This window comes from Cervus canadensis, chromosome 5 (assembly GCF_019320065.1).
Source record: "Cervus canadensis isolate Bull #8, Minnesota chromosome 5, ASM1932006v1, whole genome shotgun sequence".
Lineage (NCBI taxonomy): Eukaryota > Metazoa > Chordata > Mammalia > Artiodactyla > Cervidae > Cervus > Cervus canadensis.
In genome coordinates, this window is record NC_057390.1 from 89,205,390 (window position 1) to 89,456,876 (window position 251,487).

Genomic DNA, 251,487 nt, shown 5'->3' on the forward strand with positions numbered 1-251,487 from the left:
ATCGGGTCATCTAACTTCCAACACTCCCTAACAGTCTCTTTAGTATTCAGTGTCCTTCACAGAGGTCCCCAATTACCTCATCTATCTATGTGACCATGGGCAAATTCTCTACGGTCTCTGCCTCAGTTTTCTCATCTGTAAAATGGTGAAAATAATGGTCCTCGATGATATTATACCCATAGCACTTAGAACTGTGTCTGGAACATATTAAGTGCTCTCAGAGTTGGTTAAGCTATTCCTCAAACACTCCTTCCACTGTTTAACACTTATGGTTGAAACAGGTTCCAACCATCACCACCTCTGGAAGGTAGAATAAGACTTGAAATCAGAATTCTGACTCCATTACTTTCTAGTTACAAGGTCTTGGGCAAGTTTCTTAACATCTCAAATATAAAACAAGGCTCATAATATTTACAGTGAAGGACTATTAGGATACAGAGTGGGTTGGTGTGAAGGTAGAGTAGATACTTGGGTGTTTTCTCCCATTTAGGTCTGGATGGTGAAATATATTCAGCCTATGAAGTCTAGCCTGAGGTAATTTCTCAAAGAAGCAATTCCTCTGGCTCACTATCATTACCATTCACCCCATCATTTCCCTTCTGGAGTTTCCATATACCTTATACTAGAAAATAGCTCACTGAGCTGGCTATTCAGATTTGTTTTTCCCATGTTCCACGCTGAGAGTTTCAAGAGAAAGGGCTAGTTTGTTTCACTGACGTTCAACCTTACCGACCAGCAGAGACAGGGAGTTAAAATTCATCAGTTGAGTCAATGAGTAAAACTATTCAACGCCCAGTAAAAATGGTGTCTAGATCCACTGAGGTCATTGTCTGTTACATTCTGAGGTCCCCCTGGACAGTCTTCATACTTCTTTAATACACTACTTCAGATTCATCATTTGTGTATTTAGTCTATTTTCTCCATTAGATTGTGAACTGCTGGCATTATCTATGTCTTCATCTTCCATATAGAAAATACTCTACACTGAATGAATAAAGTGACTGATCAAATTAAGGAGTATTTCAAACTCCCTGGCCTATCTACTTCTTTCAGATCCTTACCAGTGATGAATGCATGACGCAGGTGATTATTTAAATCTCAAAGAGTATCCTGGTAGCTTGGTGAAACCAAAAACTTTGCCAAGGAAGTCAAGTTAACGAAAATGCACCACAGACTTATATTGACACTAAACAAACAACTCTTAAGGTGGACAAATAATTTTATTTTGTGCATGCAAATACATGTCAAGTACTGCAAACTTTTTCCATCAATTTTCTCTCAAACACTGGAAATCATGATGCTCTATTCTGTGAACAGCCAAAGCTAATATCTCTTCACTTCAGTGCTACAGCAAAAACACACAGAATTCACTCTTTGCTATTCACTATCATCACAACCCTCATTGTTCCATCTCTGCCCTCCCCCCATATACAGGCCTTATGAATCCTAGCCTTCCCCTGTTTAATCCTATTTCTATAGCACAAAGGGAAACAGTACAATTTGGAAATTCAAATTGAAATAAATGGCATAGAATTTATTCCCATATATATTCCCCATTTCATTGTACAGAATTATTTTAAATTATAGTTTTAAATAGAAGCTGAGTATATGCCTTAAAAATGAGCATTAAATCCATCTTAGAGATGGTGCCTGCTTTTTACATGATGGGTGTACACCATCTTTTAATTTCATTTACATTTCAATCGAACAATAGATTTGCAAAGAAAATGTCTAATACAGACGTAAAAATATTCACACTAGAGCTTCACAATCGGTTGTACAATTGACAAACAGGCCTCTTTTCCCAAACTTTCCAGCTAAGCAAATTTATAAAATGTAATCAATGCAACAAGAAAAAACATTTCTCTTTCACTTCCAGGGAAAAGAATATGCAATAAACAGTATAAATGCAGACAGCAGTTGCTGCAAGCTAACCACGATACTCCCAAGTGGCTGTACAGTGGATATGTGCAGTACAAATAAAAGCCACATGTGTTGTATCACAACTACAGTATAATTGTTTGCCCAGCTAAGAGAATGCATGCACTTCCATGCCTTGGGTTATAAAGTGAGGCCTAATTCTTGACAGATTGATGGAATATATGCAAATGACCTTGGCTTTTGGCAGTACTAAGTGCAGCCAGTGTCTGTGTTCCACTGGTTTAAGGAGATTTAAAATTTTTTTATTTAAAAAAAGGAAAAAACTGCCAATTTCAGACTTCGGGGAATAACTGCTCTTGGAGTAAAAATAGGACTCCACTCAAATGTGGGGTGTTCTGATTGGTGGCCTTGACTCCTTGTATTCCCTTGCCAGCAAAGGGATACAAAGAAACCGCTAGTATAAAGGAATGACTAGCAAATTCATTTGACTTATTCATAAGATGAGATACTCCTTGAGCATGTGCATTTGTGTTCTGCTTGCAGAAGGGGTTCTTATGTAGGAGTTACAGCAAGTGATCCCAACAACACTCTTCATTCACTAAGACACAAGGAAATTTCTTCCAGGAAAGCAATATACAGTTGCAAATGCAACTTTCCCCTTGAATGATTAGTCACCAATACTAGTGACAGTCTGCTCAGAAAATGACTCTAGCAACTGGGGAAGAAATTCAGATTCAAAGCTGAAATCACATGCTCAATCTGATCATTACAAACTCCACGCCTGTTAACAAGACAACATGGGCTTTAACATCTAAAATGCACAAGCAAGCTAGATGATTTTTAAAACAAATTTTCAAATGTTTAAATGATCCCATTTTAAATTCCTACAAATTATTGTGCATCCTGTAATTTTCTCAAAGCAGCACACAAAATTGAGATGTGCTTTATAAACTTAGAATCAACTTGAAATTGAGTTGAAAGTGACCAGATCCACACAAATAGAAAATTTCATTTCTAGTACAGGAGGTTTCGTTTATTATTCTGAGAGTAAACAGCTACTAGGAAAAGTATCAGTGCTACTGACCCACCAAAGTACCTCCTCTTGAAAATTATGATGCACAACTTTCACGCATGACGCTGGTTTACTAGATGGTATTGAAAGTCATGGCAGGAAAGCAAAGCAATCTACTTTGTTCAGGTACCAATGAGACAAAAGACTTCAGTAACTTTCTCAGGATTCGTGAGATAAGATGAGACCATAGGAAAGACTTACTGATGCTACATCATAGTATCTGAATGAGGCACATGAACTTCAGAATGTGACCCAGAAGTTTTAAAAAACACAAAAGTCAAAACAAAAAACCCCCACCATTTTCCCACTTTCCAGACCTCAGACTACTTTTTCCTAATTAGACCACACACCACATGTGCAATTTAGTTGACATTACAAACTTCCTCTCCTATTGCTTTATATCTTTTGATTTCAAATATATGTACATCATAAACATGTTGGTAAAAGGGTCAAATGACAGGGAATACCCCCAATATAAAAGTCACACTCTAGGTCTGATTTGTGATTTTTTTCCTCTATGATACCATTACGTACCTTTCAGAAGAAGGATCAGATAAACTGCTCTTTCTTCTCAAGTGGCAGAGAACCAATGTCTTTACTACAAATTTACTTCAGGCCATGAGAAACAGAAGATGGTCACTACATAAAGGATGCAATACAGAATCATCCCTACACAGAAACAATTCCTATGCTGTTAGTGAGGAAGAGAGTAAGTTTTTAAGAACAGGGAATTATTGTTTTATGGGATCACCTGCTGCAAGACAAGCATTATTTTAATATAAATGTTCTGAGACATACCAATAAAGTTGGCAGGTATATACATACACTGATGCAAATGTAATTTCACTGGACAAGTAGGCAAACACCTAAGCAGTTTATCCCAACCCCCTCCAGCAGAGCACAACCAAGTTTCAAAACTTCAATTTTAAAATTAAAAAGATAAGGTTAAATACACAAGATCAATTTATGTAGTATATATTCACCCTCAGAACGTGCTGAAGATGTTTTGCGTAGTTCTGTTGCACAGAGGGTTCTTTCCCTGAGGGCACATAAGGAGCTCTCAAACTGTTAATAGGTCTCTATTTTGTAACAAAATAGCAATTTTAAAATCTTAAAAAAAAATACATTACCTTCAACATGGAAGATCTCACTATTTAAATATCCATGAAATAGACATACTGGTTTGCATATCCTTTTTGGAAATACAAACAGCAAATAAAGTACATTGGAAGCATTTCAAATGTAATAAGCGCATATTTTATAGAAAGGTTCTGATATAAATTATATAACAATCACGTTCCTGTAATATCCTAGGCTAATTCATAATGTTGGAAATAAGTTAATGTAACATGGTTTAAAACTCTTGTTCCTATTCATTTCAGGTTACAGAGTGAAATAAATAAAATGTCTTTGTAGGGATAGGGGCACTGGCCATGGCAAAAAGGTACAGTACTAACCAAAGGAAACTAAGTCAAGGCTACTGTGCTGTTATGCTACAAACAAACATCTTCATACATCTGAATATTAAATAAATGTGTAAGATCTTCCATACTGACACCAGAATATCAAAACTACCCCTTTGTTTCTCAGGTATATTTACAACTTATCAGTCACCTTATGAGCATGTTCATTAAGACAGGTATCAAACACCAGTATTTACTCATTCTGATCAAGAAATTTCAGGGAAATGTCAACCCTCCCACCCCTGGAAATGTGCACAAAACTTTTTATCAAAATCTTATCTGATACAATGCTGTGGTTTTGTAAAACAACTAAATAGCTCAGACGACCAATAACATGATCCTGTTTAAGCATCTTGCTAGCAGGAAAAGCCCTTACATACAGTACACCTGGTGAAAGATCAGCTTGGCTTAAAATATTCCAGTACAATTTTCAGAGTAAACAACTTCACAGAAGTTAATTAAAAAATAATAATAAAAGTCAAACTAATCTTAAAGAAATAAGAGGGGGAAAAACAAAGACACAAACTATAGGTAAGATCACCAAGAAGGAATGCCCAGCTTTTGTTTTCAAATGTTGACTGAAATTTAGGTTTCAGTAAAATATCTCCCACAAATCTGGAGCACAGCTGGTTGAACATACTGCATACTTTCAGATGCCAAGTCAAAACACTTTTCAGTCACATTTTAGCAGGGCAGCAATCATTCATGTTTTTAAGTATGAATAAAGGTTAGCCAATATTCTATTATTACATGGTTCATAGTCTTATCAACCTAACAGTCAGAAAACAAGGAAAATTAAACCCCAACATGAAGTAACAATAAACAATATTTAACCAAGATAATGCAATGAACATCCAAATTAATTAAATTAAAAACCCAGCAATACCATCCTGTTAGTCAGTGCAAACGCTACATACAGGGTTTTCTCAAAAAAGCTGAAAGCACCTGATTCTTTTGCCAAGTCATCAGATTCAATAATGTACAGGCTTAAATCTGCATTTTAAAAAACTGCCATTACATTAGTGCATAATTTATCAAAATTGTAAAAACGATTCTGCATAACTTAGGAGAATTTAATATCTAGTACATCAGCTGAAAGACTTAGGCACTTGGTTATATATTTAATTACTTACTTCAACAAGTAGCCTGTGTATAAATATTAACAAAGCAGAAACTATTCTTGAAAAATGGAAAATTGAAAAAAAAGTTAAATGCTACAGATAAAAGCACTGCACCACACTCCTACATATAATGCAGTAAAGAAAGCTAGTATATAACCCTGTAAAATTCTATGGTAAGAACGTTTAACTCCACTCTTCAAAATTAAAAAAAAAAAAATAAGAGGAAAAAAAAATCCATGCAAAGTCCCATGAAAAAGATAAATAAAGCAGCTGGAATGAGATGGAAATTTCTCTCAGTGAAACATAAAATAGAAATAAATAAGTTAATTAAGTCTACTTTCACTAGATGTATCATTGTAGGATCCTGCTAGTTTAATAACTGAGTTGTTAATTTTCTATACAAGCCATTTAAAATAGGAAATGGCTCAGTTACTGCACCGGATTGCTACAAACTCATAAAAAGCTGCTTGAAGCTTAAGTTAAATGTCCAAATTCCAATCACTTCTGGAAAGTGAACGTGTTACCCTAGTAAAGTAAATTTTCTTTTTTTTTTCATAATGCTAATGCAAGAGGGCTTGAAGTATCAAAGAGTCCACAGGAAATGGATGCCCCCAGTAATATCTTTTTTTTAAAAAAAATATACATTATATAATATATATTATATATATAAAAAGCTAGTGTAAATGCTTCCATGGTATGGTCACAAATTTGAAAGATGAACCTCCTTTCAGCTATTAACCATCTTCCCATTTGCAACAGATTTTAAAAAGTCGTTTTTATCTTCAGACATAACATGAGTTTTCAGAATGAGGTTGCCAACACTGACAGATGTGGTGATGGGTAGGCCACTCGCATTGCTGATGGACACTGGGAGTGGCTGGCTAAAGCAAGAAGTTACCGGCAGAATTGTTTTTCGCTCTTCCCTGGGAGAAAATAAATGACATTGAAAACAAATCAGCTTTAAGTGAAAACTTTTAAGAGTAACCATGCATACTGAATAAAAGCTATAACACACTTTAAGAGCCCCTAGAAACAGCATGTCTTTTTCACTAAAATGAATCAGAGGTCACTAAAAAAAAAAATCCCATTTTCCAAAAACTATAATAAAAAATTAGAAGATTGGTTAATTTAAGGCCAAAAAACTATCAATTCAAGATAAACCCGTATTTTTGGCAGTAATTATACTCAAGATCGAGAATATCCTAACATGATTTTTAAAAAGGGAAACCCTTTATTTAGGTTTTAATTCTCCATTTTGTAGTTTTGATGCTTGCTATCAGACAGAGAAAGTATAACCTGATTGTTGCTCAGTCGCTAAGTCATATCTGACTCTTTGTGACCACATGGGCTGCAGCACGTCAGGCCTCCCTGTCCTCACTATCTCCCTGAGTTTGCTCAAACTCATGTCCAGAGTCAGTGATGACATCCAACCATCTCATCCTCCTGATGCTCAAGTATAAAAATAAACACTGACCCCAATAAAAAGCAAGTTTCAGGCTACTAACATGGAGCACTTTGCTAGTTCAAATTTACCTCTGCTCTCCTAGAAATCCAGACTGACCAAATCATTGCCTTATTACACAAGGTTTTCCCCTCATAGGATAAAATAAAAAATGAATTTAGTAGTGTATCTATTTCTCTTTAAATATTCATGGCTTATGCCCAGTGGTTATGAATCTTATGTCTAACACTCACAGAATCACATGGTCTTCACCTAAACTCTGTCTGCTCTGCTCCAGAGGCTCCTCTTGGTGCTGCTGGACTGGATGCCCATTCTCTACTGCTGTTCCATTCAGCAACTGATCATTTTGAGAACTGATACCAAGCGGTATGTCCAGGATCTCCTACGAAAATAAAATGTTAATCCTTCGGGAGGAATGTGTTCTCTACTTTAATTTCCAATGGAGTAAAGCCTCCTGGATATCTAATTGTGGTACTTACTTCAATCTGTTCACCTTGTCCATCAGGTTCATCAGTATCAAGTGCTGACAGCTCTAACTCAATATCCCTATCAGGCTTAGTATCAGCTGCATCTTCTGTATAATCACTCTGTAATTAAGAAAAACACTGATTTCACATCTGTGGAAACTGAGGCTTCCCTTTTAAATTAAAATTGGAATCTCAATGACTGATATAAGAAAAGAAATCTGGGATTACAATTTTATTGCTCCTGTTAAATTTTAAAAGCAATCATCCACCAGAAAAAGCCATGCTAAGTAATGGCATAAAATGCACTAAACAATGGCACAAAACAACAGGCAGCCGCAGCAAACAGCACATATACTAGAAATGAAGCTGAGCGGGTCCGTGTCCTCACCTCTCCATTTCTCAGTTCAATTTCCTTGCTTAGAAGATTTAACGTGAGGTGACGGCCTTCATCCAGGGAATTCCACTTTTGTTGCATAGCCAGAGCATTGGCCTCCCTCTGAAGAAGCAATGAGTTACTCTTGGCCTAGAGGGGAAAAAAAAAAGGAGTCAGCTTCCAGCCTTTAGCTTTTAAATGTCATTCTTTTTTAAAAAAAATAAACTCAAAGCTGACTGACATAGAGCTTACCTGCTGAAGTTCAATGCTCAAAAGATCTCCGGTACTGGAATGCTTTCTATGACCAGATAAATCGGTAACAATGAATCTGTCCCTTTAAAGAGAAATATGTTTACTGTTACAAAATGAAGCAACTAAAGAAGTAATGACTATATGATAGCTATATACTATATATGTTTTACATAACAGATCAACCCTGAAAGTTTCAATCATCATTCCAGATGTAAACTTCTTTCAGAAATTCGTTATATAGTTAAAACTAGCAAAGCACAGTTCATGAATAACTGGGACTTCCATCTGCACTTTGGGAATACAGACAAGTCTGAGAATAGAGAACCCTGAAGAATTAAGAGCAATGTTACCGTTCAATATAATGTGCTGATGATGTAGCCTCATTACCATATGAACTCCACCTTGAATCAACAGCATTGACATAAGGGACATAATCTGTAGAAAGAAACAATGACCAGAAAAGTGAAAAATTAGATACAGATGTGAATGTATACTTTCCAAAAAAAAAATCCACATTTATCTAACTAGCCATGCTCTACTGGCTAAGCCGTTTAACTCTAGGTTTACAGTGGTTGTTAAATGGAGAGACATGTTCTATACCTAACAGAGTGAGGATTATAAAGCACAGTGCTAGAACATACCAGGTGAATTATCAATGATACGGATTACCTGATACACTGATGGGCTTGGTTGCACTTCCTTGGGAAGCAGTGGCCTGGACAGGGTCCGTGGTATGGTAACCAGTACGGGAAGATCTAGAAATCGCACCCCATTTTGAGATGATAGGTCCATCACTAAAAGGAATTATTGGATCTTCTTCTTTTGTCCTTCTCTGAGTTTCAAATAAATGCACTCTTCTCTTAACATCCCCACTATCCAGGTCCTGTATAAATAAAAGAAAATAAATAGATCGTGGGCAATTACTTCAGCTAATAATACAAGTAAATGTTTTCAAAAAACATGAAATTAGGTTCTCTGGTAAATTTAACATTAACTGTATATCTCAGTGATAACCCACCATCTATTTTTAAAACACTCCACTATGTTCAAATAATTTAAACACTAGGTGCAATTTATTTCAGACTCACCTAAATATAACTGCTGCTTACAAATGAGTTACTGTATACAGCAACAAAATGAAGACGAAAGCTTTCAATCATTCTAAAATTTGAATCAACATGCATAACCCTTGCCCCCCAAATCATACCATTAATACCGCATTTGAATTAGCAATAACATCTCTGGGCTCTGAATCAATAGCATTTATACAAGAACCGATGGTGCCACAAGACCAGGGAGAATAATGGGAAAGATGATCCTCTTCAAATTTTGTGCCACTCACACTTTCAGAGAACTGGTTAAAAAAAGAATGAAAAATAAAAACAAAGGCAATTGGTAAGAAATTTAAACTACAAACTTGTAACTAATATAAAGTAACTATTATAGAATTCACAGCACTTTGTAGTGAATAATTAAACATTCAATAACTAATACAAAAACTGTAATAAGTTACAAATAGTATGTATTTATATTATGTCTTAATAGGAAACAGAAAGTCTTCTCTTTTTTCACTTTGTCCTTTAAGAACTCGTAAGGAATCCCGGAGTGACACTACCCAGAACAATAAACAATTTACAGCATGCCTCTAACATGGTACAAAGTGCTCCAAAAAATGAAAAAAAGCAAAAGAAAACACACACATACATAAACACATACATAGAAATACATTTTCGTATTAAGCAAGTGGCAACACTCTTCTCAAGATGGTTAGCTGCTTTGAAGAAGTCTAATTTTGATGAGATAAATTTGGATCGGGATTGGTTCAAGATGGCAGAGTAGAAGGACATGCGCTCATCTCCTCCTGCGAGAGCACTGAAATTGCAACTAGGTGTTAAACAAACATCGACTGGAGGATGCTAGAACTCATGAAAAAAAAGATACCTTACATGTCCAAAGACAAAGGAGAAACCACAACGATGTGGTAGGAAGGGTACAATCACAATAAAATCAAATCCCATACCAGCCAGATGAGTGACCCACAAACTGGTTAACAATAATACCAAAGAAGTTCTCCCATTATTGTGAAGATTCTGAGCCCCAGGTCAGGCTTCCCAGCCTGGGGATCTGACAAAGGGACTGGGAAGATGAATTTAAAAATTCAAATTTATGGATGGAAAAATATGCTATCTAGGATTTTTAAAAAATGATGTCTACTTTAAAAATCTAATAGTTAAGGATGGAAAAAGATGATGTCTAGGATTACTTCAAAATAATCCAGTAGGAAGAGGGGCTACAAATGAAACAAGATTGGCTGAGTTGATAACTGTATAATGGGTACATGGAGTTTATTACTATTCTCCTTTTGCATATATTGAAATTTTTTGAATTTAATGAAAAGATTAGAAAAAAAAATTTTTATATTAGTATCTCTAGGGATAGGGAATAAACCAGATGACTCAAAGAAAAATTAATGGTTTGTCCTAAATACACAGTATGGAAAACAGGGTACATTAAAACAATCCTGGTGCAAAACCTGTCTTGAAATGATAAGAACAATAATTAACAGTGATTTAAAACACCATGAATAATATAGTAGGCATTTCTGTACTTCTTGTGAAGTAAGGAAGAAATGCCTCAGACAGACCAGAATTCAAATCCAAGCTACTTACAGGCTGAATTTATTACCTGGGCAAATTACTTAACTTCTCTGAGCAGGATTCCTAACCTGTAAAATATGGGTAATACCTGCCCCCTAAGGATTTTGTAAGAATTAAATAACATTATGGAAATGCTTAGCACAGTGCCTGGCCAAGTAAGTGCTCAATAAATGGTGGGTATAAATCTTATTTATAAATAAAATCTATAAAAATAAGGAGAACTGTAATGCTGGAAAGACTTGAATTCTTGGTGGAAAAGGAGCGTGATTTGTTAGTGGTCTTCAGTATCACAATGCCTGGCCATAGAGCTTACATACTCAATGTTTATTAAATTAAACTCAACTGCCACCAAACCAATGCAAAATATCCAACACAGCTAACCCTAGCTTGAATGAGTGCTCTGAAGTCAGTTGTCTAACCTGTCCCTGCAACATCAAGTGATTAAAACCTTTCTTTCTTACATCAGTACGAAAGTCTACACTGAATAGAGGAGAAGGTGGTGTTGGTGACTGTGTTGCCACAGGAAGAGTTGAAGAAACAAGAGGTGCTTTCTGAGTGTGGTACTGTGCCCACTGCTCTGGCTTTCTTCTTATCTGCTCCTCGCAACTGGTCTTCAAATGACCACAAGGTTCCTAAGGGGGGATAAAAGAAACAATCTTAATCATCTAGGGAGCAGAAAATAAATTTAACTATGCTCTGTGTAAATAATGTGAACATTTATTATACTGTTGGGACAAAAAAGAATACAGAAGGTAAGTCTCCCTAGCCTCTTCTCCATACACTTAAACGAAAGGGTTTAAATAATGTTAAAAGTAAAATCTGAGCACTCACTTTTCTGGTTTAGGAAAATCATATGTATATATGTGGGGATAGGAAAAACAGGCCCTGTCTTTGTATCTTCAAGATTTCTTTTTTACTTTCTGATCAGTTTCGTATCCAAACATTAACATTTATTGAGCATGTATATGCATCAGGTCCAAGTCTAAGAGCTTTTTCTGATTTAATCCTCACAACAGCCTTATGAGGTAGGTACTACTATTATTTCCATCAAATGTGAAAAATCTGACAGAGAGAAGTCAAGTAAATTCCATTAAGTTACACAATTAGTAAGTGGAGGAGCCAGGATATACCCAAATATTGTAACATCAGACACTAGACTCTTAACCACTGTGCTTAACTAGCATTCCTAGTTCCATTATCACTTACCCTTGGTAAAGGCACAGTTGTCCTTGGCTCGCTCGGTGGCTGACAAGCCACTGAATAATACCCATCTAATGAGTTATATCTTTCCCGTAAAGACGTCTGATACACAGACGAGTGCATCACATCCATTGGAGGTAAAGAATTGCTTCTAATAATGTCATCTCGTTGGTACATAGGTGGGCGCCAGATGCGCCTGCTGTCATACACAGGAGCATACATTCCAGAAGGTACTGGAGGAACTGGTCCATACGGCTGCGGAGGAGGAGGTTGGTAAGGAGAAGAATTCATTCGATCTCGAGGGGAAAATGTACTGTAATGATCGGCATATGGCATGGAAGCAGGTGGGAGGGAGGACTCTGGAACATTATTGGACCTCACAAAGCGAGGAACACAGGGAGCCACACCAGCTGGTACCGTTGGAGGTGGTGGGTAGTATCCTTGAAAATTGGAAAGAGGAATATTTAATGTAATTTTAGTAAAATTTAACATCTTATAATGGTTTAAGTCTAAAGCAGCCTTTAATGTGGGAAAATAACATAAGTTCTGAATTTTAGTTACCCCTGGATTAGAAAGATACTACATGCTTTCAAGACACCACTATATGAAAATCCTTAACATTCAACATTTTGTTAAACTGTTCCTTAAAAACATACAATGAACTATTAACAGGTGCCTGGTAAATTCCCTTTGAGGGCATGTATTGCCACAGGTTTTGGTTTAAGTAATTAGTTAGGTCATTGATTCTTACCCTTTTGGGGAGCACAGTTTAAAGACATCCTTCATAATCTATATAAGCTATGTGCAGTCTTTCCAAAATTATACTTTAAGTGTATATAAACCAAACATTTAGTATATTATTTCAGAGGATATATAAAACTCACTAATGCTCATCCATGAACCCCATATTTGATTCATAGGAATGAGAAATCTTAAAACTATTGGTATGTAGAATCATAGATTCTTAAGACAGGAAGAAAACTTAAGGGTCATGCAGTCCAAAAGATTGATTTTTTAATGTAGGTATTCTAGATAGATATAAATGACTCACTGATTTATTACAACAAATGTTATACTGTAGTTTCTTTTTCATAGAATTATCTAAAATCACTTACCAGTCTGTGGGTACTGTGGGACTTCAAAGGGTATCTGAGTCCTTGGATCTTGAAAATACTGAATGTTTTCAGAATGCTGAGGATATACTGGTACTCTAGTGATAAATGGGCTGGATTTTGGAGGCAGAGAATTCAGCTCTGTTCCAGCATTAGTGGGCCCAGCTGAGGTAGCCGCTACATTACTTACAGGAGTCTTAGGTGGAGAGCCAATTTTACTAGAGAGAAAATTTAACAAAGGCAAATGATAAATCACTGCCTATGTCTGTTAAGTCTTCCTCAGTAGGAATTTTTCATAAAATTATATAGTGACCATTGACAGACAACGCTTCAGGTTTTTCAGGTGACAAGGCAATGAATTTCACTGCTACCTGACACTGTTAGTTCACAAGATTACAGTAAAAGATCTCATATTTTGATGAGGGTGAAAAATAAAAAACAAAACATAAAACACAAACAAATTCCAGGTAGGATTGTTCTATTAAGAGTTAAGATTAACTGAAATGTAAACTCAATGAAGAAAGGCCATTTTCGCCCATTTTGTTAACTGCTAGATCCCAAGGACCGTAAACAGTTTGTGGCATATAGAAGGCACTCAGTAAATATTTGTTGGGATAAATGGAAAAGTTCCTGCCACATAGTAGGTAGTCAGTAAATATCTGCTGGACAAACAGAATACCAATAAAATGGTTACTCATTAAACATGCAAAACACACAAGCTTTCTTTTATTCAAAAAAAAGAAAACACAAATTATTTTTTTTGTTGAGTCACCACATGATCAGTTCCAGAGGATCTTACCATGGCTTCTTACACCCTCTGAAGAAGTCAAACTCTGGCAGAAAGAAGATATGTGGTAACTGAAGAAAAAGATCTTGTTAATGATGCAGGAATTCAATACACTGCATCTCAACTAGATTAGAGGGTTCTTCTCAAACCAGAGAAGCCCTATTAAAGCAACAGTATAAACAACGAGGAATATGGGATGCCTTTAAGTCTAGCTGAGATTAATCTAGAAGATGCTTACTCTTATGTGTATTTGTGTATCAAAATGTAGAAAATAACCAAGAAATTGTAGATAAGAATAATAAGTACAAACGGCTTAGACGTTAAAGGTGCTGGGCTTACTCTGAAGTTCAATAAAGGTAAGAAGGAAAATAATTAGGATTTCCTCATAACAATAGTAAGTCAATTCACTCACTCACTCAGGTCTGATTCTTTGCAACCCCATGGACTGCCACACGCCAGGCTTCCCTGTCCATCACCAACTCCCAGAGCCTACTAAAACTCATGTCCATTGAGTCAGTAATACCATCCAACTATCTCATCCTCTGTCATACCCTTCTCCTCCTGCCTTCAATTTTTCCCAGCATCAGAGTCTTTTCAAATGAGTCAGCTCTTCGCATCAGGTGGCCAAAGTATTGGAGTTTCAGCTTTAGCATCAGTCCTTCCAATGAACACCCCGGACTGATCTCCTTAGGACGGACTGGGTGGATCTCCTTGCAGTTCAAGGGACTCTCAAGAGTCTTCTCCAACACCACAGTTCAAAAGCATCAATTCTTCGACGCTCAGCTTTCTTTATAGTCCAATTCTTATATCCATACATGACTACTGGAAAAACCATAACTTTGACTAGAGAGACCTTTAATGTCTCTGCTTTTTAATATGCTGTATCGGTTGGTCATAACTTTTCTTCCAAGGAGCAAGTGTCTTTTAATTTCATGGCTGCAATCACCACATGTAGTGATTTTGGAGCCCCCAAAAATAAAGTCTGACACTGTTTCCATTGTTTCCCCATCTATTTCCCATGAAGTGATGGAACCAGATGCCATGATCTTAGTTTTTTGAATGTTGAGTTTTAAGTCAGCTTTTTCACGCTGCTCTTTCACTTTCAAGAGGCTCTTTAGTTCTTCTTTGCTTTCTGCCATAAGGGTGGTCTCATCTGCATATCTGAGGTTATTGATATTTCTCCGGGCAATCTTGATCCCAGCTTGTGCTTCATCCAGCCAGGCATTTCACATGATGTACTCTGCATGTAATTTAAATACGCAGGGTGACAATATACAGCCTTGACATACTCCTTTCCCAATTTGGAACCACTCTGTTGTTCCATGTCCAGTTCTAATTGTTGCCTCTTGACCTGCATACAGATCTCTCAGGAGGCAGGTAAGGTGGTCTGGTATTTCCATCTCTTTAAGAATTTTCCACAGTTTGTTGGATCCACACAGTCAAAGGCTTTGACGTAGTCAATGAAGCAGAAATAGATGTTTTTCTGAAACTCTCTTGCTTTTTCTGATCCAATGGATTTTGTCAGTTTGATCTCTGGTTCCTCTACTTTTTCTAAATCCAACTTGAAAATCTTGAAGTTCACATACTGTTGAAGCCTGGCTTGGAGAATTTTGAGCATTACTTTGCTAGCATGTGAGATGAGTACCATTGTGTGTTAGTTTGAACATTCTTTGGAATTGTCTTTTTTGGGGATTAGAATGAAAACTGACCTTTTCCAGTCCTGTGGCCACTGCTGAGTTTTCCAAATTTGCTGGCATATTGAGTGCAGCACTTTCACAGCATCATATCTTAGGATTTGAAATAGCTCAACTGGAATTCCATCACCTCCACTAGCTTTGTTCATAGTGATGCTTCCTAAGGCCCACTTGACTTCACATTCCAGGATGTCTGGTTCTAGATGACAAGGTTCAAAGCCATGTGAAATCATGCAAGCTATCCCAAAAATTCAGATTTAAGGGAAAATCTAACTTTCGAACTCATTCTGGCCAGACAGGTAGATTACTATGGCTACATCCTAGATGAATTTCAGGATTCCTGGCTCTCCTTCACAGTAGACCTTTAGTTCAGTTCGGTTGCTCAGTCGTGTCTGACTCTTTGCGACCCCATGGAATGCAGCACGCCAGGCTTCCCTGTCCATCACCAACTCCGGGAGCTGGCTCAAACTCATGTCCATCAAGTCAGTGATGCCATCCAACCATCTCATCCTCTGTCGCCCCCTTTCCCTGCCTTCAATCTTTCCCAGCATCAGGGTCTTTTCCAATCAATCAGTTCTTCACATCATGTGGCCAAAGTATTGGAGTTTCAGCTCATCATCAGTCCATCCAATGAATATTCAGGACTGATTTCCTTCAGGACTGACCGGTTTGATCTCCTTGCAACCCCTCTTACTTACATGCTTTTGTCTGAGCTGCTTTCTCCATTGACAAGACCGTTCCTTCCTAACTAGTCATACTTTTGGAATGGTTCAGGTGTCATCACCTTACTGCTAAAAAATTTTCCACAATTAACTTCAGACAGAATTATTGCTGTTTTTTTTTTTGTTTGTTTCAGTAACATTTGGAACACAACTCCACTGCAGTACCTTTCAGAATATATTATATTTGTTTATATGTGTTTCCCAAACTACACTGGAAGACGCTTAGAGGTAGGGAGTATATTTAGTTCATTTTCATTAACTATGCCAATTGGCCTGATATTTGGCACACAGTAGAAGATTTATAATTTTTGAATCAATGAATAAATGATTTATTTACTTAGACTTTTTTATTTTTGAAAGTTTTTAAGCACCGAGATATAATTTATCCTTGCAAAGTGTACAATTCAGTGATTTCTGGTGTATTCCCAAGGTTGTGCAACCATCACCATTATCTTATTCTGCAGAAGCATTTTCATCACCTCTCAAAGAAACCTGTACTCATTAGCATCTATTTCCCATTCTCTTGTTCCCCCAGCCACAGCCTCTAGCAACTACTTATCTACTTTCTGTCTCCTATGGATTTGCCTATTCTGGACAGTCACGTAAATGGAACTCTACAATAATGGCTTTTGTATCTAGCTTCTTTCACTTAACATAATGTTTTTAAGGTTCATCCATATTATAGTATGTACTAGTACCTTACTCTTTCATGGTGAGTGACATTATGGTTTTACAACTTTACCTTGCCAAAACCTTTCAAAAGCTCATTTCCTAAGCATGTTTAACACAGGTCTCCATAATCTGGTGCCAAACTACACCCTAAATCTTCTTCCTATACTTCTCCCAGCAATATAATATTTTCCTGTTCTTTGATCCAACTCCAATATTGCTTCACTTATGTAAATGCTGTCTCCCCCATTATGTCGTAAGTTTCTTAAAGGCACAGATATACATCTCATCTCATTTTCAAGAGTGCCAAAAGCAGAGCTCAGAATTAGTGTATAAGGAACATGTGCTAAACTAGACAATGTTCTCTATCTCTTCCAAGATCTCTCTGAGGGAAGACTTTAAGAATCATTTAATAAACAAATTTCCCTATCGCATGCTAATTGCAGAAATAAACAGTATAAATGTCTACCTATCCATTTATTATTTGAAATCACTAGTAATTTACTGTGTGCCCAGCATAATGCTTTTTCCTTATATGGCATACAGTAGATACTGACAGACTATTTATGGGCAACATAATCTGAATATGTTTTACCTCAGACTTTAAGACACTAAAAGAATACAAAAGCCTGAGACATTAGAGATGAACGTAACTTTTCAGATAATCTGAAAATTTTCAAACTTTTTTCTTAAAGTACCAAAACCTTTCTACCAAAGTAAGTCTTATGCTAAAACCCCAAACGACAACAATAATAATAAATAACAGACGCAGATATTTAGTGAGTGCTATGTGGCAGGCACTGATCAAAGCATACTGCAGTATTAAGTCATTCAGTTCTTACAATCAACATACGAGGTAGGCAGTATCATTATATCAATTTTATAGATGAGTAAACTGAAGAAGACAGATTAAGTAACTGGCCTAAGATCAAACAGCTAGAGAAGAGTGAGCCAAAATGAACCCACAAGAATCCGGCTTCAAAGATTTCTCTCTTAACAACTACCCACCATCACAGAGCACAAAGTGGAACTGTCCTAATCGAAACAGGGGCTGGAGGCTCAAGCATCTCACCTGCTTAGTTTTCTACTTAGTTCCTTTCTGGCACCTCTATGGACTCAATCCTAAAGTTCAAGGAAATAAGGTGTGAAAAACTCAATTCTGGTTCAACTTCTTCACTTACAGTTGAAGAAAACACCCATAGTTGAAGTGAATTTCCAAGGTCAGAAGGCTAATCAATTGCAGAGCCAGGACTAGAACTCAAATTTTTTTGGTATTTAGTGCTATCTCTACTACATGAAATAATATGTGTAAAAATTCTGATTACCTGCTTTCTCTTAGGATAAATAAAAATACTCAGGCAATTATAAAAAGGCTAACTTACTCATGTAAACATTTTTACCTACTACTTACTTTTCAGTTACAGACTCTGCAGAAGGCCCAGCAGCATTCTGACCATTGGTGCCAACCTTCCCCACCTTCTTCACAGTCTCCAGAGCTCTTAATGTACTGTCAGTACTACGTGGAATTAGCTGGGAAACACTGTTTTCTGCATTTGAAATTCCATTTGTACTTGGAACAATTTTCCCCGTTGTTTCAGTACTTCCTATGACAGAAATGACATTTCCGGCTGTGGTTGTGACAGTGTTGTTTACACCAACTTTATTTAGAAGAGGAAACGTTCTTACAGTTGCATTGATCTTTTTGTTCCTTAATCGATACCTGTTTCAAAAACAATAAACATATCTGTAAATATTTCATTAACTCTTACCCTAAGTTTAAAAAAAGGTCGGGGGGAGGTGGGCAGTGGGAAAAAAATTTCAAGGAAGGAATAGCTTTGAAAAATACTTTATTCAGCTAAATATCAAATAATACCAAACAACTATAATAGCTGGCACATTAAAATGTGTCTCTCACACACACATGTATACACACAACACGTGTATTTAGACACACAATTAATACAGCAGGAAAAGTACACATGCATTCAAACAGCATCCTGAGGCGGCAGGAAAGACCTTTCTGAAAAACGCTGCATAACTGGAGCACAAAGCACACTATGTGAGAAACGAAAGGCACCAACACCAAACTTGGTCGGGAACGTAGGTGAAAAAGTAGGCGAGGTTTGAAAGGATTCTACTGTTGCCAAGTTGTTAAAGCATCGTATAATTTTAAAGAGATTAAAAAACCCAAAACTCATTCTTAAACAAACTCCAAGATATATAAATTTAGTATTATATTTTTCAGATTAGTTTGTGACTAAAGTATAAAGTATTTGGGTTAAAGAGTTTTCTGATTTTAAAGATCTTTCTTTAAAAAAGCTTTTCTGATATTAAATTTGGGGCTGATCTAATACTCTAATACATAAAGCAATTTGATCCTGGATTCAATTTAAGAAAATTTATATCCACTTGTACAACAAAAATTTCATTATAGTCCTAGTGAATGTTCCTGCCAATACTTTAACGTGGTAAACAACTATGTTACATGAATAGAAAGATGACTATACACATATGGGGTCGTAATTACACATAACTAAATTAATCTGATACCAATGTTATATATAAGCATATGGTAATTAAATATAAACAGTGTTGGTGATGAGCAATGCCTTCACAATAGTTTCCCTTTTAGTCCTTCAGTATCTATAAACAGCTTCATTATTCAGTCCTTCTCCCCATCTCTCCCATACACACACATTGACAGAAAAAGCAAAGCTCAGTAAAGACAAGTATTCCCAGACCAGACTGGCTAAAGGTGGAGTGACAGAATACAAAATTAAAAAAAAAAGCAATAGGTTATGGCCAGGTTATACATATCACCTTACAGCTCTGGGGAACCAATGATTACTTCTTGAAAAAGAAGGGTAACAGGCAGACCTATATTTTAAAAAGGCAATTTGGTGGCATGGAGGGGTCTGTGCTTTCCTTAACATACTGCTCTGAAACCTGCTTTGCATTTTTCACCTCAAAGGTTCCTGCACAAAATGCCCAGCTGCTCCTTGTTTTCCTTTCTCAAAGGATAAAGCTCAGATATCCTTAAGATTGCTCTTGCAGGTGAAAAATAAAGTTTTAACTGTGGGTCTCTTAAAAGAAAGAAGTGATGAGAAATAAAACCTTAACAAAAGAAAGTAAAGTTAAATAGGGATGCATACTGGACTTCTAGCATCCAGGAAGCTAATGACTTAGACTTGGAATCTGGTCATCAAGGAGCCCCCACAAGCATTTGCTCCCTGCCTTACCAAGTTCAGAATCCATTATCTACCATTAATCCCTACCTTAAACTCCCTTGGCCCAATTACCTTGTTGAACTCACCTGGTAAAGCCCCAATCCAATTTGTTACTTACTCTCTTATTCTGTGCCTGCTCAAGTAGGTGACTGTTGCTAGAGAAAAATCATGCAATCATGCTGAGTAGATTCATTTCAAAATTATGATCAATCACTTAAAATGGCCAAGCAATACATTAATATACTTCTTTACTAAATTAACTTTCATATGTCTAACATCCTCTTCCCTTTCACTCTCCATAGCCCCATCAAAGCTGATGATACTGCCTCCCACTTAACAGAGAGAATAGACGACACCAGAGGAGAGTTACTTATCTTTCCATCACTAATTCCACCAACCTTCCTGCTTCTGTAACTACACATTCCACCTAAAATAAGGGATGAAGAGCTACTGTACTGAACTCAGGTCAATCTCTCCACTCGCACCCCAGGCCCAAGCCCATTTGCCTTCTCCAAAGACTTCACTCCTATAATCATCTTTTCTTCTCCAGTGCATCAACGCTTCATTCAGGTGTCTGCTTAAATGTCATAGTCTCTGGGATCCTTTTCCAGACAATCTCATCTGAAATACGCCCCCCTTTTCAGTCACTCTCTCCCCTTACCTTGTTACTTTTCCTCATAGTACCATCAGCACCAGGGAGTATGTTTTCCATTTATTCACTTTACGTTATCTTCTCTACTACAGTGGAAGCCCCATGAGAGAAAGGATTTTTGCCTTTTATATTCATCTGTCTTTAGCACAGTGCCTGGTGCACGCTAGGTGTTCTATAAATATTTGCTATATGAATGTGTAGTAATCCTTAAACTTCACATGGCCAAGAGAACTACTGATTTTCTACCCCCAAGCATTTCCTATCTCAGTAAAAGACATCACTTAGTAACAAAGGCCCCAAACCTTGGAGTCATCCTTGCTTCTTTTTTCTTTATACCTCATATTTGATCCATTAGTCAAATCAGCTCTACTTCTAAGATATATTCCAAGTCTGGCTATTTGTCATCATCTCAATTACTATAATCCTAGGACCAAGCTACTAATCTTCTGCCTGAACCACTGCAGCAGTCCCTCATGTAGCTACCAGAGTAACATTTGTAAGACAAAATTAAAATCCCATTGTTCCATTTGAATAAAACACTAAAATGGCTTCCAAAATAAAAGGCAAACTCTTTGCCAGTGTCCACCAAACCAGTATGATCTGCCCTTGCCTAACCTCTCCAACATTATCTTTTTCCATTCTTCTCATTCTCCATCCTCCCAACACACTGGTCGTCTTTCTAGTTCCTAAACTTGTTTCCACCTCAAGCCAACCTTGTTTCCACCTCAGACTATAGCATTTTATCAGTAGCTGAAATTATCTGTTTACATGTTTAATGCTCCTCTTTCACCACTAGAAGTACCTCAAATAAGTACCTAGCACTTAACAACCATTTTTAAATGTATTTGTTGAGATGGTTGACCTCAGGCTTTTGTCACTCTCCAGAATGCAGTAATCCTTGGGAAAAGGATTCTGATACCCTACACTCTAAAATATACTCATACAAATATTAAGAGAGATCTGGGGCATTTGTTTGGTTAGAGATATGTACAATAGAGAAAGTAGGCTGGGGTAAAAAAATTAAGTTAAACAAACATTTGCATTCGAATTCCTCTTGGTACATTATTGTGAGTTAAGAAAAAGGATCCATCCTCAAAAAGTCTGAGTTGGGTAGCAACATGCATTTTTTTTTTAACCAACGGGATAATGACATCTTTCACTTCCTCAATGCTTTGTATTATCCTGTTTCTCCTTCTTCTTTTTATTTAAGAGCAACAGAGTATGAAACTGGTTGAAAACATAAATTGTAGATTATCTGTTCTTTCAACATAAATATACTGAGTTTACATGTCAGATACTTGCTAGGTTCAGAAAATATAAAGATGAATAACCCATAAATAAATGAAGTACAGTGAAAATACACACAGTAAATAAATAAATGCAACACAATAAGCAAACTGGTAGTTACAAAGTTACCAGGTATAAGGTACTACGGCAGCACAGTGAAGGCAGCAACTAACCACTGCCTGGAAGTCACAGAGGTTTTCAGATGGAAGATGCTATCTGAGTACAACCAGGAAAAGGAGCTCTCCAAACAGAGAAAAGGAGAGTATATGATGTAGAGTGAACACACGTACAAAGGAAAGAACGAAGTGTATAGTAGTAAACTGGATGTATCTTAAAAAAGTAACACAAAAGGTGGAGTATGGCTAGAAACCAAGACTGGGCCCAGAACCAGCAATAATATACTGAGAACCAGTTAAGAATTTAAAGCAGAAGATGGACTGATTAGACACTTACTTATAAAATAAAATCTTGGTTGAGACATAGGGAGATGCATGTAAAAAGCTACATAGTGTAAAATGGACAAACTGGGTAAACACACACATGTGAAACATTAAATACTGCACCTGGCACAAAATCTGACCAATTAATTCAGCTTATTTTTACTACTACTATTATAAGTTCAGGCAAGAAATAGTAAAGTTCTAAAGTAGGAACTGGAGATAAAGAATAGGAAGCAAATTTGAAGATATAAGATGGAAAAGGGATTTTCAGTTGGGCACTAGTTGTGAGTATAATGGCAATGAAATCACATAATTTCTTCTCCAACTTTTTTAAGTTTAAGTGCTTCCCAAAGGTGGTCTCCTAAATGGGGAGCATTGAGAGATGAGGTAAAAAAGGTAGGCCGGGGGACTTCCCTGGCTGTCCAGTGGTTAAAACTCTGTGCTTCCAATGTAGTAGGCGCAGGTTTGAACCCTGGTTGGAGAACTAAGATCCTACATACAGCATGGTATGGGGCTACCCACCCTCCAAAAAAGCAGGCGTAAGTAGATGACACAGAGACTTGCAGGTCACAGAGCAGACTTTATCTTTATCCACAGGGATTCCTAAGCTTCTAATTATCTGCAATGAGCCTTAAATGCAAAGTGCCCCCTATTTTGTCGGGAATTTCTATTACTATTCCAAGTGTCCCTATTGCCGGGAATAATGGGGTTGAGGGTAGAAAACCACAGCTATAAGATAATTAGGAGGCAACTATGAATCAAGAAAAGGGGATGACAGGTTAGTCTGTAAGGACAGAAAAAACAAGTAAGAGTCAAGAAATATACAGGAACTGACAGACTTGATGACTAAGACAAGCAAGTGAAAGCTGACAAAGATTATTCCAATAGCATGGCATATATAACTGACTAGACAGGGTACACCTGGGGAAAGTAGACAGACGGTGTATACAAGAGAAGACATCAATATATGAGAGGAGAAAATTAGCTCAAATTGGATTTAAAGTATCTAAAAACAAAAGAGAGATGTCCATTAACAGTTGATATGCAGGCCAGATATTCAGTAGAAAGGTTGGAATCAATTTTTGGTGAGATCTCAATGATGAATGTTTTGGTTAAAAAACAAAACAACAAAAACTTGGACAACATTTATTGCAGTTAATCTCCATTTACTTTTATGTCTGGGATAAGTGGACATAGGAAAAGGGATTACCTATAAGACAAGAGAAAGGGAAAAGAAATGTTAAAAAGACCAAAAGCCATAAAAAGAAAATGTATCTGCTTTACCATTTTACCTGAGACTCAGCTGTTACCTTCAATAGAACCTGAGTATATAAGACTCTAAGCCTAAGAATATTTTCATTCTGCACAGGTGCTTAGTGGAAACATGGATTCTAGCTCTACAATGGTCTAAAATTAGATTCCTGAATAAGGTTCTAAATCACTTGTTAACTATGCTGCCAGAAGCAACAAGGTATGGTTTCAAAAGAAAAGGTTATTTTTCAATCTAAAGAATTCCATGATGTGGACATAACTGCATCTTTGAAACTCGAAACTTTGACTCTATATGACTTTCATGATGACCAAAAATTAAATCCAAATAAAATAGAGTTCTCTTAACTCACTTTTCAAGCTCTTCCTGAGAATGGGCAAAAGTACAATTTGTTCCTCGCGGACACCCTCCTTGCTGTCGCAAATCTCGACACATGCTGGTCTTGTATTTGCTGTTTGGCTGAGGCTACAAAAAGAAAATCAATATGCGGATAATTGAAGATTTCAGTTCTCACTCCTTGGGACGTCAGAATTTTATGATGACACCTTTAATTCTTTTTCACATTAGATAATTCTTGTGCTGACATAACTACCACTGCATTGTTTCCTGTTATGAGTTACATGACATCATCATGAGTTGACATTATAGATACTCCTTCTGAGGATCATCAGGAACTAGCTCAAATGTTGCATTACTTATCGGTCAACAAAACACCCACAAAAATAAAAGATTTTTTCATCAACTCATTGATGTCTCAAAATTATCAAATCAAGCAAACAATGTCAAAAAGTATCTAAAAAGCTGTAAGCTTTGTCTACTTAAACGTTCTCAGGAAAAGGAAGAATACAACTTATCCTAGAAGTTAAAATTTAAGAAACACTAATTTTACTTGTCAACTTCAGAGTACAACTTTCTTCCAAGGGGTTGGAGCTAAGTTCATACAAATAATGAGGCAAAATATAAAAACATCATGACTGCTATAATTTGCATCAAACTCTAAGACATCATTTTTATTTCTGTAACCGTAAGATGAAATATTCATCTTTTAGCTAATATTTGAACATTATAATGTTTTCTTTTTTTTTTTTTATCTTACATTCTCTTATTGAGCTTGAAGGTTCAGTTTCTGAAGACACTATCTGTATGTTCACGTGTGTATACTTGTGAGCGTTTAACATTATACTGTTTTCTAATAGAATAAGGACACAAGAGTGGAAAGATCACTTTGGAGTAGATTTGATCCCAGTTCTGTCACTTACTGCCACCATGATCTTAGATAGGTTATTTAACCTCTTTCAACTTCAACTTGGGGACAGCAACTGCTTTGCAGGTGGCTGTGAGGATTAGAAATAATCTATGTAAAATATTGAGACTGTCTCATAATAAATAAAGAGTTTTACCTTAAATAACTCCTTCAAAAGTACATTGAAAATACTTTACTTCCACACATTTACAAATATGAACTCACTGGAATGGCAGCAAATGAGAAAAAAGTGACAATTTCCCCAAATTAAGAAAAAATCAGGCAAAATATTTGGATGGAATCAGATCTATAGCCAGTCAAAAAAGCTTGCAGTGAACTAATATTCAAGACACTCCCCAAACTACTGCTGTACTATGAATTATTTATCAGGTACACTAAAACTTAGGTTTCTCTCAAAAGAACAGAGAATAAAAACCTGTCACATAAGACGTCCACTAACCAAACAGCCTGTTAAGATGTTCAGCATGCTCCATTAGAAATAAGAGCAGTCAGAAGAGAAATAACTTTACTTACCTGAGGTGTCTCATGGCCTTTTCTACTATAATTTTGTATGAAGTCCACTAGGCCATGAACCACTGTTTTAACAGCTACCATTGCATTTTCTAGCTGTTCCCAAGTTGGTGAAACAGCATCTAAAATAGTCCACCAAGCAGATGAAATGAGGAAAAAAAATTTGTTAGCAGTAAATCTCTTGTGTATAGGAAATCATTTTTTAAAAAGCATAAGCAATTATATTCTCACATACCTGGGTTAGGGTCGATGTTTGCAAGAAGCTCTAAGTGAGGCCTCAATCTATTTAAGTTAGCTGGGTCACCTGTTCGTTGCAAAACAATTGTCAATTCCTGAACACTCTTTGCAAAGGATTCTGGAGACTGCAGCTAACACAAAAAGAAAATGAAAAGGTTTTTACAACACATCTATATTCAAATGCTTTTATTCAGTCAACATACTGAACAGGTTTTCAAGTGTCTTCAGATTCCATAGTAGGAGTATCAATGATGAATTAAATTTTCACCTCAGAATCTGCCCTATGAAATTCATCATTAGACACATAGAAAACTTATTTATTAGCTATCTGGCATCAGAATCTAGATAAATGATAGACTTGGTAAGCCAGGCTGTTTTTATGTCAATACCCATATCTGCTACCTTATTGCCTCCCTTAGTTTATTTTGAAATTTAGAAAATAACAAAAAAGAAAGAAAAGATATCTGTGAGATATATAAGGAATCTCCCAACTGGTTGTCTCTTTAGTTCCTTCAGAAGATTCAAATATTCATCAAGATTAACAACAATGATATAAAGTTAGCATCTCTAATTTCACAAACCTTATCAATGATCGACTGCATGTGTGATTTATGCGCCAAGTCACCATACAAAAGTGAGGACCACTGCTCAGGTGAAATACGGAGTCCTGCTTCCATAGCAATATGAACAATTTGGGCATCATGTTCTCTGCGTAAAGCCTCATAACTGCGGAATTCCTCCTTTAGCTGCATCAGGGAAGAGTCTTCATCCCTTTTGGTAACCTAAAAATAGAAAGAGAGAAAAAAAAAAAAAAACCCATCAGATTTGCTTTGCTCTCACCACTCCCCCAACCAACTTTTTCTTTATTTTAGAAGGGGAAGGTACCTATAGCCTATCAGATACGACATGGAGAAGGTACAGAAAAATAATCTACTTACTAAAAATTCTTAAAAGACATGATCTGGGACTTTCACAGTTGGAGTGAAGTTAGTGCCTGTCTTCAAAGCTCAAAGGACAAGCTCACTCTTCTGTGAGGGGCTAATGTAACTGGTGATATTAAATTGAAGCCAATCCTCATTTACCTCCCCCAAAATCCTAGGGTCCTTAAGAACTACACTAAATCTACTCTGCCGGTACTCTAGAAACAGAATAACAAAACCCAAATAACAGCACATCTGTTTACAATATGGTTTACTGGGTATTTGAAGCCCACTGATGGGACCTACTGCTTAGAAAAAAAATTCCTTTCCAAATATTACTGCTCATTGACAATGCTCCTGGTAACTCAAGAGCTCTGATGGAAATGTATGATGAGACTAATGTTTTCATTCCTGATAACATAACTTTCACTCTGCAGCCCATGGATCAAGTAGTAATTCTGACTTTCAAGCCTTATTATTTAGGAGATACATTTTGTAAGGCTATCGCAGCCATAGATAGTAATTCCTTTGACGGATCAGGGAAAAGTAGACTGAAAACCTGTTGGAAAGGATGCACCATTCTAGATGCCACTAAGAACATTCGTGATTCACAGGAATAGGTTAAAATATCAATATTAACAGGAACTTAGAAGAAGATTTCAGCTCTCATGGATGACTCGGAAGGATTCAAGACTTCAGTGGAGGAAGTAACTGCAGACATGGTAGAAATAGCAAAAGAACAAGAATTAAAGCAGAGCCTAAATATGTGACTGATTTATTGCAATCTCACGATAAAACTTTAATGGAGTTGCTTAAGATAAGCAAAGAAAGTGGTTTCTTGAGATAGAAGCTATTCCTGGTGAAGATGCTGTGAAGATTGTTGAGATGATAATAAAGAATTTAGAATAATACATAAATTTAGTTGATAAAGCAGCAGCGAGGTTTGAGAGAATTCATTTCAATTCTGAAAGAAGTTCTGCTGTGGGTAAACTGCACGCCAGACAGAAGTCATCTGTGAAAGGAAGACTCAGTTCATGGGGCAAGCTGCATTGCTGTTTTAAGAAATTGCAACAGGCACTCCAACTTTCAGCAAGTACTGCCCTGGTCAGTCAGTCATCAACAATGATGTAAGACCCTCCACCAACAAAAAGACTAAGGCTTGCTGAAGGCCCAGGTAATAGTAAGCATTTTTAGCAATATTTTTAAATTAAAGTATGTACACTTTTATTCCATCATGCTATTGCACAGTTAACAAAATACAGTATAGTACAACATAACTTTTATATATACTGGGAAGCCAAAATATTCATTACTCGCTTTATTATTTGCTTTACTGCAGTGCTGTGGAACAGAGCCTGCAGTATCTCTGAGGTATGACTATTATCCTGTAGAGAATGGGAAATCACTGAGAACTTTTAAGCAGAAGAGGGACATGATGGTTAAGCAAATATTGGCACTACAGCTGATGATTAAGAAATTGAGAAACTTCCTGCCACCACAAAAAAGATTATTAGGGTATTTTTACAGCTTTAATCTATACTTAAGTGACAAAAAACAAATTCAAAGGTAGAGTTTCACATGTCTTACTGAAACTAATTATCTAAAAGTATGTAGCTAGTTAATTTTCACAATAAAAGATACACTTATTCCTAAACCATAAATTCTGCTAATGGCCATGTGAAATCTGATACTTGGTTAGAATTCAGACCACCTTCTGAAAGGGATGGGCATACCAGACCACCTGACCTGCCTCTTGAGAAACCTATATGCAGGTCAGGAAGCAACAGTTAGAACTGGACATGGAACAACAGACTGGTTCCAAATAGGAAAAGGAGTACGTCAAGGCTGTGTATTGTCACCCTGCTTATTTAACTTATATGCAGAGTACATCATGAGAAACGCTGGGCTGGAGGAAGCACAAGCTGGAATCAAGATTGCCGGGAGAAATACCAATAACCTCAGATGTGCAGATGACACCACCCTTATGGCAGAAAGTGAAGAAGAACTAAAAAGCCTCTTGATGAAAGTGAAAGAGGAGAGTGAAAAAGTTGGCTTAAAGCTCAATATTCAGATAACTAAGATCATGGCATCTGGTCCCATCACCTCATGGGAAATAGATGGGGAAGCAGTGGAAACAGTGTCAGACTTTATTTTTGGGGGCTCCAAAATCACTGCAGATGGTGACTGCAGCCATGAAATTAGAAGACGCTTACTCCTTGGAAGGAAAGTTATAACCAACCTAGATAGCATATTAAAAAGCAGAGACAATACTTTGCCAACAAAGGTCCATCTAGTCAAGGCTGTGGTTTTTCCAGTGGTCACGTATGGATGTGAGAGTTGGACTGTGAAGAAAGCTGAGCGCCGAAAAATTGATGCTTTTGAACTGTGGTGATGGCAAAGACTCTTGAGAGTCCCTTGGACTACAAGGAGATCCAACCAGTCCATCCTAAAGGAGATCAGTCCTGGGTGTTCACTGGAAGGACTGATGCTGAAGCTGAAACTCCAATACTTTGGCCACCTCATGCGAAGAGCTGACTCACTGGAAAAGACCTTGATGCTGGGAGTGATAGGGGGCAGGAGGAGAAGGGGACAACAAAGGATGAGATGGCTGGATGGCATCACCAACTCGATGGACATGAGTTTGAGTAAACTCCGGGAGTTGGTAATGGACAGGGAGGCCTGGCGTGCTGCGATTCATGGGGTCGCAAAGAGTCAGACATGACTGAGCGACTGAATTGACTGAGGCCTAGTACAGGCTCTGAAACTTAAGACTGAACACATTGTTCAAACTCTTCAAATTGATGATTTCCTCATCAGTAAAATGAAAATATCCCCAGCCCACCTCACTGGTTGTTTCAATTGCTACTGGTGGCACAGGAGACAACAATAATATGACCTCTAGTACATAAAGATGGGGAAATCAATCTGAGAGTTAACTTAATAGTATCAATTCACAATTCTCTCTGAGAATATATAAATACATTATAGAAAAGTATGGGACCCAAAATTCTAATCTACACGATCTTACGTTTTATTTAGGAAAGAGCAGAGTATAACTTCGAAATCTCGAAATAATCTACTTAAAGAAACAGAAGGAAGAATTATTAATCTAAAACATAGAAAAAAGAAACCTAAACAACCAGAGGGTGGTAACACTCATCCAACCAGCAGGGTACAGGGTGCCTCTCGGGTAGTAGGAACATCTGTCCACCTGAACTGTAAAGATGTATGTATCATAGCTGGCTTGCAAAGCCTGGCCTATTCAAGTTCTAATAACAGGCATCAGAATCACCCATGAAGTTCTGAAAACTACAATTTCAAGTAATCAGAATCCCTGGCTTCAAAGACCACATAATTAAAAAGTATATATGAATGTTCAAGTTGCACTGATATATTTTTGTATCAGATAAAACATCTAGGGATGGGACCAGGAATGTATGTACACTCTGCAAAATCTCCCAGGCGATTCTGATGTGTATCTTCATTTTGGAACCAGTGCATTAAACACTGGAATCATCAACTTCCCTTGCTCTGACTCCATGCTAAGCAAGCAAAGGTTTGATAATCTTCTACTGGACAATATCTACAACATGAGAATTAAAGTCATTTAAGAGCCGAACTTCTAATTGCAAATTAATAAAATTGATAACATGTAGCATGTGACCTCATTTGTGATTCTGCTTCTGAGGAATGCCCAAAATTCAGGTCTCTAAGTCTAGAGTCAAGGAAAAGACCTTGACTCACTCATTGTAGTTTACTAGAGTAAATGTCCCTGGAGAGAGGTCTTTCAGCAAATTTCAGCATGATATCCTTTTATTCATCAAAACACTGCTTTTAACATTTTAAACTATAGGGGAGTAGTACAGGATGAAATGAGAGCATGAAACTGAAATCTCTTTCTAAACTGAATGTTATTCAAATGTCAGATATTAGGAGCAGTTGAAGATGGATGACAATTATGAACCACAAATCTGCATGACACTGTTGAGGAAAAGAAACAACATTAAATCTGTAAGGCACAGTTTAAGAACCTAGCTGGTCACTTCAGGATGATAAATGAGCTTGGTCATCTGGATGCTTAGCCAAAAACATTGTTTGAAGAACCAGAGATTCATTTCAATTGTTTCCCTAAGGACACAATCAAGCATTGTAACTAGCAGGCAGAGAGTGTCCAACTCTCATTTGTGAAGATAACTCATTTGAACCTATTTTCATCATCAATTAACCTGTTACCTCACACTAAGCAGTGCACAAAAAAAAAACCTCCTTCTGCTTATATTGTTATCACTCTTGAGCTATAAAATCAGCAAAATAGCTTAAATAAGCCTTGGTTTGAAATCCAGAAATTTTACTTTTATAGAAGCCAATGGGCCTTTCTATTCCAAGCCCTTGGTCCCTTTGCTCAAAACCTCACCAGCAACCTGTATTCCTGTATCATGCAGAGACTTCAAGGATTCAGCCTTCTTTCCATGCCTCTCAGTACCTGTCATCACCCATAAGCCTATCTGACGAGGAAACTACATTTTGAAATAACTTGGGGTTCATCCCGACCCTCTTTGACAAAAACCTTACTATCTAAATGCAGAGTGGGCAATCCTCAAATGTTACTCTCCTGTTGTCCTAAGACAACATATGGGCTACTTTCAGTTTAAAGGCTTTAATCTAATCATGACAGAGAAAGAGATAAAAATAATAATGGGGAAGCTAAAACATTTGCCTTCTTTTATTAAGTTTTCAGTATGGTTCCTGAATCTCTTTTAAGGTGGTAAATATAAATGAATTAGTTCTTTTATCTTCTTCAGTTCATTTTTACTATTCCAAGAGTCAAGTTCACCAAACTTGTTTCCTCATAGTGTTGCTGACACCTTTACATTATGTGCTCTTACACCCATGCACAGCAGTATTATACATCTACAATATTACAGATGCAATAAATACAGAAGGAAAAGTCGCCTTTATCTCTTTTATTTCTGGAGCCTCTAAACCAGGTTAACACCCATTCCACGCATGCAATGTTTAGATGGTTGCTTGCTACTTACCTTAAAACAAGAAGCTCGATACAGTAGTTGCACAACATGACCAATACTTGTTTTCGATGCCTGAGGAAATCTTGGTTCTAGTCTTTGCACAACAAAAAGTACCAGAACTTTCCTTGAGAGAGCAGAACCATCTTCTAATGCCAGCAACACCAACTTCAAAGCCTCTTCTTGCATAGCTGTAAGTAAAGAACATGAGTTCATGATAAATGAGGAGCCCTGCAGATCATGCCTGTCACAGACTTCTTTGGATATTAGCTTATGGTGGTTCACTATCTCCAGTATGCAAATACTTAGCACAAAATAAGAACATCATACACACACAAATATAGTTTACTTAGAAAGTAATCAAGCAAAAGAAGAGTCCTACTAAACAACCAATCAGAATACACGTAAACAGATTTTAAACAAAACATATCCTCTACAGCTTTGTAATAGTCAACTAGATAATCATAATGTTGAAGTGAAAAAGGCCCTTGTTAATAAAACTCACAGAGCTACTCTGACAAATAACATGTGAAGGACATACAGTAAATAAATGGTAATTTTTTTATGCTTGAGACTGTTGCTTTGCCTGTCAGAAGTATTTTGTATATGATTTAAAAGTGGTATTAGCTACTGGATGCAATACCTAAAGGCATCAATTTGTGTTGCTTTCCAGCCAGGGAGGTAAAAGTATAATCTGAATCTAATCATAAGGGGACATCAAAAAAAACCCCAAATTAAGAACATTCTATAAAATAACTGCCTGTAATCTTTAAGAATAGCAACATTAGACAAAGAAAGACTGAGGAATGGTACTGTTAAAGAAAAGTAAAAAGAGGTGTGATAGTGTCTTCCCTGGCAGTCCAGTAGTTAAGACTCTGCATTTCCACTGCAGAGGGTATGGGTTCAATCCCTGGTCGAGGAAATAAAGATCCTGCATGTCACATTAACGGCTGTGACAAATAAATACATGACATCATCTTAGACTCAATCATAAAATGAAAAAACTTAATGCCATAAAAGATATTTCTGGAATAACCAACAAAACTGGAATATGAGTTTTAACAAATGTTAAATTTTCTGAATTTGATGAATGTATTGTTTTTAATAAGAAAAAGACTTACGTGTAAGCAGTAAAGAGGGCATGAAATAGGCAACCTACTCTCAAATGGTTCAAAAAGGAAAGAAAGTGAACTATGTAACAAATACAGCAAAATATTACAAATGAGTGAATATGGATAAAGAGTACAAAGGAATTCTCTGCATTATTCTTGTTACTTTTTGGGTAATTTGAAATTATTTTAGAATTAAAAAGTGAAAAATATACTGGTCCTCAATGAAAACAATGGAACTAGATTACCTAGAATCTAGATTAAAAATCAAATCCCTTCTTTTTCCAAGTGAGACATCAAGGCTCAGAAAAGTTAAGTGACTAGGCCAAGTTTCACAATCAGTAAGCAACACAATTATAACTAGAAACAAGGACTTTTTAAAAATTGAGGTAAAATTCACGTAACATAATATTAACCATTTTAAAGTAAACAATTCACAATGTTATAAAACCATCACCTTGATCTAGTTCTAAGACATCTTCATCACCCGACAGGAACTCAGTAACCATCAAGCGGTCACCCCCCATACTACTGACCCCTGCAGCCTCCAGCAACTACTAGCCTGATGTCTAGTTCTATGGACTGACGTTTACATATGCAGAATATGTGACCTGTTCCCTGGCTTCCTTCACTTAAAGAAACATTTTCAAAGTTCATCCACATGTGGTATGTATTGGTATCTCAATCCTTTCTATGGCTAAATAATACAGTATTTATAAATATACCACACACTGGTTATCCATTCATAAGAACTGATGGGATGTCTGGATTGCTTCCACCTTTTGACTATTGTGAGTAACACTGCTATAAATAAATACTCATGCACAAATCAGTTTGAATACCTGTTTTCAGTTCCTTTGGTATATACCTAGGGGTGGAAATGCTGGATCATAAGGTAATTCTACATTTAACTTTTTTTTACATTTAACTTTCTGAGGAACCGCCAAATTGTTTTTCCACAGGGGCTGCCTCATTTTACATTCCCAAGTTCCCTAACATCCTCAATTAACACTGTTTTTCCCCCACTTTTTAAATTACAGACAGCCTAGTGGATATGAAATGGTTATCTCATTGTGATTCTGATTTGCATTTCTTTAATGACTGATGACACTGAGCACTCTTCATGTACTTTTTCGCCATCTATGTATCTTCTATGTAGAAATATTTATTTAAGCCCTTGGTCCATTTTTAAATTGTGCTATTTATTATCTTTTTGAGTTTCAGAACACAGGATATTTGATAACTAGTCTAGTGCTTCTTAGGCTTCCATGGTAGCCCACTGTTAAGAATCTGCCTGCAATGCAGAGGATGTGGATCCCTGGGTCAGGAAGATTTGGAGAAGGAAATGGCAACCCACTCCATTATTCTTCCTAGACAATCCCATGGACAGAGAAGGCTAGCTGGCTACAGTCCATGGGGTCACAAGAGTCAGACACAATTTAGCAACTAAACCAACACAGCACCTAGTGCTTCTTAGATAAGGCAAATAAACATGAGGAAATATCCACAGGTAGCATTCTCAAATTATATATAAATATGAATTTTCAAAATTATTTTTCAATTTAACTGTATTATGTAAAATAAAACATATACAAAAGTAGAGATAACATGCATTCATAATACAGCTGCTGTCAGTAAGGGTTCATCTACTCATTACTCAATTTTCTAGTTTGTTCTAGCTGGAGTGGTTTAAAGTAAATCCAAGATAACATAGCACTTTATCCTTAAATAATTCATTATGTATTTCTAACAGGTAAGCACTTTAAAAAAATTAACATAACACTATTACCATGTCTAAAAAAAGAAATGTATTTCCTTGATATCATCTAATATCCAATCCATGCTGAATTTTCTCCCACTGTCTTAAAATTTCCTCTTACAGTTGGTTTCTTTGAGTACAAAGCCAAAGTCCATATGTAGCTTTTGGTTCGTATGTCTTCACGCTTAACAAGAAAAACCTATACTAGTTTCCCCCCACTCTCCCACCCTCCCATTTAGAACAAAATAACTGGTTGCAGAAACAATAATTTTTCTAAACAATATCCCACATTCTCAATTTCATTTTAATTTTGTGCTTTTTTTTATGGTATGCCTTTATCCTCCTTATTTCATGTAAACTAGAGACTTGATTAGATTTGGAATAAGATTTTAGCTTTTCAGGGCTTTTTGGGGGGTCAAGCATACTTCTTATTCTGTGTATCATATAGAGAGGTATGTAAGACCTAGATGTCTCACTTTCAGTAATATCAAGATTCATCACTGGGTTTAGGCCTTTTGCATTTACTAACCTTTCATCTACTGGTTTTAATAGCCAATAGTAATTCTTACCTAGATCCATTAATTCACCTGATGTGATTTTTCTAACTTTAACATTTTTTTTCCTAAATTTATTAGCTAGAACTCTGCTAAAAGAGAAACTTACCCTCAAAATTCTGAGAAACTGTCCTTGAAAGCAATCTAAAAAGGCATGATTTTTTTCTATTCCTTTTCCAATTTTTAGCATAATGTGCTGGTGCTGTAGCAACTGCCAAAGATAACCAATTAATTTTTTCTGTACTCATACTACAAGATCATGAATTTTTACACATTTTATGTTTTTTAATTCATTATAGTCATTATTCATTTGGAAGTTCAAATTGTCCCACTTTTGTCCAGTGGGAGCCTTTTCAAACTGTGTCCTTTTGACAAGATTCCGATGGTCTTTAACAGCTTTTTTACTTTTTAGCACAAGACTTCCCAGGCTCATCTTGTACTTTTCTACCCTAGAACTAGGATAAGACATTTATTCAAAGAGCCCTACTTCTTTTTAGTATGAAATGCTATCTGGGTGCTAGGGCTATTCATTCCTTTCAAGCTTTTACAGTGGACAGTTAGGAAATACTTATTTTCTAGAAAAAGAAAAAGAAATGAGTCTGTACTTATTTGCCAATTAAAATTTAAGGATGCAGGCTTTTTACATAAATTATTTGATTTCATACTTATATCTCTTTTTAAATGTCAAAAATCTTCATTTCTGATGGCATTAATATAACTACTTACTTGCTGTATCCTAATTCACTTCAAAATAACAATAACAGTATGACTAGTAAATACAATCTAGGATTGTCAATTTTTTAATTGGGTTGTTGGTATTTTTCTTCTGAGTTTTTACAAGTACCTAATTATATATTGGGCTTTCCTGGTGGCTCAGATGGTCAAGAATCTGCCTGCAATACAGGAGACCTGGGATCAACCCTTGGATTAGGAAGATCCCCTGAAGGAGAACATGGCAACCCACTCCAGAATTCTTGCCTGGAGAATAATCCTCATGGACAGAGGAGCCTGGTGGGCTATGGTCCATGGGGTTGCAAAGAGTCAGACATGACTGAGCAACTAAACACAACACACTTAGGTGTTAGTTATATAAGCCCCTTGTACGTGATATTATATAAATATTTCCCCAAGTTTCTCTTTTTTTTTTTTTACTTTTCTTATGAGGCTTTATTATAATTTCAAAAAATTATATAGTCAAATATCAATCTTTTCTGTAACTGCTTCTGGATTCGGAGTCAAAGAAAAGAGTGTTTTCTATTTCTAGGTTATAAAGGAATTCACTCTTATGTTCACCTTTCTTGTTGTTGAGTCACTCACGTTACACCTGACTCTTTGCAACCCCACGGACTACAGCGTATCAGGCTTCCCTGTCCTTCACCATCTCCTAGAGTTTGCTCAAACTCATGTCCACTGAGTTGGTGATGCCATCCAACCATCTCATCCTCTGTCATCCCATTCTCCTCCTACCCTCAATCTTTCCCAGCATCAGGGTCTTTTCCACAGAGTTGGCTCTTCTCATCAGGTGGCCAAAGTATTGGAGTTTCAGTTTCAGCATCAGTCCTTCCAATTCAGGGTTGATCTCCTTTAGGATTAACTAGTTTGATCTCCCTGCTGTCCAAGGGACTCTCAAGAGTCTTTCCCAGTACCATGGTTTGAAGGCATCAATTTTTGTGCACAGGCTTCTTGATGGTCCAACTCTCACAGTCATGCATACACAACTACTGGAAAAACCACAGCTTTGACTATATGGACCTTTGTCGGCTAAATGATGTCTCTGCTTTTCAATACGCTGTCTAGGTTTGTCAAAGCTTTTCTTACAAGGAGCAAGCATCTTTTAATTTCATGGCTGCAGTCACCATCTGCAGTGATTTTGGAGCCCAAGAAAATAAAGTCTGTCACTGTTTCCATCTTTTTCCCCATCTATCTATCATGAAGTGATGGAACTGGATGCCAAGATCTTAGTTTTCTGAATGTTGAGTTTTAAGTTTTTATTACCTATATAATTTATTTTTTAATCATAAGTATTTCCAACCTATTTAAAATTTATGTAGCTAGGGAATATAAGAAATACGTTCATGCAAAAAAAAGAAATACATCAAATTTTATCTTTTTCCACATGTCTATCCAGTAGTCCCAATGCCACCTAAAAAGTTTCCTTCACAGAAATAAATTATTCCTAGCCTATATAGTTCTAAATCAGAAAGGTAAAACAATAAGATATCACAGAAAAGTACTTCATAACCTGGGAATAGGTATAAGATTTTTTTAAAAAAAGAATGCAGTTGATAGTAACTATAAAAGAAACATCCTCTGGTGATTCTCATTTTTTCTAATAACTTTTCTGTTTCCCAATTTTAAAGACAATCATGAACTTTTAATTTTTTTCATAAAAACAAAGTTTACTTTTCCTTTACTACCTGTGCAATATCAGGCCTCTCTCTAATTCAGTTTTCTAATTTGTAAAGTTGGATCTGTGTCACTTAGAGACTGTTGAGAATTAAACAAGAAATTTATTCAAAAATCCTATAGCACTGTTCATCATATAAGTTATGATTAATAAAAACTAGCTGGGACTTCCCTGGTAGTCCAGTGGTTAAGAATCCTCCTTCCCATGCAGGAGACATGGGTTCGATCCCTAACAGGGGACTAAGATCCCACAGCTGTGGGGCAACTTAAGCCCATGCTGAACAAGAAAAGCCCATATGCTGCAACTAGAGAAAGCCTGTGCGCTGCAATGAAGACCCAGTGCAGCAAATACAAACACGTCAAGCACCCCAAGGTAGGGTGGTTATTATAAAAATTTTTAAAAAAAAGTTTATCTTTCATTATGTTAAAATTTGTATGTATAAATCAGAGCATTCTCACCTACTCCTGGAAACTGGCACCCTCCAGCCCTGATAGCCAGTAAGACAGTGATCCATCTTACCTGGCCCTAGAAACTGGCACCCCCGAGCCCTGACGGCGGCCCACAGGTTGGCAGACAGCTGCTGAGGGTTCTGGTGCTGCAGTATCAGCTCCGTCACCGTCCTCTCTCCCAGGGAGCGCGCGGCTCGGATGGCCCTTACACGGCCTTCCTCCTCCACCAGCTGACAGTTTACAAGCGTCACCAGTTTCCTCTGCATCGGACGGCTCAGTGCACTCTGGTTCAAACTAGCTACACCTTCAAGAAAAAGGACACTACAGTTTTTTTCAATTAAAATAAAAAAGTCAATTTCATTATCTATTTAATAAAAAGACCTAGTATTCAACTATTAAGCCACAATTTCTAGTGAGTTCCTTATAAGGTACTTTCATTTTTGACAATGAATGTTCTGTCCCTGTTTATTACTATTCTGTGGTAACTGGAATCTAAATTTCAATTACCTCAAATGTTATTTGGGTATCCTTTTCTCTGGGTTATATGTGTCCCACAAAAGACAACAATTTGGGTTTTTTTAAGTCTATTCTTCATCCTTACTAAAACCACTGAAGATAATTTTGGAGATAAATGAAAAGTTAAATCTAAAAGTAACGATTAACAACACTTTTGTTCTGCTTTACTGTATTCAAGACATTTAGAACACAGCTCCAGGACAATACCTTAAATCCAATTCCCTTTTTGACTAAAAGATACTGCTCCAGCAATTGTTCCCTCTCTCCTACATCAATTGTTCCCTTTCTACTTGATCATTTGCATCAACATACAGTAAGAACAGCATGCTGTTATTTTATACACCTTAAAAATAAATCTTTTTATTCATCCCTTTACCACCACCCCTCTGCACCATGTCTTTCCTCCATTTTGTAGCAAATCCTCTAGTGTTGCTTATATTCACTATCTCCAAATCCTTGCTTTACAATCTTTAAAACCTACTGCAATCAAGTTTTTGCAACCATCACTTGACCAAAACCGATCCTCATGACAAGACTTACCTCCACTTTGCTACATCAGTGGTCAATTCTCAATCCTTATCTTATTTGACCTTTCAACAGCACTCAACACAGATCACACCTAACTCCTTTAAAAACATTCTTTATCAGGCTTCCAGAACACCGCTTTCTCTTAATTTTTTCCTTCCTTCATCTTTTCCAGTCTTCTTTGCTGATCTCAACTTTTTTCTTGACTTCTTAATGTTAAATGGCCTAGGACCCAGTTCTTGTTTTCTATACTCACTACTTATGTAATCTCATTCAGTCTTACTGCTTTAAATACTATTTACGCTAATGACTCCCCAAAATTACAGCTCCTATACCTACTCCTTAACATACATTCACCGGTTACTCAATAGCATCAGAGTGAAGACTTGATATAACCAAATTCAACATAACCAAGACTGAACTCTTGATCTTCTTACCTAAACCTGACTGACCTACAGAACTCCTTGTCTAAGTTGATGGTAACTTCTCTTTCCAGGTGCTCAGGCCCCAAAACTCAAGAATTACACTTGACTCAGCTCTCTGTCCCGTGCCCCACATCCAGTAATTTAGGAAATCCTTCTGACTCTACCTTCAAAAATCATCCAGACTGTCTACTTTCCACTACCTCCACTGCTACTAACCCTGTCCCATTAGCCTATTATCCAATACCCTGGTCCCAACTCTGCCCTTCTGCACTGAATTCTCAACAGAGCAGCTAGGGTGACCATTTCACCATTAGTCAGATCATGTCACTCCTCTGCTCAAAACTCTAGAGTAATTCCCCAGTTTCACTCGGAGTAAAAGTTCAGCTTTAAAAAGGGCTGCAAGTCTGTACATCATCTGGTCTCACCATTTTTCTTCTACCCCATAATGCTTTCATCTACCCCATACCCTCACACATTCTGCTCCAGGCACACTTTCCTGTTGTTGTTTTTTGAAGATAATACGCATGTCTTGGGGACTTTGCTATTTCCCCCGCCTGGAACAGTCTTTTCCCAGGAAACTACATGGTTAACCGCTTCATCTCTTTCATCTCAAGTTCAGAAGCTACCATCTTAACAAGGTCTACACTAATCACCTTGTTTAAAATTGCAACCCACCCTTTTCCCCTCACTCTGACATTTTTTTTTTCATTCTGACATCTCTGACCATTTAACTGTATTGTTTTCTTTCGACAGCAAATATCATTTATAACATACTATACAATGTTTTTACTACACTTGTTTATTATACTTTCTTTTTCCAAAACATAAGTGCTATATAAGGGCAGACATTTTTACTAAATGTTTTCAGTAAGTGCCTGGTACTGACTACATGCTCTTTAAGTATCTGTTCCATGAACGAATGAGGTAGATAGGATATACTTCTCAAGGAAGTCACTATGTCCAAAATATCCAACAGTGCAAAACATAGAGCACATTCAAAATAAATATTTGATTAATTCATTCACTCAACTTTTTATTATATCTATGACTTGCCAGTTACTGAAGATGGAGTGATAGAATTCCATTTCTGTCACAGCACTTACTGCACTTCTTTGCCCATCTAATCAACGGACTATGGGGTCCAGGAAGACCCTAGCCACTGTAAGTGCGCCATAAAATTTTAATAAATGACTGAATAAATACATGAAATTGTCTTAGTAGGATTCATTAAAGCTAATATTCTGCTATGGCACCATTAGTTTAATATAAAAAAATGTATAAATCTCAACATATCTGATGAATTCTTAAATTAATAGCAATATTATCTCCAGAAAATAGTATAATGTTCTCAATCAAAATGACGTCCATGATCTCTCCAAGCAATCTCATTTTTCAAAACTAAAAATTATTTAATAGGGTATCAATATCAAGTATTTCAAAGTTAATGTATTGGCCTACTCACCCATAAAAATACTTACCTTTACCTCCACTTAGTGGTTTTAAGTAGAGCGCCAAATCTTCAACACATTTCTTTGCAACCTCATAGTGTTTGTTCTCACCTAAATTACTTAACTTGACTGACTGATGATCTGGTACCTAAAAACAAAAAAAAAAACTGAAAATACATTCATCTAATTCATGCAATTGTTAACTTTACATTTGATGATAATCTTGGTGAGTATAAACTTCTAATACAGACACAATACATCAAACAAGTTTAAGTAAAATTAAAGCCAAGTACCTAGCCAAACTGCTTTCTAAGAACCAAGGATATCATACTTAACAGCATGGATTCGGTGAATTACTGAGAGGGAAAAATAGGCAGTAACTAATTGTACTGTATCCATGTTATTCCTTGGGGATAACAATGCTATAACTCAGAAAAGTGCTAACATTAGGAAAGGTTATAGAAAGTCATACAGGTTCTCTGTGTACTGCTCTTGCAATTGAAAAAAAAAGGCATATCAAAATAAAAAGTAGGAAAAAAGGGAGAACTTTCCCCCCTTTAACACCTTCTTCCTATATAACTTACTTACTATATTTTTCATGATCTGTCCCACCTTGTTCTCAATGCAAGGTCAAAGCTTGGGTAAAATTCTGGGCAGCTCTGCAATTTCTACAAGTGATCTTTAATAAATTATTTAACTGTTCCAAGTCATGGTTTCTTTACCTGCAATATGAAGATGAAAATCCCTATCTCATAGTGCCATTATGAAAACTCAGTTTAATCCAACAAGTATTTATATTCATGGAGTGCTTACCACGTGCCAAGCAGTTCTAGGCACTAGGTACCTATCAGTGAGCAAAACAGGCAAAACATTTCTTGCCATAGCTTACATTCCAGTAAAGAGAATACATGGCTGATAAATAAAAATAATTAAATAGCATGATAGAAGATGATCAGTAAAAATTATACAGCAAAGATAAGGGGGATTTGAGAGTGTTGGAGGGGGACTACAATTTGAACAAGGGTGATCAGGATAGGTTTCCTGTGAATCATGACATCTGAAAAAGAAATGAGTATCTTAGGCAAAATAGCACTCACTGCAAAAGCCCTCAGGTGAGAATATGTATGGTGTATGTGACAACTGGTTAGCAGGCCAGAGTGGCTTAAGCAGAAAGACTGAGGACAGTGCAGGAGCTGAGGGTGAAAAGGTAATGGAAGTCACGTAAAGATCTGCAAAATTATTTAAGGACCAACTGAAAGAACATTTTTAAGTAAAAGAAAAACACAATGTCTGACCTACGTGCTGTGTGCTTAGTCGCTCACTCATGTCCAACTCTTTGCAACCCCATGCACTATAGCCCGCCAGGCTCCTCTGTCTATGGGGATCCTCCAGACAAGAATACTGGAGTGGGTTGCCATGCCCTCCTCCAGGGGATCTTCACAACCCAGGGACTGAACCCAGGTCTCCCACACTGCAGGCGGATACCAACTGAGCCACCAAGGAAGCCCAAGAATACTGGAGTGGGTAGCCTATCCCTTCTCCAGGGGAACTTCCCAACCCAGGAATTGAGCCGGATCTCCTGAATTGCAGGTGGATCCTTTATCAGGGAAGTTCCACCTGATCTATAGCAGATGCTAAATAAATGATAGCTTAGTATTATTACAAATAATCTGTGGTATTTTATTGGATCTAAGACGCCACTGCCTGCAAGAGGCACCATTATTTTATGCACCCTTAAGGAAAAAACTGCTAATTAAATTATGACACATTGTTGAATATGTATTTGTCTTGATTTCACAAAGTCTTAACTGGATTATGAACAGTGAAAAGAAATTGCTTTAAAAGAAAAACCTCAAATATCAAGACACTAAAAGAATGGAGTATTCTAATTCACTGAATTCTCTAAGAAGTGATTAATCAGAAAAATCCTTACTTTCTTGCTTTCATATGTAGTACTAAAATTGTAGTATTAAAATATGTAGTACATGATGTACAGAATTTCATCTTCCTCCTCACCTGTAAAATGGGGATAACTACCTGAAGAGCTATGACAAGATAATAGATGTGGACTGTTTACCAGCATACCTAAAACGAAGAAGGCCCTTATTAAATAGAAATTTTTATAAATCTAGGGTCTTGCTGATTCAGTAAAATGATAAATAAGAAATGTTATTTTTATAGCATATGCACAAAAGCAGAAACTGCAGAATTTGTTAGACACTCTAGAAATTAGTTTTCTATATATACATCTTATATATGTATATATACCTATATAGATCTATTTTCTTATTATAATATCATCCTAAAAGTCAGGCGAAGTTTTAAGGAAAACCAAAAAACCTCCACTTAAGGGTTCTATCTAGATGGTCGATCTCCAGCTAAAGCTTTGATTATATTTCTTTTCATATCACCTGATGATTATCTATTTATACATGCTTATACAAAAATGTTTCTTACCCACCAAAATCACTTAAAAACATGTTTTGACGACAGTAGTGAATACAAAGACGTATATAACTAAATGGAATTTCTAGTTTTGCATAAAGATTTATGACATTATCTAAAGAAAATCATTTGCGGAATAATGCAAATCAGGTATGAGGAGTATTTTTTATGCCTTGAATATCCCTAATCATACTTTGTATCCCCTAATGAACAAAGTTCTATTATTACTTATACCACATAAGTAAAATCTTGAAAGGTTACCTGGGCTCCAACTAACTGGAGAAGTGCGAAGTTGACAGGAAGCACATCAATGTCTGTGTTGATGGCAGTCTGGTCAAAAGGACAAGCTTTTCGGTGAAGTTTATTCAAGCAGGTCTTGCAAACAGTGTGTGAACAACCTAAACTGATGGGTTTGTGCACGTTCTCATCAAATTCATTATAGCAGATTGGACAGGACAGAAATTCTGTCCATTGAGCTGCCTGCACAGGCATTGTGGAAGCTGGATGCTCGGGTTAGCAGTCTAGCAGATCATTATTTTGCTGTGTAGTGTTTTGTAAGCTGGAAATGGACAAAAGTAAGAATTAACCACATATTCATCATTCACCTTTCAAGGGTTAACTGCTTAAGTCAACCATCAAGCTTCAAAATGTAAAACACTTCTGAATAATTCTATACACTTTTCACATCTTTTCTTTACATCTATTTGCTGGATTAATTAAATTTCTGAAAATTCTGTGGCTAGAAACAATATCCTAACAGTGTTCCTTTCAACTAAACATATTTATGTCAGCTGCTCATTAAAGCTTCCATGTATTTTTCTTAATGACCACATCAAATAAGCAGATTAACTATTAATACAATTTCATTTTTATAATTTCATTTTGTAAATATGAAATTTTACAATTTTTTAGAATTTTTAAAATTTCATTTTTAGAATTAATTTTTTTAAGTGTTTCCCTTGGATATCTACTACCACCAAATGTATTATGATACAAGAGTTAGTGAACTTTGGAAGTATTGATCCAAACAAAATCATAATGAGTCAGGAGTGAAGGAACAGCTTTGCCACCTGAATGACCAAATCAGTGGAGGATTCAAGTTGGCAGCTTCACAAAAGAGGAACTCTCTGGTAAGGACGTCACTATGAGGCTAAGGCACTAAAAAAAGTATGAAAGAAAACTGTAATGACAGAGTTGTTAGTCCACAAATGAAAGAATAATGCTAACCTTAAAATAATAGTACCAAAGTTATAAAAAAAAAAATAGGAAAGAAAAGAAGAAATGACAAATCTTGAAAGTGAAGTGAAGTGGCTCAGTTGTGTCCGACTCTTTGCTACCTCATGGACTGTAGCCTAGCAGGCTCTGTCGTCCATAGAATTTTTCAGGCAAGAATACTGGAGTGGGTTGCCATTTCCTTCTCCAGGGGATCTTCCCAACCCAGGGATCAAACCCGGGTCTCCCGCATTGCAGGCAGACGCTTTACCATCTATGAACCACCAGGGAAGCCTGGTGAATTGAATGTAGTTCCCTGTAATATTTTTGACAAAACATACCATTCAGTGATACACACACACACACACACACAAAACCAAAAACAATCAGGTCCAAGGAGCAAGATGTAGAAGAATAAAATAATATTCTTATCTTATAATTCTAAATAGAAAAACAGCAAAATACAGTTGACCCTTGAACAACACAGGCTTGAACTACCCAGGTCCACTTACACATAGGTATCTTTCAACAGTAAATACTCAGTACTACATAGTACGTCATTGACTAAATCCACAGATGCAGAGGAACCACGGATAGGACGGACAAATATAATTTATATGCGGATTAATCCCAACATTATTCAAGGGTCAACTGCATAAATTTCTATCTTTATATATGCATATGATTAAAAGGTACATGGGGAAAAAATGACAGTGATTCTTTTCTTATTTCTAAGATTAAAATGCTCTATAATTTTTAATAAACTAAAATATTCAGTATCAAAACATGTAATTTAAAATCTTTAGATATCTAACTTGAACACTACATTCACCAATTTTCTGCATCTTCCAATTCAAAACTTACATAAGTCTAACAGAGGCTCTCTGGTGAACAAGAAATCTAGGTATTTAGGGCAATTAAACAGCCAATACTTTTATTTCATAAGAATGTTTACCAATACAAATATATGAGTACCACAGAAATTATATGCTTAAAAATGTAATAAGATTCAGGATAGAAAAGTATGTAACTGATTCTCAAACAACCCCACACCCAAATGAAGTATTCTATTAACCTTTATTGTGCCTTTTATGTTCACAAAAACTAAGGTTTTAAAATGTATCTTGGTAAAAATGAAAGACTGAAGTTGTTGAGTAAAAAGCACCCTACACAAACTTTTCCTCAAACAGCCCCAATGTAAAGTATCTAATAACTTTATTTTCAAACAAGCCAAATCGTGCAAGTTACATTTACTTTATTTTACACATTACACTCTCACATTTCCACATCTATGAATGTCATCAACCTTAAAAACAGTTTGCTTTTAACTTTAGAGATGAGGACTAAGCAGGTGAACACATCACACCTTGAAACTATTCAACGTTTTCAATGTTCAGTGTTCTGGACTGTGGAATTGTACAAGGAAAAGGCCTGTAAGGAACAATGAATTTTATGTTAAATCTAGTACTGAGAGTCCTAATCTAGCTAATAACTTGAACTGATAAAATGTTTATCAAAGCAAGACACTGCATCTATTTTTTTCATAATGGCCACCTGTTTGGAAATGCTAATTCTATGGGTTAGGGTATCATGGGCCACTGGGTAATAGGAAACTAGCAGCAAATACTCTTTCCTTATTTAGTTTTCCAAGATTATCCCGAAATGCTTTACATTAAAGTTAATCAGTGGGGGATGAAAAGCCTTTAAGTTTGAACTGAACATAAAGATGCTATCTTGCATATTTTCACCTAATTTTGAAGTGTTTCAAATTATTCCAGAATACACTTTATAGTTTTATAATATCCCATATGTGTTACTAGGTTTAAGAACACCAGATGTTTTCATATAATTAATACTGAGAAATTCAATTTCTAGTAGAAATCAAACTAATATCTTTGAAAGAAAAAGAAAAAAATATGCCAAATTCTCCTTCTGTTATTGTCAGATTCTAACTTTCTGACAGAAAAATTAAAACTGAACTTTCCTTATAAGAAATGATTTGACCTTTTAAAATGTTTTTCCTTAGTACCACTGTTAAATACATTTTAGATGCTTTGATTACAATAGACAAAATTTTGTCTAAAACACTAAAATGTTTAGTGATGACAAAATTGACTTCTCATTCCTTTCAAAAGCACTTAGTAAATGTCTACCTAGAAAATATTTTTATAATTATCAAAAATGATAGAGAGCCTGTTTTTATCATTTATTTTTTAAAAGTATGTAAATGAATCATGACAAGCTAAGATATACATAGCAATTTATTTGAATCTGCAGAAATTTAAATTTCTAATAATATTTATATGTAATAGTGAAGTAAGTATCCAGCCTAAAGATACTGCCCAAACACCTCAAATTGAGATAAAATAGCTTTCAAAGCCCATATCTCTAGATATATAAAGGAACTACTTAAGAAAAACAAGTTAAATTCAAATTAAACTATTTGTATTAAGTAATTTCAGTTACTAAAACTGAAGAACAACAACAAGATAAAGCCTAAGAGTGAGAAACACTAAGAGAGACCTTAAACAGATTTTTACTCAAGTAAGTTTTCAGGCTATAAGTTCCTTGCTATGAATACAAACTCATTAAAAAGGAAGAGTAATAGACATCTCTTATATGATGCAAATTAGAAATTGCTTTATTAAAAGCAAACTGCTTATCAGCTAAGTACTTTCATTTTCTGTTACTAGTCTACCATGACATTATGCAAGTAGTCCAGGACTATGAAACTCGATTTTAAAATACCAGGTTAAGGTTTATGCCTCATTTACTACTGTACAATAAAAAAATAAAGCATTTTACATTTCTCTTTATGAAGATGTAAACATTAGGGCTCAGGTTTGTTAATTAAAACATTCATTGTTTTCATTTTAGTTCACCCATGTGAGAAACTTAAGCTACTTTAATGGACTGTAACAGCACTTCTCAATTCAGAAACCTTAAGAACAGTAGTTCTGGACTTAAAAAATTTTATTTAAAGCATCATAGGTACAATTTAGATCTTACTTTATAAAACTAACAAAACCAATGAAAATAATCTCTAAGATCTAAAACTCAGCATTCAAACATACGAAAAGGACTGGAAAAAAGGAAATGAATTACCATTTTAAAGACTGCTATTATATGTGCTTTAGCGTATGTTAGAAAAGACATGACCCAAGTTTTATTTCTAAAATCCACTGTTGTTGAACTCAGTTTTTTAATCAGTATGACATTTCACTTTCAATGCCTTCTATTAGAATAGTAAAGGGATAATTTTCTATTTTAATTAATATAACCAATAAAGTTTTACTACTTTAGTCATGACAACTTGAAAAATACTTTCTTGAGACAGAACTTACTCACTTATGCCTATTAAACAATGACCACTGGATAACTCCATCCGTCACATCATCAAAGTCTTTAGCCTTTTGGTTATTCTGATTATAAGAAGATAATCTAGCAGGAAATTTTTGACTTTCATATGTCTACTTCTATTCAGATGATTTATTTCTTGGAAAAGTAGGGATACTCTAGAGCAGCACTGTCCAGTAGAAATACAATGTGAGTCACAAGTAACTTAAAATATCTAGTAGTCACAATAAGGCAGGGGAAAACACATGAAATTAATTTTAATGATAATTTATTTAACCCAATTTATCCAAAATACCATTTCAACATGTAGTCAATGTAAGAAATTATAAATTATTTTTATTTTTTTGGACCAAGTCTCAAAACCTAACATGTATTTTACATTTATGGCACATCTCAATTCACACCAGCCACATTTCAAGTGTTCAAGTGCCACATGTAGCTATTGGCTAGCATTGGACAGTGCAACTCTAGAGTACTTACAATTACAAAGTAATAATCAAAACTAACTTTTATCAAAAATGTGAGGTTAAAGCAATATCTACACTTATGAAGGTTTTCATAAAACTAAAAAACTTGAGGATCATAAAGACGTTACTTAACATTTGAGGCTAGGTTTACAACATTATTTTAAATTTTCAGCTAGCTTTATTTTACTACATGCTTCCATTTTCCCATCAACAGAAAATGAAATTTTAATCTATTTCAAACAAAACAATAAACAAGTACTTATTATAATGAGATCTGATTGTAAGTTTATTTAGCCTTCTTTGATATTGCATATAATGTGGAAGTTGTATTCCTGAATATAAAATTCTGGGGAAACAAAAATGCTTTCCCTCCCAAAACAATTTTTTTTTTTTTTACTTTCTCAAACTGGAATACACAGCAAATTACAAAAGCACAAAGTGAAATAATTAAAACATATGAACAAAGGACATAAGTTTTACATGTCAGGTTAACCCAACAGTAATAACAGATCAAGAATAACTCAAAGAATCCACTAATGAACATGACTGCAATTAAATTCTCAAATAGGTGCCAATTTGAATTATAACATCTGCTTTTTCTAAACATGTCTAAAATATATGTTTAACGTTTTATCCTTCCAGCTATTTTTCAAACTCTCAAAATTTGGAAAACATCAATTTCCAAATCAACAAAAACGGCAATACTGAAAGATGGTCTTTGACAGGATGTAATGGCATCGACTTCTTCAAGAACTGAATGTGGAAGTAAACAACATAAGAAAAGGATGTTATGCTAGAACAGTGGTGTAGCTCTTTCGACAGATTCGAAAAAATCCATGAACTCGTCTTACTGTTTCAAGAACCCACAACTAAATTTTGTATTCTTAACTATAAACAGGCTGCACAAAAGCGAACTAAAATATTTCTTTCTCTGCTTTTGAGTGTATCAATTTAGTGTAGCAACATTAACTTTCTCAGGTTAATCAAAAGTTCCTACCGGAACTTAAAAGTTTGACAAATACAAAAGCTGAAAAAAGATTACTTAAACACTTTATTTGGGATACAAAGTCATTCTAATCGCAGCTAGCGGGAGGAGAATAGGAATTAAAAAGGGGCCTAGCTAAGGGGAAAGTAGGAATTAAAAGGGAACCTAGGTGGTTATTTAAAAAAAAAAAGAAGGGTAGGAATCATGAAACGAGATCTACTTTATGTCAGTGATTACTTGAGACTATTTTGATGTCAAGGTTCTGTCTGCCGGTATCGTAAACTGTTCTGTGGTTCCAAGGATGGAAATGACAGCTACCTACCCCCATCTTCTCCCTTCCTGAAAGCTGAGAACAGAGAAAAGTAGAGCTGCTTCTGAGAAACAAAGATGCTTTCTACCATTCTTCTAAGATGGTGGAAGAGTCTCCTTAAGAGGCTCCCCCAAGAAGGAAAAATCAAAGAGGGAAAGAAGAAAACCATAGCAGAATTCTCTGGCTGTTTCATGCCATTGCTCCGTCACCACCACTCTGCAACCACTCAGGTCCGGCCCTCTCCCTCCCAGGAGGTTAAGCCCTCCCAGGGCATTGTTTGGCCGGGGTCCCTATTTAACACTCAGTCGCTTCCACCATCCCTGCATCTCGGGAAGCCGCAGGGCAGAGAGCCGAAAAGCTAGGAGAGGACTTGGTTTAGAGGACCCCCCTTCAACCGCACTCTTACTAACTGGTGTAGAAAAGGGAGGGAAGCCTGCCCTTTGCTTGGATGGGTTCTTTAGGGGCTGAAGCGTCCCCCCAGCTGGTGTCGAAGGGAGGTGGCCATTTGCGCCAGGCGCTCGGTACTGAAAAGCCCTACCGGGGCGAGGGGCCTCCTCCGGCCCGGGACTCCGGGCCCCGTCCGGGTGTCAGGTGCGGCCCTCAGTTCCCAACCCTCGGAGCACCGGAGACAACAACACAGAGGCCACGGGTTGAGACCAGTCTCCCGCCCGACCGCCGGGGACCGAGGACCCAGGCTGGGGCCCGAGCCGCATCGTGCCCGCCCCCGCCCTACCTGAGGGGGCCCGGGCGGGGTCGCTAAGGGCCGCTCCCGGGAGCCCCGCGACAGCGCGGCTCGGCGACGGAGGCGCCTCGTCTCGCCGGGGCAGAGCTCGGCGGCGGCTTCACGGCCTCAAACTCCATCGGGAGCTACAGGGACAGCCCCGTTGGCGGCGGCGGAGGCCGCGACGGGGCCTCCTCCTCCTCCCTCCGCCTCCGCCTCCTTCTTCTCCTCCCCCTCCTCACCACGGAGGCGGACCTGGAGGGATCCCGACCTAGCTCTCGCGAGAAGATACTGCCCACCTCACGCGAGATCACGCATGACCGGGACTTTGGGAGGTGGAAGAGAAGAGTAGGAACCCCCGCCACCTGGACTGCGCATCCGCTTTCCTCTCTTCGACTGAACCACCCCTATCACGTGACGAGGGAACCCTGGAGGACTGTGGGAGGTGTTGTTAGGAGACCTGGCAAGTCGAAGGGGTTGATGGGAAACTCCCTGAACATTCATATGCGCCTCGAGCGAGCCTCTAGACTCTGCTTTGAGCCAGAGTCTGACTCACCTTGTGGAAGGTGTGGTATGGATTGAGCATAATCTGATGCATCTATATTATATTGTACTCACTCTCCCATAATCAAATGCTGACCGAATCCCCCAGGCCCTGCATCGAAGTGTCAAGCAAGCTCCCTATTTAAAAAATAAAAACAAGCATTCGTTTGCCTAGCATAACACCTTATCTCTTTTTTTAAACAGAGAATTCTGAATCCTTCAGAAGCTGGCAGAAGTCAAAATTCAATCAGATTCTGGCATTACTATCTCAAATATTTATTGAAGGATTTGTTCATGGTAAACTGTAAGGTAGAATTTATTATTTTTATAGATGAAGAAGCAGGCTGGGAATAGAGATCAGGGAAATAACATTAATGAACCTGTGGCATTAATACCATGTGGCAGGTCCTGAGTTAGGTAATAAAAATTTTAATCTATTTTGTTTCATGAGCTCATCAAAATATTCCTAAAAGGCAGATACAGTGTACTCTTACTGTTGAGAAACTGAAAAACACAAATTAAGAAAATGGCCGTGAATTTTAATTAAACTCAAGGCACTTTACAATGTAAAACCAGACGTCGAACAAAAATGTTTATGGAAGTAAATCCCCACAAATTAGAAGACATATGGAAAAGGAGTTTATAATGAGTTTAAATATACATGCTTATTATTGCCCAGATGACAAAAAACCATCAGTTTTCCAAAAATATTGGCCACATCAAAGATTTTCTTACATGCATTTTTATCCCTTTCATTCTCTTTATGAAATATATGCGAAACCAAGAGAAAGGTTCCCAACAATCATTCATTTGGTTCACTCTTTTCCATTCAACTAGAGATGTATATATACATATATATATATATGTATTTTTTTTTTTCATGCCAATGGTCAGTGGTATGTGATAATGTGGTGAGATTTTTCACAGGTGATCTGATCACATTTAGCAATTCAATCCCAATTCTCCTTCCCTAGCACCACCTACACCTGCTTTACTTTCTTCAATTCCATTTTTAAAATCTGACAGAGTACATTGGTTTTAATTGTTTACTGTCTGTCTTCAATACTTTACCCACCTGATGCAAAGAGCTGACTCATTGGAAAAGACCCTGATGCTGGGGAAGACTGAGGCTAGGAGGAGAAGGGGATGACAGAGGATGAGATGGTTGGATGGCATCACCAACTCAATGGACATGGGTTTGGGTGGACTCCGAGAGTTGGTGATGGACAGGGAGGCCTGGCGTGCTGTGCTTCATGGGGTCCCAAAGAGTCAGACATGACTGAGCAACTGAACTGAATCTCCAATACAATGTAAGTTTTATGAGTAGGGATTTTGTCTGTATATCTAACTTCTAATACAGGTATACATTGTAAGGACTAAGTATTTGTTGAATGATTAAATGAATAGCCAAGAAAAATAGTTTCCTTCTTTAAAATTCACAGATTAGACAAAAGACAAATCTCCCCATTCCCATTTCCAGTTTATTATTTCTTATGTAAACATATAGAATAGTTACATCCAGGGGAAAAGGGCAAGGATTTTCTTTTACACCGAACTAACAGTTGTCTCTCTGAGATCTTTTATACATAAATCCAGTAAATGAAGAAGCTGAACCAAAACATACTGCATACTTTTCCCATCATACCAGCAACCACAAAGAACTAAAAGTGAATGTTTTCAATGAATAAATTCAACATTTTACTTTGCCAAACTTTACTTTGCATTTTAAAAAACGATTTCATTTTCCTGAAATTGTTTAGATACATCATGCAGACAGACACTCCCCCAGGAATGACCTGAGATCACTCTGTGCTAGTGAACAGGAATAAATAATAATAAATAACAACCATCACTTTCACAAAACAGCCCTGCCCCACAAGCAAGTCTCAAAGAGCTTACAAAAAATTTCACAAGAAGTTTACAAGGCACACATAAAGCAAAAACATAGTACAATCATAATTTTTTTCAAACATCAAAGATAGATATCAATTTCTAAAAAAAAAAAAAAGTTTATTTCTATTCTTTTACTCTCCCTCCCATCTCCATCCCTCCCCCACAAAACTTCATTCTAGGAAGCAAAAATAAGAGTACTTTAATCATAAACTGTTTCTGAAAGGAAAATGTTCTCATGCCTAAAAATGGCCAATCATAGGTCAAATGGGAAAGAAAACCAAACACTGTGCTATCAAATTCTCCAGTGGAAGAAAATGTTTAATTCAGAAAAATTCTGCCTCCAATGGAGTACTCAAGTAGCAACATTCATAAAGACACAAAACTCTCCTCCCTGGCTTTTCCCTCTTCTCTGTCCTTAGAAATTCAGGGAGATTTACCTATAAAATCAAAGAATTTTAGACCTGGAAATGATCTTACTTTGTCAAAATCGAAGTTGTCATTTTACATATAAACTTATGAAAAGCTCAAGGAGAGATGACCTACCCAATGTCACTAACTAGTGACCTGGGTGTTATAAAGTTGTTTTTCTTATCCAATGAGAGCTGGATTATTTAAAATCTCTCCCAGAGTTAAAAATCTATAAAGAATTTATTTTTCACAAAGTATCACAAAAAGGATATTTAACACTTATACAATCAACATGTGATTCATCACAAAATACATTAAATGGTACAAAGTATATTACAATTTAAAATGTGAAAGGGCTTCCACAGAAACTAAACAGAAATTCTAAATAAAGCTGAGGTGAGTGGAGGAGGCACAGAACATCTTGAAATAAGATGTATCTAGTCAGGCTTCTTTACTAAAAGTAGTTCCTGTGTTTTAGAAAATATGATGTGCCCTGCAGTATGTTTAAATCTTGTTATACCAACAAAACGTTTTGTATTACATGCAGATAGGGATGTTAGAAAGCCATGGCTCATTAACACAACCTTAATATTACTCTCGGTAAAATAACCACACATCCTGGTTTTGCTTTTGGCACATTTCTGAAAATATGCAATAAAACTCTCAAGGAGGGCTTCTAATGTAAATTTGTGCTGCATGGTACCCCACTACACTTCGGGTTCATGTGGAACCCTCCAGAGACCTCAAATCCCAGCACCTGGTCCTCCGCCTCAAGCAAATCCAGACGTTGCCATTACTGGTTTACTCCAAGCCTGAGTGCCTTATTCTCCTCTTCTTATATATTGGAAAGTTTCTTGGCTGGCGGAACCTCAGCTCCCTCACCAGGAATTGAACCTAGGCCATGACAGTGAGAGCACAGAATCCTAACCACTCACTAGGCCACCAGGGAACTCCCGGGCAAGCCTGACCTGAAGGGATGTGTCGGAAACCTTACCTGTTGGCCTCTGTGTGGGAGTTTGCTGTGCTGAATCCCTCCTGTGACTGTGAGCAGCAGAGGACTGTCTATTCCACACGGTGAGGTCATCCATGTGCGTGTGGTTGTGGCACAGGAAGGGGAATGGTGATTCTAAGCAATAAACATCTTTCAAACTTTCAAGATAAATTTCCAAGGACTCACGTGGCCTACGGAAAAGGAAAGAACTGGAATCTGGAATGGCTTTTTCTCAGGAACAGTTGACCTTTGAGGACATGGCCACTGAATTCCCTCAGGAGAGGGAATGCCTGAACTCTGCTTAGAGGGCCTTGTACACGGATGTGATGGCAGAGACCTCCAGGAACCTGATCTCTGTGGAGATCTTCTGATGGTTCTCATGAGGAAGACCCCACTATATTGATGGAACTCCAGGAAATCAGAGATAAGTAGTCAAGAGAGAAGAGCCAGATGAGGGAGCGCCTGGCAGTCCTCTCAACTCACATGACAGATCTGTACACAGCCAGAGAAGACCTCATCAAATCTAAGGAAGTGAACATGAAACTGCAACGAAGTGTTCGTGAAATTGAGGCTGAAAACCACCAGTTGCAGGAACTCCTGGAGCTGGCAGAGCAGAAGCTGCAGCAGACCCTGCAGACAGCAGAGACGCTCCCCAAGGGGGAGGCTGAGTTGGTCAGAAGGTGGCCGTGCTCTCCAAGGCAAGGCAGAGAGAAAAAAAATGAATAAGGAACGTAACAAATGTGTGTCAGAACTGTTGACAAACTTTTTTCAGAATCTAAAAAGAGGCTTCAGCTTTATCTCAGAGAATGGTGGCTCTGGCAGAGAAGTCTCCTATGAGAAGTGGAAAATGCAAAAAAGCAGTTAGAAGAAAGGCAACATGATAGGGATCAGCTAAGACTAAACCTGGAACCCTTGAGAGCTGAACAGGACCAGACGAGGCTGAGAGGACCTTTCCCTTCATGACCCGACTTGTGCAGGGTCCTAGATGCCAGGTTCCTCATGGCAGACAGGCTGGCAGTGTGGAGACGCCCCCAGAAACGCTGGCTGCCAGCACTACATGAAGAGCCTTCCAGGCTTACAGTTTCACGAGGTACAGGATGACAGGAAGGCCATGAAGTGTAGAATCTCAGCTCCCTCCTCCCCATGGTCTCTTCAGCTGAACAAGCTGCACAAAGGGGCTCTGCTGGCCACAAGGACCTCAAGGACATTTGTAACTCAAAAGGCTTGCAGGATGGCCCTGAGAAACCCCAGCAATAGTTAACAGCAGCCAGGACTTGCTGCTCAAAGCCCCCAAGAAGAAGGCGTCAAGTCCTACTATCGGGGCCTAGTCCGGCATGAAAGAAAAAGGCCAACCTGGACATCTTGGCGAGAAAGTCCACACACTATACCTGAGGATTCTGCATGCCACAACCAACACTCCACATGCCACAACTAGAAGGTCCCATGTGCTCCAAATAACACCAGGTGCAGCCTAAATAAATTAACTAAGAAAAAAAAAAAGAACACTAATAGCTTTAGTTCAGTTCAGTTGCTCAGCCGTGTCCAACTCTTTGCGACCCCAAGAACCGCAGCACACCAAGCCTCCTTGTCCATCACCATCTCCTGGAGTCCACCCAAACTCATGTCCATTGAGTCGGTGATGCCAGCCAACCATCTCATTCTGTCGTCCCCTTCTCCTCCCGCCCTCAATCTTTCCCAGCATTAGGGTCTTTTCCAATGAATTAGCTCTTCACATCAGGTGGCCAAAGTATTGGAGTTACTCATATTTAAACCGTTCATCTAGTGATAGTAAGAAAACTAATATATGCTGCCAATTCAACATAAAAAAAAAAAGGGAATGAACTACTGATACACACAGCAACATGGATAAATATCAAAGGCATTAAACTGACTGAAAACAACATCTCAAATGGGAACATACTATAAGATTCCATTCACGGTATTTCAGAAAAGGCAAAATTATAAAAATGGAGAATTGGCGCCTGGGTTTAGTGCTAGGAGGAGGAGCTGACTACAAAGCTGAAGCATACAGAAGTGCTGGAGGGTGATGGAATGTTCTGCATCCTGATTGCAGTGGTGGCTGCATAACTCTGTACATATATAACTCTGTACATAACTCTGTACATTCACAGAACTGTACACCAAAAACAAGTCAATCTTACTGTATGTTAACTAACAAAATAAATTTCAAAAAGAAAACATAGCAAATACCTTAGAGCTTCATGCCATTGATATAATTTTACTGGCCACAAAGTTATTAAATGTCACCATATTAAATAAAATCAAGAAACCTGGGCCTAATTAATCATTCTAAAATATATATACTAACAACTCATGGAAATACTATTGTAAAGAATATTAGCTTTATGTATAAGGAAATTCTGCTACTTCCAAGTGAATCTGAATGGTGTTCCTTTACAGTTTAAAACAACAGGTATCATGGTGTTTAGTTTAGAATTTCCAATACAGTTCATTAAAAAAAAATTCACTAGTCCTACCTGTTGTTAAAATGACTAATAATGAATAATAGTATGCTTTAAATTCTTTTTTCCTCTTCTCATTATCCTAATTTATTAAAGTTATGGTATGCTTGGATTGTACACCTATATCCATTATCTAGGGATTTGAAATCAGAATCTGGAAATACTGCTGAATCCTCTGTCAATAGAATCAAGAATATTTAAGAGGAACACTTTCTTGAGATAAACCACTGAGACTCATATATAATGCATGAGACAAGACAGCATCCTATCAGCTTTATCATGTCTCCCACACTTTGGAACTGGTAGTACAAGTTCAGAAAGAATAACATGTGTAGGTAGACCAAAAATAAGATCTAAAGATGGGGGTGGAAATGCAATATTACAAATGCTGCATTTCTATAGAAAGACTTGCCCAACAGAATGATATACAGCTTACATAACAAGGTGTGGTTCTAGTTACAGTAGGTTTTGCCTTTCCAGATCATGCCTGGGTAGTTTTTCACCACTGCTTCTGCCATGGAGAGAGGTTAAATGCTTTTTGAGGGCAGATTTGTGCTTGAAATCCATGTCACAACAGTGGCATTTATATGGCCGATCCCCACTGTGTATATTCAAGTGGTCTTGAAGTGTGCTTTTCGCAGTAAATGTCTTCAAGCACACAGTACACTGAAAGGGCCGTATGCCCATGTGCCCTCGAATGTGCCTGTTGAGATTTTTCTTTTGTGTAAATGTTTTCCCACATTGTAAGCACAAGAACAGTTTATGCATCTTAAGGTGGCGCAGATAGTTCTCAACGTGAAGAAACCCTCGAGGGCACCGGGGGCACTGGTGCCTCAGGGAAAAAGCATCCCCTAGATTCTGAACCTCATTCACTGGACCATGACTTCCTTCAGTGTTCTCACAAAATAAGCCTTGATCTTGATTCCCAGGAACTTCTGCCACTCTGCTCTCAACTGTAGAATTGATCAGTGAATGCTGTGTTTCTGAGAAATACATGCTTGCTTTTGAAGAGGTACAGGGCTGTGAAAACTTTCCATTTTCTACACCCCCAGTACTGATAGATTCCACATGGAGGATACGAATTTCATTGTCTTTAAAAGCCATGTCTACTGAAGACAGCTCTGGTGATCTCATTTCCTCTCTCTCTGCTGTCAAGCTCTCTACTGTAGACTGTAAAACGTTGCTTTCCTCTTCTTTAACATGGAAATCTATGTTTACAGGACTATCTTCTGAAATTTCAATGATCTCACAGTCTTTATCTGAATTTTCATCTTCATTCTTAACATCTGGATCAGAGGATTGACACAGGTCAGCATGCTGATTGTTATTTTTCATAGAAAGATCAATTTCCAGATACTTTGACAAAGCTTCTGTGCACTTTTCCACAATGTGAACCATCTGAAGGTAACTGGCAGCAGTCAAATATTTCAAAAGCTCTTTCCTTTTAACTTCAAGTGCTCCAGTGTAGCAAGAGAGCAACAATTTTCTGCCAACTTCTGCACTCTGCAAGATGGTGATTCTGACATGTTTTGATTGCGTGAGTAAAAACTGATCTCTCATAAAGGTGGAGCAAGCAGCTAAAATCACCTTGTGTCCCTGGAACTCAGTGTCATTAATATAAATTGACACATCACAAAATAAATTCTGCTGCCTCAAGAGGTTCATTTTCTGCAAGACTACATCTCCTTGTTGTTCAAACTGGAAGTGCAGAACATCAGATTCAGCAGCCATGGTCACAATCTAAGCAAAATAAGACATAAACATGGATGTAAGGATCGGAGTTGTTTTCCTACATTGTGATACCAAACATAAATCATCCCCAAATCCTAAACCTAAATTAGATAGAAGATAACTCAAATTCTAATCTGTTTGCTAAGACTGAACCCCTAGGGTAACCACCTCAAAATCCAGAAAAATAAAATGCATTTCTCTATGATCTTATGTCACATTAAAAAAATTTTTTTGTTACAACATTTTTTTGTTCCTTGTTCTACTTTTATTTGTACATTAAACATTTTTAATGGCAGACTGTTTATGTTACATACAGCCTTTATTATATTGAATTGTACTCAACAGTTTTTATGTTTTTCTCTTTGGCTAAACTCTATGTGCCTTGTAGACAAGGCCATTGTTAGGGGCCACTACTAAGTGGACTTAACAGTTTCCCAAATTAGAATCCTTAATATAATCACCGAACTTCCTAACTCCTCATCACCTGGACCTCCAGGTAAGCAGGTCCTTCCTTCTGCATACCTGGACCACTGCAGCCTCCTTAATGCCAGTCTCCTACATTCCAAACTACCCTCCTAAAAGCCATCAGATTAACACCTTTTAGAACTTTTAAAAATTTTCTATTTTTCTTTTCTGCTTTAAATGTTCCATGATTCTCCTCCATCTCCAGGACAGTCTAACCTTCTTAGCGAAGACAAGATCCTTCATTATTTGGCCTTCACCAACGTTATAGCTGTACTTTTCCTCAATCTCTTACACTGAAGCTGCTATGATATTTAGATTTTCACCACTGCTCAGACAAGAAGACCCAATTACATCTTTGTACATGTTATATTCGCGCTTCCAGCTAGTGATTTGGCATAAGGCTCAAATCAAATAAGATTTCTCCTCCCGTCTCCCGACAGAGTCAGTAGTTTCCAGAACGTCATGAAAAGGAGCTTGGTTCATTTGAGGTCCTGCAGCGAGCACGGTGGCTGGAACAGAGCAGGGACAGCTGCAGGAGTATCCGTTGAACTGAATTCGGATCACACCGGCCTGGATGATTCTCTAGTTCGCGACATAGGTCTTCTCGAGCCAAGCCCGCCAGGGCCAAAGTCCTAACGGACAAGTGCCTGCAGCAGCATTTCAGCCACTCCCCAGCCGCGCCTCGCTGCTACCCTCCTGCTCCCCTGCTTCCACCTCAGGCTTCCCCACCCGCGAGGATCCATCGCACTCACTCACCGACACTGAAACCAGAGTCAAGCTTTCCGCGGCAGCAGCGGCTCCGGCCGGAAGGTGGGGGGGAGAGTCAGCCTGGGAGGAAACACATCCGGGGTCAACTAGCTTCGTTCCTCCCTAGGCCCTCTGGGCGTCCCGGAAGGACATCCTGAGACAGTCTTCCTTTCTCACTGCCCCCGCGACTGGGATGACAGACCCCGAAATTCCCTCAAATCCCATCTCTCCTGTCCCACTTTCGGCACTCGAGCCTGTTCGCTCTGTGAGTTCTCAACATCCGAATGGCAAACGGGTTGTGAAGTTGTAGTACAGCTCATCTGTCGGAGTACCCAGCGCAGGGATCCCGGCGGGAGATCTGGGAGATCTCCTGGATCCCTGGGAGATCTCCCAGGCGGGAGACCCGCCTGGATTATTAGGGACCGGATCCTTTGCTTACCCGTCATATATCATGTAAAAGGTGGCGGGGGTGGGGGGGGGAGGGTGGCGGCGCTAGGCAGTAGGGAAGAGAGGAGGGTGCGATCGGAATCAGTATTAGAGATTACTTAATAAATGTCCCGTCAGGATCTGGATCCCACGTCATCTGTCAACCTATGGCTTCCTCCCTACAGCCCTACCCTTCTCAGTTCCTTGGGAAATCCAGGCATCTATCTAAACCTTTAACCTGGCTCTTTCCTCCAACAGAGACTATTTCCTTCTACGGTAATAGAGCGTGGTTCAGCAGAGGTTGCTGCGGGCCATTACCCCTCACCCCCACCCCCACCCCCGTTACCAGGGAACGGTTACCAGACCATTAATGGTTGTTCAGCCATTGGTCTGTGCACAGCAATGCTCCCCCCCACCCCCCCGAAAACCCCCCACCTGGGGGTGGGGTGGGGTGAGGAGCCTGAGAGGCATTTGGGTTGGGTCCCTGGCTGCCTTAGGGATGAGAGCTGGACGGGGTCTGGGGACCTGGCCCTGAGGGAGCAGACAACTGAAATCTGCCTCTCTAGACAGGACTTGGTCCTCAGATTGTGAACGTTGTGCCTTAGGACCTTGCCCTTTGTTGTCAGAACAGAGAATATTTACCTGATGGAGATTTACAGGAACATCGATACCTGACCATGACCGGACCTCCAGAACAAAGACACCAGGAAGTTTGCAACAACTAACGTCGTGCCTCTCTCACCTTTCCTATAAAAGGGCTTTGCTGAAAGCTTTTGGGGAGTTTCCCTGATGGGTCAGCTCGTAAAGAATCCGCCTGTAATATGGAAGACCTGAGTTCAATCCCTGGGTTGGAAAGATCCCCTGGAGAACAGAATGGCAACCCACCCCAGTATTCTAGCGTGGAGAATCCCATGGACAGAGCCGCCTGGTGGGCTACAGCCCATGCGGTCACAAAATGTTGGGACATGACTGAGCGATTTTTACTTTTGGGGAGTTTGGGGGTTTTAAGACATGAGTCACCCACCTCCTTGCATGGCCCTGCAATAAACTTCTCTGTTCCAAACTCCCAGCATTTTGGTATTGTTTGGCTTCTCCGTGCATCTGGTGCATGGAGTCACACTACCACTCATCCTTCAAAATCCCATTCATAGTTCATAAATCACATCATCCCTAAAGCCATCTTGAATTGCCCATGAATTACTTTGCTCCCACTTAGGGAACCAGTAAACCCTTTGGCTGCCTTAGTGACTGCAATTATCATACCTGTATCAAAATCTATGTCCCACCTAGGCAGAGGTATTTAGGACAGTGACTTACTGATCTTTGCATTCCCAGAAGTCTAGCGCTAGTAGCAATCAAGTATTTGCTAATGAAGGAAACATCTCAACCAATTTTTAAAAGCAGTTGCTCCATCCCCTCAGTCAACAGGACAGGAAGAAGCAACTGACCCTCATAACAATTTTTTGTTAGCCCAGATTTGCTTCTGAAGCCAAGTTCAGCATGCTTGATTAACATGTCTTTTCAAGAATAAGAGTGAGAAAGCATTCCTGTATTCAAATTCAAGCAATTGGAATGGGAAGCAGGAGGGAAAGAGAGAAAATAAATCATTGACACCAGAGCTTTGAATTGTCACACTTTTATTAAGGAAACTTCCCCATAATAAGTGAAGAGGTAGTTCACAGTATGTCTAACATACAACAGATTTAGAACAGCTATTCACCAGCTGAAATAAAATGTTCTGGGTTGTTTGTTTAGGACAATATTTTAGAAGTAGTGATGGTGATCACCCTCCATTTATAGATCTTCTAATAAACTAAAACAAATTAAAACCACATCTGATTTACCTCAGAGCCACTTCAGTTTGGAGTTTGCCTTTAAAAATTAAATAATAAATAAATAACTGTGACACAGTGCTTTTTTAAAAAACCAAACTAAGGAAAACAGAACCCTCTCATTTTTAGTTATCCTGGGGATCCATAAAATACAAATGCTGAATGTCTAAGGTTTTAAAAAATCTTCCTCCACTACCAGAATACAACTAGTTTTGAAAGTCATCGTCCTCTGTAAAACATATTCAATATCAGTAAATTGATCACTTTGCAATATAATCTAAGAAACATGTATAAACAAAGAAAAACTCAAGTACCACCAAAATTAAGAAAATGTCTCACAGAAACAGAACACCTCTCCAGCCAAGAAATGGGGGAGACTGTAAACCACTTCAGTGGTTTGCAACTGAAAAAGGTGAGAACTACAAGTTTTACTCATACAAAACCATCAAGAGGCTGATTTTAAGTGATCAAAGAAAGCAAGGCAGTTTTCTTTATTCTTCCTAGGATAAAACCAAATTGATACCTTATCTCACTAAGACTATATGAGACTGTAAGCTCTGTGAGGGCAGAGACCATAACAATCTTATATTCAAATTCTCAGTATCTAACATAGTGCCTAGCAATAATATGTGTTCAATAAATGTCTCCTGAATGCCTGAATGAATCCAGAAATAGTCTCCAACCAAAGAGACCAATTTTATTTGAACCCATGCCTTTTAGTCTTCAAACCAGTTACAAAACGAGACATGAATTTACGCAAAGCAAGCACTCCAACTTGAAATTTCCCTGTGATAAAATGATGTTTAGAGAGAAGAGTGAAACATTGGTTAACATGTTAGTGTCTCACTATTGCATAGAATTGGTACTCTTTGGCTGGATCATATAAAAACCAGAATGCTAGGTAGCATCATTAGATCATATAATGAGTGACATTAGGCATAAGATACCTATTAGTCTTACCACTCCATTTTATTCTCATTTAAAACCTTTTAACAAATGGTAGAAATTATACTTCAAATCAGATTCACATGTAAATGCATCAAATTATAACAACTTTAAGAATACCCTCTGACTACTCAAGTTAAAATTAATTTTTGGTTCATCTATACATGGACTCTCACAGCTCAGAAACAAAAAACAGAAAATCCTGACAGAAACTAAACACTGTTTCCAGACAAAATTAGTTTCACATTTGGATCCTTCTCACATTGTTACTTGTCCTTTCTGTTACTAATAAACACCCAGCAAATCAGTTGCTTGCTTAGGAAGAATGTAATATTCATCCTAAACAAAAAATAATTACCTTACAAAAATAAATCCTTCCATGACTGTTCTGTTTGCAAAATCGGGGCTTAGAAAGCAAACAAGGATGCACAGCGGGGAAGCACAAACTAGGAACTTTTTGCTAAAGTATTCCTGACCATGTACTAAATCTTTTTAAGCCAAGGGACAGTAAGAAGTGAGGTGACCTTAGCTCATATTTAGCCTCCTTAGTCTACTTTGGCCAACCTTGGCCAGGCTACCTCTTTGGGCTTTGGATACCCCAACTTAAAAAAAGAGAGGCAGGCTAAATGATTTCTTAAGATTCTCTATGGACTCAAACACTCCTATTATCTAAATCTAACTCATGGGTCAGAAACGAGTAAGACTCAAAATTTTATTTCTGAACATGTGCTTAGGAAAAACAGTTGTTTTGTTTTTCTATAACGGAAGATCAACTTTGTATTTAATCTGTCAAAGGGGATGAGGTGGGACTGTGTACCATTATAGGAACATCTAAATGCAAAAATCTGACTGCTCCTTCTGTGACCCACTTTTTTCATTCACTTTAGAAATTAAGGTACACAAGGAAATGAGAATTCAGAGACTATTACAATACACTGGACAAAACTCTGAAGGCCAAACTCACCTTACCAATAGCGAACTTCTATAACAAAGTTTAGAGACTGACTCCAGATAGCCCCTTTTTAGAGAGACCATTATATATGTTAGCACATTTTAAGTGTACCTGGAGCAATCCTGATTCCAAAAGCATCACCAAGTAAGCTACAGAATAATTAAAAGCATTTGACTTCTTTTGGGGGAAGACCTCCCAAATAAGTACTGTTGTAGAACTACTACCCTTTGTTGGTTATGCTCCCCAGTGATGATTCCTATCTGCAGCTATTGATGGAAATATTGTACTCTGGTCTATGTGAACTTCAATCACATGAAGCTGGGCCATAAACTGTTGAAAATTTCGAGTACAGAATAATCTAAAATACTTCTTTATAGCCAGCTCCAGGATAAGTAGATTCATTCATTTATCAGACATAGATGAATTATCAGTGGTTCTGATAGAACCAGAAGTTATATCACATATTCAGGCTGATAGCAATATCACCTTATATCTCAGCTTATTCCCTACCAAAGAAAAAGATTATTTGCTTCCCTTAGCATAGCATCTATTGGTGGAGTGGAGGTGATGTTACTAACTTCTTGGTTCCTTCAGAATGTGCCCAGTGGAAAGTCTAAAACAGTGTCCGTCTAAGACACAAGCTGATGTTGGGTAGACAAATGGAGTACTCCTTGGGAAGGAAAACAGACATCACAGGATAAATAATTCAGAACAGAACATGGGAAAGGGCAAAAGGCAGGCAAGACCACTCCAAGTGGCAAGCTGCCTGGTCTATTAGTGCTTTGACTCACCCCCACGACCTGCACAGAGGCTCTGGAGAAGTCAAATTAGCGAAATGACTCCTAAAAAGACTCAGGCTATTGCCACATTTGTAGTCAGTTCTAGTTAGGAGCACAAAGGCCCTATTTAATTCACGCAGGTGCTATCGTTCCTTAAGTTCAGGACCGCTTGGGCCAGTTTACCTGCATCCAGGACCTGTGTCGCATCAGGCTGTGGCTGACACCCTTTAGAGTCTGTGACTGTTGTACACGCAAAAGAATCAAAGTCCACAGTGAGGTCTTGCACATTCCTTTCATTGGCATTATCAAAGCTGTTTTTGCCATGCAGCTGTTTAAGGTGCTTCCTCAAAACTGGCTTATGTGCAAAAACCATGTCACAATAGTTACACTTATGGGGCTTATCTCCACTGTGAAGGTTAAGATGATCCTGTAAGGAACACTTCTGAGAAAAGGTTTTCCCACAGATTTTACACTGGAAAGGTTTAATGCCGGCATGCACACGCATGTGTCGATGAAGGTTGCCTTTCTGAGTAAAAGTCTTGCCGCAGAGTAGACACATAAAGAGTTTGTGCATTTTTAAATGGTTGGCGTAGTTCTCCAGGTGACGAAACACCCTGGTACACTTTGGGCACTGGTGATGCCACTGCAGGCCTTTGTCTACACCTCGAATATTAGGCCCAAAGACATCTTTTGAGGCCATGATGATGTTATCACTGCCTGTGTAAGAGAGGGCATAATTGTGGAGATGGTTTTGCTCTATTTCACTTACTCTGTTTTCCACAGTTGAATTTATCAGAGAGTGCTGGGGCTCAGATGAATGTAAAGCAGTGGGTTCAGAAGAAATAAACTGGTTCTGATCTTTTTTACTTCTAACCTCTGATACATCCCCAATAGATTCTACCTTAACGATCTGAATATCACTGTCCTCCATATCCATACTGTCTTCAGATGGGTGAATACAAGGTGAGTCCTGCTTTGGGGAGCCTCTGGCATCTCCCTGATGTTCTTTCGACTGGGGAGAAGCACTCTGTGGTTCACATCCCTCTTTACTTTCCATTGGCTGTTTTGGCTTTATAAACTTCCACAAGGCCTGCGTGCACCGTTCTACAATGTGACTCATCTGAAGAAAACTCGCAGCGGTCAAGTAATTGACCAGTTCCATCTCAGGGAATTCCAGCACACCACTATAACACGACAAGAGCAATTGTCTCCCCACTTCGGAACTCTGCAATATGGAGATTTTCACCTCTCTCGAATCGTTCAGTAAAAACTGGTCTCTTAAGAAGGGGGAACCTGCAGCAAACACAATTTTATGCCCCTGTACCTCAATATCATCTATGAGAACTGTAACATCACAAAATTTATTCTCTTCTCTTAATTTGTTCATTTTTTGTAACATTGAATCTCCATAATTTTCAAACTTGAAGTGAAGGAGATCTGATCTTTCAGACATTTTGGCAGACCTAAAGAACAGAAATGTAAAAAGGATGAATTTAAGAAAATTCAAACAATTAAGAAAACCTGGATTTTCCTTCCAAAAACAAATCTTGTGTTGTCATACCTGTTCATATGTATCTGAATGAAATTTCCCTTGAAAGAGGAAGCTAGTATAACAGCTTTTGAAAGCTGTTAAAAATGACTCCTCACCAACATCAAGTGTCAATTGCACCTAAGGAGTGGACTTATATTAGCAGAAGTAGCTTGGCATTCATTCAGCTTTTTAAGATGCTTAATACAAGAACAGTGCTTGAGTTATTGCAAGGGCATTTCTTTTTCTTCTCAAATTAGAATTCTGTAGGTTTCATGAGCTACCTAAAACATCCCAACAAGTAATAAAGTAATAAGAAGTAATGATTTTATTTTGCATATACTATGAACCTGCTTCTTCAAAGACAAAACACTATTTTCCTTTGCTTTGAATTTTACTGTAATGGCACTGCTTGTCCTATTCCTGGGTAAACCCTCTTCTGTCTAAACTGATGTGAATTTACTCATACAAGTATTTTTGCAATAAAATGAAAGTCACATGTTTAAAGGGACAACTTTTAGACAGTGTCAAAGGCACAGGTCTTTGTTCTTTGCATTTTGGACAAACCTAAATTCTTTCTTAAGAAACATTTGTTGATATATGAGTAAATATTTGATATAGAAAAACCAGATGAGTCACTTGGTGGGAATCTGAGTAAGAGTACAGTGGATCTAGTTAATCCCTACTAGGTGCTATTCTTTCTTCTTTATCTCCATTCATCAATCATTACTCATCAACTGGACTACTCAAATTCATTTATAAATGCCCGTTGGTTCCAGCTTCTACTACCTCTAAACCAACTCCTACACCACCACACGTTCATCTTTCAAACACATAGATCTGTTTATATCCAACCCCTGCCTAAAATCCTTCTGTGACCTCCCATCATCTCCTGGATGAAGACTAACCTCTCCAATATAAACTGATTAAGTAAATTTAATAATAATTAAGGTAAACACTGGCAAAAACCAACCAACCATGGAGACAGTGTCTTTGTAAAAACTGCGTATTTGTCCTGTTGTGAAGCAGTTTCTTTGGAGAAAGTTCTCGTGTTCTAATTCCGTACTCTTACTCGGCTTCCCTTGTGTCACTCTAAAGGGAAGGATGAGTTAGCCATGTCACCATGACATTGTCAACGTATTATTTTTACAATGACAGTCCACCAGTCACAGTAAAAATAAACTGACACCTTGTCTATACACCAATCTTATGTGAGATCAGTGGGTATATAAGATCTACCCGTGAGAAGTAGCTCCGCAATTTCAGTGCATCAGTAAGTTCACCTCGAACTTTGTGTCTTCATTAACTCCATAGTTGAGAATCACGAGACAACCAACAGTTTCTAGTGACATCTGGTTCCCGAAGCCCAATCTTTATTAGAGTTTTATCTTCTAGAACACTGAGTTACAAAGGCCCATAGAACACCATCTTGTGACAGCAGAATACAGGTCTCACTCATACTGCTCAGTGCCTACTTTATAATAGCACTCTACTGACTCCAAGCCTTACTACAGTTATTTCTTTAGTCCAGAACACTATTCCCAGCCAATTCTGACTCTCTTATTTCCTCTGAGGGCCCTTTCCTAACCCCTTAGAACAGAACAGTTGTCTCTACTGAACCTGTAACCTAGTTCTTCTATTGTAACACTCAAAATACTAACAGTAATACCTTTCAAACTGCAAGCTTCATGGTATTAGAGAGAATAATCTCGGCCCCATTCAATAGGGCTAATGCTGGGAATCTGCATCTTCTAGGGTGAAACACTCTTTCCTTTGCCTTCAAATTCTACTTAACACAGCCACATTACTGGCAAACCCTATTCTGTTCAAACTGGTATGTATACCCATCACCTAATATAGTACTAAACACAAAGCAGGTGCTCAGTTCGTATTTGTTGAACCTGTAAGATTCATTTGACAATAATAGGAAGACTTGCTGTTAGGAAGACCAGTGCAGTGTCTGCATAAGCATTACAGGTCTGAGGCTATGAGAGCCTACAAACGAATGGGTATAAGGAGCAAGGAAAAAGAAAAAAAAAAAAAGACATTTCAAAAAAACTTGTGGGAGACATAAAATGAAAAAAAGCAACATGCAAAGGTTCTAAACTTAGGAGTTCACCTGAATTAAAACGTCATTGAAAGAGAAATGAGACTTAGGAGGGGGACTGGTATGGCACAGGTATATTTAGACACATTTATACATAAATTACAAGCATCTTCTTTGTATGGCACTCTGAGTGTACAGATAAATTATAATCACAATGAAGATGAGGGAGGAGGGATGTAGAGAAGCATATGTATCATCAGAGAAGAGATGGTAAGTACCAGATGAAAAGGAAAAATCTCAGAGACACAGGAATATTGTTAGTAAAGAAAGTGGTGCAATGGTATTATCCATCACTGGTCAATTTTAGCAATTATGGTTGCTTGACATATTTGATCTGGCAGTGGTGAATGTCCCAATTCATAACTAGAAATTATACAAATGACTGTTGTTCAAATGGCCAAATAAAAGGGGCATTATTTCTTAGAGGTTTAGCTTGTCCTGAATTTACTGACAGGTCAGCATTTTGAACTGTGGTGCTGGAGAAGACTCCAGAGAGTCCTTTGAACAGCAAGGAGATCAAACCAGTCCATCCTGAAGAAAATGAACCCTGAGTATTCACTGTAAGGACTGATGCTGAAGCTGAAGCTTCAATACTTTGGCCACCTGATGTGAAGAGCTGACTCACTGGAAAAGACCCTGAGGGCAGGAGGTCAGGAGAACAACAGGGCGACAGAGGATGAGACAGTTGGATAGCATCATCGACTCAATGGACTTGAGTTTGAGTAGGAGGTGGTGAAGGACAGGCAGGCCTAGTGTGCTGCAGTCCATCGGGTCACAAAGAGTGGGACACGACTGAGCAACTGAATGACAACAGCATTTTCCTACTAACACAGAAAAATAAGCACTAATTGCTTCCATCTATAACATGATAGTACTCGCATCGCTTTAGGCAACTCTCCTCAGGGATCATTGTTCCTTGAAGCTCCAAAGACAGGAGTTGGAATACAGTTTCATTTACCTCCTATTCATCAGTCTCAAGCGACTTACCAACAGGAGCAGTCAGACAGGTATCTCAGGGACATGCTTGATTTGTCTGCTGTAGTCCAAGAATGTGGGGAAAAATTATTCTGTCTCCTTTAAGAAGTTTTCCTTAATGTGTCAGCCCACTCTATTATCTCTCTTTGATAAACTCTTATTTCCAGGCCACAGAGTTTATCCTTTAATTGTTTCCTGTCAGTAGTTTCTCTTTCCATCAGAGGGTTAATTAGTTGAGGGCAAGAACCAACTGTTATTTTTTACACAACCCATTCAATAAAAACTGTAACTAACTCTTAATGTTCCCTATGAAGTTACTATTGAGCTATGGTAGAGATGCCCTTCATTATCGTAATACTCTTTTTGAGTAGCCTGGGGAAAATTTCTTTCTAGGGTTTGTTTCCAAAAAATAGTTTTGACAACATAAAATGAAATTTTAAGCAAAAGTTTAAAAATGTTCAAATAAAATGGAGTACTTGTTTCATATGAACTAGCTTGATTTTATTTAAAAATAAGAAAAAGGATGGCTAATCTTTACTGAACCCTTCTTGCTGAGTACCAGGTATACCCAAATCGACCCGTTTAATCTTCAAAATTTCTATGAGGTAAGTATTACTGTCATCTCCACTTTGCTTATGAGGAAATTCAAGCTTGGTGAATATAAATCACTTGCTTATTTAAGAAAGGTGGAAAGTATTAAACGTTAGAGGTAGAAATTATGCCTGAGTGACATGATGCCAAAATTTATGTATGACAGAACTAGGCTAGCTGAAGTTTTATCTTATGAATATTAACTGTGACCTCCATTCATATCCATTCAACTATACCCTGATGATTGATATGCTTTTGTATATTTAGTTATGCTTCAATAAAAGGCTAATGCTTAAAAACAAAAAATACAACTTAAAGCCAAATTTGTGTCAAGTCTAGAGGGCTTTAATAGTAAACCATTTATGTATTATCCTTGTCTTACCTTTCTCACCTATTTTAACTTTATATTATTTTTCTATCTTTTGTGTATTCATCTTTGTAGGATGAAACTTAATGCCATTTATAAATAAAACATAATAAAAATTATGAATATATTTGATTTTTAGACTCCCCAACTATAGTTAACTTGTAAGTATAATAGCAATTATTATTATCATAGAAATCACTCACATAATTCTAGATTATAGCAGACCTTCTAGGAACTGAAAGTACAGAACTGATTAGGTAGACTAGAGACTTGGTCACCACATTCTGGTGATTCTTTTCAAAGAATGATTTCCAAATTCTCTATATTTTTACTACCATTGGCATAGTTCAGGTCCTTATCAACTATTGTCTGGGTTACTGTGATTAAGTCTGAATACTGCTGAGTTTCTCTTAGCAAGTTTTAAATGACCCATTTCCCAAACATCAATGAAATAGGAATAGTCTCACTTAAAATCACTTTCTCTGTTTATATTTACACAATCCTTCTACAATCATTTCCATCACAAATGGTGCAGCTGATTTGAAATTTCCCTTTGTTCAGACAGGAGTAACTGAAAAGGATCAGTGAATATTCTAGGTTGAACAATGTTCACTGCCAAGCAAGGGACAGTGTGAAAATATCCACATTTCTTATCTCAAATGCCTCTAATAATACTGATAAGGAAAACTTTAAGTCTGTTTTCTCATCTACCTCATAAAAGTACCTTTACCTTTCAACTTAGCACTCACAACTACTTGGAAATCTTTCTTCCTCTTTCATTAACACTGTGTGCCATTTTTCAAAGAGGCTGTAATATATTACAGCCTTTCTATAAAACCCAATCCTTTTCTTCTTTTGGGTAACTTTCATGACACTGCTCACATTCTCTAACTGCTCACTCTTTTACTTACAACATATTTATACAATCTGTAAGTAACATTACAGAAATATACTGTTCCTGGAAGAATTTCTGAATATAGGTAAAGTAAAAGTCCCCTTTCTCAGCCTTCTTCCATTCAGTCAATTGATTCTCAGTTTCTTCCTTAATAAATATCCTCCCCTCTCCACTTATAAAACAGCACTTCTACATATAACACTTCCAGCCACAGAAAATAAAAAGTAAAATTACTTACAAAGTATATATATTGTTTTGCGACTTTTTTTTTTCATTTATTGCTTTTGAGTTATTTATGTTGAATAAATCTGGTTATTTATGTTGAATAGATCTAGCTCACTCTTCTTAAACTGTTGTACAGAAGTGGGCAAGTGACTTAACGACTGGCCTCAGTTTTCCACCATTCTTTGGCTGATCTGTTCCTTAAGGGTTCAGTAAATTGTGAAAAGGTAAGTATATTCTTCAAAGCTTAGTCCTTAAGCTTTTGCTATTTTCTTAAGGCTGACATCCTCAGAAAACCTGTCTTGGTTTCTCAATATTTTATTACCTTCTCTATTTAAAAAATTCCTAAATCTCCATCCTCCCTGCACAGAGTCCTCCATCAGCCAGGCAGGGGTACAGTGGTTTACAGGGCTGTTCCCTGCTCCTGACTTGGGACCCCCTAACTTGGCTTGCATGCACTTCCCAGCAGGGTGCTGTGGGGAGGAGCCCAGGGAAGCAACAGGGCCTGTGTGGCCCATGACCCCTGGGCCTCTGAGCTCCTGGCCCAGAGAGGTGATGTTAGAAAATGGGCTTAAAACTCAACATTCAAAAAAATAAGATCATGGCATCCAGTCCCATCACTTCATGGCAAACAGAAGGGGAAAAAGTGGCAGCAGTGACATTTTTTCTTCCTGGGCTCCAAAATCACTGGTGACGGTGACTGCAGTCATGAAATCAAAAGATGCTTGCTCCTTGGAAGGAAAGCTGTGACAAACCTAGACAGTGTATTAAAAAGCAGAGACATCACTTTGCCAACAAAGGTCCATATAGACAAAGCCATGGTTTTTCCAGTCATCAAGTACAGATGTGAGAGTCGGACCACAAAGAAGGTTGAGCACTGAAGTACTGATGCTTTGGAACTGTGGTGCTGGAGAAGACTCTTGAGAGTTCCTTGGACAGCAAGGAGATCAAACCAGTCATTTCCAAACCAAATCAACCCTGAATTATTCATTGGAAGGACTGATGCTCCAATACTTTGACTGCCTGATGCAAAGAGACGATTCATTGGAAAGGATTCTGATGCTGGGAAAGATCGAGGGCAGGAGGAGAAGGATGAAATGGTTGGATAGTATCACCAACTCAATGGATATGAGCTTGAGCAAACTGGGAAATAGTGAAGAACTGGGAAGCCTGGCATGCTGCAGTTCATGGAGTTGCAAAGAGTCGGACATGACTTAGTGACTAAACAACAACAACATGGCTAATTTTAACCAAACTTAACCTCAATTTGGATTCCCTCGTAGCTCAGTCAGTAAAGAATGTCCCTGCAATGCAGGAGACCCGGAGTTCAATTCCTGCAAGGGAAAGATCCCCTGGAGAAAGAAATGGCAACCCATTCCAGTTTCTTGCTTGGACAATCCCATGGACAGAGGAGCCTGGTAGGCTACAGTCCATGTGGTCACAAGAGTCAGACACAACTCAGAGAGACTAAACCACCAACCACCACCAACCTCAATTCTATCTAATAAAAAATAACTGCCCTAGGCTATTACTCTATCATTTGAAATACATGTTATCTAAACTCTTACACTGGCTAAAACTCAGTAAGTCAAAAATAAAAACTTGTGGAGAATACCTCTGAGAACAGTGGATGTGGAGACAAGAAAACCTGTTAGTATGTTATTATTTTAACAGAGCGATATAGAAATAATGAAGGCCCAAATAATATGAAATTGAGAAGAAATAATATGGATTTATTTTAACAGATTCCAGAGATATCTTAAAGAACTGATAGACTTGATAACCAAGGTAGGGAACAAGGGATGAAAGGTCAAGATGACTCCTAGTTATTTGGTTTGAGAAACTGGATGTCTGACAGAATGTCATTCAATAAGCGAGGAAATGCTGGGGGAAATGACCATGGGTCAGGTCTTAAAATGTTTAACCAGAGGAGCCTGCATGACATTAAGGGGAATATCGATTAGCTAGCTGATATGGCTCTGAAGCTACAGAGAAGACCTGATTTGGATAATAAGTTAATAAATGAAAGCATGACATAAATTGACCTAACAGTGAATGTAACTGACCTAAAATGGCACATATTGGAAGAGAATCTAAGGGAAAAGAAATAAAAAATAAATCCAAAGCAGAAACATAAATCCATTACTTACCTTCTTCTCAATCTGGATCTCTTCCAAGCCTCTCCATTTTTTTTTTATCAATGAGTCTATCTTTGCTTAAATTTTTCCCATTCTTTTGACTCCCATGTTCAATCACTGCTTAGTACAGTGGATAAAACCAGGTTTCCAAGAATCAGAACGCTGCCCCACCACTTTCTAGTTGTATGACCTTGGGCAAGTTACTTAACTACTTCTGTATTTTTCAGTTGTCCCATTTGTCAAAGAATAATAGTACTTAATAATATTACTTAATATTTCCATAACAATAGGTTGTTGTGGAAAATTAAATTAATTTAAAAGTAAATTAATGCTTTAAATTAAGTTACTTTTTATTTTTTTTTAAGTTACTTTTTAAAAGAACTTAGGGTAGAGCCTGGAATTGTGCTCTGTAAGCAAATGTTAGATAAATAAGTAAATAAAGCCTGTCAATATCCTTTGTGAAGTCCTTCACGTGTGGCATTTCTTTCATTTTCATTTGATACCAAACCACCTGAGGTCTCCATTATTTCACATATTATCACCTCATCATTCTGCTAAGATTGCTTTGTAAAAAGCCACCCATGATCTCTTGATAAAGAAATGCAATCTTTTTTTTTTTTTCTCACGTCAGACAGGTAATGTGCCGATGTCGTAACAAGGTTTGGAGGGAGGCACATGTCACGCAGCAGCGTGACCACCCAGTCATCATGCTCATGAACTACAAAAGGATCAAGAAATGCAATCTTTTATTTTTTTTCTTTCTCATTCTCCAAAGGCTCTGCTTCCATTGTGTCAGTGGACCCTTCTCATTATTCTCCTCTCTTGACTTCCAAGACTTCTTGGTTGCTGGAATCCTTACATTTTATCATTATATTTTATCATCTATTTCTGTTTCTCCTATTATATCAACTACTATTAACTACTCAGTCCCATTTCCCCAAATATTCCCTTCTTTCTCAATAACCCCTTCCTGATGCCAACTATTTCCATGGCTTCCACCTATGTGCTTTAGGACGATTCAAACTTTCACCTCAAGCCACGGCATTTAGGCTGAGCTGCAGATTTGTCTTTCCAACTCTATACTGGACAGTTCCATGTGGCTATCCCATCAGGCCTTAAATTCAAATATCCAAAAAATGAACTGGTAATCTACACTATGTTTATGGTTTTATTGCTGATAATGGCATTAACAATCTTCAAATTTCACAGGCCTGAAACCTAAGACTCAGCTCTGACACCTCTTTCACCCTCAACATCCAATTCATGATGGAGTCTTTATGGCATTTCCTACAGCATGTGTGCTGTGTGTGCTTAGGCACTCTCAGTCATGTCCAACTCTTTGCAACCCCGTGGACTGCAGCCCGCTCGGCTCTTCTGTCCATGGGATTCTCCAGGCAAGAATACTGGAGTGGGTTGCCATGCCCTCTTCGAGGGGATCTTCCCAACCCAGGGATCGAACCCAGGTCTCCCACAATGCAGAAGGATTCTTTACCGTCTGAGCCACCAGAGAAGTCCAAGAATACTGGAGTGGGTAGCCTATCCCTTCTCCGGGGGATCTTCTCAATCCAGGAATCAAACAGGGGTCTCCTGCGTTGCAGGCGGATTCTTTACCAGCTGAGCTACCAGGGAAGCCCTTCCCTTCAGCATACCTGCCTTCTTTCTGATAATACTATCATAACTCCGTTTTGGGATTTCATTACTTCTCAATAGGCTGATCCCATTACACCTTCAAAAGAATCTCCAATAAGAACAACTAGACTTTAGCTAAAGAGTCCAGAATCAATTCTTAGAAATTCCTATCCTATAGGCTGACCTCCAGAACAAGATGATTTTCTACAGTGCAAAGCTGACCACACTAGTCTCCTGCTAAAAACTCTTCAACAAGTACCCACCTCTTTTGGGAGTAAATCTTCACTATCTGGACTTCCATCTACTATCCCAGCTTCATAGCTCATGCTTTGCACAAGAGCCCTGGAACCCTCTCCTGCTCTTCCCACACAAGTTATGCTAAGGTATTCCTTCACAGCACTGCAACTGTTCCTCTGAGCGCAAAACCTCTTCTCCACCTTATCCCCAAGTAAAACTGAAAAGTCTCTTCAGCCTCCCTGGCGACTGCCCCTTGAACGTTTCATACATATACGACTGATATGTACATCGCAGGAGCACTCATTTGTTTTTATCTGGTTCCCAAACTTGACCCTGAAAATTAGAACAATTTCTTACGAACTCCCAGTGCCTGACAAGGCGCCAGATATAAAAAAGGTGGTGTAGCCAGCCAGTGGCAAAAGGGTAAACTAGCTGCACTCCACAGTGATCCTTGCAGGCTGGCACTGAGGCCTTGCCCTGGCCGAGAACTGGCACTTCTTAAAAAGATGCCACAGTCGGGTTAAAGCCAACTGCTGGGCCCTCGGCTGGGGTCCCCGGAGAAGGTCCCTGGGGGCATCCTTAGGCTCCCCACTCCAGACTCAGGGGAGGGAAAGGGGCGGGGCATAGCAGGGGCCGGGCCAAGGGCTCCTTAAGCACCCCCGAGCCTAGGCCAGCCCCTCGGCCCCCATCCCGGTGCAGGTCCCGGCCAATCCAGGGCCCCAAGGGGGCTCGATTTTGAGAGACCTTGTACCCCTACCCGGCGCTCCGGCCGCCTCCGCACTTACAGACCCGGGGGAAGGCCACCGTCAGGATCCGGCACCGCCAGGAGCTCCGGCCCCTCGGGGCTCCGGGAAGGGGGAGGGGCAGGGAACCCGAGCCAAAGGGGGACCCAACGGAACCGGAAGGGCAGCCCTCGCCGGACAAAGACAACTTCCAGGTCCCATGGTCCTCTCCGCCAATCGGAAGGCTGGGAGGGCGGCGGGCCAGGAGAGGGATTCTCCGTGCCGTGGGCGAGATGCAGATCGGGTGTCCCGGGCTCCCGCTAGCTTCTCCGCCCTCGCGAGCCGAGGTGCAGGTGCTGTGGCTTCTTAGCGTCTGGGGCTGAGGCCCCGCGCGCTTCGCTCCTTCTCAGCCGCTTCTCTCGAGCTACGTCTCGGCCGTCTGCCGTCTGCGTGGGCCTGAAAGGCGCAGCTGCACTTAAAGCGTTGGTAAGCTCCTCTTGCCTAGGGTATGGACTCGCCTTCTTGGGACCCAGAAGCGGAAGGAAGGAAGTTTACTCCCTCGGTTTTTGTATGTTGGTGTTTCCCAGGGATTTGCATTCTCCGTTACCTACAACTTGCTGACTGTTCACAACTCTCTTTCGCCTGACCAGACAGCTCTCTTGCTCCAGGGCCAGGTGCTTAGAAGACATGTCCAATTGGTTTTCCACTGTTAAGGTAGCTTTGAACTCAAGTTCATCCGCAGACCTGCTTCTTACCTCCTGTAGTCCTTGTGTTGGTGAATGGCATCGTCCACGCAGTCTTGCCCACCAGAAAACTTCAGTACCATTCTAGAGCCCCTTTCCATCTTGCCAATACAATGGTTCACTGGGTTCTCCTCATTTTGGGGCGGGGGAGCGAGGATATTGTGATAAGACATAGTATTTATCATTTTAATAATTTGTAAGTGTGAAGTTCCATGGCATTAAGTACTTCACAATAGTGTGTAACCACCACCGCTGCTGTAGCCAATTTCATTATTTTGCATGTGGTTATCGTTTTTCCGCCATTTTTGGAAAGTTTGTCCTTTTCCCTGGTGACTCGGTCGGTAAAAAATTCGCCTTATAATGCAGGAGACCTGGGTTCCATTCCTAGGTGGGGAAGATCCCCTGGAGAGAGAAATGGGAACCTACTCCAGTATTCTCGCCTGGGAAATCCCCTGAACAGAGGAGCCTGGCGGGCCATAGTCCATGGGGTCACAAGAGTCGGACAGAACTTAGTGACTAAGCCACCATCATCGTTTTTCCAACAGCATTTTTGACAAGCCCCTCCTTTCCCTGTTGAATGGATTTGGCACCTTTGTTGAAAATCGACTGACCATGTGAGAATTCATTTCTGGACTCTATTCTATTACATGTGGCTGTATCTCTGTCCTTATACTGGTACATATTCTTCTATTGTAACTTTGTAGTAAGTTCCTGAAGAAGTTATTAGGACTTCAACTTTATTTTATCCAGATTGTTTTGGTTATGGCAAGCCCCTTGAAATTCCGTATGAATTTGAGGATCAGCCTTTACATTTCTAAGAAAAAGGCTGTTGTAACTTTGATAGAGATTGGGTTGAGTCTGTAGATCACTTTGGGTAATATTGCCATCTTAATTTCAAGTCTTTCTGTCTGAATAAGAAATATCTTTTCATGTACTTAAGCAGATGAGAGAAAGCTCAGTCGTGTCTGACTCTCTGTGACCCCGTGTACTGTAGCCTACCAGGCTCCTCTGTCCATGGGATTCTCCAGGCAAGAATACTGGAGTGGGTTACCATTTCCTTCTCCAGGGGATCTTCCCAACCCAGGGATCGAACCCGGGTCTCCCTCATTGGAGGCAGACGCTTTAACCTCTGAGCCACCAGGGAAGTACTTAGTCTTTATTAATTGCTTTTATCAGTATTTTCTTTCAGGAGCACTTTTCTGGGTGTTTCATTCATTCTGATAACATAAATGAAATTGCTTAATTTCCTTTTCACACTGTTGCTGGTGTGTAGAAACCCAACTGATTTTTGATGTTGATCTTGTACCCAGCAATGCTTCTGAATTTTCTTTTTTTTTTTTTTTTTGGCCCTATAGGCTTTCTTGTGGATTCTTTAGGATTTTCTGTATATATGATTATGCTCCCTGTAAATATAGTTTCACCTGTTTACAATCTGGATGCCTTTTATTTCTTTTTTTATCTAATAGTTCTGGTTAGAGCTTTCAGTACAGTGTTGAATATCAGGCATCCTTGACTTGTTCATGACTTGTTCTAAGAGGCATAGGTAAATGATGCGTTTGATTTAGATATGGGTGTTTTTTTTTTAAATACTTTTATCATGTTGAGGAATTTTCCCTAACTACTTTTTCTGAAAGATCTTATCATGCAAAGGCATTGTACTTTGTCAAATAACTTTTCAACATTAATTGAGATGATCAATGAGTTTTTTCCTTAGTTCTATTAATGGAATATTTTAAATTGATTGATTTTATGTTGAACCACCCTTGCATTATTGGGATAAATCCCGCTTGGTCATGGGGAATAATTCTGTTAATATGCTGTTGAATTTGATTTCCTTATATGTTGTTGAGGATTTTGGCATCTATATTCATAAGAGATATTGGTATATAATGTTGTGATGCATTTAGTTAGCTTTGGTATCAGAATAATGAGGCTTCATGAAATCAGAAAGCATTCCCTCTTCCTCAATTTTTTGTAAGAATTTGAGAAGGATTGTTATTAATTCTTAATTATTTGGTATAATCCCTTGCTGAAGCCATCTGGTGCAGGACTGTTCTTTTTTGGGAGGTTTTTGATTATTCACTTAATCTATTGTTATGAGTATGTTGAGATTTTCTAATTTTTCGAGAATCCATTTAAATAATTTGTATGTTTCAGGGAATTTGCCCATTATATTCTAGGTTGATTTTGTTGATCTTTTCAAGAAAACAACTTTTGGTTTCATTGATTTCTTTTTTTCTCTTTTTCTTTTCTTTTTTCTTGGTTTATTTCCATTCTATTTCCTTTTGCTAGTTTTGAGTTTAGTTTGTTATTCTTATTTCATAAGGCATAAAGTTAGGATATTGTTTTGAAATTCTTGTTTTTTAATGTAGCCATTTACAACTGTAAATTTCTCTGATGACTGCTTTCATTGCATCCTGTAAGTTTTGGATGTTTTTAATCATTACTCATTTTCAAGTATATTCTAATTTCCCTTTTGAGGACTTCTTGGACTCATTTGTTCTTTAAGAATGTGTTTAATACCCACATATTTTTAATTTTCCAGTTTTCCCTGTTACTGATTTCCAACTTCATCCCATTGTAGTTAGAAGATACTTTGTTTAATGACCTATCTTTTAAAATCTATTGAGACTTGTTTTGTGGCCTAATATATGGCCTATATTGGAGAATGTTCCATGTGAACTTGAAAAGAATGTGCTGCTGTTGTGCAGTGGAATGTGCTGTATACCTGTTAGTTTCAGTTAGTTTATTGTGATGTTCAAGTCCTCTAATTCCTAATTTATCTTCTATCTGGTTGTTCTATTAATTATTGAATGTGGGCTGTTAAATTTTCTAACTATGATTGTAGAACTATTTATTCTTCCCTTTAATTCTGTTCATTTTTGCTTCAAATATTTTGAGAGTCTGTTACTAGTTATGTAAAAGTGAAAGTTGTTCAGCCCTGTCAGACTCTGTGACCCCATGGACTATATTGTCCATGTAAGTCTCCAGGCCAGAATACTGGAGTGGGTAGCCTTTCCTTTCTCCAAGGGATCCTCCCAACCCAGGGATCAAACCCAGGTCTCCTGCATTGAGGGCGGATTCTTTACCTGCTGAGCCACAAGGGAAGCCCGAGTATACTGGAGTGGGTAGCCTCTTGCTTCACCAGTGGATCTTCCCGACCCAGGAATTGAACCAGGGTCTCCTTCATTGCAGGCTGATTCTTTACCAACTGAGCTATCAGGGAAGCCCAAGGTAAAAGTGAAAGTCGCTCAGGTGTCTGACTTTCTGCACCCTCATGGACTGTAATCCATGGAATTCTCCAGGCTAGAATACTAGGATCAAACCCAGGTCTCCCCCATTGCAGGCGGATTCTTCCCTGATAGCTCAGTTGGTAAAGAATCTGCTGGCAATGCAGGAGACCCCGGAGACTGTAGTCCATGGGATTGCAAAGAGTTGGACAGGACTGAACGACTTCCACTTTCACTAGTTATGTAAATGTTTATAAGTTTTTATAATCTTGCTCTATAGAACCTTTTTTTAAATATTATAATGACTTTCTTTGTCTCTTGTAACTTTTTAAAGTCTATTTTGTATAATCTTAATATAACCACCCGAAGCTCCCTTTTGGTTAGTACTTGCATAAAAATGCATAGAATATCTTTTTTTTTAAAACCTATTAATGTCTTTGGATCTAAAGTGAATATTTTCTAGATTGCATATTGCTGGACCATGTTTTAATATATCCATTCTGCCCATCTCTATTGATTAGAGAGTTTATGCCATTTACATTTTTGTTTTGTTTTTTTTATTATTTTTTTTTTATGCCATTTACATTTAAAGACTGATAATGAGGAACTTACTTCTGCCATTTTGCTACTCGTTTTCTATAGGCTTATAGCTTCTGGGTCTTTCATTTCTTCCATTACAGCATTCTTTTTTAACTTTTTGTAGTGAAAACTTTTGACTTACCTCTTATTTCCTTCTGTGTATATTCTATAGACATTTCCTTTTCAGTTACCATGGGAATTACATTTAACAGCGAAAAATTGTAACAATTAAATTGATACCAATTTCAGTAACATACAAAAACTGTCCTGTACAGCTCTATCTCCTCTTTCTGTTCTTGACTTTTACAGATTACATCTTTATACATTGTGTGTGCAATAAATTAGACTAATATTTTTATGCATTTGTCATTAAAATCATAAATTAAATAAAATGGAGGTAAATGGAGGAAAATGAAAATGGAGGTAAATGATAATTACACTAATAATTATGTAGTTGCCTGTATATTTTTCTTCACCAGAGATCTTTATTTCTTCATATGACTTTAATTATTGTTGAGCATCCTTTCATTTCAACCTGAAGGATCCTCTTTATCATTTCTTGAAAAGGTGGGCTTATAGCCTCCAACTAATAATAAAAATAAATGGGAAAAAAAAAAAAAAAGGTGGGCTTAGTGGTAATGGATTCCCTTAGCTTTTTTTTAATCAGAAAATGTCTTGATTTCTCCCTCATTTTTGAAGGACAATTTTGCTAGATATAGAATTGTCCACCAAGAGTTTTTTTCACTCAGTACTTTTATCAACCCACTGCCTCTGGCCTCTAAGATTTAAGAAGAGAAACTGTCTGATAATCTTACTGAAGATCCCTTGTATGTGATGAGTATTCTCTCTTGTTGCTTTCAAGATTCTCTTTCTTTGGCTTTCTACAGTTAGATGATTATCTGTTCTTCCCTTTCTCTCTTCTCCTTTTGGGATACTTATAATTGTACATTGTTTCTCTTAATAGTGTCCTGCAGACCTCTTAGGCTCTATTTAGTGTTCACATTTCTTTTTTCTTTTATTTTTCTGTTCCTCAGATGGAGTAGGAAGAACATGGAATCCATCTCTACCTAGACAACAGTTATACTGGCAGAAACTGTCTGAAGTAACTATTTCGGAACTCTGGAGTCTATTTGAATGCTTGCATGTTCCAGGGGAAATTTTGGTTGGTCAACTGAGGTTAATTTCAGTCAACATGAGCCTTTAGTGTGAATAGGTAGGAAGCTATTCATTCCTACCCCTCAGCCCTGTGCTAGGCAGTCATGTTTATATTGCAGGTATGGCTTGCTGGAGCCAGAGTGGGAAGTAAGAACCTTGTTCTCCAAATACTAGAGTTCTACATTTTATTTTTATTGAAGTATAGTTGATTTACTATATTGTGTTAGTTTCAGGTCTACAGCAAAGTGATTCAGTTTTATATATATGTTTTTTTTTTTTATTATGTTTTATTACAGGATATTGAACATAGTTCCCTATGCTATACAGCAGGACTTTGCTGTTTATATATTTTATATATAGTAATCTGTATCTGCTAATGCCCAATTCCTAATTTACCCCTCCCGGACCCCTCTTCCCCTTTGATAAACATGTTTTCTATGTCTGTGAGTCTGCTTCTGTTTCATTGATAAGTTCATTTGTGTCATATTTGAGAATTCCCATGTAAGTGCTATCATATGGTATTTAGACAAAGACATTAAAACAACTGTCTTAAAGTTGCTCATTGAGCTAAAAGAAACATGGATGAAGTCTGGAAAATAATGTACAAAAAATGCAAATATCATCAAAGAAATAGAAATTATAAAAAGGAACTAAAATGAAATTCTGGAGTTGAAAAGTACAACAGAGATAAGAAAAAAAAATTCATTTAGAGGGGATCAAAATAGACTTTGGCCATCTGATGTGAAGAGCCAACTCATTGGAAAAGACTCTGATGCTGGGAAACATTGAAGGCAAAAGGAGCAGAGGGCAGCAGAGGGTGAGATGGTTACATAGCATCATCAGCGCAGTGGACGTGAGTTTGCACAAACTCTGGGAGTGAAGGACAGGGAAGCCTGCTGTGCTGAATAATAACAAAATCAGACTTGAGCAGGCAAAAGACAATTAACAAACTTGAAGATATTTCCTTCAAACTCTGTTCCTTTTCCCCCCACTTTCTTTTGCCTTAGTTCAGGTGTTTCTGATCTGCCTAAGATCAGAAAGTGATATTCAAAGTGTTCTATTTACTCCCTGTTTTGCCTTTTCTACTCCTACCAGAATGAACTTTTTTAAAACTCAAATCTGTTATTGGCACTATCCTTAGAAACCTCAAGGGCACCCTGTGTTTAAAGATTGAACTTCATTTTCCTTATTTTAGTATTTAGGGACTTTTACATTCTGGTTCCAGCTTACCACATCAATCTATTGAGCTTGAGATATAAATTCTATTTTCCAGGAAATTAAAGGTCTAAGGAAACAAACTCAGTGACTTCCTGAGGAAACAACTGTTCAGATCCAGAAGATAGGAAATTTTGTACTTCAACTGGACTAATTTCTTCAATAAGCCAGTGTCTTTCAAAATTTTTTCTTAAGTACTAGATTAAAAAATACTTAAGGGGCATCACAACCAGACATAGTGTGTGGGCCTGGACTGGATGCTGATTTGGGAAAATTAGCTGTAAAAAATACATTTTGGTCAACAGAAAATTTGACTATAGTTAGGTATTAGATGAGAGGAAAATTTACTGAAATGATATTACTGATTTGGTAAAGCCAGCTGTAAAAATATTTTTAGGTTGTTAGAAAATTTGAATGAGATCTAGGAATTAGATGAGAGGAAAATTTAGTGAAATGCTAAGGTAGATACTGTTAGTTGAATACAGCAGACTGTTTCATTATGTGAGCTCATTTTGAAAAACAATATATAGACACAAAGAAGACTGTTTTAAACTATTAATATTTGTAGTGAGAATCTGATACTTTTGTTTTATTTGAGGTTGTCCCTGTTTTGGATTTTTCTCCAGGACATACTCTAGTGATTCTGTAATAAAATTTTATTTAAAAGATTATGTTAAGATTTATGTATATATTGGGGAAACACATGTAAATCAAGAAATACATGAACGTATGGTCACCAAACTATTAAAAGTGGTTTTGTCAGAGTGTCAGGATTTCAGGAGATTTTGCTTTCTTCGTAATGTTATATCTGTTATTTAAATACGTTAAAATGGGTGTGTATTTCTGTTACATAACTGTGTAAGGAGAAGGAAAAAAGCTATTTTACTGTGGGAGTGCAGCCAAGTCTATTATAATAGACAAGTCACAAAGAGGACTGCAACAGAGCACAGCTTTTCTTTTTTTTTTGCTGTGTCTGGTTGATTTAGATGCACTATCCACAGGAAAACTTTGCGAATGACTCATTTAGCAGGAAAAGAGTATACATGATTTGAATCAAGAAAATGAGGGAGAGGCTTTAGAATATTTCATCAACTGTCAAGACTTAATTAGCACTTTTAATAGTCATTATTTTTGTTTACAACTACACTGTAAGTTCACTCAGAAGAGGGACTTTCAACTTGATTCTATTGCTGTTCTATCACTTTTGTGTGGCTTTTAAATAAAATCCCAGCCCCATCTTTGAGTAGCACTCTGAAACAACCTAGTTCATTTTGTTCTATTTTGTGTGTCTCAAATGTCTCAAGGTAGTTGTGTTGTAGCCAGTCACCCTTGATTTCAAAGTTAAAAAGTTGACTTCTAGACGGAATCCTGTTCCTTAGGCTGGATTCATTTACAAAATGAGAAAAATCATATCATTCTCAAGGTTTGTGGTAAAGCCAAGTGACATACCTGTAAAGGAACCTACCTGTTGACCATCCCTGGCACTTTCTGCGCCCTCAATAAAGGTCAGGTGTGTTGGGTTAACATCATTAAGTGAGACTTTAGAAACAGCTTTTAAACGTTAAAGGTGAGGAAGGAATCCCTTGCTCTAGCAAGGTTGTACCCACCTCAGGCGCAACAGGTACTACCCAGCCTGCTGCCCCCGCCAATCCTGCTCCCAGTCCCAGTCACTGTTGGCCCTCGCGCGCACACTCAAGCCAGAGACGAGTCCCTCTCCCGGAGAGAAGACTCCGCGCAGGCGCAGAATACGGAGGCGGGCCAAAAGCCCCAGGTGGGGTCCGCGGAAGGGAAGTACGCCCCCGCCGCCTGTCGTTGGGCCAATGGGGCGACTCGGCTTTGCCAAGGGCCTATGAGGCAGGACAGGAGGCGGGGCGGAGGGCGGAAGGAGCTCTCTCACGTGAGTAGGGGGCGGGGACGGCGGGGGCAGGGCGGCTGGGGAGGCCCAGGCGGCGGAGCCTCCGGGACGGCGAACGGCGGGCGGCGGAGGAGGAGACGGCGGGTCGGGTAGGGCCGCGTTTCCCCTCCTCCTCCTCCCACCCACCATGCCCGGGGGGGATCCTCGGACGGTCCCTGCGGCGAGCCAAGCCGTGTTCTTATCCCGCGGGGCTGGGCCGGCGAGACTGCGTTCAGGTCCCTCGACGAGCCGGGTTCTGAGGGGAGCAGTGATTGGGGGGAGGGGGAGCAGCGGCCCTGGGGCGAGGGGAGGACGCATGCGCAAGCGGGAACGCTCGGACAGCCCCTGCCCAAACCGGTTCCCCCTGTCTGGGTGGGTGTATGCCTTCCCGGTGGTGCACTTGCGGCCGTCTCTCTCGCCCCTGCTGCAAAGGCGGTTTGTCTCTTGACTTTTTATGTTTGGGGAGAGGTCCTGTTTGAGAATTTGGCTGCTCCCTCCGCCTCAGTTTCTCCCCGTTGCTCCCTGGGCCTGTACCTGTGACTTAGGCTGGCTTCGGCCTCAAGCAAGCTTCCTGGGCTGCGCCTGATTTGAAAGGCTTGCTTTATTCTAGTGTCGGTCTGCCATCTCCTGTTGGCCTTTCCGTCTCCTTTTCCCACCTGCTATCGAAGTGTCCCCAGTAGCCCCGTCTTCCCAGATTCTTTTAAGTGTCTGCCCCCAGTACCTCGTTGCTGTATCGTGATTCCCAGCAGCCTAAAGGGCTTAGGTGTTGAGCCCGAGGATTTCCCCAGACTTCCAGGAGTTCGCTGTCCATTGCCTGGTGGTACTTTGGTGTCCCTTCTAACATTCGGATTGTTATCTGCAACTGCCTTTACAGTCATCTCCATACTTACGGTTCCTTTATCTTGGAAGCAAAAGCCCTAGCAAACCATGCTGTTGGTACGCTATAAGTGCCCCATTAGTTTCAATCGTCTTTCGACTTGAATTGGAGATCTTTTGAGGGTTTTTTTTGTTTGTTGTCAGGGGCGGGGTTGGGAAACAGGGTTTCACAATTCACTTGATACTTTCATTCAAATAAACACCTGTATTCACATACGTGGAACTGGAGTAGTAAGTCGCGAGTGTGTGTCTATCCCAGCTGCTTTGTTTAGGAGGGGAAAAAAACAGTGAATTGAGCTGAGTTTGTCACATTAAAACTGAGATTAGAAAGTTGAAAAACTTAGGTGCCAAAGGAGTGCACGTTTTCGTTTTTAAACGAAGGAACTGTTGGCCTTAATTCTAGCGTGTATAAGGTGCTATTTTAATGTATATTTAAGGTTTTATTTGGGTTTACCTACTAAAAACTGAAAATGAGTAAGGGACAGAGTTCTTTAAAATCTTCCTTTGTAGACCTCAGTTTCTATTAATAAGATGAGTCCACGATTGAGTTGTATTTATTAGTAATGGGTTCAATACGTATTATCAATTCAACTTTGTCATTCAAGTTGAACTATTGCTATGTTATGGTACACAGTTCCTTTTCGTTTCAGTTTTATGACTTAGTTTACAGTTAACTAGCTCAGCTCATCGCTGTTAAGGTATACATTTGGGTACTTATTAACTGCATACAGTTTGGCATTTTTTTTGCATAATGATTTTCTTGTTTTTACTTTTAAAAAATGTTAAGTATAGTTGATTTTGGCAGAGTGCTTTATTAGCAATTTGCAGGTGCTTAACCTGGATAAAATTGTAGTTTAGTGGGACTGCAAGAGTGAAGGCAGTTGTTTCCTATCTCTTGCACTGCATGTTGGAAGAAGTGTATTATGCACGTTATCTACATAAGGGAGCATGGTTTTTCATAAACATATCTCAACCATACAGCCTTGGTTCATTAAAGAAGTCGTTTTCTATTATTGAGGACGTTTCTAGCTAAACTTTACAGCCCAAATTCTTTTATTTAGAGAAGTCATTATCTTTTATTGAGCACATTTTTAGTTGAAGTGTTTCCAGCTGACATGAAGCCTACTTTGAAGGTCTCACCATTTCACAGTGATTATTTTACCATGTGCCCTTTGAGTACCGGCTTCAGAAAATAATTGAAGTCAGTTCTACTGTGATGTGTCTTTATAGTTGCTGATGTGCTGAGGTTCTGACATAGGCTGCAGAAGTGTTATCTTTGCAGTTGTCCACATAACCAGATACTGCACTTTTCAAGCATGTGAAATAAATGTATGTAAAACTTAATCTTTCTTAGAGCCAGAACTCAAACATTAAAGAAGTGCTAATTTAACCAGTGTTCATAAAGCAAAGTTCGGCATGCATTTGAGTGCTTTGTATGTAACTGCATTGTTTTATTGATTTACCATAGTTAGATTCTAAAGAAAGAAAATCTAAGGCTAAGGACTTGGCTATCAGGTATACCTGATAAAACATATGAATTTAACAGCTGTTTCTTTTTGCATAAGATAGTTACCTGGTCTCCCCTCCCAGTCTCTCCAGTTTTTTGTTGATCCTAAGATCCCTATTCTTCAGAAAACTTGTAATCCAAAACGATACTGGATAGACATTTAAACTTATATTATAACCACTCTTGTTGACCCCTAACTGCCTTGTTTCTCTTCATGTGTAAAGACTGACCAAATATGGTAGTTTGCAAGTCATGAACAGTTTAGTTTATAGAGTTTAGCTTGGAAGTTTCCTCTTGCCAGAGCAACTGTGTTACTCTGAGGTAATCACCAGAACTTTTTGAAGGTTTTATTTTTCTATCAAGTAGAGTTCTGTAAGGCCTAACTTTACCCCAAATCCCTTTTTCTGTAGATCATAAAATAGTATAAATAAAACCCTAAATTTATTTTTAAGTTCATGCTTCACATTAAATGGTATATATTACCTTGGCTCTAAAACATTTGAAGTATATTTTCTCATTTGTGTGGCCTGGTGCTAAATTTGGAGGTTTAGGCTTCTTTGGAGTTAATGCATGGTTGTTACCTATCTCCAGTTAGTTGCATCAGCTTTTATGTAATAAGTCCCAACTCCTTGGCATCTGTTAATCTTTGTGGCAATAATTTTTTCTGCATAATAAAATATGACATCTCTTAAGGTACATTAGCAAATTACTTTCTGTGATAACTTTAATAAAATTTTCTTAACCCTTAAAGCTTAACAATAATTTGACTTTTTAAAATTTCTTTTCCTCATTTTCCCTTGTTTATATACACTTTGGTAGTTATAATCAAGAATCTTTGATTATCATCTTATTTTCCAGCTTCTGAGGGTGGCCCCTTGTGTCAGAAAAAGGAACTGATGTACAGAATATTTCTTTGGGAGTGTATTTTAAGTGTTGTCATGGGTATTAAGAGATAGTATTTAAGGCTAAATTGGATTAAATTTTGGGTGTTTGTATAACACTATTGCTAAGAACTATGAATTAAACGTTTTAGTATTTTTACTATAGATTAATACACTTTCTTATGCCCTTGAAATATGCTGATGAAAGGATTCCGGCAAGGTGAGAATAGAGACATGTCATGTAAATCTCTTTTGCTGTGATACATGATTTTCTCTAGTATACCTGCAAAAGAGAAATGGTTACAGCTTTATCGTAGTTACCTGTTGAATTCTCCGTGAATTGACGAAAAATCTGATTTGTAACCTCTAAAGCTAATTCTTAGATTAAGAAACTCTTCCCTAGCAGAAACATCTATTTGTTATTTTTATATTTTTGCTTTTTGGTTGTGAGAAAAGATCTTTTTGGACAGGTTTGAAAGCATCTGTGAGGAGGAGAGAGGAAGGTTCAAGAGGGAGGGGACATATGTACTCTATGGCTGATTCATGTTGATGTTTGGCGGAAACCAGCAAAATTCTGTAAAGCAATTATCCTTCAATTAAAAAATAAAGTTAAAAAAACAATTTGTAAACTATCCCCTAATAAAGAGATAATATATATTAAATTAAAACAGAAATCTCTGACACTAAATTGAGTATGTGTGAATTCTTTTATTTTCTTACATGGTGCCTATTCCAGTGCTGTGAGTGAAAGTGCTCAGTAAATGTTTTTTGGTTGTCCACCACCCCCCCCAATCAACACTCTTAACAAATGCCCCACCATCCTTGTATAAATATGGACCAGGGCACTCATACATCAAAAGATTCAGAAAACTTCTGTGTCTTCTGTTAAACATTCATGGTTTGTCTACACACATTCCCCTGAAAATCAGAAGTCATGAAAAAGGGAAACCATTTTACTGCATTAATCTCAGGCTTTGGTCATCTAGCAAATGATTTGTTTGCTTTGCATTAAGTTCACCTGGTTTAAACATTTCAGATCCAGATATAGACAGGTTGGTATTCTAAATGGAATAGATTAATCTTTTTCACTATGTGTGAGAAGGAACTATATAGAGTAATTTCCTAAAAACAGGAAAAGTTTTTAGAAAATCCTGTATTGCTTGAAAATATTAGCTTTTATATTTACAGAACTGGTGTAAATTCTATTATGCTTGGGAAATCCATTCCAGAAAAAGTAAATACAGTTCAGTTGCTCAGTAATGTCTGACTTTGAGACTCCATGAACTGCAGCATGCCAGGTTTCCCTGTCCATCACCAACTCCCGGAGCTTGCCCAAACTCATGTCCCATCGAGTCGGTGATGCCATCCAACCATCTCATCCTCTGTCATCACCTTCTCCTGCCTTCAGTCTTCCCCAGCATCAGGGTCTTTTCCAGTGAGTCAGTTCTTTGCATCAATTGGCCAGAATACTGGAGTTTCAGCTTTAGCATTGGTCCTTGCAATGAATGTTCAGGACTGGTCTCCTTGAGGATGGACTGGCTGGATCTCCTTGCCGTCCAAGGGTCTCTCAAGAGTGTTCTCCAGCACCACAGTTCAGAAGCAGCAATTCTTAGGCACTCAGCTTGCTTTTTTTTTTTTTTTCCAGCTTGCTTTATGGTCCAACTCACATCCTTGAATGACTACTGGAAAAACCATAGCTTTGACTAGATGGACTTTTGTCAGCAATGTAATGTCTCTGGTTGTTAATATGCTGTCTAGGTTGGTCATAGCTTTTCTTCCAGGATGCTTGTCTTTTAATTTCATGGCTGCAGTCACCATCTGCAGTGATTTTGGAACCCAAAAATATAAAGTCTGTCACTGTTTCCATTGTTTCGGCATCTATTTGCCATGAAGTGATGGGACCGGATGCCATGATCTTAGTTTTTTGAATGTTGAGTTTTAAGCCAACTTTTTCACTCTCCTCTTTCATTTTCATCGAGTGTCTTTGGTTCCTCTTTGCTTTCTGCCGTAAGGGTGGTGTCACCTGCGTATCTGAGGTTATTGATATTTTTTCCTGCCATCTTGATTCCAGCTTGTGTTTCATCCAGCCGGGCATTTTGCATGATGTACTCTGCATGTAAGTTAAATAACAGGGTGACAATATACAACCTTGATGTACTCCTTCCCCGATTTGGAACCATTCTGTTGTTCCATGTTCGGTTCTAACTGTTGCTTCTTGACCTGCATACAGATTTCTCAGGAAGCAGGCCAGATGGTCTGGTATTCCCGTCTCTCTAAGAATTTTGCACAGTTTGCTGTGATCCACACAATCAGAGGCTTTGGCGTAATCAATAAAGCAGAAGTAGATGTTTTTCTGAAATTCTCTTGCTTTTTCCATGATCTAATGGATGTTGGCAATTTGATCTCTGGTTCCTCTGCCTTTTCTAAATCGAGCTTGAATATTGGGAAGTTCACGCTTCATGTACTGTTGAAGCCTGGCTTGTAGAATTTTAAGCATTACTCTGCTGGCATGTGAGATGAGTGCAATTGTGGTAGTTTGAACATTCTTTGGCATTGCCTTTCTTTGGGATTGGAATGAAAACTGACATTTTCCAGTCCTGTGGCCATTGCTGAGTTTTCCGGGTTTGCTGGCATATTGAGTGCAGCACTTTCACAGCATCATCTTTTAGGATTTGAAATAGCTCAACTGGAATTCCATCACCTCCCCTAGCTTTGTTCGTAGTGATGCTTCCTAAGGCCCACTTGAGTTCGCGTTCCAGGATGTCTGGCTCTAGGTGAGTGATCACACCATCGTGATTATCTGGGTCGTGAAGGTCTTTTTTGTATAGTTCTTCTATGTATTCTTGCCCCCTCTTCTTAATATCTTTTGCTTCTGTTAGGTCCATACCATTTCTGTCCTTTATTGGGCCTATCTTTGCATGAAATGTTCCCTTGGTATCCCTAGTTTTCTTGAAGAGATCTCTAGTCTTTCCCATTCTGTTGTTTTCCTCTACTTCTTTGCACTGATCAGTAAGGAAGGCTTTCTTATCTCTCTTCGCTATTCTTTGGAACTGCATTCAAATGGTTATATCTTTACTTTCTCCTTTGCCTTTAGCTTCTCTTTTCTTGGCTGTTTGTAAGGCCTCCTCAGACAAACCATTTTGCCATTTTGCCTTTCTTTTTTTTTCAGGATGGTCTTGATCACTGCCTCCTGAACAATGTCATGAACCTCCGTCTGTAGTTCTTCAGGCACTCTGTCTATCAGATCTAATCCCTTGAATCTATTTGTCACTTCCACTGTATAATAATAAGGGATTTGATTTAGGTCACACCTGAATGGTCTAGTGGTTTTCCCTACTTTCTTCAATTTCAGTCTGAATTTGGCAATAAGGAGTTCATGATCTGTGCCACAGTCTGCTCCTGGTCTTGTTTTTGCTGACTGTATAGAGCTTCTCCATCTTTGGCTACAAAGAATATAATCAATATGATTTTGGTATTGACCGTCTGGTGATGTCCATGTGTAGAGTCTTCTCTTGTGTTGTTGGAAGAGGGTGTTTGCTATGACCAGTACATTACAAACCAGTTCATGTAATTTCACGACTTAGATGGATTACTTCGAGTAGTCAGATTCATAGAGACAGAAAGTAGAATGTTGGTTGCCTGGGGGAATAGGAATTGGAATTTAATAGGTATAGAGTTTCAGTTGGGGAAGATGGAAGAGTTCTAAAGATAGGTGGTGGTGACGGTTGCACCAAATGTAAAAGTCTTTAGAAAATCCTGTATTGTTTAAAAATATTTGTTTTTATGTTTACAAAACTGGTGTAAATTATGTTATGCTTGAGAAATCCATTCCAGAAAAAGTAAATACAGGGATGCTTAAAAATGCATACTACTGATGTTAGAAATATAATCTGACCTTCTGAATGAGTAGTATGTTAACATTAACTAATTTTCCCTGTGTTCCCACAGTTGGGTTTCTTTTGTGGTCATGGCATCCAAGTAACTTAAATATTTAGTCACAGAGATACTGTGTTGAAGGGGCATAAAGCCAGCATTCCTAGAGTTCTGGAAAAAACTAGAGTTCTGGTTCCTGAAATAGCCGTAGGAACATGGAAAAACCACTTATATGGTTTATTTTTTCAGGTGTCAACAGTATTGCACTCAATAATCAACTCAGTTAAATGAATGTTTTATGTGCATTTCATCCCCACTTCTTTTTGTACCTTTCATTAAAATGTCAAGATATAGAGGGGAGAGTGTGAACTTTGGAATCATAAAAATATAGATATCCCAAGAATCAAACTTACTTAATACATGACTCAAGGTAAGATACTTAACAATTCTGATTCTCAGTTACTTTGTAAAAATGACACTTATAATGCTTGCATCATGGACTAGGATTGGGAGGCACCTGATATTCCTGCCCCCCCCCCCTTTCCTTTCCTGGATGTTCTTATTCACAAAAGAGTTAAAAGGCCTTGGTCCCCTTATTTTATGTGTGAAAAAACTGGAGCTATCACATTGTCCAAGTCAAATCACAAAGGACTGAGTTCAAATCCCAGTTGGTTTTTCAGTAGACCAGACTGTTAACTTTAAATAAAGTCTTATTAAAGCTTGATTTGTCATTAAGAAAGTGAAAAGTATAGTAACTGAAAATATTAGCTGTCGTGTTTAGGCATTTTTCTGTATTGATTTTGTGAGTTTTATCCTAAAGATCCTATAAAGTTACATTTAGACTTTTAGAACTTTTATTGACCAGTGAATGGATAAACAAAAGGTGGTATATTCATACCATGGGATACCATTTGACCTTAAAAAAGAAAGAAAATTCTGGCAAATGCTGCAGCATAAATGAGCTTAGGAAACATTATGCTAAGTGAAATAAGTCAACCATAAAAGTACGAATTCCATATAATTTCACTACTTATATGGAGTACCTTGTAGTCATATTATTAGAAACAGAAAGCAGAATGTTGGTTGTCTGGGGGAATAGGAATTGGAATTTAAAAGGTGTAGAGTTTCAGTTGGGGAAGATGGAAAAGTTCTAGAGATAGGTGGTGATGATGGTTGCACTAAATGTAAATATACTGAAAGCCATGAAACTACTCTTAAAAATGGCTAAAATAATACTTATGTATAAAGATTGAATTTTTTTAATTAAGAAAGCTTTTGACTGAGTTATGTTTCTTTAAGGTATCTTTTATGGTTCATCTGAAATCAAGCTGAGTCACTTCATAGTTTAAAGTTAATTGTGACAGATGTTATGGGTTAAAATTTGCCTAACAGTGACTTTTTCATAAGCTGTCGTTTCTTGCCTATATGTGCTGTGGGCCCAGGATGATTAAGTTTCATTTTCTTTTTGGTTTTTAAAGCTAAGCTGAAATTATTTGGAGGGCTTAAAGTAATAGGTTCTCTAAGCTCACTAAAATAGTTCCAAGAGTCAGTCACCAAATTCAAAAGTCAGACTTAAATAAAGACACCTGAATTGTTTAGCAATTAGTAGTGGTGAAAAGGAATTTATTTTTCTAAAGACGGGATGGTTTTCCATGGAGTTTTATTAGATTCATCCCACCCTTCCCAGGGATATGTTGTGAGAAGTTCGTATGAAAACCAGTGCAGGGAAACAAACCTCAAATCCAGGAAAAAAGCTGAGATTAATATCATGTGATTTTAAAATACTACTTCTTTGTAGCTGTTTAATTTTATTGAGCTACAAACCCACAGGAATTGGCCAGCTAAGCATCTTTGGGACTTGACTCTCTTGCTGTTTTCTGACTTGTCTTTTACTGAACAGAGTAATCTTACCAGATCTGTGTGTACAGCTGGGAACAACATAGAATATGGATTGGAATGGGCAGAGAATGGTAATAGAACACCAAGGAGGGGAGATGCACTCCTGAAAAGGACAGGCACCTAGATCCCTGGGATTGGATCAAGTTCTACGATTGTCTCGGTGAACTTACGCATTATTGAGCCATTCTAAGCCTCGGTTTGTTATATGAGGTTTATAGCTACCTGGCTATAAGGGTAGTAGAAAGGTTAGTAACAATGCATGTAAAGCTTCTAAGTACTGTGTGGGACATATAATTGATACTCAGGAACTGGTAAGTAGTGTTCTCTCTTTAGATTTAGCAAGATGATCTAAGTATTGTCCGTGTGTGCGTGCATGCTAAGTCGCTTCAGTTGTGTCTGACTCTTGGCAACCTGTGGTTTGTAGCCTTCTAGGCTGCTCTGTCCATGGGATTCTCCAGGCAGGAATACTGGAGTGGGTTGCCATGGCCTCCTCCAGGGAATCTTCCTGATCCAGGGATCGAACCTGTGGCTTCTGCATTGCAGGCTGATTCTTTTAACACTGAGCCACTGGGGGAGCCCAAGTATTGTCTTTAAGATTCCCTAAAGCTGTACTCATTCTTTTCATTGGTGGAGCAGTGGAAATGATGGGAATTGGGAGGGAAGTGATGAGAGAATGTTTGGGTTCAGAGGGAGTCCAAGATTTGGCTCAGTGGTGTTTAGTTGCTTTTCACAGTTGGAAACCTGAAGAAGAGTTAGTCAGGCACAGTCAAGGTAGTTGTGGGTTTTTTTTGTTAGTCTCTATCGCAGTCATTCATATCTGCACCGCTAGACATGCTTGTAGTGTAGCATATTTGTCCATCTCACAATCCATAAACTCTGTCACTTAAACACTGAACAAGTATTAGCTATCTAGTGACATTTATTGAACACTGCCACAAGCAAGCATATGAAGATAATATAAGTAAACCCTAAAAGATCCCTGTCCGAAAGTAGTTAATTCAGGGGGACTCATTGTGTGTTCATTGTATTCACAGTGTTTACTGTGGTGTTTTACACTAAGTAATTGTTTCCAAAATGAATGATCAATATAGTGTAGGAGAAAAGAGGTATAACATTTTATTGTGTGATAAATGTAATTCTGTGATAGAATTAAAAAGCAAGCCAACAAGAAGCCTTAGGAGCCCTAGAGGGAAATAAGGATTATTTCAGAACGGAAAAGGAGGTTAAATATTTGATTGTATCACTGCATTGCTGGTGGGGGAGTAGGACTAATTGGAGAAATGAAGACAACATTCCTAGCTTAAGAAATGGCTTGAGCAAAGGTTTGAAAGCATAAAAATGCATGGCATAATTGTAGTTGCCTGGTATGGTTTGATAGAGGGAGATAAAACTAGAATGATAGATTGGCTCCAGATTTTAAAGAACTAATGATATAAACAATTTGGATTTTTCTGTTTTCAGTCAGGAGCAGTCAAAAGAAGGGGTCGGATATGTGATCAAATCTGAATTTTAGAGATTAGCTATGAGGCCTTGATAATGACTAGAGAGAGTCTAGAAAGGGAGACTTAACGTTGTAGCAAAGTTGAAAGAGAATAAAATACAAGAGAGTGACGAGAGGTGGCAAAGAAAGAACAGATTCTGGATACGATTTGGAACTAAAATCTTACTAGAATTCCAAGGGAGGATGAGAAGAGGAGTCAGTGATTGGGGTGGGGACATTTCCATCTTGGATCAGTGGTTATTAATCACTGATAAGGAAGCTGTGAGGAAGAATATGCTTGTGTGAAGATGGGCTCTGCTTTGGATATATGGAGTCAATTTTGAGATGGGCTTGGGATATGTGTAGCAGATCCCACCTATGTATTCTCATAACACTGTATGCGTACCTCTTACTACACCAAGCACTATATTGTAATTACTTGTTTACTTGTCCATATTCTCTACCATAAGCCTGTCAAGGGTAAAGGGTACCTTTCCTCACCATGACACTTTACCTAGTGCCTGGCACATAACAGATACTCAATACTGAATAGGAAAAAAACAAAAAAACACAGAACAAAACACAAATGCCCACATGAAATTAGGGAGAAAAACAGGGCTACAATGTCATCAGCATACAAAAAAGTTACATGAGGTACTGAGATAGCTGGGGGCAAGTATGAAAGGAGGAGGAGGAGAGGATGAATTTTAAGAGTGAACAGGGATTTTCCTGGTGGTCCAGTGGTGAAGACTCCACACCCCCAGTCAGTGCAAGGATATTGGGTTTGGTTCCTCGTCAGGGAACTATATCTGTACAGCCAAATTTTTATTTAAAAAAATAAAGAATGGGCAGAGAAAAAGGAACTTGAAAGACAAATGATAAAAGGTACTAGAGGTGGAAAATGAAGCAAAAAGAGTTTCACAATAAGGAAATGATAAGCATTTTCATTTATTTCAGCCGGTGAAAATAAGATGAGAACCGAAAAGAACTGTTCAGGTTTTTAAATTTTGTATTGTTGATTTTTATTTATTTATAAATATGTATGTGTGTCTATACACACATATATATACACATACACATATGTGTATTTTTTCCTTTCTGAATGAATGCTCAGAGTGTTAAAATACCCAATGTCACATAGACAAGGTTTGAATTCAGTTTTTAAAAGATGAGGTTTAGTAAGGGTTGGTGAGAGTTACAGTAGCCAGATTTTGAGAGGCACTGCTTGGTGAGAGTGGGGAGTCCTATTGAAGTGGAGGAGGAGTTAATACTCCTTCAGGAAGAATGTTAGGAAAATCTAGGTAATAAAGATGAACTGGTGTGCTGGGACTAGTGGCCAGAAACAAGCATTCTGATTGTCTCAAGCATGTCAAGTTCAATTACAAGTATCAGTCACATCTCTTTTATCAGGTTTGGTAGGTCACTTGTTGGGAGGTGATTTTTGCTCTACTAATAGCACATTAGCAAATTCATACCACTGCAAGTTCACTGTTTATGTTACTGCTCTGAATAATGTTAGAAAAATACAAATTATCTGATGATATTCTGTCCGAAAGTTCAAGTTTTTAAAAAGTAAGCACTGGTTATCCAAGAGCTGACTGCTTTTGAAGAACTATCAAAAGAGCTCTTATCGTGGCGAGTTCTTTATCTTTTCACTCTTCTTTAGCAGGTTTACAGTTTTAAGAGGAGATTGAGGATGAAAATGAATCTTTGTTCATTCAACAAGATTGAAGTACATTTTATACCACAGTCTTTGCAAAGGTGCATGGTTGAGTGTAGAGTTGTCACTGAGGGAACTATAACATAACTGAACCTTTGGTTTTGATGCGTGAGGTTGCATAATTAAGTAAAATTACTTCTCATTTTAAGTTACTTGACTTATTAAAGGAGATAGAATGAAACATCCCTGCACTAGTACTCACCAACCTGGCCCTGTTGGTAACTGGACTTGTTGTAAGGGTCTAGGCTCATCACTTACATAAAGGGAGACAAACTGAGTGCCTCCCAGATAGAGTTGTTAGGATGATAAAATGAGATGAAGGTGTACATTTTAGTAAAGTGTAACACAGAGATACAAAGTACTCTTTTATGTTTACTTAAGTATAAAAAAATTAGATCCTGACCTGGTGGCTCAGACAGTAAAGAATATGCCTGCAGTGCAGGAGAGCTGGTTCGCTTTCTGGGTTGGGAAGATCCCTTGGAGAAGGGAATGGCAACCCACTCCAGTATTCTTGCCTGGTGGGCTACAGTCTGTGGAGCTGCAAAGAGTCGGACACGACTGAGCGTCTAACACTTTCACTTTCAAATTAGACTGGAACTAGAAGTGTTACATATATTTTGTGCTAATATTGTTTTCTAAATTCCCAAAATCGGTTGATATTTGTTAGTTCTTTTAAAATTGGGAGTTGGTTTCACTCTTCAGTTAAGGAAAGAGTGAAATGGAAAAGAACTGGCCATGATCAAGGCTCTTGACCATCCTTCAATAGCAGTTGGCTCTTAGATATGCTTATATCCCTCATGTCTGTTCCTTAGTTTTCTTAATTGGAGGATAATTGCTTTACAGTGTTGTCTGGGTTTCTCCTGTGCAACATGAATCAGCTAGAAGTGTGCACATATCCCCTCCCTCTTCAGCCTCTCTCCCATCCCCCATCCCTGCCCTTCTTGGTTGTCACAAAGCACCGAGTTGAGCTCCCTTGTTATACCAGCAGTTTCCCACTAGCTATTTTACACATGGTAGGGTATATGTGTTAGTGCTACAGAGAGTAATTTTTATAATGACTCTATGAGGTAGGTAGTACACCATTTTCATTTACGGAAACTGAGGCTTGGTTTGACCAAGCTTACACCATTATTCAGTGGTAGAACCAGCATACTAACTTGGATTTTTTTCTAACTCTAAACTGTTTGCTTTACCATCATAAAGAATGACTTCTGTTCTTACTGTCAGTCTATAAAAGTTGCTCTTGCCTTGCTCTTGCTCATTGGGTGGTTCTATCTTACGTCTTTTATTTGCCATTTATCCTATTTCTTTAGTACACATTTGAGCATCTACTGTGGCCAGTTATTCTTTCGCTTGTTAGGGCTATAGCAGCTAATGAAACAGGCAGAAATCCCTGCCCTTAGGCTTACATGATATTTAAAAACAAATTATGATTACAAGGTAGATGTGTCAAACAGTGATAGGTGGTATGGAGAAAAATAGGAAGAGGGATGGTAGCGGAGGGTGTTTGGGGGGAGGAAGTTTGTACTTTAGTGTCCATGAGAATTAGAGTAGGGAGCTTCTTGTGGTAGCTGGTATAAGTAGAGATGAAAAACAACAAAATTAGTTCTTATGGTCTCAAGACAGAGATTGTGAATACTCTAGAATTTTTGCAGAAGTATATGAAGTTCTGGGGTACCTCTTTGTTGTGGAGACCAGGGGAGGGTGGGGTGGTCTTATCTAGAATCCTTAGAGCTTGTGGACTGACTCTTCACTTCTGTCCATGGAGGCTGGAAAGGGGGAGCCTTATTACATAACCCCTCCTGTACTGCTTAGTGTTTTGATAAGTCTCATTCCTACTGAGTGATTCAGTTACTTTCAGGTGCCAAAACAAACAGTAAAGTATCTTATAAAGTGTACTTTCCTGTCACCTCCTCAAAGAAAATAGGTTGAACTTGGAGCCTGCCAAATCTTCTCAGTTCCGTAGTGTAAATACCAAAGTATATTATTTTTGAGTCTAGAATATTGTAGAAAGTTGTCAGTGTCTCTGAGATCATTGCTTTAGAGAACTTTCCCAGGCCCTCTGCTATCTTACTATTAGTAACATTTTTAAAAACATGGAAAAAAGACTAATTAAGCATGAAAACCTTTCCTAAAGGACAAGTTCTAAAAAAGATAGAGACTTCTTTATCTGATACTGACTGTTGTGGAACAAAGCCCAGATGTGTCACATGGGAAAAGCATTGCCATCTAAATGGAAGTTTTTTGCTTTGCTTCTAACCAGTTAAATTACAACCATTACCTTGAACAAATTATACCATCTCTCTAAGCCTCAGTTTGCTAATCTGTGAAACAGATATGTGAGTATTAAGTTTGATGTTGAGGGAACTCAACATCAGATTTTAACACAATATAATAGGTACTGTTAAAATGTAAAACTGCTATGGGAATAGAAATGAGGAGGGCAGTGCTTTTGACTCTGAGGAGACGGCAGGCTTCTTGGAAAAGGAGGGTTATTAGGTCACGAATGATTATTTGGAGTTGACTGAGTACTGAAGCAAGGGAAGCACTTTAGGACGAAGAGCCTATGAGGGCAGACGCCTCAAGGGATTAAAATATGTATCCTCAGCAAAGACGTTTCCTCCTCTACTGTATGTCTTAACTCTTCAGCATGTTTCCATGGTTTTCTTTACCCTAAATCAGTACTTATTAACTTGTTCAATATCCCTTTGTTCTCTACCAAATTATAAATTTTGGGTAAGAATCTAATTTTTCTTATTTAGCATATTTTGTTCTTTATAAACTAGAAACTTGGGAAATATTCATTGCATGAATGAAGTAGGAGAGCATTTTTTTTTTTAAGTTTTCAGAAGTACATTTGAAGCATATCTAAGCTACACTATGCATTTAGATATAGTCCTATAAGATGTTGAGCCTTTAAACAAGGAAATCAGCTTAAATAGAAAGCAGCAAGGAGTCCATGGTTTGAGCTTTAGTTATACCTGATTAAATGACCCTACAACTCTTGGGGTTGCCATTTCCTTATCTGTTTAACAGTACTGATAACTGGTAAGTTTTCTTCTAACTATAGTATTCAGGGATTGTGTAGTTTTTGCTGCCAGGTGCTTAGCCAGATGTTAGCTTTTTGAGGGAGAAATAGTGCTTGGCATATGGTGTATTGCTCAATAAATATATGTTCAATTAAAAATCCAAAACATAGATCCAGAGCTCTTCTTTTTTTTTTTTTTTCTTTTCTTTTTTTTTTTCAGAGCTCTTCTTTAATAAACAAATTCTCAGAATTTTTACCTCTTTGAGGTATATAAGATGAGCATACTGCGAGAGCAACTTTTTTAAAGAGCAAGTTTTGTTTCTTGGTTAAAGCTGAGTATAGTGTTGTATTGTTTGTTCTGTGGTTGTTTTGGCAACCAAATGGGAACATTGCCACAAAATATGCAGAACCAGATTTTTAAATGATAGATGAGTTTGAGTTTTATTCCATGAGTCAATAAACAATTGAATGGATTTTCATAACTGACACATTTTTTTCTGCTTCTTGCTGGAAATTTTTGGCCTGAAACTTCTTTATTGATAATGTTCATTTTGAGTTGAGTTCTAAGAAACTGTGGGATGGGATTATGGAGTTTTTAATAGACCTCTGATTTCTTGCAATATACAGTATTTCCCTGCTCTAAAATTTATGCTTGCCCTGAATTTAGTTTTCTCTGGGGTTAATATGAAATTTCGTTTCTTAAAACATGTTTGATATAAGTATCAGCAATGTTAGGAAAACCTTACTGTCCTGCATGCATGTTTATTGTCTTAAGTGCTTTCAATTTCACTTGTTTGTGCAGCTTTACAAAGAAAAGGATAGACATTAAGTTCAGTACTTTTTTATGTTCTCTGAAAAGAATAGCGTTACCAGAATGCTGAAGAAATCAGTGTAGGTAGGCAGAGTTATTCTCAAGGGAATGTTTTTGTTTATTTTTTTGAAATCTGAACTACCTTGGCCCTGAATTTCATCGAATTCCCTTATATATGGAATAAAAAGCCTAACCTGTAAGTAGCAAAAATCTTTGGAAAATATTTTGAAAGTTTTTTTTATTTAAGTTTTTCCATATGTAATTTGTAAAACTTAGAACATAATTGAATATCTGGCAGACATTCTATATGAGTATCTTTATGGTTTTTTGTTTTTCAGGCATTTTTAAAATATTTAATCATTCATGAGTTGAGCTTCATTCTTGAGTCATGGATGACAAGGCTTCTGTTGGAAAAATCAGTGTCTCCTCAGACTCTGTGTCTACTCTTAATAGTGAAGATTTTGTCTTGGTTTCCAGGCAAGGAGATGAGACACCATCTACAAATAATGGAAGTGATGACGAGAAAACAGGACTCAAGGTAAAACTCCATAACCTAAGTTCCTTTTGCTTAACCTTGCTAAGTCATTGCAAAACTTGGCCTTAATAGGAAGGTATATGGAATGATAGTGAGAACATGGAAATCACACCGTTTTTTAATGCTAAAGAGTTTTCTTTACAAATATATCTGATTAGGGATATTCAATTTGATTAGCTTCTAAATCTGTTATCTCTGGCTCTGTAAAAATTAGTGATCATAGTATAAACATTTGTGATTTTAGTTTTGTTTTCGTGTTACCATTGAATTAGAGGTAATTCTTGTGGGCCTTTTGTATGTAGTGTAAAGGCAGTGGCAGGTCAGCACTGCTATTTATGAAAAGTTTTAGAATTACTAAAACAGGACTTAAAATTCCTGGCTTTTGGCCATTTCTGTTTGTTTTCTCAGCAAAATAGATCACTGTTATATCTTCTTCCATACTCTGTTACTGTTTCTGCTCTTTTTGGATATAAATAAAAACAGATTACCTGTTAATGTCATTTAAAATGTAAGTAGCTTTAAAAATACTTTGATTTTCATTTGTTTTTTATACCACAAGTATTTATTGAGTATTGACTTTGTGCCAAGTACTGTTCTAAATACTAGACATACAGTAGCAAATAAGACAGGCAAGGTCCCCTGCTCTCCTAGAGCTCTTAATCAAGTGAGGGAAACAGACCCTAAGCAAATAGGAAAGTGAATGTTAAGTAAATTTAGGTGGTTTGAAGAAAATCAAAGCAGAATACATTGGTAAAGAGTGAATGGCAGGTATACTGTTTTAGAGAATGTCTTGGAATGACATTTGAGCTGAGATCTGAATGAAATGAGAAAAAACTTGTTCATGGAGAAATGTGAAGAAAGAGTTTAGCACAGGGGACAGAAAATAAAAAAGATCCTAAGGAAGACCACCCTTTTTAGGACAGAGATTAGAGCAGAGTGAGTAAAGTAAATAAAAAGTGCTAAAGTATGAGATACAGTGATGTGTAGGAACTGGATCGTGTAGAACTTTGTAAGCTCAGGAATCTGGACTGAGAGAGACAGCATGGATGGCGTGAGCTCTGGACCCACTCCGCAGCGAAATTGGTAACACTTTTTTTTTTTTTAATTAACATCTGGAAATGTTCTAAAGGCCATGCAGCAATTGAAGAAATGTTTATTCAAAGCATTTTTACTAAATTTTGGGAAAGAACCTGTGGTATTTGAACCAAGACTTGTTTTTCCGCCTCCTCTCCCAACTGAACGCTACCCTGGTGGCTCAGATGGTAAAGAATCTGCCCTCAGTGCAGGAGACCTGAATTCGATTCCTGGTTCTGGAAGATCCTCTGGAGAAGGGATAGGCTACCCACTCCAGTATTCTTGCCTGGATAATTCCACAGACAGAGAAGCCTGGTTGGCTATAGTCCATGGGGTTGCAAAGAGTCAGACACAACTGAGCGACTAACACTTCTCCCAACTGAGCAATATGGTAACTCTATTATAGATTGGTACTATCAAGAAAATAGGGTTTCCTTTCCCCACAGTTCCCTTGGAGTAGGAAGGCTCCTACTCCAAGGAGGAGGGCTGTCTTCCAGGGAAGAGCAGTATGAGCGCATTCCTCATCCTGCCTCTGTCTGCCTTTTGCTGGTCAAGTGTGACTGAGTGGTGATGGCTGCCTTCTTTTGCCCACACCTTACTTCTGGGGTGAACACTCTACTTAGAGCACAGTGCTGCGGAGAACACTGAGAGCCCAGTTGCCCTTAACCTGGCTCTAGCCTGTAAGGTGGTGGTTCCATACTAATAGTGGCTAGTTAAGAACACCAGAGGCTACTGCACTAACTCCAACACCTACCGAATACTCATCCTTTGGAAGTAGAGTGTTGCTCAGAACTATGCCATTGTCTTCACTCCCAAATTAATAGCTATAGCTCAGAGATTTTGCCTGCAATGAGGAATGGGCCACAACACAGCTCATAATCTCTTCCCAAAGGAGCTGACTGTGTTTACAACAGAGTGTAGAAGTTCAAGCCTAAGGGTACTCTCAAAAACAGTGGAGGTGGTCAGTTAGTTCAGTTCAGTCACTCAGTCATGTCCAACTCTTTGCGACCCCATGAATTGCAGCACGCCAGGCCTCCCTGTCCATCACCAACTCCTGGAGTTTACTCAAACCCATGTCCATCGAGTTGGTGATGCCATCCAGCCATCTCATCCTCTGTCGTCCCCTCCTCCACCTGCCCTCAATTGGGAAGAGATTGTTAGATTAATTGGACATGCAAGTTTAACTTCAGGCTTGCTGGGAGGAGACCACCTATGATAGGGAGGGCCAGATCTCAAACATTGACCTGTAGAGCTCTCCCATCACAGTAACCTGATTTGATTGGTTTGTTCTCTGGAGCAGTTTATTGCCTGAGAGGATTGTTGAGATTTATAGAGCAAGTCAGCCACAGTTAGTGGAGCTAATGGTGTGATCACTCACCTAGAGCCAGACATCCTGGAATGTGAAGTCAAGTGGGCCTTAGAAAGCATCACTACGAACAAAGCTAGTGGATGTGATGGAATTCCAGTTGAGCTATTTCAAATGCTAAAAGATGATGCTGTGAAAGTGCTGCACTCAATATTCCAGCAAATTTGGAAAACTCAGCAGTGGCCACAGGACTGGAAAAGGTCTATTTTCATTCCAATCCCTAAGAAAGGCAATCCCAAAGAATGCTTAAACTATCGCACAATTGCACTCATCTCACACGCTAGTAAAGTAATGCTCAAAATTCTCCAAGCCAGGCTTCAGCAATATGTGAACCGAGAACTTCCAGATGTTCAAGCTGGTTTTAGAAAAGGCCTAGAGGAACCAGAGATCAAATTGCCAATATCCGCTGGATCATCGAAAAAGCAAAAGAGTTCCAGAAAAACATCTATTTCTGCTTTATTGACTACGCCAAAGCCTTCGACTGTGTGGATCACAATAAACTGTGGAAAATTCTGAAGGAGATGGGAATACCAGACCACCTGACGTGCCTCTTGAGAAACCTGTATGCAGGTCAGGAAGCAACAGTTAGAACTGGACATGGGACAACAGATTGGTTCCAAATAGGAAAAGGAGTACGTCAAGGCTGTGTATTATCGCCCTGCTTATTTAACTTACATGCAGAGTACATCATGAGAAACACTGGGCTAGAAGAAGCACAAGCTGGAATCAAAATTGCCGGGAGAAATATCAGCAACCTCAGATGTGCAGATGATACCACCCTTATGGCAGAAAGTGAAGGGGAACTAAAAACCCTCTTGATGAAAGTGAAAGAGGAGAGTGAAAAGGTTGGCTTAAAGCTCAACATTCAGAAAACTAAGATCATGGCATCTGGTCCCATCACTTCATGGGAAATAGATGGGGAAACAGTGGAAACAGTTGCTGACTTAATTTTTCTGGGCTCCAAAATCACTGCAGATGGTGATTGCAGCCATGATATTAAAAGACGCTTACTCCTTGGAAGGAAAGTTATAACCAACCTAGATAGCATATTAAAAAGCAGAGACATTACTTTGCCAACAAAGGTCTGCCTAGTCAAGGCTATGGTTTTTCCAGTGGTCATGTATGGATGTGAGAGTTGGACTATGAAGAAAGCTGAGCACCAAAAAATTGATGCTTTTGAACTGTGGTGTTGGAGAAGACTCTTGAGAGTCCCTTGGACTGCAAGGAGATCCAACCAGTCCATCCTGAAGGAGATCAGTCCTGGGTGTTCATTGGAAGGACTGATGCTAAAGCTGAAACTCCAATACTTCATGCGAAGAGTTGATTCATTGGAAAAGACCCTGATGCTGGGAGGGATTGGGGGCAGGAGGAGAAGGGGATGATAGAGGATGAGATGGCTGGATGGCATCACTGACTCGATGGGCATGAGTTTGAGTAGACTCCGGGGGTTTGTGATGGACAGGGAGGCCTGGCGTGCTGCGATTCATGAGGTCGCAAAGAGTCAGACACGACTGAGCGACTGAACTGAACTGAACGTCTACTTGTGGTCATAGAGACAGAGCATCTTACCAGAGCTGCTACCCCAGGATGAATGAGGGCAAATCACCCCAGAGGAGCAGCATCAAAGGTTTAACACTGTGGGAATTAGGGAAATAAAATGTACTAAAATAAATCAGCCAGTCACTAAATAAACAAGCATAAAAAAAATAACAAGTCCCAGAGCATGGAGACCAGTACCAAGAACTGAAACAACATATTTTCTAAAATAATCTAGTTTCCAACACAGAATTGTGAGACATGCAAAGAAACAAGAAAATATTACCCGTACATCATTTTTAAAAGACAGAGTGACATGTTGGATCTAATATGCAAACTCTGCAAGTAGCCATTATTAGAATGTTCAGTGAACATCCTAAAGAAGTCATGCTTAAAGAAATAAAGTATGATGGCAATGGCAAATCAAATAGAAAATATCATGAAGATAATAAATTACAAATTGAAAAGAACCAAATGGAAATTCTGAAATGGAAGAACACAATAAGTGAAATGAAGACGTCACTAGAGAAGCCCAACAATAAATTTAAACTGGCAAAAGGAAGACCTAATGGAGAGAAATGTTATCAAAATGGCAGTACAAGGATTTCTACCATCCTGCCCTCAAAGAACACCAGTGTAGACACTAACAGATGCAAGTGCCTTCATGGACATTCAAGAATCCAACAGAAAAGTTCCCGCACATTGTTGAGACAGAAGCATCCAAGATTGGACCCACTGAAGATGATGAACAGTTTGATTTTATGTGTGTCACTTCAGCCCCTCTTGGGTGGCACAGCTGAGTGCCAGCAGATGGTCAGCTCGTGATTTCTTCCATGGGGGAAAGCAAGAGTGTGTGATTGAGCACCTGACTTCCCTGGCTTTGTGGGACGCACTGAAAAGGCCCATTTCTTTCTCACATCATCCAAAATACTCAGCCATAACTATACAACCTGGGGATCGACAGCTGTACTGGAAGAACAGCAGCCAAGGTTGGGAAGGGAACATATCAAAGGGGCGTGGATGCTACTAACTGCTTTGGGGACTCCATCAGGAAACCCACCCATGAGCCACCGGGATCGACTCCTATACCAGTTCTCCAGCTGGCTCGTGGGCACCGCTAAACTCCACACACCTCACTCAAACATGTCCTTACCCTGTGACTGCCTCCCTGAGCAGCCCTGAAGGCAAGAATGGTAAGTGTGAGTCTTTGCAAATACCTAGTGAGCACATGCCAAAAGTCAACCAGATTATGCAGGATTGGAAGAACCTACACACTGGAGCATTCATCATCTTAGGGAAAACAAATATAGTAGAAAGTATCAACAGACGGATAACACCGAAGAAGATACTGTGTAGTACAAGACACATTGCTTGAAACTCTCTAGTCTGAAAACAGGGGAAATGAAAACGAGTGAAGAAAACCTGTGTGAAGTGTCACATTATCACTAAAATAATCAACTTATGCATTACTGGAGTCCCAGAAGGACAAGAAAGGGAGAAATGTGCAGGAAGTTTCTTTAGAGACATAATGATTGAAAACTTCCAAAATTGGGGGAGAGGTTTGGATATCTGAATTCATTAATTTTATAGGCTTCCCCCAGATATCAACCCCAAGTGCCTCTCCAAGATACATTACAATAAGGCTTTAAAATTAAAGACAGGGACGTCCTTGGTGATCCAGCAGTTAAGATGCCGCTCTCCCAATGCAGGGAGCCTGGATTCCATTCCTGGTCAGGGAACTAGACCTCACATGCTGCAACTAAAGATCCTGCATGCCACAACTAAGACCCCGTGTAACCAAATAAATATTTTTTTTAAAAAAGTTTAAAGCAACTAGAAGAAAAAAAGCTTCTCATATTACAAAGGAAACAGCCTACCACCACCACCACCAATAAAGCTTTTTAGCATATTTATCAGCAGAAACCCTGCAAGCTAGAAGAAAATGGGATGATATACTCAAGGGAAGAAGCTGCCAATCAAGAATACTTTAGTTGACAAAACTGTCCTTCAGAAATGAAGGAAAGGTAATTCCTTAGTGCTCCAGTGATTATTCATGCTTTCACTGCTCAGGGTGCAGATTCAGTCCCTAGTTGCGGAACTTAGATCATGCAAGGCACATGTCATGGCCAAAAAAAAGAGGAGGATGACAGGTTTCCCCCTCTATCTGAAAGCAGAATGTTCCTCTGAAACTTTGTAAGCTGAAATGGCATATAGTAGAGTATCCCCTGCTTTCTAAAAGTTTGTGTTTTACCACTTTTCTTGCATAAAGGGTCTACACTAGTACAGTAATTGCTTTTTTCTTTTTTTCCCCACCTACCCACCCACCCTTTTTTCATAAAAGCAAAAGTCATCTTTTAAGATTTCTTTCAGTTAGCAGAAAACAGGTACTAATGTAGGCAGAAAGTGAAGAGGAACTAAAAAGCCTCTTGATGAAAGTGAAGGAGGAGAGTGAAAAAGTTGACTTAAAGCCCAGCATTCAGAAAACTAAGATCATGGCATCTGGTCCCATCACTTCATGGCATATAGATGGGGAAACAGTGGAAGCAGTGTCAGACTTTATTTTTTGGGGCTCCAAAATCACTGCAAATGGTGGTTGCAGCCATGAAATTAAAAGACCCTTACTCCTTGGAAGGAAAGTTGTGACCAACCTAGATAGCATATTAAAAAGCAGAGACATTACTTTGCCAACAAAAGTCCATCTAGTTAAGGCTGTGGTTTTTCCATTGGTCATGTATGGATGTGAGAGTTGGACTGTGAAGAAAGCTGAGTGCAGAAAAATTGGTGCTTTTGAACTGTGGCGTTGGAGAAGACTCTTGAGAGTCCCTTGGACTACAAGGAGATCCAACCAGTCCATCCTGAAGGAGATCAGTCCTGGGTGTTCATTGGAAGGACTGATGCTGAAGCTGAAACTCCAATACTTTGGCCACCTCATGCGAAGAGTTGACTCATTGGGAAAGACCCTAATGCTGGGAGGGATTGGGGGCAGGAGGAGAAGGGGACGACAGAGGATGAGATGGCTGGATGGCATCACTGACTCGATGGGCATGAGTTTGAGTAGACTCCGGGGGTTTGTGATGGACAGGGAGGCCTGGCGTGCTACGATTCATGGGGTCACAAAGAATCGGACACGACTGAGTGACTGAACTGAACTGAACTGAATGTAGGCCTTCTAAGAAAGCTAAGTGGCATAATTCAAAGTTTTGGAAGGTGGGAGATACTTGTAATGGAGGGAGTTGATCTTTAGACCTTAATAAAGTGCTGAAAGGAGTTCTTCAGTCTGAATTGAAAGGACACTAGTTAGTAATATGAAAATATAAAATACATTGGAAAAGGTAAGTGTATGGTCAAAATCAGTATAGTCTAATACTGTAATGTGTGTTGATTAAGTAAATCTAGATTAAAAGTTAAAGGACAAAGGTATTAAAAATAGCTATAGCTATAATGAATACATAATATAGAAATATAAATTGTGCCATCAAAAACAATGTTTGGGGAAGTAAAAGGTAGAGCTTTGTATGGGATTGAACTTAGGTTGTTACCAATGTAAACTGTAATGTTATATCCTGTAAAATGTTATACGTAAATCTCATAGTAATTACAAATTAATAACCCACAATAAACACACAAAAGATTAAAAGAAGGGATACCGCTCTAGAAAGTATACCACTATAGAAAATTATCAATTCACAAGGGAAGATAACAAGAAGAAAGGAATAAGGGACCTGTAAACAGCCAGAAAACAATAACATAATATTCGTAAGTTCTTATCTATCAGTAATTGTTTTAAATGCAAATGAATTAAATTCTCTGATTAAGTGACAATATCAGAATGTATTAAAGACAAGAAAAAGGCCACACTGTATGCTGCCTATAAGAGACTCATTTTTTAAGGACACACATGGACTTACCTGTGTATCATGTAAAAAGATGAAAAGTTATTCCATGCAAATGGAAAGAAAAGCACCATTTCAAAACAAGTATATGTTAGGTCACAAAACAAATCTTAGCAAGTTTAACAAGACTGAAATTATACCAGTTATCTTTTCTGACTACAGTGGTATAAAATTAAAAATCAACAAAAGGGGGAAAACATGAAAATCTACAAATATGTGGAAATTAAACAACATACTTCTAACCAACCGGTGGTTGGTCAAAAAATAAATGCAACCACTCAAAAAATAAAAGGGAAATCAGAAAACATCATGAAAGAAACAAATATGGAAACACAACATGTTCCACATTCCATGATTTATATGTGGAATCTAAAAAAGCCAGACTATAGAAACTGAGTAAAATGGTTTTGCCCAGAGGTGGGCATTGGTGATAGAAGAAAAGGAGATTTTGGTCAGAGATTACAGACATCCTCTTCTCCATAAATTAAAAGCATGTACTGTATATTTCATTTATACATAATTTCTAAAAATGCAAAGCTAATCTTCAGTCATAAAAAGAGGGACAGTGATTGCCTGGGGGAGGGACAGTGAGATGGGGAAGAAGAGTAAGAATCCAAAGGTGCACCACTAGAGTGGTGTGTGTGTATGTATATATGTTTACACATACATATGCATATATATATATAATGTTAAAGGAGTCTCAGTGCTACATTAGGAAGCTATTTTTTAGATAAAGCAGTAAAAGAATAAAGGAATGAAAAATACATGAGACAGATAAATAAAAAGTAAAGCAGCACACCTAAATTGAACTATTATTAGTTATATCAGTAATAACATTAAATGTGAATGGATTAGCAATATGATCAAAAAGTAGAAATTTTCAGCATTGGCTAAAACATCTAGGAGACCCATCTTAGGTTCAAAGACATATTGATAGATCAGCTGTTATCCTTATGGGAATCCCTTTGTGTGTTATTTGTTGTTTCTCCCTTGCTGCTTTTAATATTTGTTCTTTGTGTTTGATCTTTATTAATTTGATTACTATGTGTCTTGGGGTGTTTCGCCTTGGACAGGAAACACAGAAAGGTTGTATAAACGCAAACCCAAAACAACAAGATTCAAAGATATAGATAGATTTAAATAGATGGGAAAAGTTAATGCTAACAGCAATCAAAGAAAATGATTACAGTGATGTTAGGCAATATAGACTAAAACAGTGTTACTAGAGATGAAATGAACGCTTTATAATCTTATAAGGGTCAGTCCACCAGGAAGGTCTGACAATGTATAGCTTATAAAGGAACTCCAAAATACATGAAAGCCTTGGATTTTACAGAGATGGGTTTTGGAACTGAGATTTCCTTTATAAAGCACCCTCAGGAGATATATCCTAAAAAGGATATTACTTGAAATATAATTAACTGCTTACAGTCACAGGAAGAAAATAACACAGAGAAGAAGAAAAGACACAGAAGTGTCTATGTCTTAAATTCAATACTGATTTGAAGGCAAGTCTTGTTGAGAATGTGTACCCATAGCCTTGCCTTCATGTATATTTGGGGCTTGAATTTACACTACCTTCACGTTCCTGGGTTAAGAATTCCTTTTGGGCACCTGACAGGATCAATTGTAAAACTGGAGGGACTTGCTTGCCACCCAGGCTGCATAGTATTCCCATGGGTAACTCTGATGAAGAATAGTGCACAATTCAGAATTTACAAAGGACAATTCATCACAAGCAAGAGTTAGCAAACCAAAACTGGCGTTTGAATTATTAGCTGTAACTTTAAGACGGACGTGATTAAAATGACTAAACATTTAAAGAAAATTTTGGAAACATTAGAAAAGGACAAAATTACAAAAGATTTTAATATTCCAAGCAAACTAAAAATAGAACTTCTACAAATGAAAATTAGACTCAGTGAAATTAAAGGTACAACAGGTACGTTACCCCCAAAATTCTGAGAAAATTACAGAAAATAGCATCGAAAGATGGCAAAATAAGGAAAAGCAATTAAGAAATATGGAGACTGGGAGATGAAGGACCAAGTACCTAAGTGTTCCTTAAGAATAGAAGGAGGGAGAGGGAATTCCCTGGTGGTCCGGTGGTTAGGACTGCCCTTCCATTGCAGGGGTCACGGGTTCTTTTCCTGGTTAGGAAACTGAGATCCTGCACACTGTGCAGTGTGACCAAAAATAGAATGAGGGAAAGGAAATTAACGTAACAGTGGAATATTTTCCAAAAGTGATGATATATAAACTCTCAGCTTAGAAAATCATAATGAATCCCAACCAGTTTGACAGCGTTTGGCCACCTGATGCAAAGAGCTGACTCATTTGAAAAGACCCGGATGCTGGGAAAGATTGAGGGCAGGAGGAGAAGGGGACGACAGAGGATGAGATGGTTGGATGGCATCACCGACTCAATGGGCATGAATTTGGGTAGACTCTGGGAGTTGGTGATGGACAGGGAGGCCTGGCGTGCTGCGGTCCATGGGGTCACAAAGAGTCGGACACTGAGCGACTGAAATGAACTGATGACAGTAAAACTGCAGAACGTTACAGCCAAAGAGTAGTTCTTAAAAAGCTGAATGAGAAGATGAGTAGGACCTAGTTCATGTCCTCAAGATGCTTTCAGCTTAGGGTCGGTGACAGTGGTTAAAAATGCCGTGATCCTTTCTACTAGTTTCTGTAACAACTCAAAATTCAGTAGCTTGAAAAACAATTTATTATTATGATTTTGTGGATTGACTGGGTATTTTGCTGGCCTTATTTGTCTTCCCTGGTGGCCCAGACTGTAAAGAACCCGCCTGCAGTGTGGGAGACCTTGGTTTGATCCCTGGGTTGGGAAGATCCCCTGGAGGAGGGAATGGCAACGCACTCCAGTATTCTTGCCTGGAGAATCCCGTGGACAAAAGAGTCTGGTGGGTTACAGTCTGTGGGGTCACAAAGAGGTGGACATGACTGAGCGACTAAGCACAACACAGCACATTTGGATTAATGCAACTTCATTCAGCCAGTGTGTTGGCTGGGCTCTGGGCTTGACTGGGTCTCTCTTTCTATGTGGTTTTCAACTTAGGCTTTTTCCCAGCCTAAGTTTCCCAGCCCAGTAGTGATCTTAGGGCAGATGTAAAAGCTGTATGGCCTCTTTTAAATCTGAGGCTTGTAAGTTACATGATGTCACCTCTACCACATTCTTTTGTGTAGAAAGGCAAGTCACAAGGCCAGCCCAGATTTCATGGGTTTAGAGAACTAGTCTATATTTTTTGATGAAGGAGGTGTAGAGATTTTGTAGCCTATCTAATTTTCAACATCAGTTTAATTAGGTCAGTACCATGGTAGAGGTTAACAGAAGAATGCTATAGAACAAAGCAGGCAGAAAGGTATCCTGGCTTGGGGAAGGAGTAAGGGAAGACTTCTTTGAGAGAGTTAGTCCTTTAAAGGAAAGCTGTATGTGATGGTGTAGCCATAAAACACAGTTATTTTTCTTTATGAAATTTTCTGACAGCTCACATCAAAATCTGAGAATTTTCCGTAAATTCAGAACATGTTGCATTTCTCTACCACGTCTCGTGTAGGAATCCTGCACCCTTTAGCTCTTAGCCAAAGACACTCTTTAAATGTTGGTTGAGGGTCCATTGATGAGCTAGTACTTTTGAGGCAGAAAGTTCAGTTAGATAGTTTTTTAAGCTTTTTAATGTTCATAGTGTTTTCTTCTTGAAAAATCCAGCAGACATTTTGATTGGAAGGAGTTGCCAAACTTTATTAAAGTAGGTAGCAGATACAGAAGTCACTGCTTTCTTAGCATTGCCTGAATTAATCTTCTGACTTAGTTTCTGAAATTGTTTTAGAGTGAGTCAGTCGATCATGTCCTCTAAAATGCAGATCTTTTTTTCAAGCAAAGTTACTGAACCATGAACACACAGTTTAATTAAGGGGATCAGAGTGGTAGTTGGATAGACACTGAAGTAAATATGTCACCATGACAGAATTCATCAAGTGCTAGAATATAGACGTAACCAGAGTTATATTAGAACATAATTGTTGCCTGAAGAAGAAAAAGTTTTTCATAGAATAGTTAACAATTCAGCAGAGCCTTAAAGAGTGTTGAACAGTTTCTCAAAGAAGAGAGTCTGTGGCATGTGGAAAGATCAAGAAGCTTGAAGAGTTTGGCGTTAGGGCCACTGCATGCAGTAGAATTGGATCTGCATGCTTTTCTTTTTCTCCCTAGATGCAAATGCAAGTAGCCTTTTGGTCACTTTTTTCTCTAGTTATAGAAACAATGTATGTTTGATGTAGAAAATTCATACGATAAGAAAAGTAAAGCCTAGCCTAGCCATAATCCTGTTATTTAGCACAAACTAAGTATTTGGGGTCCTTCTTCAGTTGGTTTTTAAAGATGAATGCACAAGGTTCTCTTTCCCTTCCCTTTTAAATTTAATGTCAGTAATTCCTAATGATAATATTAGTTTGTTTTTCTGGTCCTTCCTTTATAAAGTAAAATAAAGACATGGATAATCAAAACAACTACAGTTTATAAGTGAAGCACAAAGTGATTTAGTGATTTATCCAGGATCACAGAAAGGATATATCATGAGCGTATTTGAGATGAGTTACTATACTTTTCAGTATCCAAACTGGACTTCTGCTTCTTTTGTGCCTTGCTTTCTGATAAGCCTGAGATTTATATACTTGTTTTGAAATGGCTCGGCTGTTACCCTGAAGCTGAGCAAAATTACTAAGTTTGAACCATTTTCATTTGTATTTTTCACTGCAGTATGACACAAGTAGTGGGAACTGTAGATCTTCATGCATTTATTTTTAATTTCTGATTTTCTGTGGATTTTAGCAGCACACTTTCATTTCCTAAGCATGCTTTATTGAAGATATAAATTGTCCACTGGAAAAGCATCTCTCACTGCCTGAGTAGCTTTGTATAACTGGCAAAGCAAGTAGAGCCTGGTTGATATTGTTGCAGTGAAGGGAAACAGGAACTATAAAGTTAGAAGTAGAAAATTTAAGACCAGGAAAGGACTCTGGATATTGCCTTTGGAACATTTTGTCCTTAGGTTCCCTAATGCAGTTTGCTCTCAAGGAAATACACATATAGCCAATTCTGCCACTTAAGTTACTACCTTTGTTTGATATTATTTAGAAATGACAGATGTTACTCCATTAATGCTTCTTTTGCACATAAATAGTAGGTGTGTTCTTTCTTTTCTTCAGACCAAGAAAAGTGGAAGGATTATTAAAGTTATTATTTGCTTTTTTTTTTTTTTAATCTCACCTCCAGTAGGTGGACCAGAGTTTATTTAAAAATAGCTGAAAGTTGGGTAGGGAGATACTTATTGGATGCTTACTAGTTGGCGGGTACCATGATGTGAGAAATGAGACATTCCCTATAAAAATCACATGATTCAGTGGTTCTAATGTATATAATGAGTGTCCAGAGATCATATCATTGAACCACAGCAGTCTTGTGAGATAGGTATTAACATTCTCATTTTAGAGATGGGACAGTGATGGCTCTGAGGGGTTAATTTGCCCATAGCCACCAGAGTTAGTACCAGAGGCATGTCCCCAACTCAGATTCGTCTTTCTGTGGAGCCCAGGTAGGACTACTGAGTGTAACTACATAGGCTATATCCTGTGCACTCCTGGGCTGATGCTGTTCACATAGACTGTGATGTGAATGGTGCCCCCTGGAGTTGTGCCACAAGCCAACTCTTATTCCAGTTTTTTCCTGTACTATATAAGTAGAATTATAAATAAATCACTCACTGAGCAGTCTCTGTCCTTGCAAACATCTGTCTGTGTTTGGCTACTTGATGCTTAAATGTTTTTTTCCTCTCGATTCAGGAATGTTTTAAACAACTCTCCCCTGCTCTACTTAAAGATCACATGGAGATGAACACAAACCAAAACATGACCTTTAGTTATCTATGCATATCTGCTTTGCTTTCTTATTTTTATATTTGGGCTAAATTAAGTTAGAAGTGTTTTTGGACTTCAGATAATTGTGTTTTGTTCTTGTTACTCAGTCGCTAAGTCGTGTCCAGCTCTTTGCAGTCCCATCGACTGCAGCACGCCAGGCCCCCCGTCCTTCACTGCCTCCCAGGTTTTGCTCAAACCTCATGTCCGTTGAGTCAGATGCCATCCAGCCACCTCATCCTCTGTTGTCCCCTTCTCCTCTTGCCCTCAGTCTTTCCCAGCATCAAGGTCTTTTCCATTGAGTCCGCTCTTCACAACAGGTGGCCAAAGTATTGGAGCTTCAGCATCAGTCCTTCCAATGAATATTCAGGGTTGATTTCCTTTAGGATTAAATTCGGTTTGATGTCCTTGCTGTCCGAGGCACTCTCAAGAATCTTCTCCAGCACCTTAGTTTGAAAGTATCAATTCTTCAATGCTCAACCTTCTTTATGGTCCAACTCTCACAACTGTACATGACTACTGGAAAAAACAGCTTTGACTGTATGGACCTTTGTAACATGCTATTAGTATTTGGTCCTGCCCAGTATTCTTACAGTAAATGTAAAACCTTAATGACATTCATAATCATAGGAAATGATGGTATTTGTTTTTGTTTTAAGTAGTTAACAAAGCTAAAATAAATCATTCAGATTTGCTTAACTGTCACAAAAACCAAAATTTATAGACTATCCAGATTAGGTAAAATAATACTTTGGTTTTTATTTTTGGCATTTGTAAAGTTCATTTCATTAAACATATATTGTAGATAACACTTTGTACCTGTCACAACACCAAGCTTTGGGAATATAAAGATAAATTAATAGAGTCTCTGCTATCCGATAATGCCCAATCTGGCCAAAGGGGCCCACTAAGCAGATATTCTCTAAAATATGTAGCAATGCACTCCCTAAAAAGGGAATGATTAAACCCCATATATGAGGCTTAAGGTCTCCCAGAGGAGGTAACCGAATTTAAGCTTGGTGTTTAAGAGTAGAAAGGCAAGTGAGAGGATTTTCCAGGAAAGGGAACAATCTATGCAAAGCTTAAATGTTAGAAAGTTTGTGATGTGTCTTGGGGAATTTTGAGTGGCTTGGTGTGACTGTTAAGAGATGAGAAGGTAATTAGACAGGGTTGTGAGAAACTCATAAAACATAGAGATGGTTTTGGGCTTTGTCTTCCGGACATTGAGGAAACATGGAAGAGGTTAAAAATAAGGCAGTACTTGATGAGAAGTAAGATTTGCAGTCGTAACTTAACTGGCCAAATGAATGATAGGTCAGAGAAGAGAAAGAAGGCATGGAAACCACTACCTTTCCAATAGGCTTACGTAAATCTAAAGAGGTTCCTATGGTGTTAACTATGCAGAGAGATGGAGGGAAATGCATAATTGAGCAAGGATCAGTAGGATTGTGTGAGTGAGAGGGATGAAGGATGACTTATCCTTCATTTGGTCACTGAGTGGATGGATAGTAGTGCAGTTCATTGATTAAAAAAAAAAAAAAGATGGGAAGAGGATTAGAGTTTTGACACAGTAAGTTTGGAGTATCTACCTGAAGGTGTCTGTTCAGTAGAGGGAAAGGGATTGTAGACACATATTAGGGATTGTTTATATATTGTTGGAGTGGATAAAATGGCATTGGAAAATCTGTAAAATGAAGTTATTGCCAAAAACAAAATCCTGGATGAACACCTTTTGAGGGCTGTTGTAGGGGAAAGGAACAACTGTGTTCTCAAGTTTCATCTTTCATAGAAATCACATTTTTTTCCTGTTTTTAAAAAAATAGCCTTTGTTTTGAAGAGCAGTTTTAGATTCACAGCAGAATTAAGAAAAAGGAACAGCAGTTTCCCATATAACCTCTGCATTGCATAGCCTCTCCTATTATCATTATCCCCTTTCTAATTTAAGTCAAGTCTGTTGAGAAATTAGACTTCCCTGGCAGTCCAGTGGTTAATACTCTGAGCTTCCAATACAGGGGGCATGAGTTTGATCCCTGGTTGGAGAACTAAGAGCCCCATATGCTGCACGGCATGGCCAAAAAGAAAAAAAAGCATTGAGGTAAAATTTACACACAGTAAAATACAGCCCTTTTAGGTATACAATTCTATGAATTTTAATGAATGTAAACTATTTTTATGTAATCACAACCATAATCAAGATAGAGAATATTTTCATTACTCTGTAAAGTTCCTTTAACAGTTCTTTTTAGTTCTTTTTAGTTTTTCCCGATCCCAGCCTCTGTCAATCTGATTTCTCTCTCTATAGTTTTGCCTTTTCCAGAATGCTATGTAAATTGAATCATACAGTACATAGTCTTTTGTGTCTATTTCTTTTATTTAGAATAATTCTTTTGTGTTATCCATGTTGTTTTAATATTAGTAATTCATTCCTTTTATTAGTGAAAGTGAAGTCGCTCAGTCGACCCCATGGACTGTAGCCTACCAGGCTCCTCTGTCCATGGGATTATCCAGGCAAGAGTACTGGAGTGGGTTGCCATTTCTTTCTCCAGAGGATCTTCCCAACCCAGGGATTGAACCTGGGTCTCCCACACTGTAGGTAGACGCCTTACCATCTGAGCCGGTATTCAGTTGTATAGCTCTAAGGAAGTTATCCATTCACCACTTAATAAACATTTACTTTGTACTCAGCTTTTGGCAATTATGAATAATGCTGCTGTACACATTCATAAAAGTGCACTTCATTTTTTTTTCCCTTTATGCATGCTTTCTGTGTCCTAAGAAATCTTTGTGTCCCAGGATCACAAAGACTTTCTCCTATGTGTTTTCTTCTGTAAACATTATAGTTTTCAGATTTACATTTAGATCTGCAATCCATTTTGCGTTAATTTTTGTATGTGATGTAAGAAATGGATGTTCTTGCGTGTGTTTGGTGTCAGGTTAGTTGTTCCAGCACCATTTGTTTTACTTTATTACCTTTCTCTTGAGTTACCTAGCCAACTTTGTTGAAACCAATTGGCCGTGTATGTGTAGGTCTATTTCTGAGTTCTGTTTTGTTTCATTGGTCTATATAGCTGTCCTTTCACTAATACCAGTATCTTGATTGCTTTAGCTGCAACTACATTTATTTTAGAGATGATCATGGTATCTGTTTAGAGTGCTGTTGGCATCTAGAAACAGAAAGCCTTGCTGATGATGAGTTTATTTTTCTGTTATGACAGGAAGTCAGAGATAAACAGTTGCTGGTTTAAGCTCTTCATTTATAAGATGGGTGAACAAAACTGTACCCTGCTGGCCTCATCTGGCCTGACAACCATTTTGTAAATCACCTGTGAAGGTTCTTTAAAATGCATATGCCAAGGCTTTATCTCTGAGACTAATTTAGTTGCTAGGGTAGGAGGTAAGTGAATAGAGGGAGGATCAAGTATTTTAATTTTAACATGCTTCCTGGTGATATTGATAATTGTATTGTGTAGTCATGAATCATTAATCTAATGTTGGTTCCCAGACTAGCAACATCACCATCACCTTGAAACTTTAAAAATTCTAATTATCAGTCCTATGCCAGCCTTACTGAACAGGAATTCTGCGGGGGCCCAACAGATTGTGTTTTACCACATTCTTCAGGTGCCAAAGTTAGGGAACCTTGAAAGGCGTTGCTGAACATTTCCCATATGGAAACATTCAGATTAATTTACTGTTTAAAAAAAAAAAAACTTAATTGAGATAAGTATTATTAAATAAATTATGTCACATATAGTTAAGTTTGAAATTGGATTGAGGGTGCACAAATGATCTAAATGATAAGTGTTGAGTACTGTTTTGGAACTAATTATTCACAGCATAAGTTAGGTTGCTGTTTTTAAACAGCTTTTAGAAATCAGCATTGTTGTGTGGTGCTTTAGTTTTCCTACCCTTTAAGGAAGTGTTAAGGAAATAGAAGGCAGTTCTTACGTTTGTAGATTTTATAAACAAGGGAAGAATAGAAGATAAACATGTATAAACACAGAAGACAAACACATAAACATGTTTCTTTCAGGGTTTGTGATATGTTTTGTGAATATATTACAATGGAGGTAGCCTATCTAAAAGAAAACTTGAGTTTATTTATCCTATATATCAAAGAAAAAACAGTACCTCATAGCATGTGAAATACGTCTTCAGTTTAGCTTGCTCTTTAATGATAGCCTTCCCAGTTAAAATTACTATTGCTTAAACACGGAGTCTAATATCTTCATCAGTTATAGGAAGCTCTAGCTATCCTACTTAATTTATTTCTCTTTCCCCTTGGAAAATAGTTTAGGTTCACTTAGTCTTTCTTTTATTTATTGCATGTGATACAGTATATCTTACCCAATTCTTAAAAATTAGATTAATTGGAGCTAAGTTCTAGATTATTTATGTGCTTTAAGAAACTTTTGAAAGCAGAACTTCTGAAAAAAAGAATTTGATTGCACTTGTGATGTGTAGAATCAGGTAGAGCAAAGAGTTTAAAATATTTGACTGAATTGGAGTCCCATAGCAGTAACTCTGAATATAAAAGGAAGTTAAGAACAGTCTCTTTAATTGCAGCCAGAGACCGAATACCTCTCCATTCCTCTTTTTCAAGGCAAGAATAGCTGACATGTTGGGGAAAGGTAGCAAAAAAGACTTGGCAGTGTTTCTCAATCATAGTTTACAGCGAAAGGGACTTGAATTTTATATAGTTACAAAAAATGTTTGAACTGGGTTCCTGGGTAGGTAGTCTGCTTGGTAGGTAGTCTTGGTAGGTAGAGTACTGCTGCTCTTGGAATTTTGCTTGCTAACTTGTGTCTTAATTGTACTGTGAAGACCTCTTTGTCTTTAACAATCTCATAGCCCCACTCATTTAAACTTGTCAGGTTTTGGTCTTTAGAAACTCACCTAAATCAGTACTTTTTTTTGTCATGATTTCCTTTTCCTGCATTAATTCTCTTGTTAATTTTTCTAGTGTTTCTTGAATAAGCATTTAATGATAATGCTGGGTCTTTTCACTTGTGGTTTTCCTTAGCATTGGGTAGTCTTCACTTGATCTTGTACTTGTTTACTTCCTTGTTGAGCAACAATAGTAAACCATCATGACTCTAGAAAAATCCTTGACATTGAAATGGAGTGCTTCTGTTCCTCAGGGTCATTTTCTACTTACATCTCCCCAGCTTTATTCAAGTGTTGAGAACTTGAAGAACTATTTATGTCAGAGAAGTCTCCCTTAAGAGACTTCCTTATCTCAACGGTGGTAAAGTGCATGTGATGGTTTATTACCCAGTACGTATGTTTGTACTGGTAATTTTTGGAAGCAAACACATTTTCTGTTTTCCTTAAGGATAAGAGAAGTTTCCCTTAATAAGCTTATTTCTTACCAGACAAGTAAAATTACAAAAATTTTAGTTGTTGTGATTTTAGAACATTGTAGAAAACTTTCAATAAAATTGACAGATTATCTGGGTATTCGTCTCAAATTCACTGTACACTTTTTCGTGAAAATTTGTATCAATTGAGAGAACAGCTGCAGCTCTTATTTATTGCAGATATTGCTTTATTCTATTTTTTAAAAACATTCAGAAGATATCTATATATCAAAAGAATTGCTAATGATTTTCTCTAGATGTGGACCCATTTTAATCAGTACTGGCCTCTCTCTCTCACTTTGCTGATTGCATATATTTATGACCCTTAGATTATAGGGAATGGAAGTGAACAGCAGCTGCAAAAAGAGCTAGCAGATGTGCTGATGGATCCTCCAATGGACGACCAGCCAGGGGACAAGGAGCTTGTGGAAAGGTCACAGCTGGATGGCGAAGGAGATGGGCCTCTTTCTAATCAACTCTCAGCTTCATCCACCATTAACCCTGTGTCATTAGTAGGGCTCCAGAAACCAGAGATGAGCCTGCCAGTGAAACCTGGACAAGGAGGTTAGGATTGCTGCATTGCTTGCATAACTGAAGGTTATTGTTTTTAATATTTGAGTGTCCATTTTGTACTAGGTTTGATGCAGAGCAAGCAAAAACCATATCTATATTATCTAGAATCTGAAGATTCTAGGTTGAGGGGGATGTGAGAGGAATAAATACATATACCATTCTGATTTCCCTTTAAATGTATGTCATTTAAAAATTTTTTTTATTGTTGTGTAGTTGATATACAATGTTGTGTTAGTTTCAGATGGAAGGCACAGTAAATCAGTCATACATATGTCCAGTCTAAATGTATGTCATTTATAGCAAAGAAAAAAACACAGCAGTTACATAACAGTGAGGCAGTGTTAGAGTGTTTAAAGATTTTTTTTTAGGAAAAAATAATATGAGTATGGTATTGGGGAAATTGGTTATTGGCAGGAGGAGAAGGGGACGACAGAGGATGAGATGGTTGGATGGCATCACCAACTCGGTGGACATGAGTTTGAGTAAGCTCCGGGAATTGGTGATGAACAGGGAAGCCTAGTGTGCTGCAGTCCATGGAATTGCAGAGTCGGACACGAATGAGCAACTGAACTGAACTGACTGACTGGGGAAATAGAGAAATAATTCTTGGTGAAGAAAATGTTTGCCTCAGGCCTGTTGTATGGCTTGGTGGGAATAGTTCTCAAATTGAAAAAAGGGAGCTGAAAGACAAGGAGGAAAAGGACAATTATGAAGGCTCTTTGAGGAAAAGTAGAGTATTAAAACTGTAAATGTTCATTGGGAAAGGAAAGGCAGGGGGACTGAGAGAATATGATAAAGTAACTAAGATGATGAATTAGAGAAATCATTATAATAGAACAGATGAGAAAGAAGAACGGATTTTTCAGGGTGGTAAAATACTAAATGTATTACTGACCTAAATAGAAAGTGAAAACAAATTATAAGAGATAAATCAGATCTGAATCTCAGGTCACCATTTAGGTTTAGGATTGAAACTATAGCCATACTGAAAATTTTAGTGTTGGTGACAGGTTCTGGTGTGAGATTTCTGACTTTAATTTTCTTCTGGGAAAGTGACGAATTTAATTTTAGAACCTAAACAATAGCTTGTAGATTTTTACTTAGTATTCATGTTAACAAAATATCAAAGTGAAAATAATCACTTCCTTATTGTTTCTTTCAGATTCTGAAAGGTCAAGTCCTTTCACACCAGTGGCAGATGAGGACAGTGTAGTTTTCAGCAAACTAACTTATTTAGGCTGTGCCTCAGTAAATGCTCCCAGGAGTGAAGTAGAAGCCTTGAGGATGATGTCCATCTTAAGGGGCCAATGTCAGATCTCACTTGATGTAACCCTGTCAGTGCCGAACGTATCTGAAGGAACTGTGAGGTAAGACCAGCCTTCTAGAAATATTTGTAGCATTTGATCAGATTTCTGACCTATAGTTTTATAACAAAGCAATAGTAACAAAATACATAATTATTTTATTCATGTAGTGGTTAATTCATTTGGCACTTAGTTTTCATGTCTTCCAAGGATTGTGACCTTTTATGAAAAATAGTCACTTGTTTGAGCAGTTTTTTATACTCTTCCTCACCCCAATTCTTTGTAGCACTTTAGAAATTTAAGTGTTTTGGGGATTATTGAAATACGTTGACCTACGAGTCTGCCTAACAATTTATATTTTCCATGTGCCTCCAATACAAATACTAGCTTGACACATTAGTTCAATATGAAATTTCATGCTGACTTTGGAAATTACAGGAATCTGTTGGTAAATATTAACTATTTCAGTGTAGTTCCTAAATCTTTAAGATGAGGAAACTGAAGCTCAGAGAAGTCTCATGATATGACTGTTGTTTATACTAACTGAAACAGGTCACAGTGATTAAACGTAGTCAGTCAGATGTCTGTATCGGCTAACTAAATACAGAACTAGCTTTGTTATTAAAAATGCATACTTATTTCAGAAAAATCAGAGAGCACAAATAAGCAAAAATTCAGAAAATTGCTTTAACTTTTTTATTGAAGTATAGTTGATTTAGTGTTGTGCCATTCTCTGCTATATAGCAGAGTGAGTCAGTTAGGCACATATAGACATTCTTTTTGTTAAATTTTTTTCTACTGTGGTTTATCACAGGACATTGAATATAGTTTCCTGTGCTATACAGTAGTACCTTGTTGTTTATCTTATATATGATAGTTTACATCTGCTAATCGCACACTCCCGGTCCTTCCCTCCCTCGCCCCCTGACCCCCAGCAACCACAAGTTTATTCTTTATGCTTCTGTTTTGTAGATAAGTTCATTTGTGACATATTTTAGGTTAGGAAATGCTCTTAATTGTACTCTCCCATTGGTAAATAGCAGTTAACACCTTGGTTTATTAAGACCCTTTTTGTGTAGTTGTAGGTATATTTGTTTGTGTCTATGTGTATATACCTACATATATATGCAAGTATAATTACACAACTCTCAGAGTCAACATTTTTAACAACAGTAGAATTACATAATGCTTTTTTGTATTGTGAATCTTTCCATATCAATAAATATGCTTAAATATTATAATTGATGATGGCACATGATGAGCTTTTCAGAAATAACCAGTCTAATGTTACATATTTTAGTTGTTTTAATGATAAAAGTGCTATTAATTATAGCTAATATTAAACTTTTATTACATGGGCATGTAAGTTGGGCTTGTGGCTCAACTGGCAAAGAATCTGTCTGCAATGCAGGAGACCTGGGTTTGATCCCTGGGTTGGGAAGATCCCCTGGAGAAGGGAAAGGCTACCCACTCCAGTATTCTGGTCTAGAGAATTCCATGGACTGTATAGTTCTTTGGGTCGCAAAGAGTCAGACACGACTAAGTGACTTTCACTTAACTTAAGTGCTTTACCTGTAATTTTCTTATAAGTAGTATTTTTGAGCTAACTTTTTATGTATTTTTAAATTTCCTTAAGATCAGTTCCTAGAAGTAGATTCACTGGTGGGTCAAAGATTTGCCCAGTTTTATGGTTTTTGATACATTGCCAAATGGCCATCTAGAAATACTGATCTAGCTTGTACATTTTTTAGGAGTATATGAGAATATCTGTTTCTGTACCCTCAAGCATTTTGGATTTTTATGGTAGTAGAGTTGTAGCTGCATATGGATAGTACATAGTAAGTTAATTAATATTCCAGTCATCTGCATATGTAATTCTTCTCTTGAATGTTTAAAGAACTATTTTGTAAAGATTCACAAATATTAATTTTAATTATATTTTTTAATGTGAAGCTTAGTAACATTTATTTAGCTTTCTTTTTTTTTGTTTCTTTTGCCTTGATGCAACTAATGAAATCTTAGTTCCCTGACCAGGAATTGAACCTGGGCAACTTCAGTGAAAGCACCAAGTCCTAACCACTAACTGCCAGGGAATTCCTAAAACTCATTTTTATATGATTCTTAGTCAGTAGTCATTCCCCTGGCTGAAGTTATACTTTGTTCTAATATATTTTAATTCTGTGAAGTCATGAGAAAATTAGTTTCTCTTGCCTCATGTTTTCAGAGTCTTTATCAAAGTGCCTTTGAATTTGGATTAGTTCCCCTTCTTAGGTATTTCCATTATCCCCTAGGCTTTCCCACTGATTGCTCTGCCCATTCAGTGTTGAAGCTTCATAATTTCATAACTTCATAATTTCAATTTCAATTTTTTGTATTGTCAGGGCCCAGGATGGAGCCTGGAATGTTGTGTAGGTATCACATAAATATTTGTTGAATGAATACACTTTTGAATGAATGATATCCCTTTAATTTTCAGTGAATGGCATCCTTTTGATTTTATTAATGAATTTTTTTTCCTTCGGTGTTAATGTTTTGTAAGTCTCTCTTCCTTATTTGCCATGAAGCAAAAGAACATGTTTCACTCTGAGAAACTACATCAGTATTTTAGTTTTTAAAATAAAACAGCTTAGGTCATTCTGTTAGGAGATACTGAGAAGCACAACTTTAATGATCTATTTTGGTAGTCTAATTTACCCATTATTTTTTATTTAGTTACAGACTATTTAAGAAACATTAATATTAATTATGCTTTTCTGATTGCCTCCCTAAAATAGGGGATTATGTAGTTCTTAGTACTATGGAATTGTGTAATCAGTTATTTTAAGACTCCACATATGACTTATTTATCAAGATTTAAGATTAATATGATTGCTGTGTGTGCTCAGTCATTTCCAACTCTTTGTGACTCTTTGAACCGTAGCTTGCCAGGCTCAAGAAATGATTTATGTGATCTTTTTGCTATAAAGATGAGTCTTGAATCATAATATGGGCATAGTGAAAATTGTCCACAGTCCCTCTAATCTCTTTATATATGTATTTTTCTGAACAGACTCTTAGATCCTCAGACAAACACTGAAATAGCAAACTACCCTATCTACAAAATCCTCTTCTGTGTCAGAGGGCATGATGGAACTCCTGAGAGTGACTGTTTTGCTTTCACTGAAAGTCATTACAATGCAGAGCTCTTCAGAATACATGTCTTTCGGTGTGAAATACAAGAAGCTGTAAGTACTTAAGAGGAAAATGTCTACAGATGAAACTTCATCTTCACCCTTGCGTCATTGAAACGATTATAGTATTGTCTATGGTCATTTATAAGCCAGATGAAATTTTCTGCTACTGTTTCGTCTGTTCCAGCTTGATGGCCTGAAATATGAATAAAAGTTTGATTAGCCAGAACCTTGTTGTTGCTAAGAGCACCAGAGGAGACCAATTGGCCGCTGTTTAAATGGGTTAAATCGGCATCTTGCTTCTAGCAATGACATATTTGCAAACCATTCTTATAGAGACAAACTTACTTTTTATTACAATAAATATATTCAAGTAATTCCTAACAATTTTGGAAATCATCTTTCAGTTGGATTTCTAGTGTTCACAGTCATTCCTTTTTTAAAGCTTCTACTCTGGCCATTTTTAGTGTTGTTTGCTTTATAGGTCTAATAAACTGGATAATTTATTAAAAGAAATCAGTGGAGGAAAGATGAACTACCTCCCTCAAACACCATAGGTCACCTTCAGCCTTAAAAAAAGTATTTTACTTTTTTGATAACAACCCATCTCCTAACATGTCTGGTTGTAGGTGAGCCGGATACTTTACAGTTTTGCCACTGCCTTCCGCCGTTCTGCCAAGCAGACCCCACTTTCAGCAACTGCTGCACCTCAGACTCCTGACAGTGACATCTTTACCTTCTCTGTGTCTCTAGAAATAAAAGAAGATGATGGTAAAGGTTATTTTAGGTAGGGCATCTTATTTTACTCTTTTTATTTGAGTTTGTATTAACATGCTGAACTATCTGTGCTTTTAGGGAAATTCTAGGTCAGATTACCTAACTATTATATTATAAAATGATTGCTTTTATAGGTAGTTTTTTTTTTAATGCGATAAAGAAAAATAAATAGGCAAATTGCCAAGGCAAGATTTAAAGAATTTTAAACAATAAAAAAATTATTCCATGTAAGGAAATATACCATGTTACCACGTTATTTTATTCAGACTCAAAGTAGCTGGCTGACTGCTTTTATTAAACATGACAGAAGCTATATCACCGAGGTCTATAGCTGGATTTGTTTTGCTAGTTTTTCTCTGTTTTGTTTTTGGTTGGTTAGTGTATTTGTTTTAATCTAAAGATCGTAAGGCTACTGAAATCAAGTTTTATCATTAAAACTTATTGCAGCACATTGGGAGGGGAGAAATAAGGTCTGTATCTGAAGTTTGACCTTGCATATAGGGTCAAAAATAACTGGTTCTGGTTTTTTAAGTAAAAGGATGCTTCTTTGAGTAGTAAAAATAACCCTGGAATAGAAATTAAAACTTAGGATTAGTTTACTTATTGCTAGCATTACAGTGTGACCTTTTCCAAGTTTCTTTACATTTCCTGATATTAGTTTCTTTATTTATAAGATGAAGTGGTTAAAGTCTAAAATTCCTTTCTAACTTTAAAATATTATGGTTGCAAGATGATTGACTTTTTTCTCCATAGCTCATATCACAAAATGGGTGCTTCTTGGAATCATAGTCAGCAGTTGCATATAGAACTTTCTTTCCTTCATGACTACTCATAAAATGGAGAAAATGAAAATATAAGTGATTTCTGATCTTTTGCTTTTAAATTAAAAAGCACAATGATTGTTTTATTTGGGAAACTGATAACCATTGCTCTCCCTTCAGTGACTTTGGAATTGTCATGCCATCTGGTGGTAAGTTCAGTATACAATGCAGCTTCAACCTTGACTTGTACTATAAAGTATGAGCCTTTGTACTTTATGCTTTCTTATTTATATTTCTATTTTCACACCAACATCATTATGTTGTTTTCTGCAGTATACATTCCTATACTGGGAAGTAGGAAGTAATCTATAAACCTTGTAATAATTTTTTTCCTTTTTAAGAAACAGAACAGTTTAGACTGTTTTTTCCCTTTATTGAAAATAAAGATTGAAGATTGTTTAGAAATTCCCAGTTATAAATAGGAAAGGTTTCTAAGATCTCTCAGAAGAGAAGTACTAGGGTAATTTCTCCTTGTTCTCAGATCGGGCATTTTCGAGGTAGAAAGGTTAGCAATCACAAATATCCCTATTCAACTGTATATCAAGGAAATACTGTACAGAAAACCCCTGGATGGTCAGATTTCTTTACACATTTGTTAGGGCTCTGTTATCTTTTTGTTGCATGTTTTCCTGAATTTATAATAGAAAAGGGTGTTGTTGAACCTAATACAGTGATGAAATATTGACAAGGATGCCTTTGTCAGATTTGAAGTTTTAAAGTACAGTTCCTTTCATCCAGTGATTCTGTAGTATGTCTAGGAATCAGAAGCAGTCATTGAGATGCCAAAAGAGTTACTAGCATGACTGTTCCCCTTAACTCAATAATAGCAAAATTAAAAACTGGAAATTAAATGTTGACCATAATAGAATGGTTAAAATATGATGCATTTCACAATATAAAATCATTATGTTGTAAACCTGAAACTAATATGTTGTATGCCAGTTATACCTAAAGCCAAATACAGTGGTATACCCATATGACTTATCACCTATTTAAAAAATATATGTGTATATAGTTAGCTGTAGCACAAGATAAATTATGATTTTATTGTAGCGTAAATATTCACGACCCAGATAATCACAATAGTGTGATCACTCACCTAGATCCAGATATATTAGAATGTGAAGTCAAGTAGGCCTTAGGAAGCATTTCTACGAACAAAGATAGTGGAGGTGATGGAATTCCAGTTGAGCTCTTTCAAATCCTGAAAGATGATGCTGTGAAAGTGCTGCACTCAATATGTCAGCAAATTTGGAGAACTCAGCAGTGGCCACAGGACTGGAAAAGGTCAGTTTTCATTCCATTCTCAAAGAAAGGCAATGCCAAAGAATGCTCAAAATACCGCACAATTGCACTCATCTAACACGCTAGAAATGCTCAAAATTCTCCAAACCAGGCTTCAGCAATATGTGAACCGAGAACTTCCACATGTTCAAACTGGTTTTAGAAAAGGCAGAGGAACCAGAGATCAAATTGCCAACATCCTTTGGATCATCGAAAAAGCAAGAGAGTTCCAGAAAAACATCTACTTCTGCTTTATTGACTATGCCAAAGCCTTTGACTGTGTGGATCACAATAAACTGTGGAAAATTCTGAAGGAGGTGGGAATACCAGACCACCTGACCTGCCTCTTGAGAATCCTCTATGCAGGACAGGAGGCAACAGTTAGAACTGGACATGGAACAACAGACTGGATCCAAATCAGGAAAGGAATACGTCAAGGCTGTTTGTTGTCACCCTGCTTATTTAACTTATATGCGGAGTACATCATGAGAAATGATGGGCTGGAGGAAGCACAAGCTGGAATCAAGATTGCCGGGAGAAATATCAGTAACCTCAGATATGCAGATGACACCACCCTTATGGCAGAAAGTGAAGAGCTAAAAAGCCTCTTAATGAAAGTGAAAGAGGAGAGTGAAAAAGTTGACTTAAAGCTCAACATTCAGAAAACAAAGAACATGGCATCTGGTCCCATCACCTCATGGGAAATAGATGGAGAGACAGTGGAAACAGTGTCAGACTTTATTTTTCTGGGCTCCAAAATCACTGCAGATGGTGACTGCAGCCATGAAATTAAAAGACGCTTACTCCTTGGAAGGAAAGTTATGACCAATGTAGACAGCATATTAAAAAACAGAGACATTACTTTGCCAACAAAGGTCCATCTAGTCAAGGCTATGGTTTTTCCAGTGGTCGTGTATGGATGGAGAGTTGGACTGTGAAGAAAGCTGAGCGCCGAAGAATTGATGCTTTTTAACTGTGGTGTTGGAGAAGACTCTTGAGAGTCCCTTGGACTGCAAGGAGATCCAACCAGTCCATCCTGAAGGAGATCAGTCCTGGGTGTTCACTGGAAGGACTGATGCTGAAGCTGAAACTCCCAATACTTTGGCCACCTCATGCGAAGAGTTGACTCATTGGAAAAGACCCTGATGCTGGGCGGGATTGGGGGCAGGAGGAGAAGGGGACGACAGAGGATGAGATGGCTGGATGGCATCACTGACTCAGTGGACATGGGTTTGGGTGGACTCTGGGAGTTGGTAATGGACAGGAGGCCTGGTGTGCTGCAGTTCATGGGGTTGCAAAGAGTTGGACACGACTGAGCGACTGAACTGAAATAGAGACCAAGTGCTTTGAGAAGGATTAATGCTTTTCTTTTCATTCCTAAAAATGTATAATCCTTATAGTATTAAAATTAGAATGTTTAGCCCTTAGGAAGATGGAGCATTTTCACTTCTATCATTTCAAAGCACTTATTTTTGGCCTTACTTGATCTACAAAGTATCCCAGTTGATCTTGTCCTTTTTCTGTAGGTGAAGAAAGTCAGAGAAGATAACCAGGATGTATGTTTCTTAATTTATACAATAGGAATTAAGTGTAAAATTACTTGGTTAGATTCATTCAATGATATAGTAATAAGAACAGAATATAATCTAGACCACTTGACATCAGTGAACTGCTTGTACGCACCACCCTGCTTCCTATTAATGTAGTTTTTCCTTGCCCTTCAGATTCAGAACACCAGAAATAACTTTATTTCCATTGTTTTAAATACTGCTGAGAGATGAGATTATATTAATTTAGACTTAAACATCCACAGAACATAGAGCCTAGTGTATCTGATGTGGATTGAAAACTGAGACCTGTCCATATCCTTGTAGGTGACATTTCTGTCAGTCATACATATTTAATAGTTTTGTGTGTGGCAGTTTTTCTTGCACATGTTTGCATTTTTAGACCATTAACCTAAGATTGATGAAAGTGAAAGAGGAGAGTGAAAAGGTTGGCTTAAAGCTTAAACATTCAGAAAACTAAGATCATGTTATGTGGTCCCATCATCTCATGGGAAATAGATGGGGAGACAGTGGAAACAGTGTCAGACTTTATTTTGGGGGGCTCTAAAATCACTGCAGATGGTGATTAAAAGACCATTACTCCTTAGAAGGAAAGTTATGACCAACCTGGATAACATATTAAAAAGAAGAGACATTACTTTGCCAACAAAGGTCCGTCTAGTCAAGGCTATGGTTTTTCCAGTGGTCATGTATGGATGTGAGAGTTGGACTGTGAAGAAAGCTGAGCGCCGAATAACTGATGCTTTTGAACTATGGTGTTGGAGAAGACTCTTGAGAGTCCCTTGGACTGCAAGGAGATCCAACCAGTCCATCCTAAAGGAGATCAGTCCTGGGTGTTCACTGGAAGGACTGATGCTGAAGCTGAAACTCCAATACTTTGGCCATATGCGAAGAGTTGATTCTTTGGAAAAAAACCCTGATGCTGGGGGGGATTGGGGGCAGGAGGAGAAGGGGACGACAGAGGATGAGATGGCTGGATGGCATCACCGACTCGATGGGCATGAGTTTGAGTAAACTCCGGGAGTTGGTGATGGACAGGGAGGCCTGGCGTGCTGCGATTCATGAGGTCGCAAAGAATCGGACAGGACTGAGCGACTGGACTGAACTGAACCTAAGATTCTTTGTTGTTTTTTTTAATCTCAGTGTTACAACATGTTCTTGAATTGGTTACTGGTGTACTAGTGCAGACAGCATTCAAATTAATTTTATTTCTTAAGAATCACTTTTTAGTGTAAGTTGGTACTCAGAGCTCTTATGTAGCCTTTTGTATTATTGTCTAATGGTTTTATTGCTATTATCTTAAAGTCATACAATAATAAGGCACAATTCAGATTTTCTGTATCTTGGCTGATTGCTATAAGCAGATGTGTCTGTCTTTGAGAACAAAGGAGCTAGAGAAGTTGGTGTGTGGGAGTCAAGGAGATTATTTTGGTAAACTGTCACTTAGAGAATATTTTCAACTGTTTTCTTAAGTTGATATTTAATTACACATTAATATTATTTTTATAATTATCACATGGGTTTTTAATAAGGTTATCACTCATTAAGGGGAAAATTGAGCAATAGCTTACTGTTGACCATATCTTTCTCATCTCTATTGTTTTTCGAAAGCATTTTGTTTGAAATTAAAAGGATCTATATAATAATCTCTTGTATATTTAAACACATAAGGCATTAATAATTTATTTGTATTGATAAAAAACAGTGACTAAATAGAAAGAGAAAAACTGTGAGTACTTGAGAACTTTATAAATATCTAATTCAATTTTCACAGCAACAAAAAAGAAAAGAAACTAAAGTCATATTTCAGGAGACACAAGAGTGGTTTTGTAGCTTTTATAAATGGTTTATAAAATGGTTTAGTGGTTTACATACAATAATGATGATCTTTTCACATCAAGAGGCAGATGATAATATCTGTTATTTGAATACCAGGCATAGAAAAGAATTAAATCTGTGATTCTTTTTAGTGCCTGATTTTCAAATCATACCAAAAGTTATTCTGGTGTATAGTACAAGGAAATGCTGTCCAAAATTGATGAAACATGTTGTTCTACAGTGCAGTTCCTAAAGATAAAGACAGACAATGCTTTAAACTACGCCAAGGAATTGATAAGAAGATTGTCATCTATGTGCAACAAACAACTAATAAGGAACTTGCCATTGAAAGGTAAACATTTTTAGTAAGTTTGGCTTAAATATAAATTTAATTTCTTGTCAATCTACTGAAACGGTCATATACTTTATTCAAAAGAGTATTTGCAAACTATTTTGCTCCCTGGGGAATTCTTTTGGTTATTAAAGTGTATATTTCATTTATTTTGAAGTATCTCTATATCTTCAGCTAGTATGTTGACTTCAACTATGTGATAATAAAAGGCGAACATAAAATTTGTTGATCGCAATTAAAGAAATAAAGATGATTTTGATAATGCTAATTTGTTGATAATTTCAATATATCCTTTTTTCTGTCAGAATTTTTTTCAGTGATCTAACTTAAACATCTTTGCTGTAGTCTTTTTCCCAAATTTATATTGGTTCTTTTTTTGCAGATGTTTTGGTCTTCTCCTTAGCCCAGGAAAAGATGTACGAAATAGTGACATGCACTTGTTAGATTTGGTAAGGATAGTTTTTTTTTTTTTTTAAGTTTGTACGCTATTTCCTCTATAAAGGTTGTTGCACCAAATCTGATGTTAAAAGACGTTTATGAAGTTATAAGCAAAGAGAAGGGTATTTCCTACTTGCTGTTTACCAGTCTGACCTCACACCTGTTTAGTCTGTGTCTTGACTGCAGTAGTGTAGGGTTGATGTTGGAGTGAAAGACATTTCTTGAGAGAGTTACTTGCAGACTATTATGAGCTTTAGAAAAGTATGCAGTGTATATACTATTGCTATTATATGAAAATCTTTATTTTAATAACTAAAATTTATGTAGTAATTGTTTACTTGACAGAAGAATTCAACAGAGGTGTAGGTAGTAAATTTTCCCGATGTCTGTACAGTTTGATATGATTTTCAAGCATTTACTTTATATATAACTTTTCAGGAACAGTTGCATAAATAGTTGGCACATTTTTAACTGTAATCATTCATATATACTCCTGACTTTTCCTATATTTGTATATATTTATATGATCTTTCATATTCTTGTATTTTTACAACTTCTATTTTTTTAAAGGCAGCAGAATGAGGATTAGCTGTTGTTATTTTTTTGGCATTTAATGTTGTTGTTATTCTTTTCTTTAGGAATCTATGGGCAAAAGTTCAGATGGCAAGTCCTATGTTATTACTGGGAGCTGGAATCCAAAATCCCCACATTTTCAAGTTGTAAATGAAGAAACTCCTAAAGGTGGTGCAGATTGGTGACATCATGAATAGAAATTTTAGTCCCAGGAGGATACCCAAATCTTAGTTCTACTTATTTGAGAAATATTTAGTGTTTATCTAATTCTGATGAAACCAAGGAATTTGAATAGTTCTTTGAATTTATTATTAACTTTAACCTGTAAACAAAGTATTTTTTCCTCCCTCTCCTTTCTTCATTTTTTCTTTTCCTGCTTCCTCTTCTATTTATATGCTTATTTATTTACAGGCTTCTAAGTATTACTTTTTTGTGGATCGATAATATACTTACATATCATTTAAAATTCAAAGGATATATAAAGAAAAATAAAAGTCTGCCACAGTTCTAGTGTCCCACCCTAAAGGATACCACTGTGACTAATTTCCTGTGTAATTTTTCAGATATGCTGTGCATAAACTTTTTCAGCTGTTCATACTCTTTCTGAATGTGATTTAAAACTTGTAATTTAATTATGTGAGCAAATATATTTCCACTTAAAAAATTTGCTTCTCCCTTCTCTCTCTCTAGATAAAGTGCTGTTTATGACCACAGCTGTTGATTTGGTAATAACAGAAGTACAGGAGCCTGTTCGCTTTCTTCTAGAGACAAAAGTCCGAGTTTGCTCACCTAATGAAAGATTATTCTGGCCCTTCAGCAAACGTAGTACTACTGAAAATTTCTTTTTGAAACTTAAACAGGTACTATACCTTTCTATAAATATAGAGGGGAAAATGAGAGAAGTCACTTCTGAGGTGGATTTATCATTAATCCAAGCTACTAGTTAGATCTTTAAATAGTCATGTGTATTTTAAATATATTAAAGAGGAAAGTTGTCTCTCATTTTTACCCACATATTTTTTTGTTTTATTGCTTTTCATTTCTTCCTGAAGAACCAGGTTTCTTTCTGGTCTCATTTGCCTTAAACCTGAACAGCTTCTTTTAGAATTTCTTTTAGTGAACTGTCAGATTTCTTTATCTGAAAGTCTTTATTTCACTTTTATTCCAGTAGGATATTTTCTCTGGATATAGGGTTCAGGGTTGACAGTTTTTTACTTTCAGCACTTATAGATGTTATCTCACAGTCTTGTGGTTCTTACTGTTTTTGAAGAGAAGTCAGCATGCATTTATATTTGTAATGGATCATTTTCTCTGCCTGCTTTTGATACTATTTTGTATCGTGGGTGTTTAGACCTTTAACTGTGATGTGCCTAGGTGTGGTTTTTCTTTCTGTTTGTCTTCAGATTTGCTGGGCTTCATGAACTTTTAAATTTATGGGATTTTTTTGGTTGTTTGTTTGTTTTGATTTTTTCTTTTACCATGTTTTGGGAAATTCTGACCCATTTTTTCCAAATTTTTTCTCTGCCACATCTCTCTTCTCTCTCCTTAAGGGATTCCAGTCATACATATTTTTGACCTTTGTTATTATCCCACAGACCTCTGAGATTCTTTATGTTTTCAAATATTTTTGTTGTTGTTGTTAGATAGGATACTTTCTGTTGACCTAATATAAAGTTCACTTGACACTGTTCTTTTGTAATCTCTGATCTGTTGTTAACCTCATTTAATGAATTTTTTAAAAAATTTCAGATCTTGTTTTTTTTTCTTACAATGTCCCTTTGGTTTAATGGTTTCTGTTTCTTATGTGATTACCTCCTTGATCTTCATTTTAAGCAGCTCTTTTATATTCTTGAGCATAATTTTAATATAATTACTTTAAAAATCTTGGGCTGCTAAATCTGAGTCTGGAGAGCCACACTTTCACGTTTCTTTGTCTAGTATTTTGGGATTACATATTAGACACTTTAAATGCTTAGATTATAGAGACTATGGTATGGTCTTCTAAGTATTGAACTTTAAAAATAAAAGTTAATTCGGTCAAACGCTATACTCTGTCATTCTTGTGGTGGGCAGCAGATAAAATTTCTGTTCCCTTCTTTTAGCCTTTTTTTTGGGACGCCAGTTGCTCTGCAACTTACTGCTCCTTTCTTTGCTTTTGTTTGTCAAAACTCCTTGAAAGTAATCAAGTTCATGGTGACCTAAATTGCTGAATCCAGTGGTCAGTCTGAGTTTTCATCTTACTTAATGTGTCAGGAGCATTTGATACAGATAATTCCTTCCTCCTCCTTAAATACCACTCTTTCACTGAGCCTTCAGAATATCTCAAATTTACCATGTCCAAAAAAGATGTCATTATTTCATCCCTCACCCATAAAATACTCTGCCTACCTGTCTTTACCATCTCAGTTTATGGGCATCTTCTCCTAGTAGTTTCTTACACCAAGAATTTTACTCTTTTTATTTTTTCACACACCATATCCTGTCTGTCAGGAAATTCTATTTTTAAAGCATACCTAGAAGCTGACCACTTCTTACCACCTACATTACGTAACTTCATCCGAAATATTGTTTTTACTTGGATTATTGGAATATCTTTTTCACACATCTCCCTGTTTCTATTTTTGCTACCTTTTGATATATTCTTAATATAGCAGCCTAGTGTCAAATCACATCATTCTTCTGCTCAAATTCTCTAATCCTCTTTTACTCCATAAAATCCTGAGTCCATGTAGTGGGTTATAAGACCCTATCTGATCTGCTGCCTATTGTAAACTAATTCCTCTTACTTCTTGCTTGCTTCCTCTGCTCTAACCATGCGCTTAGGGCCTTTGCTATTAACTGTTCCTTTTACTTCAAATGCTCTTCCCTGGATTCCACTTGCTATTATTCATCTTCAAGTCCTCAGGTCTTTGGTTAGATTTCTTAGTAGCTCCTCACCACCCCCATTTAACACTGCAGTTTGCCCAGTTATCCACTGGTACTGCCAATTCCCTCTCTGATGATAAACTTAAAAAAAAGTGTTTTTACATACAAGGGTGTTAGCGTCTAATATACTGCACAATATACTTTTTTTTTTTTGGTTTATTAAGTGTTTTTTAGTGTTAGAAACCTCCTAAGGCAGTATTTTTAATCTGTTCTGTTCACTGAGTTACCCTAAACATCTTGAACATAGTTCTCAAAAAAATTGATGAATTTTATTTCATATAACATTGAAATTCCATTATCCAAGATTATAATATTGTATGTGGATTTACTTGAATATACTTTTCTGTAGCAATAAGTATTTTAGTTTCCGTGTGTCCAAGTTAGCCCTTTTGGTTATAGTTAGAAAAAGGTAACAAGCAGAACAGGAATTTCTTTTCCGTGTTATCTTAAGAGACAAAAAGTAAACCTGGGTCCCAGATCTTCACTGTGACAAGAGCGAAGGATTATAGGATTATCATCTAGAACTTGGCTTTTGAGTCAGAGTACATGGATCTTACCATTGACTAGCTTTAGGACTTTGAGCAAGCTCATTCAACTCTCTGAGCCTCAGTTTACTCAGCTGTGAAATGGCAGTGATAGAATCTTCCTGATAGTGTCATTGTGACAGTAGGTGAGAAACTGTGTAACGTACTTGAAATAGTTCTTGGCACATACATGTTCTTCATGCATTTTAGCTATTATTATTGAGAGGGATATCAGTGGGACAGAAAAAAACACTTAAGTCATGAAATCAGAACAGCATTGATTATTTAGTGGTTAGCCTCAGGGAAAGAATGCTTCAGAAATAAAACCAATTTGCAAGCATTATTTTACAGGTTTAAAGAGTGGGTAGAAATGATTCTTAGTAGTTTCTAGAATAAGCCAGCAAATTAATTGTATATTTTTAGTATAAATTTGTATATAAAAAATTATTCTCCTTAAACAGAATTCTGTTTCTTTTAGTGAATATAAATAAGATTTCCCCGATCTTGCTTTTACCTTGAGGACTTATGTTATACAGCTTTTGATTCAAAGATTGCATAGGTTTACAGGAATATTTTTTCTGTGGTTTGATCTAGAATAATGTATCTAACAAGGCTAACAAATGACTTGTCAGCATAGCCTAGCCAAAAATATAATGTATGCCTGAGACTTAGCCTGATAGAGTATTCTAGACTCTTTGCTGAAGTTACAAGCTAAACATAGGCCGAATTGTCAATATTTTCTTTGCAAAAAGCTGAAGTTTATATGTGAAAGATGGGAGGATAGCAGGGTATTCCTAAGAATAATCTCTTGTTTTTCTCCTTATTTGGATGTCTTGGGGAGTAGGTGTGAGGGGTAGTCAGTTGAGGGGAGAAGAGATAGAGTATGAAGAATTTGAACAGTTTTTTCCTGTCTTAGCACACTTAGGACACTCTTGATTCACTTTCCTTCTATAACATATTAAGCCTAAGTTTATTAATTTCCTCTTTTACATTCTTGGCTTTAAAAATTATTAGCAGCTACCACTAACCGAGGCCCTCTTGTGGCAATCACTGGACTAGCAACATTTTCTGTCTCGTAATTTTCATAGAGATCCATGTTCCATAGTGAGGATAGTGTTTATATTTTATAGATCCAAAGATGTAAAATAGATTTTATGGGATGTCTTGTGAACAAGATTCATACCATAAGCCTTCTAAGGGTGTTAGCCAGGGTTCTTCCCATAGAAATGTACTTCTCTTGTCTTTCTTTCTATAAGAGCATTTTGGGGATTTATGTAAGTCAAATTAAACATAATTTGAAATTTTAACCTCTTTGCAGTTCTCACTAGACAGAAAAGGAAACACTGCTACAGACAAAATTTCTTAAATATTCAATATATAGTTTTCTGTTTATTGCCATAAGTATAGGAAAACATGGAGAAGGAAATGGCAACCTGCTCCAGTATTCTTGCCTGGAAAATTCCATGGACAGGGGAGCCTGGTGAGCTACAGTCCATGGGGTCGCAAAAGAGTTGAACACATCTTAGCAACTAAACAGCATAGGAAAACAATTATAGAAACGTTATTAAAAATGCATGTTTAAAAATTTATTCTTTTTCCTTTCCCTAAAATTATCTGGTGACTCAGTAGCTCCTTTTTAAGCTGGAACCCTTCCCAACTGTGGGGATTCCTATATTAAGATGGCACCATATTAGAGAAGAAACTTTTGAAATTAGTTAGGAAAGAAAGAGGAAAAAATGGTCCAAAGACTAGATTTTCCAACAGTAACATAAGGTGAATAGAAGACCAACTAATCATTCTTAAATTCTTAAAGTTATAGAATTACAGAATTTTTATTGCTAAAGACACTGCAGGGATCTTAAAATGTTTTATAAAGTTATTATTTTATAAAGGAAGAAGCTAACATCTGGAAGCTAATGTCTAAAAGACTAAGTGATGTGTCCAGTGTTCATAGACAAGTAATTAGTATAACCATCCATATTGGAAACCCAAGCTTTTATCTATGTGTGTACTTGCTCTGTGTGTGTGTGTTTGCGCGCGCGTGGATGCATGTGTGTTTGCGCGTGCTCACTCAATTGCCTCTGACTCTTTGTGACCCCAGGGACTGTGGCCCACCAGGTTCCTCTGTCCATGTAATTTTCCAAGCGAGAATACTAGAGTGGGTTGCAATTTCCTACTCCAGGGGATCTTCCCAACCCAGGGAGCAAACCCACGTCTCTTGCATTGTCAGGCAGATTCTTTATCACTGTGCTGCCTGGGAAGCCTGTGACCTGGGAAGCCTGTGTGTATGTATACACGGGCACACTCACACATGTGTAGTATTTCACTATACCTCTCAAGATAGAAAATGCTTTCTGTGCTGGAACTCTTGAACTGCTAGATCAGGAGCCAGAGGTTAGTGAGCTGTTGCTGAGATGTATGATAACTTGGTTAAGATGGTGACTACTAGATTTCTCTTTTTGTACAAAGATTTCTCTTTTTTCTTTTTGCATTTAACAAATCATCTTGACTCCATATTTATCTGACTTGCAACGGACAGGATTGCTCTGGTCACTGTTATTCAAAGGGGAGTTCAAGGTGAAGTGCAGGGGGTTGTTAACGTTTATATAGTTTCTGGGGAAAAAAATTTTAAAGATAAAAAGTTATGTTGATCTTTGAACTGATTTAGAAAGCAATTAACTAATGTTTTAGAGAATAATTTAAGCAAAACAAAAGTAAATTCTTTGACCTATCAAAGCATAATATTTGAAAATTAAAAATCATAATTGCAAATTTAGAATGACTGTATGTCATAGATTTTAATATATTTCATTAAGTAATGAGGGAACCAGTAAGATGGTAAAACTGGTTCCAAGTATTTGAGGAACTTGAATTTATGTAGTCTTTCCTTAAAAAAAAAAAAAAATTAGAACAAGATTGATGGGTTAGAAACAAAACTGTAGGTAACCTTTGGGTTATCTTTTCTATTAGACAGAAATTATTTGTTTAGCTATTGGTCACAAACCTACAGGTTAATATGTAATTTCACAGAGTCTGGGTCCTTTAATTAATAATAAGTAATTAAGTCATTTGTTCATCTTGAATATCATATAATCCTTTGTACATGTTAAAACAGCACATCTGGATCTGTGGGTCAAATCTGGCCTGACAGTGGTTTGCATAAAAAATTTTTGAAACACAGTCATACTCACTGTCTCTGGCTGCTCTTGCACCATAATGGTAGAGTTGAGGAGTTGCAGCAGAGACTGCTGGCCCACATAGACTAAAATATTTACTGTTTGACCCTTTACAGAAAAGTTTACCAACTACTTAATAAACAGTGCTTCAGGATGCTATTGAAAGGACCTGTTGCTACTATGCTAGCCTTCTAGGATTGGGGCAGTTTTTCTTAAGAATCCAAATAAACATTAAGATGATAATATCTGCTCTCTGCCTGATATTTCTAATGAACCTCTGTTGCCCTCCTGCTTCTGTATTTTAACTTTATGCATGTGTATCTTTCTCTTTCTCTCTGTTGCTACCTTTCTATTCTAGTTTTCTCTGTTTCTTTTCCTACACTTCTGTCTTTTCCTCCTGCCCTGTATTTCACTCTTTTTTTCCTCCTCCTTAAACTGACTGTAATATGGAATATTAATGTTTAAATATTGTACTGGTAATATTTTATATTCCCTACTCTTAATTTTTTATTTAGGTCAGTTTAAAATGTTATGTGCTTGCCTCAAGATAAACCCAAAATACAAAACAATTTTTGAGTTATCAAAAATTTTGTGAACTCCATTAATCTCTTTTCTGTCACTTACGACCCCCCAGCTGTAGCTTTCAGTTGAAGAAAATTTACCTATTCTGTTATCACTAGGCTAAAGGATTTGGTGGTAGGGGCATGGAGATAAGACATTCTTAGTATTAAATTGTATGTTTTTGATTATTTCTAAAACATTTTTTATGTACAGTTTTATATAGAAAACCTTGAGCAAAATTTTAAGGTAACTGGGAAGCTACAGAGCAGTTAACTCTTTAAGTTAACTTACTAAATATTGGTAGTTGGATGTTTGATGATAGAGTCTGAATACAGTAAATAAAATTGCAGAATTAGAGCCCTATTCAGTAAATATCCTATTTTCTTAAGGGTTTTAAGCCTAAACATATGTTTTTCTGCTTAGAAAAGGTTACATTTAGTTTAGATATTCAAAGTAATACCTTTTTATTCTCAGATCCTATGTAAAATCAGAAGTAGTGCTCAATTAAAAAAATTTTTTTTATCACTTGATGAATAATGTGTTTTCCTCTTTAAGATAAAGCAAAAGGAGAGAAAGAACAATACTGACACTTTATACGAAGTTGTGTGCTTGGAAAGTGAATCAGAGAGAGAGAGGAGGAAAACTACAGCCAGTCCCTCAATTCGCCTGCCACAGTCAGGATCTCAGAGTTCAATGATACCTTCTCCTCCAGAAGATGATGAAGAGGAAGGTAAATTGTAGGGAGAACATAATTTCTATTTTGGGTGGTGGACTATACAGACCATTACAGTTTTATCAGAGAAGTGATAAAATGACATAGTATTTTGAATACATTTAACAAGTGTTTATGAGAATCTATACAAAGGACTGTGGGAGATAAAAAATGATTGCCATAGGACCTTCTTTGAGGTAATTTTAGCCAAGTTAGAAAAAATGAGATTTTATAATTAGTGCTTTTTTTTTTTTTTTTTTTTAAAGAATCGGTCTCTGCTAGCTTGGTGAATTAATACAGCACATTTTTAGAGCAAATTTGACACAGCTTCTACCTAAATAAATATTTCCATCTCAGTTGATTTATACATTATTGGATTTTCACACTGATGAATACTAGGAATCAACCAGTTCTTTTTTTTTTTTTCTCTCTCTCTTTTTCATGCTTATATGTGTGAATTGTTCTGTCAATCTGTGTTTAAACATACTATATCAAAGTGAGAAATGGAGGGAAGGAATACAGGAAAAATGAAAGTTTGGAAGACATTTTGTACCTGAGCTTTATTTTTAAGGGCAAAAACAAGCTGATTATGAAAAGTCATATGAGGTATGCACCTATGTGAGGTTCACAGGGAGTGTTCTGGAAATTCGTAGGAGAGAATTCACTTTTCATTGTAGAGTATGTGGTGGAGTACCATGACTTTTTTAGCTGGAACTTTTAAAGTGCAGGGAGAATTCAGAGATAAATGTGCTGGTTTGGGCACTTCTGGCTGAAAAAAGTACGTTACAAAAGCATCAGGGTGATAGGAGTGTTTGATTGGGGTAGAAGAAATACATGTCCGTGATTATATGTACTTTTTCCAAGTTTAGAGCAAGTGCTGACTTCCCAATTCCTGTTGTTCCCCATAATTTCTACTTTTTCTATGACTTATCAACTTAGAATCATTTATTGGTAATGTTAATGGCTACCAGTTGCTAGATGCTTAGTGTGGTAGACAGGTACTTTGTTTATGAAGTAATATAATACTTTGTTTATATAATCCACACAAATTCCTGAAAAATAAGACTTATTTTGAACATAAGGAAAGTGAGTTTGCCCAGCGTCACAATATTTAGAAATTGGCAGAGTAGATTTTAATCCAGGTTTGTGAATTAGCATTCTGAGCTCTATTGTGTTATCATCTTTGGGCATTTATTCACATAAAGCATTTTGAAGTGCAAAGAAGGCACAAATGTTTTTGAAAAGTTAGCATACAATTTAGAGTCTCCTGCAGAGACAATTTAAGTCATGTTTTAAGGCTGGGAACAGTGAAATGGTTCCTGCTGTTTGAGATTGACTGTATAACTGGTTCTGGAGACTTGCAGTTTTCCTTTATGTCAACATTGCTTAAGATGCAGAGCAAATAAAAATTTACAGAACTTTCCTCTCTTTAAGACTTGGCAATGAAAAAAAAATGCCAAAAGTTGAGAAAGACGCACCATTTATTGTGAAACCAGAGACTGTTCAAATTTCCATATTATAGATGTTAAAGGATATCTACCAGTTAAAAAGAAATGTGGGCCCAGCTAATAGCATCAGAACTGAGATGTAGTTCTAATCTATAATAGGCACAGTCTTTTTTAGTATAATTGAGGGGATTCAGAAGGCCTCTGCTGACAACAGTTAACAGGGGAGAGAAAGAGACTAAGGGCAGGTGGCAGTCCATGGGAGGATCAAGGAACATCAGAACACAGGCTCTAAAGGAAGAGAGTGTGTCCTTTTCTGCTCCATATTGTTTCCATGGCGTGTAGTCCAATTCCTGGTATATAATAAATGATCAGTAAATACTGGCAAGATGAGTAGCCTTCCTAGATCCATTTCCATAATGAAAAGTTAATGACAGGAGACTGCAGCCATACCATCTTTTAATTTTGTCTAGTCCAGTATACAAACCAGGGAAATTGGTCCTGTTGTGATGTTTGCTCCCTGAAAATAAATGGCTATAGTCCTCTACAGAGCCTCCTTACCCATAGGCCGTTTGTGCTCACAGAGCAGGAAGCCAGTAGTTATAAAGGGGAGGTGTTCAGAAGCAACATTCTGAACACATCCAAACAGTAAAAGAGAATTTTGTAAGGTAAGTCTTCCTAATCTCTTTAAAGGAATTATCTCTTGTAAATTTTAATACATTTTAAAATAGCTGCCATCACCCAAAGACATTGTGTTATGTTGACATTTTCAATGAGTGGAGAATTACCTGAGGCATTTAGAGTACAGGGCAACTCTGGAAAATAGTGAAGCAGAGGGACATTATCTCAGTGCCCTTGAGTCTTTCTCTTTTCCTTATTCATCTGTGGAGGTCTCACTTATATTCATTCTGTCTTCTTCCGGAACTCACTGTGGAAACTGCTGATAATGTTCAAGACATTATAATGTAAATAAGTTTAGTAATAAATATCCTGGATTTCTGAGCCTTTAAAATCAGTACTCTCAGATATACTGTCACTAAAGGGATGCCAATTCATGATGTAATAATCATCAAGAGATGTTAAGATCCAAACATTATTTTTTTAAGATACAAACTTTTTAAAGGCAGGTTAAACAAAAACATTTAGAAACAGCATTGATTGAACTGACATGGAAACAAGTACTGTTTTACCCAACTAGTGCAAATGTCAGTTGGTAAAACCATTTTGGGAGGCAGTTTGTCATAAGTTTCAGAATCCTTAAAAGCATGCATTTTTTAACCCAGGAAGTACCCTTCTGGGCATATACCCAATAAAAACAGTGAGATCTGTTCATCCTAATACTATTTGTAGCAAAAAGTTGAAAACTCCCGAAGTGTCCAACAAAGAAGATTAAGTAAATCTTATTTTCCCACTACTTTCATTACACTTTTTTCAATTCTCTCACATTCCTTTATCATTGTCACTTTTTTCATTGTGTTTATATCTTATAATCCTTAAATTTATATTCAGATTTACATTTCCTGATTTCTTGAACAAAGTTTGAAATGATTCATCTTGGTCCTTTTTAAAAAGTATTTTTATGCTTTCTATTAATCCATCCCAGTATAGAAAATTTAGAAAGTCATAAAAGCATAAAAGAGAAAAGAAGAAAATCATAGCTCCATAAGATTTAGTTCTTATTTTAATTTTATGTGCACTTAATATTTTGCCAGATCATTATGTTAAAAAGTGTCAACACAAGTTTGGATTGTAAATGTCTTATCAAAATTTGTGCAAATACTCTCTGCTTTTCTATTTTGGAAGCTTATGCATGCGTGCCTTGTGCTTTTAAGTGTTACACATAAGATTGCTATATATTTTCATGTATGACCTTGTTTGCTGTGAAACAGGTAAGAGAACATACCGTACTTTGAGTCCTATCGTTTTATAGTCATATGGCTTTTGCTTCAGTTGACATTATATAGGCGTATATGAAAAGCAAGAGAATTAAAGAGTTTCAGCAACGTTTCACCTAGGGCCATTTTTACTTTTCTTGTATTTATGACTATATGCTAAGAGAGAAGTTATGAGACTGTGCTCCCAATGAAATCTTTCAAATTTGACTGTTACATTTCCAGGTCATTCTTCTGGCTAGCATAGCTACCTCTGTTATCCTTTTTGTGTGTTTTGTTTATTAAAGATAACGATGAGCCTCTCTTGAGTGGATCTGGTGATGTATCCAAAGAATGTGCAGAAAAAATTCTTGAAACATGGGGAGAACTGCTGTCTAAATGGTAAGTTGTGATAGAATAGTTCTCCTTTATACCTGCAGTTCTTACGTTATGGGTAGGGGATTCTGCCAAACATTTTTCAGTTTTGGAGCCAATAATAAAAACCTAAGTATGAGGTTCACGTTCTAGAATCTCTGTTGGTAGAGGTTTATGAGTGTAGTGAAGTCATGAAGATCTGAAATCAGCTTTCAAAATATCAGAAACCTAGTAAGTTCTCATTGCTGCAGGAATATTTATGCAAACATGGAATCCATGGAGAAAATAAATAAGGAAAGAAGTCACTTATATTGAAGTGGGTAGAAACTGCCGACTGGTTAAGATAATACGCAGTAGTTAAGGCAATACACAGTAATCAGGAAAGTTTAGGAGATACTCACATGATGCATAGAACCATGATAGAGACTGCAGTGGGATTTTCCCCTATCTCTGTTATATGCCTCAAGTGACAGCAGAATGTTATAAACATGGTATATATTTATTGCTCTACCAATTACTAACACTTGTAAAATTCAGGAATTTCTCATCAGCTCAAGAGACAGTTTGATGACAGTGTTAAGCAATATCCTATAGAAATTGTCTAAAAAGAGCACACTACCTTCAGGTAATTTATTAGTGAAATCAGAGACCTGGTAAATCAGGTTGGTGAGACATTTATGCCGTTTCCTTTTCCCACTGTAGGGTGCCAGTATATGTTGAAAAGAGCTAAACTTGAAAGTGATCTGAGTGGTTTTCCGTTTCTGACTTTCTGGTTCTTAGGGTTATCATACCAACTCCCCGTGGACCCGTTACTTTGGAGTCTGATTTTTCTCTCAAATTTTAACTGTTGAAACCTTCATTCTGTTCTTAGTAAAACTGTGTCTCAGAATTAAAGAAAAACTTCATGCCCTTAAGGGATGGGACTACAAATGGGCATTATCTGCTTCTAGCACCCTCACAAAGCTTTACACTTTTGGTAAAACACTCTCGAATTGGGAAATGTCAGATGTATACAGGAGGAGAATGCAAACCAAAGCATGGTTTGTCTTTACACAAGTGGTTTTAATAAATGACCTCTGCAGAAGCCCCTCAAGGGAATAGTTCTCATTTATTTTTTTTTTATATTCCTTCAGCAATCAGGAGACAAACCTGCTGATGATGCTCTCATCACAATATATTTTCAGTTCAGTGAATTTGGAGTGTTTGGACTGCTGCTGGCAGAGATTTCGTCTATATAAAAAGATTTCTGCTCTAAAATAGAAATGTAATTGAGTCTTGACATGGGTTATATAATAGTGTATGTAAAATTATTTAGATACAGCATTTAGACTCTAAATGCTCTAGATTTTATAAAATGAACCCACCAGTGTTCTATACAATTGCTTGGAATATGTTTAGTTATCGGGCTTTGTTTATCCATTTTGTTATTCTTTTGATGAAATGATATCCTTATCTTAATCCTTCATATGTTAACTAACTTTCCATCTGTCTCACCTATCTTCAGGATGTTTATAACTTTTTTTGCTGATTTCAGTCATGTTTTTAGAAATAATATAGTTTGTCTTCTTCAATTTATTTTGTCATTATTTTTTCATCATTATTATATCTGGAATCATCATCTGTTATATGTGGAATTACATGTGGAATCATCACAGTGTCATGGAATTTTAAGAGCCTGGTAGATCAAGCTTCAAGTCCTCCCTCTCCTGTTTCTAAGCTGTATGATCTTGGGCAGGTCATTTAACTCTTTAGAATCTGTCTTCATTTGCAAAATACAAGTCTGTAGAACCAGCATGCAGAATTATTGTAGATTAAGAATAATAGATGTTGTAATGGTAGTTATCATAGTAAGAATAGATTTACTCTGTGCCTAGTACTGTGCTAAGTTATGTGCTCTATTTCAACTATAATAACCTTATAAAATAGTATCTTTTTATAGATGAGGAAACTGGCCTAGAGATTAAGTCAACCATTCTAGTTAGTAAACAGCAGGCTCAGAAATTTTAACACAGTCTGGTCTGATTGCAAAACTGGTTTATTTAACTCTACATTAGATTTTAGTGTCAGTGTTTATAATAAATATACCTTTGTGTGCTAATTCTCCAAGTTCATTTTGATAAGAATTTTAGTGGTTAAGAGAACTAATGTCAGTAATAAAATAGTTGGCAGAGTTATTATCAGTGACAAAATTATTCTGAAAATGATTTTATCAATATAAATCAAGTTTGTGTTATCAAATAATTCTAGGGTTAGTTTTTTTTTAATGAGCCAAATGTAAATGTTTTAGGCTTTGTGGCCAATAGACTCTGTTGCACCTACTCACCTCTGCTGTTGCAGTGTGAAAGCAGCCATAGACAATACATAAAAAAATAAAAATGGCTTGTGTTTCAGTAAGAGTTGGTTTACAGAAACACATGGTGAGCCAGATTTGTCCCATAGGCCATAGTGTGCCAATCCTTGGATTAGATAATAGAACTACTTTAGTCTTTTCTACTTCCAACTCTTCAACTTATATATATGTGTGTGTGTATATATATATATTTTTCCCCCTAAGCAAAGGCAAAACTATGCTAAACTGTCTATAGCTCTTGTATTAAGGGTGCTAGCATCATCACAGAATTAATAACTTTTAAATGTACTATGTTTCGCTCTGCTGGAGTTCTGGAAGAATTTTGAGAAAAGTCTCAGACTTTCTGTACAGTATTTCGATAGTGGTCATTTTGTACCAGTAAAGTGAAGTCGCTCAGTCGTGTCCACCTCTTTGCGACTCCATGGATGGTAGCCTACCAGGCTCCTCTGTCCATGGGATTTTCCAGGCAAGGATACTGTAGTGGGTTGCCATTTCCTTCTTCAGGAGATCTTCCCAACCCAGGGATCGAACCCACATCTCCTGCATTGTAGGCAGACACTTTACCATCTGAGCCACCAGGGAAGTCCTGGTAACTTGAGCTTAAATCTGATAGCCACAGAATTTTCTCCATGTCAGAATCCGGCTTTATTGACTCAGTAATGGTGGCTCTCAAATCACAAAGCAACTGTGATGTAACAGCATTCATTGAGCTTGAGTCTACCTCAGTCTCTTAATCAACTTCCCTGAACTTCTTTCTCCACCTGTAGAACTGGAGATACTATCACATACCTCAAATGGTTGTTGTGAGGATCAAGTAAAATTAAATGCAAAAGCACTTTGTAAATTAATACCAACACTTCTAAAAATTCTTTTTCAAGGTGTTTTATTTCCCCCAGTAAAAGTATTTTAGGGAATTCCCTGGCAGTCCAGTGATTAGGACTTTGGGCTTCCACTGCAGGGGGCAATGGATTTGATTCCTGGTCTGGTAACTCCTGCCTGGAGAATTCCATGAACAGAAGAGCCCATCAGGCTGCAGTCCACAAGGTCACAAAGAGTTGGACACGACTGAGTGACTTTGATCATCATCTGAGAAATAAGATCCTGCATGCTGCATGATGCAGCCCCCCACCAAAGAGATGTCTTATTCCCCCCATTTTGTAGATGAAATAAATGAAGCTCCAATTCTTTAGTAACTTGTTTTGATAATATAATAGTACAGTAGAAACTTTTTTATCCGTCATAGTTATTCAAAAAATTTACTTAAAGCAGAGCACCATAAAAACTGCTGAAAGCATTTATTTTTATTATTTATTCTTACTTAGAACAAATGTTTAGCTAGAACATAAAAATACACAGTTTACTTATCAATTTTGATGCAGAGCCGAGCTCTTATCTTTAGCTATGTGTCCACTAATGAGAATTTTGCTTTGTTTTTCTTGCACAAGCCACAACCATAAAGCTATAGTTTCCAGTTCTGATTTTTATTTTTATTTTTTTAAATTAGACCAATAATTTAGAGATACATAAGAAGTCGTCTGACTTCAGAATTTTTTTCTCCACTCAATCTTGTACAGTTATATTGGCCACGTCTAGTTCAGTGGCTTTTTTTCTTTATTGATGTTTTTTATTACGTCTTTATATATCATTTAGTTTAGCTTTCCTAAAAGTAATGCACTTTTAAAAACTCTGTCTTTCATGCACTTACAGCTCATGGCTTTCTCTTTAGGCATCTCAACTTGAGCGTGAGGCCAAAGCAGTTGTCATCCTTAGTAAGAAGCGGTGTTCCTGAAGCTCTTCGAGGAGAAGTCTGGCAGCTTCTAGCAGGTTGTCACAACAACGACCACCTGGTAGAAAAATACCGAATTCTCATCACTAAGGTAAGAGGACGATAATTCAGCTTCAGCATTAGTTCTTTTAGAATTCTATTATTAAAAGATCATTGTGTCTATTCACTTACCAAGATTTTATGTAATTCCTTTAACTAACGTAAGAATAGATCTTTCAGACTTCTGGCTCATAGTTATTTCCAGCGTTGGCACAGAGGAGAAGGCATAGGTTTTCTTCCTTCCTTTTCACCTCAGAGGCGAACGGTGGCCTCTGCCCTTTGTGTATAGGCCAGTTGTGCTGTGCTATGTGTAAAACCTTTCCTTTGTTTATTTTAGTCCTTTTCACACTTTGCAGAAATGTGCTCTTTATAAGTAAGGGCCTAGTCCTATTTTGTTTGTTTCTTTTTTTACAGTTGGAAGAGCATGGTTCTATCATCTTAAACCATATTCCCTTTTAGTTCATTCCTCTAAATTAAATTCTCAGTTTTTATAGTATTCCCTTCTCAAGTTGATGAATTCCTCAAGGTTTTGCAAGTGAAGCAATGCAAATATTCTTTGTAGAAGCATGCAAAAATTTAATTTTTTGCCAGGTCAGGCAGTGCTTGTGCCTTTTGCACCCATGTTACTGGTTTTAAGCTTTGCTTTTGTTTTCTAAAATTCTTGAAATCTTCATCTTTAGGAAGCACTTTCTTTGATGGTATACAAATTTCAAACCTGAGTTATGAATGAACTGCTCAGAACTCTCAGTAATATATGAGAATTTTTCAATGTGACAAAGTAGTAGGACTTCTTTTAAAAAATATTAAAACCTTACGAGAAGTGAGTAATACTGCTATAAAACAACTGGGTTGTTTTTTTTTTTTTAATCTTGTAGGTAAGGATAGAATTTGAACATGAAGTCAGATCTGTCCTCACCAGAAAAATGACTTTTATTTGCTCAAAATATTTTTCCTCAAGAACTAATGTTCTGATTCCCTTTCTTGTGTCAATGTAATTGTTTAACCCGCCATATTGAGTGCCTATTACAATCACAGTGTTGGAGCTATGAAGTCAAGCAAAAGTAGTTAATGTAAGTCATGTGGTTATCTGGAAGAGCACAGTAGAAACCATCAAAAGGAGCGATTAATTCCACATGGGGGGATAGGAAGAGTGTTTATCAGGAATATAATGTTTAATGTGGGTTTCAGAAAAGACCTTACCAGGCATGAAAGAATGGCAGAGTGTTGTACTCAAAGTATCATTGGAAACTTGGAAGAACAGGGTATGTAATGTGTGTGACTAGCAAAGGTACAGCTAGTTCATTTTTTTTCTTTTATTTGCAAGTCCTGTTAAGTAATTGTAACATTTTGAAGTCCTTCGAAATGTTTGATCAAAAATTATTTCTTAAGTGTTTTTGGTGTGTCTGCTCATAGAGATAATTTAAAGACATGGAATATTCTCTTTTTGTGGTTCCATGAAAATGGTGATAACCTGTTTCTCAAAGAACCTGGTAGTTAGATGGTGTGTTAAAAGATCAGCTATTAACAATATCTGATACATTTGATTAATGTTTTATATATGCTGGTATCATGTGCTTTATATTTCACAGTAAACTTACTGTCATGTGGATGGTTAGAGCCTAAAAAGCTTTCTAAAAGATGTATATTAAATTGCTGACATGTAATCAGAATATACAAGTTATTTAACCATCATGATATTGGTTGATGCTGTTTTGTTTTATTCTATAGTGTTACATAGCTTAGATATAAGATATATATTGGCTGTATCTATAAAACTAGGTTTTTCTGTCTTCCTAGAAATAGTTATCACTGTAATTGACTTTTTAAAATTTACTCTGATTTTTTTTGAGTCGTAAAACTGCATATTTTTACATTTATTTCTGCAGCAAGCTGTGATTTACATAGGTTAAAATACACAAATTTACAGCTCGATGACATTTTACATATTAACACACTGCTCTGATCACTACCAAAAGGAAAAATATGTCCATCACTCCAAAAAGTTATTTTTGGAGTCTAGTTGTAACCACCCCTACTCCACCCCTGAAAAACCAATACTGTGTTCTGACTTCTCTGTCCCTAGATTAGTTTTGATAGTTCTTGAACTTCATTTAAAAACAATGATACAGTCGTGTAGAATGTACTTATTTTTATCTGACTTTTCCTGCTCATCCATTTTGAGAGTGTGTCAGTATTTTTTTTTTTTTTTAAGATTTTTAAAAATTCATTTTTGGCTGCACTGGGTCTTCATTGCTGCATGTAGGCTTTCTCTAGTTGTGGTGAGTAGGGCTACTCTTCTGGTTGCGGTGCTTGGGCTTGTCATTGGGGTGGCTTCTTGTTGTGGAGCACGGGCTCTAGAGCACAGGCTCAGTAGTTGTGGCCCACGGGCTTAATTGGTCCGAGACACATGGGATCTTCCCGGACCAGGAATCAAACCCATGTCCTCTGCACTGGCAGGCAGATTCTTAACCACTGGATCACCAGGGAAGTCCCAGTAGTTCGTTTTTTATTCATTTTCATTTTTTGGTTGCTGCAAACATTCCATTGTATGAATAAATCACACTTTAAAAAATCTATTCTGGTATTATAGATGTTTTGTTTCTTGTTTTAGCTTTTATAAAGTTGCTGTGAACGTTCTTGCATATAACAGGTGCTATGATCTGAAGGTGTCCTTTAAATTTCATGTTGGAACTTAACCATTATACCAAGGTGATAGTGAAAAAGTAGGGCCTTCAGGAGGTGACTCGATCGTGAGGGCAGAATCCTCATGCTAGGGTTAGCACCCTTATAAAAGAAGGGAAATAAATCAAGGGAAAGCTCTCTCCTCACCTTCCACCAGTGAGGACACAACTAGAAGCTGGCAGTGTGCCACCCAAAAGGGAGCCTTCACCTGAGCCCAATTGCGTGGCACACTGATCTTCGACTTCTAGCCTCCAGAATGGTGAACAGTAAAATTCTGCTGTTCATAAGCCATCCATTCTGTGGTATTTTGTTATAGAAACCCAGATAGACTAAATCAGTGCAATTTTTTATTCAGTCATTCTCCTATTGCTGCTGCTAAGTCGCTTCAGTCATGTCTGACTCTGTGCGACCCCATAGACGGCAGCCCACCAGGCTCCTCCGTCCTTGGGATTCTCTAGGCAAGAGCACTGGAGTGGGTTGCCATTTCCTTCTCCAATGCACGCATGCATGCTAAGTCTCTTCAGTCGTGTCCAACTCTGTGTGACCCTGTGGACAGCAGCCCACCAGGCTCCTCCGTCCTTGGGATTCTCTAGGCGAGAATACAGGAGTGGGTTGCCATTTCCTTCTCCACATTCTCCTATTGGTAGGCATTTGTTTTGTTTCCAGTTTTCAGTCTCTAAATGATGTTTACTAATCGACTTTACACATGGTCCAAATCTTTGACTTTTATGGAATAGTCTCAGTAGTGTGGTTACTGGATCAGAAGGTAATATGTTTTTTAAACTTGCTATTTAATTTTTGTATTTAATTTACTTATATCCAGCTTGCTTCTCTGAAAGACTTTGGCAGTTCACAGTTCCACTAGCAATGTAGGAAAGTGGCTATTAACCCATATCCCAGACAGGATTTGGTATCACTATAATTTTTGCTGTCAGTGGATGTAAATGATGCCATTATGTCTTTAGTTTGCAGTTCCCTGACTACAAGTAAATTTGAACAACTTGCTCTTCCATGAATTATCTGTTTGTAGTCTTTGTATATTTTTCTATTAATTGTAAGATGTCAGTTTGTAAGTACTTTATATGATTATATTAATTCCTTGTAACTTAATTATACTTTTCTAGAATTTTAGATTTATATTGACTTTATAGTTTTATGCCGTACAAAGCATTTTCAATTTTTATGTAGAAAATTGCATCTTGGTTGAGGTTTATCCCACCTTGAGATTTTGTAAATGTACTTTCAGCATTTCCTTGTGAGATTTTTATTGTATGTGTTACATTTGTACATCTTTAATCCATCTGGAATTTATTTTTGTACATGGCATATGATAGCAGTCCAATTTTACTTTCTCCCAGATGGCTAGCCAGTTGTGCTACTTCCATTTTCCTACCATCTTTGTTCTTAAATTCTCATGTATGCTGGGATTGATTTCTAGCTTGTTCAATTTGATGTTTGTGTCTTCCTATACTAGTACTGTTTTGGTTTTGGTTAAAGAGACTTTGAGTTACGTTCTATTATCTGGTAAAGCAAGTGTTTTTCTTCATTGTTCCCCAATACATATTTTTCTTATCTATTTTTGCATATGTAACTTTCCATATAAACTTTTAAAGTCATTTTCTCCAGTCTCACCATCATCCTGTAAGGTTATATAAGGATTCTAGTTTGAATTACGTTTAATTTATATATTAATTTAGGTTACAAGTTACATTGTTATAATATCTTTACATCTGGGAATATAGTATGTCTTTCCATTTGCCCAGATCTTATGTTTGTTAAGACTTTAGAGTTGCTTTCATATATGTTTTATTCCTCTTTAGTTAAATTTATTCCTAAGAATTACCTTAGAGTGTTCATGCTATACCAAATGGAATCTTTTTTTTTTTTTTTCTGATTTCCATTTCTAAATAGCTAATTGCTACAATAGACAATAGGCTTTTTAAAAATTCTCTATCCATGTGCTTCTTGATATTTTGATTACTCCTCTTTATACCTGTTTATACTAGCATCCTTTGAGATTTTCAGGTATATGATAGCAAAAACAGTTTCACTTCTTTTTTCACTGTTTATGCAGGTTACTAAATTTTCCTGTTTTTATATTTGATAGAAGCATTAAGACAGTGTTTAATGATGATGGTGATAAGTTGCATCACTAATGAGTTCCTGATTTTAATTAAAATGATCTTAGTTTTTCAGACTTCTGAAAAGCATGCTATTCAGTTGGGTTCCCTTTTTTTTTTCTGTAAATACTTCTTATTTGACTTAAGTGATTTTATTCCGTCTAGAGTTTGCTTTTTTTAATTAGGAATGTCTACTGAATTATCTACCAGGCTTCCCTGGTGGCTCAGATGGTAACAAATCTGCCTGCAATGCAGGCGACCCAGGTTCCATCCCAGGGTCGAGAATACCCCCTGGAGAAGGAAATGGCTACCCACTCCAGTATTCTTGCCTGGAGAATCCCATGGACGTAGGAGCCTGGAAGGCTGCAGTCCACGGGGTCGCAAAGAGTCGAAGAAGACTGCTTGACTAACACACACACTGAAATTTCATGAAGGAATTTTTCAGCACTTAAATGATCTTTAATTTGTTGATGAAGTAGATACATTATCAACATATAATAGACTTCTTGATATTGAACTACCTTTAGCGCATGGAATAAATTTCTGTAGACCAAATACTCTTGGATTCTTTGTTTTCTTTTCCTACTGGTCTTGACAGAGGGTTTCTCAACCATAGAGTCTAGTTAGAACTTATCAGACACGGGGAGGAAGCTAGTAAATAATCCACAGGGACTCCTATGGCCTCTCTCTTACTCCCAACTGTAAGATTTACAGCTCCTTGGTTCTGATAAATCAAATAAATTGGAGTTTAGAATGGAAGAAAAATAGGGCACTTTCTGGTTTCCAACTTCCAGAATATCCTCTGGTCCTTCTTTCTTTTGGTTATTTTTCACCTTTTATATCAATGACTCTATTTTGTTTTGCTTAGTACCAACCAGAAATTTACATCAAAAGGCTGCCTTAAAGGATTCTTTTAATACGGGAATAATGAAGTAGCAACCTATTCTGATGTTTCTCTTTCCTTCCATAAGTCAGCTTTGTCTTCTCTGAAGCCAGTTTGCATTGTTTTCTCTAGTTATTTTAGTGGCAAACATCAGTGTTAAGAGTGTTTTGCTGCGAATTTCAGGCTTTTATCCAGAACCTAAACTATTAGTAAGCCCAGATAATCAATATTTACGTTTCTGATTGTCCAAAGGAAGCCTTAGGACATTTTACCAGTCTGGAAAATTTTAATTTGAATATCTAGTTTTAATTTCATTATTTTGCAGATTGTTTTCATTAAAAATCTTTCTAGTGGTTTTGATAATAGTTAAGGATTCAATAAGGTTTAATGATGAGAACCTCTTGTTGATACTAAACAAAAAGGGTACAAGTTAGCAAATAAAGCACTGGCCATGAAGTTAGGAAGCCTAAGTACTAGTGTCAGCTCTGCCACTGGCTTATGTGAACTCAAGTGAAGTTTTGCACTTGTGACTATTAATTTCCTTTTTCTGTAAAATGAAGTTGCTAAAGTAAATGGTTGAGCTTCTTTTAAGCTTTAACATTCTGAAAAAATGAAATAGCATGTTTGAGACCTGCTCCCAAAATAGCCCATGATTCTACTGTTTCACAATTCAATACCCTTGCTATCTGATTTTGTAAGAAAATAGATTGTCGGTGGACTTTTAGAACTTTATTATCTGTTCCCATATAGCAGTTCCAGTAGTAGGTCTGCTGTAGATTTGAATGTTCGTATCTCCCCCAAAGTTCATATATTGAAATCCCTAATTACCCCCCACCCCCAACAATGCGATGGTGTTTGGAGGTGGGACCTTTGAGAGGAAATAGATCAAGGAGGTATAGCCCACATGAATGGGATTAGTATCCTTATAGAAAAAGACCCTAGAAAGCTCCCTTGCCCCTTCTGCCCTGTGAGGGCACAGTGTAAGATATCTTTGGGTTCTCACCGGACACCACCTTGGTGTTGGACTTTCTAGTCTCCAGAACAATGAGAAATAAATTTGTTGTTTGCAAGTAATTCAGCCTGTTGCATTTTTGTTACATTCTAATGGCCTAAGATACTGTTCCTTTAAATTGTTCTTTGTGAAAATAATTGTTAGGTCTCCATATCCCATCTTGGTAAATTCATGTACCTTCTTGAGTTTTGTAAGTCGTATTGGTCCAGTCAATTTTCAGGATCTTTTTATATTATGAGACTAAAAATATAATTAAGTTTGGTATGCATCAACCTAATAATTATTAGTGAATTAAGTTGTTGTCATACTAGAATTTTACTTGAAAGGTCTTCCCATCCAAAAACAGAATTGCCTGTTGTATTGTAGGTATTTCTCATTCAGTCAGTCAGAAATGCCTTTGAAAGCCTGCTGTGTGCCAGCCCATGTGTTATGATCTTACGGATGTATCTGTGAATAAAATGTACCTGTTCTCTGGTTTGGGGGAATCTACAATCTAAAGTAGACAGTTAACTAACCAATTGCAATAAAGTTGCATGAGGGTTATAGATAAAAAAGTACATATTGTTGGGCAGCAAGTGACAAGAACTTTTCATCTAAGAGCTCAAAAAGGTCTCTTGTTCATAAATTATCAAGTTAGGGTGATTATTGGGGTAGGATAGGAGGACTGCATGTCATGTGTGGTGTTAAAAGTTAAAAGCATGTTCTCAAGGATGAGGAGGACCTTGGCAATTTCATAGTGTATGAAAGTAGGTGGGTAGGAGCCAGATCTTAAAAAGCTTAAATAAGGTATATTTAATACCTCAGGCAATAGGAAGTCATTTAAGCATTTTAAGAGGCAAATCATATATGCAGGTTTGGAATGCAGTGTGCAGAGTGATTTAGTGTGTCCATCTAAAGGTAGATTGTCTTGATTCAAATCCTAGTTCTATATTTAGGCCATTGACATTGGGCAGTTTAGCATTAAACTTCAGTTTCCTGTGTATGGTATAATAATAGTATCTTATTTGTTGAGTTGTTAGTTTTATGTACTTAGTGCGTGAAAACACTTAATACAATTCATAGCCCCTGATAAGTATAATCAATCTGATTTCAGTATTGACCATCTGGTGATGTCCATGTGTAGAGTCCTCTCTTGTGTTGTTGGAAGAGGGTGTTTGCTATGACCAATGCATTCTCTTGGCAAAACTGTTAGTCTTTGACCTGCTTCGTTTCGTACTCAAAGACCAAATTTGCCTGTTTCTCCAGGTAGCTAGCTCTTGACTTCCCATTTTTGCATTCCAGTCCCCTATAACGAAGAGGACATCTTTTTTGGGTGTTAGTTCTACAAGGTCCTATAGGTCTTTATAGAACCGTTCAACTTTTAACTTCTTCAGCATTACTGGTCGGGGCATAGATTACTGTGATATTGAATGGTTTGCCTTGGAAACAAACAGAGATCATTCTGTCATTTTTGAGATTGCATCCGAGTACTGCAGTTTGGACTCTCTTGTTGACTATGATGGCTACTCCATTTCTTCTAAGGGATTCTTGGCCACAGTAGTAAGATATTATGGTTATCTTGAGTTAAATTCACCCGTTCCAGTCCATTTTAGTTTGCTGATTCCTAAAATGTCGATATTCACTCTTGCCATCTTCTGTTTGACCACTTCCAATTTGCCTTGAGCGTTCATGAACTTAACATTCCAAGTTCCTATGCAGTATTGCTCTTTACAGCATTGGACTTTACTTCCATCACTCATCACATCCACAGTTGGGTGGTGTTTTTGCTTTGACTCTTGTCTCTTCGTTCTTTCTGGAGTTATTTCTCCACTGATCTCCGGTAGCATATTGGGCACCTACCGACCTGGGGAGTGCATCTTTCAGTGTCATACCTTTTTGCCTTTTCATACTGCTCATGGGGTTCTCAAGACAAGAATACTGAAGTGGTCTGCCGTTCCCTTCTCCAGTGGACCACGTTTTGTCAGAACTCTCCACCATGACCCATCCGTCTTGGGTGGCCCTACACAGCATGGCTCATAGTTTCATTGAGCTAAACAAGGCTGTGGTCCATGTGATCAGTTTGGTTAGTTTTCTGTGATTGTGGTTTTCATTCTGTCTGCCCTCTGATAGATAAGGATAAGAGGCTTATGGAAGCTTCCTGATGGGAGAGACTGACTGAGGGGGAAACTGGGTCTTGTTCTGATGGGTGGGGCCACATTCAGTAAATCTTTAATCCACAATTTTCTGTTGATGGGAGGGGATGTGTTCCCTCCTGTTGCTTGACCTGAGGCCAAACTAGGGTGGAGGTAGTGAAGGTAATGGTGACCTCCTTCAAAAGGTCCCATGCAGGCACTGCTGCCCTCAGTGACCTGTAGCAGGCCACCTCCAACCCGAGACTCCTGGACACTCACAGGCAAGTCTGGCTCGGTTTCTTGTGGAGTCACTGTTCCTTTCTCCTCAGCCCTGGTGCACACAAGGTTTTTATTTTTATGCCCTCCCAAGTCTGTTTCCCCAGTCCTGTGTAAGTTCTGGTGGTTCTTTGGTGGGGTTAATGGCCACCTCCTCCAAGAGGGCTTATGCCATACCCGGGTCTGCTGCACCCAGAGCCCCTGCTCCTGCGGGAGGCCACTACTGACCCATGCCTCTCCAGGAGACACTCAGACACAGTTCTGGCTCAGTCTCTGTGGATTGCTCATGGCTTTTGTGCCCTTCCCAGGTCTGAGCAGCTCAGGTGACCAGGTGCTTGGCGAGTGCACTGTCATAGGTGGCCCATGCATCTTAATCACCTCCTCGGTCCCACCTGCTCGGTTTCCCGGGGTACCCTGTGAGAGCACCATTTCAGGTGTGCTGATCTCTGGAAAGCTGATCTTGGGCTGCGACCCTCCTGGCAGATGTCAGACAGCCAGGCTCTCAGGAAGACACGGTAGCAGCTGGGAGCCTGCTCACAGTTTGGAAGGTGCCTTCCCTGGGGCTGAGATCGCAGCAACCCCTTGCCTTCCGGCTCTGGCTGTCACAGTCTGCCTCTGAGCAGGGAGGGGCTGGTACACAGCCAGCTAGCTCTCCTTTGGTCAATGCAAAGAAATAGAGGGAAGCAATAGAATGGGAAAGACTAGAGATCTCTTCAAGAAAATTAGAGATACCAAGGGAAGATTTCTTGCAAAGATGAGTACAATAAAGGACAGAAACGGTATGGACCTAACAGAAACAGAAAATACTAAGAAGAGGAGGCAAGAATACACGGAAGAACTGTACAAAAAAGATCTTCATGACCCAGATAACCATGATGGTGTGATCACTCACCTAGAGCCAGACATCCTGGAATGTGAAGTCAAGTGAGATTTAGGAAGCATCACTACGAACAAAGCTAGTGCAGGTGATGAAATTCCAGTTGAGCTATTTCAAATCCTAAAAGATGATGCTGTGAAAGTGGTGTACTCAGTATGCCAGCAAATCTGGAAAACTCAGCAATGGCCACAGGACTGCAAAAGATCAGTGTTCATTCCAAAGAAAGGCAATGCCAAAGAATGTTCAAACTACCACACAATTGCACTCATCTCACACACTAGCAAAGTAATGCTCAAAATTCTCCAAGCTAGGGTTCAACAGTATGTGAACTGTGAACTTCCAGATGTTCAAGCTGGATTTAGAAAAGGCAGAGGAATCAGAGATCAAATTGCCAACATCCATTGGATCATAGAAAAAACAAGAGAGTTTCAGAAAAACATCTGCTTTATTGACTGCGCCAAGGTCTTTGTGTGGATCACAGCAAACTGTGGAAAATTCTTAAAGAGGTGGGAATACCAGACCACCTGACCTGCCTCCTGAGAGATCTGTATGCAGGTCAAGGAGTAACGGTTAGAACTGGACGTGGAACAACAGACTGGTCCAAATGGGGAAGGGAGTATGTCAAGGCTGTATATTGTCACCCTGCTTATTTAACTTATATGCAGAGTACAATATGCAAAATGCCAGGCTGGATGAAGCACAAGCGGGAATCAAGATTGCTGGAAGAAATATCAGGAAAAAAAAAAAGAAATATCAGTAACCTCAGATATGCAGATGACACCACACTTATGGCAGAAAGCAATGAAGAACTAAAGAGCCTCTTGATAAAAGTGGAAGAGGAGAGTGAAAAAGTTGGCTTATTAAAACTCAGCATTCAAAAAACTAAAATCATGGCATCCGGTCCCATCACTTCATGGTGAATAGATGGGGAAACAATGGAAACGGTGAGAGACTTTATTTTTGGGGGCTCCAAAATCCCTGCAAATGGTGACTGCAGCCATGAAATTAAAAGACGCTCGCTCCTTGGAAGAAAAGCTTTGACCAACCTAGACAGCATATTAAAAAGCAGAGATACTGCTTTGCCAACAAAGGTCTGTCTAGTCAAAGCTGTGGTTTTTCCAGTAGTCATGTATGGATGTGAGAGTTGGACTATAAAGAAAGCTGAGTGCTGAAGAATTGATGCTTTTGAACTGTGGTGTTGGAGAAGACTCTTGAGAGTCCGTTGCACTGCAAGGAGATCCAACCAGTCCATCGTTCAGGAAATCGGTCCTGAATATTCATTGGAAGAACTGATGCTGAACCTGAAACTCCAATACTTTGGTCACCTGATGGGAAGAACGGACTCATTGGGAAATACCCTTTTGCTGGGAAAGATTGAAGGCGAGAGGAAAAGGGGACAACAGAGGATGAGATGATTGGATGGCATTACTGATGTGATGGACGTGAGTTTGAGCAGGCTCTGGGAGTTGGTGATGGACAGGGAAGCCTGGCGTGCTGCACTCCATTGGGTTGCAAAGAGTCGGACACAACTGAGCAACTGAACTGACTGGTGAGTATAAATTACTGCTCAGTTACTGTTATTATTTGTATTATTGTTGAGTTAGAATAGGGTAAGAGTAATTGCAGCAAAACCTGTTAGTAATTCAAGGCAAGAAATAATCATCCCCTGGTTTGTTTAGTGGCAGAAAAAATAGAGAAAGAGATACTTTTTGAGAGAAATTTCCAAGGTAGGATCTTTGGCACTTGACGAATGAACAAATATGCGAGAGAGGGAGAGAGGAATGAAAGATGAGTCAAAGTACCTTAAATTGGGTTTGGAATGACGTTGATATAAATACACCTATATCAGCTGCACTAAGATAATATGTTAATTAAATAAATCAACATTGAAAGCTCATTTTTACTAAATAATAAGTGATAGATAATTCCTAGAAGTGAATCTTACGAATTTGAAGCTCTGAGATTGATTCTTCTCCATCTATAGTAGATAAACTCCTGAGGAGGTTGAGAGAAGAATAAATGTAATTCAGACGTTCTTTTGTCATTTTTGTTTCATCTTTCCTTTCTATTTCTGCCATTTTTCATTTCTAGTTTTGTGATTCTGTTATTTTAATTTTTTAGTGTTAGGTTGAGTCATACAGGGGCTTCCCGGGAAGATCCCTGGAGAAGAAAATGGCAACCCACTCCAGTATTCTTGCCTAGAAAATCCCATGGACAGAGGATCCTGGTAGACTACAGTCCATGGGGTCACAAAGAGTCGGACACGACTGAGTGACTTCACTTTCAAACTTCTGAGCCATATACAAGTTGCCATTTTTATAGATCAGAAAATATTTAACCAGAAACAGAATGGTTCAGTTCAGTCGCTCAGTCGTGTCTGACTGTTTGTGACTGCAGCACACCAGGCCTCCCTGTCCATCACCAACTCCCGGAGTTTACTCAAACTCATGTCCATTGAGTCGGTGATGCCATCCAGCCATCTCATCCTCTGTCGTCCCCTTCTCCTCCTGCCCTCAATCTTTCCCAGCATCAGGGTCTTTTCAAATGAGTCAGCTTTTTGCATCAGGTGGCCAAAGTATTGGAGTTTCAGCTTCACATCAGTCCTTCCAGTGAACATTCAGGATTGATCTCCTTTAGGATGGACTGGTTGGATCTCCTTGCAGTCCAAGGGACTCTCAAGAGTCTTCTCGAACACCACTGTTCAAAAGCATCAATTCTTTGGTGCTCAGCTTTCTTTATAGTCCAACTCTCACATCCATACATGACCACTGGAAAAACCATAGCCCGACTAGGCAGACCTTTGTTGGCAAAGTAATAATGTCTCTGCTTTTTAATATGCTGTCTAGGTTGGTCATAACTTTCCTTCCAATGAGTAAGCGTCTTTTAATTTCATGGCTGCAGTCACCATCTGCAGTGATTTTGGAGCCCAAAAAGATGAAGTCAGCCGCTGTTTCCACTGTTTCTCCATCTATTTGCCATGAAGTGATGGGTCTGGATGCCATGAACTTTATTTTTTGAATGTTGAGCTTTAAGCCAATTTTTTCACTCTCCTCTTTGACTTTCATCAAGAGGCTCTTTAGTTCTTCACTTTCTGCCATAAGCGTGGTGTCATCTGTATATATGAGGTTACTGATACTTAACAAAATGATTAAATACTAACAGTTTTACATGGTTCATCAAGTTACATTGTCTTTTTGTAAGAATTTTTAACTGAGGCCATCAGAGTCCATTATGAATAAATTGAGTACCAAGTCCTGTTTGAAGGCATTTTGCAGTGATGACATAAGGCCAAACGGAGCTGAGCCCTGTGAAATAGGTGACTTAACCTGGCATCATCTCTTCAGTGTGGCTCTGGGAGGACATCATACAGCCAGGTTTTTTTGTTAGTTTTACCAAAAGGGACATGTTATATATTGTTTTGACTGTCTTTTACCTGATTATAAAAATAGCACATAGAAATTAGCAAATTCACAAAACATAAAACCATAAAGAAAAAAAATCATTTGTAACCCCATTATCCAATGAAAAGTAGAATTGATTTTTAATGTATTTTCTTTCAGTCATATATACAGAAATACTCTTTTATTAAATACATCTTGCAACTACATTATTTTAAAAGGGAAATGTAAGGATAGATTTTTGTGAGGACATAGATTTATTGCTCCCCCTTATCATTAATAATTTCTCTCTTCTAAAGTGGTTTGTTTAATCCAAAATAAAACATTTAACTCTTAGCTGATATTTTTGTTTAGTTTCTAGTATGAATATTTTGAGGGCTTCCCAGGTGGCAGTGGTAAAGAATCTGCCTGCCAATGCGGGAAATGAAAAAGATGCGGGTTTGTTCCCTGGGTCGGGAAGATCACTGGAGTAGGAAATGGCAACCTCCTCCATATTCTTGCCTGGAGAATTCCACGGACAGAGGAGTCTGGTGGGCTACAATTCATGGGGTCAGTGAGTCAGGACACAACTGAGTGACTGAACACATGTGCTCACATACACACAAATATTTTGATTATAGCTGGTCTTAGAGTGATTTTATTAAAACAGAAACAAAATTGAAAGCACTACTATTTTTCTAATGGTTTCGTAACAGCTTGTTGGTTTCATTGCATTTTTAGAGCATTTTTAATTCTTTAAAGCTATCAGTTAATGCAACAGCTGTTTTTATCAGCATAACTATCTAGTTTCATACATGAGAAACCTGAGAGGGAATAAGAGATTAAGTTAGAAGCCCAAATTTACAAGTAGTTAGAAAAACGCGGACTCGTAGCTTTGGCAAATGGTTTTTCCATTTACTGAAATGTAACTCTCAGAAATTATTCTAAGTCAGTATTTATTAAGCACTCAAAACAGGGAGATCAGAAATAAAGTTTACATCAAATGTAGAGAGTAGTGAGTAATCTGGTTTGGCTGGAGGGCAAGGTATTTGGGGGATTTGGACTAGTGAGATCAGACTGGAAAGGCACTGGGAACCATTTTCAGGTCTGGAGACATAGGCAGAGAAATTACTTGTCTGATGGGAATAATTTTTTAATGCCATGTCATTCCTTCTTGCCTATGTATGTACAGTCTAAATGTATTTGAGGAATCCAGCAGTGTATCCAGATGGCTGTTGTTACCACCCTTAGAACTAGGCAGCCACAGTGAGAGAGGGCACCTTAGGGTTCAGAAGAGCCCAGACTCAAGCAGCACGACGTGACTCGTGGGAAAACACAGACTATTTAGGAACGCTGTTTAAGTTGTATGAGAAGAAAGTAAAGTTATATACCTCCTATCTCTTAGATTTTGGTAAGCCTTTTGTGTACACCATCTGCTTTATTTCTCAACAACCTCATGAAATAGGGAGTATGATCTTCATTTTGAAGGTGATGAAACTGAAGCTAAGAGAAGCTAAGTGATAATAGAGCAAGGAAGCAAGGATTTGAGCCAGATGGGAGGTCAGTGTCATGGGTCTTTTTGACACACTTTGCCATCTTTTCCAGTAAGACCTGTCAATTTCAGCTATCAAACTTATGCTTAATAGGCTTTTTGAGTTCCTTGCCTTCATGTAATAAGCACAGTGCTTCAGATCTTAAAATGTAATTGAATTCTGATGATGAGTAACCATTGCCTGTAATGAGAAAGCATGTGTGTGAAGCAAACAAAAACTGAAAGTTGGATCTCATAATATACATCTCCATCCCAGTGTGCAGACCTCCTGAAATGTTTTCAGATGTCAACATTTGTTTATTTTACTCTACTGAGTTATGTGAAACTTTACTTAGAAGAATGAATTGAGAGACCAAAGTTACCTGGAAGAAAAGATACTAAAAATACACAATTAACTAAAAATTGTCATAATTTGACACTCCCAGTTAGCTGAAAATTGTGCTCATTTGACATCATCTGAAATGCCACAATACAATCCCAATTTATGTTAGTAGGCACAGACAAGATTGTGTGTTCTACAAAGCTAGTTTGTACCATGAAACTTCCTGCAATTATGGGTGCATTTACTTGCCCATCTTTTGTTTGTATATGTACCACTTCACAGCAAACTAGAAGCAAGTTATGACATCTCAGCCAAAGGATAGTGTTGAATATAGGAACAGTGTAATTCTTGTTTGTGTGTGCTATTTCTGCAGTATTTGGAATGGATGGGATTTTCTTTTTTTTTTTCTCTCTTAAAGACCTAATTTTTAAATTTGCTTGTTATTTTTGTCATGTTTCTTAAAGCTGATCCTTATTTAGTGAATCATGAGAGGAAATTAATGCTAAATATGTAGCCTTCTAGCTAGAACTTCTGGTGCTGGATTTTGATTCTTCAGTTGTCATGCACTGTTAACATACTTTTATTCTTTAACATTGCTCTTTGTTCTGTGAGAAATGCTACAAGGAAATAGGAATTTCCTCTCACCATTACCCCTCTGGCAATGTGTTTCAATCTAGTTCCCGGCTTGCACTCAGTCCTGGTTCCTACCTCCTCTTCTTACTGGCAATCTAAATTCTGCTTAATCTACGAAAAGGGGGGGTTCCAGACCGACGAGGAAACAGCTTTCAGACGCTGCACTGCAGGCATATTAAGTTATCCCCCCACTGTGCAGTCTGGCAATCGGGGAGCACTTCTCTGGCAGTGAATTCTAATGAGCTGCTAAAGATGCCAGAGCGAGTGCGCGCACACGGGCGTTTTCTTCTTTCCCCTCCCCCGCCTCTTCCTTTTCCCAAGCCCCCTCTTCTCCCTATTTCTCCTCCTCCTCCTTTATCCCCTCCCTCTGTGTCTCAGTTCTGCAGTAAACGAGGCTGAGGCACATTCCTGCTTTGCAAGGCTTTCTGCTAAGGATGTTCTGTGGCTTTTGTTTGGATTGCAGCATGCAGAATTACAGGTAATACTCAGAAATTGAGCTAGATAGATCAATGCTATTGAAATGTTTTCTAAGAGGCAAAATACTACATTGGAATCAGTAAAAAAAAATTAAGTTATCTTGGCTAATTTTATTAGTGGTAATTAAGTGGTATAAGTAGATTCCTTTTCTCCCCTGAAAAGCTCAAAAGAAAGGCAATGGGGTTAGATTGATCTGACTGGCGATTGATTTTGCTTTATGTTGGTCATGAAAGCCTGCTGTTGCTGTGGCTCCTCTGAAAAGTAAGAAACATTTATGTGGGGGTGCTGCTGAGGGTAGGCGTGAATAGTTGACCTGGGTGGGGTGGGATGGAGTGGGAGGTGGGATACCAGCCTGAGCTAGCCAGGTTCTTGATTAGGGGCATTGGATACAAAATGTAAAACGCTTTCTCCTTTTCTTCTGTCAGCTGTTCAGAGGAGACTCATTACAACTCCTGCTGAAGTCCTAGCCTTCCTCCCTTCTCTTCTGCCCCTGCCCCCCACCCTCACTGGCTGAAGACCTTGTACCTTGAAGGGAGTTTGCCTTACTCCCCTGGTGCTATGTGTATGGTAAACCTGGTACTATGGCCGCATCTGGGACTGGCCAGACAACTGCTGCTGGTACTCCCTATTCCAAGAAGGATTTAAAGGGGAATTACACTGCAGGCAATGCACCAGAGCGGCAGCATCGCGAGCTTGGGGACTAAGGCTCCTCGGGCATTATTGCAGACACACAGAGCTGACCGCAATGACAGCAGCTGCTCCTTTGAACTGTTGGCAGCAGCCAAGCGGCAGCATGAAGTGAAAGATCACTCCTGAGCTCAAGATGAACTCTACCTTGGATGGTAATCAGAGCAGCCACTCTTTTTGCCTCTTGGCATTTGGCTACTTGGAAACTGTCAATTTTTGCCTTTTGGAAGTATTGATTATTGTCTTTCTAACTGTGTTGATTATTTCTGGCAATATCATTGTGATTTTTGTATTTCACTGTGCACCTTTGTTGAACCACCATACTACAAGTTACTTTATCCAGACTATGGCATATGCTGACCTCTTGGTTGGCGTAAGCTGCCTGGTCCCTTCTTTATCACTCCTCCACTACCCGCTTCCAGTAGAGGAGTCCTTGACTTGCCAAGTATTTGGTTTTGTAGTATCAGTTCTGAAGAGTGTCTCCATGGCCTCTCTGGCCTGTATCAGCATTGATAGATATATTGCTATCACTAAACCTTTAACCTATAATACCCTGGTTACACCCTGGAGACTACGTCTGTGTATTTTCCTGATTTGGCTATATTCCACCCTGGTCTTCCTGCCTTCCTTTTTCCACTGGGGCAAACCTGGATATCATGGAGATGTGTTTCAGTGGTGTGCGGAGTCCTGGCACACCGACCCCTACTTCACCCTGTTCATCGTGATGATGTTGTATGCCCCAGCAGCCCTTATTGTGTGCTTCACCTATTTCAACATCTTCCGCATCTGCCAACAGCACACAAAGGAAATCAACGAAAGGCAAGCCCGCTTCAGCAGCCAAAGTGGGGAGACTGGGGAGGTGCAGGCTTGTTCTGATAAGCGTTATGCCATGGTCCTGTTCCGAATTACTAGTGTATTTTACATCCTCTGGTTACCATACATCATCTACTTCTTATTGGAGAGCTCTACTGGCCACAGCAACCGCTTCGCATCCTTCTTGACTACCTGGCTTGCTATTAGTAATAGTTTCTGCAACTGTGTCATTTATAGTCTTTCCAACAGTGTTTTCCAAAGAGGACTAAAGCGCCTATCAGGGGCCATGTGTACTTCTTGTGCAAGTCAGATGGTAGCTAAGGACCCTTACACAGTTCGGAGCAAAGGCCCTCTTAATGGATTTCATGTCTGAAGTGGTTCAAATATGAGTCACTCTGTGTTTTGTGTGTGTGTGTTTCCTTTTTATCTTTTTGTATTTCTAGTTCTCTGGGAAATGTGGGACAAAATAATTTGATTCTAAGCAATAGCTAACAAGTGATCCATCCAAAATACCTTGTTAAGTTTGCAGAAATGATTTTTTTAAATGCTTTTGAATGAGAAGAATCAGGACCGTGAGGATAAATTGCTGTTCATAATGTCATGGAAGTGACTGTATTTCTCAGATTTAAAAATGAATAAAGCCATATCTAACACCTCTCCAGCTGGCATGACTGAACCTGGTTGTGAAAAGCGTCAGCATTTTTAAAAGTCTTTGTTTTCTTGTGCTTTTCTGGGTTCTTTCCAGCTGTTTAGGCTTCATGTACAATTGATTTAATAGGGAATATTAAAATACAGTGATGAATTAACTGTATAGTAATTAAGTGATGAATCCTTCATGTATGTCAAGGTATAACTATGCTGCAGGTTTCCACACTGTCCTTCAGAAAGCCGAATGTTTTGTCTTATTCTCTTGAGAAAATTCTCAATGCAGTGAATAATGTGAAAACTGAAACATTAATTTTAAATTTGTGCATTGAATCGTGAAGCAAAAGTGCAGTCAAATTATATAATTTATATAAAAAACTAAGATATATTTTGTGCCATCCTTCACTGAGACCTAAAGAGATGTATGTACTGAAAGTGATTGTGTTCTAGTATTTTTGCCCATGCCTTTGTGTATACATTAAGAATATTTGAATTGAGTTAGATTTCTCTTTTATAGCCAAATGCATTTTAATAACCTGAAAAATAATTAAATGATAGGCTTATGGCTACCACTTTTATAATGGTGAAAATACATTAAAATGTATCTTTAGTTTCTCTGCTTTTTTTATCTAGAGACCTTTTGAAATATTAGAATATCAGGAAGAAAAGCATCCTAAGCAACTTGAGTCAGAAAATACACTATACATTCAACTAGTTCTTGTTTTAAAATAGAAGGCATTGATTGAGGTGTTCTCTTTGTAGTTAAATAAAGTAGCAACTAATTCTTTTTAAAAGCATTCTTTCAGTCAGTGTTAAGAAATCCATATTTAGTGTTAAGGAATGAGAGAAGAAATTCTGAGTAAGTCTCCAGTGCTATTCTCTTTCTGGGGGAATAAAAGAAACATCATTGGGTTACAGTTCATTTGCTCAAACAGGCTTTTTTTTTTTAGCCAAAATACTAGCAAAATCTATAGAATTAGTAATTGAGAGTGCTGTGTATTTGTATGTATAGTGCTGTTTGGTTTCTCAAAGTGGTTATGTTTAGAGCAAGAAGTTTATTTTTCTAAAAGGAAAGAAGGATTTCCCAGCAGCTCCAGGCATAAAGTATTTCCTCTGCTTTCTGCTGGTTTTAATGTTTTGGAAGTCTTTAGGGAACTTGCATGATCTCTGCCTTTGGCTAGATGTTGTAATAGGAATGTGACAATGGTGTTCAGTGAGATGGAAGATAGAAGAAAACGAAGGGAAATGGGTTAAAGTGGATTTTTGAGTCCAGGGAAGGACATGGATATTTATAAAACAGGCAGATATGGTTTGGTTTTCCATCTTACTCCCATTTGAAATAAAGGATAGCATTCTTAGGATGTTAGATTTTAGAGATTTGATTTTAACCTCAAAATCATTCTACTTAATCATTTTTAAGAGAACAAGTATTAGCATAAATATTTAAATTTCAGATTCTGAGTTCTTCCCAAAAGCTTGAAAATTTGGTTCTAAGTTATTTCAAAATTTAGAACTCACACTGAAATTGCGAGTTAACAGTGGCTTTGTTAAGTTGCCATTTGAAGTAGAAAACCTTTTCTGTTAGATTCTGAAAAATACCTATATATAATTTCCCTTTATTTAAGTGGCACAGATTTTTTTTTTAAATTTCTCTTTTTTCATGTATATATTAAAGAATGTAAACTGTTCAAATTGGCACAGTTTGCTTGTCAGTTTTTAGTTCTGCCAATATGGTAATCATAAAGATTAATTTTTATAGAAAACTGATGTTAAATCTACTAGTCAGTTAGCATCAGTTTTTACTTTTGGGAGGACTGAGCCCTTTTAATTTTTTCTTGCAGTAGGGTTCTGTCTTAGAGAAAACAGAAAGGTTTTTGGAAAAGATTTTGTGGAAATTTTATGGAGATGAGGAAATCTGTTTAATTTTCTGGAAATGGCTAATCACACTGATATTTTAATGACTGGAAAGGCAACAATTCTTTTAATAAGAGCTTTTGTTAATGGATTTTTACATTTTTGCCCTAATACCAAATTTAGATGTTGTCAGAGGTTCCCCCCCCACCCCGCCCACCACAGATTAGAACCTCTATCAATGTCTCAGCCTAAAACTAAAGTAGAAGTTAAGTAGATATAGTAATTTTAAAGGAAAACAAAGCACCACCACCCCACCCGCCCTCTATGAGGCTTGCTTAATATCAGATGTCTTTCCAGTTTATCTTGTCACCATTGGACCTTGTAAACGCTAAGGTTTCTTTCAGGTATCAGTTCTGTTCTCATATTCGTTATCTGTACTGCTTTTAAATTTTTGTTTTCTTGAGGTATGTGCATGCTGGGGAGAAGAGATGTGTCTGGATACAATCATACAGTCTTCTGTGGCTGAGGCAGTTTCTGTGTGATATATTTGCAGAGTTTGTATGTATTTATAAGTAACCTTTTCATCCTGGCCTATTTATTGCAACATTTAATGACGTTTTGTTTAAATACCAGTCTTAACTGGTTGAGAATGAGAAAAAGTATTAGAGTCAGTCACCCTAGGCTTTGGCAAGACAGCCTATTTAACTTTATATGGTATATGACTGATATCAGAGGAAGTGTAAGCTTTTTGTGATTGTGTTGAAATTATTTCATAGGAAATTTAAAAATAAGACTATACTAGTTGTATCTGTAGTTAATTGTGTTTTTAATACAATGATTTCACTGAAGGTGTGTTTTTTGCTCTTAGAGTGGAAAAGCAATTACAAAAGGACAATTATTCCACTTTAATGAAAAAATTGTCTTACAACAGAATGGCTATTTGCATTTTTCATGGACCTGTTAGTTCTTACCCTAAATCCCATTTTGAAAAGGATTTTCTTTAAGGTTTATTGCTGGATAAATACTTTTTTGAGCCTTTTAAATGACTTTTCCTTTTTACTTGAATAATGGTCTCAGTATTTTAAGGATTGGGAAAACTTGAATTTTTTGTACTGTTAAATGCATTTACTCTTCACCTCTTTGAACTTGAAAATGAAGCAACAGGGTTATGAGTTCCCAGGTGGTATAGTGATTTCTGGGAGTTTCCTCAGCTTTTCAGGTTTGATTAAAACATCGGCTTTTGATGATGTTGTAGGAATTTTACTGACTCTGTGTTTTTGTATCATAAAAGACTTGTGAAATAAATTATTGACAAACCAGAATTTATTGCTATATGAAGAGATTTGGGGAAGTTTAAGGATGGGGAGAATCATCAAATTATGGAAAAATTTTAAAGGCTTCGTAAGTCATTTGTGCTGATTTTTGTGTACTTTTTCCATTTCAGGTTAAAGTTTTATATTAAGTATACATATTATTAATATATTTTGCAGACCCAAGGAATGTTTTAGACATTTCCTATGGCTGTAAATGATTCATTTGGCTTTTCTTCAAAATTTAGGTAATAAGGGAATCATGATATGTAAAATGAACTCTGAACAGAGAATCTGTGATTCTGTTACTAATTGACACATTTTGTAAGGGCTAGTGGCTTCTCTAAGCACTTAGTTTTTTCTACTTATAATAATCCTTTCATCCTTCACAGGGTTACTTGGAGGACTGAATTAGATAATGGATGTAAAAGAACTTTGTAATATGTAAAGTGCTTTGCAAATAAAAATGAATACTATTATTTATCTGCCAATAGTTTTATATCTAAGGAAGTTTTACAAGTTGGTGTGGTATTACCCCACATAAGATCTTTGAAAGCCAATCCCACATTTAAGTAGAGAGGCATGATAAATTCTCACCTTTCTAAAATGACAGTAGCTTTAAATTCAACATAAAACTATTCCATCTACTCCCTTTCCTTGTTTTTAAAGTCTCTAAAGCTAGGCTCAGTGTGTCTTCATACCTTTATCCCCCAAATCTAACATGGAACCTGGCTTAATATCGAAGTTTTGTTAAGTTTTACAGAACTAATGAATGACCCTCTCTAATGATCACTTCTAGTCACTATTATAACTTCTTGACATTATAGAGCAGTGATGGTCAAAGGGTATTCTGAAGCCCATTAGCAGTTTTTCATATGGTCAAGGCCATTCTAGACTCCATAATAGTAAACATCTTTGTACCAAGAAGTAGTGTGGGAATGTGTGTGATTTATATGCTAGGTAACTTTACTCCTGAAAATTCAGTAACCTTGGCCAACGGACCTTTTGTTACTGTTATTTAGTTGCTAAGATGTGTCTGACTCTCTTAGGACTCCATAGACTGTAGCCCACCACCAGGCTTCTGTGTCCATGGGATTTCCCAAGCAAGAATACTGGAGTGGGTTGCCATTTCCTTCTTCAGAGGATCTTTCTGACCCAGGGATCATACCCACATCTCCTGCATTGACAGGCAGATTCTTTACCTCTGAGCCACTAGGGAAGCCCCAGGGAATTTAAGTCAGTGCTGTCAGACTGCCAGTTTCTCACAGTATGTACAAGATTTTGGCTTTAGATCAACATAAGGTACGCTGTAAAAATCAGCCACAATGGAAGAAGAAGCATGGTAGAATAGGACAGCTTGGTGAAAGAAATTGTTCTGATTCTTTGGTTTTGCTTTTTTTTTTTCTTTTTTCTCTTGGTCTTTACCACTTTTCCATCTTTCCTTCCTTTCTTTTCTTAACACACTGTTGGTCATGTATTCAGACTGAAGTGCTTATGGTACTGCTGTTGTTGTTGTTCAATCATTAAGTCATGTCTGACTCTCTGTGACCCCATGGACTGCAGCACAGAAGGCTCCCCTGCCCTCCACTGTCTCCCAGAGTTTACCCAACTTCATGTCCATTGAGTCGGTGATGCTATCGAAGCATCTCATCCTCTGCCAACTCCTTCTCCTTTTGCCTTTAATCTTTACCAGCATCAGGGTCTTTCCCAGTGAGTCGGCTCTTTGCATCAGGTGGCCAAAAAGTATTGGAGCTTTAGCATCAGCATCAGTCCTTCCAATTAATATTCAAGGTTGATTTCCTTTAGGATTGACTGGTTTCATCTCTTTGCAGTCCAAAGGACTACGAAGAGTCTTCTCCAGCACCAGCCTCAGTTTTTTGGCGCTGAGCCTTTTTTATGGTCCAACTGTCACGTCTGTACATGATTATTGGAAAAATCATAGCTTTGACTATATGGATCTTTGTCGACAAAGTGATGTCTCTACTTTTTAATATGCTGTCTAGGTTTATCACAGCTTTTCTTCCAAGGAGCAAGCGTCTGTTAATTTCATGACTGCAGTCACTGTCCGCAGTGATTTTGGAGCCCAGGTAAAGAAAATCTGTCACTGCTTCCAATTTTTCTTCTTCTGTTTGCCACAAAGTAATGGGACCGGATGTCATGGTCTTAGCTTTTTTAATGTTGAGTTTCAAGTCAACTTTTTCACTCTCTTCTTTCACCCTCATCAAGAGGCTCTTTAGTTCCTCTTCACTTTCTGCCATTCAAGTGGTGGTATCTGCATATCTGAGGTTGATATTTCTCCCAACAATCCTGATCCCAACTTGTGATTTATCAGCCTGGCATTTCACGTGACATTAAACTAGCAAGGTGACAGTATACAGCTTTGGCGTTCTCCTTTGCCAGAGTCGAAGCAGCCCATTGTTCCATATCTGGTTTGAACTGTTGCTTCTTGATTCCTATACAGGTTTCTCAAGAGACAGGTAAGGTGGTCTGTTACTCCTGTCTTTTTAAGAATTTTCCAGTTTGTTACGATCCATACCGTCAAAGGCTTCCATGCAGTCAGTGAAGCAGAAGTAGATGTTTTTCTGGAATTCCCTTGCTTTCTCCATGATCCAACGAATGTTGGCATTTTGATCTTTGGTTCCTCTGCCTTTTTTAAACCCAGCTTGTACATCTGAAAGTTCTTAGTTCACGTACTGCTGAAGCCTTGCTGGAGGGATTTTGAGCATAACCTTGGTAGCATGCGAGATGAACGCAATTGTGTGGTAGTTTGAAGCTTCTTTGATATTGTTCTTTTTTGAGATTGAAATGAAAACTGACCTTTTCAAGTCCTGTGGCCACTGTTGAGTTTTCCAGTTTGCTGACATATTGAGTGCAGCCCTTTCACAGCATCATCTTTTAGGATTTTAAATAGCTCAGCTGAAATTCCATCACCTCTTCTAGCTTTGTTCGGAGTAATGCTTCCTAAGGCCCACTTGACTTCATACTCCAGCATGTCTGGCTCTAGGTGAGTGATCACACCATTGTGGTTATCTGAGTAATTAAGACCTTTTTTGTGCAGTTCTTCTGTATATTCTTGCCACCTCTTCTTAATCTCTTCTGCTTCTGGTAGGTTCTTAGCCATTTCTGTCCTTTATTGTGCCCATCCTTGCATGACATCTTCAATTTTCTTGATGGGATCTCTTAGTCTTTCCCATTCTATTGTTTTTCTGTATTTGCATCATTCATTTAAGAAGGCCTTCTTATCTCTTCTTGCTGTTCTCTGGAATTCTACATTCAGTTGGATAAATCTTTCCGTTTCTTCCTTGCATTTCACTTCTCTTCTTTCCTCAGCTGTTTGTAAAGCCTCCTCAGACAACCACTTTGCCTTCTTGTATTTCGTTTTCTTTGGAATAATTTTGGTCACTGCCTCCTGTAGTGTTAGGAACCTCTGTCCGTAATTCTTTAGGCAGTCTATCTACCAGATCTCACCCCTTAAGTCTATTTATCACCTCCACTGTATAATCATAAGGGATTTGATTTAGGTCATAACTGAATGGCCCAGTGGTTTTCCCCTCTTCACTTTAAGCCTGAATTTTGCAGTAAGGAGCTCAGGTCAGCTCCCTGTCTTGTTTTTGCTGACTGATTATGTTCTTTGTAGATGAAGAAGCTCTATACATAGAACTGTATTGTATAGAAGCTCTATGCAATGTATGTATGAAGAAGCTCTATACAATCTGATTTCAGTATTGACCATCTACTGATGTCCATGTGTAGAGTCGTCTCTTGGGTTGTTGGAAAAAGGTGTTTGTTGTGACCAGCATGTGTTTTTGACAAAACTGTTAGCCTTTGCCCGGCTCCATTTTGTAATCTAAGGCCAAACTTGCTTGTTATTATGGGCTATCTCTTGACTTCCTACATTTGCATTCCAATTCCCTATAATGAAAAGGACATCTTATTTTGGTGTTAGTTCTAGAAGGTGTTGTACATCTTCATAGAACCAGTCAGCTTCAGCTTCTTCACCATCAGTGGTTGGGGCATTGACTTGGATTACTGTGATGTTGAAAGTTTTGCATTGGAAATGAACTGAGATCTTCTGTCATTTTTAAGATTGCACCCAAGTATTGTTGACTATGAGGGCTACTCCATTTCTTCTAAGGGATTCTTGCCCACAGGAGTAGATATAATGGTCATGTGAATTAAATTTACCCATTCCGGTCCGCTTAGTTTACTGATTCCTAACATGTCAGTGTTCAGTCTTGCCATCTCCTGCTTGACCACATCCAGCTTGCCTTGATTCATGGACCTTACATTCCAGGTTCCTATGCAATATTGTTCTTTACAGCATCAGACTTTATTTTCACCATCAGATAACATCCACAACTGAGCACCTTTTCCACTTTGGCCCAGCCACTTCATTTCTTTCTGGAACTATTAGTAGTTGCCCTCTGGTCTTCCCTAGTAGCATACTGGACACCTTTCGACCTGGGCAGTTAATCAGGTATCATATCTTTTTGCCTTTTCATGCTGTTCCTGGGGTTCTTATGGCAAGAATACTAGAGTAGGTTGCCATTTCCTCCTCCAGTAGACCACGTTTTGTCAGAACTCTTCACTGTGACCCATCCATTTTGGGTGACATTGCATGGCATGGCATTTTCATTAAGTTACATAAGCCCATTCACCATGACAAGGCTGTGATCCATGAAGAGGATGATTCTGCTGTAGGGTATGGAAAATTGTATCATGCCATAACTGGCTTTTAGGGGAAGTTTAAGAAGCAATCAAGAAGCACTTACGTAGCTAGCTCTATTAGATGCCAGTATTGCTAGCTGGCCTCAGGGATTTAGAGAAGGATCACATGATTACTTTCTTATGAAACTTCATAGTTTTTACATGTAACATATGGAAAAATTCTGTGATCCGTTTTTCAAAAGGCTTCACAGAGTGACTATCTGGGTAAATTTACCAAGCCTACTGGTGGGACAGTTGGCATACCATGGGTCTGTTTCTTGGGGTGGGTCCGTGTGTGGGTCCTTGTGCACGTCTGTGGCCAGTCGTGTCCGACTGTCTGCAATTCCATGGGCTATAGCCCGCCGGGGTCCATGGGATTTGCCAGTGTTTAAGATCATGTTACTTCATTAGTTTAAAATAAGAAATCAGTGCTGGCAGTAGGGAGCAATCTTCCTCTCTTGATTGGTCTTCATGGGAAGCCAGGCCATATTCAGAATGTTGCTTGGTGCAAATGAAATCTCAGAATATGGTTCTGTAACATGAACTTTTCCTGATATAAGACTAAGCCTGATATTCTGCCTCTGTGATCAGAAAACCTGGTCATTGGGATCCTGATGAAAGTTGTACTTTTAGCATTGACCTTCTAATTGACATATTCTTTAGTTAAATTAACTTTTTTGTTACTTACCTTTTAGTATATTTCCTTGCAAATTTAAAGTCTTACCTTCTAACTCATTCTTTTTGAGGTGGTTGTATATATCACTTTTACCATAAAACTTTGTTTTCTGATTTCATATTCAAAGAGTGACCTCATTACTTGTTAACTTGGGGAAGCAACTCATCTTGGTTTTCATAGAGCAAATATGTACTATCTAGTTGGAAAAACAAGATCTATGAAAATACCTATAAAAATTAACAGTATCAGGTTATTAGAAACATTGAATTTTTGAAAGTCATATTATCCCCAAAGGAGACAGGGAAGATCATTTGAGCTGAAAAAGACATTATAGATCATTTATTCTGATTCTCTTTTTACCAATAGGAAAACAGTCCAGTGGCCACATAACCATTTGCGACAATACTCAGACTGCCTACTTCCTAATTCATTCTCCTTTCCTGTTATATCTTGTTTTTGCAGAGGAGTTGGAGTTTGGCTTTATTCAGTCAAGTCCTGAAGAAGACTTAAAGGCTGATAGGCAGTGTATATATGTGCTTGGGTGTGTAATTTTAGGTGTATAAAGCATTATGGGCAACAGTATAATTGTTAACAGAGTCTTACTATGCTTCAGAAGAATTTTATAAACTTTGTCTTATTTAATCCTTCCAACAGTCTCTGAGCTAGTGATTCATATTATTAACCCCGTTACAAAGATGAGAAATGTGAGGTTTGGAGTAGCCAGAGTCAAGCAGTTAATGATAGAAGATATGGGATTCAAACCCAAGTCTTTCTGACTTCAGAACCTACATTGTTACCTCATGTAACTGTCACAGAAACCTATCGGGTAGGGCTTTATTATTTTTTGTTTATATATACATATATAAAACAGGTGAGGAAACTTAGGTTTAGAGAGATTAAGAAACTTTTATCAATATATCAACTAACTTCTATACTTGGAAAACATGTGACAGGATTCTACTAAATATTAGCAGATTTAGTATGCATGTTTATTTCTGTTAACTCCACAATCAGTTCAGTTCAGTTTAGTTGCTCAGTCATGTCCGACTCTTTGCATCCCCATGGACTGCAGCATGCCAGCCCTCCCTGTCCATCACCAACTCCTGGAGCTTGCTCAAACTCATGTCCATCCAGTCAGTGATGCCATCCAACCATCTCATCCTCTGTCGTGCCCTTCCCCTCCTGCCTTCAGACTTTCCCAGCATCAGGGTCTTTTCCAAGGAGTCAGTTCTTTGTATCAGGTGGCCAAAGTATTGGAGTTTCAGCTTCAGCATTAGTCCTTACAGTGAATATTCAGGACTGATTTCCTTTAGGACTGACTGGTTTGATCCACTACAAAAATAGCAGAAGTATAATACATATGGACAAAGAGAAGAGGAGTAGAGGTATTGGCAGATGCATGAACCCAAGAAAATTTGGGGTTATAGAAACCCAGCAGACAAGTGGTAACTGACTGCAGAATTGACAAAGCTGAATTCTAAAGTCATGGAGGAGGGACAAAAAGAGTCAAACTAATCTGCCCATAAAACCCAATAAATAGGTGGAAATTAGATTCTTGATATGCCTCTACAGGCAGAGAGTAGCATGAAGCTGAAAATGAAACAACTGTTAGAAAGTTTTTTGAAAGCACACTTACGTACCGTCACCCACTACCTTGATCTCCATCCCAAGCTGGCCCTAGCAGACAACTGGTTTTTCACCGTCCCAGCAGAAGACGGGAAAGTTACTCTTCAGAGATTGAGCCACAGATGTTCCAGATGCCGGGCATAGCTGAGAATGTGCCTAAAACACCTTGTCGAAAACCTGAGTGTCAAGAGAATGTCTGCTTGTTAATCAGTATCCTCTTCCTGGGCTTCCCTGGTGGCTCAGTGGTAAGAATACATCTGCCAGTGCAGGAGACATGGGTTCAATCCCTGGGTTGGGAAGATCCCTGGAGAAGGAAATGGCAACCCACTCCAGTATTCTTGCCTGGGAAATCCATGGACAGAGGAGTCTGGCAGGCTAGAGTTCACGGGGCTCACAGAAGAGTCTTACACAACTGAGCAACTACACAACAAAAACATCCTCTTCCCATTACACTTCTAGAATGCTCTTAGTCAACCTTAAACTTTCTAAAGCAGGAGATAAGAGGAGTCCAGTCTGGGGGCCGGTATTTGAGGGCTCTCAGTTCAAACGGACTGGACAGGCCCATCACTTTAAGTTGATGCCCATCAGTCAGTGAATCCCACTCATGCATCTAAGGCTTCCAGTTGATTTTTATTCCTTATATTTTAATATCAGTAGTCAATGAGAGAAAGTCTTATGAATAGATTTGAGAATATGTATCATAAATGTGCAAAACCCAAAACAAATCAGAGGAAGCAGAGGCAATGCAAGTCACAGAAGAAACCCACCCCCCCAAAATCCAGTATTTATAACTAAATATTTTCAGGGATGATTTTGCTTCCATTAAAGAAAAGTGAAAGTGAAGTCGCTCAGTCGTTTCTGACTCTTTGTGACCCCGTGGACTGTAGCCTACCAGGCTCTTCCGTCCATGGGATTTTCCAGGCAAGAATACTGGAGTGGGTTGCCATTTCCTTCTCCAGAAGGTCTTCCCGACCCAGGGTTTGAATCTGGGTCTCGAGCATTGTAGGCAGATGCTTTACCATCTGAGCCACCAGGGAAGTCCAAGCATTAAAGAAAATAGGATGCCATTTAAAAAAAAAAAAAAAAAACAGGAGAATAAGAAAGCTCTTGAGATTAAAAATATATTCAGACATTTTTAAAAATTAGAAAAGTTGGAAGATAAAATTGAGATAGACCAAATAGTGAAACAAAAAACGGTAAAGTAGATGAAAGCAAGACAATTAGAAACGTGATCAAAGGGGTCCAATATCTGACTAAGAAAACTTTCAGAAACAGAGAAGAAGAATGGAGACATTCTCAAATATCACAAGAGAAATTTATCAACTGAAGGGTATGAGTTTACATAATGAAAAGGAAGTAGTCACTTATGGATGTGAGAGTTGGACCAGAAAGAAGGCTGAGCACCAAAGAATTGATGCTTTCAAACCGTGGTGCTAGAGAAGACTCTTGAGAGTCCCTTGGACAGTAAGATCAAACCAGTCAATCCAAAGGGAAGTCAGCCTCTGAATACTCTTTGAAAGCCCTGATGCTGAAGTTCTTAATACTTTGGCCACCTGATGCAAACAACCAGCTCATTAGAAAAGACCCTGATGCTGGGAAAGATTGAAGGCAAAAGGAGAAGAGGGCAACAGGATGAGATGGTTGGATAGTATCAGTGATTCAAGGGATGTCAACTTGGGCAAATTCTGGGTGTTGGTGAGGCACAGGGAGGCCTGTTGTGCTGCAGTGCATGGGGTGAAAAGAGTCTAACATGACTTAGCAACTGAACAGCAACAACAATGTAAAGGACCAACCAGCTTAATGTAATAAAAAAAGACTTTGTAATGGCAAATCATAAAATTTCAGAAAACTGAGGATAAAGAAAACCCTAAAGGTATCTTGGTCTTGAGTAGGGACGGGGCTGTAGAAACATCCTACCATGTTGGACTTCCTATCACATTGAAGCAAGAAAATAATTGGGAATAAGTTCAAAATTTTAAGAAGTGATTTTTAACCTAGAATTTTATGCCCAGTCAAACTTTCATTCAAGTGTGAGGGTAAAACCCATTTTGAGATATTTGGGGTCTCAAAATATTTACCTGCCTTACAAATAACAGATACATAGAACACTGAAGTAAAAAAACTCATAATTAGTAACTTTAGAAAAAGTAGAAAATTAAAGAAGGAAATTTGATCATGATATATATTCTGTGATTCAGTTCTGAACAATATTGATTTAGCCAAAAATTGTAGCAAAGTTATGTTGAGTGTCAGGATGAGGATAGGGAAGTATGTGTGGGAGGGTAGGTTGGGTTGGGACTGTAACAGAGCCACAGTATCACCTCCCATACTAGAAACACTATTTTTCCAAAAAGCCAAAAAGTTGCAATTACACATTTTCTTCAGAAATTAAAAAAAAAACAGCTAAAAAATTAAAAATGTGGAAATTGTTGCCTTTTGGCAGCAGGGAATAGTGTGAAGTGTGAGAGGTCTGTTCTTTTTCTTTGTAGGCTTTGTGCTGTTTGACCTTTACAACTAAGTTTGTGTATTATTTTTTTATGAAAAGCATAGAGCACATTTAGGGAGAGGTAGGTAAGTTTTAACAGAATGAAATCAGGAAGTGTAGGTTTAGAACATATCACTAGAGTAGAAAATTAGGGTGTTATAGCACTGTATTACCTGTGGTCCTGTACTGAGCAGTTCCTAGTTATCATCTGATTTCTTCCTCCTAGAAGGCAGGCAAGAGGGATGTTATCCCTCTTTGATGATTGTGAAAATTGAGTTTTGAGGCTCTAAGACCTTTTTGATTTCTAATCTGTTACTATGCCTCATAAGTATGTTTGAATCTTTCTAAATTTATCTTTTTTTTTTTTTTTTTTTTTACCAAGAGAAGATAGCAGATATTAGAAAGCCTCTACTTTGATATCCTAGGAAAGAATATATGGGAAAAAATGTGTGTATATATGTAATGAGTATATGTGTACTGGTATACAAGTATCTATAATGTAAGACCTGGCATTATGAGATTACAAGAGGAATGCAAATAACTCTGTGGTGTTCATAGGTAAGAAAATGCGTATTAGATAGATTTTCTCAGAAGGCAACATATGGGATGGGCTGAGCTCTGGGTAGAGTAAGATTTCTATAGTCTTCTCTCTCCATACCCCTTGAAAGAGATTGGCATAAAAAATTTAGCTGGACAGGATTAAAGGAACCCAAAGAATCAATAGACAAAAGTGATCTACAATTATCAAACAATATATGACATGAGAAAGCCTTTAGGGAAGTAAAAAGGACATAATATTAAGTTACTATGAGTGTAGTCACTTGATAAAAGTTTTATTGGCTCCAACTAATAAGAAAAAAAAAGTTTTATTGGCTTGTTAGAAAAAGATTGTTTTGGCTTTGATTGAAATACAAAAGTGTCTTTTCAAAGTAAAACTTCAATTTGTGTCTCTTAGTTTTCAGTAAATATTTGTTGAATTAGTAAGACATTAGTAAGACATTGTTTGTAACATTAAAGTTACAACATTAAATAGCATGATATATTTCTGAAAATTCTTCCGGTAAGACTGGGGAAACCCCCACTGCCAAAGCAGTTTATTTATAGCTAGACCAAAAAAAAAAAAAAAAATCCATTTGTGTATCTCCGTCTTCATTGGTCCCCGAGGAGCAGAATTTTACTTAAAAGGCATTTTCATTTTAAAATATTCTCCCTTGCGGCATGATATTTGTAGGAATTAAAAACATTCCTACTTAGATTATGTTAATGTCATGTATAGTTAGTGGTCATTATATTAAGGATATATGTGTAGCCTTAGCCTACAGAGCACTGGAAATAAGACAAAATTTAAATCCTAGTTCTCAGTGTGTTAGGTAATATAATCTGTCAGAACTTCAGAAGGATGCTTAACCTTTAAGTGAAGAAGACTCTAATATGGGAGTCAATTCAAGATCAGGTGCATGTTGCATTGATGTAAAACTCTTCACATTGTTACTGCATTTACTTTATAAATACAGTATAAAGTATTTGCATCACTTTTTCTGAGAGAAAGAAGAAGGTAGTGAAAAGAGCATGGATTTTGGAATCTCTGGCTCTTGGTTCTCTACTCTGTAAAATGGGATTTTTATCCCCTTGTTAGAATTATTGTGAAAAAATGATGCTGTCACATCTTAAGTATATAGACATAGAATTGTGCATGATGGCATCATAGAAACTCAATGAAAGTTTGTCGCTGTTATTTTCTTGTTGCAAAGAGTCAGTCTCCCAGTAACTTCCAGGGCCTGCTGGAAATGAGCTTATACCCTCAGAGGAAAGACCCTGGGTGAATGTGGAGCAGTTGGTGAGCCTATTTCTCTCAGGGATCATAACCCCCTAAAGTCCTGCCTTGATGGTTTACTCCCTTATATTACTGCCATTTTATGTATTTTGTTCTACTTTTATAATATGTTCCACAGGAGAATTAGTCCTAAAGTTTTCCAACATTAAGATACATATATTTAGATGTACTTTATCAAGGAGCAAGTCACTGGGGATTACAGTAAGAGCTTTAATAGTTTAGAGATTGAAAAGAAACTTGGGACTGAAGTGGTAAAGAGGTATCATTTTAATTGAACTTTTAAAATGAGTTTTATTGGAAAAAATAAAACTGTGACAAAGTGTTTTAAGCTTCAAAGGCTTAAATGTTGTTGTTGTTCAGTTACTAAGTTGTGTCTGACTCTTTGCGACCCCATGAACCGCTTCCCTGTCCTTCACTGTCTCTCAGAGTTTGCTCAAACTCATGTCCATTGAGTCAGTACTGCCATCCAACCATCTCATCCTCTGTCACCCGCTTCTCCTCCTGCCTTCAATGTTTCCCAACATCAGGGTCTTTTCTAATGAGTCAGCTCTTCGCATCAGGTGGCCAGAGTATTGGGAATTTCAGCACCAACTCTAACAATGAATATTCAGGGTTGATTTCCTTTAGGATGGAGTGGTTTGATCTCCTTGCTGTCCAAGGAACTCTCAAGAGTCTTCTCCAGCACCACAGTTTGAAAGCATCAATTCTTTGGCGCTCAGCCTTCTTTATGGTCCAACTCTCACATCCGTCCATGACTGGAGAAGCTGTGGAAAAACCATAGCTTTGAATATACGGACGTTTGTCAGCAATATGATGTCTCTGTTTTTTAATACACTGTCTAGGTTTGTCATTCTTCTTCCAAGGAGCATTTATATACTTAATAGCAACCATGTAATATGTAATGATTAAAAGTATGTGCTTGAGAGGCAGGCAGACCCGGGTTTGAATCCTATCCCTGACACTAACTGTGAGACCTTGGACAAGATTCGTAATCCCTCTTAGTTTCTGTTGTGAATGGTACTGTCTTATACAAGTATTGTAAATATTACTGAGCTAATGCCTGTAAAGCTCAGCATAGTGCTTGGTCTGAAGTAAGCATTCAGTATATGTTAGCAGCTGCTGTTAGCTTCCTTATGAATAGGGCATTATGGTTTCAATTTGAGATATAATGGAATAAGGTCAGAAAGATAAATTTGGGGCTACCTGGTCTGGAATTAAAGGCTAAGGGATGTGATTTTCATTAGGAATTGGAGATGGACTTAAGGTTTTTGAGTAGGTGAATAACATCAATATAGAATCCTAAAGTGACAGAGCTACAGGATCCCTTAGAGTTCATAATCTGGATTCTTCCTCTCTCAAATGGGAAAAGGGAGACCCAGAGCAGTGATAAAGTTAAGTTAGTTGCAGAACTGGGACTAAAGTCCAGGTCTCAGACTTCCCTGGCTCAAACATAAAAAATAAGTCCAAAGGATTGTTCAGCATTGGTCAAGTGCTTAGAAATTGGGCATTTCCAGCAGCTTTGGAAAAGTGTTCAGATTTTGGTGTGGATTAAATAAAATAAAAAGTCTTTCCATTGGTACTTTCAACCAAACAAATTAAGATTTGAAAAATCTTAATTAGCTAACAAGTTTTCTTTATCAGTAGCAGTCACTTCAGAAATGTTTGTTAGGGGAAGTAAAAATATATGAAACATGATTTTAGAAAGCCTTCATTTATATTTATATTATTTGTACTGCTAGTGAGATTGGAGGGTGATGTTTTTGCTTAAATGAAATTGAATATCATTGTTTATCCTTTTAAAGTTGCTGTTTCCCAGGAATTTTAAATAGAAAAACATAAAAAATTTAATTCCAGGAGGGCTCTTACTACCTATGTAATAAGCCATTACTACATAGATACTAATAGAGCTTGATCGACTATATACCTCTATGCTGTTAAGTTTTTAGGTTAGTAGACAAAGATCGAACTGATTATAGCTTTATACATTAATAATATAATAAAATAGCTTTTAAATGTTTAATTATTTCTTGTTAGTTGTTTCTTAGGCAGCCTAATGGTTCAGGTGGTAAAGAATCTATGGGAGAATCATGTGCAATGTGGGAGACCTGGGTTCAATCCCTGGATTGGGAACGATCCCCTGGAGGAGGGGATGGCAGCCCACTCCAGTATTCTGGCCTGGAAGATCCCCATGGACCCAGGAGCCTGGCAGGCTATTGTCCATGGGTCCACAAAGACCTGGACACAGCTGAGCGACTAAGCAGGACTGTTTCTTAAGATTAACTCTTTACTTTGGAAAATTAAGATCTTAAACATGAATTTTCTTCTATATTGAGAGTGATTTTGAGAAGATTTTATTTTTAGCATATAACACTTTTTAAAATCTTTAGATGAATAGTATTAGTCAAATAATACAATCTGTATTAAGAAGTATTAAAAGGGCATTTGATGTGTACTTTGCTCAGTAATATTAATACAGTTGAAATATTTGGTATTCATCACAATTATCAGAAACATATATTTGAAATGTGACTTTATATAAAATAATTTTGTCTTCTAATTTAGCTGACTCATAAATTACCTCCTTGACACCTTTTACTCAAAGGGACACTTACTGTCTTCACTTTTGTCAGATGAAAGTTCTCGAGCATTTTCTGTTTCTTGGGCCTCTCCATGATGGGGGTACTGTGAAGGAGAATCAACAATAGCAAAGCAGGAAGAGATTGACGGTGCACTTAGCAGTTGTGCCTTATCTATACATGATTTGGGACAGTTTTGCCAAGCACTGAATAATTTTCCTGTGGGAAACTTGAGCCCTAAAAGGAAATGAACACAGCTAAAAGGCTGAATCTCACATGGGACTTAGATTTATTTTTAGAATGGCACTATGATGCCATATTTGGATTGAAACAATGTGATAACCTTACCTTATTTTATTAAAAAGTCATGTTTTTTGAAGAAGCCATTTAATTTTCTATTACACTGTGTATATAGATCCAACATAGCAAGTATATAACTGTTTGGCTGGTAACCATGCTAAAGTGTTTTAAAGTTAGAGGCGCCTAGTTGGCAGACATTTCTGGAGGCTGCTTTTAGAGTCTGCTTTCTGCAATAAAAGATTGTTTGGCACGTTCATTGATTATAGAATGTAGTTGTCTTTTTGTTGTGTTATGTTTGGGGCAGGTTGTTTTCTTACTGGAAGGGAAACAAGAGGAAAGAAGAATTAGTAGCCCTAGGTGTGGGTAGAGTTAGTTGATTGTCTTGAAGTAAATGAAGTCTTTACTAAATGAATCAAGAGAGAAACCCAAATAGATTTTTGCCTCTGAGAAATGATGTTGTTAAAAGATAATCAGCAAAGGTGTTTTATACTGAGTTCTAGAGTGTTCTGCTTAGCAAAGTTCATAGGTTTGAAAAAGTTATTGCACCATTTATATTTTGTGTCAGCTTTTCTGCTCCCTGATTTATCTTCTTTATAATTTTATTTGGTTAAAATAAATTATGATGGTGATAATATATATTGGATTTCTGAATTGGATGCTATCTAAACTTGCAGATCCCTCACAGTTCACTGAGTTTCAAATATGGGAAAATTTGCCAAATCCACATTTTTGCCTTTGGCTTCTCTCCCAAGGTTGGAAATATGCCAGCATCATAAATCTCAAGTCTGATGGGAAAAAGCTGTTACTGATGGACAAGGCCTAATGCTACCTGCTTCCCATGCAGTATTTAATTTGTTTCTCATAAACTTTGTAAGACAGTGAGCATTGCATAAATTTTACAGATAGGGACATTAAGGCTCACACTAGTTAAGTGACTTATCCAAGGTCATACAGTTAGCAAGTAGGAGCGGCAGTTTTTAGAAATAGAACTGCTTGACCCAGAGTCAGTATTCTATGACATTGTGTTCTGTTACCTGGTGTGACCTCGGTATAGCGCCTAAAATCTGTCTTTGGTATTTGTCAGAGGTCCAACTCCAGTCTTCACATAGTTGTGGCCAGATTCTGAAATGCCTTCAGTTACTTCCATATTTGTGGAAATCTAGTTACACTTTGTTATGTGTATGATGTGTTTGGAGTGGAAATTTTGAAACATTAATTACTGAATGTGTTTAGTCTCTCAGGCATGTCCGACTCTTTGCAAGCCCGTGGACTATAGCCCACCAGGCTCCTCTGTCCCTGAAATTTTTCAGGCAAGAATACTGGAGTGGGTTGCCTTTTCATTCTCCAGGGGATCTTCCTGACCCAAAGATCAAACCCACATCTTCTGCATCGCCTGCATTGATAGGTGGATTCTTTACCACTGAGCCTCCTGGGAAGTCCCAATTACTGAATACCTATACAGTATTTCAGTTATTTAAATATGTTAAAGATTAATTTCTTACCTTCCTTTGGTTGAGCTTTCAAAGTCTTTTATTAAATGTTATCCAGTGAACACTTTACTAGAGTTATGAGATTTGTATCTGAGAGTAAATCACCAGGATAAATATACAAAGTAGTGTTTACCCACAAATCTGGTTTACACTGAAATTCCTGCTTACTGCACTGGTGTGGAATAACAGCACTGCAAGTTTGAAAGAAAACTAATTTGAAGATAAGTGGTGCTAGTTACATAGGGACAAGTAAAATTATGTTTGTATAGGTACACATTTTTATGTTCTTGAAATCTGAATTTAAGGTAAAAATGTACACTGTCAGTGTTAAGTGAGCCCATCAAACATATTTACTTCTAGAATTCTGATTGCTTAAACTATAAATGGAATTGAGGGCTTTAATATGTTTTATGGGTTTCCCAGGTGGCACAGTGATAAAGGAATCTACCTACCAGTGCAGGAGATGCAGGAGACACGTGTTCAATTCCTGGGTCAGGAAGAGCCCCTGGAGTAGGAAATGGCAACCTGGTCCAGTATTCTTGCCTAGAAAATTCCATGGACAGGGGAACCTGGTGGGCTACAGTCCATGGGGATGCAAAGAGTGGGACACAACTAAACATGCATGCACACACAGTTTGTTTTTTACAAGTACACTGTACCTCGTATTACTGAGGTGTTGAGGTGTACCTTATTAGAATATTTGCAATTCAGAGAAGTAGGAAAATGTAAATAAGAAAGAGATTTGGGAGATAGAACATTAAGAAAATGATTTTACCTCAAAGTTGTTGGTCCCTATTTATTCATTTTTAAGCATAGTACTTCTTAAATTTCATTTTCCTTCTTTTGAGTTTTTATTCTAGGGAATTTTAAAAACTAAGTCTTTAAAATCACTTCTGACAATCTGTAGCTGACTTTTAAAGAGCAAAATGTAGCCAAAAAATTATTTTATTTCTGAGAAATATATAGTGAAGATAAGATAGAGCATGGTGGATTTGAGTGGAGTTGTTTTGTTTTCTTAAGTATTACATGATGGCATTTAACAAAGCATTTATTTCATTCCAAATAATCTTTAAGAAGATCTAACTTTTTCTTTAGGCAACAAGTTACTTTGGAAATAATCTTCTCTATGCTGGTTATTTCTCATGGCAGCCTTCCACTGCATTTTCTTTGTTTGGGTACTTTCTTTTTCTTCCTGCCATTCTTAGCTTTCTATTTTTCAACTTGAGTTTACAAAGGGTGTGTATTCAAAGAGTTTCCGTCAGTTCCCAGTACCTTGTTAATCCTGAGAAGTTACTCAGTGAGCCAATTCTCACAGTAAGGTATAAAAATAGTCATCCAGAAAAATTACAGAACCTGGTACCACTGTGATTTGAACTTATGGATGACTTTCAAAACCAAGATGGGACCAAAAAAACAGTACAAATGTTATTTCCTTAGATTTTTGTCTGCACGAATTATTTTAGACAAGCCTTACACTTTAAGAAGCAACAAAGCCTCGCTAGTGCTTTCTCATACACACTAAAAAGAGCTTAAGAATTGGGGACAAGAAAGAAATCACCTAGAAATTAATTACATGAACAGACTCTTTTTTTATTACTCTTGAGCTTGTACCCACAGCATTCATTTCAACAGTTTTACTCCACAAATCAGTCCAGCATTTTATTGAGTGCCTAAGTAAGTGCAAATCTTAATATGGTACATTTGTTTCAATTAGTGAACCAACATTGATACATTACTATTAAGCAAAGTCCATGCTTTAGATTTCCATCGTTTATTCTTAATGTCCATTTTCTCTTCCAGATCCCACCTAGGATACTACATTTTGTCTAGTCCTCCTCTCTCTGTAGGCTTCTCCTGTTGGTAGTAGTTTCTTAGACTTTCCTTGTTTTTGATGACTTTGGCGGCTATAAGGAATGCTGGTCAGGTATTTTATAGAACCTCCCTCATTTGGAATTTGTCTGGTGTTTTTCTCATAAGTTTATGAGTTTGGGAGAAGAAGAATACGTAGCAAACTCCCCTTTTCATCACCTCACATCGAGGGAACGTGCTGTGCTGTCAGCATGACTTGTCACTGCTGATGTGCACCTTGAGCACCCCACTGAGGGCATGTCAGATTTCTTCAGTGTTGTTACTTTTTTCACCCCCTTACCATCCTGTACTCTGAAGGAAGACTCTGGGCACAACCAACAGAGGAGTGGGCTCCCTCCATGAGGGCAGGGTGTTTACATAAATTATTTGGAGCTCTCTCTGGAAGATTTGCCTCTTCCCCTCTGCCCCCATTTATTTACTTATTTGTTCATTTATTTATATAAGTATAGATCCATGGATATTTATTTTATGCTTAGCTTATAATCTAGTATTACGTCATTAATTTTGTTGCTCAAATTGTTCTGGCTTTGACTACTAGAAATTCTGTTTGGCACATACTTCCCTTTGACATGTTCCCATGGTTGTGGGTGGTTTTCTTTGTGGTGTGAGTTGGAGGGAAGTGCTTCCTTATCCTCTGCCAATTCTCGATGTTCTAGGATTATCTTGTGTATTTCCTGCCCCGGTCCTAGAATCAACCTTTTCCATAAGGAGCCTGGTTCCTTTTATTGGTAAATGGTATTGGAAACCAAGGTCCTGGCACGAGATGTGTTCATTGCTGACTGACTGACTGTGTGTGTACTCAGTCGTGTCTGACTCTGTGATCCCATGCACTGTGGCCTGCCAGGCTCTTCTGTCCATGGGATTGCCCAGGCGAGAATCGTGGAGTGGGTTGCCATTTCCAGGTTGCCTCTTTCAGGGGATCTTCCTGACTCAGGGATCAAACCCATGTCTCCTGTGGCGCCTGCATTGGCAGGACCACTGAGCCACTTTGGGAAGCTTCTCAACTGACAGAACGAGGGAATATTTGCATGATAGTGCCTTTCTTTCCCCTCTGTATTTGTCAACATGTGGGTTCAGCAAAAAAATGCATTGGTGAGAGTGGGATGGAGTCTGTAAATTTTATATGCCATTCTCTGCAACTTTAAGAGACAGTTCTTATATACAGACCAGAAGGAAGCTGAGACAAGTGTATAAGTGACGGTTCCAAAACAGGAGGGCAGTTACTCTAAAGGTGATACCAGTGTCCTGTATGAACTGGAGTGTGCAACTTTCCTGGAGGACAGATTGGCACTGCAGCTCAAATCCCAGAACACAAGAGCTATGCTGGATTTTTAGGGAAAAGAGTGATTGCACAGATCATCGCTTCCCCTTCAGAATCACAGCTCTACTTCACAGCTTTGTTTATAGGAAAAGTAGTAGAACAGCCTGAATATACCAAAGTCTGAGATTCAGCCTAGTAAATTATGGCCATGTTCAGTTCAGTCGCTCAGTCGTGTCCAACTTTTTGTGGCCCCATGAACCACAGCACGCCAGACCTCCCTGTCCATCACCAACTCCCAGAGTCCACCCAAACCCATGTCCATTGAGTCCATGATGCCATCCAGCCATCTCATCCTCTGTAGTCTCCTTCTCTTGCCTCTAATTGTTCCCAGCATCAGGGTCTTTTCAAATGAGTCAGCTCTTCGCATCAGGTGGCCAAAGTATTGGAGCTTCAGCTTCAGCATCAGTCCTTCCAGTGAACATTCAGGATTGATTTCCTTTAGGATGGACTGGTTGGATCTCCTTGCAGTCCAAGGAACTCTCAAGAGTCTTCTCCAACACCACAATTCAAAAGCATCAATTCTTCGGCGCTCAGCCTTCTTTGTAGTCCAACTCTCATATCCATACATGACTACTGGGAAAAACCATAGCCTTGACTAGACGGACCTTTGTTGGCAAAGTAATGTCTCTGCTTTTAAATATGCTCTCTAGGTTGGTCATAACTTTCCTTCCAAGGAGGAAGCGTCTTTTAATTTCATGGCTGCAGTCACCAACTGCGGTGATTTTGGAGCCCAGAAAAATAAAGTCAGCCACTGTTTCCCCATCTGTTTGCCATGAAGTGATGGGACCGGATGCCACGATCTTAGTTCTCTGAATGTTGAGCTTTAAGCCAACTTTTTCACTCTGCTCTTTCACTTTCATTAAGAGGCTCTTTAGTTCTTCTTCACTTTCTGCCATAAGGGTGATGTCATCTGCATATCTGAGGTTATTGATATTTCTCCCAGCGATCTTGATTCCAGCTTGTGCTTCCTCCAGCCCAGCATTTCTCATGATGTACTCTGCGTAGAAGTTAAATAAGCAGGGTGACAATATACAGCCTTGACATACTCCTTTTCCTATTTGGAACCAGTCTGTTGTTCCATGTCCAGTTCTAACTGTTGTTTCCTGACCTGCATACAGGTTTCTTAGGAGGCAGGTCAGGCGGTCTGATATTCCCATCTCTTTCAGAATTTTCCAGTTTATTGTGATCCACATAGTCAAAGGCTTTGTTATAGTGAATGGAACTCTCTTGTTACTGTCCACTAAAAATGCTAGGGAATAACTGTCAAATAACAGAAAAAGAGGCTTACGACATTTTGCAGTTAGTAAAAGTTAATTTTCAAAACAATATAAACTCTATTTTAAAAATAATTATATAAAAGCTAGGCATATGCTCACCAAACATAAACTACAGTTATTTGAGTTGTGAAATTATCTCTTTTTTTCTTATTTTTTCCCCAGTATTATAATTGTAAGGGAGCAGAAATGTTTTATTAAAATAAGAAAACAAAAAGGGCTTGTTATTATACTAAGAAAATTACAGGTTAGATTTGTCTTTTTAAAATGCAGTAAGGTGTATCATTGAACTTCCCTGGTGGCTTACATAGTAAAGAATATGCCTGCAATGCAGGAGACTTGGGTTTGATCTGGGTCGGAAGAGCCCCTGGAGAAGGGAATGGCAGCCCACTCCAGTATTCTTGCCTGGAGAATTCCATGGACAGAGGAGCTTGGCGGACTAAAGTCCTTGGGGTCACAAAGAATCGGCCACAACCGAGTGGCTAACACTTAAAACTTAAAGCTGTATCATTAATTTGGGCTTATGTTTGGGAAACAGTGACTAGTCCCATTTGATAAGAGTATGGGAACGGGAAATAAAGATTCAGATTTTAGCGTGAGGTTTTAATTCTCTGTATTTGTTTAGTGAATACATTTTTAAAGTGCTATTATTTTATAGCATTTTAGTAAAATTATTTCCAGCAATGTATGTTACGCATTCCATTATATGAATGGTAATATGTTTGTCTTTTTTTTTCCCCTATTAATGGACATTTGAGGTTTCTAGTTTTTGGCCATTGCAAATAATATTATTATAAACATTTTTCTATATGTTTTTTCCTCTTAGATACATGGTTTTGTTTCTTCTGTGTGAAACTGAAATTTGGAGTAAAATTGCTGGGTCTGGGTAAATGCCTATTTAACTTCACAGGAAACTGCCTTGTAATTCATTGAAGTGGTTGTGTCATTTTATATCTCCACTAGCAACAATGATTTCTAGTTATTTCATATCCTCACCAACATTTGGTATTGTCTTTTTATTTTAGCCAGTCTAATATGTTTTAATGTGTATGTTTAGAATTTCTGAGTTGTGTGTACTGTTTGTGTTACTGCTTGAAATATAAGGAACAATATGCCATTATTTACTGCATTGCTGCTATAGAAATATACAAGACTTTGGAGAGTTGACTTTTGTGAAATACAGCAAATATTTTTAACATTCATTATTACATGGGGAAAAAGTGTTCAAAGGCATATACATTTCAAGTTGTGGTACCTTGTTTGTGGTAAAATTTCTGCAAGTAAAACATATGAAGTTAATCAACAGTAACATGTCAGTGTATTCTAAATCATTCCAAAGATCTCTCTGGTCATGTTGCTGGTGACAAGTTATCATGTTGTATATTTAGGGGACTTGGCAAACTTAGGCAAATCCAGCATGCTTCTTGTTTTGAAAATACAGTTTTATTAGAATGAAGAAGTGCTTATTCATTTACATATTGTCTTTTTACATATTTACTGTGCAGAGGGAGAGTTGAGGAAATGTTTGCCATCTGGCTCTTAACAGAAAAAGTTCACAGAATGTTACTACTGTACAGTTGTATGGCAGTTTTGTTTTCTTCAGGACAGTAAAGCTGTTTTTTTTCTTACGATAAATGAAGCAGCTAAAACATAAAGCCAGTTGATTAAAAGAACTACATCTGTGTGACTTCAGTAGCTTTCAGCACATATCACCTTACAATAGTTTTTCCATTTCTTGTTCCTTTAAGGTTTAATTGTTCTTCATGACTGCCTTAAGTACATTTGTAAGTTCAGTCGCTCAGTCATATCCAACTGTTTGCGACCCCATGGACTGCAGCACACCAGGCTTCCCTGTCCATCACCAACTCCCAGAGCTTGCTCAAACTCATGTCCATCAAGTCTGTGATGCCATCCAACCATCTCATCCTATGTCGTCCCCTTCTCCTCCTGTCCTCAGTCTTTCCCAGCATCAGGGTCTTTTCCAGTGAGTCAGTTCTTCACATCAGGTGGCCAAAGTATTGAAGCTTCCACATCAGTCCTTCCAGTGAATATTCAGGACTGATTTCTGTTAGGATTACTGGTTTGATCTCCTCGCAGTCCATGGGACCCTCAAGAGTCTTCTCCAACACCACAGTTCAAAAGCATCAGTTCTTCAGTGCTCAGCTTGCTTTATAGTCCAACTCTCACATCCATGCATGACTACTGGAAAAACTGTAGCTTTGACTAGTTAAAAACTTTCACATTTGTAAAAACTTGACAGTCTGCTGAAAATATGTACTTGGTTGACTAACTTAATTTGGCTGTGAATACTGTCATCCAGTATACATTATGCTAACAAGTTTCCTGTATCAGCTATGTCTATGTTTAACTACTTAGAAATAAAAAGACTGTGTATCATGGTATAAATCTTAATTTTATAAGCACTTGAGTTTGGATGGTTTACAAAAGCTCTTTTCTGTGTTCTCTTAGGAAAGAATTGTCCAAAATGTTACTGTGATTTGTTTTCAGAATCTTTTCAAATTTAACAATGTCATTATTATGATAGGAACTTACAAAATCCATCATTGTTAGAATTTTTGGATCATTTTTGTATAGGTTGGCCTCTGGCAAGTCTAATGGATTTATTCCCAAGTTCTTCAGCATATTTCCTAAGACCAAATATTTTAAGCAAGTGGTTTGCATAGAGCTCCTCAATTTATTATCATTCTTGAAGGCTTCAAAAATGCAGTATGTGAATTTTCAAAGTCACCACCTCTGAAGGGCATTTTACCCCTTACCCGATGACTTCCATGATCAAACGGTTAGAGGGAAGGCAGATGGATGAGAACTAACCAGTTACAGAGTTTTTTCAGAGAAGTTTTTTATGTGTTCCTATTCTATGTACATTTGAATTTCTAAATCATATCTCTGTCATAACTGTGTATCCATTTTCAAGTTATCTTTATCATCAGTCAGTCTGTTATAACTGACACAGCTGGCGTAGAATATTTTGAAGCTTTTTGTACTTCTGTCATTCTTCATATAACTTTCTAAGTTTCATGTTTGTCTTAAGCCACAATCTATCCTTCATAGCCTGTTTCAGAACTTCCATTTTTGTTTCATAAAATTCCAGAGTGATTTCATCTGACATTTTAAAAAACCAGAAATCTCTTTTGGAAATACAATTACAGTGGAGATGTAATTCAAGAATAGAATTTACAACTTTTTCAGAATAATTTATTGTAGCTGAACTTCAAATGTAGATCAATAACATGTCCATTCATCATTTTTGAAAAGTTTTGTCAATGTGAAATTTATTTTAATTATTGTTTTAGTGCTTTAAGTCCTCTTCCTCTTTTTTGTTTTTAAGTTCTAGAACCTTTCAGAAACTACTTAATGCTGCTTTGAGTCATCTTCCTTCAATGCTTTAAAATTATCATTCTGATTTTCCAGGTCTTCACTTGATTGAATTATTCTCTACAGAGTGTTCCAGGTAGTAGCTCTCCTCTCATCACCAAGAACTCATTCTTTTTAGTAGAGGCTCTGACTGGCTTGCTCATTGTGGTTTTAATTGACATTGTCCTGGTAACTGCCTTTTCATTTATTTATCTAATGTGTCTGCTCAAATTTTTGCCCATTTTATTAGGTCATCTCTTTAAGTTTTTATATATATTCTGAATATAGTTCCTTTTCAGATGCATGTACTACTGGCCTATTTCTTTTCTTAATGATGTATTTTATAAGCAGGAAATTTTTAATTTTGGTGAAATCCAATTATTTTTCCTCTTAATGACTCTAGGGGTACAATAAGTTTTTGTCATGCTGCACTTTCACAATTGAAGCTGAGACTTTTATGGTCTGTTGCTGTTTGAGCTATTCATGAAACAGTTTTATTTCAAATAAAGATTTCTTAACTCCCAATATGCCTGTAGTTTTCTCTTTGTGTTGCTATTTTATATTCTATGTGTTTGTTAAAATTAAAACTGAGTTTTAATTTTAATTCAGGGGAATTCCATGGCAGTTCAGGGGTTGGACTTGGTGCTTTCACTGTGGGGTCCTAGGTTCAATCCTTGGTTGGGGAACTAAGATCCTGCAAGCTGCACAGTGTGGCCAAAAATAAACACATACATAAAACTGAGTTGAAAAGAATTCACATATCCTAGGCTGAATAAAAACTATTAACCCACAGTAACATATATTTTTAATATAGACTCCTTTTCTTGTAATTTCTCTTGATAACTGCAGGGTGATTTATTTTGCATTTTGAGCTGAAGGGCCCAGTCTTTACTCTGTTCTGTTTCTTTCTCTTTTGCTTTGAGAAGAAGCGTGAATCTTTATTGTCACATTGTAGTGGAAAATGTTGAAATCATCTAAATGTTTATCCACGGTAGAATAGATAAATAACTTCATACATAAATAACTACATAGTTAATAGAGTTAAATGCACTTGAGCTATGTTTATCACCATGGATTAATCATTAAAATATAGTATTAAACAAAAGAAGCTACTGAAGAAGACATGGATTATAATGTCATTTATAGAAAATACTTTAAACGTTCTGTAAAGAGTATATATGGTTTATAGATACTATATTCATATACATATATTAATACATGCATCTATACACATATATGTACATAACATATACATTAAAACATGCCTGCCAATGATAGCAAAATCAGGATAGTGGTTAACTGTAAAAGAAGGAAGAGGGCATATGAGATTGGAATTAGGTGTACATTGTTGTATCTATGATGTTTGCTTTCTTAATCTTGATAATCTACATGTGTATTCATTATATGTTCTCTATACTTTCAGCATTACTGAAATATTTCATAATAAAACCCCTGAGTAAGCAAATTTTCAGTTTTGGGGTGGCTTGGTAAAATCAGTATACTTCCCTAAAGGTACTGATAAGACACTTAATTTTTTTAAATAACTTTAATTTCTTTTGTTAAAAAATAAGGAGAAGCCACAAGGGGGGTTCTCATCTATTTCTCATGACAGTTATTCTCTTGCCTGCATATGACACAATTTGAAAGTCACTAATGAATCAATCATTATAGCAATCTTGGTTTTTTCAGGTATTTAGTCAGAATGTCTTTAATTATTAATAAGGTTCTCTTCTGATTTAGTCTCCTGCCTCTTTCACATGAGTCTTGAATTAATAAATGTTAGCATTAGAGATGGTTTGGGGAGAGCTGTTGATCACATGAGCATTGTCATCACTCAATTTTAAGGAAGCTTTTGGATTTTTCTTAGATATATTTATCAAGCACTAGGTGTGTGTCATGATTTTGCTAGGCTCTGTGGAAGTTACAAAACTAAACCAACAGTTTCTACCCCTATGTGAATAGTTTTATAGGAAGATAAGACATATAAAAGTAAAAACAATACACATTCTGTGAACCGTGTGTGTGTGTGTGTACTCTGTATAACAGTGTGTGTGCACACGCATATTTGTGTGCATGAGTATGTGCTTATTTGTGTGTGGATGTGTGTGTGTTTAGAGGACAGCCCCAGCTCTCAGGGTACTGGGTGCTTTGCTTGCTTTCACTTTTATCAAGTGTTTTATATATGTGTCAGACGGTTCTGGAAGCTCTTTGTTGTTGTTCAGTCACTAAGTCATGCCCCACTCTCTTGTGATCCCAGTGGATTGTAGCCCACCATGCTCCTCTGTCCATCAGATTTCCCAGGCAAGAATACTAGAGGGTTGCCATTTCCTTTTCCAGGGGATCTTCCCAGGTGAGCTAACCCATGTCCCCTTCATTGCAGGCAGGTTCTTTACCACTGAGCCACCAGGGAAGCCTTGGAAGCTCTTTCTTTACCTGTTTATAATTTATAGATTATTTAATGTAACCATCATTACAGTTTTATAAGGTAGGTGATATTAACCAGAGAAGATAAGCTTACCTTAAGTTTTTCAGCAAAGTAAGGGAATAGGCCAGCTTTTAAACCCAGGTACGTCTGACTCTAAGCTAAGCCCCTGGTTTTAAGCCCTTAAAGATGAGTTGGCATCCTTTTCATTTTTTAGGTACATATAGCTAAACTAGTACTGGAAATTCTTCATCTAAAGGACCTGAATCATCCAGGGGCTCTTGTTTGGTTGTATGTGTATGTCTTTTGTTTGTTTGCCATTTTAAAATCACCTTTATTTAGATGTGATGTATGTACAATAAAATTCACCAGCTTTAAGTGAACAATACATGTTTTAATTAGTACCACAGATGTGATGGATAATAATTCCATCACTTCAAAAAGTTCTCTTAGTTCAGTTCAGTCGCTCAGTCGTGACCAACTTTTTGCAACCCCAGGGACTGCAGCACGCCAGGGTTCCCTTTCCATCACCAACTCCAGAGCTTACTCAAACTCGGTCCATAGAGTTGGTGATGCCATCCAACCATCTCATCCTCTGTCATCCCCTTCTCCTCCTGGCCTCAATCTTTCCCAGCATCAAGACCTTTGCCCAGACCTTCCTGGCCTCCGGGGGTACTGCCCCACCAAGGGGCAGGCTGCGGGGACTGGGTCCAGACATGCCCAGTCATCAGGTCAGCATCAGGTAGCCAAAGTATTGGAGTTTCAGCCTCAACATCAGTCCTTCCAGTGAACACTCAGGATTGATCTCCTTTAGGGTGGACTGGTTGGATCTCCTTGCAGTCCAAGGGACTCTCAAGAATCTTCTCCAACACCACAGTTCAAAAGCATCAATTCTTTGGCACTCCGCTTTCTTTACAGTCCTACTCTCACATCCATGTAGGACTACTGGAAAAACCATAGCTTTGACTAGAAAAACCTTTCTTGGCAAAGTAATGCCTCTGCTTTTTAATATGCATATTAAAAAGTTCTCTAATAGCTCTTAAAAATTAGCCTTTCTCCCTTGAGCCCCAGCCCCTTCCAAACATTGATCTGCTTTCTTTACTTTGTAATTTTGTCTTTTGTAGAATTGCATATACATGGAATTATAGAAAGTAGTCTTTTATGTCTATCTTACTTCATACAGTTTTCATGCTTTTGTGATCTATCATGTTGCATATCACTGGGTTTTCCCCTTTTACTGCTGAGTAGTATTCCGTCACTATATGAATGTACCACAGTTTCTTTATCCATTTACCCACTGGAGCCCGGTTTGGGCTATCAGGAATCACATTGCTATGAACATTTGAGTTCAAATATTTACATGTATTTTTATTTTCATTTCTCTTGGATGACTATGTAGACATGAGTCACTGAATTGCATGATAAGCATATGTTTAACTTTATAAGAAACTTCCAAACAGTTTCTATAGTATTTGTACCATTTTGCATTCCCACCAGCAATGTATGAGAGTTCAAGTTGTTCTTCACCCTTTGCCAATCCTTTGTATATTGGGTACTTTTCATTTTAGCATTTAGTGACCATGTAGAGAAATCTCATTGAACTTCTAATTTATATTTTGCTGATAACTAATGATGTTGAAATTTTTCGTGTGTTTATTTGCCATCTCTGTGTCTTCTTTTGTGAAGCATTTATTCCATCTTTTACCACCATTCCCCTTCTCCCTTTAAATCAGTTGTTTGTCGCCTTATTTATTTTGAGAGTTATATGTTCTGGATATAAGTCCCTTATCAGATAGATTTAATAGGTGATTTATCCTGTTCATGGCTTACATTTTTCATGTTTTTAACGGTAGGTTTTGAATATTAAAAGATTTTTAATTTGATGAAGTCCAGTTTATCATCTTTTTCTTTATGATTTTGTGACTCATAGGGACCCCTCTAGGTAGCTTTGCAGACCTCTTTCTGTTCAGCTTTCCTGTTTGGTACTCTGAGCTACAGACTCTTAGCTACCTTGCCCTCCCTGAATTCTGCTGTCTCTTTTCTCAATTCAGGGAGGTACTCCCTATCCCCAGCTCTGTTTCCGCTCCATGTGTTACAGCCTAGAAGCTGCCACCAGGCAACCAACCACTGTAGTCTTAATTCTCACCTTGCAGTTTGTGCTGCAGGGATCACCACAGCTCAGAGCTGCCCTGACTGTTGTTAATGATGCATTAAAAACTAGTAGTCAGAAAAAATAAAAAATCCCGATAGTCTGCCAGTAAATCTCTTTGGAAAGCAGTTTGGCAGTATCATTGTAGGCTTAAATAGTTTGCAGATTAAGAAAGAGCATAGGCTTAAAGTTAGCTCACTAGTGATGGAGGTTGAAAGGATAAGACTAGTATTTAAGCATACAAACTTGTAATGAGTAGTAAATGAGCCAGAAATCTAATGCACAGTATTTTGAATGTAGGCAGTAGTAATACTGTAGGCAGTAATATAATACTGTACTGCAGCTACAATGCGATACTGCTATACTGGCAATCATTTTACAATATAGTGTGAATGTATCAAAGTGAAAGTGTTAGTCACTCAGTCCACTCTTTGCAACTCCATGGAGAGTAACATGCTCTACACTTTAAATTTACATGATGTTGCATGTTAAATTTATATAGTAAAATTTTTTTTTAATATAAAGTTATTTTAGATTCCACAACTGTAAAATATTCATGGCCCTGGGAACCTGATTACCTAAAAGGCTAGAAAAATTACCAGACCAAAAAAAATATATTACTAATTTTTCACTGGAAACAAGAGTGTCAGGCTCTTGGATGCTGTGCTGAAATAATGCAGTCTCACTGAGGAGAATCAAGTCTGTTGTCTTAGCTATGAGGACAATACGTTGTTAAAACAGAAGGCCATGTTCCTGTGCTACAGTTCTTCACTGCATGAGCAAATAAAGTTTAACAAAGGAAAGCTGTTAGAAATAGCTGGGTGTTTGGCATATTTTGTGCATTACTGATATTCGTTTAGTTTTAATTACTCATTGTAGAAGAGGAAACAGTTTTTCTCCATTGGTAAAAAAGCAAGGGATATTTTCCCATAGCCCATTTGAATATGTAGGCATTTGATAGTCTCGTTTCATATTGAGTAGAAGGCTATGTGTTTTTATGCCATTTGCCTCTGGGTAAATTCCAATCCGGGAACTTCTCTTTTCCTTTTGAGAACCTGGCCCATGAGTTTTGTGCCAAAGGATCAATGAAAGCAGCAATTTTTGTACCCAGTATTTCTAACCGGAGCATTTTGCCTCTTTCTTTTGAGGTTAGATTGAGTGTTTTCCTATGGGAAATCCATTTTGAAACACATATTCCTTCTTAACAATAGAAAGGTTATCACCTGCACTTCCTTGCAGCGGGGATGGAGCATACATGAGGTGTATAGAGTGAAACGAGTCTCTTTTCTGTCTTCCTTTTTTTCCCTCTTAATATTTGCTTTTCCTTCCCTGAAGACGCAGGCACGCATGTGTGTATGTATGTTCCTGCAGCATTTTAAAGCAGGTAAATTAGAAGACGACCTTGTTGTATTAGCCTAGACAAGTACATCCATCTGAACCTTCTGCTTCCTGGTGTTTCCACAGGAGTCTCCCCAGGACAGTGCTATCACTCGTGATATTAACCGGACATTCCCAGCCCACGACTACTTTAAGGACACAGGAGGAGATGGACAAGATTCCTTATATAAAATATGCAAGGTATTTCATACCCCAAAAAGACTGTTTTAGGCGGTAATATTCTGTTTCTTTGAAATTATGCAAAAGATAACTGCAAAATGTAATTTGTATTTTATGTCCAAGAATGCAAAAAAAAGAGAATAGTTTTTGTAAAACCAGAAGTAACAACATAATTTTAGATTCATGGTGAACAGGAAATAATTTAAAATAAAATGGTAGGATTTCTTTTAATCAGGACTTTCAGTCAGTAGTTCCCTGGCACCACATTTAGACTCGCGAGCTGGTTTAATGTCACAAGCCTCTGAGTCCTACAGCATCGCAAGCTCTTTTTTAGTATTCACATTGTAAGTGATGAATTTGACCTTCTTGGGCCTCAGAACTAGGCTTTGGTCTATTCCCTCTAAAACTAAGCAAGTACCTATTTAGCACTTACTATATAGGAAGTACAAGCAAGGCACAAGACATACCCTCAAGGAATTTGCATATTATGGTTGAGAAGGCAAAACCAACGGCTAGTTTTAGGACAGACTAGCAATAAAAGACAGTTTCTCCAATGATAAATTGAAAGTGTTAGCCACTCAGTCATGTCTGACTCTTTGCGACCCCATGGACTGTAGCCCACCATGGAATTCTCCAGGCAAGAATACTACATTGGGTAGCCATTCCCTTCTCCAGGGGATTTTCCTGACCCAGGATTGAACCCGGGTCACCTGCATCGCAGGAGGATTCTTTTCCATCTGAGCCACCAGGGAAGCCCCAGTGACAAACTAGATGCTTTAAACTATAAGGACGCTTGGAACTTAGCGAACTGTTTCTTAGGTTTAATTTCAGTTTCCTCATAGAACTTACAGAGCTATCATTTCTGTTGTGATCCTCTTCTCATCATCCTTTTTAACCCCTGCTCAGTTGTGCTTCCCGTTTAAGGAAACAATCTAGCTATCCCTCACCTTCCTGCAAAATGTCACAGAAAGAAACCCTGTTCTCACTGACTCTGATCCCGTACTCCTGACCCCCTGTGCTGTGGTTTCTCTCTCATGATGATCTTAATTACAGCTTTATCTGCTCCTGATTTCTCCCCTTTCTGGTTAAGCTCTCACTTCTGTAACAGCTTCGTTGATTCCCTCCCTCGTGACTTTTTCTCTCTCTCTTGCAAGTTCCTAAAACAGAGGCCTTCTTTCTAGGTGCTCAGCCACTGGTTACTGTAGCTCTCCACTGTCTACCGGGGTGACTCCTTCCACCCTACAGTTGTCACCACTGCATAAATGTTTCCAAATCTACATTAGCTCAAGGCCTGAATTTCCAGCTGCTTTTTGGTCTCCTTGTGGAAGTCTGTCAAGTATATCAGAAAAGGTATAATAATAATACAGTCCATTTAAAAACATACTTCGTTATGAAAATTTTCAAACATCCGTAAAAGTTGAATAGTGTAAATGAGTTTGTGTATATCCCTACCCAGATACAAAATTTATCAACATATTGCCACAGTTGCTTCATCTTCCCTTTAAAAAAAATTTTCCTAAAGTGCTTTAAAGCAAGCTTCAAACATCACAGTCCTGAAGTCTTCACCATACATCAAAAAAATAAGATCATTATCTACTGGTGGCATTAACGAGCAATACTATCCAGTTGCCGTTCCATAATCAGTTTTCCCTAAATGTCTGTACAGTTTAGTTAGAATCAGGATCCAGCAATATTCCTACTGTGGTTAGTTGTTACATCTCTTTTAATTAAAAACAGTCCTTCTTTTACCCCTATGCCATTGTCTTGCTGAAGATACAGTCATTTTTCAGTTATTTTTCTGTTCCTTCCTTTGGCCACGTTCAGTTTGATGGTTGTTGTCTCTTGTAGCAGTACTTCCCTCTATATTCACTGCCCTGGTACAGGCCACTATCATATGTTGCTGGCACTTACATAAAAGCTGCCTTGCATTAGTCTCCCTGCCTTTGGGTTTGAGCCTGTTTATTCTTCTCTCTGTGTTGACCCTAGAACAGGATCATTTTAGTGGCCTCCATTAAACCCACAGAATGAAATCAAAATTCCTTAGTTTATTTCCTGGTCGTAAATCCATTAGCTTAGTATTAAAGGCATTCTGTAATATGTCCTGGCTTATTCTGTAAATATTTTATGCTTCAATCACATTGAACTTCTCACTGTACTCTAGTTGATTTGCTTGTCAGACTTCCCAAGTGAACTGTGAAATTTTCAAGGGCAAGAATCATTTGTTACATATATGAGCATCTGTAGCACTTGGCACGGTGCATGCCATCTTATAGTAGGTGCTCATTAAATGTTGATGAATTAATGAAATGCCTTTTCTTCCCCATATTTCCTTACAGCCCCCGTGAACCTTATATTTCAAACATTTCCCAAGTGTGTTACATACTTTCATGTCTGTATGCATTCCTTCAGGCTTTTCTGTGAACCTGAAAAATGCTCCCCTCCATTCTATACCTATAGAAAATTCAATACATTTTTATCCCAGGACATAATTGATAAAGCCATACACTGAGTTCTTTACTTGAGGGGACTGAGAATAATACATCAGCTCTATTATATAAATACTGTGATTATTCTCATCCTACAAATAAGGAATGTAAGTAGTGGGCCTAAGTAAGTCAGACCAGGATATTAGCAGTTGTGGAGTTCCAGTACAACTGTTAACTGTGAAACCTTTATTCTTTCTTGACTAATCAAATGTTGTTTGCTACCTTCATCTGTATTGTCAAACAGCTTTCCACAGAGCTGTGTTAGCATATGTTACTGCTAGTTTTTAACAGCCTTAATGAAACTGGTTTTAACACTTGTTAGTTTTTACTGATTTGATAGTTGGAAAGTTGTCTCATTAAATTATAAAAGATCATTTCTAAATCTCTCTGTGCATCTTGTCTTTGGAAAAGATGGGTGTTTCTTATTCTATAGGCCCTCTCATCAGATGAGCTTTGACAGAGTGGGGGATATAAGGAGATTATATTGAATTTCACCTGAATTTATGAGAGCATGTTTACACATACAAACATTGACAGTGTTTGGTGAGTGCCTGGTATGTGTTGATGTGCTGCTAGGTTGAACAGGGCACCGCCCCTGCCCCTATGAAGTTAACAGTCTAGTAGAGAGGAGGAACCTCTAAAACGCAGTGTGTTAAGTGCTGTAATAAGTATACATTTGTAGTAAGTACCAGAGACCTACCGAGGAGAGAAAGAATCCTGGGGGAATGGGATATGTTTGGAACCTCAAGGAAGAGCGCATTTCCAGGCAGAGAAGGAAAAGCATGAGCAAAGACAGACAGACAGACTCCCGGCTCCCAAGGCAAGGGGCCTAGGTTCGATCCCTGCCTGTTCAGAGAACTAGATCCCCCATACAACAACTCAAAGACCTCACATGGTGCAACGAAGACCCAGTGCAGCCAAATAAATAAAGTTTTGTGTTTTGTTTTGTTTTATTTTTAAGACTGGCTACATTCATTTACACCTCCTGTGGTTTTTTTCCCCCCAGGCTTATTCTGTGTATGATGAAGAGATTGGCTATTGCCAAGGCCAGTCATTTCTCGCTGCTGTTCTGCTTCTCCATGTAAGTAATTAGGTCTCTGTGTGTACTTCTTAACACATATCCTGCCTCAGACTTGATCATGGCTTTGTATTGCCTTTGGGCAGACTCTAGTGCATGAGTGTTAACTCTTATATCTGGAAACCTTTTCCTTAATATAATGGCATCATGGGAAAGAAACATGGTAAAAATAAATGACAGTGTTGAAAATTGGTACAAGGGTAGAACTTTCTGTATTACTGGGATAATTGGATAGACTTTAGTCTTGGTTAAACCCTTTGGGGACGTTTTATCTTCTCTAGCCACTGTCATCAGTCTTTATTTTGAGATTTATGTATTGGACTAGGAGGGAGAAGTTGGCTTGCTTCAGTGCCATTTTATTCATTCATTCAGCAAAGACCTTTATCCTCCCTCTTCTTAGTGTTTCTTTAAATCCACAACCGAATTGAAAAATTGTTAAGGTGAACACCTGTATACACTTGACTTAATTTATCAATTCAGTATTCTTCCACACTGCCTTTTCTGCATCTCTTTTCCTTCCTTTTTCACACACACAAAACACAGGTGTTTTATATTTTTATGGAAAAATTTGTTTGAAATTACTTTTGGATAATATAAGTAGCAAATATCAAAATACTCCACTCCTAAATACTTATGTATGTATCTCCTGAGGACCTAACCAGAATATCACAGGCAAATCTAACAAATTCAGTAATATTTTACCCACAGTCCATATTCAATTTTGCCTGTTTACTCAGTGAAGTCCTTATAGCTCTTTTTTTCCTAACCCAGATCAGTAAAGATTCAAACATCGCATTTGATTGTCATTGCTTTTTATTTTTTTAATCTAAACTGTCCTCTCTGCCTTTTTGTGTGTCCCATGCCATTGACAATTTGGAAAATTCAAGCAAATCACCTTGTAAAACATCCCAGATTCTTGATTCGTCTGATCATTTCCTCATGATTCAAGTTAAAATGCTTGGCAAAAATACCACACAGATGATGGTAGGAGAGTTCTTGAGCACTTGTTATGGTCTGAACTGTGCTAGATAGAGATCAGGAGTGAATAAAGTAAATATGACCCCAGCCCTTGTGGATGCAGAGCTGGTGAGGCTGCCTATTTGTAGGCAAAAAAGCAGTGCAAGTATGTCATTGTTAATTTCAGTGGCTCTATGAAGGTACAGTGAAAAGTGTGATACAGGATAATAACAAGGAAGCCTCATTTACAGACTTCTCTGGCAAGGTAACCTTTAACATGAACCCTGAAGAAGGAGAAGGGACATCCATTCTCTTTTGTACTTTTCTGTATCATTTAACTTTCTTTAAACGTTGTTACAAAAATAATAGAACTATTTTGAGAACTAGAGTGGAGAACTAGAGCATTCCCAGCAAAGAGAATCATATAGTATATGGAAGCCCTGAAATGGGGAAAACTTGGCCTCTAGAAGGAACTGAAAGAATGGCAGTATGACCGGAGCATCAGGAGCCATGGGGAGTGGGGAGTGAGCTTGAGAGGTCAAGACCAGCTTGAAGGAGGGCCCTGGAGGCCAGGCCACACAGTCTAGATTTTGTTTCTCTAAGGAGAGGAAGTTGTTGAAGAGGTTTAATCCATTTTGTGTAGGTTGTAATAAAACTGTAACAAAACTACTTTACATCTTCTTGCTATGAACCTAGCTGATTGGTATTGGTAGGCATGCAAAAATGTGACAAAGCTATGACATTGATAAAGAAGAGGTAAAGTTTTTTTCCCCAGTCTTATTTACCTGTCATTGACAAATTAAAACTATGTATACAAGGTGTAAAATGTGGTTATTTGATATACTGTGCATGGTGAAATGATTCTCACATTCAAGCTGATTAACACTTCATCATGAGGTCAAGTTTTAAATTTTTGTTTTGTTGTTTTCATCATACTTCAATATCTCAGAGTCTCACCAAGTCTATATGATTTGTTTTTGTTCTCAACTTTAGTGCAAGGACATTTATCCCCATTTAAGTATCACAACACTTTTAAAATGAGTTTCCCGATCAAATCCCCAGTGTCTTGGTTTGAACTCTGTGCTGCTTGCCATTGTGTTTAAAATGAGTGTTTGCTTCAGAGCAGGGGCAGATGTGCTGCGTAACATCAGAAATGCCACTCTAGGCAGGTCGCGTGTCCCTCAGTGAGGGAAGAGTTTAGTTGTCTTGATGATAAAGACCTCAAAGGTCTGGTCCTTTGCCCCCGAAGCCCTTACCTTTCCAACAGTGATTTGCTGTCCTCTTCTCATTTCATTTCTTAGTCTGATTTGCCCTTTAGCTCTGCTTTATTCCCAGTGTCTTTGCTCAGCCCACCGTCATCATCATGTTCAACAGAAACCCATTCACCTTCCTGACATTTGAAAAGCTTACTATGGTCACATCATGCCTTAAATATTTCCAGTGTTCTTTTTATATTTTGAAAACTAGCCATTTCGCCAGGTTCTCAAGAAGACATTTTTCCGTAAAGTTACGGAAGATATATAAGTGAGTAGCATCTGTAAATAGAAGTGAAGTGTGGGAGGCTTTTTTAGTATTTTAAGTGTTACTGTAAGCGTTACTATAATACCTGAAGCATTACTCCAAACATTAGAATACTTAAGGTTCTTCTGTAACTAGCCGTGTTTTTAGCAACGATGAGGAAGAAGAACATTTTTACTGAAATGAATTAACAGTTAAGGAGGTAAAATGATTTAACAAAGGTCTCATGATTTGGGGATGGTGGAACATATACTTAAGTGTAGTAGGCCTATTCTTAACTCAGTTCAAATCCTATCCTCCCTCTAAAGCCTATTCCTAGCTCCCTCTGGAATACTCAGTCTTTTTTCTTGTGTTCCCACTGATCTTTCTCACTAATTCATTTTAGTTATTGTATGAGATTTAGTTATTTAGTTATTGTATGAGAGGCTCCTCAAGGACAGGAACAGTGTCTGACATAGAATAGGCATTATTAGTTATTTCCTGGTTGAAAGAATGAATGTTATAAAACACAACACAACTGAGATCTGAGATACTACATACCACTGAATTTTACATACTGAGAAAACTTCTGTATGTGTTTTTGATCCTCCCACCCCTTCCCTCTTTCCCTGTTACAGATGCCTGAGGAACAAGCGTTCAGTGTTCTGGTCAAGATCATGTTTGACTATGGTCTCAGGGAACTTTTCAAGCAAAACTTTGAAGATCTGCATTGCAAATTTTACCAGTTGGAGCGCCTCATGCAGGTAAAAAGAGAATCCAGCTCTCATTTGCCGATAAGGGTGCAGGACTGGGAAGAACAGGATTGAAGAAATGGTGCCAAGGAACAGTGGTGACTCCTTAGCCATCCAGGATCAAGGACAGGTTTAATGTTTTTCGTTTCTCTCTATGTGATAATGATGCCAAGATTAATAAGGTGTTAACGTGATGGGTGTGAGCCAGGTTTTCAGTCTCATAAACACCCAGAAGATCAGATGGGTGTAGGAGCCTTTATTTTAACACAGCAAACTCAGTCAAGAAATACTTACCAAGGCTCTGAAGCTGACTGGTTGGGAATCTCCTAACAAAAGTGAAACAAACTTTCCCAAACATTTCATAACTTAGAAAGAAAAACTATCCTTTCAGATATTTGTCACCATGTGGGGATTCCTCTTCAGAGCCACTTTGTGAACTGAAAAGGAGAGCCTAGGGCCAGTTTCATACCAGATGATAGGTGTTCTTCTGAGCGCTTTTTCAGTTTTTAGGAAAAAACAAATATATGACATTTTTGACCTATTTTTGGCAGATTTATGAGCCTCCTGAGTGAGAGTTAAACAGCTGCATATGTGCCTAAAGCTAATCAGTTTGCTATTTCAGGAGTACATTCCTGACCTGTACAACCACTTCCTGGATATCAGCCTTGAAGCACACATGTATGCCTCCCAGTGGTTTCTTACGCTCTTCACTGCAAAATTCCCTCTCTACATGGTCTTCCATATCATCGACCTGCTCTTATGTGAGGTATGTGTCAGAGGCCACAGCACTTAGGCTTTTGTTTGTAGTCTCCTTCCTGCTCAGAGTGCAGCTCTGTTCCGTATGGTTGATGAGTGCTCCAAACACTATCTCTGTATTTAAGCTAGGAAGTTTAGGGGTTCAGAGGAGGTGCACCCCCTCTTTTAAAAGACACTTCCTGGAATTTCCACCTGCATTTCCATTTAACCTCTTGTTGGCCAGAACTTAGGTACATGACCATATCCTTAGCTGCTAAGGAGAGTTTTTTTTTTTAAGCTGCCTAGAAATTTTCTTAAACTTGGGAGTCTATTACTAAAAGAAAATAGATATTATGGTAAATAACAATCTTTGCCACAGCTTAGTTTTAGGTTTTGGAGGGTGTGCTAAGAAGAAAAAGCTAATCTCAAAAATAATACATGTTATAGAAAGTATAAGCAAAATGATGTGAAAATACTTCTAATCCCAGTCTAAAGGAAAACTACTTTTATCATTTTGATGTATATTCTTTCAGTCTTTTTTTGTGTATTTTCATATATGTGTATGTGTAAGTTCTGTGTGGAACAGTTTTTTTCATATGGTATATTATGTATGTTATGACTTTATATGCATATAAAATATTATGCTTATATGCTATTCGGTAACCTATTTTTATCTCATACTTGAATATCTATAGACACATACATCTGTACCATCCTTCTTTTTGTTTAATTATCCCATATTTAAAGAATACAAAAATCCATTGAAACATCTGTATCTTGTGTCTAGCTTGAAACATAAGAAACAGCATTCCAGAAATATACCATTATTCTTACTTACTGTCACATATTCCATTCTTTGGATAGATCATAATTTATGTAACCAATTCCTAATCACAAACCTTTATCTAGTTTTTCACTATTATAAACAACTATTAAGTAATTACTGTGGGTCTGGTGACAGGCTAAGTAACTTAAATTTTCTCAGCTAATTAGCTCAGAAAACCATTGGGAAAATATTAGTTATAGAAATTGAGGCCCAGAAACTTTTAAAGTTTACCTTGGTCAGCAGATGTTGGTGCCTCCCCTCACCTGTCCTTTGCCCCACCACTCCTAGAATGATTAGATGAAGAAAGGCAGGTTGGAGGGAACCCTGAGTAGAGTCATTTCTGGGACATAGGACTCATGGACAGGGTGATTGTTGTCCTTTGAGTGGGCAGTGGAAGAGACACCAGGTGTTATTTCATGAGGGATCACAATTTTATGACTTTAATATTTTAGTTTGAAAGCGTAGTATACTTTGGAAAGCATTCTTGAACTGTGAAAATAGCTGTAGAAAAGCCCTTCTCTCAGAGGAATGGGAAACCGGGTCTACTTTAAGTGGTTTTTCAGTGGTGGCCCTGTAATTTTTTATTTTCCGAAATATTTTCAAGATACTCCATTTCTTTATTCAAATTTTTACAATTTCTCTAAAATTGCGGAATATTCTAAAGACAAATAGCTTAATAGTCCAGTTCTAAATACTGAAAATGTTTTCTGTGTTTTCTCTTTTAGGGAATAAGTGTTATATTTAACGTCGCCCTTGGGTTATTAAAGGTACAGTGCACACTTGTTTGTAACCTGGGTTATCTGGCATTTCTAGTCTCATTCTAAGCAGCCGCTGCGCTCCAGCATTGTCCCTGACAGTGGACACATGCAAGTAGCTCTGGCAAAGGCTACAAAGTTATCATCTGGGGATTATAAAGGTGCTGGGATTATGAAATGCTTCTTGAGCATCTTTATAGCAAAAAAGCTTTTTTTCTGTATATGGTTGTGTTTTCTTCTTTCTTCAAGACTTCCAAAGATGACTTGCTACTGACAGACTTTGAAGGTGCCCTGAAATTCTTCAGGGTTCAGCTTCCTAAGAGATACCGCTCAGAAGAAAATGCAAAAAAACTAATGGAGCTAGCTTGCAACATGAAGGTAAAATCATTTTTGCATTAATGTAGATTCTTTTGTTAGTGTCTCACTCTTCCTGATAAAACTGTCAACATTTATAATACATTAATAGTAATGTTTTCCTTTGTATTGTATAATTTTCTAAATCGTTTCATATATATTACAGCCTATGAATTAAATCTCATTGCTTTCCCCATTTTGAACTCTAGGAAAAGGACTATTATTCTGATTTTGAAGACACACCAAAACACAAAGCCCCCTAATTTTGTATAGCTAGTTAGTGGCAGAACTCAGGTTTCATGATTTTCATTGTGTCGTCCTTTAACTTTCAGTTTTTGTTGTTTTGGTCATAACTTCCCTAAAGTGAAAATAATAATACATGAAGGAAACCCATTCACTGTTTATCACTTCCAGTGGAGCATTTATGATTTGTATTATTTTAAGGCTTGAAAAAAAGAATCTCCTTGTGTTCATGTTATGAAAGTTTTGCTTTTATTTGTTTTTTGGTTTTTCTTTTTTGAAAGTTTTGCTTTTAAAAAAGAAAAAATAATTGAGGGAGTTTAGTTTGGAATGTGCAGGGTGGAGGCAAATGGGTGACAGAATAAATAGCTGTATTGAGATGCTTATAGGGTGCATAAAAGGCTGACTGTCAGTTTATTTGGTGTGACTCCAGAGGGTAGAACTGTGACCTCTGTGTCAGGAGAGAAGCTTCACTGTCTACTGCATAGAGCACAGACCTATTTAAGGCACCGTTTCCTCATCTGTAAGGTATTACTGGACTTCTGGTTCTGGTTATATGTCATACTGAGCTAGTTCAGGCTACCCTTCTTTAAACATTCAGAGATGCCAAATAAAGTGTGATCCAAGAAATGTTTAAATACCTGGATGAACTTGAAAGAAAAAGGAGAAATGTCCAGGTGCCTGAAACAAAGTAGCTCACAGCTCGTGTATGTGATAATAAAAGAGCATCCCAAGGGAATATGGGACCAAACTATGTGTTAGGATTTTAATGCTCATGAAGTTATGACATGATTTGGGGCCTTCCGGAGGCAGCTGAAACTGAGTCTCTGCATAAAGCTAGGACTTTGGAATGGCCTATTTATAAAAGCAAGATCGTGAAACTACCTGTTAGACTGAGAAATGGTAGGAATCCTGATGTAAAGTGAATGGGGGATTTGAACAACAGAAAAGGAAATAGAACTTCCAGAAATCAGTCATTAAAGTTACCATTAAATTTAAATGCTACATACTTAACATATATCATGGGTAACATTTAATGGTATTTTATCATGTGCCAGATATTGTGATTAAGTGTTTTTACATGTGAGGATTAACTGCAGTGTGTGTACAGTGTTTACCTTAGTGCCAGCTAATGAGTAAGGGTTTAAGAAACAATGGCTACTACTCTGATTATTCCCTTCTTGGATTTTCAAGCAGACAAACTCTTTTCAGTAACCCTGATGTGGCTTTGTGGAAAGGGCAGAGCCACGTGAGTTCTGAACTTCTTAGAGCTACTCTTTCTACCTGGTTTAGCCATACAGGAAGGTGCTGCCTCTTATTTGCTTATGATTTCTTCCCCTCCCCTCCAAAACCTGCTCCTTTCTCAGTGTCCCTGTGTCCTGTTTGTGGGACCTGGTCACTCAGGCCTGAAAACATGATACCATCCCCTCCTACTCTCTTTCTCACACTTCACATCTTTGTCCTCCACATCCAAGCCCTACCATCAGACTACATCCTGAGTCTGATCACTTCTCAACCCCTTCATTACCCATGCCCTAGTCTAATCATCTCTTCCCTTCTCTTCTGGAATTTCCCAGTACTTTTCTTGGTCCTCCTGCTTCCACAGTGGTTTCCTCCCAGACTCTTCTTGATCTCATCTCTCACGTGCTTAAAACTCTACTGGCTTCTTATCTCAGAATAAAACTCAAGAGTTCTTGTGTTGGTCTGCAAGACCTGGCACCATCTCCCTTCCGACAGGCTAATTTCAGCTGCTGCTGCTTTTCCCCTTATGCTTTCCACCTCAGACACCCCAGCCTCCTTACTGTTCGCAAACATGCCAGGCTTGTTCCCTCCTCAGACTTCGTACTGGCTGGTCTCTCTGCCTGTAATGTTCTCCTTGATGCCCACACGGCTTTACCCAAAGCTCTTAAGTCTTAGGCTCAGTGAACGTGTCACCAGAGAGGCCTTCTCTAATTACAGTATCTACAGTAGCACTTCCCCAACTCCTTCCACCCTATCTCCTTATCCTTTTGTATTTTCCACATTTCACTTATTTCTGCTTAACATTATTTGTTTGATTATTGTCTGTATTCCCCTCTACCCATGCTGGAATTAAGCCTCTGACAGAGGGCACTTTCTCTCTTTTGTTTATTGCTGAATCCCCAGTACAAGAACAGGATCTGACGTATAAATATTGGTTGGACAAGTGAGTAAGTGACTTTTCTGTTGAGTTTCTGCCAAGTGTTTTACAAAGAAGCGTTAATGTGGATTTGGGCAAGGCTTAAAAATAGATCTAGCCGAAGGTTTACCTTTTGTGTTTTCATTAGCTTGAAACACTTTAATAATATATGGATTCTTTATTTCCCAAGTCCAGATAGGAGGTGTCTGATGTCTTTTTTTCCTTGCCTACGCTTCCAAGGAGTTAAAGTCGACAAGCCCGCACAGCTCACATTATTATTTGCTTAGATACAAAATTCCTTTTGGTCTGGAAAGCTCTCTGCATGGTTAGGGTACACTTTGGATGATTTTCCCTACTTGCATATGGCTTCAGGTGAGAAGAATAGTAATTTTTCTTGAAGTTGACTCAGCCTGGAAAACCTGCAGATTCACCAGGACGTGAGAGAATGAGCTTTTTCTGCTAAAAGATGGGGTATTGTATGTACAGTTGAGTTCATGATGATTATTGGTTTTACTCTGAAAACTATACTTAATACCAAATAATATTAGAGGAGATACAGGCAATAGCCAATTATTGGCAAAAGACTTCAGTCACAGTGATAATTTGTATACTCAAAAATAAAAATCATTGGCAAGTTCAGTGATGAGGGCTGCATTGTGTGAAGGGGAGGGCCTCAAGCGGGGGGTAGAGTGAATGCATAGGATCTTTGGGCAGTTTAGAGACCCTCTGGATGTAAGAAAGGGGATTCCTACCATGTAAATGGTTTGGAAACTAGCTTTTCAGTTTCTTGGTATAGAATTTTAAAAGGAAATATTGGCTCTGTAACTCATTCAATCCCATTCCATTATTTTTTAATTTAAAAGCAAAGTTGTGACTCCCTTTTCTCAGTTGTACTTCCCGATTAAGGTGGGAATTGGGAATGCTTTACCTCCCATGCCAGTCCAGGAGACTCTTGTTGTCTTTGTGTTTTAGCAGTTGCAATGTTGTAATTTCTATAAGAATCTCATTGGTTCCTCACAGTACCCTGTGAGGTATGAAGTCAAGCATGGAAACTGAGGCTTAATAGAAGCCAAGTGACTTACCCAGCTGATACTGACTGGGCAGTGACAAAAGCCCCATTTTAACTGACAGCATGTTGCATGGCTTTTGCCAAAGGCGACAGGAACAAAGTTTGGTGTGGCAGTATCGTAAATGACCACAAGGTGGGTCTGTTGCCCAAAACAGTCTGTATTCTCTGTGCTCTGTCTTCCTTGTCTCTCTAAATTTTGCCCTGTGTCTGTCTTTACTTGCCTCTCTTTTTTTCTTTCTTTCCTGCCCTTTTCTTCTTCCTTTCTTCTTTCTTCTTAGTTTATTATGAGACTGAATTTTTAAAAATTTCTTGAGGAGTTATAGATCTCCTGCTCTTAATCTAAAATTTAACCATATACATCAGCTCATTTAACTGTCTAGTGAATTTCTCTCCCTCCATGGGTCATTGAGCTGAGACAGAAAAAATTGCTTCCACTTACGATACAAGATCTAAAAGCAATTTCAACTTACATTGTTCTAGAAGATCGTGAATGATCCTAGGAGCCCGGCAAGTTTAGTGGGGGGGAATGGGGGGAAAAAAAATTAGGCCTTTTAAGTTTTTGACTCCAGAAATATGTAAGAGCAACTGTTTTTTTGTGCGTCTATAATGGAATTTTTTAAAACAAGTCCAATAAGTGAGTCTTAAAAGAAGCAAGAACCATACCAAAAGAGATGGCTCTGTGGGTTTCTTAGATCAAGAAGAAAGACTTGACCCTTGTTCTGTAGAATCCTGCCTAATGTGAAATGGAATTTCTGAACCATTGCTTCATTAGAATTTGTTTTTTAAGCATAAAGTGAATATGCTAGACTTCAAACTACCTGTGAGAAAAGATATTGTTGCAAGTAGTAATATCTCTCAATTAATGTAATCCTAACCATTTGCCGTTTGGAGAAACTGAAAACTCTTTGGCATTTAGGGATATTTGCATTCAGGGCATGTTTTTAATCATGAGCTAAAAGCAATATTTAGTTTGAACTTCATTCTCTGCTCAAATCATTTGTGTAGTTAGTGTTTGTTTGGGTTTTAAGATCTGTGTTTGTAGTGACTTGATCAATCTTTTTTCTTGATACGTTCACAGAAGCCTTGCATAGTGTCTACACATCGTGAATTAATCCTTAGAGTCCCCATGTGAGGTCATTTTATAGACGTGTATACTGAAGCTTAGAAAATTGAAAACTCCTAGCTGGCACAAAGTTAGTAAGGGATCGAGTTGAGATTAGATCCTAGGAATTTCAGACTCTGAAGTCAATGCTTATCATCACTGTGCTTTACTGTGCCTGAGCGAGTGAATGTGTTGCAGGAAAGGGGGGACCCCTTCCAGGGCCCGAAACTGGGCTCTTATCTAACACTCGGAAATGAATTGTCCGAGGAGATACATGTGCTGACAAAGCAAGAGATTTTATTGGGAAGGGCACCCAGGTGGGGAGCAGGAGGGTAAGGGAACCCAGGAGAACTGCTCTGCCGCGTGGCTCGCAGTCTTGGGTTTTATGGTGATGGGATTAGTTTCCGGGTGGTCTTTGGCCCATCATTCTAATTCAGAGTCTTTCCTGGTGGCGCACGCATCGCTCAGCCAAGATGGATGCCAGCGAGAGGGATTCTGGGAAGTGGACGGACAGGCAGTGTCTCCCCTCGACCTTTCCCGAACTCTTCCTGCTGGTGGTGGCTTATTAGTTCCGTATTCCTTATCAGGATCTCCTGTCATAAAACAACTCATGCAAATGGTTACTATGGTGCCTGGCCAGGGTGGGCGGTTTCAATCAGTGTGCTTCCCCTAACAAATGAATGAGTCAGGAGCCACTTCTGTTGGTCCATTTTTGGCGATACTTGTCATATCATGATAGATAACTCAGTCTCTGTGTCAGTGTTGAAACTTACCTTTTGTACACGGTCACTGAGTGCCATTTTCCGTGTAACTCAACCAGGCTAGTTTTATGTCTTTGCTTGTTCTACCTTTTAGAATTGGATTTCATAAGGAAGCTTCTGAGTGGCTATTCTCTTTCTCTGCAGTGAACCCTGAAGTTTGCTGGTTGTTGAAGGGGTAGCAGTGGTTACTACCTTCTTATTTTAATAAGTTCCTCTCCTTTAGTCCTTATCTATGTTTGAGTCCTCTGCTAATAACTTGCTGATTGCACGTTAGAAAAATACTCTGATGGTAGAACAAGGATGCCTAATTCTATATAGTAATGTTTGAGTCTGAACTGTTTGAACAAATTAAATAAAAAGGCTCAGAAATTTTTAGAGTGTTGACTTGTTTCAAGTGGTTTTAAGTGCAGGCATTAGAGTCCCACCGACCTTGGCTCTCATCCTGGTTCTGCCTCTGCTTTGTGACCTTAGGTCGGTTAGCTCAAAAGAAAGAGAAATAAGGTGATGCCTTTAACATCGCAGCTGCTCTTTGACACACCAGTGCTCTTCTGGCCCACCTGATTTTGATCTCCTCTGCCCAGATACCTGCTTTCCTTAAGTCAGTTCTTGTCAACGAGCGTTCGTAGATTGTCTTCTATGCCAAGAATACACTGAGCTCAGCTGCAGAGAAGAATAAGAAACAAGAACCACCCCAGATTTGCTTTCTTGCGCTGGCACTGGGACTTGAACAGACTGGGTCTTTTACTTCAGACAAGTCACTTTACCTGTCTAGGGCTCTGTTGCCCAGTGCGTGCAGCGGGGGGTCCTCACTGCACCGTACAGCGGTGAGGGTGATGACCCTGCTGTACCCATCGCAGAAAGTTGTTTGGAGGATTAAAGAAAATAGTAGGCATAGAGGTTAGCTTGAAAGTCTTATGGAAATCTCAGGTTCTTTTATTCACTAACTGAAAAGGGAAGATGAACTTGTGTCAGATTTCTTTGTTTAGCAGTGAGGACTCTGGGGTCAGGATCTCCTTCCTGTACCAAACTCCTCCTGTGTACCCACTCACCCACACTACATAGCTTCAGCCCTGCCATGTGGAGCTGCTAACATCCAGCCTCTCACCTGCACTGGATTTTCTGTGAGTCCCGCCCAGCAGGGATTCTGACTTTTGCAAGGGTCTCTAAGCCAAACTATAAAATCAGCTCCTGTTTCCTACCAGCAGCCTGTTTCCTACTCTTCTGTGTTAAATGGACTTTGTTTGAATGGCTTATTGTTTGCAGCACATGTTCAGAAGATGGCTGTCTCAGATTCAGGGCAAGAATGCAAATGATAATAAGAAGTCATAGCAACTTTTTATCTAAAAGACTTCACTGTGTGCCAGGTACTCTTCTCAGCTCTTTGTGTGTGTCGTATCATTTGATCCTCACAACAGCACTCCTCGTAAGGACAGGTGAGGTTTTCCCAGATGAGGAATCTGAGGCTGAAGTGAGACAGCTTGCCCTCAGCCACACAGTTAGTCGTTGGTGGAGTCAGGACTCGAGCCATGCTTGGTGCGTGCTCTAGGTAGCCAGTAGTTCTATCTCACTCCCACCCAGGCCAGCAGCTACTCTCATTCTTTCTCCATAAGTACGGGCCAGGACATCCCTGCCTATTCCAGGAGCTGGTCAAGGGCCAGCTTTCCCAGGGCAAGTAGCACGTGTTTTAAGAGAGAACCTTATCCAGTTCCTATGACAGATTAATGACAAGTGAGTGACCAAGGAAAAGGTGTTTCAGGCTGATTTTTTTTTTTTCTACTTCTACCAAAATATCCAACTGGCATGTTCCAAGTGTCCACCCTCTCTCTAATTCAGGGTTTCTTAACCTGGGACTATGGATGGGCCTTAGGGAGCCCATGAGCCCTCTGAAATGGTATGTAGAATGTTTTATTGCTGGGAGCGAGGTGGGGGTGGAGTTAGCATCTGTGCTTTTTAGTGGGAACCTTGGCTCCCAGGGGATATTCAAAGTGATACTGTCTCAAACAGTGTTAAGAATCTTGTACTAATTGAGATGAGGTATACAGTTGGTTTTACCTAAATTTCAGACTTAGCCTTAACCCAGGAAATGATTAGAATTTTTTCCTCCTTGAAAGTACATTTAAACAGATTTCAAATGTAACCTTCTTGGAGGGCAAATGTGTGAAACTGTGACTTCCACAGCCTTCTGATGGGAGTCAGCCAGCAGTGGGTGTGATTGGAGCTCCGGGGCTTGTTCCATCACTTCTGTTTTTCTTGAATTCAGTTACAATTGCAGTGGTGGGAGTAAGAGACAGACAAAATGAACCTTGGACTTTTAAGGGTGGGGGCTATGTCTCTTCATTAAGTATTTTCATGCTTCCTGTGTTCCAGGTATTAGGAGTTTCACAGTGCACAAAGAGTTCCTGCCCTTGTGGAGTTTGCATATCCTGATCTGTGTACATTTTTGTATCATTAATACCTAACAAAGAACACTGCACACAGTGGGACTCAACTACTGAATAAATAAATGCCCCTTCTTACATCCTTATTAGATTAAAAAAAGGAAGGCCTTTGGCTTTGATTTGTTCAGCAGTTGACTGTTAAGTTCTGATTATGTTCCAGGCATTGAGCTGGGCACTAGAGATATGCTGGTAAGCAGAACAGATGTGGCCTTTTTCCTAGTGGGAAGACAGACAGTCAAGTAAGCACATAAATAAATAATCATGGACTTGGACAGGTACCATGGAGGATTTGGCTTTAAGCTATGAGAATATGTAACGAAAGACAGCCTGATGGGGGACGAGGGTGTCGGGAAGGATTCACTAAAGAAGAGATATAGAGCTCTGATCTCAAAGGTGAACAGGAGTGATCCAGACACAGGGCTGCACAGGCCGAGGGACCAGGCTTGAAGCGTCCATTGGCTTTGGTTGCCATTTCCATTTAGAAGACAGGTCGATGCTAAGGGCTGGGCTGAGGGGCCCTCTCGCATTCATTTAGCAAGCATTCCTGGGCACTCTGTCTGTGCCTGGGCAGGGACAGCAGCGAGTGAGCCCCAGCTCTGACCTGGAGAAGGCGCTAATGATAGGGTACGCAGGCTGAGAGGCACTGGTCTCTCCTGGGTGCAGCCTCGTAAGGACACTTGAGTTGCTGCTTTTCCTACTGACACTTCTCCTTCCTCACTTAGTTATCAGGCATCAGTCTTTCTCAACAGGTCTCTGTCTCAGAGGCAGCTTGAGCCAGTTGACTATACAGCCACCCACTCTGGAAGTCAGGGTCAGCTATGAACCCACTGTGAGCAGTGTTGTGTTTATTTTTTTGTTTGTGATGAGGTTGGGGTTAAGGCATTTAAGGGAAAGAGGGAGGAAGAGAGAAACCAAGAAATGAGGCTGAAAATTAGGAAAGCAGAAAGAGCTCCAGAGCAGCGCGGTCCGTGGAGAGAATGCCAGAGCTCTGTCTCAGAGGAGCCCGGCTTACGAGCATTGTTTTTAAACAGCAGTCACATTGTTAACTCAGTTACAAATGTAATTTGTCCTCAGTGCAGAAAATGTGGAAAACCTAGTAAACACACAGAGAAATGCCCATGTCCTGTCACAAAAACGTAAGAACCAGGTGAGATAACACATGTACAGGGTCTGGCACTCATTACACACCAGCTTCTGTTATAATGCTGAGGGGGAACCTACCCTTTTACTCTAACAATGAGACATTTATATAATAAGGGATAATGAGATGTAGAGGACATTATTTTGTAACTAGCCAAATGTATGGTTATGGGGAAAATGTTCATTCTTTGTTACCACAGCATGAGAATGAAAAGTCGAAGGATCCTGAAGACCCGTGAGAATGTTTTGTAGGGTTTGGCATCAGTTTTATGTTTTACAAAGCACTTGAGGAGCCTTGTATCTCTGCCTGCCCTTGTCATTCACACAGACTGACAGCATAGAGTAATGGGAAGAAGTGTTGGCCGCCCACAAGCCTCAGTTTTCTGTTCCTCTACTATTGATTTGTTCAGATTGTTTATGAATTTACTGGTCACACAGATGTTTTATTTAGGTGCTTTCTTTGTGAATCAGTTACGTGCATAATTAACATTTGCCCCAGCATTAGCCTTAAACCACAGAAGATCTAGGGGATGCCACTTTCCAGCTCGCAGCCTCACCCCAGTGGTGTTTAGTGGGCATCTTTATATAGTGCTGGTAGGTTCCTGGCTGCCTCCCTTTGGGCAGCAGCCAAACTCCAAGAGTAATTTCACTGGGGCATACCTGTAAACAGCCGACTAGGGCAGGTGTCCTCAGAACCAGTGTAAAGGAACACCAGGCACCTTGAGTGAGACAGAAAGGGAAGAATGAGCCGGGACTAGGAGATGCTGACCTGAGCCTGCTGCAAGCTTGGGCCTGTCCTGTCCCCTTTCTGCGCCTCAGTTTTTTCATCTGTAAAATAAGGAGGTTGGACTAGACTAGCCCTGAGACGCCTCATCAGCCTGGAAGTGCTAGACGCTCAGCCATGTTCAGAGCTTTTGCAGCTCCATGGACTGCAGCCCGCCAGGCTCCTCTGTCCGTGAAATTCTCCAGGCAAGAATACTAGAATGGGGGGCCATTTCCTTCTCCGGGGGATCTTTCCAACCCAAGGATTGAACCCTGGTCTCCTGCATTGCAGGTGCATTCTTTGCCATCTGAACCACCAGGGAGGCCCAATTAACCTGAAACTGGGGGCTGAAAGTTAGGTGTGTGAGTCAGCAGTGTAGCAGTTTGCAGTGGTTGGTAAGAAAAAGCTTGAGAGAAAAAGGACAGTAGTTTAATGAGATGGAAGAGCATCTAAGTAGAATGCTCAGCAGAACTATGTGTTTAAGAGCAGAGAGAAGTATGCCTGTTTGAAGGCAGCATGGAAGGTGCTAGTGAAAAGGAAAGTGGTAGAAGGTAGATCAGTGAAGTGGCTACAGCTTGAACTTCGGATGGTGTCTAACAGCCTGGCGCAAATCCTGATCTGCCAGTCCCTAACTGAGTGGTTGTGGTCAAGTTACAGAACTTCTTACTTCTCAGTGAAGTTGCCTATAAATTGAGCCTATTACCACCACACCTTGTGGAGAGGTCGTGAGGTCACAGAATGAAAGACCCGTAGCATTGCTTATGTGCTGAAGAAAACGGTGGAGGAGGAGGGAGAGGACGAATGATCAGACCTAAAACTCAGGAGGGGTCACCTGTTGGATGTTCATTCTGACACCCTTGGGAAAATCTTCAGGAACCAATTATCCCCCCACAAACCCCTAAATTTGAGTACGAATTTTAGGTTCTGGGCTTATATGCAGGAAGTACCACTTTCGTGGTTAACTTGGGATGCCCAGGTCAGTAGAGATCTTGGTCTTCAGTGCAAGCCCTGAAGCACCCACCTCTTCCTGATGCTTTTTAATTTGTGCTGTGCTTTATCCTACAGATTAGTCAGAAGAAGTTGAAAAAATATGAAAAAGAATATCACACCATGAGGGAACAGCAGGCCCAACAAGAAGACCCCATTGAGCGATTTGAGGTTTGTTTATGGCCTAAGTGATGTGAAGTGCCTTCAACCTTTCACTTCAAATAATTGTGCCTATAATTAGCTTTAGTGAGTTCTTTTTAAAATTTAGTTTCACTATTTCTAGGTTTCAGTTTGAGTTTGCAAATGAGAAAGCAAGACTTGTTTCGCTTCATGCTAGTTGTCTAGTTTGTTACAGTTCCCTGGGCTTTTGTCACAGTTAGTAACAAGTAACTGCTTGAGGGTTAATTGAATCAATGGAGACAGAAAGGAAGGAACTGTTGATTGGCGGCACATTGGGACCGGCCACATCTCCCCTGATTCCTGTAGGTCTCAGCAATTAGTTTTGAGGGTTAACCTGAGAAGTTGTCATTTCCATCTGATCTTTATGTCTGCAACTGGTTTCTCTCTACCCATCAGCGAGAGAATAGGCGCCTACAAGAAGCTAACATGAGGTTGGAACAGGAAAATGACGACTTAGCCCATGAGCTGGTGACCAGCAAGATTGCACTGCGAAAAGACCTGGATAACGTAAGTCTCCCTTGTCTGAAAAGATGCTTGTGTTGAGACACTTCTCCCTTAATCAGGTGAAATCCTGAAGTTTTTGTGTTTGTTCCAGTTAGTGTTTCCCTCTTATGAGGTGCCTACTCTTGTTCCTTCCTTTTCTTCAGGGGTCATCGATGATCTCATTAAGTCCTCCGTTCTACACTCTTCTCTCATTATACATGCAGTCCCTGACACCTCTCCAGACATTGATTGAAAGACCTCTTCGGCTGATTCTTACGTTGTTACAGTCGTCAGTAGCATTTAATCACTGTAATTTCCTTAACTTACCCTTAAGACAAAACAGAGTTTGTCATCCTGCATACCATGTGCCTTTTGCCTAATCATTGCCAACTGTAATAAAGCCCAGTGCCTCCACAGCTTGTGACTTCATCAGGAATCTCTGCTGGCAGATGTTCTGTTTTTCTTTGCTTCTCCTGATCTTAAAAACTTTGAGCTGATGGTATTCCTGGCAGGGTGTCGTCCACTTTCTATACTAGGCTTCCCATAGTGCAGTCTCTCGTTCGTGGTTGAGGTCAGACGTTGGCAGACTTTTTCTGTAAAAAGACAGACGTGACTTGGTGGGCCATATGGTCTCTGTTGCAATTATGTAACTCTGCCATTGTCACGGAAGGGAGCCACAGACAGTAAACAAACAGATGAGCATGGCGGTGTTCCAGTAAAACTTTATTTAGGAGAATAGGTGGCAGGCTGGATTTGGCACTTGGACAAAGTTTGGCAGCACCTGACTTAGATTTTCCTGTCACTTTTCTGCTCATTGATTTTTCTAGAGACAGGCTTAGGCTGTTGAGGGTTTATAAGGAACTTACATAATATGTTGAACCCATAGGATATATGAACTTCACAAGGTCTTGACAGCCACCAAACATGTATGAAAATCCTGTGTGCTACTGCATTTCTTCAGCAGTCTATGCTTTCATTAGATTCTCTAAGTGGTTCACCCATCAGATGAAGAGAAAGAGATGGTGGTATCTACTGGTTCATATTACTTCTCTTTGGAAATAGAATATGGAGTGAAATTTTGAATGGATCTGAATCTAACATCAGCTGCTCTCCTTTCTAGTAAAGTGGGGGAGGTGGAATAATGACTGTTTCCCAGGGTACAGTGGGAATTACACAGTGTTGTTCCCTCTGCTTGTCTGGTAGTCAGCTATAAATAGCTGCAGGTAACTGGTTACACTCCTTTTTCTAGTTTATCCAGGGAGGGTGTTGCAAGGTCATTAGCTCCCAGTAACCAGAACCTGGCGATCTTGCTGCTTTTTGGTTTGCCCCAGTATGCTCCTGAGGTTGGCATCCCGTCCTGTGGTGCGGGTTCCCAGCTTCTGTTTTTTGTGAGTCATTCCCTCACTATTTGGGCATTTTCTGCCAAGGGAGCTGGGGGAGGTGGGTGTCCATTGAGCTGTCCATTGAGTTGCTGAAGCAGAAGTCACAGTGTACACTTGTGATGGCTCTTATAGCCACAGTAGGTCATGCAGGAAGGAGGTGAAAAAGAAAAGGAAATGGGTCCTGTACCAGAGCTTTGTGTTCTACAGTGAAATTAAGAGTCAACTTAAGGTAAAATTTCAGGTAGATTTTTAGTTTGCGCTGTTGCATTTGCCATTCTGATGGGCCCAGAAGTAACATTGATGATGTTCCACTAGTTTAGAGTACATCAGACTTCTTAGGTTCTTGAAGCCTGCCTCTAAAGAGGTGAACCCTTTATTTAAGTTGTTTTCACCTGACTTAGTAGTCAAAGAACTGGGTTACATTCCTGACTCAGAAGTGAGAAATAGTTTAAAAAAAAAAAAAAAGGTGAATTCCCATTTATTCTGTGATGCTCTGTGTGACAGGCCCTATGATAAGCACTTTGCTAAACTGATATCTCTTATCCTTTCCTCAGCCTTGTAACATGAGCCCCATTTATGGATCAGGATTTATATTTTTTTGGCTGTGCTGGGTCTTCATTGCAGTGTATAGGCTTTCTCTAGTTGTGGCGTGCAGGCTTCTTTTGTGGAACATGGGCTCTAGAGCACATAGGCTTCAATAGTTGTGGCATGTGGGCTTAGTTGCCCCAGGGCATGTGGGACCTTCCCAGACCAGGGATTGAACCCTTGTCCCCTGCATTGGCAGGTGGATTCTTAACCACTGGATCACTAGGGAAGTCCCTGAGGATTTTTTTTTTTTTTAAAGAGTCATGAAACTTGAGACTCAGAGAGAGGAAGGCACCCAGGAAGAAGCAGAGCAAGGAATATATCCCAGGTGCATCTGATTGGGATGCCCAGGCTTTATCTGTGATGCCACACTGCCTCCAAAGTAAATATGAAACAAGAAGCTGTTGTTTGATGTCATAACTACACCAAAAATATACTGACATCTTTCAGAACATTTCCTAAACCCTTAAGGAGTTCTAGGTGCTGCACAGTGCTTTGTACTTAATGTTACACCCTCCAGGCAACCCTTGTGCAAGGGATACAGTTTCACTGAGGAGGCCAGAAGAGGCTAAATGTCTTACAGAGTCCCAGTGTTAATGAGTGGCAGAGCCCTTAGATTGAAACCCAGCTGGCCTGACACTCTTGGCTCAGAGGAGCAGGACCCCTGCTGCCTCTCCGGCTCAGAAATAGCAAACTGGGGTCCCATGTCCAACAAACACCAGTGCTGAGAAGATAGATGTTTTTGCACTAAACATTGAGTCTCTTTCCAAGTTAGTTTTCTCTCATTTCTGTTGGATCATCACTGAAAATAAGCTAGGTTCTGAAGTGAAGAATGTGAGGTCTTTTCACCATTATTTGACTTCAGGGTGTTAGATGTTTGAAAGAACAACTTCATGCCTTTTCATACTTCCCTTTCTGCATCCCAGAGAAAAGCTCTGGTTTGTGGCTTTATAGGATTTCCAGAACCCTCATTGTATTTCCAGTTAATGTTATGTCATTTTTGTTATTCCTCACCTGTTACTTCTGTGACTTGTCCATCATACAGCAGCTGTGGAGAAATCCCCAGTCAGCCACGGAGTCTCTAGGTGACCCCATCCAAGCGTTCTCCTCTATGAAATGGGTCCTGACATTGGTGCTCGAGACTGAGAGGGAACCTGTGTAAGGCCCCGTCTGCGTCCTCTCCTGCATGCTGCTCTCTGCACTGAGACCACATAATGTGAGAGCGATGGAAACAGACTCAGTAGCAAACCTGCTGGGATTTGAATTCTGGCTCCCCTGCATTGTAGTTCTCTGACCTTGAGCAAGTTGCTAAGCTTTCCCCATTGAATTACTTTGGCCTCTATCAAAAGAAGATTGACCCTGTATGTATGGGTCTCCTTGATATTCTATATTGTTCCACTGATGTATATGTCTGTCCTTATGCCAGTACCACACTGTTTTAATTACTGCAACGTTACCAATCTTCAGATCAGGTCATGTGAATCCTCCAACTTTGTGTTTTGGTTTTTTTTTTAAATAGTTTGGCTGTTGTAAGTAAGTTGCATTTATATATACATAATAGAATCAGTTTCTCAACTTATAAAAATAAAAGCCTTCTGGGATTTTGAATGGGGTTGTGTTGAATCTATAAATCAGCTTGGGGAGTACTAACATCTAAACAATCCTTGAACCTTCCAGTCCATGATTATGGTACAGATTTCATTAATTTAGATCTTTTTTTGTTTCTGTTTACAAGATGTGCACATAGTTTGATCTGTTATTACGGGCATCGTTTTCTTCATTGAATTTTCCTATTGCTAGTCTCTACAAATACAGTTGATTACTTTGTATCCTGTGACCTTGCTAAATTCACTTATTCTAGTAGCATTCTTGCTTCTCTTAGATTTTCCACATACATAATCACATCACCTCTGAATAAAGACAGGTTTACTTCCTTTTTCCCCTTGCCTTCCTGCACTGACGAGGACCTTGGAACAGTGTTGGATGTGAGCGTGGGCCTTGTTCCAGATGTAGCTCCAGGTTTTCTGTAGATCAGCTGAGGAAGTTCTCCTTTCTTCCTATTTGCTGAAAGTTGTTATCATGAGTGGGTGTTGAATTTGGTTAAATTCTCTTCCTGCATCCGTTGAGGTGATTATTTGCTGTTTTTCACTGTACGTAAACTCTGCATTCCTGTGAAACTTGGGGTTTTCTTTTTTTTAAGATTTTTATTTGTATTAAAGATTTTTGTGTTCCAGAGGAATATTTGTCTATAGAGTTTCATTAATGTTTAAATATGGGTTTGATATCAGGGAAATGCTGGCCTTCTAAAGTGAACTGGGAAGTGTTCCCTTCTTTTTTTTTAAGGATTTTATGTGGGATTGTTCATTGAATCTTTAATATCCTAGTGAGGGCACATGAGCCTGGAGTTTTCTTAACCGGAAATTATTTAATTATAATTTCAGTATGTTTTCAGACACAGAGCTATTCAGATTTTCTAAATCTTCAGGTCTAGATCCTTGTAATTTGTGCCTTTCAAGTGATTTATCCATTTCATCTTAGTTGTCAAATGTATTGGCATAAAAAATCATTGATATTCCCTCATTCTTTTGATGTTTATAGGATCTGTTGAAGCCTTCTCTCTTTTATTCCTGATATGGGTAATTTGTGTCTTTTGTCTTTTTTCCTTATCTAACTAGAAGTATATCAGTTGTGTTGATCTCTTTAAAACCCAGCTTTTGGTTTTGTTGACTTTTTTTCTTTTTGTCTTATTGATTCCTGCTTTTTATTATCTCCTTCTCCTTTTCTTTTGGTTTAACCTGCTCTTTTTGTAGCTTCTTAAAGAGGAAACTTAGTCATTGATTTGGACCTTTAGTCTTTTTAAAAATAAGTATACAAAGTTAGAAGTCTCCCTGAAGCACTATTTCAGCTATATCTCACATTCTGATGTGTTGTGTTTTTCTTTTCATTCAATTCTTGTGATTTCTTTGATCTCTGAGTTAATTAATAGTGTGTTGTTTAATTTCTTAACTATTAGGGATTTATCCCAGAAATTTTTCTGTTTGTTGATTTCTGATTTAATTCATTTGTCATCAGGGTACATACTTTTCCTGATTTTAATACTTTTAAAGCATACTTTTGCCAACGAATGTTCAAACTACTGTATAATTGTGCTCATTTCACATGCTAGCAAGGTTATGCTCAAAATCCTTCAAGCTAGGCTCAGCAATACGTGAACCAAGAACTTCGAGATGTACAGACTGGGTTTAGAAAAGGCAGAGGAACCAGAGATCAAATTGCTAACATTTGTTGGATCATGGAGAGAGCAAGGGAATTCCAGAAAAAAACAGCTACTTTTACTTCATTGACTATGCTAAAGCCTTTGACTCTGCTATACCAGGGTCTGCGGGTCTGTGGGTCACAACAAACTGGGAAATTCTTAGAAATGGGAGTGAGTACCAGACCACCTTACCTGTCTCATGACAAACCTATATGCAGGTCGAGAAGTAACAGTTAGAACTGGACATGAAACAACTGACTGGTTCAAAAGGAATACAACAAGGCTGTATATTGTCTCCCTGTTTATTTAAATTATATGCAGAGTACATCAGGTGAAATGCCAGGCTGGATGAATCACAAGCTGGAATCAAAATTGCCAGGAGAAATATCAACAACCTCAGATATGTAGATGGTACCACTCTAATGGCAGAAAGTGAAGAGGAACTAAAGAGCTTCTTGAGGGTGAAAAAGGACAGTGGAAAAGCTGGCTTGAAACTCAACAGTCAAAAAACTAAGATCATGGCATCCGGTTCCATCACTTCATAGCAAATATAAGGGGAAAAAGTGGAAGCAGTGGCACATTTTATTTTCTTGGGCTCCAAAATCCCTGCAGACAGTGACTACAGCCAAGAAATTAGAAAATGCTTGCTCCTTGGAAGGAAGTGAAAGTGTTAGCCATTCAGTCATGTCCAACTCTTTGCAGTCCCGTGGACTGTAGCCCACCAGGCTCCTCTGGGCAAGGATACTGGAGTGGGTACCCGTATCCCTGGGGGAAAAGCCATGACAAATCTAGACAGTGTATTAAAAAGCAGAGACATCACTTTGCCAACAAAGGTCCTTATAGTCACAGCTGTGGTTTTTCCAGTAGTCATGCGCGAATGTGAGAGTTGGACCATAAAGAAGGTTGAGTGCTGAAGAATTCTTGCTTTCAAATTGTGGTGCCAGAGAAAAGACTCTTGAGAGTTCCTTGACAGCAAGGAGATCAAACCAGACAATCCTAAAGGAAATCAACTCTGAATATTCATTAGAAGGACTGTTGCTGAAGCTCTATTACTTTGGCCACCTGATGCAAAGAACCGACTCATTGGAAAAGACCCCAATGCTGGGAAAGATTTAGGGCACGAGAAGGGGTGACAGAGGATAAGATGGTCGGATAGCATTACCGACTCAATGAACATGAATTTGAGCTGACTCTGGGAGATAGCAGAGTACGTAGGAGCCTGGCATGCTGCAGTCCTTAAGGTCACAAAAAGTCAGACAGGACTTAATGAGTGAACAACGACAAGAAAAGCATATTTATGCTTATTTTAGGACTTTCCATGATCCGTTTGGGTGAATGTACCACATGTTCTTGGAAAGTACGTATATCCTGTTGTTGTAGGTGGAGTGTTGTATAAACATCACTTTGATCAAGTTGATTCACTGTTGATAAATCTTCCGTAGACTTGCCGCTTTTCTCTTTATTCTGTCACTTACTGAGAGAACAGTGAGGAAATGTGTAACTCTGTGCCCTAATCTATTTCTCCTTTCAGTTATGTCAGTTTTTGTTTCTTGTAATTTGACTTTATGACTACATTTCAAGTTTCAAGGAGGGACTCTTGGTGTTATGTAATGTCCCTGTTTGTCATTGATTTGTTCTGAAATCTACTTTGTCTGATATTAATATAGCCATTCTAGTCTTCATAGTATTGCATGGTACATCCTTTTCCATTCTTTTTTTTTTAATATATCTATGTCTTTATATTTAAAATGGGATTTTCCTGGAGAAGGAAATGGCAACCCATTCCAGTATTCTTGCCTGGAGAATCCCATGGACAGAGGAGCCTGGCAGGCTACAGTCCATGGGGTTGCAAGAGTCAGACATGACTTAGCGACTAAACCACCGGAGAAAGACTACCCTCAATTTGGCAGCAAGTGACAACTGTCCTTAAGATTTCTTTTTTTTTCCCCGATAGAAAAAGAAAACACTTGGAAAATGAAAGTAATAAATTTTCTATTCAAATGTTAAAATAAAATAAAATGGGATTTTGTCACCAGCATATAGTTGGATCTTGCTTTTTCAAATTCAGTCTGACAATCTCCTTTTAATTGGAATGTTTAGACCAGTTACATTTAATGTAAGTATTTATATGGTAGATTTAAGTCTACCACCCTGCTGTTTGTTCTCCATTTGTTGTATTTGCTTTTTCTTTCTTTTTTCCCCCTTTTCTGCCTTCTTTGGTTTAATTGGGTATTCTCATGATTTCGTGTTCTCTCTTCTGCCGCCCTCTCAGTGGTTCTGGAGCTCTCTCACCTCCAGAGCTCTCGCCCACAACTTTCAGTTGCCACAGCCTCTCTCAGCCCCTGGCTCTGTCTCCGTAACCCTTTGTTTTTGAGGCATGCTCTGTGTGGAACCCCTCACCCTGCTCCTTGGTCCAGAATATGCCCTGAGGCAGAAACCCAGAGTGGCAGTAGAACCTTGCTTGTTTCCTTTCTCCCAGGAGCCACAGTTCTGCGTTGGTTTTCAGGGTCAGTAGACGGTAGCTTTGTATATTTTGTCCAGTGTTTTATTTACAGGGGTAGGGTGAGTCTGGTCCTGGTTAGTCGTCCATGACCAGAAGTGGCGGATTTGTGTTTATCCCACATGTTCTCTCCTCACGCGCTTGTGTAAGCAGTGACAGTGCAGCGAGTGTGGCGCGCTCGGAGGACTGCCGTCCGCCCCCCAGGGGCCTGTGTGCACTTTCCCCTTGAGGGGGCGCAGCACAGCACGCCAGCTCCTGAAACATGGCCTCCAGCTCTGCCCCACCGCTGTGCGAGCTTGGGGGAATCACTTGCCCTTCTAACGTTTTTCTAAATTTGGGAGTCAGGGTGGGGAAGGAAGACTCTTGGGTTAGAAGACCCCCTTCATGAGCCAGCTGTCCCATACTTGTTAGAATCAGTCTTAACCTCCCATGGGAGTGATGATGAGTAACTGAGAGAATGTATATATGTGCTACAGGTTACTGCTCAGAGGCTTTACCCAGGTCCGAGAGGGAGAGGGAGAGGTGACAGGATGTTCTCTTGATTCAGTGAAAACAAAGTCTTTAACAGGACTTCATTCTCCATATTATTTCCTCTGTTGTTTGAGTCTCATTTCCCTCTCGGTTGCTGCTTGGGTTTGAGCTGGAGGAGAAGATAAGCCACTCCCTAGCAAGGACAGGCTTAATCCAGGACCCCATTTAATCACAGGTATGTGCAATTTGCCAGTAACTAATGGCTTAGAAATAGAGGAAGACAATAGAATGGTAAAGACTAGAGATCACTTCAAGAAAATTAGAGATACCAAGGGAACATTTCATGCAAAGATGGGCACAAAAAAGGACAGAAATGGTATAGACCTAAGAGAAGCAGAAGATATTAAGAAGAAGTGGCAAGAATACACAGAAGAACTATACAAAAGAGATCTTCATGACCCAGATAATCACGATGGTGTGATCACTCACCTAGAGCCAGACATTCTGGAATGCGAAGTCAAGTGGGCCTTAGGTAGCATCACTATGAGCAAAACTACTGGAGGTGATGGAATTCCAGTTGAACTATTTCAAATCCTTAAAGATGATGCTGTGAAAGTGCTGTACTCAATATGCCAGCAAATTTGGAAAACTCAGCAGTGGCCACAGGACTGGAAAAGGTCAGTTTTCATTCCAGTCCCTAAGAAAGGCAATGCCAAAGAATGCTCAAGCTACCGCACAATTGCACTCATCTCACATGGTGGCAAAGTAATGCTCAAAATTCTTCAAGTGAGGCTCCAACAGTACGTGAACCGAGAACCTTCAAATGTTCAAGCTAGACTTGTAAAAGGCAGAGGAACCAGAGATCAAATTGCCAACATCTGCTGGATCATCAAAAAAGAAAGAGAGTTCCAGAAAAACATCTATTTCTGCTTTATTGACTGCATCAAAGTCCTTGACTGTGTGGGTCACAACAAACTGGAAAATTCATCAAGAGATGGGAATACCAGACCACCTTGTTGCCTCCTGAGAAATCTGTATGCAGGTCAAGAAGCAACAGTTGGAACTGAACATGAAACAACAGACCAGTTCCAAAGAGGGAAAGGAGTACGTCAAGGCTGTGTATTGTCACCTTGCTTATTTAACTTATATGCAGAGTACATCATGCAAAATGGCAAGCTGGATGAAGCACAAGTTGGAATCAAGATTGCCAGGAGAAATATCAGTAACCTCAGATATGCAGATGATACCACCCATATGGTAGAAAGTGAAGAGGAACTGAAGAGCCTCTTGATGAAAGTGAAAGAGGACAGTGAGAAAGCTGGCTTAAAACTCAACATTCAAAAAACAAAAGATCATGGCATCCAGTCCCATCACTTCATGGTAAATTGATGGGGAAACAAGGGAAACAGTGACAGACTTTTATTTTCTTGGGCTCCAAAATCACTGCAGATGGTGACTGCAGCCATGAAATTAAAAGATGCTTACTCATGGAAGAAAAACTATGACCAACCTAGACAGCATATTAAAAAGCAGAGACATTACTTTGCCAACAAAGGTCCATCTAGTCAAAGCTATGGTTTTTCCAGTAGTCATGTATGGATGTGAGAGTTGGACTATAAAGAAAGCTGAGTGCCAAAGAATTGATGCTTTTGAGCTGTGGTGTTGGAGAAGACTCTTGAGAGTCCCTTGGACTGCAAGGAGGTCAAGCCAGTCAATCCTAAAGGAAATCAGTCCTGAATATCCATTGGAAGGACTGATGCTGAAGCTGAAACTCCAGTACTTTGGCCACCTGATGCGAAGAGCTGACTCATTGGTAAAGACCCTGATGCTGGGAAAGATTGAAAGCAGGAGGAGAAGGGGACAACAGAGGATGAGATGGTTGGATGGCATCACCAACTTGATGGACATGAGTTTGAGTGAGCTCCAGGAGTTGGTGATGGACAGGAAGCCTGGTATGCTGCAGTCCATGGAGTCACAAAGGGTCAGACACAACTAGGCAACTGAACTGAATGGCTTTTTGACTTGCATGGTGTGCCATTCTCGATTCTCCACTTAAGGCCTCAGCCCACAGCCCCCTGGGACCTATGCCTCCCAAAGAATACGTGTCTGAGGAAGTGATGTGGTAGCAGAAGCAGGGACTCTTACACACTTAACTCTGTGACCTCAGACATAACTGTTGAAATTCAGGGAACCACCATCCATTGTCAAAGGAAGCTGCATGTGAGGAGCTTGCAAAGACGCGCTATATCTAGCTTCTGCCTCATTTCTTTGCCTGCCTTCTCACATGCTGCAGTCTCTCATTCTTCAGTTACCATTGGACACTCAAGGGTAATGGACTCTGTGGGGCAGGTACAGGTGTATCATTTTCACTTGGACCCATAGAAAAAACTAGGGTGGAAGATGGCCATTTCAGATAAGAAAAGGAGAGTGCCAGGAAGGAGGTGCCTGCCTTTGTCAGATGAGAACGATAGCAAAATGCAGAACGTGTTTGATGAAGCAGAGACAATACTGAGAGTTCAGAGAAGAAAACCAGAATTCTGAGTCTTCATAATAATGGTGACTGTCTTTTATTGAGTGTCTGCTACATGTTAGCAGAACTGTGCAGAATCCTTTCCACGCCTTTCCTCAGATGAAGATTCTGAAGCTCCGGCAGGTTCTCTGTGACTCCTCCTAGTGGCACACAGTCACGGAGTGATGGGAGTCGAGGCCAGGCTGTCTGATGCAAAAGGCCAGCTCCTAGCCACTGCCCTGCGCAGCGTTGGGCGGGAGACGGCCTGGCACTTACGCACAAGTGTCCTCTCGGTGTGACCTTGAGCGTATCACAGCCCCTCTCTGGATCAGTTTCCTCATCATCCTAAAGTTGGCCTATGCTGCGTAATTCAGACCCTTTTCAGTTCTCACTTCTGTAACAGCATCTCTCAAACGTTTCAGGCTGAGGAAAAGGCAGATGCACTGAACAAGGAGCTGCTTATGACCAAACAGAAGTTGATTGATGCAGAGGAAGAGAAAAGAAGGCTGGAAGAAGAGTCTGCTCAGGTACGGGGAGCTTCGCCTCTCCCACACTCCTCTGTGTCTTGCAGATGCTTGAGAGCTGGGATTTCACTGCTGGCTTCCTATTGGCCTTGGAGAACTCTGTGGACAACTGGCTTGAGTTTCTCTCCAAAGGCCTTTTTTATTTACTGGATAAAGCAACATAGTGGTTCTTAATAATTAAAATGTAGGAGGAGACAGGCAGAGCCCACCCTTTCACTGGGGCAGACGTTCCTGTGTGTCAGCATCTGAGTGTGACCAGAAAAGTTCACATTTCTTCGGAAGGAAAGCAGACGTTTCATGGTGTGTGGCTCCTGCCCTACTTGCCCTGTCCACAGCTTCCTCCCCACAGAGCCAGCTCTGGGAGGCTTGTCCTCAGCACAGCCCCTGAAGAGCTTCGGGTCTGCGCCCTGGGCAGGCTGCTTCTGTTTCACTGTCCGCCCGCTTCTCATCTCAGTCAGGCGGCCCGAGGTGAGAGGTGACGGGCAGGTCCCACGTAACCCCCGAGGCGCTGAAGGAGCGCCGTCAGCTTTTCCTAGACGTTTGCTCTGCTCAGGGTCCCAGTGTGGGCTGCACCGACAGCAGGGACTTCAGCCAGAGCCCCACCTGAAGCAGGGTTTGATGTTGTTGGATGTTCTGGCTTCTCTCCCAGCATCAGGAGTAGGGTTCGTACTGCTGAGAGAGAGGGGAGCAGACGGAGCACCCCCCTGGGACTGTGGGGTCCGCGCAGCGTGACACAGCTCCCGTCTGTCCCCCTCAGCCGTCAGTCACCTGTGCTTTTCTTACTGTGTGCAGTTAAAAGAGATGTGCCGGCGGGAGCTCGACAAGGCCGAATCCGAGATTAAAAAAAACAGCTCCATCATTGGCGACTACAAGCAGGTGGGTCTGCCCCAGAAGTGGGCCACGTGCTCGGGGTGCTGTGCTTGCTGCGTGAGGGGTTTCCTCTGCTCACCCCCACGTGTCCCCACTCGGCCTCTGGCCCTGCAGAGTCCCTGTGCTTCTGATGAGTTCCGTGCTGACTCCCAGCTGTAAAATAGGGGGACTCTCCCGGAGAACTGTTGTGAGGAGTCCAGAGATTATGTTTGTGGAGCCCCTGCCATAGGTCCCTCACACAAGCAGGCACGTAATCCCTGGAGGCCACCCTGGTTCTTGGGAGCACCTCAGACTCCGGCTGCTCACGTGTGGTCCTGTGATGTGGAACCATCTGTCCCCAGCTGGTCCATTCTGACAGCATAACTGAGTTGGCCTTGTGCGTTCTGTCCTGGGATCTCTTGCTGGCTCCAGAGTCTGGTGTGTCTGTAACGTTGACCATCGAGTGTGGCGCTGACAGCTTCTCGCGGGTCCTGGGCCGATGGATGTGAAGGTGATAGGGCCAGAGGACCCTCTGCCCGCCTGTCATCTGCCCTCCTCCCACTCAGTACTGTCTTATTCATGGTCCAGCCTCCACTGTAGAATTCACCGCGAGCCCAGACTCTGCAGATTACGACACTGCTGAAGAGACTGTCATTTGAATACTGTCTTTGTTTCCTTAGATTTGTTCTCAGTTGAGTGAAAGATTGGAGAAGCAGCAGACTGCTAATAAAGTGGAGATTGAGAAAATTCGGGTAAGTCTTCATTTAGCAAAGAGATTTTATCCCCCCTAGTTCATTTAATGGCTATATTCAGCACAAAACATTTTGAGAGGGGGCTATTCTGCTTGGATTTCAAAAGTGAGAGAAGCTGATGTGTGCCTGACAAGGCAGCTGTCGGGACCTGGCTCAGCAACTGACAGCTCGTGCTCTGCCTCTTTGCATTGGGTGGGGGACGCAGGTCAGACCAGGAGAGTTCTGACTTTAGACCTCAAGGTACAAGTGTCCCTTTTCTTCATAAATTTGTACATCCTCCTCCTCTGGATACCTTGACTTGTAAAAAGACGAAATGCAGGAGCCCCGAGACTTGAGGTGCTGTCTGTGACTCCTGCAGTGCCTCGCTGAGGCGGAAGGGTCCTGCGAGCAGCAGGTTTCACTTGAGGGTGCGGGCCGCAGAGGCCAGGCCACTCCCCATGGTTTTCTGTACCGTGGGGACCACTCCCCACATTTTTCTGTAGCGTGGGGACATCTGCCTCCTACTATAATGGACCCTGATACAGTGAGAACGGGAGTTTTTAATTGTTGCCAGTTTCAGAGTTTTTTTACCTTGATGTTTTCTTTCTTTATTGTTAGACTACTTGTCAACTTTTACTAAGATGACTAATTCACTGAAAGATACTTTACTTACATATTTACAACTGGGTGGACAGAAATGTGGGAGAGTTCATGGTCATGTCTGCAAGAAACGACATTTTACCTGGAACAAGATGATAGTTGGCCTCTATCATAAGCAATGTTTAACCAGCAGTACCTATTTTTTTAAGCAAAATTCATTTTCTGATTTTAAAACTAATAGTGTTCATTGAAGAAAATGGAAAATCCGAATAAAGGAGGGGGGCGGAAAGCCTTATAATCTTACTACCCACAGACTACATCACCATTAACATTCTTTCAATGTTTGTATTTCCTCTAACATACAAATTTTCTTTCAGTCTAAGATAAACACATTTTTTTCAAATATACATCTGAAGGTGGGACACATTTTATAACCAATAGTTTTTGTGGTTTCACTGGCAGAATATTTTCTTAGAGGAAAATGAAATGATGTTTCTTACAGTCATTGCTATCTTATTTTCATGAAATGTGGTATGTATTTGTAACTATGCTTTAAAGACATTTTCATGTCCTAGTTCACCCAGCTCCATAACATTTTTACCAAATTATGAAAAATTCCTCAAAAACTTTTTCAAGGGTGCATGCTTCCTTGTATAAATACAGCACATCCTATGTAATTTCTCCCAGGAGCTGGACAGTTTATCTCCCCACCCCTTTTTTGTCTCTCTAATTCTGCAGTGAAATTCCTTGTACATAAATCTTTATCTAGTCGCTCCTTTTTCATTTTTTTAGCTAAGGTTCCTAGACTTGAAATGACTGGATCAAGACATAAGAATATTTGTGTTGCTTTTGCTGTGTAACGCCAGGTGATTTTTCCAGTAGGTCATCTAACAATTTACAAAAAGAACATAGTTTTTCAGAAGCTGTAGTGCTCAGCCAGACTCCCCAGAAAGGAGATGCTCAGACCTTCACGTCGTCTTTGTCTCTTCACATCTGACCTTCAATTTCAGCAAAAAGTAGATGACTGTGAACGCTGCCGGGAGTTTTTCAACAAAGAAGGGCGCGTAAAGGGCACGGGCTCCGCTAAGGAAGATGTGGATGAGGATACAGATGAGGAGAAGGAAACACTCAAGAACCAGCTAAGAGAGATGGAGCTGGAACTGGCACAGACCAAGCTGCAGCTGGTGGAAGCAGAGTGTAAGATCCAGGTAACAGTCGCAGCCTCCGATTCCCAGGCAGCCCTTTGCCCCTGATGCGGGGTGGCCCAGACCTGCATGAGGGTATGATTTTCTGGGGCTAGAAACCCCAGAAATGATATTGATGGTTTGGGGGTTTTTTCCCTTTTAAACTTTGACCATAATCCTCCTGGGAAGAAGCCTGTTACTTGTTATTTACTAGAGGACATTTAATTAGTATTTAGCCTGTCCTAAGAATTGGGCTTTCTCATAATGAGAATTATCCATCAAACTTGGAATCCTTCTGGTGGAGGAGAGAACACATGATTTGAAATTGCAGCTGCACTACCGAACTCTTTGACGTTGGGTTAGTAACCTCCTCATACTTCAGGTTCCTCATCTGCCAGTGGAGGTGATGAGGGTCACTCTGATCGTTTGCTTTGAAGACTAAAAAAGATAATGCACAGAAGGGGCTCAGCACGGTGTCTGAGGGCTTCGCAATACCAGCTTTTATGTCCCAGCTCCTGTCACTTAACCAGCTTTGTGCTTTAGGACTTATTACCTCCTTTATCTGAGCCTCCTTTCCTGAAGAAACTGGGACTTATTTTGGTCATCTTTACACTCCACGACTAGTTCCGTCAGCACCGTGCTGAGCGCAGAGTAGGTGCTGAGCACCGAGCGTGGAGGAAACCAAGTTTAGGGCCGAAGCTGAAGATCTGGTCTTCCTGTCGCATCCACCACCTGGACACCTGCTTGCCCAGGCCCTGTTTCAGGTGCTGGCGCTGCAGAGCTAAGATGTGGCTTGGGTGACTGTCCGGGATAATTAGGAAGGACCTCACCAAGGGCAAGGTCTGTGATCAGAGAGTGAAGAGAGGTTGCAGCTGGTGAAGGGGAGGAACACTGAGCCAGCCGAGGGCATGGCATGTCCAGCAGCACAGAGGGAGCACAGTGGGCCTGCCCAGATAGTGAAGCATCTCACATGTCTTGCTAGCAGGTCTAGACGTCTAAGGTGCTTGCTGGAAATCAATGATGCATTCTTAGCTAGAGCGTTCGGCCTGACTACTGGTGTGCAGTGGGTCGATAGATGGAGGGTGAGATGCTCAGATGGGAGGCTGTTTCAATAAAAAGATGAGGTCTTAACTAGGAAAGGTCCCAAAGCTTTAGGCCCTCCAGATCTTTCTGTGCCAGTTTTGAGAACTGGGGGGGTTGGGGGGTGGTGCGGATTCCATAGGTGTCTCAGGAGACAGACTACACTCGCTGCCTTGGCTCAGCTCTGGGGAGGCAGTGCCATTTGCACAGGAGACCAGCATCCTCACGTCCACTGTTGCTCTTCCAGGACTTGGAGCACCATTTAGGCCTTGCCCTCAACGAGGTCCAGGCAGCCAAGAAGACGTGGTTTAACCGAACACTGAGCTCCATAAAGACGGCAACCGGGGTTCAAGGGAAAGAGACTTGCTGAGAGCAGCTGCTGCCTCCAGACCCTTCAGAAAACATGACACCTTTTGTTGCCTTCTTTGGCCAGATGTGTGATTCTGTGACATGTCCCAGGACAGAATGTCCCTAAGTCAGATCCATAGAAGCCTGTCGGGAGGGAGGTCACTGTGGACCAGAGCCCGTGAGGCCCTCCTCACTGCTGATACTAACAGGCCCGCTGACTCGCCTGCCGCTCTGGACTCTCTGAACGTCATTCCTCTGTGTGACCTCCGGCCTCTTCCCATTAGGTCAGCTTGTTCCCAGCCCAGCGTCCAAGGTGACGTTATCAGAGTTTGGGGATCTTCAGGCTGTTGGTTTTTTTCTAAACCTTTTTTTTTTTTTTAATACACACACACATACAAATATATATATATATATATATATAAATATATATATATATACAGGGGGACGTAGGGCAGGGGATCAGTAACGCAAGTGTCTGCTCCAGCGCTGCAGAGGGTCCTCCGGGTAGACATGGAGAAGCACTTTGTTTAAATAGGAGGGTTTCATGGTTGTAGTTGAAGCCACCTAGTTTTGTTAAACTCTACAATGCACAGGTTTTTGGTTTGGCATTATTCATGTTTCTGATCAATTCTATGCAACTCTCATAGTTTCTGTTGTTTTTATTGTTAGCTGCCAAATGACTCCACAGTGCTGGGGTGGGTGACTCGATCGGCTGTGAGGCTGGATTAATCATAACGTGGACAAATCTTATTTTGCTTAATGTGTCTGTGTGTGTGTGTGTGTCTGTGTGTGTGTGTGTCTGTGTGTGTGTATAAATATCTTTTTCCCAATGCACCCAACTGACAGTGTTTAAATCCCAGACCAGGACTGATCTGCACAAGTTAATTATGTGGTTATTTGGGCACTTACTTCACTCAAGGTTTGTCGGGCTCTGCACTCCACCCTGCTGTCGCGAGAGCTGTGAAGAGCACCTTCACTTCAAGGTTCCTAGTGTTTTTGCACAACAGGTTGTACAAGTGAGAAAGACTCTGAGCTCTGTATGTGTGTGTGTGTGTGTGTGAGAGAGAGAGAGTGTGTGTGAATGTAAGGCTGTGCAGACACACATGCCAAGAGGCCCACGTCCGACTGGCCTGTGTCCCTGCCTGCCTGGGCCCTCCCTGGGGTGAGGCCAGCGCAAGCCTTGCTCCTCAGAAGGGCTGCAAGTTCTCACTTCAAAACTATAGAACAGGGGTTTTAGCACCTTTTTTTAAAAAATAACTTTAGACTTTTAATTTATATAGTGATAACGCTGACAGGCTGTCTCGCGGATGATTCTGCCGTCTTCTCTGCGCGCAGTGTGGAGGTAGCTGGTTACAAGAGGCACTGGTTTGTATATAAAGACACTTGGGTTGTTTTCTCTCTTTTCCTGTTGGCTATATTAACACTTGCTGAGGTCATCGGTGATAAGGGAGGTAATGAGCGGCAACCCCTGATCCCCCAAACCGCCCCCCACAGCTCTCTGTGTCGTTCTTGTTCAGTTACCGAAACCGCTATAAGCCCATCTAAAACTAGGTGTGTGGACGTTGTGCTAGGGTAGTTTCACTGTGTCAACTTTATGAACTGAAATATAAACCAGTAAAATTGTATTACTGTTTCTTTTGTTGGTTTTATTTTAACAGCATATTCATTAAATATTTTGGTACAAACAGCATCGCTTTGTAAAAACCAGTTTTATCGTTATGTGCTCTTGCCCACTTCGCCCCCCGCCCGCCACACTGTGGGCTGACGGGTGTGTGTGAGCAGCGGGCAGCGCCTCCCCGTTCGTCCATTCACTTACTGAGCAGCCGTGCGCGCCAGGCCCGTGGGGGGTGGTGGGGTGGGGGGAGAAGACGCAGGCTTTGTCCCCCGGGTGCTCTGCCGGCACCTTCCTCATGAGCACTGTCCATCCTGGAGAAACACAGTGCTGTGGTGACAGGTGAGACGTGACCAGCTTTAGGGAAGTCTCACCGGAGGTGAGGGAGTGGGAAGGCCTGAAAGACGAAAGCATCGACAGGCCCAGATGGAAGAGCACTGCAGGCCCCGGATGTGAACATGCAGGGCAAGCAGCCGAGGGGCAGACGTGGTCAGCACCCAGCCTCTCCGGGAGTGTCCTTCCGACCACTGCTGGTCTTCGTACGCTGCAGCCCCCCAGGAGGCGGCTCCCAGACCGGCCGTCCTTCACCACCTCACCCACTTCTCTGCAGGAGGAAGAAGAGAGCAGTTCTCCCCCCACCCGATGGCCCCTGCTTGCTTGACCTGCCCTCCACAACCCCCACACCAGCCTCTGGATGAAGCAGGCTGAGCTGCAGGCCCCGGAGAAGGGAATGCGGTGAGTGAGCCCTGCCCCATCTCCTCTCCACGGCCCTGATGCACGCCTGGTCCCTGGCAAGCAGCCGGGCTGCGGCAGGCGCTCTGCAGAGGCCGGCACAGGCACTCCGGAGGACAGGTGGGAGCCCTTTGCTGCTCAAGGCCAGAGGGCACGTTTCTGGGATCCACATTGCTGGCCAACCAGGTCGAGAGTCCAGAAGGGCTGGCCTGCCCCTGGCTTTTCCCGGCCCCAGGGTCACAGTGTGAGGAGGGTAGGGGCTTGCAGAAATCGTCCACCCAGCAGCTGTGCCCTGTCAGGAGAAAGACACCCCCTTGGCCCGTCAGCCTTGGCAGACCAAAAAAGTGACCAGGGTCATCCCGAGAGAATGAAGGAGCTCCACCTTGGGTGAGGGTGGGACTGGACGAAGGCCCACCGTTGCTTTGGCGACTGGGAAACTGCTGGGGCTCAGAGTGGGAGGAGCTGCAGAGGTGGTGGAGTGCAGCGGAGGCGCCAGACCCGGCACCCCAGGGAGCTGAAGCAGAGTGTAGGTTTCAAGAAGCTGTGAAGGTCAGTCGGGGGAAAGGAGGGTGGTTGGAGGGAACCATGGTGGGAAGAGCAGTGACCGTGAGACTTCGTGTTGGAAAACTGGCATCCTGGTCCTGACCGTGTGACCAGGGCTGCACTTCTTCCCCAACTGCAAGACATGAGACAGGCTGCGTTGAGCAGGCCCTGCTGAACGTGCGCAGATCTCCAGGGGCTGCTCGCTCTCTGCGGGGTGAAGGCAGCTCGGAACAAAAGGCAGGAGGGGCCCACCGCCCAGTCTCTAGGAGTGCTGTCTCCATCTGTTCTGAACCCCAAGTCCCGGTGGCAGAAGAGTGCCATGCAGGGAGTGAAGGAAAGAAAAACCCTCTAGGACTAAGCCCAGAACAGCACACAGCTCTGAACTGTGTGAAAGGACAGGACTATGCTCCCGCACACCCAGGAGCTGTGCAGAAAGAGTAAGTAGGTGCCAGGGGAGGAGTTGCCTGGACTCTCGGACCTTTTGGTTCATCTGGATGATGGACGTGTGAAGGGCTGTAGTGCTTCACTTGCTCAGAGAGATGCGTGATTCTGACCCTGGGATTCAGGCCGCCGCCTCAGCTTCATTTAGAGAGTGAGGAGAAGCAGGCAGATGAGCTCAGAATGGCTGGGGTGCTCAGTTCCAGAACAAAAGGACTGAGCACTGCCTACCCCTGCCCTTCCCAGCAGGGCAGCTGCTTTTAAGATGACCACACGGGCAGCAGGTGAGGGTAAACTCGTACCACTTCACTACAAGTGCACCGGGGCTTCCCAAGTGGCTCAGCAGGAAGGACTTTGCCTGCAGTGTGGGTTTGACCCCTGCGTCGGGCAGATCCCCTGGAACAGGCAGTGGTAACTCAGTCCAATATTTTTGCCTAGAGAATCCCCATGGACAGAGGAGCCTGGTGGGCTGCAGTCCATGGGGTCGCAAAGAGTCGGACACAACTGAGGCAACTGAGCACGCACGCATACACACACCTGGACCAAAAACCCTGGGTTCAAGCCAAGCCGTGACCTTGGATGCTGACCTCCAGTGGGAAGGTCATGTCTCCCTCCTGAGTTCCTCTCCATCTCTGCCATGGCCTCAGCGCTCACTTCTATCTTACGTGTGCTCCTGTTAAGTTGGACCCTTCCCCTGTGTTCTCCCTCCGGTTGTTGGAACAGCCCTATTAAGTGATGCTGTCCCCAGATTTGAAGGTGAAAGGCTTGCCTGTGGTGACAAGATCTTGGATTTCAGTGCTTTCTACCAGGTACCACCACCTCCTCCTTCTCTGGCCCAAAGCCAGGCAAACAGTGCTCCTCCTGTCACCCTGGTTTCAGCTCATCTGGCTGTTCCTTGTGACGGTCACGGGTGAGAGGGTGGGAGCAGGGCCCCCGGGAGAGCAGCAGCGGGCTGGGCCCCCTTCCCTTCCATGCACCCACCCACGGCCTTCGTCCACTCACCTGGAGCGCAGCACAGGCCTGGTTCCCCCAAGACCACCACCCCACCCCCGCCCGGGCTGCCAGGCCATCTTTGTCATTCTTCCGGGGGTGAGCAGTGACTGCAGAACCTCACGGGGAGCAGTGGGAAGAGCTTTTTTTTTTTTTTCAAGTTGCCACCATTTAGAGGTTCTCCTTTAGGCCACTGCCTTTACCTCTCTAAGCCTTAGTGTCAGGTGGGGAACGGATCAAGAGTAAGACTGAGGCAGGTGTGTGAGAGGCAGACACCAAATCAAGGCAGTGGCCACAGCTCAGCACCCCCCGCGCCAGCTGTGGGTCAGGCTCTAGCAGCGTAAACTTGCATCATTAGCAGAGAAGCAGTTTCAAGGACTGTAAACAGGAGTAGGGCTGAGGCCTGGCCCTCTGCAGTGAAGGGAAGGTCCTTCCTCAGGTGCTGAGCTGGAGGGTCGAGGTGGCTGTGCGCTTGACCCTTTCATCATAGCCAGACCCTGCACAGAAAAGTGCAGCCCAGTGCTGCTGAAGACAGAAGCTTTTATTTTTATTCATCCAAATGAGGAAAATGCAACATGTCAGGGCATTACAGACAAGCTGCAGCAGCCAGACAAGAGGGTCGGTCAGTCTGTTACAGAGTCCAACACAGTCAGTGTGGAGGAGCCGCAGTGTGGACGCTGCCTGTGGGAGTCGGGGTGCAGAGAGTCCCTGTGATGAAGGCCAGGCATCTCTGGGCGAGGCACTGGAGCCAGTCCGCACGTGCAGGCTGCTGCCTCAGCCTTACCGCTCAGAGTCCTGCATGTCCTCACCGCCCCAGAGCAGGGCAATCCACGATGCTTGCATTCGCCAATTTTTTTTTAATATAATACACAACATAGTTATTGCCAAGGACTTTGCACTGCAGTAATACTATGTACACTTGCGTATTCAGGAAAAAAAAAAAACAGTAAATAGATAACACAGGTATTTTAAATAGATTTCTTAAGAGCTATCTTGGCCATCACCAGACCAGAGTGAGAGCAAGTTAGCCAAAGTTCGATGTCCTCTGTGTAACTGTGCAGTAAACCAGAAGTGCTTTCTACCCACAACTCCCACGTAGCACTGCCTGAACACCTGTCCTGGGGCTGAGGGAGGGCTAAGGCTGAGCAGGACCCCTTCCTCCTCTGTAAGGGACAGACACCCCTTCAACAGCTCAGGGCTTCAGGTCTAGACTGGCTGCCTCCTTCCCAGTGAATTCTGCTCAGAATGGATGAGAAGCAAGTCTCAGCGGCCACCATCCGGAAACCCTACCACACGGCAGGTAGACCAGGGTGCCGGGACTGTGGGGCCAACAGGCCAGCCCCTCCCCCGGCCCACCTGCCTCACTCCTGCACAGGCCGTGGCCCTACCAAGGGTCCTTCAGGAGACCTGCCTTTTCCTCGACGTGTGCCTGGGCCCCAGCCAGCCACTTCCAGAAAGATTCAGCACAGCTGGGCCACACGGTCCCTAGTCAACGGAGCTCCCAGGTACTGAGGGGACAACAGGCTCCACCACTGCTGAGAGCCGTAGTAAATGACGTCTGCCTGAGGCAGGCGGCTCACGACTCATTCAGACATCACGAGAGACAGAGGAGCTGCCCAACCAAGCATTCCCTTTGTGGCCTCAAGACCCTGGAAAGGAAGTCTGTCTGGAGGTTGACAACAGGTCATGAGACATCCAGAACCACCCTTGATCCCTGGGACATGTGGAAAGGCCCCTGCCACCTGAGAAGCCACCACAGTAAGTGAACAAGGGGACCAGTGGTACACAGTGTCCACAGCACACCCCTACTTTGCAGAGAGAACCCCACCCCACCACATAGGGCCAGCCTGGCAGGTGAAAGAAGAGGTATTTCAGGAACCTGACTGAACTCCCAACTGTCCCTCACGCATGGGCCATCATCACAACCTGGGCATCAGGGCCACAGCTGAGGGAGCTGGTGAGGTGAAGAGTCAAGGAGGCTCAAAGGTGCAACGTGAACAAGGAAAGGAGTGTAAGCTTAACCACAACTTAAGCCCGAGGGTGTTTGTGAGGAAAGGCGCTCACGCCATCCTGAAGGGAGCGGGGAAGAGGCTGGATACTGGGAATTAGGTGCAGCGTCCTTGATAATACAGTGCAAGTGGAGAAGTCTTCTAGCTGTCTATGACTCATTTCCCTCAGCACAAATTTTAAAAAGTCTTCCCAGAACAAATTAATAGATTCAAAAAAGAACTTTACACCATCATCTGTTTCCCTAAGCAGGAAAATGAGACAGATAGCATCAAGCTTAGGACTGTGGGCTAGGACAGGGCGACTCCACAAGGGTCTGGGTGCCCCGACACGAGTAAGCCTCCCTGTGAGGCCAGAGCTGCCGTGCAAGGATATGGCTGGTGCCATAGCCAGCTGCACCTCCGAAGATGTGAGCCACAGGCGTTGGAGGGAGGGAGTTACACACGTACTGGCATCCCAACAGCCCGCCAGGAGCCAGGCGAGCCCAGCAACAGCAGCGGGAGCGCCTGGAGCCAGGGCTTCTCAGCGACTCTCTATGTCCACCACCCTCACCTGATGCCACAAGCTCACTCAAGCAGGCACCAGCTCCCCACCAGTATCAGGCCCTTCCCACATCTGCCCAGCAGCTCAGGCAGCACCAAACCCCTCACCTGCTGGCTCCGTCCCCAGAGGACCCACAGGCCACGTGAGGCCGGCCGCACCCACTCGGCTGGGGGCCTTCTCTCCTGAGCTGCCCGGGAGCCGCACCCACTCCCACAGGCATCGCACAGGCGCTCGTGCGCTCCTGAAGCCAGCACCTCCTGACTTCATCCACCTCACAGGAGAATGCTGGCAGCTCACAGCCTGAACTTCACCTCTCGGTGCTCAGTCAACAGCTGTGCCCTTCGTTTGCCTAGAAACATCTCTGAGGGAAAATACTGTGGAGAGTAGAAAAAACTTGGATTCTTTTCATTGCCCCAACTTCACGGAGCACCTTGGGGCCGGCACCGTGTCTGACTCGCAGTCATCCCTGGTGTCTGGGATGCACCTGAGCAGCGGCGGCTGCAGCCTGTGCATCCTGCCTCAGCAGTTCACAGGCTTCTCCCCACCTCTCCTGCATAAAGCTTTCTTGCCAGGTGACTCCATTCTGAGGCGAGGGAAGCCCATCCCTAGCATTTTTCACCCTCGTACACCACAGCCCTCAGCCAGCATTAGACCTGAGACAAGGTTTAATTTATGTTGCCCTTGTAAGGGACTTCTGAATAGCAAGAGAGAAACAGCACAAAGGTGGCTGACTTGGCCCTGTCATAAACCGGGTCCCTAATGCCACCGAGAGTCAGAAAAGCTATCTGACTCGCAGGCCTCCCTTTCCCACTCGAGTTCCAACACGGTAAGCAAACTGGGCAAAAGTCCAGACTGAACTGAAAGATACCACTTGTAACAAGCCTAATCTTCCCTAAGCAGAAGATCTTTCCAAAACATGTCTGTGATCACGTCACCATCCTGAGCACAACCTCCACACTGGCTCCCAGGCACCCTTAGTTCACAGGTTCCTCTCTGGAGCTGGTTCACCATAGCTTTCCGTTTCAGCACCTGCTTCCCAAACAGGACCCACGTCTCCCTCAAAACCTGAGGTCCTTCTGGGCAAGAGCTGCACACCTAACAGATAAGCAGGAAGCCCTGTGGGAAGATGGATGGGTCCAGGCAGCAAATGTGAGCAAACTTCCAGTCATGACTACGCCAGAGGGACTGGAAAAGTGTGGCCCACAACTGTCTGTACCCTGCTCAGCTGCTACGGCAGCGCCGAGCGGCCACAACCACCAAGCAGGCCACACAGCCTCAAAGACTGACCGACACCAGGCCCAGGGCAGCGTCCACGTCGTGACACATCCAAAGGTGATATGTATACATAGGCGGCCCGCTGGGCTGAACAGAGACTCCTGAATATCCCAGGGGCTTGATGGGCTGTGTCTCAGTGAACCTCGACCTTTAGAGCTTTGACTGAAGTGCTCAAACCACCGCTGCCTCTTTAGCCCTCGTCCCCAGCAGAGCTATAGAACTGCAGACGTGCAGAAGCACCACCCCCTTCCCACCGACTCCTCCGAGCTCCCTGGCCACCTGGGCGGAATGAGAACAAAACAGGCCCAAAGCAGATTTACTAGTAGTCTTAACAGTCCTGCCTTTTTCTCCTTAAAGTACCTGTAGAACAAGTGCATACCTCCTTTTTCTACAGATGTTGAATCCAAGGGACTCCATCTCTTGCCAGGTGAAGAGGCCAAAACATTACTGTAAAAAGCAGAAGCCCCTATACCAATAACCACCCAGTACCTGCCACTCCCTTGACTGGCAAACTTGGCACAGCTGGCTACAAACCTCTCCATCCATCACCAAAAAGCTTCCCAGAGAGCACAGGAGGGGCGCAGGGCGCCAGGCCCACCAGACCCCCACTTCCTGGCCCAATGGAGGCAGTGCCTGCCGCCCCCCATTCCTATATTAGTCTCAGGCACCGCTGTTGTCCGTCATCTACTGAACAGGGGCCCCCAGTCCCCTTGCTGGGTGTGGGTTCCTGTGGTTCCCTGGCCCCACCGCCTCCAGCTCAACCCAGGCGAGGAGCCTGGACATGGAGAAACGCCCTCCCTGCCTCTCAACCCCCAGCTGCCTCCTTTGGCCAGCTGTCCAAACTGACTCCCCCGAGCCGTCTCACCGTCCTGGAGGGTGGCTGTCACTGAGGCACAGCACCTGAGGCCTTTCACGGAAGGGCCCCAAACTGCACACCCATGTGCCATTTCACCTTCCAACCATCCCAGTTCCCAGCAACAAGCACCTCCGTGCTGTCCCTTCTGCACACACCACACCCCTCTCCTCGAGACCCCACTGGGCCAACCCCTACCCAGTGGATGTGCCTCTCTGCGGGAAGCCTCGGCCACTCTCCAAGTCCCTCAGTTCTCAGTCTGCACAGGCCTGGCTCTGCTCCTGGATGGAGTGGGAGTCCCTCTCGCAAGCATCCCCCTGCTTCCTGTGCTCCTTGGTCGGGTTTCACCTTTGCGGCTGTCTAAGCTGAAAATCCTGACATTTTCTTCAGCTGCTCCTTCTGCCCCAGTACAGTGTGATTAGGAGGAGGAAGTGACCGTGGATGTTTCCAGTATATCCATGTGCCCAGGACGGGAGCCGTGGTCCTCGGAGGGGCAGCAGTCTCATAAGCCTTCCGTGCTGACTATGCTGAGGACTGGGCTCCACGTGGCCAGGAGACCAGGCCTGAGTGGGCAAGAAGCCAGTGGTGTGGGCCGTCAGTTTGCACAGAACACGGGTGTGGTCGGTGAGACTCCCAAGACCACTTCTCCCCTCTTGGGTACATGCATTTATTGGAAACACTCACTGCCATCTTAACTGCCCAACTGGCTGTACTAGAACCACCTATCCCCTTCTGGAGCCACATACAACCAGTAAATAGAACTCGTCAGAATACCTGGCAGAAAGGTCCCCAGTGTCTCCAAGTCTGCCCTTCACCAGCCTCACCTCTCTCGAGGTTCTCTGCACTTTCCTGAGCTCCCCAGGTGCCACCTTCCAGGTGCTATGGAAGGAGGGATTCCCCTCCAGGGTGATGGCACAGCCACCATACTTCCCATAATGCTGCCTCCACAGATGTCAGAGAGCTGAGCAACTGCTGAGATCAGCCACAGGCTTGAAGGGCCCAGTGAGAGCCTGGCCCCAGAACTCTGGAAAGGTGACTGAGGATGACCCCTTCAGTTAGAGCAGCAGAGAAGGCCTCGCCAGAAACAGGACTACAGACAACCAGAACGTGGATGAAGCGCGACACAGAAAAAACACCTTTCAGCAGCACATCCTTTCCCCTCATCCAATGCCCAGGCACTCTCCAGTGGCGGGCACTGGTTTGCACTTTATCACAGGGTTCTGTTATGGTACAAAAAGTTCGTCTGTGGAAACAGCGATGCAGCTGACAAAATGACGACGACAAGCAGGCCGCCTGGCCCAAGGATGGGCAGTCAGTACCCTGCCCAGGAGCCAGCTGACACGTCTGAGCAGCCAGAGAACGAATCTGAAGTCTGCTTTCCTTCTTTTCCCCGGGTGGGGAGGGGGAGGGAGTCAGGGAAAGCAAGGTTGTGTTTTGTCTCAAGCTACACAGGATATATTCCAGAAGTGTGGAAGAAAGGTAAGTAGGATGAGTGCATCATAAACAGGAGAGGAACTGTTGCCAAATGGTACTGGAAAATAGGACAAGCAGCAGACTAGACTGCCAACACCAACTGCTAGTGTGAGCACAGTGCTATCAGAATGGGTGGCCTGGGCCACTTACTAGCTATGTAATTTTGGGCAGGTCGTTTTGTGTAAGCCTCTATTTCCTCATCTGTCAAAGGAGAGAACTAGATCCCACAGCTGTGGTGGTGTTTAAATCTCCCAAGAAAAGGCTTCTGTGAACTCTAAAAACAGAAGAAATGGCATTGCTTCCATGTGGTCAAAAACTCACTTATTAGGAGCCACAATGTTTTGCTACAAATAAGCTGGGTGGTTTCAGAGTCTCTTGGCTTCAGTTTTCTTGTCTGTGGAGTGGGAACCACACCCCCGGGCTGCTGCAGCTCTGAGCGGGACCATCAGGGCAGGGTGTGGCGACAGCCCGGGTTGGGCTCTGCTGCTGCTCCACACACGGGGGCCAGTCCTTCCACAGGCCGCAGCTCGGCAACTCCCGCAAGCTGGGCTTACAAGAAGGTTCATCTCCCTGATCCCCTCCAGGATTATGGCTCATGGCTCAGAAAAATAGCCAGCTGTCAAGGATGGCAGTGACCTGGGGTCAGGGAAGACTCTCTCCCTGAAGAGGATTCTGTATCCATCCCCACACCCCCGACCCTGAGCAGAGACCCAGCCGGCACTGACCTGCTGAGACGCTAGTGAGGGGCCCACAGCCTTCCCTGAAGCCGTCCAGGGGCCACTCCTGGCCGGCAAAACAGGCCACTGCAACCTGTCCCCGCCCCCATCTCTGCCCAGCACCTGCCCAGGGCCACCTCTCTGCCCCAATGAGCCACACCTCGCCAGCTCTCCTTAAGAGTCTGGTTCCAACAGCCCCACCTCCAGTCTCAGGCCAGACAGCATGTACTCAGAGAGCATGAGCTGAATGAAAACATGCACCTCAATTTCTCACTAATATTCAAACAGAAAAACTAGCCTCAAGTACAAAAGTTTCCTGTTTATACAGCCACACCTCAGCCTTCCAATCTATCTTTCCAGTTTGTTGATCTTTTCCAGTCACTCTAAAAGAAAATAGCCCTATTTTCGGCCAGGATACTGGTCTAAAATGACCTCAAGTTAAAGCCTAGACGCCAGCACAGGTCCAAGGATTGGCCCGAGCCTGTGAGCTCCAAAGACCCTCTGACAGTGAGGCCCCTGGCTCATGCTCACCCCTTTGTGGGCCCCACCTGGCCCTGCCTCGCTGCCCACTCACCACCGTCCTGTCACCCCATGCCTTCCCACCTGCTTTTAATCCACAGCACGGAGCTGCAGAAAAAGGCACGGCACTTAAAGCGTCTGGGTTTCATTCTTGACTCTAGCCCTTCACTCGGAGCCACAGTTTTTTTCATCTGTAAAATACACCACCTTGAAGAGGGCTGAGAAGTAAGGAAAATGTCCCAGTGCCTGGCACACACAAGATACCAATTTTAGCATCTTTCCCCCTGTTCTTTCTTCCATACACTGCTGCCCAGAGGCCCCCCAAATGAACTGACCTGAGGGCTGCCATTAACTTACTTGGGACATTCAACTAACATGTGAATGCAGAGACTGTTCTTCCATACGGCACAAAAGAATCAAGAGAAACTGAAACAGAGAAACCAGGCGCCTAGGCAGCGCTAAGAGAACACCCTCCCGGCAGTGGCTTGTTCCCTCACCTCCTTGGGCCGTAAGCAGCGAAAAGATGACTCGGGACCACATCTCCAGCTAGGAGACACTAATCTGGCTCTCAAGCAGCCCAGGCAGATGGTGGCAATCCCCATGCTACCCACCAGCAGAGACAGTGGAGTTCTGCCAAGAAAGACCCTCCTTAGAAGGGCCAAGTAATTAAGGTGTTACCTACGGGTTGGTCAAGACAAAACAAAACGCTGAGGCCTTCCCACAGAGTTTGTTAATCAGGCAAGGATCCCACTCAACAGCCACAGCAGTGGAGTGGGGTCACTTCTGCCAAGACATCACTTACACAAACATTTCTTGAATTTAAGAAAAACCTCTTGACTATACTGCAAATCTTATTTGCCTTTAGAAGTAACAGTTCTGTCTACATGGTTTTTGTAACCTCAGAGCATCACCAAACTCAGTCTGCATGCCCCACTCAGCTCACCTCCATCAGCAGAGAGGTGCGGCCACAACCTCCAGAGGCTCCTGAGGTTCAATGCAGACACGTGAGCCAGAGACACGAAGATGCTCACCCTTTATTCAGTCCAGCCATTCATATATATATATATATATATATATTTATATTTGGGGGGCGGGGGGGCTGAAAGCAACTTCCCAGTGTGTCCAGATAGATAAATGGGTAGGTGGACAGAGGGACAGATGTATATCAGGCAGAAGGGAGGCCTTATGTGGTGATAAGCACAGGGTTTTTTTAACCCCCAAAGTGTTGCAGGAAACTATAAAGAGAGAAGTGCAAGAATGCTATTTAGAGAAGCATCTGAGTCAACAGTCTTCTAAGCATGTCTCCCAGTCTCCTTTTTCTTTTCTGTGCTTTATGATAACTTAGTTTCTACCTGACAAATAAATGGTGAGCTCTGAATGTCAGATTCTGGGGCTAACTGTAATCACATAGTTTTTTCTTACTAATGCAAAGACAGGGAACTTGGAATCAGCTGGTTGACATTGTAAGCTCAGCCCCTTTAAAGTTCCAAGCTCACCTAAACCCCAAAGCAAGTATTACAAACTCCTGGCAGCAGACGGTCCAATGACTGACTACCACACAAAAACACAAGCATCTTCACCCAGCATGGATCCACAGCCACCTCCCACACCATGTCTCAGCAAGCGTTTGCTCTGTGTCTGCCTAACCCTAAGATGCTAAGAGTCCTCTCCCAGAGCCAGGGAGCACCCCAAACCTGTGTACACGAAGCAACTCACACAGCTCCACCCGAGCAGACCGCGCACCTGCTTCTCCACTCCCTGTCAGCACAGCCTGGCCAACCACCGTAAAAACAGTGAACATTTACTGAGCACTTATTATGTACCAGGTACTATTCAAAGCACTCTGTGTTATTAACTCATTTAATTCTCAGGCCCTACAGGAATTCGCTGGAGGGAGAGAAATATACTCTGGCCCAGAGCCCCACATGGTTTCTATTCTCTCTTTCTAGCTGTGCTATAAAGCTTACATAACCTAATTTGCATTACAGTGCTATTTTTAAAAATCTCCAAAGATCACTGCTTCAAGCATCAATGGAAGCTGTTAGCTCTTACCTAAAATGATAATGTGGGAAACGATATCTATTCTTACAACTAAGTCAACTTCAATCCTTTACTTAAAACAGACTTTCTGGAAGATGCTATTAGGAAAGAAAGGAACTTACATAAGAAGTACTAGCTCTGTAAATAACTGCTAGAGAGGAGCACATCAAAACTGAACTCACCTCAGTGGTAGGTAGTTTCTCGGCTCTGCAGGTGGTTCCTCACTTACCACCCGTCTCCCTTCCCGGCCTCCTAGTAACACTGAGAAATCTCTGGTCACTGAATGGCATGGCCTCAGATGGTTACAGAGAAAAGTCTGAATACAACAGAAGCTTTCTTGTTCTGGGCAACTTCACAGGGACCACCCCCACCCCAGCACCACCACCAGGCAGGCAGTGGCATACGCTGAATAGGAGTTACTTCAGAAGATCATTCACAGAGCAGGTGGTTTTCACATTAGGACTCTAGATTGCTAGAAATCTAACTTTGGGGGAAAGGGCAGCAAATCTCCTTAGTTCACTCCTCTCACTACTAAAGATTTACCTCCCACTGCAGTTATTAATGAAATCCAAGAAACAGAGAAATAAT

General features: G+C 39.3%; 6 protein-coding genes and 2 non-coding genes across 17 annotated transcripts; 3 read left to right on the plus strand and 5 right to left on the minus strand.

Moving 5' to 3' along the window:
- Nucleotides 1-1,201: 1,201 nt before the first annotated feature.
- Nucleotides 1,202-50,723, minus strand: RC3H2 (ring finger and CCCH-type domains 2). Of its 3 annotated transcripts, none has more exons than XM_043469488.1 (21): nucleotides 50,465-50,718; nucleotides 43,662-43,959; nucleotides 40,986-41,103; nucleotides 38,112-38,345; nucleotides 31,779-31,954; nucleotides 26,401-26,601; nucleotides 25,818-25,950; nucleotides 25,586-25,704; nucleotides 24,161-24,273; nucleotides 18,344-18,652; nucleotides 13,064-13,278; nucleotides 11,955-12,388; nucleotides 11,210-11,380; nucleotides 9,299-9,445; nucleotides 8,761-8,974; nucleotides 8,442-8,526; nucleotides 8,092-8,173; nucleotides 7,855-7,989; nucleotides 7,479-7,586; nucleotides 7,233-7,381; nucleotides 1,202-6,460 (listed from the first exon to the last, which is right to left on the minus strand). In XM_043469488.1, the coding sequence occupies exons 2-21, from the start codon at nucleotides 43,890-43,892 to the stop codon at nucleotides 6,265-6,267; spliced, it is 3,570 nt and encodes a 1,189-aa protein (XP_043325423.1). In that variant the 5' UTR covers nucleotides 43,893-43,959; nucleotides 50,465-50,718; the 3' UTR covers nucleotides 1,202-6,264. The 3 variants fall into 3 exon arrangements, with proteins under 3 accessions (XP_043325423.1, XP_043325424.1, XP_043325425.1); XM_043469490.1 differs by having other exon boundaries at nucleotides 6,288-6,460; nucleotides 7,252-7,381; nucleotides 50,465-50,719; XM_043469489.1 differs by lacking the exon at nucleotides 11,210-11,380 and having other exon boundaries at nucleotides 50,465-50,723.
- Nucleotides 26,028-26,138, minus strand: LOC122442796. Its single transcript, XR_006269781.1, has one exon. It is a non-coding gene; the product is annotated as a small nucleolar RNA SNORD90 (small nucleolar RNA).
- Nucleotides 50,724-52,458: 1,735 nt separating the features above from the next.
- ZBTB6 (zinc finger and BTB domain containing 6) lies at nucleotides 52,459-59,794 on the minus strand. The gene is made up of 3 exons (XM_043469505.1): nucleotides 59,723-59,794; nucleotides 57,207-58,510; nucleotides 52,459-55,118 (listed from the first exon to the last, which is right to left on the minus strand). The coding sequence occupies exon 2, from the start codon at nucleotides 58,499-58,501 to the stop codon at nucleotides 57,227-57,229; it is 1,275 nt and encodes a 424-aa protein (XP_043325440.1). The 5' UTR covers nucleotides 58,502-58,510; nucleotides 59,723-59,794; the 3' UTR covers nucleotides 52,459-55,118; nucleotides 57,207-57,226.
- On the plus strand, nucleotides 59,429-61,208 carry LOC122442515. The gene is made up of 5 exons (XM_043470368.1): nucleotides 59,429-59,454; nucleotides 59,553-59,776; nucleotides 59,841-60,058; nucleotides 60,116-60,166; nucleotides 60,766-61,208. Exons 1-5 carry the CDS (start codon nucleotides 59,429-59,431, stop codon nucleotides 60,862-60,864), a joined length of 618 nt encoding a protein of 205 aa, XP_043326303.1. The 3' UTR covers nucleotides 60,865-61,208.
- A 551-nt stretch (nucleotides 61,209-61,759) lies between these two features.
- Nucleotides 61,760-76,359, minus strand: ZBTB26 (zinc finger and BTB domain containing 26). Of its 5 annotated transcripts, none has more exons than XM_043469504.1 (2): nucleotides 76,122-76,359; nucleotides 61,760-66,110 (listed from the first exon to the last, which is right to left on the minus strand). In XM_043469504.1, the coding sequence occupies exon 2, from the start codon at nucleotides 66,098-66,100 to the stop codon at nucleotides 64,775-64,777; it is 1,326 nt and encodes a 441-aa protein (XP_043325439.1). In that variant the 5' UTR covers nucleotides 66,101-66,110; nucleotides 76,122-76,359; the 3' UTR covers nucleotides 61,760-64,774. The 5 variants fall into 5 exon arrangements, with proteins under 5 accessions (XP_043325439.1, XP_043325438.1, XP_043325435.1 ...); XM_043469503.1 differs by having other exon boundaries at nucleotides 76,094-76,312; XM_043469500.1 differs by having other exon boundaries at nucleotides 74,963-76,217.
- On the minus strand, nucleotides 74,096-74,200 carry LOC122442807. The gene has a single exon (XR_006269791.1). It is a non-coding gene; the product is annotated as a small nucleolar RNA U13 (small nucleolar RNA).
- On the plus strand, nucleotides 76,319-238,848 carry RABGAP1 (RAB GTPase activating protein 1). Of its 4 annotated transcripts, XM_043469494.1 has the most exons (27): nucleotides 76,330-76,544; nucleotides 81,645-81,823; nucleotides 101,288-101,487; nucleotides 120,974-121,208; nucleotides 122,380-122,584; nucleotides 125,571-125,745; nucleotides 126,321-126,478; nucleotides 132,201-132,311; nucleotides 132,694-132,760; nucleotides 133,388-133,490; nucleotides 134,013-134,182; nucleotides 141,064-141,238; nucleotides 144,845-144,938; nucleotides 148,988-149,138; nucleotides 200,286-200,399; nucleotides 203,871-203,945; nucleotides 207,035-207,160; nucleotides 207,771-207,914; nucleotides 209,435-209,476; nucleotides 209,714-209,842; nucleotides 220,555-220,647; nucleotides 221,053-221,163; nucleotides 232,265-232,369; nucleotides 233,159-233,242; nucleotides 233,896-233,967; nucleotides 235,557-235,754; nucleotides 237,058-238,848. In XM_043469494.1, the coding sequence occupies exons 3-27, from the start codon at nucleotides 101,338-101,340 to the stop codon at nucleotides 237,178-237,180; spliced, it is 3,210 nt and encodes a 1,069-aa protein (XP_043325429.1). In that variant the 5' UTR covers nucleotides 76,330-76,544; nucleotides 81,645-81,823; nucleotides 101,288-101,337; the 3' UTR covers nucleotides 237,181-238,848. The 4 variants fall into 4 exon arrangements, with proteins under 4 accessions (XP_043325426.1, XP_043325429.1, XP_043325427.1 ...); XM_043469491.1 differs by lacking the exon at nucleotides 81,645-81,823 and having other exon boundaries at nucleotides 76,319-76,544; XM_043469492.1 differs by lacking the exons at nucleotides 76,330-76,544; nucleotides 81,645-81,823 and adding an exon at nucleotides 84,892-84,984.
- GPR21 (G protein-coupled receptor 21) lies at nucleotides 165,296-171,196 on the plus strand. The gene is made up of 2 exons (XM_043469506.1): nucleotides 165,296-165,409; nucleotides 165,834-171,196. The coding sequence occupies exon 2, from the start codon at nucleotides 166,232-166,234 to the stop codon at nucleotides 167,279-167,281; it is 1,050 nt and encodes a 349-aa protein (XP_043325441.1). The 5' UTR covers nucleotides 165,296-165,409; nucleotides 165,834-166,231; the 3' UTR covers nucleotides 167,282-171,196.
- Nucleotides 238,849-251,487: the final 12,639 nt, after the last annotated feature.

Excerpts from the sequence above, each read along its gene's own strand:
- RC3H2 (XM_043469488.1), bottom strand. The coding sequence starts at position 43,892 with ATGCCTGTGCAGGCAGCTCAATGGACAGAATTTCTGTCCTGTCCAATC. Across the intron at positions 25,705-25,817 it reads AAACATCGACCCTAACCCAG|ATGCTGTTTCACCAACTTGG; the intron begins GTATGTGAGAAT and ends GGACTATTTTAG. Across the intron at positions 24,274-25,585 it reads AAGGCCATGAGACACCTCAG|CCTCAGCCAAACAGCAAATA; the intron begins GTAAGTAAAGTT and ends TTCTTTTTGTAG.
- ZBTB6 (XM_043469505.1), bottom strand. The coding sequence starts at position 58,501 with ATGGCTGCTGAATCTGATGTTCTGCACTTCCAGTTTGAACAACAAGGA.
- LOC122442515 (XM_043470368.1), top strand. The coding sequence starts at position 59,429 with ATGAAAAGGAGCTTGGTTCATTTGAG. Across the intron at positions 59,777-59,840 it reads GCAGCGGCTCCGGCCGGAAG|GCCCTCTGGGCGTCCCGGAA; the intron begins GTGGGGGGGAGA and ends GTTCCTCCCTAG. Across the intron at positions 60,059-60,115 it reads GGAGTACCCAGCGCAGGGAT|CCCGCCTGGATTATTAGGGA; the intron begins CCCGGCGGGAGA and ends CCAGGCGGGAGA.
- ZBTB26 (XM_043469504.1), bottom strand. The coding sequence starts at position 66,100 with ATGTCTGAAAGATCAGATCTCCTTCACTTCAAGTTTGAAAATTATGGA.
- RABGAP1 (XM_043469491.1), top strand. The coding sequence starts at position 101,338 with ATGGATGACAAGGCTTCTGTTGGAAAAATCAGTGTCTCCTCAGACTCT. Across the intron at positions 207,161-207,770 it reads AGTTGGAGCGCCTCATGCAG|GAGTACATTCCTGACCTGTA; the intron begins GTAAAAAGAGAA and ends TTGCTATTTCAG. Across the intron at positions 221,164-232,264 it reads TGCGAAAAGACCTGGATAAC|GCTGAGGAAAAGGCAGATGC; the intron begins GTAAGTCTCCCT and ends CAAACGTTTCAG.
- GPR21 (XM_043469506.1), top strand. The coding sequence starts at position 166,232 with ATGAACTCTACCTTGGATGGTAATCAGAGCAGCCACTCTTTTTGCCTC.